The sequence below is a fragment of the Vipera ursinii genome, assembly GCF_947247035.1.
Source record: "Vipera ursinii genome assembly, chromosome: 9".
Lineage (NCBI taxonomy): Eukaryota > Metazoa > Chordata > Lepidosauria > Squamata > Viperidae > Vipera > Vipera ursinii.
The window spans coordinates 24,146,548-24,423,835 of NC_139523.1; the positions used below are offsets into that span (position 1 = coordinate 24,146,548).

Below are 277,288 nucleotides of genomic sequence, written 5' to 3' on the forward strand. Positions count from 1 at the left end.
AAAGAAGGATAGAAGGTGGAAGAGAGAGGAACAGGAAGGAAAGAAAAAAGAAAAAGAAATAGAAAGAAGAAAGAAAGAAGGAAAGAAAGAAAAAGAAAGCAGAGAGAGAAAGGAGAGAAGGAAAGGAAAGGAAGAAAAGAAAGGAAGGAAGAAGGGAAAGAAGGAAAAGGAAGGAAGGAAAAGGATGCCATTATAAATACCTCTCCGTTTAGGATGGACGGAGTTAGCGAGACGGGGAGCCAGGGAGCCACAGACTCAGCAGTTTCCAGGGAAGAGAAAAGGTCCCGAATCTCCCTTCCATCCAAGGCCGCCTCACTTTTCCCCCCACTGTTTTTCTTTCCAACCCAGACTTGAAGCTGAGGCAGCGCCTGGACTGGCACCTCGCTGGCTGCTGAAAGGGAAGATGAGACACATTCAAGGGGAACTTTCTGCCCCCCCACAAAAGTCGGGGGAACCAGCAGGACGTTGCGGGAACCGATGGTGCTCCCTTACACCGTCGTCATGACTTTGAGCGAGCCGGATCGGAAGCGCATAATTTTCTTCTTGAGTGCGTGAGAGGCCTTGATCTTGACGAACACTTTGGGCTGCCCGCTGGTAGCCCTTCCTGGGCCGGACGCCGACACCAGCTGCGGAGAGAGCTGCTGCGGCCACACGAGACCCCCACTCTCGTCTGTATCGCTGGATGCGCCGCTGCTGTACGGCGGGTGGCGAGTCCCCGTCGCTCAGGCTGGAGTCGCTGTCTCCGCCGACAAGGCCCTCCTCCAGGCGGCACACGGGGGCCCTCCTGGCTGGCTCGCCCGAACACTCAGAGTCACTGCCTGGGTAGGTGTACCCTGCAGGGCCTGGGCCCTGTTGGCCCCGTGGCGGCTCCACGGTGCTCCCGGGAGACAGCTCCTCTTGAGAGAGCTCGGCTGTTGAACTCCATTTGCGGTAGCCACTGCCCGTGTTCCTGTGCAACCGACGCTGCCGGGAGGGTTTCTGTGTGGATTCCTCCCGGTCCACAGTCCCGTTTTTCAGCCGGGACCTGTTCAGAAGGCTGTTCTCCGATTGAGACCTAGCTGCCTTCTTGGATTTGGGGGAACTTTTCCTCCCGCCCCCCTTTCTCACAGCCCCGTCGCTCACCTCTTCTGTAAAGCGGCACTTCTTGGCAGGGGCCACAACCCGCGGCCGTTCCCTCACCAGCAGAGGGACCCGCTCAGGCGACAGTTCCACTGAGCGGCCTTTGGTCAGAGGTGGGGGCTTCTTCCTGCCCGCCCGGTGAGCCTGCTGGGCCCAGGGGGGCTGCTGGGCAGGGATGTACTGGGCTTTGACCATCAGGCAGCCTCCTTCCTCCGATTCGTAGGAGACTGGCTCCTGGACGCTTCCCCGCGAGGAACCTTCCTCCCTGTCCAACAGCGGGGATGAGGGATAGAGGGTGTCGTAGTGGTCTACGGAGGGAGACCTCCCCTGGGCCAATGCCTGCAGCTTGGGGGGTTTCCGGAGACTGGACGGAGGTGGATGAAAGTCCTCCGCCACTGTCTTGGTGGCCAAAGTCCTCTCGGCTGCGGCGTCCCACGAAGACCAGACACGGGTGGTGGTGACAGCAGCGCCGCGCTCGTGGCCGCAGGGCGATGGGGTGCTGCTGCCCCTCTCCACGGACGGAGGGTGCCTGCGCTCGGCCTGCAGGGACAGCAGCTCGGTGGGCCGCTTGCAGAGGCTGCTCTGCCGGACCACGCCACCTTTGGCCGACGGCTCCGAGCTGAGGCTCGTCCGGGGCTTGCTGCCTCTGACCAGCTGGCTGCGGCGGCGGAGGAGACGGGAGATGTAGCTCTCCAGCCGCTGGCCCTGCGAGGCAGCCTCCGTGTAGAGCTGGAAGTCGTTCCCGTAGGCCTCAATGTTGCCATCGGGATCCTCCGGGTAGGACAAGGCCCGGGAAGCGGCCGAGGAGAAGGCAGGGTCCTCGTACAGGGGGCTCTGGAAGAAGGGACTCTGCAGGGCCACTGCATGCAGGGGGCTGGGGTACAAGAAAGGGTCTGGGGTGAAGCAGGTGGGCAGCGGCTCGGCAGACGGATCTTGGGACGAGGTGTAGGGGGCTGAGAAGGAGCGCGGCATGGTGCTCCGTTGGGCTCTCTCCTTGCTGTTGTTGGCTACGTCCCCTGTGGAAGGCAAGAGAGAGAGAGAGAGCTGGGCAGGTGGGGGGGGCTGAACCCCCCTAAAACTCCGAATGCTGAAGCTGTTTCAGGGAATCGTCCACACTGGATCCAAGTCGACCTTTCACGAGTCCTTAGTTCTGTCTGGGCTTGGTGGTTTTCTCGAAGACATTTCATTACTCGGACTAGGTGACACTATCGGCACTGATGATGTTACCTTTTTGGGTCATGAAACGTCTGCAAGAAAACCACCAAGCTCAGAGAACACCAAGGATCCCTCAGTTCAACCCTGAGCTACAAATATTTTCCTTTATTAGGTTGACCTCTCTCCACCCAGGAGTAGCCAGGTGCCAATCAAGCCACCTTCTTACCCACCTACAGATTTGGGGCGCTCGTTGGAATAACCGAGGCGGGATTCTGGATGGCTGATTTGAGAATAGGACCCCGATGCTGATGGCATGCTGGAGGAAGAATCTTCAAATCCAGAAGCTGGTGAATCGGTGGCCACTGCCGACTGTTGACCCTCGTAGAAACCTGGTGAAGAAGTGGCATCGATATTACTAGCCTCCTGTGACCCCCAGATTTCCAGCCGAGCAAGGAAGGCCAGATTGCCCGTGATCCCACTTCTGACACCAGCCATAGAAGGAGGGAAAATGCAAGAGGAGACAAGATTAAAACAAATGCCATGTTTTCTTCTCCCCATACCTGAACTAGGCCAGCTGTCTGTCTCAACTGCCTCCCCGCACGTCTTCTCGTTGCCGTATAGTCGTAATAAGCCCAGCTGCTGTTCCATTTCCCACATCAGCTCAGGAAGGGCATCCTGAAAAACCCCAGAAAATCATCAGTTGGTCTCATAAGAGGAACGGATATTGCTGCCTCTTTGTTATCTATAGTGGTAGGAGTAGTAGTGTCTATATAGTAGTATCCATAGTAGTATAGCAGGTAATAGTAGATATTTATTGAGTAGGCATCATATATTAAGTATATACTCAATGGTATTATTAGTAGGTATATACTCAATGATTCACCAAAGCACCAGAGGGAAGGATGAGAAACAATGGTTGGAAACTGATCAAAGAGAGAAGCAACCCAGGATTAAGGAGAAACTTCCTGACAGTGAGGACAATTAACCAGTGGAACAGCTTGCCTCCAGACGTTGTGGGCGCTCCATCACTGGAGGTTTTTAAGAAGAGGCTAGACAGTCACTTGTCTGAGATGGTATAGGTCAGGGGTAGGCAACCGTGGCTCTTTTATGACTCGTAGACTTCAACTCCCAGAATTCATGAGCCAGCACGGCTGGCTCAAGAATTCTGGAAGTTGAAGTCCATGAGTCACAAAAGAGCCACGGTTGCCTACCCCTGGTATAGGTTCTCCTGCTTGAGCAGGGGGCTGGACTAGAAGACCTCAAAGGTCCCTTCCAGCTATATTCTGTTCTATTCTACTCAATATATGATAATGAAGTAATACCTACTCAATGCATGATTAGCACATTGAGTAGGTGTCACCTTGCTGTGATACCTATTCAGTGTTCTAACCATTGCTGCGCTCCCCCCAAAAACAGGGAAATCGACACAATTTCCCAGCCCAGAAATCTGGAAGAGAGGTGGACACACAATCACTTCCTTTTCCGTCACTCTCTACTCAGACACACAACTCTCTCAGTAGACTCAACAAAGAGCAGTGTAGCTTCTCCTTGATGTGACCCCCTTTCCTTACAAGCCATGGTAGTTTCCATATGTAGGACAACCCCCCCCCCCAGACGTAGATGAGATCAGAGGTCCCCACAGGTTTTATCTTGGTAGCCAGATGGAACAGGGAGCTCCAGAAGAGTGTGTATTTGTGTTTGTGTGTCTGTCTAGGGTGGATGTGTGGATGTGAAAGAGAGAAAGAGACTGGGGAAAGAAGGAACTGGGGGAGGGGGGAGAGCTATGGGGCAGCTTTTGACCTTCAGACAGATGGTGGCCCCAGGGACAAAAACGACTCGTTTGGACGCATCAGTCAACCTCCGGACAGGAAAACAATGGGCCGAAATTTTCACCCGACCCAAATAAAATGTGAGTGGGCCTGTAATCACAAAGTAGCGTCTGTTGGCGACCGCAAAGCTCTCCAGACATTCCCATCCGGACAATCTGACCAGAGATTGGAAAGATTGGAAGGTAACAACACAAAATCTTGGAGAATGGTTGATGGACAGCAAAGCAAAATAAAGCAAAAAGCAAAAAAGCAAAATGCAAACAGCAAAGGCACTCCGACACACAACACGTCTCCACGATATTACTCCAGCTGAATATTTCGGCTGGCTCCTGTTGTAAGCATTCCACGTGTTTTTGGCCCGTATCCCTGGTGCTCTTTGGGAGAGGGAGAGAAAGGCATGGGCTGGGATTGGAAAGGAACGCACCTGTAGGCAAGCCGGCCACAAGTCCACCCAGGTTGCCACCAGCGAAGGAAGCTAAAGCAAGAGAAGATCTCGGGGCAGGGGGAGAAGGCAACCTGTGTGACTTTTTCTCACATTGACAGCTGCGTTGGAACATACAGGCTAGCTCAGGTTTCGGAGCTGAGAAAACATGGTCAGATCGTGGTGGGAGGTTGATGTCAGGCAGTGTTTTTCAACCCTGGCCCCTTTAAGATGTGTGGACTTCAACTCCCAGAATCCCCCAGCCAGCTTTGCTGGGAATTGAAGTCCACACAACGTAAAGCAGCAAAGCTGGCTGGGGGATTCTGGGAGTTGAAGTCCTCCCATTCTTTCAAGCACCCAAGGTTGAGACACACTATGTCAGGTCATTAAGGAAGGAAGCAGACCGGAGAAGAATTTGGAGCATCCTTAAGCCAGTCTGTGGTGACGGGTTCAGCAAATTCCTTCAAGTGAATTCCGGTCTGTTCCTCCCTATCAGCTGTTAGACCCAGCAGGGTTTTTGCTTCCAAATTGTCTGGATGAGGTCATGGAAGAAAACTTTTATCCCGTAGCTGCTTGTTTTGTCTCTGCCTAACCAATGGATTTCTACTGACGGAAAATACATTTTTTTTCCTCCTGATTGTTTCTTGCACAACCCTCAGCCTTGCACACAGAATTCTCCGACATGCCACAAAAGCTTTAGCAAAGATATGCCAGTACAGGTAGCCCTCAATTTATGACCATAATTGAGCCCAACATTTTTGGTTGCTGAGTGAGACATGGGTTAATTTTGCCCCGTTTGATCCCCTTTTCTCTTTGGCAGCCCCATAAATATTAGAAGGCTGCGATCATGTCACCCCTGGCCCTTCTCTTCATTAAACTAGACATACCCAATGCCTGCAACCGTTCTTCTTCCTGTATTTTAGCCTCCAGGCCCCTAATCATCTTGGTTGCTCGGCTAAGGCTATGAAACATCCCAGATTTTGCATTTCCACCTTGCAAAACTGACTGCCTTTGTCTAAGAAGGAAGGGCTCCTCAAATCCTTTCCCTCACCTGTCAAAATTTGCATCTAACCTACTTTTTACCTGGTGCAGTTGAATCGATTCCAGTTACAGGATCTAGGAAGAAATCCCTTAAGGGAAGAGGACCACAATCTTCAAAGCTTTTAAGAAAATAATCTACACCGGGGTGATTTTATTCCGTCTGCAAGACAGACTCCGAAGAGGAGATATACTCTTTATCTCCTACCTTCCTGGAATCTTTTTTCTCCCTCTGGGGCTCATGTGGGTGTCCAAGAAATCAAAAAAGCGACTCTGGGATGGATAGATTATATTCAGTTGACTCATGACGGTCTCCGGGTCTCCTTTCTGCATTTCTCCGCATTTCCTGCGAGCCACCCAGGGTTCAGATTTAGCTGCGGTTTTAAACCGGCCCTAAGGATCCCCTGTTGCTCACTACTTTAGGAGCTGGATCTACCTTGAAACCACTCCAAAGAGAGGATCAAAAGCCCCAAAGGAAAGACCCAAAAAGGCCTCCTCAGCTGCAATCAACACCCCAGATGAGCAGAGATTAACACCAGGATTAACACCAAGACCAACAATCAAGAAGTACACAATGCCCCAATCAAGGAACTACCAACCCAGAGGAACAAGCTAATAGTAAACAACAGCATAATCAAGGAAGAATGATAGGGCAGGCCACTAGTATATAGAAATAAGGACAAACCCTACTTCTAACACGGATGTTCCCTAGTTTGGTAATGAAATGTCTAAAAGAAAACCGTTGAGCTAAGAGAGTACCAAGGACCCCACAATTGTTGTCATTGTTATTGTCCTCCTCCTCCTCCTCCTTTCCACAACCCCCCTCCTTCTAGCACTGATGATGTAACCTAGTTGGGTAATGAAACATCTGCAAGGAAACCACCACACTCAGAGAGTGTTTCGTATATACAGTACTGTGGAGGCAGGAATATCTCAGACACAAGTGTGGTTCCATTAGCACACTATATTATCCCCCATGCTTACTGTGCAAGCACAAAAACACACACTTTGAAACGGCCAGAGAAATACAGCGGTGAAGGAGATCACCTGTTTGTTCATAACCCAGTTACAGCACAAACAGGTTTATAGTCCTTCATTTGTGCTAATTTGCTCTAGGTATTTTATTTTCAAGCGCCACCCTTGGTGCTTCAACCACGTGCTAGTCAATTTCGCAACCCCAGCTTGTCAATTTCACCATTCTGGACAGCTTTTCCTAAGAGCTCCACTTGCCTTTATTGTAATTCCCATCTTTCCTTGGGCATTTCCCACAAGAAAACTCTGATGAAACCAGAATAACCAGATTGTTTCTTTTAAGTGGGGGGGGGGGGCGGAGAAGGAATAATATCAGGATGCTATTAGGAGAGAAACTTTCAAGAAGGATTGCAAGAATGTGATGTGGTTTCCTTGCAAGAGAAAAGTCAAGGTGGAAATAGAAACGGAATGGTACGGTGTGTGCAACGTACGTTTATTTTTGCTGCATTTGTGGATGCTGCATTTGGAGTGATTTTTAAAGAGGGAGGAATTGAAAATTCCAAGGAAAAAAGCCGCCTATTTATTTTCCGGATATGCTGAGCGGTTTCAGGCAAAATATCACAAACTGTGTATCACGAATCCCGGGAGAAATTTGGAAAAGCAGACATCATTGAGGGGGCTTGCACAAACCAACCAGGATTGCAACCAGCACTTGCCTGGACAACCTCATGGGAAAGCCACAATTATCACTACAAAGAGGAAATACAGGCAGTCCTCGACTTACAACAGTTCATTTAGTGACCATTCAAAATTACAACGGCACTGAAAAAAGTGACTTATGATTGGTTTTCACACTTACGACAATCGCAGGATCCCCGTGGTCACGTGACCAAAATTCAGATGCTTAGCAACTGACATATTTATGACAGTCCTGGGGTCACATGATCCTCCTTCGCGACCTTCTGAGAAGCAAAGTCAGTGGGGAGGCCGGATTCACTTAACAACTGTGTTACTAACTTAACAACTGCAGTCATTGACTTAAGAACTGTGGCAAGAAAAGTTGTAAAATGGGGCCAAACTCACTTAACAAATGTCTCAGTTAGCAACATAAAATGTTGAACTCAATTGTGGTCGGAAGTTGAGGACTGCCTGTATTTATCCTATCTTCGTCCAGAAGGCTAAGGACGTTTTACTCCACAACGATCCTGACAGGTAGGTTAGGCTGAGAGAGAGGATTACTCTAAAATTATGTAATCAACATACATCTTTCAGTGTAAAGAATAGAATAGAATAGAATAGAATAGAATAGAATAGAATAGAATAGAATAGAATAGAATAGAATAGAATAGAATAGAACAGAACAGAACAGAACAGAACAGAACAGAATAGAATAGAATAGAATAGAATAGAAATAGCAGAGTTGGAAGGGACCTTGGAGGTCTTCTAGTCCAGCCCCCTCCTCAGACAGGAAACCCATTTCAGATTGTACCCAGAATCTCTCAACTGCTATCTCAAGACCCTAACCTAGTGTTTCTCAACCTTGGCGACTTTAAGACATGTGAACCTCAACTCCCAGAATTCCCCACCAAAGCCATTACTACTACTACTACTACTACTACTACTACTACTTATTTAAATTTCATGCTACCCATCTCACTGACATATCAACTCTGGGTGATATATAAATTTAATAAACAAATATCTAAAATTGGAATATTTTATCTGGGGACAGACTGGTACATTGCCACTTATTATTATTATTATTATTATTATTATTATTATTATTATTATTATTATTAAATTTTCATACCTCCCTTCTCCCGAAGGACTCAGGGCGGTGTACAGGGCAATAAATATCAAAATATAAATACAAAAGTTAAAAAAGAAGTTAAAAAGGATTAAATAATTATGCCCAATATAATACAATAATAAAACTGTGTTAAAACTAAATCCAACCCCAAACCCATCAGACTTATGACCTTGGGAAGCCTTTGCTGTCTCGATTAGGGTGTGCAATGCAATAAAATAACCCACCCCAGCCATTACATGTATAATACGGATGGTAGCATGTAAACTTTATGCATGCATAATGTTACGTGCACAAAAAGGCTTTGAATCCACCATCACCGTGGCCATCTTGACGTTTTTTGACCCCTTCCCAAATCTCTCAGTTATGAAAATGAACGAAACCAGCCGTGAAGGCGTTGAACACCTTATCTCCCTGCTTGCAACTGGCTAATATATTTAATTAGCATTCATTAAACCTACTTTGTGGTAAAAACTGAACCACAGATACACCTTGGCTTTGAGGTCTGAGCAGCACTTGCCAAACCAAAGCCTCCTTCCTCACCTGAGGTCCTGCAGGTGTGCTGGGTTCCGACCCCAATGGGGCGGCGCTGGCTGATAACCATGGACTTTGTAGTGAAGCGCAGCTGAGAGGCACCAGCAGAGTTTAGCAAGCCTTGCCTGCTTGCTTCATCGGGGCTTACTTTGATATTTCTTAGTGCAATATTTCCAGTTGTGTATTTCCAGGCTCTGCTTTTGCAATCGACGGACTAGGAGAGGAATGTGCTTTGATGAAAGAAAAAATTGCAAAAGCTCAAAGCTTTTGCTCATAAAAACCCCAATAACGTGGCCAACTTTCAGCTTAGGCAGCCGGAACTATTCCAGCTTCACTTTTTTTTCTCTGGAAAACAGCTTGAGAAGACTTTGTGGGCTCCCCACAGCCCACAAATCCTTGCAAAGGGAGGAGAGGAGGGGGTCTTCCGAGTAGCCAAGATGTGCCAATTACCTCTTTGGTTAATTAGAAAGCTGCTTCAACGGGAAGGCGGTGCAGAGAACGGTGAGGATGGCAGAAAAGGTCATTGGCAGTTCTCTCCTTCCCATCCAGGACGTGCCACAGAAGCGTTGCTTGAGCAGGATTGTCCACAAGATTGTCTGGGACGCTACACGTCCTCTTCACAACCTGTTCTCCTTGTTACCTCCTGGGGAGGAGGGGGCTCTGTGGTATCCGAAGCAGAACATCCGGATTCAGCCCCAGTTTTGTTCCCTACAGTATCAACCTTGTGAACTCTCAACGCTTCCTCCTTCCGTTATGTGTTCAAGACGGGCAGTGATTAATATTTATATCTTACTTATGTGTAAGGGTGTAGTAGGTCTATATATGTGTTGTACATAGCATGTTTAAATGGGTGCTATGTACGTGTACACTTTGAAAGCCAGCAACTAAATTTCATTTTTAATGTGTGCCATTGTGCTCACAGTAAAAATGACAATAAAGGTTATCTATCTATCTATCTTCTATCGATTATCTATCTATATCTATCTCATCTATCATCATAGTTATCTATCATCTGTTTATCATCATTATCTATCTATCTATCATCTATCTATCTATCTATCTATCTATCTATCTATCTATCTATCTATCTATCTATCTATCTATCTTCTGAACTACACCTGTTCCTAATGGGCTAGACTCCGAGTCCCATCATCCTTTGAGTAGGCTCCTAGTGTGTTATGGGAATTGAAGCCCAGCCCATCTGCAAGGGCCTCAGGTGGGGGAAGGCAAGCTTCGTCCATTCTCATTTTACCAAGTGGTAAATTCCCTTGAAAGACCCAGCAAAGCCTCTCCATTGTTACCGGATCTTCCCTGCCAGCCTTATCTTATCTCTGCTGCCCTGAGTATATTTAGAAAACCTTCCCCACCCCTTTGCTGAAAGCAGCTTCTGCAAAGCTTCCCACCCCCTGCTCTTTTGCCTTTTACACTTAATTAAGGAGGAAATTTGCATTTTCCCCTTTTGTTCCTCCTCTCCTGTTTTCCTGCTGGAAGCAGTCACGGATTAGATTTAGGAGGATGGGTTAATATCCTGGAAATCAACTGGGCAATAAGGTGGTTTCTTTTTGCCAAGAGTTATTGCCCAAGAACACACTTGTCTGATGAAGGAGGTGAGCGCAGACACATCCCTTAGATAGAACAGAGAAGAATAAGAGTGGAAGGGACTCTGGAGGCCTTCTAGTCCAACCCCCTGCTCATGGAGGAGACTCCATACCTTGGAGTGTCCAACCTTGGCAACTTTTCAGAATTGTGGACTTCAACTCCCAGAATTTGCCAGCCATACGAATGGGGAATTCTGGGAACTGAAGTCCAATAGGTCTTCAAGGTGCCAAGGTTGCACACCCCTGCTTTATCATATTTGTTGCTCTTCTGTGTACATATTCTAAGGTCTGCAGGCACACAACACCATGTTCACTGGTTGTGTGCCCTCCTATGGGACTACAACTCCAATGGACCAGACTAGCAATAGGCTGAGGATTATGAAAGGTATCAGGACTTTCAGAAAGACCTCTGAGGAGAAGCCTTTGATCCTAGTCCCATCATCCTGATCAGCAAGAAGCTTCTATTAATATTGGCAAAATTCTCTCCCAGCTACAGAGATTTTCCATCATCCCGCTGACAAATCCAAGAGACTCCTTACCCTTCCTTCCTTCCTTCCTTCCTTCCTTCCTTCCTTCCTTCCTTCCTTCCTTTCTTTCTTTCTTTCTTTCTTTCTTTCTTTCTTTCTTTCTTTCTTTCTTTCTTTCTTTCTTCTTTCTTTCTTCTTTCCTTCCTTCCTCTCTTTTTCTTCTTCTTTCTTTCTTTCTTTCTTTCTTTCTTTCTTTCTTTCTTTCTTTCTTTTTCTTCCTTTTTCTTTCTTTCTTCTCTTTTTCTTTCTTCTTTCTTTTTCTTTCTTTCTTTCTTTCTTTCTTTCTTTCTTTCTTTCTTTCTTTCTTTCTTCTCTCTCCCTCTCTTTTATTGACTTATTTTTAAGGTTTATTAGCTGCCCAACCTTCAGCCAATTCTCAGGACAACATGCGATAGGTGCCAACAAAAATCCTTGCCAAGTGTAGGAAAGTCACACAACAAGAAGCAGAGACTTGAAAACTTACTTTAAAAAAAATCTCAAGATACCGTGGAGACAGATATACACAGGAATAAAAACATAGCAAAATGCGAAGTCAGCGGGAAATCAAATTCACTTAACAACCATGTTACTAACTTAAGCAACTCACTTACTCGTTGTGGCAAGAAAGGTCGTAAAAAGGGGGCCAAACTCACTTAGCCACAACAATTTGGAGCTCAGTTGTGATTGTAAGTCAAAGACCATTCGTACAGCTAAAAACTTCCAATTTTTGTCTTTAGGGGGGAAAAAAACACTATATCCTTTGAAATTTCCTAACTAAAAATGGCTTTTAGGGCAAGGCAGGGAAAACATGAAGCCTCAAGCGAAGTCAAGTGTGTCTTCCTTCTGCTCTGGGTCTCTAGGAGTGAGATGAGGAATTAATGCATTGACAGTTGGGGGCTACATAATTACTGCCAACAGTGCAATTACACACAGAGGAGGTTTGCAAAGCTCGAGGCAGTGTCGCCAATTATCCTGTGTTCGGTTATCTCACTGGTGCATCCAATTCATAGGAACTTGTTTCTGAGCAAAAATATGTTACATTTGAGTGGCGGTTCTTGCAAAACTTCCTGGTGCTCTCTGAGCTGGGTTGTTTCCTTGCAGACGTTTCATGACCCAACTAGGTAACATCATCAGTGTTGAAAGGGAGTGGGGTTTGGGAGGAGGAGGAGGAAGGGGGGAAGACCATGGGGTCCTTGATGCTCTCTGCTTGGTGCTCTCTTCTCGCCCTTCCTTGCAGACGTTTCATGACCCAACCGGGGAACATCATCAGTGCAAACCCAATTTTTTTCTAGCCGTGATGATATTACCTAGCTGGGTCATGAAACGTCTGCAAGGAAGGGTAAGAAGACAGTGCCAAGCGCAGAGAGCCCAGAAGACCCCACATTCTCCCCCTCCCTCCTCCTCCCCCACTTCTCTGCAAATCTCTCTTCGACCTAGTTTGGGTCATGAAACATCTGCAAGGAAAGAGAACCACCCAGCCCAGAGAGCACCAAGAAACCCTCATTTCAACCCTGAGCTGCAAATATTCCCTTGTAACGATACTTTCAAGTTTCAGTCAAGAGGCTGGTCTTTGAAGCTGTAATGTAGGAAACTAAAATAAGCTTTTTCCCCTTCCCATCCATTTCCACCCCCCTCTCTCTCCCTCCCTCCCTCCCTCCCTCCCTCCCTCCCTCCCTCTCTCTCTCTCTCTCTTTTCTTGCTAATTTCCTGGAAATGATAAGCCATCCACAAAGAACTTTTAAGAACAGACGTTGGGATTGCGAATATTTTCTGGCTGGATTTCACGTCTGCAAGGTCCAAATTCAAACAATTTATAAACACACGTTCAAAGCTGAACTTCAAAACATTTCAGCCCACCTAAGTTTATGCTTAGGGAGAGAAAGAGACAGGAGGGGGGGGGTCTGGACTTTTATTGTTCCTTCTTGAAAGATCTGAATCACTGCACCATCTGTAAGTCCTGACTCAAAGGAGACGAGGAGGCAGACCCCCAAGCAGAGCAGCCCTAGAGGGGGGGGGAAAGCAGGAAAGAGCTTCTTGCCAAAAGCTCCTTCAACCTCTCCAGAACAGCCGCCAATCCCTGGCATGGCAGAACCAACCGGAGCCTTTTGCATTTTAGATAACCTTAGGGAAGGCTTCACTACGTTAGGAAAACCAAAACAAGCACAAACGTAAATGTCTGCAAGGAGGAAAAGGAGAACCTAGAATGATGGATGGATGGATGGATGATAGATAGATGAGATAGATAGAAGACAGAGATACCAATAGATGAGAGAGAATAGAGAAAGAGATAAATGATTGACAGACAGACATATAGAGAGACGATAGATAACAGAGAAAAATGATTGACAGAGATAATAAAGAGATAAATGAGAGAGAGTGGGGGGGGTCTATACCTGCTAGTTCAGATGGGGTTGTTGAGATAATCAACAATTTCTCCATGAGGAAGGCATTTGGGAGTCCTGGCCCAACCCTCTTCCTCCCCAACCATCATAAATTCCAAGATAAGACTTCAGACAGGAGGGGGACTAGGGGGGGAGAGGGAAGCGGGTGGGGGGGGGAGGCCAACTCTGCCTCTGCAGATTATCCAGGCTGAGCAAACACAGCCCACGGGATGATTTGGAAAAGAGACTCAGGTCAGGAGGAGTGGATTCCCTCCCACCTCCTTTACCTTCCCCCTCTTCTCCAATACGCTCCTCCACAATAGTCCTCGGCTTACCACCACAAGGGGGTTCCAGAATGATGTGACTCACTTAACATCCACCCTGCTCAGCAGGGGAAATCCTGATCCCGCTTGTGGTCCTAACCCAGTCACCACCTTGGAAGTTTCACACACACACACACACACACACACACACACACACACACACACCAACCTCCTCCAGGCCAAAGTCCAGGTGTCCTTCCAGCTGCAGTTTTTCGGGGGTCCTTAAAGTGAGCACAGCTAATCCAGTACTTTGACTAGTAGTACGTTGACCTTCGCTCTCATTACCTGCCCTGCCCTAAACTGTCCCATGGTCTTTCTCCCCCTGTCCCTTCATACCTGTTTGTCTCTCTTGGGTCCTCCTCCCCACCCAGGCCCCTTCCCCCCCCCATGCCACTTTCCTGCCCTGCTTTCCAGGCTGACCTTACCCCAACCTTCTGCAGATCCTCCACCTCGTCCCATTTCTCCCTCCATCCTAGCAAAGTGCTGCTTGCTTTATGGTGTTGACATGGCTTTCCTGGTGCCTGGTTGACCTGACAGATATATACACACACACACAAACACACACACACACACACACACACACACACACACACACACACACACACAGAAAGTGGGGGCATTTTCACAGACCCCCTAAATCCAGCCTGTTGGAAGAAATGAACAATAAGCCTGCTTGAGTTTACTCCATAAGCTTCAGCTCGTGGTCTAGGACTCTTCCCTTGGATATGACAGACTTTAAAAGGTGGGCCTTTAAGAACCATCACTGGGGCTGGGGAAGATAGGAGTTGTAGTCCAATGGCTCAGAGGTTGGCTGCTGCAGAGGACTCTCTGAAGCAACTGTGCAAAATGAGGACAGCATGGTGAATGAAGATCAGTTTTGCTTTAGAAAAACCTGACAACAGTCACTGAGTCATGGGGGGGGCTGAGGGGGGGTTCAGATTCAGGAAGGTAAACACAGCTCTCTTACCTCCTCCAGGGAAGGGGGTAGGTAGGTAGGTAGGAGATTAAGGAAGGGAGGGAGGGAGGGAGGGAAGGAGGGAGGGGGGAGGACATGGGGAAGGAAGAAAGAAGAAAAGTCAATGCAAAGGTGGTTATTTTCTTCTAAAGGTGTAGAAAGGGAAGAATACATGGTATTGGGGGAGGGGTGTGTACCACTATCAACTTCCCCAATTCTCATCTCAGCCCAATACATCTGGAGCTGGCAAAGGGGTGGTTCAAGGCAGTGTTCATCAACCTTGGGCACTTAAAGATGAGTGGACTTCAATTCCCAGAATTCCTCAGCCAGCTTTGCCTCAGAAAACTAGACCAGCCCAAGAGGCAGGAGACCACCCCTCCCCCCCCCAAACCCACGAGTTCATGGGTTGGCCAAAGAGGTCTAGGCAACTGCATGCAACCAACCACCTCAGAGCTCCGTCTATATGACTCCAGTTAAACTTTTCATTGTAAGGAACTCAAAGTGAAGTCCTTAGCCTACTGATTCCCAGGAGGAGGCCCTGTTGGACTGCAATTCCCATCACCTTCAGCTGTGGGGTAACAAAGATGGTAACACAACACATTTCAAAGCATCTTATGCAGAAAACCAGCCCTGGGAATTTTGCTAGAAAATCCAGAGATCTTTCAATTCTTGCCTGATCCTGCTTTGTGCTAGAATTAGGTGGTTCCAGATATCTCCAGCATGGCTCTTAAGTCCCCAACAAGGGACTTGTCTGTCTCCATCATCTCCAACCACCACAGGAAAGAGCCAGTTCAACCCAGGAGACCATAAATTCAAAGTTGCACGAGTTTGGGGCTCTCTCAAAGGAGGAATTATCTGTTGGAGCAGTCAGTCCTGGTGCTTAACACTATTCAGCAGGCTGAGAATACAAGCTTTCATTGTGCCCGACATAGAATTGCTAGCTAAATACTGCAATATCTGTTCACAAGCCACCATCTGGGCGTTATAGGCTGGGTCACCTGTTAACCCAGCAGTAGCCAAGTTTCCATCTGGCCGCGATGGCCACTGCGTGCCAACCTCACAAAGTGTGCCTGGCTGGTCCCACAATGTTGACCAGCAGCTCAGAGAAGGGCAGAGTTGGAAGGGAACTAAGAGGTCATCAAGTCCAACCCGCTGCACACTGCAGGATTCATGAAATCATCCCCTTTGATAACTACCCAGCCTCTGTTTGAAAATCTCCAGGAAAGAGGCCAAAAAATCTGGATGTGATAACCTATTCCACTGATTGGCAGCTCCGAAAGTTAATGTAATTCTTCCCAATATTTAATTGGCACCTTAAGTTTCATCCCATGAGTTCTAGTCTTGCCTTCTGGAGCACCTGAGAAGAAATTCGACCTCTCTACAATGCAACAGCCCTTCAAAGATTTGAAGGCAGCTGTCCTGTCCTCTTTGCCAGCTAAATGTCTCTGGGACAGGGGTAGGCAACCTAGCATGGCTGGCTCAGGAATTCTGGGAGTTGAAGTCCATGAGTCATAAAAGATCCGAGGTTGCCTACCCCTGCTCCAGGACAGTGTTTCTCAATCTTAGCCAATGTAAGAGATGTAGACTTCAACTCCCAGAATTCCCTGGCCAGCATGCTAGTGAACTTTAAGACTGAGGACTTCAGCTCCCAGAATTCCCTGGCCAGCCATGTCTTGAGAAACCCTCTCCCCGATAAAAGGGCAAGCCCATCCAGTTCCAACCGGTAGGAACTCAGGAACCAGAACTGAAAAAGGGAGGAACCTACTCCGGGATGGTTCAGAGGAAAAAGGATCTACTGGCTCATTCTTTAAACCTCCAGGGATCATGTCGCCCCGCATTTCAGCAAACACATCTGCTGGGGACACTTTCCCTTTCTGAGGAGCCACCCCCAGATGCCAACTGCCCCCGCTCCGAATGCCACAATCGAGCCTCGCTTTAATCCGGAGTCGTCTCGGTTCCCCTTCGGCTCGTCTTTGCCAGGGAATCGTTTCGCTCTTCAGCAACCGGTATTCCCCAGGCAGGAAAAAGGGAGCTGGCGGACCGTTTTTCCATCCAGCCAAGGGCGGATTCCGCTTTCCCAGTCCCGCTCGACCCCTTCGCCCCAGCTAAGCTCGCTTGGGAAGCATGGGAGGTGTAGTCCTGGAGATGAGGGAGGAACCTGCCTAGGGAGAGGAGGGGGCTTGGGGTCCACAGACGCTCCAGCGGCGGCCCGCCTGCCCAGAAAAGACTCCTCCGAGCAAAGCGGCGTTGCGCTCCCGGAGTTGGCCGCAGCGGCGGATGGATCAGCGAAGCCGGCTGCCGCGGTCCTGGCGCAAGCCGGAGACCCAGCCTGGCGGCGGGCGAGCAAAGGAGGGGAGGGGGCTCTGCTGATTTCTTCCAACGGAGCCCAACCAAGCGCAGAAGGGAGGCGACGGGGCGCAGCTGCCCGCTTCCACCAAGCCTCCCCAGGGCCGGAGGACGCGGGGTGGGAGGGGAGGAAAGGGGGCGGAAAGGGGGAGAGCGCCTCTCTTCCATCCCCATCCCGCGAGCGCGCGCATGCTCCTGCTCCATCCTTGCCGCCCCCAGACCCATTAATCCGACTGCAGAGAAAGGAGCCCGCGCAGGGGACCCGGGATCGTCCGCCTCCACCGTCTAGGCCGCGGACGTCGGGCAAGGAGCAGCCCACCCACTCACCCAACCGGAGCCCGGGCTCTTCCGACGCCCCTTCCCCGCGGGACAGCCCGACGACCCCCCTCCCCCACCCGGAGCACGTCAAATACCCTTCCCCCAGGCAGAAAAGGAGGAGGGCGGGCTGCGGCGACCCCTCCCCTCGCCTCTCCTGCCGCCCCACCTCCCTCGCCCTCCGGTGGTCCCAATCCGGCGCGCCCCCTCCCCGCCTGGGTGTCCTGCCTCCTGCCCCCCCCCGCTCCTCTCCGGCTCACCAGCTGCTCCTCCGGCGAAGGCTCCCCGCCTCCCCCGGGCTCGCTGCTCCCGGGCTTGGGGGCCGAGGGCTCGGAGGCGATGCGCAGCGCCTGCCGGACGCGCCGCTCCTGTCGCTCCCGCAGCAAGTGCAGCTCGCACAAGCCGGCCAGGGTGCCTTCCAGCCAGGCGCGCAGCCGGCCCCGTTCCGGGCTGGCCGGGAAGGAGAAGGCGCGGATCATGGTGCCGCCAGCCGGCCAGGCAGCTGCAGCCCTCGCCAGGCGGGCGGGCGGGCGGGCGAGCGGCGGCTCCTGCAGCGGCTCCGGCGCCGGGAAAGCGCAGCGGCGGCGCAAGTGCTGCGCTTCGGCGGCGGCGGCGGCTGCAGCTCCGCCGCTGTCACCGCCTCATTTGCATGTCGGCGCCGATTGGCTCGTCCGCCCGACACAGATTGGGAGACTCGGCCTCTGATTAGTCCGCCCGGCCCAGCGCCACGCCTCCCATTCAAACAATTGGGCCCCGGCCGCGCGTCGCTTTGGCCCAATCGAGCCACGCCATTGGCTCCCTCGGCTCCGATTTATTTACAAAGCCCCTTTCGCGGTGGAGATCCGGCATTGGCTCAACTGGGAGGCTCAATTTGCATGGCGTCGCCCTCAAGTCCAGCCATTGGCTCTTCCGCGGGAACTTCACCCGTTGGGACCCGCCCTCGCAGAGAGCTATTGGGCGGTGGCCGAATATATCTGCATACTCCCGCCGCCGAGCCGAGCTGCTGACACGCCTGCCTCATCTGCATAAAACTCCCCTCTCCGAAAGAGCGCCCTTGATTTGCATAATCGAGCCGTTGATTCAAGCCATTGGTTCTTTCCCCTCCCTGCCTCCCAGCCACGCCCTGCGATTCGTCTATTGGTCCGCTCAGCTCAATTTACCTGGCTGGCCACGCCCTGCAATGGGAGCCACCGACGCCCTGGACATTAAATCATTTTAAACCACTAATCAAATTATTAAATCATAACAAATAGTCATAAATTCCCCGCTCCTTGATCTCCCCGACACGCCTAGACGCCAGGAGCATCATTTACCAGTTCATTTGCATGTCCCCGCCTTCTGCTGGCCCAACCCCTCCATCGTCTCATTCATAAAAAATATCTGGCCCCGCCCACCGAAGTGAAACAGTTTCTGGCCGCCCATCTGGATGTCTTGTTTTCTGAATGAATGAAGCTTCGGGGATCCCTCGTCCGCCCCTTCAGGGCCCTCGCCTTCCCTCCCAGCATGTCCCCCTAGTTTATGTTGCCCCAAAGTGTGCCGAGGGTGACTTGTTTCAAGCGGACGTCCGGCCAAAGGCAGCTTCGGGGGATCCTCTCGACTTTCCCCTGAATGCCGGGGGCTGGGCGGTTTGGGGCCTGGGGTCCCCGAAAGGTTTGGGGGAAGGCACCCGCCGACCGTGCCCCCGCTCCTGGTTACCAGGACCAACTCGGCTGCCGCCTTGCTGGAAAGGCGGACTTGATCTCCAGGCGAGGCCGAAGAGGGGCTTCTGTTAGGCGGTCAGCAAGCCTGGAAAATGTCCCTCTGCAGTTCAGACAACCGTCGTTCGTGGAGTTATGAATGGGGAGACGACCGGAGAGCCCCAGGTTGGGGAAGGTAGGTTGGCTGACCTGGGGATTCAGACGCGGCTTCGGACAGGGAGCTCACCCCCCCCCCCCCGCGCTAAACAGGCCTCAGCGAGGGAGAGGTGAATAAGTCACCCTGGCTGAAGACCAAAACCTGGGTGCTTTCTGGAACATGTGGGGAAAGATATTTGCCAGGAGCCTTTTGAAGAGTTCTGCAGATCCTTTTTTGTGATGGGGAGAGAAGGCCTCAAACTGACTAGATTCCTCCTTTCCCAATCCCCAGAAGGGCTTTGGGACTCCAACTCCCATCACCCTCGACTGTGGGTATTGGGTGGGGAGGTCTGCCACACCTTGGGAACCTCAGTTGGTGGTGAAGGGGCTTTTTTTTAAGAGTTCCACTACACAGGAACCCACGAGAGGAGACAGCAGCATCCCCCAACTCAAAAGGGGAAACTGGCCCAGGGATGGGTGTAAACACCGGAGGAGGAGGAGGAGGAGGAGGAGGAGGAGGAGGAGGAGGAGGAGGAGGAGGAGGAGGAGAGGCTGGCTCAGCTTCCAGGGAACAGCCATGCGCGATGCTTCAGCCGCCAGGAGGGCTGGCAGCAATGACAGTGACTAGGATGGGTAGCAACAGTGGTTTATAAATGGTGGTGATAATAATAGTGTGAGCAGGTAGCCATGGTGATGGAGAAGTGGGTAGCCATAGCAATGGCAGTGCGGGGTGGGGGGGGGAGGATGCTGGCAGCCTTTGCCAAGGACAGGGAGAAATAGCAATATTGGCGCAGGGGGGGGCGGGTAAGGAAGGAAATGAGAAGATCGAGTCTCTTTGAGGCTGCTGGCAAGTTGTGGTGAGAAGCATCTGTGCTCCCTTCTCACCGTCACGCGGGGTTGCTCACGTGCCAAGGAGCCTCGCACGGTGGGTTGATGCATGGGGGGGTGCAATCTGAGCCCCAAAGACTTGGGGACCCAAGACAGGGGACCAGACTTCCGCAGCTGGAAACTCAACATAAAACCTCACAATACCTTTCTCGGAGACCAAAAAGGGGCACCAGCAGAGCAGAACTAACGGCCACTTTTAACCTCTCTAGCTCTCAGGAGTGCCTCTGAGCCAGTGCAAAGAGCATTACTTCCTCTCCATTGGGAATCCATGTCAATTCCACACCTGGAATGAACGTCAATTCCCCATTTGGAATCCATGTCAACTCCTCACCTGGCATGCGTGCCAATTCCACACTTCCAGGCCTGTCAATGCCACGCCTGGAATACATGTCCATTCCCCATCTAGAGCCTTTGTCAATTCCCCACCTGGAAAACACATCAATTCCCCACCGGAGAGTGTGGCCCCGCTCTGAGAAGGAGCGCGCTCCGCCTTGCTAAAGCCGGCCACCACCGAATCTGCTGCAGGCGTTCCATATTTCCTAAGCATATGCAGAGCGAGGGGGGCCGCGTGCCAAGGCATGTGCGGCAGAGTCGTGTTCTGGAAAAAGTGATGGAAGGAGGAAAAAACTTATTGTCTGTATTCCATTGTTGCTATAGCCACAGCCCGCAATGGAAAGTCCTTCGGCCTCCCTCTACTTCAAAGTAACCTCATCGCCAGGCATGGACGGATTCCAGACTGCAGGAAATCTCTCCAGGGCTCACATTCTTCAAGGCACCGATTCTCAATGGGTCAATTTTAAGACCTGTGGACTTCAACTCCCAGAATTCCCCAGCCAGCTGTGTCTTAAGACTGCCAAGGTTGAGAAACGTTGCTTTAAAGTCCAGTTAAGTTAAACATTTTGCTCCCCCCCACCCATTTCCTTTGGCCCATGGCATCCGTCAGCCTCTCTCACCGTCCCTCCATCACTTCCTTCTGGTCTCTGCGAACCCACCTCAGAGCTGAGCTTCCCTTTCAAAGTTTACCACCCTCAACTCATCCCCAAACCTTCAGCTTATTATTATTATTTTTGTTTGCGTGGTCTTCCCCCACGCGGCACGGTTTCCAAATGCCCACCTTGCATGAAGGACACACAAACCAGCTTGCCAAGCGGGGGCAAATGACCAGGCCAGGCCTGGGGCAAGGCAGCTGAGCATCCCTGGAAAAACGATTGGGGAGGGTCTGCCCAGCAAGTGCCCCCAACAGCAACACCATGCAAGGTGCAAACTTTAAGAGAAGAATCTTTCCAGAGACTGGAAAGTAGAATGAGAACAAGCAAGAAGCCCAGAGTCGTTCGACAGGAGATGGGTGGCATATAAATTTGATAAACAGATCAATAAATAGAAGGATAAATAAGAAAGAAAGAAAGAGAGAGAGAGAGAGAGAGAGAGAGAGAAAGAAAGAAAGAAAGAAAGAAAGAAAGAAAGAAAGAAAGAAAGAAAGAAAGAAAGAAAGAAAGAAAGAAAGAGCCGGGTGGGCATTCTCCCCAGAGACCTGCTCAGTAGAAAAAGGAACGGAGCTTTTCCTGACTTCTTCAGACAAATCTACATGCAACTCAAAGACGCCCTTTTAAATCTAGGATTTAAATGTATTTTTATATACAGCACAACGTTCAGGTTATTTAAAAAAAAAATAGACATTTCAAGGTATAAACAACTGTCCAGGGGAAGCTGCCTCTTCAATGCAAGCCCAGTTGCTACGAAGTGGTCACATCAGAGACTGCCCCATACCAAAACTGACTCTTTTCGATTGACCAATGAATAGTGGTTTATTCCACAAACTCTAATGAGCAAACCAGAAATTTGGGGGTGGTTGTGAATCCAATTAAGTGCCAGGGGGTGGGAATCCGTAAGATTCAGCAGAAGGACGTTGGCTAAATTTAATAGCAGAGAGGAGAGAGGGACCATTAATCTAATAAATGCCAATATGGAGGGGCTGAAATCTTGCTGGGAAGGGGGGAAAATCCCATCTTGGTTTGCATTATGCAAACAACCTCAAACCCACATCTTTCTCCTTCCCAGATCCAGAGCCCTGCAAACTGCTAGCAAGGTGAGACGACCATTCCCATCAGCCTCAATGGGGACAGAAATATTTCTAGCTGACCATCACAGAAAGCATTAGATGGAGAATTCCTGTCCCGTCAAAAAAAATTGTGGGGTTAATCCTTCACCGGATGTGCAGAATGGGATGTGAATCTTTCAAAGAGAAATACTTTAAAAAAAAGAGGGGGGGGAGAACCACACAGCATCTCTCCTCCCCCCCCTCCCCGGGGGTTTCCTCCTCTCCCTTCCGGCGCATGGATTTCGGCCAGCCCACGTGGTTTGGAGGCAAAGACGTTGGCCCACTCCACGCTGGAAGAGAAGGTGGCTTTGTTTGGCGCACAAGGAGCCAGTCTTTGGTGGCGCTGGCCTGTTTCAAACGGTCCACTTTGGAACGCCGACAGGCCCTTGGGAGGCATAGAGGAAGGAGCAGAGATTTGGGGGGGCATACGAGGGGGGTCGATTCTGTTTCTGCCTCCCCCAAAGCTGAGTCCTACTTTGAAGGCTGCCTGAGTGAGTTTTTGCCTGCTTGACAATTCCCTCTCTGCCAATCCATTAAAAGCAAGGTTTCTAAAGCTTGGCCGCTTTCAGAGGGGTGGACTTCAACTCCCAGAATTCAGCTGGCTGCGGAATTCTGGGAATTGACGTCCATGGCGCTTAAAGCAGCCAAGCTTGAGGAAACACCGATCAAAGAGACCAATTCCCACTCAGATTGATTATATCAGGGGTCTCCAAACGTGGCCACTTGGTAAGACTCGTGGACTTCAACTCCCAGCATTCCTCAGCCAGCATGTTTCCGCCTGCTGCATGTTTCTGGCTGAGGAATGCTGGGAGTTGAAGTCCATGAGTCTTAAAGTGTGCATGTTTGGAGAACCCCTGGATTAGGCCCCCTCTCCCCCAAAGAAACCTTCATTCAACCAAGAACCTTCGTCAAAGAGAGCACCACCATTGGTTTTGAGCCTCAGTTTCCACTGTGAAACAGCCCTGATTCCTCTTCCTCAACCCCCACACCTCCCCAAAGCTTCCTCTGCATCCCTGGGTGGGGAGGGGGGGCACAATCTGTAGCCCCCATCGGTCCTAGCTGCAGAAAACTGGCTATTTTTGCATTAACCTTTCTAGCCAATCACTCAAAATGGGCTAATGCAACGTGCAAAGGAAGTCCCCAGCCCACCCCTGAAAACGGGGAGGAGACAACGGCAGTGGGGCTCTGTCCGAGGGCCAGGTGACTCTACCCATTCTGCATGATTGCCTTGCCCCTCGTGGGTCTTCTTAACGGTGGGTCTTAGTAATTCCGACCTCCGAGCAGCCAAAAGTCTCCTTGCAAAGATCTGACAGGTTCCGTTTCTTGTTTTTCCAACCTCCGGAAAAGAAATTATTGGGGAGACGGCGAGTGCGAATTCAGTGAGAGGCCAGGGTTGCTCCAGTCAAGGTCCTCTTCCAGTTTCGTTGCCCTTCGTCCTGCCTTCAGAGGACGCTGACCCGCTCGGCTAAACCCTGCACCTCCATCTCCTCTTCTTGCTCTCCGGCCCCCTCTTCCTCTCCCTCCTCCTCCTCCTGCAGCCGGCGAACGCGCAGATGCTCCGGGTACTGCAGGCTGTGCTGAGCGGCAAACTGCTCCCAACGGGCGTCGTCGCTCTCGTGGGTTATGTAGCGCTCGCCCATCCGACTCTCCAGCTCCCGGAGGTCCAGCCAGCTCTGGTAATCCTACGGGGGGAGGGGCAGATGGAAAGCAGAGGCGGTGGTCTCAGGGAGCAGCTGGTGTCAGGCCCAGAGGACCAAGAACAACACCTGGGTGGCCACACTGAGAGGGCAAGCCCCACTCATTTCTAGCACTGATGATGCTGCCCACTTGGGCCATGAAATGTCTGCAAGAAAACCGCCCAGCTCAGAGAGCACCCAGGACCCCACAGTTCTCTTCCTCCTCCTCCTCCTCCTCCTCCTCCTCCTCCTCCTCCTCCTCCTCCTCCTCCTCCTCCTCCTCCTCCTCTTCCTCCTCCTCCTCCTCCTCTCCTTTCTAGCACTGATAGCTTGGTAATGAAACATCTGCAAGAAAATCTCCAAGCTCAGAGAGCACCCAGGACCCCATAGTCCTCCTGCCCTCTATTTTGAAAACCTTCCTCCCTTCTAGCACTGATGATGTTAGTTGGGTGATGAAACATCTGCAAGAAGGCAACCCAGCTCAGAGAGCACCCAGGACCCCACAGTTCTCTTCCTCCTCCTCCTCCTCCTCCTCTAGCACTGATGATATTACCTACTCTGGTAATGAAACGTCTGCAAGAAGCCCACCAAGCTCAGAGAGCACCGGGGAGCCCTCGATTCAACCTACCTGCAGCCAACTGTGGCTGAGAGATTTATCCACACTGTAACGTTTCCTCATCTTCACCTGGAGCAGGTTGTTGATCAGATCGATGGCTGAGAGGGGGCAAAATGAGAACCAAGCTTTAAAACCAGGACTGTTTGTTAATGTACTCATCTATTAAATTTCTGGTGCTGCCCAACTCAACCCAAGTGAGGCTAGCTAGGGATGGGATGGATGGATGGATGGATGGACAGAAGGAAGGAAGGGAGGAAGGAAGGAAGGAAAAGGAAGGAAGGAAGGAATAGCGAGGAGAGAGAAGAGGAGGGAACAGAGAAGGAACAGTGAGTAAAGGAATAGAGAGGAAGGAAGGAAGAGAAAAGGAAGGAATAGAGAAAGTAGGAAGGAATGGAGGGAAGGAAGGAAGATAGAAAAGGGAGAAATAGGGAGAGAGGGAAGGAAGGAAGGATCCCCAATTGGTTTTCAACCAATCCATCCTCCAATAATCCAAAAACCAGGATGAAGAAAGACATCAGACATAAGTAAGACACAGCCACACAGGGCTCCATTCACACGAGTCGTTCTATTTGTGAGTCAGAATCTACCCCCCACCCCCACCCCAAAGTAGAAACCCAAACGTTGTGGGAGTGGGTGTAGTTCTGCTCTGAGCCAATATTTTTCAACCTCGCCCTTTTTAAGACGGGTGGACTTCAACGCCCAGAATTCCCCAGCCGTCTTAAAGCAGCCGAGGTTGAAAATCAGCCTGCCGCTCCTTCCACCTGCCGCCTCTTTCCACGGAGAGTCACCTCCGACTGAAATCTGCCGCCAGGGATTGTGCGGGTACATGAAGTCGGCGTTCTGGATCTGGTCATTGATATCCTCGTCCTCGTTGAAAGGGAAGGTGCCGCTCAAGCTGACGTACATGATGACGCCCACCGACCACATGTCCAGAGAGCGGTTGTAGCCCTGGTTGAGCAGCACCTCGGGGGCCAGGTAGGCTGGGGTGCCCACCACCGAGCGGCGGAAGGATTTCTCCCCAATGATGCGGGCGAAGCCAAAGTCGCACAGCTTCACCTGCGGAGCAGAGAGCGGAGGGAGGTTTAGCGGATGGGCGGACTTGTACAGGTGGTCCTCGACTTACGACAGCCCAGTTAGTGACTGTTCCGAGTTACAAAGGCAGTGGAAAAAAAGAGACATGGGACCGGTTCTCACAGTTACGACCGTTGCAGCATCCCCGTGGTCATGTGATCCAAATCCAGATGGCTTGGCAACTGGTTCACACGACGGTCGCAGCGTCCCGGGGTCACGTGATTCCCTTTTTGCAACCTTCTGACAAGCTAAGTCAATGGGGGAAGCCGGATGACCAGCACTTATCAACTGCAGTGATTCACTTAACAACGGTGGTCAGAAAGGTTGTAAAATAGGGCCAAACTTACTTCAATGTCTCACTTGACCCCGTACGTTTTGGGCTCCCCATTGTTGTCGTTAAGTTGGGCATGTCAAATTCGCAACATCATGTGACATTGCAACACGTATCGTGACTTTGCCAGCAATGGGGGTGGGCGCAGTTTCGGTGTGACACATCCGGCCCGTGGGCCAGCAGTTTGACATGCCTATCGTAAGTCAAGGACTGCCTGTAAATCAATCAAGTTGAATTTTCACACATAAAGCTCATTTTTCACGCCTGACACTGAAAGGCAAGGTGTGACCCTGAGATTTTGGTATACAAAGATAATAATAATAACAACAACAAACAACAAAACAACAATAATATAGTAATATTAATAATAAATAAATTGAATTCCAAAGAGCTTCTCCCAAGTAATGCGTACTGCCTTAAGATTTTGCTGGAAGCTGCAATTTACAATGACCCCTCCCTAGACAGTTTCCCCCTCCTCCAGCTAAAGTTAATCAATCAATTAGAACAGAGCTGAAAGGGACCTTGGAGGTCTTCTAGTCCGACCCCCTGCTCAGGTGGGAAACCCTATCCCATTTTAGACAGGTGATTCTCCAGTCTTTTCTTAAAAACTTCCAGTGTTGGAGAATCCTCAACTTCTGGAGTCAAGTTGTCCACTCCATTGCAACCACATTCCCCACACCTTCCTTTCTCTCCTCAAGATAAACCCACCTCCTTCTCCTCAGCCAAAGGCAAGCACAAGGACAGGTGTGAAAGAAAAACAGGTGTAAAAAAAAATCAAGAGCCACACATTCTTTGTCCATGTAATTCTGCCTTTCAACAACGTTGCCTCTTCTGACGGTTGGGGTGACCTTTCTCATTCCTGCACTACCTGGTCCAATTGCATAAGTTCCCAGAGGGAAGGCGTTGTGGTTAACGTTTCTTGCCCCACAAACACACTTCCCACGTTGGGGTGAAAGTGAATCAGGGAAGCGCCAAGCTTTGTCCAAGACGGTGTGAGGAGTCGTCCACTTCGGACAAAGAGCAGCTTACCTGTGGAAAAGGCTCGGCTGAGGCCAGGAGGACGTTTTCAGGCTTCAGGTCACAGTGAACAATATTCTTGAAATGCAGATGTCGGAGGGCAACCAGGACCTGAAGGGAGAGGGAACGTCCAGAAGAAAAAAACTTAACTAGTAGAAGAGAATATTTTGTAGCTCAGGGTTGAACTGCGGGCTTCTTGGTGCTTGGGGGTTTCCTTGCAGACGTTTCATGACCCAGCTAGGTAACATCGTCAGTGCTAGAAGAGAGGAGGAGGAGTGTGGGGTCCCTGGTGCTCTCTGAGCTTGGTGGGTTTCTTGCAGACGTTTCGTGACCCAGCTAGATTGCATTTTCAGTGTTGGGTAATGAATGTTGAATTACCTAGTTCCCAGGACCCCATAGTCCTCCTCCTCCTCCTCCACTCTGCAAATTCTGCAAATTCCACTCCCTTCCAGCATTGATGATGTTACTTACGGAATGGGATAAAATGATCAGAAGCAAAGTACAGAAATTACATTTGATATGCCGATAACTTAGAAAAGGGACCGGAGAAAGTGCTGTCTTTCTTTTGAGATTGCTGGAGTCGTTCTGACTCTAGAACAGACTTGACAGGTTCCAGGTTGATCCCATTTTCCTTCCAGAGAGCCCCAAAGGGGATTTTTGCTCTTTGTTTTAAGGAACCTATAAGATTCCCCAGGGAACAATCTGTAATCTTTTGAGATCAAGGTAGAAGCAATATTTTTAGTTAGGACTCTGGAGCCCCCTAGTGACAGATCCCTGCATTACATCCAACAAGATTTGGGTGGCAGGAAGAGAAAGGAAGGAAGGAAGGAAGGAAGGAAGGAAGGAAGGAAGGAAGGAAGGAAGGAAGGAAGGAAAGAAGGAAGGAAGGAAGGAAGGAAGGAAGGAAGGAAGGAAGGAAGGAAGGAAGGAAGGAAGGAAGGAAGGAAGATTTGGAGAAGCATTTCTACCTGGGTGATCAGGAACTTGGTCAGCCTCTCTGGAAGCCGGCCCTTCTCCGAAGACAGGATCATCTCCAGCATATCCCCATGGAGCTTCTCCATCACCACAAAGACTTTCTCCGGGGTCTCAAACATGCATTCCAGGTTTACAATCCCAGGGTGCCTCAAGCTCTAGGACGGGGTCAAAATGAAAAACAGGAGGCTAAACCTTAAGGGAAAGCCCCCCCCCCCAGCCCAGCCTGCAGAGAGAACATGGGCACACTGGGTGCCACAAGGGAATCAGTCGGTCATTTTATTTTGGCCTTGACCAGCAGAACAAATATCTGTGCAGCCTGTATCAGGACAGAACGTGAATAGAAGAAAAACCAGCTAAAACCTCCTATATACTATAGCAATATGCCTGAAATTGTAAGTTTAAGTTCTTATATAGTTGAGAAACATTAATATAGTTAAGGCATTAAAGGCAATCTGAATAAGACCATCACATCATTTAGAAGGACAGTAAAATTACCAGCCTGAAGTATAGTACTATTATAATACTAAAATCCATGGGGGGAAAAAGGTGTAATTAATAAAAATATTACATCTAGAGAAAATGCCATGCTTTGGTGCAGTGCTTCTCAATCTTGGTCACGTTAAGATCTGTGGACTTCAACTCCCAGAATTCCTTCCTGGCTGAGGCATTCTGGGAGTTGAAGTCCACCCGTCATAAAAAGAGGTCAGGTTTGGAGACCCCTGGTTTAAAACCGAAAGGTGAGAGTTCAATCACAGTGTATTCATCTATCTTGCCCACTTACTCTGGCCGCTTAATTATTAAAAACGCAATGAAATAGAAACGAAAAGCGAGAATCCCCTGATAGCGGGGCCGCCAGACTGGATGGGACCGCTCACCTGCAGGATGGCGACCTCGTTGCGCAATTGGCTCTCCTGCTTTGTGGGGAAACGAAGCTTGTCGATGACTTTCACTGCCACATCCCGACCGGTCTTGCGGTGCTTCCCTGGCAGGACGAGAGAGACGTTACGGAGGCAGCTGGTTCCAACCCACCTCCAGACCAGCCCCGAGTCTCCCAAGGGGTGACGCTTCCTCTTCCAGGGTGTGAATCCTTGGGGGAAAGGGTTGGGAGATGCCTTCAAGCCTTCATCTTCCCTACGGTTGCCCTGATTGGGCTCAACCCTTGTTTCGAAGAATTGCCAAGTTTTTGATTGGGATTAAGGGTTAGTTGTCTGGAAATGGAGAGGGAGAGAGGGAAGGAAGGAAGGAAGGAAGGAAGGAAGGAAGGAAGGAAGGAAGGAAGGAAGGAAGGAAGGAAGGAAGGAAGGAAGGAAGGAAGGAGAAGCTACTGTCAAGGGCAACAGTAGATAAGAGAGGGTTGAACCCTGGCCAAGAAAGTACAGGCAGTCCTCAACTTACAACCATTCATTTAGTGACAATTCAAAGTTACAGGGGCACTAAAAAAAGTGACTTCTGGCCATGTTTCACACTTAGGACCATCGCAGCATCCTCGGGGGTCACATGATGCTTGGCAACTGGCATGTATTGGTGACGGTTGCAGTGTCTCAAAGTCCCGCGATCCCCTTTTGTGACCTCCCGATCAGCCCGGTCCGTGGGGAAGCCCGATTCACCTAACAACCGTGTAACTAACTTAACAGTTGCAGGGATTCACTTAACAGCCCTCACGAGAAAGGTCGTAAAATGGGGCAAAACTCACTTAATGACTGTCTGGCTCAGCAATGGAGATTTCGAGGCCTACTTGCCCAGTGAAAGGGGGAACTGCTTGTGGCCCCCCTTCAGTTGCTGAACTTAAGTTCTCAGCACAGCAACGACAGAGACAGCGAAACGTGGAACGTTGCAAGATTTGAGGACCACAATTGGTCCTTTCGGAGATCCGGAGGCCGCTTCCAGGGACATTCCCACAAGCTTCGGGGTGTGATTCACAACATTTCAAGAGTGGCACGGTGCAGGCTTGTGAAATGGAAACAAATCCACCCCCCATCCTCTTTTTGACCTCTGTGGCAGCTGCCATCTCGACCTTTTGACCCCCCACTGTTCTATGAGAAGATCTGGGAAAAGGAATAAGGGCCACCGGCTGGGTTACCTCCATAGACCACACCAAACTGCCCGGAGCCCAGGACCTCGTCGGGGAATATCTGGTAGACGGTGGCGATATCCTGCAGTTGGGCAAAGAAGTCACCTGTTGAGGTCACCTTCGGCGGTGATGAGATCGAAGAACGAGAGTCGGAGGAAGAAGAATGGGGGGCTGGTAGGACACTCACCACGTTCTCCTGGATTTGGCTGTTGGACACAGAGATCCGCAAAGAGGCTTGTCCTAGGAAAGACAAGAGGAAAAGATTTAACCTCCTCCCTGCCTTGACTCTCTTCTCTCTGCTTCACCAGGAAGCATCTTTGTCCACTTACGGTGGGGGGGCTGTCCCTGGGCAGCTGGCGCCCCCTGCAGGACGACCGGCATGAGGGCTTGGCGGAGGGCCGTCTCCCAGGCCTTGGCGTGTTCCAGGCTGTCTCCGCCATGCTGTGGGTTGCCGGGGGTGCCGTTCTCGCCCACGTAGTAGGTGGCGTTGGCGGTGATGATTTCAAAGCAGTGAGGATTGGCGCCGGACGGCATGAGGGAAAAGTCCTGAGCCGGCTCCACGGCCAAAATCTCCGACAACGGGATCTCCTGGCGGGGGTGGAAAGGCCGAAAGAAAGGAAAAAGGGAAATAAATCGGCTCTTCTCCAGATAGAGGTAGTCCTCGGTTTACGACAGCTGGCTTAGCAACCGTTCAAAGTTACGACAGAGGGCCCCCCCACAAAGGTGCTTCTGGCCTGGTTCTGAAGTTCTGGCGTCTGTCCAACCCTCCCTGTGGTCAGGTGACCATATTTGGGGGCACTCAGCAACCGGCCCTCATTTATGGCTGTTTGGTGTCTCCAGTGAGATTTACAACATTTTTTTTTCCAAAAACTGCTGTTTCTTTCCAAATTCGGGGCAAAAACACCCATAGCGAACCGTGGGCAGGGGTTCGAGTGGAGGCTGTGGGAGATACTTCAGTCTGGCTCTGAGCCGGGGATGGAGTAGATGACCTCAAGCCTGCCCCTCCCCACTCTGGAATCCTCTGCTGGTTTGCTTCCTGGGCTGTGAAAGACCGGCCCCTTCCCCTGGTCTTCTGCTCCCTTTTTCTACCAAGAGGTTTCACCCCCACCCGCCCCCAGCGACGGGCAGAGGCTTGCTAGGCCAAGGGGGTCCGGCTCCCCACTTTTCTCCCTGTCCCGGAGACCCCGAGGAGACAAGACTCACCTTGTAGTAGCGGTTGCTACTGTTGTTCTGGAAGAGGGTGAGGCACTTGCTGTCCAGCCGCCAGTAGTGACGTTTCCGCTGCAGGAAAAAGCAAAAAGGGTTGGGGGATCGGGGGGGAAAGGGGCTTCTCTGGCGATGAAAGGCCCCTCTTTGCACAGCCTGCTACTGAAATTGAAGGGGGGTGGACTTTGACTCCCAGAATTCCCCAGCCAGCACATGCAACAGAGTTGCCGATCACATGAGCTGGCTGGGGAATTCTGGGAGCTGAAGTCCACAAGTCTTAAAGTGGCCAAGCCTGGAGGCCTCCACTCTGAGTGGGGAATTCTGGGAGCTGAAGTCCACAACTCTTAAAGACCCCTGCTCCAGGCATCAGGCCATTCAGTCCCGCAAAGAGACCAACCCAGGTGAAGCCCGTGTGGGACTCTCTCTTCCAAGGAATCCTGAATGCAGCGCCAGGGAGTCTCCGCTGACCCCCCTGCAGCCGCGCAGCCCCTTCCCCTCGCTCACCAGGGTGTCCTTGCTGCTGAAATGCACCATCCAGCCTTCCTTCAGGGCCTTGCTGGACTTGCGGGTGGTCTGGCGGACGGACTGCACGACTCGCATCAGGGGGATGTACCCCACGGAGCTGGGGAGGCAGAGGGGGAGGGGCACAGGTCAGAGGGGTTGGGGGGGCTGCAGACCGACGGAAAAGCCCCCCTGTGGGAAAAGGAGACCCCAAAGATGGGGAGGGGTTCACCCGAAGCGCTGAAAAATCAAAATGATCAATGGCTACGAGTCTGGAGCAAGAGGAGGAGGAGGAGTCCTAGTACGGGCCCAGCCCTGACGCAACACCTATGCGGCTAAGGGAGGCAGTCGTTAAGTGAGTCTCACCATACTTTATGACCTTTCTCGCCACACTTGTTCAGGGAAGCACTGCAGTGGTGAAGTTTTTTTTTAAAATTCCATTTATATCCCGCTCTTCTCCGAAGACTCAGGGTGGCTTACAAGCTTAGCAGTAGCCTTCATTCTATGTATATGCCTGCTTATTAGGGCTTTCACACACACACCCCAAGCGGCATTATCACAAAGTCAGCTTAATTGCCCCCAACAATCTGGGTCCTCATTTTACCTACCTGGGAAGGATGGAAGGCTGAGTCAACCTTGAGCCTGGTGGGACTCGAACCTGCACTCATTGCAGGCAGCTGGTGTTACTTAAGGAGGCATCAGCCCAAGGCTCCACCAAGTTAGTTACAGGCAACCCTCAGTTTACAACCGTTCGTTCAGTGACCGTTCAAAGTTACAATGGCACTGGGAAAAAATGACTTAGGACCGTTTTTCAGGCTTAGGATGGTTCCAGCCCCCGCCCCACTGCGCTCACGTGATCAAAATTCAGACGCCTGGCAAGTGACTCGTATTTACGATGGGTCGCGTGGTCCCCTTTTGCGACCTCCCGACAAGCCAAGTCTGCGGGGAAGCCAGACCCACTTAGCCGCCGTGGGACTCACTGTGCCAAGCAAGGTTGTAAAATGGGGCAAATCTCACTTGGCCCACGTCTCGCTCAGCCGCAGAAAATTTGGGCTCAATTGCGGTCGTAAGTCAGGATGACCTGTAACACGGTCATTAAGTGAACCTGGCTTCCCCATTGACTTGGCTTGTCGGGAGGTGGCCAAAGGGGATCATGTGACCCCCCCGGGGACACTGCAGCCGTGGTAAATGTGAGTTGCTTGCTAAGGGTCTGAATTCCGATCACGTGACCACGGGGGATGCTGCAACGTTCCTAAGTGTGAAAAAACGGTCCTCAGTCACTTTTTTCAGTGCGGTCGTAACTTCAAATGGTCACTAAACGAAGACTAGCTGTACTGCAAAGCCGGACCTGTCCCCTGGCCCCTGGAGCCGAGAGGAAGGAGGAGCACCTGGGTTCCCCCCTCACCTTTGGGACTTCTGGAGGCTGTCCACGTCCTCGTCCATGCGCAGCTCGCTCTCCGAGTGGGATCCCGGGATGATCCCCGAATCGTCAGACTCATCCATGAGCGAGTTTTTATCCGCCTCGCTGAGATCACTCGATTCTTCCACGGAAACATCTGGTGGAGGAAGAGGAGAAGAATCACAGGGATCTGGTCATCCTGATTCCAACCGTGGGTATCTCCCCGGTGGGTGGGATCGACATGGTTAAACGAGGGGCCACACGGGTAGTCCTCACCTTACGACCACAAGGGGGCCGTAATTTCCTGGGCTAAGCAAGGCACTTAAATACTTTACTCTCAACTTTATGACCTCTCCGCCACGGTTGTTAAGCGGACCGTTGCCGTTGTTAAGCAAATCACGCGGTCCGAAGCTGCTGGAAGGTCAGCTCTGCATTCTTTCACGCCAGTCCAGCACCTGGTGTCCCTCCTGCCCCAGCCAGCATAAAATCCCCTCCACACCCCCTGGCCAGAGTCTCTTCCATCTTGCCCCACCTGCAACGTGAGACTTCTTTGGAACTCACCGCCACCATTAAAGGACGCCTCTCCCAGACAGTCGTTGGGCACTCGGGTCGCGCAACGCTTGTGGCAGTTGAATTTGCAATCTGGGGGGAGTTGGGGGAGGGGGAGGAGAGAAAGAAAGAAAGGGAGGAAGCCGTCCAGGAAAGGTAATGCCATCAGCCGCCAGCAGGGGGAGACCAGAAACAAACCGGGTTCTAGCAGGGCAAGGCCAGCGTTGCACCTGCAGCTGTCAGGCTGCAAATACCTGGTAGCAGGGAGTTCCCCCTCCCCCCTCCCATACGTGTCCCGGAAAGAGCCCACTCACCTTTGCACTGAAGGCCCTGGCGGAAGAGGCCCTTGAGGAGTTTCTTGCAGTACTGGCAGACGGTGGGGCGGGTGTAGGAGTGGATGAGGAAGGTGTGGGGCACCTTCACCTTGGAGAGGAACAGCTTGTCCAGCTCAATGGGGCGGCCGATGTAGGTGGAGGAGGTCAGGCGGCGGGGAAAGAGCTCCGTGGAAGACCGACTCTGGGCGAGGAACGGGGCGGAGAAGAGGACCGGATCAGGGCAAGGACACGGAGAATGACCAGGGAGGGAGGGAGGGAGGGAGGGAATGAAGGAAGGAAAGAAGGAAAGAAGGAAAGAAAGAAAGAAAGAAAGAAAGAAAGAAAGAAAGAAAGAAAGAAAGAAAGAAAGAAAGAAAGAAAGAAAGAAAGAAAAAGGAAGGAAGGAAGGAAGGAAGGAAGGAAGGAGAAAGAAAGAAAGAAAGAAAGAAAGAAAGAAAGAAAGAAAGAAAGAAAGAAAGAAAGAAAAAGAAAGAAAGAAAGAAAAAGAAAGAAGGAAATAAAAGTGGGGACTGAGTCCTGGCCAAGAAAGTACATGTAGTCCTCAACTTATAGCAGTTCGCTTAGTGGCCATTCGAAGTTACAACCGCACTGAAAAAAAGTGACTTACAACTATTTTTCACAGTTACGAAGGTTGCAGCATCCCCCAGGCTCACATGATCAAAATTCAGAGGCTTGGCACCTGGTTCATGCTTATGACGGTTGCAGCGTCCCGGGATCATGTGATCCCCTTTTGCAACCTTCTGACAAGCAAATCAATGGGGAAGCCGGGTTGACTGAACAGCTGCCGTGATTCAGTTAACAAAATGTGGCAAGAAAGGTCGTTAAATGGGGCAAAACTCATTTAACAACTGTCTCGCTGAGCAACATAAATTTTGAGCTCAATCGTGGTCAGAGGTTGAAGGACTACCTGCAACATGACACTGTTTAGCCAAGACATTGTTTAGCATCACTTTCTTAGTCTGATCTGCCACGCTGGCCTGTCCCCATCACAAGATACGCGAAGAGCAACCTCGACCAAGCAAAATACACTTTTTAGTCTTGCGAATGGGTCCGGAGTCTGACTTTAATAAAAAAACAACAATAGCGACTTAAATCTGATCCGCGGCTCCGAGTGCCACCGAAACTGTTAGAAATTACTGAATCATAAGAGCGACATGCTGATGGAGAAGAATTCATGCTCCGCCCCAGGTGCATCAGGTTTCTAGTCCTCAAGGCTCAGAAGAAACCAAGCAGAGGCCAAGCAGAGCTGCCTCTGGCCCAGTGGGGGGAGGAAGGGCTGACTCACCAGTTCGTCCGGGGCGCAGGGCAAGGATTCGGTGATTGACAGACGCAACGATTGTGAGTTGGCCAGCGAGGTAGACGAAAGACGGCGTTTCCTAGCGCTGCTGCAATTGTTGGGGATGCTGAAGGCACAGCGTTTGTGGTAGTTCAGGCCGCAACCTGTGGGGCAGAAGAGGCCACGGGGCCGGGAGGTTAGAAGGTAATTAAAGGGTAATTAAAGTATTTCTTTAATAATCATTTTAAATCCTTTGCCAGTGAAATTATATTGACTATACTGTTCACTTTGCAGGCTGAGAAGGAATTTACAACAGCTCTGCAGGGTAGGTCAATGGTCCGTTTTACTGTTTCTTGACCTTGGCAACTTTAAGTTGTGTGGACTTCAACTCCCAGAATTCCCCAGCCAGCAAAGAATTCCGGGAGTTGAAGTCCACACTTCTTAAAGTTCATTAGCATGCCAGCTGGGGAATTCTGGGAGTTGAAGTCCACACAACTTTAAATTGCTAAGGTTGACAAACATTACTCCATTTCATGCATATCTCTCAGGCCTCCCTTTCTGATATGCAGACTCTGGACATGTCCAGATGTTTCAAATCATGAAAAGATTTTATTTTTCCCCACAAGGAAAATAAAAATCAAGATTTCTACGAGGAAAGGATTGTTTGTTCTTACTGCTATGGTTTCTTTCCGCCAAGGAAAATAGGAGATATCAGCTGCTATCTGATGGCCATCACGAAAAGGGGGGGAAAATCCATCTTTTAACAACCCCGATTCTCTACTGTGGCTTTCCCTTCACCCCTTCCCCGAATAAACCCCGTTCTTCAAGCCGGTCCTGAGTGCAAATCTAGAATTCTTAGAAGTAGAAAGCTGCCTTTGGTCTTCTGCAGGGGTTTTTTTTTCTTACCGTCACATTTGAGGCCTTGGCGGACCAAACCGAAAAGCATCTCTCCACAGTGGTCGCAGAACGCAGGGGCCCTGTACGAGTGGACATTGAGGGCGTGCGGACGGATCTGGAAGTCCTCAAAAGTAGCCGAGGCTGCAGAAAGAGAGAGAGAGAGTGAGTGAGAAGCTGGGGAGGAAAATCCACATAATGATTGCTCTTTTCTGCAGTTCACGTCAAGCACTTTGATTCCGGTTTTCATGCAAGGCGCAAAAACTTTGGGTGACCCTCTTAATTTGCTGATCTCCAAACCTCAAAGTCTTTTAAGCTAGCAGGAGATGAGATAAGTAGCTGCCTTGATTTATCTTTTAATGTATCATTGTTTTCCCAACAATGGTTGGAAACTGAACAAAGAGAGAAGCAACCTGGAATTAAGGAGAAACTTCCAGACCAGTGGAACAACCTGCCTCCAGAAATCGTGGGCGCTCCATCACTGGAGGTTTTTAAGAATAGGCTGGACAGTCACTTTCTGAAATGGGTGTAGGGTCTCCTGCTTAAGCGGGGGGCTGGACTAGAAAACCTCCAAGGTCCCTCCCCGCTCTATTCTATTATTATATCTAGCTATCTACTTGTATATATACTGCTCAAAAAAATAAAGGGAACACTTAAACAATGTACTGTATTTAATAGTAGGATGTCTTATCTTGCGTTCCCTTTATTTTTCTGAGCAGTATATATTTAACCCATTGCTTAAATTTAGCTACTCTGGTGCAAATGATCTGATCTAAAACTAAAGGAAGGGGCTGGATGCACACAGCCAGCTAAGACATTTTTTTAAAAAAACAAACCCTGTCCCTAATTAAAACTAACCAAGTTTAGCTGCTGCCATCTTTACCCGATTGCCAACCTTTGTTTTCATTTAGGGATATTATATATATATATATATTTAATTAGGGTGAATTCAACCCTTGGGAGTCTGTTGGGTTTTTGCTTTCTTGCAGACGTTTCACTATCTGACTAGTGCTAGAAGTGGGGAGGAGGAGGAGACTTGTGGAGTCCTCTCTGAGCTTGGTGATTTCCTTGCAGACCTTTCATGACCCAACTAGGTAACATCATCAGGAGTTTGCCGTCCCTAACCGAGGCCCCTTTACCTGAGAGAACCACCTCCACCAGGTCCCCCTCCTGAATGTCAGAGGCGGCTCGGACCAGTTGCAGGATATTGGCTGTTGAGGAGTCATGTTTGAACAGCAGGATCTTATCGTAGAGGCCGTAGAATCCGCACTCAGGAAACTGCAAAAGAGAAAGACCAGCATGGATCAGATAAGCAATGGGGGGAAAAGCCTTATAAAAACCAGGATTTTGGTACCAGGGAAAGGCAAGCCCAGGGCTTGAATGCTTCAACGTTTGAGGCGACCCAGCCTTGCACCCTCTGACTGTACAGGTGGTCCTCATTTAACGATCACAATTGGCTACTCAGCCGTTAAGTGAAGCGGTCACCAAGGCAAACGGCGACTGGGCTTACAAACCAACTTCAGATTTCCTTCGCTTTACGGACCTGTGGAGGTGTGTAAATGAGGCTGGGTAGGGAACTTTCGGCTAGGAGCCTCGTTTTGGGGACCTCCGTGAAAATCCCGGATCGTATTGGTTCGGGGGGGCCCTCCCCAAAGTATTAACAAATAATCAATCCTTATCAGTAAAGGCCAGTGGTCTGCCTAGATCAGGATCGGATCAGGAATTCTGGGAATTGAAGTCCCCAGGGTTGTGAAGTTGCCATACAGAGAGTCCTCTGCTTACAACTTAGTGTGACCAAAGTTTATAACTACACTGAAGAAAGTGACTTATGACCAATTTTCACACTTAACGACCATTGCAGCATCCCCACGGTCACGTGATTCACTTAACAATGTAACAACAGTGACAAGGGTGGTGGTAAAACGGAGCAAAAATCACTTAACAACTCTCTCGCTTAGCAATGGAAATTCTGGGCCCAGTTGCGGTCGTAAGCCGAGGACGAGCAGTCGTTGCCCACCCCGGCTCTATAAGGCATCCTGGGAGCTCCTGAGCTGGAAGAGCGCGCTTTATTTTATTTGAAGAACAGGTTTGTTTTTGGGAAAACGCAAGCGGAATTTTTTTTTAAAAAAAACCTGTCGTCTATGTAGGTGGGGTGGTGGGTTTCGGGGTTGTTTTTTTTTTTGAACCTCTCTTTTCCCAGTCATCTGGGGCCCACCCTTGGAGACTGTGCCAGGAAGGGCGCCCGGTCAGGCTCCGAACTGCACTGCAGGGGAAGGAAAGAGCTTCTGGCTGGCTCTCGGGCATCCCAAAGGCAGGGGGGCCTTCCCGGGGGGGGGGGTGTCGGCTGCCAAGAAGCAGGTATTTCGCAGGAGGCTGTTCAAAAATGCAGACAGGCAACCTTGGGGCTGGGGGGGGAGGGAGGGGAGGCAGCAGGCAGGCGGAGGCCCAGGGCGGCACAGGAAGCAGGCGGGTGCCAGGCAGGTAGGCGAGGCAGCCACGCAAGGGACGGTTATGCAAATCTCGGCTCTGATTTTGGTCCAGCTGATTGGCGACATTCCTTTGCAGGACAGATTGGCCCCCAAGTCTTCCTGTTTTTCTTTTTCTTCCTACTTCCTTCCTTCCTTCCTTCCTTCCTGCCAGCCATCTTTTCTTTTCTTTCTTCTTTTCTTTTCCTCCCTCCCTCCCTCCCTCCTTCCTGCCAGCCATCTTGTTTTCTCTTCTTTTTTCTTTTTTCTTTTCTTTCTTTTCCTCCTTCCTTCCTGCCAGCCATCTTTTCTTTTCTTCTTTTCTCTTTTCTTCTTCTCTTCTCTTTTATTTTCTTTCTTTTCCTCCTTCCTTCCTTCCTGCCTGCTTTCTTTTCCTTCTCTCCTCCCTCCCTCCCTCCCTCTCACACACAGAGTGTAACTTCCACTGCAGCCTTGCCCTCAGAAAGGCCAACTGAAGGCCCTGGGGGGGATGGAATGTCCCCCCCCCAAGCTAGGACAGACGGAGGGAGGGGGAGGGAGGGGGGAAGCCTTTAAGGGAGGGGTGGGTTTCCTTTAAGCAAGGAAACCCACCCCTGCAAAGGCCTGGCTTGGATCTCAGCTGAGCCCTCTCTGGAGGGGCAGGCCGGCCAAAAAGGCCGTTGTCCTGCATGAGCTTACAGGAGAGTAAGTCTTACGGCACTGAATTGCTGTGAGCCACCAAGAATCACTAGATACGAGGTGGGCGACAAATAGCTTTTATAAATAAATTTAAATAAATCAGTTGAATTCCGAAGAGCTTCTCCCGAGTAGTGCCCGAGGATTTTGCTGGAAACTGCAATTTACAAGGAAGTTTCCCCCTCCTCCAGCTGAAGTTCATCAATCAGAATAGAGCCGGAAGGGACCTTGGAGGTCATCTAGTCCAACCCCCTGCTCAGGCAGGAGAATCTATACCATTTCAGACAAGGGGCTGTCCAGTCTCTTCTTCTTCTTCAGTGATGGAGCACCCACAACTTCTGGAGGCAAAGCTGTTCCACTGGTTAATTGTCCTCAGGAAGATTCTCCTTAGTTCCAGGCTGCTTCTGTCCTTGATTAGTTTCCACCCGTTGCTTCTCGTCCTGCCTTCTGGGGCTTTGGAGAATAGGTGGACCCCCTCTTCTTTGGGGGAGCCTCTCAAATATCGGAATACTGTTATCATGTCCCCCCCACTCCTTTTTTCTAGACTAGCCAAACCCAGTTCCTGCAACTGTCCTTCATATGTTTTAGTCTCCAGGCCTTTAACCATCTTAGTCGTTCTTTTTTGCGCTTTTTCCAAAGTCTCAACATCTTTTTTGTAATGTGGTGGTGAGCAAAACTGGATGCCGTATTCCAAGTGTGGCCTTTCTAAGGCTTTATGAAGAGGAAGAAAACTTTGTTTTCACCCGGAGATCAAATTTCTTCTTTCTTCTCACTGCACACCCAGGACCCTGCAGTGGAAGGGACATTTTCTGCCAGGGCTGGGAGAGTCACCAGCAAGGCACCCTGGGAGTTGAAGTCCCACACATCTGGGCAAGACACCCCATTTGGAGATGGGCCAGCCTCGCCTCTGTCTCCAAGTGCTCCGAAATCCACCCCTCCCCTCCTTGAAAATGCCACAACATCCCAGCTCGGGTGGGCAGGGGGAGGGACGGCTTCAGAGTCTCCTATCCTACTGCACCAGCCCACCTCCCTCCGCCACTGTCCAGCTGCTCAGCATTCAAACCTGGGTCACAAAAAACAACAACAACCTATAAAAAATGAGAATAAATTTAAGGGCAGCCAAAACCAGGCTGAGTTAAGGAAGAGGGGGGGGATAAAATGCCAGTGACTCACCCAGCTGGCACCAGTTCGGCTGGACTGCAAGGAGGCGGCGGACTGGAAAAACATCAAGAGGTTGCACAAATGCACAAACCTTGGGGTGGGGGCTGCTCCCTCTGAGCGTGGGATTGCATCAGGCCTGGGGGGGGAGCCAGACCCCTTGCCTGCTCTTGTCCCCTTCCTACAGGACTATTACGGGCTTCAGAATGGGTATTGAACAAGGGACACACACACACCCCAGTTTGTAGTTGGAAGACACCCCATTGGAAAAACAACAACAATGGTGTTTCCTCTCAGGTCCAGCATTTCCAAAGGCAACAGCTGGCAGGCAGATGTGCAGGCAAGAAAACCACCAATAACACAGGCGTTGGTTGGTCCTCTGCCTTTAGAATGGGGTATTTCCAAGGTAGACTGCCTCTGGACGTGGAGGATCAACAGCGTTAAACAATGGCTTCACCCCAAGCAAACTTGACAGCTTGACGTTTGCAGGCAGCTGGCAGAGTTTGAATTTTTAGGGATGCGTTTTTCAAATTTGGCCACTTTAAGAGAGGTGGACTTCAACTCTCAGAATTCTGGGAGTAGAAGTGCTCGTCTCTTAACGTGCTTTGGGACTTTCAGATTACTTGGGCATCCTCAAGCCTAAGAAGGGCCTTGATCAAACTAATCCATTCGCCCCACACACACTTAAGCCTAAAATGAAAAACAGGGGCACAAGCAGAGAGAAATAAAGTGAATTTGCCCGCTTCACCGACGATCACGAAAACAGAAGCGGGGCTAGCCTTGCGAAGAAGCAAATCCCCAAAGATAAGACGCAGGGGGGGGAGAGAGGAGGGGGGGCTAGGTTGTTTTCAACCCTAGATTAGATTCCACGCCTTCCCTTCGTGAAGGCACCACCTTCAAAGGAATTTGCTCAATCGCTTAAGTCTGGAAAAAAAAACCCGTCTCCTGCTCAGCCACAATAAGGACTCGGGGTCCTGTTGAAAATGGAGGCTCGGATGGCCTTTTCTCAGGAGGTCCTCAGCTTATGACCCCAATTGGGACAGCATTTCCATCACTAACTAAGATGGTCACTTAGTGAGGCGCACCCGATTTTAGGACTTTTGCTGCAGTCATTAAGCAAATTGCTGCCGTCGTTAAGTAAGTTGCCAAGCTTCCGAATTTTGATCACATGACCACAGGGATCATGTGCTGTGACAGTCATAAGTGTGAAAAATGGTCATAAGTCATTTTTTTCAGGTGGCGTTGTAACTTCAGTCACTAAACGGATGGGTTGTAAGCCGAGGACCACCTGCAAATAACAATATTTATTGTACATCACCCAGATTCCCACTGCGAGGGAATAATGGAGCAACAGAATTGGAAGGGACCTTGGAGGTCTTCTAGTCCAGCCTTCTGCTCAAGCAGGAGACCCTTACAAAATCATAGAATAATCGAGTTGGAGGGGACCTTGAAGGTCATCTAGTCCAACCCCATGCTCAAGCAGGAGAGCCTATCCCATTTCAGACAAATGGCTGTCTAGTAGTCTCTTCTTAAAAGCCTCCAGTGTTGGAGCAGTCACAGCTTCTGGAGGCAGGTTGTTCCACTGGTTAATTGTTTTCACTGTCAGGAAGTTTCCCCTTAGTTCCATTGCTGGGCGCTCTTTAAATACGACCAACGAATAAAGCAAACTTTGGGCTGCCCGGAAGCCGGGCGGGGGAGACCAAGGACAGACGTGTTGCTCTGAAGAGCCGGGCAGGCCCCACCAGGCCCTGAAGGCCGCTCTCTCCTTGAGCCCGGAGGCGTCCAGGTTTCCTCCTGACCGTTGCAGCAGCCACATCAACGGATGCAAGGAGGGCGGCTTCCATCCGGGAGAAGCCCCAAAGATGATCACCCTCCAAAACGGGGGGGGGGGGGGGGAACGTTTCCCTTTCCTGCCCAGCAAGCAGCCAGGCTGGCAGGTCCCGGCTGCCGTTTCCGCTGCTTTGCCGTCACATAAAAAGCTCGCTCAGCAGCACCAGCCAGGCCCCACATCACTTGTGCAGGGGAGAGGAGACGAGGGGTTGCCGCCAACGAATCCAGCCACGTCTCTCTCTCCCTCCCTCCCTCCCTCCCTCTCTCTCTCTTGGTTCCGAGTTCAGGTTCAGCATCCATCCGGGTGGTTTCTGCTCTGGCTTCTACCTGCCCCCACCCACCCCCCCAGAGGACCCTGGACCGGATCGAAAGCACCACCTGCAACATGCAAACTTCAGAGCGCACGTCGAACTCTGCAAGCAGCCTCTCCAACCCAACGTGGCGGCCCTGAACGTTTTTTCTTTTTCTAAGTCAGCGTCACCCTGTTTCCATTCCGGGGGTTTCCCCAGCCCCCGATTTTATTTTCCCTTGTGGTTTCCTGAAGTCTAGGCTGTCTCCTCATTGCCATTCAGGAGGTGGCCTTCGTATAGGCCCTGCCACCCTATAAACTAACATTTTTCAAACTTGGCGACTTGAAGTCCACCCAAGTTTGAAAAACAGCAGCATGAAGAGCTGAATTGGGGATTCACACATTCCTTCGTGCATCTCTGCTTAAAAACTGAAGATTTGTAAGAGGAGACTGGACAGTCATTTGTCTGCAATGGCATGGGGTCTCCTGATTGAGCAGGGGGCTGGACTAGAAGACCTCCAAGGTCCCTTCCAACTCTGTTATTCTGTGTGTGAAATGTAAACCACGGTACACCCAGCAGGAGGACCCTTTGTCCAGCATGACAAACCTTAAGCCCCCTCCTCTTTCTTTTGGCAAGCAGACAGACCTTAAGAAGCGTCTGGAGGATTACAGGTGCTGAAGTTCCATATTTTTTTGAGGATATTTGATACCGAGAGCCAGTTTGGTCCTGTGGTTAAGGCGCCAGGCTAGAAAGTGGGAGGCCTTGAGTTCTAGTCCTGCCTTAGCCATGAGAAACAACGGAGTGACTTTGGACCAATCACCAGGAGACGGGGAGTTCTAGTTCTGCCTTAGCCGTGAAAGCTATCTGGGTGACTTTGGGCCAGTCCCTCTCTCTCTTAGCCCAACCTACCCCGCAGGGTTGTTGCTGTGGGGAAAACAGGAAGAGGAAGGTGTGTTGGATAAGTTCACCACCTTCCGTTATTTGTAAAAACAATACACTTGGGATACAGATAGATAGAGGTTTGCAGAAGGGGCGCTATGGAGGAGCCGGGAAGCAGGAACAGGTGCACCTGGTCACTCACTCCACTCTGCTGCTCTCTCTCCCAATTTCTGCTTTCTTTTGCTTTTCCCTCCCCCCCCCAGCCGAATCACTGACCCGGAGACCGACGACCTCCGCTGCATTCCTGCCCCTTTGATCTGCTCGCACCTGCTCAGTGGGCTGAGCCGGGCTTGCGAGGACCCAGAACCGGTTCTCCTGCTCAGGGCTGCGCTGCTCTTCTCCATTCTGACCTGTGCAGCCGAGCCAGGGCCGGTTGTGCGTGAGGCTGCTGCAACAGCCACAAAGGTGCTCCTTTATTCATTTTCATTTTTTTTAAAAAGGCAACTCGGACTTTCTTGGGGTTTTTTTTTCCTTTGAAAAGAAAAAAGAGTGAGAAGTGAAACCTTTTCAAAGGAAAAAAAAACAGCAAGAAAGTGCATTGGCCTTTTGGAGAAACAGAGAGAGGCACCTTTGCCACAACCATCACCTGGAAACGCTCCGTAGACTCACCTGCACACCGGCCCCAAACACACCCAGGCCGGGCAAAGGGCAGCGGCTCAGGCCGAGGCTCCCCGGACGGCTCTCCAGCCTCCACCGCCCGGCCCGTCTTAGGCGAAGCGCTCCGGAGCCCGGGCGTCCCGGCCCGGAGGTCGCCGCCTGGAAAAACCTGCCCGCCTGCCGGGCTTCTCCGGGCAGGAGCGAGGCGGTCGCGCGTTCCCGCCGCCCGTTGCCCCGCGCGGAGAGACCCGGCCGCGCCCGCGGAGCCAGGGATGCCGCGGGCTCCTGCCGCGCTCCTCTCCTGGTGGTCCCCTTTCCCCTCGGGCTGCGGGCGCTCCCGGCGGGCGCCCCTCCCTCCCCCGCGCTCCCCGCGCGGCGCCCACCTTCTGATCCACGATGGAGCAGGCCAGCTGCTTGACGTGGGCGAGGTCGCAGGCGGAGGGCAGCAGGACGTACTCGCGGGTCAGCCCGATCTGCAGCTGGAAGGAGACCCCGGCGGGGGGGGCGGCCGGCGGGACGGGCTCGGGGGCGCCCGCGGGGGCGGCGGGCAGGGAGGCCATCCAGGCGCCCGCGGGCACAGCTGCCCTCCCCGCCCTCTCTCTCCCCTCCTCTCCTCTTTCTCTCTCTCTCTCCCTCTCCCTCCGTCCCCCCCCCCTCTCTCTCTCTCTCTCCCTCTCCTCTTTCTCTCTCTCTCTCTCCTCTTTCTCTCTCTCTCTCTCTCTCCCTCTCCTCTTTCTCTCTCTCTCTCCCTCTCCTCTCCTCTTTCTCTCTCTCTCTCCCTCTCCCTCCGTCCCTCTCTCTCTCTCTCTCTCCCGCTCTCTCTCTCCCCCCCCGGGGAGGGTCTGGCCGGGGCCCTCCGGCGCCTCCCCAGCGCCCGGGACGCGTCTCCGAGGCGGCGGCAGCAGCGCCCGGCCCGCCGCACAAACTTTTCTCGCTCCTCCGCCGCTGCCCCCCCCCCGCGCCTTCTTTCCCCCGAGGAGGAAGTGCGCGGAGTGACGGGCGGCGCGGCCAATGGCGAGCCGCGGGGATGAAGTCACGGAGCCCGCCCCGTCTCTCCGGAGGGGGGCCCGGAACGCGCCGCGCGTGCCCGCGGGGAGGAAGCGCCGCCCGGGGTCGCCGTTGCACCGGCCGGGGGGGGGGCGGGGGGCGAGGAGAGGCTGACCCCAGCCCCACCCGCTCACCGGGCTCCGGGTCCTGGGGCCGGCGGGGCCTGCGAGCGTGTGCAGAGTGCGATTTCTCGCGGCCGAGCCCGTCCCGGCCCCGCGGCTGATGAACGGATGGGCTGCGCCGTCGAGGAATTTCAATCTCCTGCTTTCTTTAGCGCAGCGTTTCCCAACCTTAGGAACTTGAAGATGCGTGGACTTCAACTCCCAGAATTCCCCAGCCAGCAGAGCTGGCTGGGGAATTCTGGGAGTTGAAGTCCACGCATCTTCAAGTTCCTAAGGTTGGGAAACGCTGCTTTAGCGGGACGGGGCTCCTTTTGGAAACGCACAAGGCAACACAGCACGACTCACCCGATCGTTTTCTTGCAATTGCTCAAGTCTAACTTGCCCGCGTTGTGCACAGATCGGGTTGCCGGGTTGCGAACTCTCGGCAACGGATTCACGCGTTCCTGATTGTTTTCGTTCCCTCCCGCCGTGGCGAGAAATTCCGGTTTTTTTTTTTAAACTCTTGACATCTGGAGCCAAAATAACCCTGGGGGTACTCCCCCTTGACTTCGGCGACCCCTCCCCAATTCTTGGCTTCTGAGTCTCCCCTCTGTTTAAAGGGAGGGGGACATTTGGTCCAGGCCAGACCCGGGAAGGGATCCGGTCCAGAATAGCCCTTGTCCACCTCATGCATGGGGGATGGGGGGGGGGGAAAGAGTCCCCTCCCCCACCTCATCTGGATGCACTGGACCCATCAGCCATAGCCCTGTTGGCAAAGGACTATAGGATTTGTAGTAATACGTGAAGGAAAATCGTACGACAGTGAGACAGGGTGTGTGTGTATAAATTTAATGAATTGGTTAATTGATCGATCAATTCCTGGCTCTTGTTTAGACACCGAGTGTTGAGACGCAAAAGGGAGGGGTGATAGGAAGTTGCTCTTCTTCCCGGAATGGAAGACTTGAGTCATTGGGACGGGAACAGGTGTGGGAATTCAGGTGTGGCCCTTTAGTAGCGAGGAGAGCCAGCTCCCCCTTTTCAAAAAAAACCCTTGGGAGACTTGGGAGACCACCCTACTTCAGAGGGTGGAACACAAAACATAGGATCCTCGGGCTGGAAGGCACCTCAGAGATCTTCCAGTCCAGCCCCTGCTCAAGATAAGGGATCTTATATCTTCCCTGTCAAATGGTTGTCTGGTCTATTGTTAAATTCTATGTTCTACATCAGTTCTGTATAAATGTCTTTCAAGTAGAAGTTTACTACATTTACAGAACCCAGAAAAAAAGGGTTCGAAGGGACCTTGGAGGTCTTCTAGTCCAACCCCCCTGCTCATGGCAGGAAATCCTTGTGCTTGCTCGTTGGGGAAAACAGGGTGGGAGGTGGGGGTGGGGGGGTTAGAGAATGAACAAAAGGTGGGATGAAAATGCAACCCAAGGATCAATGAAATTAATGTCATGTTTCGAACTCGTGACTTCAGAGCGATGGAGAGAGGCTTCTGAAAAACCGTTGCTATGTTCTCAGGCCTCCTCTGTCCTCGCAGCCTGGCAGATCTTCTAACCACGCAGAAGACTGCTTGCTTTTCACAAGCTGAGATCTAGTTCCTTCTAGCTTGCTTTACTGTAGTCCAGGAGTGTAGTGGGTCAAGCTCAGCGCCTTTAAGATGGCTGGACTGCCGGGAGAGTCCATGCATCTTAACCTTTCATTTGAATTGGTCGCATCGTCTGTTAAAAAAAAAGTTTGGTCCAAAAATCAAGTCAGTTTGGTCTAGTCCTTAGGGCACCAGGCAAGAAACCAGGAGACAGTGAGTTGTAGTTCCGTATTAGGCGTGAAAGCTGGCTGCTGGTTTACTTCAGGCCAATCACCAGGAGGCTGGGAGTTCTAGTCCGACCTTAGTAATGAAAACACGCTGGGTGCCAATTACCAGGAGGCTGGGAGTTCTAGTCCCGCCTTAGGCATGAAAGCTGGCTAAGTGACTTTGGGCCAATCACCAGGAGATGGTGAGTTCTAGTCCTGCCTTAGGCACAAAAGCCAGCTGAGTGAGTGACTTTGGGCCAGGCCCTCTCTCTCAACCCAACCTACCTCACAGGGTTGTTGTTGTGGGGAAAAGAGGAGGAGGAAGATATGTCAGATATGTTCGCTGCCTTATTTGTCAAAACAGTAAAAGCGAGATACGACCCAATCGGTTTGGACTGCCTTTCTCAGCAATGGCCCCTCTGTGTGTTTCTTAGCCGCAGACCTTGGCTCTGGGCCTCTTCCGATGCAGCCAGTCCTCTTGAAGGAGCCCGGAGGGCTGCAGCTGCCAGATATCCGAGAGCTGTTCCTGGAAGTTAAGGAGGGGCGGTTTGGCTCCGTCTTCCTGTCTGCCTTGGAAGAAACATCCTGCTGGAGAGGCTGCCCGGATTACGCCCCTCGGCAGGCAGCGCGGTTCCCACAGCCTGGAACGGGGCTTTCCCTGCATGCCAGCCCTGGCTGTAAAGCCTCTTGGCCTCTCCTCTTTTGTGAAACAAAGACCAAAAGCGATCGATAAATAAAAACTGCCTTGACTGCACGCGGCCCCCGACTTACCAAAAATTTCTGTTGCTGAGCAAGACACTCGTTAAGTGAGTCTTGCCCCGTTTTACGACACTCCTAGCCGCAGTTGCTAAGTGAATCACTGCGGTTGTTCAATTAGTCATCCGGTGGTTGAACGAACCCGGCTTCCCTCGTTGACTTTGCTCGTCAGAAAGTCGCAGATGGGGATCGCGTGTTCCCCGGGACCCTGCAGCATCCCCGTGGTCACATGATCAGACTTCACAGGCTTGGCAGCTGACTCGTATTTATGACGGTTGCAGCGTCCCGGAGGGATGCCCTCTTCCCACCCCGATGGTGTTACCCACTCGTGTCATGAGACGTCTGCAAAAAAAACACCCACCCACCTACCAAGCTCAGAGAGCACCAAGGACCCCACAGTCTGGCACGGAGGGGGCTCCTTAATTGGGTAAAACAACCCCCAGCTCAGAGCCCACGGAAGACCCCCCCCTGCTTCAGCCCTGGGCCACGGCGACTCCCCTCTTCTCCTGCTGCTGCTAAAACACAAGGCAGGCAGCCAAGGGAGGATTAAGCAGCCGAAGCAGCAGCTCCGCCTGCCCAAAGACACCCAGAGGCTCGGCCCTGGCAGCCGGAGCAGGTCCGACAGGGTTTCACCTTGAGCCGCCCTCCAGGTGCCACCCTGCGGGCACCGCTCGCTGGTTGGATGCCCCAGCCCGGGAAGCCTTCCTGAGCCAGGTGCAGCGCCTGGCAGGCCGTGCCACGCTTCATTTCCTAAAGCCAAAGCTGACCAGCGCTCCGGAGAGCCGGGTCCAGGGCGGGGGGGGGGGGAACAGGGGGGGCGGTTGCGCACCAAGCTGGCTTGGGGGATGCCCTCTCCTGCTTCTCAGGGCCTGAATTCCAGCAAAACTGGAGAACGGAATGGGAAATCCTTTCCCCGAGCATGGCAGGGCGTTTTCTTTCTTTTTTAAAAAAATAGGGTTGCTATTTCAACCACAAGAGGAAACAGGTCGCAGGGTGATAACAAACCATGGGCAATTCAGAGTTTGGTCCCTTTTTATCTAAGGCAGGGGGTCTGCAAACTTGGCCTCTTTTCAGACTGGGGAACTTCCACTCCCAAATTCCTCAGCCAGCCAAGCCAGAAGATAGAAAATTAGGATGGTGAATTCTAGTCCTGCCTCTAGGTGACTTTGGGCCAATCACCAGGAGACGGTGAGTTCTAGTCCTACCTTAGGCACGAAAGCCGGCTGGATGACTTTGGGCCAGTCTGTCACTCAGCCCCACCCACCTCACAGGGTTGTTGTTGGGAAAACAGGAGGAACGTGTGTTGGAATGCTGCCCCCTCCCCAAAATTGCCCCCTCCTTTTTAAAGGAAGAGAAGTGGATGGAAAAGCACCACCGGGGTTGTGGGGGAGGGGTGCCTGCCCCTCCCCCAGGAGGAAAAAGCAGCCTGGCTCCCACACATCTCCATAGCACCACCCGTTGTGGTCAGAGGCGGCCTCATTTCAGGAGCCTTTGTAAAACTACAGGTAGTCCTCAACTTAAGACCGTAATTGAGCCCAAAATCTGTTGTTAAATGAGACATTTGTCAAGTGAGTTTTCCCAACTTACAACCTTTCCTGTCACAGTTCTTAAGTGAATCACTGCAACTGTTTAGTTAAGTGAAACTGGTTTCCCCACTGCCTTTGCTTGTCAGGTCGCAAACGGGGATCACATGACACCCCCCCATGCAACCGTCGTAAGTACGAGTCAGTTGCCAAGTGTCTGAATTTTGATCACGTGACCATGGGGATGCTGCAAGGGTTGTTAAGTGTGAAAAACGGTCGTAAATCACTTTTTTCAGTGACCCGTTCAGTTGTAACTTTGAATGGCCACCGAGTTGTAATTCAAAGGACTCCCTGTATGGAAAAATCCAACCCTTAAAACAGCACTTGTGAACGGGTGCGCAACGGGCCCTGGACATTGCAGAAGACCAGAAAAAAACGACTTGCAAATTCCGGCTATTATTGCAAATCAATTACATGTTTTTTTTAATTACTTTTATTATTAATATTATTATTACCAAGGCAGTTTTTCCTTTTTTCTGTGCCATACAGTTCAGTTTTCGGATTAAAACAAGGCCCCAAATTATAAAGACAAGAAAGTTCAAATAAATATAGGAGAAAGCTAAATTGGCGTTTTTGTTTTTGTTTTAAAAAAAAGCAGGCGTGCTCGGTTCGTATCGACGAGCCCCACGAAGGAAGAAGGGTGAATGGGAGAAAAGGGGTGCGTGGGGAGGGAGTGGCCGGTAGGGAGTCTCAGGGGAGGGGGGTAGATTGGGGGCGTGTGTGACACGGCTGCTTCTTGCCTTTGAAATCAGCCTTCCCCTCCCTCTCGCACCCCGGGGCCTAGTTCAAATCGGACATTTTTCCTTTTTTAAAAAAAACCCGGTTGGTGCGTAGAAACTATCACACAGTGATAACGAGGTTGTGGTTATTTCAGGATCAGCCCTTCGGAGTGCTGGGGGTGGGGGGGGCATTTTTTCTTTTCAAACCTTATTTTTCTCAACAGTACAGAATATACAAAAACCAACCAGGAAGACCCAAATACCCAACCCGATAAAACGTCTAAAAAGTGAAACCCAAACTGGTGGTTCCCCCCCCTTTCTAAAACTTACTTCCAACTGCAAGGAGGGGGTGCTTGCAAACAGCTTGGGTGATATTTGTAGGGAGGGAAGGGGGGGGCTTATAAGGTCAAGATGGAGGTCAGAGTTGGGAAATCAAAGCCCATTGATGTGCATAGAAAAGGGACAGGGTTTTGATCTCCTGGTGGTGCTCGCTCCCTTGACTTTGGGGACCCCTCGCTGCAGATATGACCAAAACAGCTGTGCGTCTGCCCGCGCCTTGCGTAGACGTTTGCCAGCGCTTTGAAGAACCGTCTGGGTCTCTTTTCATAGGTTTCCCAGGCCAGGAAAAAGGGCAGAGGCTGCTAGCTGCCCACCCCAGCTTAGTGTGTTTGATTTGGGGCGATGGCGCAGCTCAGATGTGCTGCAGGAGATGGGGGGGCGCCCCTTCCCCGTTCTTGAATCTAGAAGCTGCCTTCGTTTCGTTTCAAATCTTGGATTAAACCTGGTTGCCAAACTGACGTATTTGGCGATTGGGTGACAAAATAAACCCATCTCCAACCTGGGGTCTTTCCCGACAGCCCCAGGTTAAGGAAAGTCATCTTAGGGTGCATGTATCAGCCCCCCAAATAATGCCCCCTCTCTAATAAAGTCTCCCATGGGGGAGGGGGGGGAAATACGTGCATCTTGCTTTAAACGGTCACCAGGCCTGCCAGTTTCCTTGCTTGGAGCAAAAAAACTCCCCCCCCCCGAGTTTGGTTCTGGACAGAGGACAGCAGAAGCAAGAATCTGAGAGGGAGGGGGGGCTTTATTGCTAGAAAGGACCCCTCCCAGGCAGGCTGAGCAACTGAAGGGGGCCCCTGGAAGTCAGTGGCTCTGAAAAAAGAGGTAATGGGAAAATTATTAGTGTTTCTCAAGCTTAGCAACTTTTAACACACGTGAACTTGGACTCCCAGAATTCCCGTCAGCGATGCTGGATGGGGAATGCTGGGAGTTGAAGTCCACGTGTGTTGAAGTGGCCCAAACTGAGAAGCGCCGTGGATCGCTTGCTTCCAGACGTCAAATCTGGTGGCTCCCCTACCTTCTGCAGGCACGCAAGCCCACCCACCCGCTTAGAAGCAGGAGCCCCTTCCTCTTCGCCCAGGACGAGGCCATCCGGCCACTTTTACTCCCCTCCCTCCCAATGTTCCTCCCCCAAACTTTTCACCCTCCTCGTCACCCCCTATTCATCACATGTGCGGACCCCCTTTCTCCTTCCCCCAAAGCCCCCCGCCAGCAAGGAGGGGAAGAAGCCGGAATGTTTCCACACTAGCAGGGGAGACCAGCATGGGCTGGTTGACTGGTCAGCCCTGCTCCCCTCCTCCTTCTGGCCACCTTTGCCCTCCCTGCCCCCTTCAGAACAGGGGTCTCCAAACGTGGCCCCTTTTTAAGACTTGTTGACTTCAACTCCCAGAATTCTTTGGTGGCTGGAGAATTCTGGGAGTTGAAGTCCACCAGTCTGAAAAGGGCCACGTTTGCAGACCTCTCCTTTAGAATAACAGCCAAAGCAGAGGAGACCCCCGCCCAGATCTTCTGCCTCTTTTGCAGGATACCTGCCTGAGAAATGGGGGTGCAGGGGGCTGGAAGAGGATGACACCCGTCTCCTCTTGTCAAGATGGCTGCTGCTAAGCGAGGCGTGCCCCAGGTGTGCCAATCAGAAGGGGCTGAAGAGGTGGAGGAGAGGCAGAACAAGGGCAACCCCCTGGCTCAGAAGGGGAAAACGTTGGCACCTGATTTCCTTCCGGCTCTTGAGCCCCGAAGCTCCCACCGTGGGGCCGGAGGACGAGTCAACGGCCTGACCTTGGAGATGTCGCATTTTGTCCACCTTCGGGGAAAGTCTGTGTGGCGTCAAAGCAGCCCAAAACCTTTGAAAAAAATGTCCTTGGCCAACTGAGCCGAGAAGGGGAGATTTCAATGCCCCTCCCTTTTCCAAGGAGGCAGAGGTTTTTTTGGGGGGGGGTGTGTCTCCAGGTGCCCGTCCTCAAGCTCCTGTGGCGGCTCAGTCAAGGATCCCTTGCCCCTCCGAGGGCCATGAGGGGGGGAGGGAGGAAATGTTTTTTTTCCACTCCCTGAGCTGGGAAATGAAAACCAGAGGGGGACTTGAAATGAGTGGAAAAAAAGAGGTTGCAGTGCTGGTGAAGGTGAGCTCTGAGTTCGAGGAAGGAGCCGTGGCTGGCCCCTCGTGCTGTCCAGCAGGCATTGGTCCCGAGCTCAGGGGAGGCGGGGAAGGGTCCCGGCAGGTGAGGGACGCGCCGTCGTAGCACCACTGCCGGGCCGGAGAAAGAAGGCAGCGGAAGAGCCAGGGATCCTGGGAAGAGGAGAAAGAGGCCTGTGAAGAAGCCCGCGGGGGTGTGTGGTGTGTGTCCCAACAGCATGAGGGAATACAGGTAGACCTTGACTTACAACAGTTCATTTAGTGACCATTCAAAATTATTACGGCACAAAAAAACGGGACTTATGACTGCTTTTCACACTTACAACCGGTGCAGCATCACGATGGTTATGGGATCAAAATTTGGGCGCTTGGCAACTGACTCGGATTTATGATGGTCGCAGCAAAGTCATAAGACAGGGCAACATTCACTTAATAACTGGCCCGCTTAGCAACAGAAATTTTGGGCTGGGTTGTGGTCGTTGAGGACTACCTGTAACTGAGTTGGAAGGGACCTTGGAGGTCCTCTAGTCTGATCCCCCCCACCCCATCCCCCGAGCAGGGCCTACCTGCAGGCCCGCCTCCCCTTCAGATGAAGACCTTGGCCAGGGCATCGGCGCCCGCACTGGCAATCAGGGCCTTGCTGGGGTGGAAGGCCACGTCGTGAATGGCTTCCTCGTGCTTCTTGCGGTGAGCCGTGATCTCCTGCGTGCAGGTCTTGTTATCCAGGTTCCACAGCCGCAGCGAACAGTCGTGGCCTGCGGGAGGAGAGTAGCTGGAAGCACCCACAACCACACCCAGAGATGTGCACCCACGCAACGCAAGACCCTCCTGGGCTGCCACGGTCTTCCTCCTCCTGTCCTGGCACAGCCCTTCAGGCAAAAGCCAAGAGCAGGGCTGGCCCTTTGAAGGCCAAACGGCTTCTTCTCAAGGGAGAACGTGCCCAGGGGTTGTCAGCACTTGAATCCAAGACTCGGGACTCGTTCAGCACGGGGGCGGGCAATTAATTTATCCAAGAGGCTATATGAGAAACTGGGATTGTTTCAGAGGACGGAACCAACAGGGATGTGAAGGTGCGTAGGCACACACACACACACACACATACGGGTATCCTTGACTTAGAGCTGTTTATGTAGTGACCGTTCCAAGTTACAACAGCGCTGAAAAAAGGGACTGAAGAAGCATTTTTCACGCTTACAACCGTTGCAGCGTCCCTCTGATCACTGGATCAAAATTTCACACGCTTGGCAACTGACTCCTATTTATGACAGTCATGGGATCCCCTTTTGCGACCTTCCGACAAGCTGAGTCAATGAGGGAAGCCAGATTCACTTAACAACCGCGTGACTGACTTAAAAACTGCACCGATTCACTTAACCGCTGTGGCAAGACAGGTCGAAAACAGGGACAAAACCCACTTAATGACTGTCTCGCCTAGCGACAGAAACTCTGGACTCCATTGTGGTTGTAAGTCTAGGACTGCCTGGATATCAGTGGGAAAAAGGAAGGAGCAGAATAAAACCGCCTGCGCCGAGTGCCCTTGTTGACCCCTGGTTTCCAACAACTTATGCCAGCTGGACAGCCCTCAAAAGCCCCAGTCGGCTCCGACAGAAGCCGAGGATCCTCAGAGCTTACACCTCCACCTCACCCCCCCCAGTTTGCTGTGCTGAACAGCGCTTGCGAGGTTGGCCGCAAGGCTCATTTCTCTGCCCGGGAGACCAAGGAAGAGAGCGGGTACCTACTTCCTGACATGAGGAAGACTCCGTTGGGATCCACGGCTAGGCAGGTGACCGCATCCAGGTGGGCCACCATAGAGTGCACGGCTTTTCCTGGGCAGAGAGGGAGGGGAATCGTGATCAGGGCTGGACCGGACCCCGCCGGCTTTCTTTTCCAGCCCTGAATGGGGGTCACTGCCCGTTCTTGTGAAGGAGCCGGATAAAGGAGAATATCTGTAGCTCAGGCTTGAAATTCAGCCCATTCCTTACTAGCACTGATGATGTGGCCCAGTTGGGTCATGAAACGTCTGCAAGGAAACCGCCCAGCTCAGAGAGAACCAAAGAGAGCCTGCAGTTGTGGCTGTTTTTTCTTCTCCTCCCCCTCCTCCCCCCCACTGACGATGTTACCTAGTTGAAGTTACCAAGTAGGCTTATGAAACATCTGCAAGCAAACAACCCAGCTCACGGAGCACCAGGGTCCCCACAGTCTTCCTCCCCTACTCCACAATCCCTGCCCCTCCTAGCCCTGATGATGTCTCCTAGTTGGATCATGAAACGTCTGCAAGGAAGCCGCCCAGCTCAGAGAGCCCCAAGCAGCTCTTGAAGGAATCGGAGGCCCTAAGTCCCCCCTTACCTGTCCGATTGTCTAGGAAACGGATCCCTCGGTCGTCGTGCGCTGTGATGGTGATGGACTGGGTGGGGTGGCTCACCACCTGGTTGATCTGACTGGCTCCTGGCCAAGGGCAAGAGAAGGGCGTCAGCTCTGCTTCCAGAGGGCTTTCAGAACTAGAGGACACTTCCTTCATTTGAAGACGCAACCCGCCTACCTGAAATTCACACACCACCGAAGGCCCTTCCCCCCTCTTCACCCACCTGCCCCAACTCACCAGTGGCAGGCCTGCTCTCGAACGCCAGGACGGGGCAGGCAGCCTCCACGTCGTAGAGCAGCGCCCGGCCCGTCTGGAAGGCCACCACCACCCGCGTGGCATCGGTGCTGGAGAAGGCGACGGAGGTGGGGCTCCCGTTTTCTGCAGAAGAGGACCAACAGGACCGGGGGGGGGGAGGTCAGCCCTTGAACGTAGTAATAAAAAAAAACCCTCCACTCTGTAGTATTCTGATTTTTAACCTATTGGTAGTCCTTGACTTACAACCATTTGTTTACTGACCATCTGACATTACAACAGATTTGTAACTTATATTCCAGGATGTAAACTCTCAAGACTCTTTTTTCTGCAATGTATTCTAAACGGTCTATGATTATTATCTCTCTCTCTCTCTGTGCGTGTGTGTGTGTGTGTGTGTGTGTTTCACACTTACGTCCGTTGCAGCCTCCCCATGGTCACATGATCAAAATTCAGAGGCTTGGCAACTGACTCATATTTATGACGGGTTGCAGCGTCCCAGGGTCGCGTGATCCCCTTTGGCAACCTTCAGGCAGGCAAAGTCAATGGGGAAGCCAGACTCACTTAACAACCTGTCACTAACTTAACAACTACAGCGATTCATTTAACAACTGTGGCAAGAAAGAACATAAACTGGGGCAAAAATTACTTAACAAATGTCTTGTTTAGCGACAGAAAATTTTGGGTTCAATTGTGATCGTTGAGGACCACTTCTATAGCATATGTATATGGATGCGCATGGATGTGTGTGTGCAGGCATCAGAATTTCATTTTTTAATGTGTCCCAGTGTGTCTTGTCTTGCCCTGTCTTATCTCATCTTACGGAACAGAAAAATAAACTTTACTGTCACTTTAAATGTACACTAATCAGCATACATTAAAATGAAGTTTCGTTGCATTCAGCTCTCAAAAAAATCCCACTGTGCACATACCCACCTACACACACATATACGACACAGAGAAACATCCCAGTCTGGCTCGAATGTATACTTGTGCATGGTGAAATATACACATCTCATCTTGAAGGATGGAGTTTGCGTCACCCCCTCGTAGTGCCTGCAGAACCCGCGCCCAGCCCAGCTCACCGCTCTCCGTGCTGTAGGTGCTAAGACAGGAGCCGCTGCACGGGTCCCATATCCTCACGGTGCCGTCCGCCGAGCAGGAGGCCAAGCGGTTCCTCGAGAGACTGAAGGCCAGACTCCAGACGGCATCCGTGTGGCCGCCCAGGACAGCGTGGAGCACACTCGGATCTAGGCCACAAAGAGAGAGACGGAGTCTGCCACTCTTCGCTGGTGCCGAAGCTTCACCGCAAGCGAGGGGGACCAAGGAGAGCGCCGGGCCCGTTGGTTGGGAACACGAATTCAGGAGGAGGGAAAGACGGTTCTACCTGCCAGCTGCTCAGATTTGTTCAGACCGAACTACCAGAACGGCCTGTCTGGTCTAGTGGTGAAGGTACCAGGCTAGAAACCAGGAAGCGGCGAGTTCTAGTACTGCCTGAGATCTGAAAGCCGGCTGGATGACTTTGGGCCAATGGCCAGAAGACAACACATTCACTCTTTCTCAGCCCAACCCAGCTCACAGGGTGGTTGTTGTTGTTGCTGTTGTTGTTGCGCGGTAAATAGGAGGAGGAAGGAATATTAGTTCGCTGCCTTATTTATAAAAATAACGACGGGATAAAAATAAAGTAAATAAATCTTAGTAATAAACAAACGGCATTGACAGGTTCTCACAGGTTAGACTAAGACAGCTGACCGGCCACTCAAGGACACGTAAAAAGGAACAACCAGCTTTGGAAAACGAGAAGCAGGAGGAGGGCGAGGGTGCGAGCACACAGCCGGGGCCCCAGCAGGCCTTTTAAACAAGGGCAAGGCTTGGGCAGGGAACGAAGAAGCCAAACGGTTCTCCGTCTCCGAACAATAAACCTGACTCTCCATCCGACGCTGCCTTTCGGGATTCAGCTTTGCAAGCCAGAAGGCGGGAGCTTCCTACCGTAACCGTCGTAAGGATCCATGCCCAAATCAGGGATCTTCCAACAGCGGATTCTCGCATCCGATCCACCGCTGTAGCAGGACTCGCTGTTGCAACCCATGGCCACAGAGAGCACCGGGCCCCTGGAAGGGCACCAAGGAGAGGCGTCAGGGAAGGAAGACTCGGAAGAGGCGAGAAGGAAGCGCATCTCCAAACGGCCTTTCGAAGCCCGATTCTGAGGAATCTCCAGGTTTCTTGGGAAGGTGGCTTTGTTGCCTTCTGAGGTTCTGTCACCCTTCCCCCCCCCCCCCGGTTAGTCAGGGCAAATCGGCAGAGTAGGGCGGCTGCCGGGGGTCAGAAATAGGCCGCAGATGGCCACATAGCCTTTTATCACTGCACAGGTAATCCTCGATGTACGGCCACAGTTGAGCCCAAAATTTCTGATGCTAAGCAAGGCAGCTGTTAAGTAAATTCTGCCCCATTTTACGACCTTTCTTGCCCCAGTTCTTAAGTCACTAACACAGTTATTCGGCGTATCTGGCTTCCCCATGGGCTTTGCTCGCCAGAAGGTCGCCAAAGGGGATCACGTGACCCCGGGACGCTGCGACCGTCATAAATACGAGTCAGCTGCCAAACGTCCAAACTTGGATCATGTGATGCCGCAAAGGTCGTAAGTGTGAAAAACAGCCCTAGGTCCCTTTTTCCAGTGCCACTGTAACTCTGAACGGTCACTAAATGAATTGTTGTAAGTCGGGGATACCTGTACTTCCCTGCATCCTAAAAAAGCCCCCCTTCCCCCCCCCACCCTGCAGCAAGCAAATCTGCGCACCTGTGTCCTCTGAAGGCGTAGACCGGCTCCACATCCAAAGCGGCGTTCCTGTCACCGGAAGAGAGGAGAGAGGACCAAACAATATCAGAGGAGTCATCTCGATTTGGTCTCTTTTCCCCTGGTCGTTCTGTCGGTTTCCAGGGGCTCCCAACCTGGCCTGCAGCAGCCGAACGTCAGCAGAGTGGCATCCAATGGGGCCAATGGGTGGAGGGCTCAGCTAGCCCGTCCTTCCCCAACTCGGTGCCCTCCAGACCTCCTGTGGCTCCTGTCCGGTCCAAAAGCCTCACGGGGCTAACCGGCCGGCACTCGGCCTATAACACCTCTGGACAGTAGAAATCCTTCAGCAGAAGTCACGGCACCCGCACAGAGGGCTCCGGGCCCCTGCTCCAGATGAAAAGGCAGGGGGAGACACACACCCCTCTGCCTCCACCCTATGGAACACCTTGACCCCACAGGTGATGCAGGCCCCCACCCGCCTGTCTTCGGAAGGGCACTAGAACCTGGCTCTGCCAACCGGCCTGGGGTGCAAAGAAGGCCCTGCGGCCCCTGGGGGCGCTTCCTCTGCCTTTGAACTCTGCCGTTTTTTAAACTCTGTTTTAATCTGGGTTCTAACTGTGATTTTACACAATTTTACTGATGTAAAACTGCCCAGAGACACAGAAGCGTGGTGGGTGGTACAGAAGTTAGATGAGAGAGAGAGAGAGAGAGAGAGAGAGAGAGAGAGAGAGAGAGAGAGAGAGAGAGAGAGAGAGAGAGAGAGAGAGAGAGAGCGCTACGGATGGATGTAGATAGATAAATATGGATGGAAGGATGGAGAGAGAGAGTGAGTGAAAGAGAGGGGATAGATAGTATTTTTATTTTTTTATTTTATTCATTAAATTTTTATGCTGCCCATCTTCCCAATAAGGGGACTCAGACAAGAGAGACTCAGAGACAGAAAGACAGGCAGGATAGATAACAGAGAGAGAGATCTACAGACAGAACAGAAGGACGGAGGGAAGGAAAGGGGAAAGGCTCACTTTTTGGCAGCCACAGTCTTCTGAAGGTTCCAGAGCTTCAGGGTGCCGTCCTCCGAGGCCGTGACCAAAGCTGACTCCCGGTGGTGGAAGACTAGGGCTCGAATGCCATCATAGTGACTCCTCAGGGTGAATTTGGGGTTCCACGTCTTCTTAAAAGCGTCTTTGCTGTCCGAGAGCTGGGAAAGGAGGAGAGAAAAGACTCAACACCCGGGGCTTCCCACGCGCAACCTCCCCCCCCCAGCCCTGCAGACCCCTCTCTTCTGGCACACCCGACCGACCGCGCAGAGTGGCCGAAGTGCAAGAGGACAAGGCAGGCGAAGGGACGACGGAGCAGCGAGAGCAACGGTTGCCCCTCCAAGGCTACTCACATCACAGCTCAGCTCGTTGTCGTTGGTGACGGTCAGGTCGGCGAGGTCGCCCAAGCTGACCTCCCCGCCTCCGATGGTGTCCATGATAAAGACGTCTGACGAGAAGCCCAGCGACCCTGATTCGGGGGAGAGGGAAGGAAAGCGTTCGGATGGGGCAGGGTGGAGGAAGAGATGCCTTGGGCAGAACGACGGAAAAGGGTGCCAAGTGTGGGGTCTTCCAGCTTGGCCACTTCAAGACTTGCGGACTTCCAGAATTCCTCAGCCAGCCCTGGCTGAGGAATTCTGGGAGTTGAAGTCCACAAGTCTTAAAGTGGCCATGTTGGAAGACCCCTGCCGTAAAGCGTGGGGGTCTAGCCAAGCCGTCACCTTCGTGGGATCTGGGCTGGGAAGTCATGGCTGACGGGATGGAAGGCTTCGGAGAGAGTCCATCGACGTCCCGGAGATCAGCCAGCATCCCTTGCAGCTTCACCCGGCGGGGGCCTGGAAGGCAGACAGGGAAGGGAAACTGAGTCAGCCTCCACGGCTGCCAGTCAGGCCCTCTTTCGAAATGCAGGGAGCACGAAGGCGTCCCCAGAGACAAGGCAGGGCAGGCCTCGCCTCGTGACAGTTCTGTTGCTAAGCCAAACAAACGATGGCTGAGCTTTGCTTCCTTTCTTTCCTGTTAAGTCAGTAACAGGGCCGTTAAGGGAATCTGCCTTCCCCGTTGACTCTGCTTGTCGGGCAATTGCAAAAGGGGATCAGGTGATCCCAGGACCTTCTGACCGTCATAAATATGAGTCTATTGCCAAGCATCCGGATTTTGATCACGTGGCTGGATGCTGCAACGGTTCTAAGTGTGAAAAACGGTCATAGCTCACTTTTTCCAGGGCTTTTGTAACTTCAATAACAAGAAAGTTGGAAGGGACCTTGGAGGTCATCTAGTCCAACCCCCGGCTCAGGCAGGAAACCCTACACCATTTCAGACAAATGGCTGTCCAGTCTTTTCTTAAAAACCTCCAGTGATGGAGCATTCACAGCTTCTGGAGGCAGGTTGTTCCACTGGCTAATTTTCCTAACTGTCAGAAAATTTCTCCTTAGTTCTAGGTTGCTTCTCTCCTTGGTTAGTGTCCATCCGTTGTTTCTTGTCCTGCCTTTGAATGACTCTGACTTTGAACGCTCATTACATGAGCTTTTGCAAGTCAAGGACTGCCTGCAGTCTGAATTGATATAGGGTCTCCTGCTTGAGCAGGGGGTTGGACTAGAAGACCTCCAAGGTCCCTTCCGACTCTGTTATGCTGTTAATTTGGGCCTGGTGTCTCAGGCAGCCTCTCCTGTTCCCGAGCAAGGAGCCATCTTCTGGCTCCCAGCAGCTTCAGTGACGACGCAAAACCCCCCCAGCCCCCCATTTAACTGCCTTCCCACCTTTCTACTTCCCGACGCCCTCCCTTCGCGGAAAAAGAAGCGAGGAGTCCATTTGCCGGCTCCCCAGAGAACTCACCCAGTTCGTTGCCATCTCCAGCACACCGGCTGTCACCAGACCCTTCCCCGTTTTCCCCGGAGCCCAAGAAGTGAAACTCGCTCAGGGCGTCCTCCGAGTCTTCGTCGTCATCTTCGTCCTCCACTTCGGGCATCAGGGGCTTGCTGGCGAGCTGCGAAGAAAAGCACGGCCAGCAGATCTGGGTTAGAGCTGCTTTCCTAATCCACATCGAAGGGATTCCACCACAGAACGGAATCACAGAGAAGCAGTTTTGGGTCTGGCGCATAGTGAAAAGGCTGTAAAATAGACCTCGTGCCCCAAATAAAACGGAAGAGGGAAATATCCCCAATAAGGCCTCCTAATTCTCAGGATCGCCCTGTTGTGAAGCTGCAGTGCTTCTTCAGTGAACGAGGGCTACCTCAATGGCAAGAGGCTGACATTTTGCTTTTTCAGCTTGAAAAATAAAATAAATTAAAACATCACACAAACAGAAAAAGACGTGACTAATTGTGCCCACGCTGTGATTGATATCCCATGTTTTAAAGCAGGAGGGCCCAATCTTGGCAATTTTAAGACTGGTGGACTTCCACTGCCAGTGGGGAATTCTGGGAGTTGAAGTGCACAAGTCATAAAGTTGCCCAGGTTGGACACCCCTGTTTTAAAGGAAAAACTCCAATTAATAAACCGAAGTAGGAAGGGCAAAATTTTCACGCCCTTGAAATGCTACCAAAACGGCTGCTGTGGGTCGCACATTTCACACTCCAGGGGAAGTTTTGCTTTAGAAATTTGATTGCAAGAAGAGCCAAAATCCAGTTTCCATCCTTAAAATGACACGGTTCTAGTCCTCACCGAAGACTGCGCACCACTCAGCAGCCTAGCCTCCTGGTGCCTGTTTAACCCCAGCAACCTGACAAGGAGCGAAGGGGATACCTTTACGCGCTGCTTCTTGTGCTGGCGCTGCGTTTCCAGGGACAGGCCTTCCAAATCCTCCTCTTCGTCGCTGTCATCGTCCTCGCAACCCCTCAAAAAGGGGATCTTCTCCATGACGGTGTTACTGATCCGGTCCGTCGCCTCCTTCCCAGCGTTTCTGTCAGAAGGAAGGGAATATCTGTAGCTTGGTTTGAATGTGGGGTCCTCAGTGCTCTCTGAGACTGGGGGCTTTCTAGCAGACATTTCAGGACCCAACTAGGTGACCTCATCAGTGCTAGAAGGGTGTGTGTGTGTGTGTGGTGGTGGTGGAGGAGGAAGACTGTGGGATCATTGGTGCTCTGCGCTTGTTGGTTTTCTTGCAGACATTTCCTGACACAACTAGGTCACATCATCAGTACTAGAAGAAAGTGGGTTGTGTGGGAAGGAGGAGGAGAACTATGGCGTCCCGGTGCTCTCTGAGCTTGGTGGCTTTCTTGCAGATGTTTCATGACCCTACTAGGTAACATCATCAGTTCCAAAGGGAGAGTTGTGGAGGAGGAGGAGGAGGACTGTGGGGTCCTTAGAGCTTTCTGAGCTTGGTGGTTTTCTTGCAGATGCTTCATTACCAAGCTAGGTAAAACCATCAGTGCTAGAAAGGAATAGTGTGGAGGAGGAGGAGGAGGAAGAGGACTGTGGGATTGTTAGTGCTTGCTCAGCTTGGTGGTTTTCCAGCAAACATTTCATTACCAAACTAGGTACAATCGTCACGGCTACCGCGAGCTCCTTATTGTCAACATCAAACAGGATTTCTTGTTCCAGGAAATCTAACAGAAGCAGCAGTGATGGGCAGCCACAAAGCAAGGGTCCCAGGGAGGTCATTCTAACCCAGACAGATGCCCCAAGCCGCTCACCTTTTGATCTGCTCCTCGATCTGCTTGACCAGGAGCGATTCGCCTCCGTTCAGGCCGGTGGCCCCCATGGCTGGTCCGGTTCCGGGGCTGCTGGCTTCGGCGGCCCCGTTCAGCTCCATGGAGCAGCGACCCAGTAAGGAGCGAACCCGCTTGGAGCGCATGTCCAGGATGGTGTCCGTGTAGCCCACTTCTTCCAAATACCTGGAGAGACCCCCGGGGTCCAAGGGAAAGGCGGCCCTTAGTCAAACGGGCAGGTTGGCAACCGGTGGCCTCCAGGTCACCGAGGCAGTCCTCATTTTGCAGCCATTCAAAGTTATGACGGGCCTCTCTGGAGGCACTTACGACCTGGTTTCGAACTTCCGACGGCTGCATGCCCCCCAATCAAGCCACCGCACCCTGGGTGCTCAGCAACCGGCCTGCACTTACGTCCATTTGCAGCATCTCAGGGTTACCTGACTGTGTTTGGCCAAAGTTTTGCTGAAAACCTGCATTTACTTCCTCTTTTGGGTGAAGTGACCTGTAGCAAACCACTGGTTCGCTTAATGACTGCCATGAAAAAGAGGCCATAAAAATCAGATTGGACACGTGGCCGGCCCGTTTTACGACCATCCCGACTTTTATTTATTTAGAAAGTTTATATTTAGTTATTTACATGACTTACGACCATGACAGGGCAGGCTCCATTCCAGTCGTGAGTGGAGGATTACCTGCACTGGGCAAAACCTTGGAAAGAGCCCTGTTTTGGCTCAGAGGGGCGTCGCTCAAGCTCAGAAGACACCCAGAAAAGGACTGGGGTCCTTCCAGAAAGGGTGGAACCCGTATCAAATGCACACTTCATCAGGATGAAAAAGAATCTGGCACGCTCCTTGTTGACGCTGACCAAAAAACAGCTGCCAAAGAGGCTGGCAGCCCCAAAAACCCCCAGTGGGGACCCCCCCGCCCCTTGAAGCCCCCTGTACTCACTGGCGGAGGAGCTGGCGTCCTTCTTTCCAGATGAACGGGCTGTTTTCCAGGGAAAGGAGCTCGGCCGGCCCGTTGGACACTAAACGTGGAAGAGAGCCCCATCAGCGAGTCCCTTGGCTCCGGGGCCCGCCCACCCAACAGCGGCCCTGGGACCGGAACACCCCCCGGCCCCATTACCTGGTTCAGAGGTGGGCTCCGATTTCTTTTCTCCCTGGTTCAGCTCAGTGCCAAATTTCAACTTGTGGTATTTTGACCTGGGAGTTAAGGAGGAAGACGTAGGCAAGGATGTGGGATGTCAGCCGTAATTTCTTGCTGTGGCCCTCAAAGGAGGGAAGGCCTTTGAACTGAAGGGCAGACGTCACAGCGAGGCAGTTTGACAAGGAAGGCGCTGGGCTAGAAACCAGGCGACTGGGAGTTCTAGTCCTGCCTTGGGCACGAAACCCAGTGGGTGATTCTGGGCCAATCACCAGGAGACGGTGAGTTCTAATCCCGACTTAGGCTTGAAAACTGAATAGGTGACCTTGAGCCAGTCCCCCTCTCTCAGTCCAACCCACCTCACAGGGCTGTTGTCGTGGGGGAAAATAGGTGGAGGAAGTTGCGCTGGATATGTTCACTGCCTTGAGTTACTTACAAAATAATAAAAGCAGGGTTTTAATAAGTACATCCGTATACAAGTACATACAGACTGTGAGGACACTCAGAAAAAGAGAGAACCCCGCAGAGTATCTTTCCCCTTCCAAAATTCGGCCGTTGACTTCCAGCTTAATAAATTAAGGCAGGGGTCCCTTGTGGACTGCAACTTACAGAATTCCCCTGGACTAAGGGGTATCTCCCATCCCGCTTCCGAGTCTCCACTTGGGACACACTGGAGAGGACGCGACGCCTGCAAGGCGGCTCACCTTTCTTGCTTCAGCGCATACTCCAGCATCTTGATTCTCCGCACGAGGTCGGCCTTCACGTTCTCCTGACCCTTCCTTTCCCCCTGCAGGAAAGCCACTTGGGCCTAAGAGAGGCAGGAAACCCCAAGTTAAGGGCAGGCTATTCTGACCAGCTGCGCAAACATCCCACCCCACGCAAAAAGAAGGCGTTAAGGAGCATAAACCCTGTCTCGGTACGTCCAGTTCTGATCACAGAAAGACAAAAAAATATGCCGAGACCCTAGAAATTGTGCAGAGATGATCAATAAAGAGGACAAAGGGTCCGGAGGCTAAAGCGTACGCTGAATGGTTGAGGGAGCGAGGTATGTCTAGCGCAGGGGTGGGCAACCTCGGCTCTTTTATGACTCGTGGACTTCAACTCCCAGAATTCCTGAGCCACTTCTGGGAGTTGAAGTCGACGAGTCGTAAAAGAGCCAAGGTTGCCTGCCCCTGCGCTAGCTGCGTTGAAGAGAAAGAATCAGGGGACACGATAACTGTCTCCAGTACGTGAGGGGCTGTCACAGAGAAAGCGCGATGGTCTTATTCTCCAAAGGAGGAGAGGACAAGACGTAATGGGTGAAAGCTGGTTAGAGAGAGATGTCCACCTATGGAGAAATTTTCAGACACTGAGTATACGTAATTAATGGAGCAGCTTGCCTCCAGGAGTGGTGGGTGCTCCAGTGCTGGAAGTTTTCAAAAAAAGACTGGAGAACCATTTGACTGAGGTGGAATAAGGTTTCCCGCCTTGACCAGGAGGTTGGACTAGATGACCTCTGAGGTTCTTTCCAGCCCTAGCATTCTATGTTCAGTGCAGTGCGAGAGAAACACTTCTGATCTTGGCATCAGCCTGCTTTTCCTGCTTAGGCCTTCCTTCTTACTAACTTAACCGTCCAGCCGTTACACGACTCGGATCATTCATACGGCTTGAAACCAAAAGGGACCCGTCACCTGAACAGGGAGGGAAATCTACGCACTGGGTCTTGAGGGTTTGGGGGATGCTGGGAAATAAGACCAATAGGCCAAGAACAACCTCAGTGGCATTTAGTTAGAAAAGCTTAAATTGCAGTTGGTAAGTGGCAGTAAAAAGGCAAACCTTCCTCTCTTGAGTAATCATGAAGAACGCTTCCACTGTTGCTTTGCATACTTTGAATTTTTATAATTTTTTTTTTCATTTTTTTTACTGTGACATTTTATCTCTTTAAAATGAAGGCTGAGTGCAAAATTTACATTGCTAAGTGACACATTTGTTAAGTGAATTTTGCCCCATTTTATGACCTTCCTTGCCAGTTAAGTGAATCACTGCAGTTGTTAAGCTAGTAACACAGTTAAGTGAATGTTTTCCCCCATCGACCACAAGAGGATCACATCTCTCTCTCTCTTTTTCACACACACACACACACACACACACACACACACACACACACACACACACACACACCCCAGGGCACTGCAACTGTCATTAATATGAATCAGTTGCCAAGTGTCTGAATTTTGATCACCTGGCCTTGGGGTTGCTGCAATGGTCATTGTGCAAAAGTCACTTTTTTCAGTGCCGTTGTAACTTCGGTCAGTAAGTGAACTGTTGTAAGTCGAGGACAACCTGTACTGTTGCTCTACTGATTGTTGTACATCAGCCAGAGTTGCTTCTTGGGGGGCCGGCAGTCGTATAAATGGGATTAATGAGTAATGGGTGTCCTTGAGCCTGTTTCCCTTCTAAAGTCTGAGAGGGAATTCCGGGCTTGGCGCTGGCTGCCTCCAGCCTTTCCTTTTTGGGGAAGGTTGTTCAGAGGCCGTGGAAGAAGCCGACCGTTTGGATACCTCCTGCTGGGTTTCAGGCTGAGGAACCGCACCGATCCCATTTGGGGAGGATTTGTGGCAGGACCAGGACTCGGGTCACACGGTCCACCCGTGTCTTCCCTGAACCTCCGTTTTCTACTCCCCATCATGGTCAAGCTGTGGGGGTTGGAAGGCCAGCACTGGGGAGGGTCTCCTTGTTGGAGGGAAGAGGTCCTTCACGGAAAAACCAAGGAAGTCCGGTTGCCTCTTGGAAAAAAAAGCCCCTTTGGGACAACCACCAGCCGGGTGGCTGAGACTCTCCAGAGATTTCAGTGTACTAAGGACACCCAAGTAGAGCTTTCTACTCTGGGCTGACCGAGGGAGGTCAGAAAGTTTTGTGCCTGGAGCCTGGGGTGGACTGGATGGGGAGGAGCAGGTTTTGGCTGGACCCTAACAAGACCAAGACCGCCCAAATCTGGGGGTCTCTCATCATCGTTTCTGGATGGGGTGGCCCTTCTTCAGACGCAAAGGGACACACAACCTGAGGGGTCCTTTGCGAGCTGTAGATTTACAATTAAGAAACAAAATCATTGCACAAAGGGAAGGGAACTTGCATTCCCGCCCCCCACAACCAGGCATCTCAGGGCCAACCCACACTGAACACAACCAGCGCTAACTCATCGAGGCAAACAGGCTCAGTGAGTTAATGATTACAGGCCGCACTAAGGAGGCAGTTAAAAGTTTCACCAGGCTTCCCAAAACAAACTCTGGGACGGGACCCAGAGCATCAGAAAGGAAGACAGGCAGCGTTATTTTCTAGAATTAGGGTGGCTTAAAGAGATGGTTTTGGCTTCGTTTCACTGGGGCTTTAATCGTGGTCAACCACGCGTGGACGCACCCCTCCCTCCAGGTCTGACAGAGAGAGGGTGTGCAAGGCTTTCTTTAATCGTTTCAAAAGGACTTGTAAAACTTGCTGGACGAGGAATGGCGCCAGGAAAAGCACGCCGGGAGATCCCAGCTTCATAAACCCCGACGGTTGAGTTCACGCCACCAAGACATACAGGTAGTCCTCGACTTACGGCCGCAACTGAGCCCAGGATTTCTGTTCCTAAGCAAGATGGTTGTTAAGTGAGTTCTGCTCCATTTTATATCCTTTCTTGCCACAGTTGCTGAGTGCATCACTGCAGTTGTTTAAGTTAGTCCCACGACTGTTAAGCAAATCCGGCTTCCCCCATTGACTTTCCTGGTCAGAAAGACACAAAAGGGGATCGTGTGACCCCAGGACACTGCGACCGTCATAAATACACATAAGTTGCCAAGTGTCTGAATTTTAATCACGTGACCACAGGGATATTGCGACGGTTGTAAATGTGAAAAACGGTCCCAAGTCACTTTTTCCAGTGCCATTGTTAACTTCAAACGGTCACTAAACGAATGGTTGTAAGTCAAGGACTACCTGTAGTCAAAACCCTTTGAAAGGACCTCAAATGATGGCCAGCAACTTGCACTTCCAACAGAACAGAGTTGGATGGGACCTTGGAGGTCTTCTAGTCTAACCCTCTGCTCAAGCGGGAGACCCTGGATAAATGGCTGTCCAAGCTTTTCTTGAAAACCTCCAGTAATGGAGTACCGACAACTTCTGGTGGCAAGCTGTTCCACCGTTTGTTCTGTTAGGAAGTTTCTCCTTAGTTCCAGGTTGCTTCTCTCCTTGATGAGTTTCCATCCGTGGCTTCTCGTCTGAGGACCCCCGAGGCCAATTGTGCAGAACCCTTTCTCCAGACAGATCCTTCCTTGCTGAAAAGTGCGCCTGTGCCAAAGTTGTCTCCAGTCTTCAGTCAATCACACCCACTCCCATATCTGTACACGCTCCGAGATACAGAAGCACCGCACACGCTTTCTATATTCTCCACCGTCACTATGGCAGCCGGGGGAGGGTTGCTTCCCAACCGGTTTGGGGTGACAAGGATGAGCTTTTCTCCCCAACTCTTGCAGACGCTCCTTTCTTTTAATACTTCCCTGATCTGCCACTGAGTAGGTGGCTGCAACATTTCCCTACTTACCCCACTCCATCACCAGCTTTTGGGGGGGAGGGGGGGCGCTAAAGATGGGGCATTTCATTGTCATTCCAATACCAGATTCCAAGACACAAACGATAATTTCTTTTTTACAGACCCGATACACCAAATAATCTGAGACTGTGTGAAAGCAAGACTTGCCACCCCGCGCATGGTCTACATGCAGCTTCAAATAAAGTTATCCTTCACAGATGTTAGCAAGCTTTCCTCCTTCCTCTATTTATGGCCTAAATATCAGACAACCAGGGATTGATTTGTGACCAAGTTCTGGAGACTACGCCAGCATGTCTTGATGTGTGTCTTTAGCCACAGCACGGAAGCTGTTTGCAAACCACCTTCTTGTGGGATGCTGTTCTGACTCCCTAATCCGTTCTCGCCTTTCCTGTATGCCAACATTCATAGGATCCCAGGGCTGAAGGGACCTCGGAGGTCTTCTAGTCCAACCCCGTGACCCAAGACAGGAGTCCTTCCTGGACAAATGGTGGTCCATTTTTTGTGGCAACAGCAACAGCACTTAGGCTTAAGCAACAGCGCTTTAGACAGAGCACTCTCTGGGCAATTTACAATGTCAGGATTATTTGCCTATTGCCCCCAACAATCTGGGCCCTCATTTTACTACCTTGGAAGGATGGAAGAAAACCATTCCCCCTCCCCCATCTTGCCTAGATCTTTTGAGATCAAGGAAGCTGAACAAGATAATAGACCTGGATGGCATCTATTGGTTTGAGATAGATGATTACTCCAGTCCTAAGAAACTTTATTTCAATCGAACCCTTAATTCTAAATTAAGGGGTGGCTTAAGTGCCTCCCTTCTGCCCACCTCCTCCCACTGCACCCCAAATTCACAGACACCCGCCAGTCAAGGAGGGTAAGGGTCCATGCCCCCCAAATTTCCACCCCAGCTTTCTACAGGGCAGGAGCGACCAGAAAGGAAGGGGGGAGGGGGAATTCAGAAATGGCCACCCCGGCACAGCTGCAAAGCCAAATTGGGGGGGGGGGTTCAGACGTGCTGGGCTCGAGGGTCCCTGAAACGCCTGGAGGGTTGCAGACCCCCCCTTTGAAACGGGGGGGCGCTCCACGGAGGTCTACAACTAAAACTCCCAGCAGCCCCCCCGAGGCGACCCATCCAGAGGGGCGCCCGTGGGAGCCCCCCGCCCAGGCTAAGGATGCAGGGGGGGTGCTTGGCGGGCCGGCAAGCCTCATCCTGGAACGGGGCGCCCCCCGCCCCTCCCCCGCCGGCCCCCAGCAAGGAAGATGGCGGCGGGGAGGGTCGCCCTCGCCCCCCCTCGCCCCCCCCACCTGCAGCTCGGCCCGCTCGGCCTCCCAGCGGCTCTTCTCGGCCTCGAAGCGCGCCCACTCGTGCTGGATGAAGTGCAGGATGCCGGGCAGGCTCAGCTCGGCCCCGCCGGGCGGCGGCTGGTCTCCCCCCGCGGCCAGGGCCTGAGGCGGCGGCGGGGCCCGGGCCGGCGGGGCCCGCTCGGCCTCCATGGGCGACGACAGCAGCGGCGGGGGCGGCGGCGGCGGGGGCGGCTGCTGCCACATGGCGGGCCCGGCCGGCCGGCGCGGGAGGAGGGCGAGGAGCGGGCGGAGGAGCGCGGGCGCGCGGCCGAGGGCTGGCAGGAGGGCCGGGCGCGCGCCGGCGGGGCGCACTTCCGGCCCGAACCGAGCCGCGCCGGAAGTCGGCCTGAGGCGCGCGGCGGGCAGGGGGCGGCGGAGGGGGCGGGACCAGCGGCTGCTATGGCGACCGGGGCATCCAGGCCGGCCTGCCGCGGTCAGCCGGCTAGGGGGCGCTGCCGCGAGAGAAGCCCGCGCAAAGGATCACGGGGAGCGGCCCGTGCTGACGGTTGGTGCGCCGGGGGGGGCGGGAAAGACCCCCGTCCTGACGTTACGCGGACCCGCGTGTCCCAGAGGCGGGTTTTCTCCCCCGCGAGGAGGCGTTATGGTCCTGGGCGACGCGTGAGTGCCGCCGAACCGGGAGGCCGCCTGGCCTGCGGGGAAGGGGCGGGGCGTGGGGGGGGCGGGGCGGGTGTTGCCCCGGCAACGGAGGGCCCCGCGGCGAGCCGCCGCCTCGGCCTGCGAAGGGCGGAGCGAGGGTGCCTCTGAGCATAGGCAGAGGGCGGTCCCGCCCTTCTAGCGCTTTCTCTGCCTTTATTTGGCCCCGGGGGATTTTCGGAGGGACCTTCGGCCAGGAGGGGGTCCAAAAAAGGGGCCTAAGACAGTTTATACGTATAAATTATAAACACGTGTAATAGTATAATAATATTAGAGTTTTATCTTCACACGGAGAGATGGATGGAGGGGGGGCAAATCCATCTGACACAGGAGGTCCTCGACTTACAGCCGTTCGTTTAGTGACGGTTCCAAGGTGCCACGACCCTGGCAAAAGTGACTTTCGGACTACTCTCGCCCAAGGCTGGCAGGTTTCCCTTCACGGCCGCAGTGCTTCGCTTCTCACAGCTGGGGCCCCAGAAGGTGGTGAAAAGCCCTTCCTTTAACAGCTGCCTCGCTTAGCAACAGGAATTCTGCTCTCCCTTGTGGTCGTAATTCGAGGGCTGTCTGTACAGCTTCCTCCACCTGTTTTCCCCACCACCACCACAACAACAACAACCCTGTGAGGTGGGCTGGGCTGATAGAGAGGGATGGGCCCAAAGCCATCTGGCCAGCTTTCGTGGCTAAGGCAGAACTAGAAGTCCCAGCTGCCTGGCGATTGGCCCAGAGTCATCCGGCCTAAGGCGGCACTAGAACTTGCTGCCCCCTGGTTTCTCAGCCGGCACCTCCACCGCAACGCCAGGCTGGTTCTCGTGAAAAGAGTTGTGTCATTTGGGGCAACACTTTAACGCAGGGGTCTTCATACTTGGCCCTTTTATGACTTGTGGACTTCAACTCCCAGAATTCCTCAGCCAGGCACTCTTTAATGTGTCCCGGCCGGCTGCAGTCCGAATCCCTTGATCTTTTCTAACATTTGTCTTTCTTTTTCTTCTCTCTGCCTGCCAGAGGAACCAGCCTTGGATGGACAAGTCTGGAGCTGCAGGACCCTCGGTGGGCCAGAGGCCGGGACCCCTCGGCAGCCACCCACACCTTGCAAGATGCGTGTCACCTTCTGCCAGGGCGTCTTGGCCGCCGCCATCGCCATTAACCTGCTGATCCTCTACTACATCTCCAGGCTGCAGCAGCACGTCCTTCAGCGGCACAGGGGCCACGCCCAGCCCAGCTCCCCGCAGCACCTCGGCCCCCTCCGCCCCGGCGTGACCATCCTCATCCGAGACTTCGAAGACTTTGAGAACTACGTCCCCAGCGTGGTGCGGTCTTTCCTGAAGCAGCACCCGGAGCTGCCCGTCCTGGTGGTGGCCAACAGCTGGCCCTACCCTCCCTTGCTTCTCCCCAAGGTGCCCAACGTCCAGCTGGTCATCCTCAAGCCTTCCCCGGCTCAGCCGGCCTACGTGTCCCGGCCGGAGACCTACGTGAGGACCGAGTACGTGGCCTTGGTCCCTGACGGGGTGAGAGTGGATTCCGCCTCGCAACTGGAGGAGCTGCTGGAGGAACTCAAGGGCAGCCGAGGGAAAGCGGAGATGGTGGCAGCTCCGGTCCAGTCCCTGCTGCCCTTCCGGTGCCTCGACCTCAAGGTCAGCCTGAGGGAATGGACGGCGGAGTACAGTGAGACGCCCTCGGCCTCTAAGCTCTGCACCGCCTTGAAGGGGACGGCCGTGGTCCTCCTCCGCACCAAGAGCCTCTTCAACCTTTCCATGCCTTTGGCCAAGCCCTTGCTGACCTCCCTTTTCATCCAGAGCTCCTTGCGCGGGTGGGCCGTCCGGGTGCTGGACCGCCCCTTCTCTCTGCTCCACCAGCCCTTGCTCACCTCCTCCCACAACCAGTGGAAGGCCGACAACCTGGCCAAGGCCCACCGGCTGCAGCTCTTCCGGGATTTTGGCATCAAGCAGGTGATTCTGGAGGACGGCAAACAGCAGTGGTTTGGCTGCAGCAAGGAGACGCCACGGTGCTTCGGCACCATTCAGGACGACACGCCGGAATACCTCTACCAGAACCGCTGGACACCGCCCTGCTGCCTCAAAGCCCTGAGGGAAACCGCCAAATACGTGGTTAACGTCTTGGAAGTCTCGGGGGTGCGGTACTGGCTGGAGGGGGGCTCGCTGCTGGGGGCAGCCCGCCACCAGGACATCATCCCTTGGGATTACGACGTGGACCTGGGTATCTACCTGGAGGACATTCCCAACTGCGAATTGCTCCGGAGCGCCGAGTCGGGCTCCATCGTGGACGAGAAGGGCTTTGTTTGGGAAAAGGCCATCGAGGGCGACTTCTACCGGGTGCAGTACAGCGAGCGCAACCATTTGCACGTGGACCTGTGGCCCTTCTACCCCAAGGACGGCCTGATGACCAAGGACGCCTGGATGGACCATCGGCAAGACGTGGAGTTCCCCGAGCACTTTTTAAAGCCCTTGGTGCCCATCGAGTTTGCCGGCTTCGTTGCTTTGGCGCCCAACAATTACCGCAGCTTCCTGGAGCTCAAGTTTGGGGAAGGGGTGATTGAAAACCCAGAATACCCAAACCCAGCCCTGAAGAGCATGAATGTGGGGAGGTAAGGGGGGGGAAACACCCACCCCGGGCCCAGCTGCAAAGGGAGAGATCCTGAAGTCTCCAGAAGAAGCTAAAATCTTCCCTTTGATGTGAATCGGGAGCTGAACCATGGCTGCACGTGGGGAGGGGAGGGAATGGCCCCGCATCTCTTCTGAACTCAGGGAGACGCTTGCAACACTGAAAGGAGTCAGAGCAGGGCCCAAAGGGCCGTTTGTCCTGCATTTTCTTCCCAGAAACCATCGTCGGATGCTTGCACGGATGTGCATTCCTAGGCCGTGATAACCCTAACCTGGCATTCTTCATCTTCAGCAGCTGCCTCTGCACTCAGCTGCAGTTGTTGCATTTGGGAAAAAACGAACACCAGGGAGTGGGCTGGGTCACCAGCCGAGGAAAGAAGGGGGGGGGACGTTGGCTGTTCATTTGGGCAAGGGGCGTCCGACGGAACAGACACGGCCTGGCTTTCACAAGATGGCCTGAAAGATCAAAGGGGATCCTTGTCCGAGGACTGAAAAAAATACGATACACAGATAGACGAGCACGCACATACACACCCCGATTCCGGAACAACTTGCCCACAGCCAACTTGCCTGTGGCCAACTCATCACGGCCAGCTCACCGCGGGGCAGTTTAACAATTCAGTTTAATTATTTAAAATAATTTTTAAAAAATATTTTAATTTTTGCCCTTCACGCTTCCTTTTTCTCTCTCCTTTCGCATCCTTTCTTTAATGATTGCATTCCACCACGTCTTTGATATTAGCGTAACTCTTGCCCCGCAGTGAGTTGCCCCGCGGCACGTTGGCTGTGGCCAATTGTCATAGACACCCCCTCCCCCCCTCAGTTCCCTGGTGGTCCTGGGGAGGTCAAAGAAGGGACCTGCACCCTCTTTTCCCCGCTTGGTGGCCCCGAGGGCAGGCAGCAGCGTTGCCCCACGGCTCGGAAAACAAGCGGCCGGCTTCGCCGGGAGACTCGGCACCGTTTGCCTGAGCTTTGCAAAGTCCTTTGAAGTTAGGTTCCCGATGAACTAGGCAGAAAGTTTGGCTCTGTCCCCTGGCAGGTCCTTTCAGACAGGCCGACCGAGGAACGCAGCCTCCAGTGGATGGAGGTCCCCCAGACCGTTTGAGGAAGGGCGCCTATGGGTCAAAGGTGCAAGGACGTCTTGAATGAATAGGGACAGAGGTGTGCCTCTGGGGCGAACGAGCATTGTTTTCAAGGGTAAAAGAACAGAGCTTCCTGTTCTGCTCTCCTTCCAAAGAGCCTCCCCCAAATTGGTTGTTACCGTATTTGGGCTTATTCCACGGCCCAAAAGTTCCCCCCCACTTATCTCGCTAACAGACAGTAATTGAGAAGCATTAGGAGTCAGGCTTGGCATGGCGGTTGAGTTGGATGGTTCGTATCCTGGTTTTAAAACAGTAAAAAATAAAATTAACGTGCCCCCCTCTTGCATTGTGTCCAAATTCTTCTTTAATGGTATGAGGTGGTGTTTTTTAATTCCTTTTTCTTTGGAAAAGGGCCAGTGAGCAGCTTGTTTAAACCAAGGTCAAAAATGAGCAGGAGAGGCTGGATTAGCTGCTCGCCAAAGGAAAGATTGCAAATGCCAACCGGCTTTTTTAAAAAAAGGAAAATAACTGAAACAAGTGCTAAGATGCCATTTGACTTCAGTCCAAATTCCTGTGGGGAAGTGTTAAAATGTCGGATGCGTTTGGGGGCTCGAAGGGGGTCAGGTGATTTCAATCCATTCGAGTCTCATCAGCGCATTTCTGAGTTCAAATCCTGGTGGAGGCGTTTGGTAGCTCTCGCATCCCCCTTCCTTGGCCAATCTGCAAAAAGCGTTGCGTGTCCCCACTTCCACGCAGGATCTTTTCGTTCTCAAAGCTTCTGCCACTATATAAGTAGCGCTTGACCGATGACCATTCGCTTAAGTGACCGTTCAAAGTTACAACGGCACTGGGGGAAAAAACCCGACCAGTTTTTCACATGACTGTTCCAGTGTCCCCACAATCACGTGATCAGAATTCAGAGGCTTGGCAATTGGTTCATACTTACGACCGTTGCCGTGTCCCAAGGTCACGTGATCGCCTTTTGCCACCTTCTGACAGGCAAAGTCAACAGGAGAAGCCAGATTCACTTAACTCATCAACTGCAGTGATTCACTTAACAACAAGGTCGTAAAATGGGGCAACACTCACTTAACAAATGTCTTCATTCGCAACATAAATTCTGGGCCCAACTGCTGGCCAGTCCCTGTACTCTTGAGATCTCCAGCTCCTTATCCTTGCCGCCATGGTGGGACCCCCAGAAATTTTGCAACCTGGGTCGGGGGTCTTCATGGAGCGGCTGAAAAATGAGCCGAGGGAATCCGAACTGGGAGAAAAATGCCATTTACTTCTCGACTCCCAGCTTTCTCCCAGCACCGCAGGCAGAGCAAGGATTGTGCAGCAGTCAGAGCTGCTGTCCACACAGCATCTTTGCAATGCCTCGTTCCTGCCAGCAGAGGGCAGCAGCTGCCGAAGAGTGAACCCAGAGGCCCGAAGCTGCTGACCCTGCAGCGCTTCTCCAGATTTAATTCCAATTTCAAGGCCGGAAGGATCGTTTTTCAATTCTTGCCCGGAAAAATCCACAGGAAATCCTGCCCTGGAACGAGTCACGCCAGGCCAGGAATGCCGAGAATCCTCTTGATGCTTCCCAGTTAAGTCGCTGGCAGGAAAAGCCCCATTTTTGCTTAGTTCCTAGATGCGATTTGGAGACGGGGACAAGCCAGGAGATGAATTTAGCTCACGTGGGCTTCCATGGGTGGCCCCGTGAGAGATGCCAGGCCAGGCTGGAACGACCGAGGGTTTTGCAGTGGGGCATATCCCGAGAAATGCAGTTGCTCCCTTGGCCGGCTGAATGAAGCCAGCCATCCAGTTAAAATGCCCCGTGCCTTGAGGTTCAGGGTATCAAGTGAGCACATCCTGGAGAATTTGCTTCTGGACAAATTTTATTTATTTATATGATTGCATTCCTTAGATTTCTTTGCTGTCCATCTCACCGAGAAACAACTCTGGGCAGCTTATACAGGTAGTCCTCAACTTACGACAATTTTGAGCCCACAATGTATGTTGCTAAAAGACTATCAAGAGAATTTTGCCTCATTTTACAACTTTCCTTGCGGCAGTTGTTAAGTGAAGCACTGCAACTGTTAAGTTTAGCAAACATGGTTGGTAAGCAAGCCCATTTTCCTCAGTGGGCATATTTTGCCAGAAAGTGGAAATTAATGCTGGAAACTAGCCAAAAAAACAAACCATCAAGTGTGGTCACATGACCACGGAATTCTGTAAATGACCATCAATGCAAGTTTGTTGCCAGGTACCCCAAAGGTCATCAGTGTGTGGGCAGCCATTGGAACCTCAAAAATCAGGTCATGAATAACTCTGAGACGGTCCATCGTAACTTTGGACAGTTGCTAGGTGACTGGTCGTTAAGCAAGGACTACCCATATTTAGTCTCCCTCGGAGCAAAGTTCCTGTTCTTTGTTCCTCTGGGCTGCTCTTTGTCTGAACCTTAAGAAACGTAGCATCTCAAACCGGCCACAGGACTTGAGATGCGACTCGGATAGCCATAGGATCCGATTTCAAGGATTAGTTGTAAAGGAATCGAGAATGGATCTTGGGGAAGGCAGGAAACAGCCGTAGAGAGACTTGGAGATTGTACCGTTCAGGAATTGCATGAAACATGAGACTCAAATCAACCCTGTCTTGAATTTGTTTCATGTTAGCAGGAAAAAACTTGCATAGAGTTTCAAGATTCTGTAATTTCCACCCTGCAACGATCAAGCAGCATTCCTCAAATCCCTGTGGGGGCGTCCTTGCCTTGAGCTGGCCTGCCTTGCGAGGGTCCTCGCGATAAATAGACCCAGATTGCTTGGAAACACGAAAATGGTGCCTTACGGGCCTTTGCCAAATCAAGAGACTCCTCCTTGGGAAAAACAAACACTGCTGTTCCCACACAGGGCAAGGTGCCAGGGGCTGTGCCCACATCCCCTACCTGCTGTCAGGACTCCAGGTTCCCTTCCTTGCCACCTAGGCATGCCTCCCCTGCAAGTGTCAGGAGGGGCAAACTAGGACAAGGATGGTTTTCCCTGCACCTCCAAGCTTTGCATTTTGTTGTCAAGAATCTGTCAGCTTCTTATTCTTCCTGCCCTTCAGGTGAAACCTCAGCTGCTTGGGAAGGTGGGCAGGTGAAGAGCATTGGTTTTAGATCAGAAAGATCCCTTCAGAATTGCATTCCTGGAAGCCCAAACACCATGTGGAAAACTCGGAGCTGAGCAGATGTTTGGGGAAGAAATGGTGAACTGAAAGCAGAGCCAACAAATCATGATGAAATGAAGCAACTGTGAAGACTGGCTCTTTGGGATTCCTCTCTGGACAAGGGAGAGGGTTCAAGATCACCCACGTGTGTTCCAGACAGTTGCTCCTCCCAAGGAGACCACAAGAAAGTCTGTGATGGGTTTAGTGCTCTGGGAGACGAGGGAATAAGCTATCTTACTTAAACCAGGTTTGGTACCTTTGCATGCTTCCTTTTCTTATCATTTTTGGGAAATTGCTTAACTGCTTTTCAGATGTTCGGAACCTTCCAAAGGCAAGTTTAATTGCACTGGGTGAGTTTCCTTCAATCCTTAGCAAAAGGGACTTTAAGGACTGAACAAACATAAAGCTGGTTTTTTTGAGCAAAGTTTAAAATAGACATGGTATCTCTGGCAACCTTTCATGGACTTTTGCTGGCATCAGGATCGGTTTTTAAGGGTTTGTTTATAGATAAAAGATGAGATTTGGGAAGAAAAGATTTAAGAGGCGATATTAAGTTCCTAAAAGTGTTTATATACTCACGACGAAGGGGGAAGTCCACCCTTTATATATTTTTCTCTTTTAAGTATCTTGTTAATTTTTCTTTTCTGCCGTTTACCCTTTTTCTTTTTTTCAACTGGCACACGTTCTTATCTTTTCAACTGAACCCATTCAATATTACTTTTTCAAAAAAAAGAGGGAAACTCAGCAACGTCCAGTATTTGGGAATGAAAACCAAGGATCGCCAGAAACCTCGGACACCCAAGCTTGAAAAGAATGGGATTCTACAAAAATCTCTGTCTCCAAAAAACACAAGTGTGATCCAACAGGAAATACACAAATTGCGGCTGCCTTGTGTTAAATGACCAGTCCTGTGATGAGGGACCCATGTGCTCACGGCCTCAGCCTGGCCGCAGAGAAGCCCTTTTTTTTTTTTTTTGCAAGAAGAGATAAACACTTGGTAAAATCCAAAAACAGATTTTATTCTGTGCAATGGGGCAGCTGACATCCCTCTGCACAGCAACCGTGCCGGTGCAAAGGCATTATTAGTAGTTGACCAGAAAAAACAAACAAACCCGTTTAACCAGTCCCTGTTCTTCAGTTGCACCCGAAGCGTCCACCCATCCTGGGGGAAAAAAACATTGCCCAGGGTTGTCCAGGTACAAAACAAGGACGCAGACATGCACACAAACATCAGAGTAAGTCACAGATCCTTGGTTAACAAAACTAGACCTGTGTTTCAGTTTTTCTCCAAAATTCTCGCCAAGCGGGGTACACATCGAGGGTCTGACATAGCAGCCCCTCTGTTTTTGGCTGGTCTTCTTGCAGCACAGTCTAAACCAGACCGAGCACCCCAAAAATTTCAGAGAACGTGTCCTGCAAAACAACCCCTTGCCAAGGCCTGGCAGAGCAGCCATTTGCCCTTGGAGTGCCCTTCCAAGGCTCAGATCACGTCACCCAGAGGCTGCTGTTATGCACACGCAAGAGATTTTCTCCAATTATTTATTTACATGGCTTTTTACATTGCCTAGCTCCGAGATTCTAGAGCAGGGAGGAACCTTGGTTCTTTTATGACTCACGGACTTCAACTCCCAGAATTCCTGAGCATGGAAACCTCTCCCTTTCCCCTCAGTATACCTGGCTCAGGAATTCTGGGAGTTGAAGTCCACGAGTCATAAAAGGGCCAAGTTTGAAGACCCCTGATTTATACCCTGTACGCTCCAAGGATCCCATTTTCCCCTGCAAATACAGTGCAGTCCTCGACTTAAAACAACCGTTCATTTAGCGACCATTCAAAGTTAGAATGGCATCGAAAAAAGTGATTTATGACCTTTTTTCACTTTACGACCATTGCAGCATCCCCACGGTCATATGCTCAAACTTCAGACGCTGGGCAACTGACTCTTACTTACGACAGTCGCAGTGTTCCGGCGGGAGTCAGTGATTCCTCCTCTTGCAACCTTCTGATGAGCAAAGTCAATGGGGGAGCTAGATTCACCTAACAAACCCGCGTTCCTAATTGAAGAACAGCAGTGATTCGCTTAACAGATCTGGCGGGCAAAGTCCTAAAAATGGGGCAAAACTCACTTGGCAACTGTCACGCTTGGCGACGGCAACGGTGGGCTCATTTGTCATAAGTCGAGGACTACCTGTATAGGGGATACACTGCCCCCCCCCAAGCACAACTACTGGAGGAATAGCAATCTCTCTCCCTCCTATTAAATTTGAAAATTTTGTATTTCCTCCCCTTCCTATCTTGCCCCACCTGCATGTATAAAAGCTGGCCACAAAGTCTGGGCACACTGGAGTGTGAGGCTGCCAGCTGCCAACCCCTTACAGCAAAGTTTAAAGTCTTTCAACCTGTTTGGCACAAAAAAACCACCCCCACCCTGGAATATAGATTTCCGAGGAAGCACAAGAGGAGAGAACCTCAGAGTGTTCCGTTAAAATTTCGGAACTTATTCTTTTCCCATATTCCTGCTGTGGAACCAAAGGCAAACAGCCCCCCTTTCAGAAATAAATTACACCGCAAATCAGCCATTCCAATTCTAAAACAAAAGGACAATCATTAACGGAAGTAAAAAACGTGGGCTAAGGGGAAGACAGTTAAACCAAGCTGGCCACGTGAAAAGGTCGTGGAAATTTCATCCGTTAGGTCCCAGGGTCTGCACGTGGAGTGTGAGAGATGGAAATAAAAAAATCGCAATCAAAGTCTGGAAGAAAAATCTCTTCCCCTCCAGTTTCTGCGTTGACAAGGGCTGTCAGTCGCCTTGCAAATAAGTTTCAAGTTTTTGGATTTGGGAAAAAAATAACCCCCACGCAGTTAAGATTTAACTCGGTGCGTTTCTTGTCCTCCTGGCTTAACAGGCCAGAGAACGTCAAGTAACAAATGGAAGGAAAACGAAAAAGGAAAAAAAAAAGATAAGACTAAAGACTCTTTCTGCTGGCTTGGTCCAAAATATAAAAAAAAATGCAGAAAAAAATGCACAGAAGAGAGAAGGAAAAACAAAAGGACGATTGGGTGATCTCGATACGTCGATTCATATGATGATTTTGTTTCCCCTTTTGAACTGGATGTCGCCGAAGAGAACTTCGCGCCTTGCACCATGGACGTTCTCTTGCTGCCGAACTTCTAGAAGCGTCACCAGAACTACGGGAAAAATTTGGGATAAATGGAGTGATGATCCTACAGCGTTCGTTGGCATTGAAATTTCCAAACGTACGAAATGCGTGAAGTTCAAAGAAGGAACAAAGGTGGGGAGAAAAAAAAGGCTGTATTTAAACAGATTCTTGGTAGGGAAAAAAACTCCCGGTCACTAAATCTCCCTCTGGGTGGGAAATTCTGATCTTGAAAGACGGAGAAAAATTATGTGTTTCAAAGTTCTTTTTTTTGGAGAAAAGTTCTAAAGTTCGGCTTTGGAGTAGTTCAGTCACATCACGGACTCTTTTTCGCAAGGTTTGCTACCCTCCAAATGGACGGGGCCGTTCCGCTTAATCAGCGGGGACCCCTCCTCTACCCCCTCGGGCTTGCTGGCCTCCACGGCCACCGTCTTAACCTCCACCAGGTCGTCGTCCTCCGTCTTGCCCAAATTCTTCTCCGAGTACACCTGTAGGAGCCCCGCGCCAAAGGCATCGCCCTCCACGTTCAGGACAGTACACGTCCGGTCTCTGCAGGGGAGGAGGAGGAGGAGGAACCGGGCGTGAGGATGCGTGCAAAATAATCCCATGGAGAGAAGCAGGGTGAAAAAAGGGGAGCCCCCCTGCACCCCCCCCATTCAGAGCATCTTCACCTGCAAAACCAGGGTCAAAAGACCCCCCCTGCCCTGGTTAGGAGAGGACAGGAAGATCTGTCATGTGGGGTCCTTGCTGCTCTCCGAGCTGGGTGGTTTTCTTGCAGACGTTTCATGGCCCAACTAGGTAACGTCATCAGTGCGGGAAGGGAGGGAGGTTTGCACTGATGACGTTACCTAGTTGGGCCATGAAACGTCTAGAAGACGGCACGGAGAGCACCAAAGACCGCACAGAACTTCCCTTCCTCCTCCGGCTTTCCATCCCTCCCTTCCAGCACTGATGATGTTATCTAGTTTGGGTCACGAAACGTCTGCAAGAAAACCCCCAAGCTCAGAGAGCACCAAGGATCCCCTCAGTTCAAATATTCTCTTTTATCAGATCTGTCAGGATTGCTGCAACAGACCTTTGTTCTAATCCAGCCCAGCGCGGGTTTTGTCCTCGGCTGTCTGCAGGCAGCCCTCCCTAACGAAGCCTGTCTGTCATAAAACTCATCCCCCATGCAACTAACCCGATTTTTCAACCGTTTCTGTGGTGGTCATTAAATGATCCCACTGTTTACTTTGGAACAGTTTTATTAAAAACCAGAAGTAAACCAGACATTTTGCCCAAAATGCCGGTTGGGGGCAAAAACGTAAAATGCACTCAGCATCGCAAACGGCCGTCCTTGCGGGCTGGTTGCTGGGCACCCAAAATGTGGCAGAACGTCAGGACCAGGTTCGGGTCCTAATGGGGAGTGCTGTCATAACTTCCAACAGCTACTGTGTGAACCGTCGTAAGTCGAGGACTTACTTGTACAGGTTCCGTGTCCCATGGGAAAAAAAGAACCTCGTGCTGACAGCAGATTCTCAAGGCTGCCTTAACCTTCGCTTCAACCTCCCAAGGACGGCCACCCTCCACTCCACCACCTGCTTCCTCCAGCTACACCAGACAAGCCTGTCGGAGACCCCCTCCCCTTCGTTACACAAGCTGCACACAAACACAAGAAGATTCCGGAGGGCAGCTGGAGAAGGAAGAGTCTCAAGTCCTCCTCCCAGATTGCATCCAAAGGTCAGCTATGGCCCCTTTCCAACCTGTGGACTTCAACTCCCAGAATTCCTGAGCCAGCCATACATGGCTGGCTCAGGAATTCTGGGAGTTGAAGTCCACAAGGCTGGAAAGGGGCCACAGCTGCCCAGCCCCTCAGGCAGAGGTGCAGAGCAATGGCTTTGCAGCGGGGAAGTCCCAAATCTCACATTACGTCTCACAAAGGATTGCAGAGAACGAGGATCTCCGGAGAGCCCTCAGACCCAAAGTCCAGGTCTTCTCAGGATCTGCCATCCAGAATCTACTCAAAAAGACCCTCCTACAGGGCACTTCCCTTGTAGAAGTCAAGAAGGAGGCTCGGGTAGTCCTCAGACTTACAAACTATTCATTGAGTGATCATTCAAAGTTACGATGACACTGAAAAGTGGGACTTAGGACCGTGTCTCATACTTATGACTGTTACCGCATCCCCGTGGTCACTTGATCAAAATTAAAAGGCTTGGCATTTATGATGGTTGCACAAATGACGGGGGGGAAGGGATCACGTGACCCCCTTTTGCGAGCTTCTGACAACGGGTAAGCCAACAGCCCTGTTGCTAACTTAACTATAGTGATTCCCTTAACAACTGTGGTAAGGTCAAAAAATGGGGCAAAACTGTCCTGCTTAGCAACAGAAATTTGGGGGGACTCAATTGCGGTCGTACATCAAGTCCTTCAACCAGCTGGCCCACCTGTTTTATGGCTGCCCCAACAAGCTGGTCCACCTACTACTCTATGGTTCCAGCAATATGATTAGGCAATCCTGGTCAGTTCCTGATCATGGGTGGTTTCCCATCTTGCCGGGCCGTACTTACACCAGCCAATCCACCGCCAGGATGAGCGAGATGTCATGGGTGGGCAAGCCGATGGCCTCCAGGATGATGGCCAGGGTGAGGACCCCTCCTGCAGGAATCCCAGCTGCTCCAACGCTGGACGCTGTGGCTGTGATGCTGCGGTTGGAACAGAGAAAAGGATAGGATAGAACAGAATAGAATTACAAATAATAGGATGGGATGGGATGGGATATAGAATAGAATAGAATAGAATAGAATAGAATATAGAGCAGAACAGAGAAGAGAATATAATAGGATAGAATAGAATAGAATAGAATAGAATATAGAAAAGAACAGAACAGAGAATAGGATAAGATAGAATAGAATATAGAACAGAATACCTCTTCATCCCCCCAGACACTTCTCAAAATTGACCCCCCCCCCCCCAAAGTAGAGCCTCTGGACCAAAATCTGCTCTTTTTATTTTGTCGCAGGGGCTTTGCTGCTCGTTCCACGACCAAGAAACTTTTTAGCTAGGCTGGGGCTGGGGGGGTTAGGACTGCTGAGGCACCAAGCTAGAATTGCACTTTGTATAATCTCGGTTTAGCAAATGGCGGGAATCCAGCCAAGTGTGCCTGGAGGACTATTTGTGATTGCAGCCAACTGTGTGTCTTCAGCAAGTCCCGGTTAAGCGAACCCGGCTTAGCACAAGGCACGAAAGAGGCTGGAGGCAGCCATTCTGCTCTAGCAGAAAAAGAACCGAGATTTAATTTTGGCTAGGTGCCATTTTTAGTCTAGCTGGGAGACTTTTTTCCACCAAATTTTAGCCTTTGAGGTCCCACCAGGGATCCATCCTGAATTTCTCCAGATCTTGTGATTTCAGTCTCTCTCCTCCTTAAAGGCTGCTATTCTAAAAACTAGTTTATTTTGGGGGGGGGATGTTTCTTTCCATCGCCGTGTGTCCCGAAGCAACCTCTAGCTATGAATTTCTCCTTTGTTTCTGGGTGATTCTCATGACTCTGTTTCCACTGACAAAATTACAGCCCATTGAAGCTTTAATGAGACCGGATTCGTCTCGCGGAGAGAAATGAGCAATTGGGGTTTCCGTAAAAGGACAGCTCCAACCTCCTCAAATCATTTAAAGGGGTTTTAGTATAATGTACAGGTTGCCCATTTCATCATCTGGAGTTTTAGTCTCCTCTTGGTAAACTTTCCAAAATATTACAAAGTTGGGAGAGGTCAAAAGATATTTAATCTATTTATTTATTTAGAAGATAAGATATTGCCGCCTATTTGCACAGGGTGACTCAAGGCCGTTTACACAAGATACAATTTTAAACGAGAGCAGGGAAACATCAGGGCTTGTAATGTAATCATGGTTTGTTCCTAACCGTGGTTCACTGAATATAATCCCCACTGATTGGGTTGTAGTTAAGGCATAAGATTCTTGTGATGACTTAAAGCAATGAATCTCAAGCTAGGCAGCTTTAACATATGTGGCCTTCAACTCCCAGAATTCTGGGAGTTAAAGTCCACATATCTTAAAGCTGCCCAGATCAAGACACACAGTTCTAGACTAAAGGTGACGTCTGATCTTGGACAAACATGGCCCAGAAAGCAATAATGTCACGCAAAAAACCCCAAACTCTATCTTTAATTAAAGCTAGCGGATGCATTTCTACTTCTGCTGTGTCTTTAACACTTTGATTGTGGGAAGGGGAAAGCATTCTGGGGGTCCCTTCCAAGCTTCACAGAAGGCCAAAATGTGGGGTGGACATTTACAGGATCGTGATGACTTGGATGAAGTTGAGTGAGACGTTGTTCAGCTGGGCGATGAAGACGGCTGCCACGCACTGGAAGAGGGCCGCCCCGTCCATGTTGACCGTGGCTCCGATGGGGAGGATGAAGCGGCTGATGTGTTTGGAGACTCCGTTGTTCTCCTCCACGCACTTCATCATCAGGGGCAACGTGGCGGAGCTGTGGGGAGGAAGCCCCAGAGATAGGATCAGCCATCAAGTCCTCCAGAGATGTTCCTTGCGTCCTCGAAGACCTGCCACCTCGCCCCGCCTTCAAAGCATCCCTCCACGTGGTCCGCTCAGGTCTTGACCACCCAACCAACACCTAGGTCCCCCCCACATTCTTCCAGGATATTGAATTCTGTGACCTGCCTTGAGAGAACAGGACATGGGGTGGGGTGTCCGTGGGGTGGTCAAAGAAGGCAAGATGGTGGCCACAATAATGAAACCACCCACTTTTTTGAGCATCCACGTGGACACATCCGCCGAAGTGAGCTAAATCTGGGGGTACTCTTAACATGAACTGTGGAGTCCTTGGTGTTTTCTGAGCCTGGTGGTTTCCTTGCAGATGTTTCGTGACTCAACTAGGTAATATCGGGGCTAGAAAGGAGAAACGTTTCCTCTCTATTTACAAGTGGCTTGGCCTAGAGCAGGGGTAGGCAACCTTGGCTCTTTTATGACTCATGGACTTCAACTCCCAGAATTCCTGAGTCAGCATGGGAGTTGAAATCCATGAGTCATAAAAGAGCCAAGGTTGCCTACCCCTGGCCTAGAGAGCAACCCCCAGTCCCTTCTAGCCCTGATGATGCTGCCTAGATGGGTGGTGAAGTGCCCGCAGGAAACCAAGCTCAGACAGCACCAAGGACCACACAGTCCTCCTCCTCCTCCACCAAACCCCCCTCCCTTCTAGCACTGACACTATCTAGTTGGGTAACGAACGGCTGCAAGAATACCAAGCTCAGGAAGGAAACCACGGCCTCCTCCTCTCCACCACAACCCCCCTTCCCTTCTAGTACCGATGGTGTTACACCTAACTGGGTCATGAAACATCTGCAAGAAAACAAGCAAGCTCAGAGAGCAGCCAGCACCCCACAGTTCAACCCCGAGCTACAAATATTCTCATCTGTGTGTCTTTAACACGAAGCCTGCATCCCAATTATCCATCTTCCGGTACGGCTCTCCATCAGATAGATCCATCCATCCATCCCATCCCATCCCATCCACTCCTGCCCCAGCTGCAAATGCTCTCTGAATACCTGGAGGAGGTCCCAAAAGCGGTGGCCAAGGGGGTGAAGATCCCCCACAGGAAGCGGTAGGGGTTCCGGCGAGTGAAGACGAAGTAGATCCCCGGGAGAACCAGCAGCCCGTGGATGGCGTGGCCCACCAGGCAGCAGCAGATGTATTTGCCCAGGCTGGTGAAGAGAAGAACCACGTCTTCCATCTCCACAATCTTGCCAGCCACCAGAAACATGATGCCCAAGGGGGCGTACCTGGGGAGAGGAAGAGGCCGTCAGCCCAGCTAGAGACCCAGAGCCAAGGTCCGAGAGCTGGGCTGGAGGAAAGCCGGGGGCCCTCAGCGGAACCGTGGAGCCCACCTTGCAATTCTGCTGAGAGGCGGGAAAGCCATTTTGCTTATTTTTTAATTAACAAATCGCCTCTTTTTTTTTTCATTTGGAATGTTTTGTTTTTGCACTTTTGCTTTTAGGATGTTGGAAGATGCCCGGAATCAATTCACCATGAGATGGGGCGGCAGCATGGACAGGGAATAATTGATTTTTAACCCTAATTAAATTTTTAAGGGTAATGGTAATTTTTATATGTTGTTTTATTTACTGGTTGTATTGTATCAAATAATTACTATTAAATAAAACCGCCTGGAACCCTTTTTCGAGAGAGAGGGGCAGTATGGAATAACGAATTAAAAATAAAATAAAAATAAAATAATAGTAAAGTAAAACAAAATAAAAAATAAAATAATAAAATAAAATGTATAGCAAGAAGCGGAGAAATACAGGCAGTTCTCAACTTACGACCACAATTGAGCCCAAAATTTCTGTTGTTAAGTGAGACATTTGTTAAGCAAATTTTGCCCCATCTTACGACCTTTCCTGCCACAGTTGATAAGTGACTCACAGCGGTTCTTAAGTTAGCAATATGGTTAAATGAATCTGGCTTCCCGCAATGACTTGGTCACAAAAGGGGATCACATGACCCCAGGACACTGCAACCGTCATAAATATGTGCCAGTTGCCTTGTGCCTGAATTTTGATCACATGCCCAGGGGAGTGCAGCAACAGTTGTGTGGAAAACAGTCCCGAGGCCCTTTTTTCAATGCCGTTGTAACTTTGAACAGTCACTAAATCAACTGTTGTAAGTTGAGGACTGCCTGTACCATGCCAGGAGACAGATTCCTGCCGGCTGCAGCGTTTCCTGGCCTGGCTCTCCCAAAATGCTGAGCCGTGAAGCGGCTTGTTTGGGCTTAGTGTATCATGGGAACACAGACCCAGGGGTAGGCGACCTTGGCTCTTTTATGACTTGCGGACTTCAACTCCCAGAATTCCTGAGCCAGCCATGCTGAGGGGAAAGGGAGAGGTTTCCAAGCTGAGCCAAGCTGGCTCAGGAATTCTGGGAGTTGAAGTCCACCAGTCATAAAAGAGCCAAGGTGGCCTACCTCAGCTCCAGACCGTGGTTATATAGCTTTCAGCATGATTTCCCTACCTGGCTAGAGATTCCTGTCCCTCCGCAGGGGACCAGGTTGGGAAAGGCTGGACTAGGGGGGCTGAGTCAGCCCACTTAATTGCAGGCTAGCTAATTAATTAGCAAACAATGGTGAAACAGGCCAATCCAGCCTCTGGATAAACTTGGATTAGGCCCTAATTCTTAGTCGAGCCAGCTTTGCAAGGTTATAGAAAATCAATAAAACAACCCCCCCCCCCCCAAGTTTCTAGTCCTTCTGGCTGCAGGCAAAAAGACCAGCTCCATTTCAGAACTCAAAGGGACGAGAGGGATCAGGGACCCCTTTTCTCCTGCTTCAAAGAATACAGAACCATCATCCACAGGAAGAAGACGTACAGTGAATTTCTGTCTGGAACAAACGCTTCCAGCCTCAAAAGTCAACTTTGGCTAAAGAAAAAGTCAACCGGCCCTGGGATTACCCGGATTTGAGCAGAAAAGGGTCCCAAATGCCAAATTCAGGACCTCAAAAAGGGCTTTTGGCATCAATTTTGTGACCCGGAAGAGGGTCTATGTGAGCAACATCCTTACCACATAATCCAAGAAACCAGGATCATGGTGGCATCGTTGAAGGAGTTGAAGAACTTGATCAGGATCTCCCCTTCGGGCCCCAGTTTCCGCAGGGCGATTCCGAAGACGATGGCGAAGACCACCAGGCCAAGGATGTTCATGCCCTCCACCTCTTCGCCCTTGGGCACCTGGTTGGGGAAGAGAGAAGACCGTCAGCCCACCCACCAGACCAATTAAATTTAACGGATTTTTAACCTTAATTTTTTTTAAGGGTACTGGTAATTTTTATCCGTTGCTTTATTGGTTATATTATATTGAATAATTATTTAATAATAATAAATAGAACTGCCAAGTACCCTTTGAGAGAGAGAGGGGCAGTATGGAATAACAACAATGTACAGCAAGAAGTGGAGAAATACAGGTAGTCCTGGACGTATAACCGTAACTGAGCCCCAAATTGAGATATTTGTTGAGTTCTGCCCCATTTAGTGACCTTCCTTGCCACCGTTGTTCAGTGAATCACTGAAGTCGTTAAGTGAATCTGGTTATTAAGTGAATCCGGCTTTTCCATTGACTTTGCTTGACAGAAGGTCGCAAAAACTGATCACATGACCCTGGGACATTGTGACCATCATGAGTCAGTTGCCAAAGTCTAAATTTTGATCATGTGACTATCAGGATGTGGCAATGGTTGCAAGTGTGAAAAACGGTCCCTTTTTTCAATGCTGCTGCAACTTCAGTCACTAAACAAAGTCAAGGACTATCGGTATTTGGAAAAACCACTTATAAAGTCCTTTGGGGCAGACAAGCAGGTAGGAGAGGTAAAGCCTTCATTGCCCAGAGCCCCCCCCCACCCTGAGTGGGACGGATCAATCAAGCAGAAGCTTTCCTGCAGTTGCAGACCTTTATCTCCTCCACCAGGACTAGTAACCTGAAAAATAATGCTTTATTGTACACAACTTTTTTTTTTTTTTTTACCAATATTGTCTCATTCATGGATTTGGTTTCATTCAGAAATGCTGTCCCATTGACGAGATCCATGCGGTTCTTCTTTTCATAGATGGTTGCGTACTAGGAAAGAAAACACAACAGATATTTTTTTTTGCTGTGCATTCTCTGGGAAATAGGATTTGGGGATGGGAGAGACGCACCCCGCCACATATATAATGAATGGGCGGATCTTTCCTGGTGACTTTTGCTGTGCCAACCACGTGCCCTCACAAGACCCAAAATGCCCCGGGCAGGAGGCCCACACCACATAATATCTGGATAAAAAGAAGCCACTCCTTTGAGCCAAAGTTGCCTTTGTTGATTCAGGCTTGGAATTTAAACAAATGGGCAGACAAAAGCCTTGCCCGTTTGCCTTAATCCGTGCCAAGAAAAAAACCAATCTCCTCTGCCACTTTGCGTTGGCTTCCGGGATGGAAGGAAGAGAGAGAGATAAAATTATTTCTCATTTCTGCCTTTAAAAAGAAGCAAAATCAACTGGCAGATTTACCTCTCAAAAAGCCGGACGATTGCACCACTAAGAAAGTGGGGGGCTTGGAAAATGAGGAGTTAATTTCAGGACAACACTATTAAAGCTCAGCAAAAATAGTCCATCCAGGGTCCAGAAATTGGCCTTTTAATTTAGCGCAGCTATTAAAAATTAAGCTAAACTGTGTGACCTGTGTGCCAAAAAGGATGCCAGACTTTTAACTGGTTAGGCAAGAGGAGGGTCCTGAACAAGGGGGTTTGAGGGGGGGAGGTACATCATCTCAGCCACCCACCCATAAATACACAAGTTGTCTGTCAAAGCAGAAACTGCGCTTTTTCCTGTCTTGAATTCTAGCCTTTTCTCATCCTCCCACTCTTTCTTAAGAACTGGCTTTGGGAAAAGTCACAGAGATAACTCTTTTCTTCAGAAAAGGCCACGTTAGTCAGCCGCCCTGGGTCAGAGAGGCAGTGTGTGCAGTCACAAGACGGTGACGGCCCCCAATTTAGTTCCTTTCCCTCTGGACTTTCCATCCCGGGCTCAAATAGCAGAAGCTTTTTTTCTCCATCACAGCCCCAGAACATGGAAGCAGCTGCCGCTCCAGCCCACACTCGCCCCCCCCCAGTCCTTTTCCCTCTTTCAGGCAGCCCTTTGCAGCCAGGTTCCTTTATTATTTTTATTTTATTCATTTACTGATGGTCTCCACTGCCCATCTCACCTAGGCAACTCTGGGCAGTTTACAACTTCATCATATAAAATCATAGTAATAAAACCCTAGATTAAAATAGGTGAAAACTCACAAGTGGGAAATAAGAATTCAGATCCTGCAGTCTGCAGGGACAGGAAGGAAGGAAGGAAGGAAGGAAGGAAGGAAGGAAGGAAGGAAGGAAGGAAGGAAGGAAGGAGAAGGGAAGAAGGAAGGGAGGGAGGGAAGGAGGGAGAAGGTAAAAGAAAGAAAGAAAGAAAAGAAAGAAAGAAAAAGAAAGAAAGAAAGAAAGAAAGAAAGAAAGAAAGAAAGAAAGAAAGAAAGAAAAACTCACCGATCGGAATGCAGCGGACACCAAGTTGGAAGGGAAAATGTTCCTGGATAAGAGAAGAAAAGATAAGTGGGCACTGGTATTCTTAACTATCTGTTTAAATTTACATGCTACTCAAGTTTGTGATATGGATAATATATACATTGACATTGACACACACACACACACACTCAGTACAAGCAGCCCTGGCCTTATGACGGGGGAATTCTGGGAGCTGAAGTCCATACAGCTTAACGGTGCCACGGTTGAGGAACACCCTTGTGTAGACATTTGGGTGAGAGCCACAAAGAACTCAAATCCAGCCCAAGAAATTCAGAAGGTGACTGCAAACCAGCACTGATCACGTAACCTAGTTTAACTAATGAAACCTCTGCAAGCTTTCAAAGATCACCAAGGACCCCACGATTCAACCCCGAGTTGCAGTTTCTCTCCTATTGGAGGTACAGAAAGTGGGGCGTCCATGCCACCAACTTCTGCTCGAGGCTGAGTCAACTCTCTCTCTCTCTCTCTCTTTTAGCCGTCATAGCTAACAGCTGAGGCTCCTCCACTGTTGGGGTTGTGCAATCTCAGACTGTACTTTTCCTACCTCCACACCTGTTGTCCCGTCTACGTCAACCCGGGAGCCAACATACATGCTGGCCTATCAGTAACGGGAGCCTATCTTCCCCAAGAATAAATTGCTGGGCTGCCTTAATCCTGCAGAGATCAAATATCATGGAGTTAACTTTTGCCGGCCAAGCTCTAGGCTTGGATTGCTGCCAGTCTTATCACACACCCCACACACCCCTACTGCGTCCTCTGCTTTCTCCAGTTCTGGATAGGACACCACCAGAAGAGAACCTAAGATCAAACCCTAATGCCCCAAAAGCTGAAAATAAGCAGCTGGCTGCTCCCTTTCCGAAAGCAACCCGCTGTGCCCTTGGCACCAGAAGCCACCAAAGGAAGTCCTGGAGAACGTCTCCTAGACCAGGGGTCTCCAAACCTGGCAACTTTTAAGACTTGTGGACTGCAAAGCTTACGGATTTCAGCTCTCGGAATTCCATGGCTGGCGGAGGCATTCTGGGAATTGAAGTCCACAAGTCTTAAAATGGCCAAGTTCGCAGAGCCCTGCTCTAGGAGATGTTCTCCAGAACTTCCTTTGGTGGCTTCTGAGTTGCTGATCCAAACTTCTCAGCCACACAATGCCTGGCAACCTACAAGCCGGCTTCCACACGTGGAGTGCAAAGCCAGCTAGTTCCTCTTGGATCTGGAGGGTATGTTGACCTCCAGCCACATTTCTCTCTCTCCTCCCCCCAAACTTGTAAAATTCCCAAACAACCTGGTAGTAAAACCATCACAAGGGCTGCTCCTCCGCCTGAATTGCTGGCCATTTGTTTTGATATTCAGTTCTTCCGGATGTGCTTCGGGTAAATAACAGCTTGGCTTATCCTTGTCTGCAAGGATTTAAAGCTTGTTTATCATTAAATCTGTTTGGGTGGCTAAGTCGGATGCTGGTAACTTGCAGATCAAGACCAAGAGTCGTTTCAGGGCTGAAAAACTGACTTATGACCCTTTTTCACCTGGCTGTTGCAGGATCCCCTCAGTCACGCCGTCAAACGCTTGGGGCTGTCTCATATTTATGATGGTTTAAAGGGGCCCGGAGTCGGGTGATCTCTCTTTTGTGACCTTCTGACAAGCAAAGCCAGTGGGAAACTAGACTAGCAACTGAATGACTGTGGCAAGAACGGTGATAAAATGGGGCTCAGTGGCGGTCATAAGTCAAGGACCACCGGTGGAGCTGGCTTCTTTTATGCCCCCCACCCCGGCAAACTAGAAAAACAGTGCAAGTGCTTTGAAGAGAGACAATCCCATGGGGGGGGGAAGGGTCTTTGCAAACCCTCCAATTAAATCCAGCGGGGGGGGAAAAGCTGCTTTTGGGGTGTACCCCAATCAAAAAGGTAGCAAAAATCTAAAGCTCTTCTCTCAAAAAGTGCAAAAAAATCATATTTTTACAAGCAATTCAGGCCTGCCTACTTTTCTTCTCTCCCTGAGGTTTTGTCCCCCGCTCCAATAAATGCTATCTGCATTTCCCCCAAAGCCCCCCAGCTTACTCGTGCACTGAACGCAACTCAATGCTCAAAGGCCTTTCTGTTTGCTGAAAAATGTCTGCAAGTCTGAAACGATTTGCTTTTCGGTCTTGAAATAACCCTGCCATAAATGAGACCTTTTTTTAATGCAGGTTTCGGGAAGAAGGTCTTGAAGAAGAAAAAAAATACCCAGCTGACTTCCCCACTGGCAAAGAAACTCAACAACAGGGAATGTTGCATCAGACTCAGAAACGCAACGCCCCTTTTGCGCACACACGAAAGTCAGAAATGAGAAAAAAAAATCTGTTGCAGGTGGACTCACTTCAGGGCATTGATAACTAAATCTTCCCTGCTTCTGATTTTTTTTAAAAAGCCTCTTCTCTTCCTGCAGAAGACGTCAACCTGATTTATAAATCACATTTTCCATCACGGGAAATTTGGAAATTCTGAGTCTTGTGGTGTCAGTGTGGAATCCCACGGCAGTGAGCTGTTTAAAGGGAAGGAAGCTGCCTGAGTAGGTGTAAGTCTGCATAATCAACCCTCCTGGATTCTTTTTTTTTTAGAAAAAGAAAATATTTGCAACGACCAGATTTGACAGTAAAAAAAAATGGAGAGAAAATTCGGAGTGACGAGAAGCTGTTTAGATCAAGCCATGTATATCATTGCCCATGTGCCACAGTAAAAAAATAAATTGCAAAAGGCACATGTGCCCAAATACTTTTTGCTTTGAACTTCGCAGGTTATCCAGCAAACAGCGAAAACTGAGCACTCTAAATGATGCTCTAAAAAGGAAGCCTTTTTCGCCAAGGTTTAGCCTCACTGGCATTTTGCAAACAGATGTGTGGACTTAACCATCTGTCTCACTTCCATTCCTCAGAAGCTCTGGAGAAAATTGCAAAGGGTGTAAGTCCCAGAATTCTCAGCCTGCTAGGGAATTCTGGGAGTTCGTATCTGCCTATCCTGAGGTCAGAATTGCTCCACACAGAGCAACTGTAGGATGATTCAAATGAAAGGAGACTTGCAAACTGTGGTTTGGGGGAAACCACATAACATCGTTGGTTGCTAAATGGGATTTAGAGCAATTTTCCGAGACGCCTAAAGGGAAAACTTGAGCCCGGGACATGCAAATGCCAAGCTGCAAGTCCTGGCATCTCTCAAAATTTAATATTTGCTGGAAGATGTCTAAGTCATCACCCACACTGGGGTTTTTTTGTGCCTCAAGGGATTGCCAAGCATCTGTGTTGGCACTGTCTGCTTGACTACCTCTATTCACAACACGAGATGAAATCCAGAAAGATACACAGAGCTCAGAACAGTTTTTCTCAAAATTGGTCACTTGAAGATGGGTGGACTTCAAGTCCCAGAATTCTCCACACAGTTTTGCTGGCTGGGGAATTCTGGGACTTGAAGTCCACCCATCTTCAAGTGGCCAACTTTGAGAAACACTGGCTTAAAAATCTCAATTGTACAAAACTGGATTCCGGTAACTGAATCTGCCAATTACACATAAAATGGTCCTGGAAAAAATAATATTATATCATCTGCCTATTTTTATTTTATATTCTGTATTTCTTAACTGCCCATCGCCATCAGAGATTGACAATATAATCAATAAAAACCAACCTTAAAGTCAGCATCATGCAAGCTTAAGACGCATACAATTATAAAAATAACCAAATTTCAAAAGGTGAAAAATTCTTCCTTTATCAAAACAGGTCACCCCTATTCCTAGGACACCCATTCCCCTGAGGCAGGGGAATACAGAACCCATGTGCTGCTAAGGAACTTTGAAATAAACCAGGACAATTGTCAGCCAAGGGGCTGTTTTGCAACCAAAATTCTCTCTTGGCGAACACACCCCGGCGGGATCTGCAAGCAGCTGTTACAACAGGGCTTCCTAAACTGGGAGTGAATTTCTGCGAATTGGGTAAAAAGTGGGGGTTTTTTTGTCTTTAGGGAAGCAGCAAAGTTCATTGCGACAGGGATGTTCGAAATTGACTTAAAAGGGTTTTTTACCATCCTTGGCACCCAAGCTGGAGGAGGAGGAGGAAACGAATACAAGTTGATTTATAGCCATAATTGGTTGGAATAGACCCCGCCAGTGCCTGCCCACCCCCACCCCAAAAAAGATCTTTCAAATCAACAGAGGGCTCTTAGAGGGGGCCAGGCCTGACTTGAGGTTACAAGCCAAGATCATGAAGCGATCTGTTCCGGATTTCCCTCTTACATCTGTTGGCTCTGCCTCCCGCCCCAGATATTCGTCAGCTTAAGAAAAAGCATGTGGGGGTGGGCTGACTGCCCTTCAGAGAACATTGTGTACCATGACGGGGTGTGTGTGTGGGGGGGCGCAACAGGCTACGATCCATGACCTTTTAAGGAGAGCCCTGGATACCCCATGAAACAAACTTCTCCAGGAGAACCAGGAAAGCCGGTCTCTTAATTTTGCATCCTGGAAAACAACAGCATTTTTTTTAACCCCAACAGCATGCAGGGCTGAAGCTGGTGGGGGGGGGGGAGAAAATGTTAGAAAAGAGGGAGGAGCAGCAGCCCTCCGGGGACCCCGGCTAGCCAACTGGAGTTCAGTGGGCAGAGCTGAATGGCTCACTCCTCTGCCCTTTGTGGTTAGTTGAACCCAGCTCCATGCCTGCCTAAGAGAATCTAATTTGATGATGCAATGCCCAAGGTTGTGTGCATTTCTTGGTAAAAGGGACGGATAACTAACCACCCAGCCCGGATCCGGATATGACAGGGGAAGTCCCGCAGTTCTGAAACGCTCATTGTGTGGCTCAGAGCGATTTCCAACGTGGCTTCTCAGTTCCGCCTTTGCCATACGTTGCAGGGCTCGCTGGCTGAGCTCAGCCCTGAATGCAAAGGGGGACAGAGCTGCATGCCGGATCTACGTTTTATTTTTACTGGCCAAGACACAAAGGGGCATTCACACATGCAGAAACGTCCTCAATACACACACATCCACTTTGAGTGTTAGATCTCAAAAGGGAGATCCACAGGAGAACTTGTCCACAATCAAACATACAGGATGCGAGGATGCTCCGTGTCAGGGAGCAGCCACCCCACGCCACGCACACGTTTCCAAACGTGCAGGAACCAACTCCAGCTGGGAATCCTTGAAAATGTCATCTATGGAGACTGTCAAGCGGCCAGGTCACGGTCATCCCCAGGTGCTTTTCTAAAAGGGAACTGGACTTTCTCGGGTTCTTATTTTTGCTCCTTTCGAACATTTCACTCCTCAACCAATTCGCAGAAGTGAAGAAGCTTCTTAGATGAGAAGAGAAAAAGAGAAGCCAAGAAAGTCCAGTTGTCTTTGGGAAAAGTACCCCGAAGATGAGGATGCCCAGCTGATCTAAAACCCTTTGGGTTGCACGGGTGAAGAAGCCCCTTCCGTTTCCCCGCGCGGGAAGAAGCCTTTTACGCCGAGGCTTAGCCTCGCCGGCATTTCGCTCCGAGGCTGCCCCGGGCGCCGCGCTCTCACCTGACCAGGTCGAGGAAGGAGTCGACCACATCCTTGGCCGGGGGCACGTCGGCCGGGTCGCCGTACTTGGCGAGGCCGGGGTCGGCGGCGCCGGCGCCGGGCCGGATGGCGAAGGCCAGGGCCACGCCGATGGAGGAGGAGAGCAGCGTGGTCAGCAGGAAGAAGAGCAGCGCCCAGCCGCCCAGCCGGCCCAGGGCGGCGGGGTCCAGGCTGGCCGCGCCGGCCACCAGGCTGCAGACCACCAGCGGCAGGATGATCATCTTCAGCAGGCGCAGCAGCAGCTCCCCCGGGAAGGCCAAGAGCTGCACCTCCGCCGCGCCCAGCCCGCCCGCCCGCCGCACCGCCAGCCCCAGCGCCACCCCGGCCAGCACGCCGCCCACCGTCAGCACCACCAGCAGGTTGGCCCGCAGGCAGCCCCGCACGCGGCAGCAGCGCCCGCCCCGCCCGGCGGGCATCATCGCCGCCGCCGCCCCGATGTCCCCGTTGCACGCGCCCTTGGAGGCCGTCATCGCCGCTCCCGAGGCTGCCGAGGCTCCGGCCGGGCGAACGTGGCTCCTCCGACCACGCGGCGCGGCGCTCGCCTTTGTAGCCTGGGGGGCGGGCCCGTCTCGTGGCGGGGGCGGGGCCGGAGGCAGCGGGGGGCTCGGATTCGCTGCCGCGCGCGTCCACTTGAAAGAAGCGGGGCGGGGCGGGGGGCGGTTGCGTCAGCCTTCGGGCTGGCGAGGGGGAGGGGAGGGGGGGGAGGGAGGGGCGCGCGCGTGGGGAGCAGCAGCTGGGCCCGCCAGGTGTGCTCAGGAACAGGTCCCCTCGGCCCCAGAACACCTGGAGGGCACCAACCTCTGGTCTCCCGGAAGGCGTGGACTACAAGGTCCCTCATCCCCTGCCAGGGCATCAGCCTTTGGAGGGCACCAACTGGGGACTCCGGCCCTTCAGAAGGTGTGGACTGCAACATCCCTCATCCCCTGCCAGGGCACTGATATCTGGAGGGCGCCAACCTCTAGTTCTCGCTGAAGGTGTGGACTGCAACATCCCTCATCCCCTGCCAGGGCATCAGCCTTTGGAAGGCACCAATCTCCGGGCTTCCAGAGGTGTGAACTACAACAACCCTCATCCCCCTCCCTCCCAGACTTCCCCATTCCCTCCTTTCTTCCTGCCTCCACTGGAATCAGCCAGCTCAGTGAAGGGCCAGAAGTTATGTTTCAGGCACACCCCAGCTGTCTTCTGCAGAAGTCCAACAGGTAGAGTCCCTTCTTACTGGTGGACTCCTGCCTTATTTTCCCCAATGCTTGTAGAGATGGGATTACAGGTCTCCTTTAGCCTGGCACCGTCTGCCCATCTTAGAGGTTGAGAAACTGGCTTAGATTTTAGGGGTTGTCAGGTTCCGCAGCGATATGTCCCAAAGCATCTAAAATCTCATAAATTTGGGAGATCTGTTGCAATAAAGGGCTATTAAACTGTTAGAATACCGAGGGAATTGGAGATTTAAAGCCCAAAATTATTGGATTACTATTATCCAGCTGTCCTTAACCAGGCATTAACTGTAGACCGTATTCTAATAGCAAATTAGCATATTAGAAAAAAACCCACTTTTACACACCGCAGGTGATAAAGATTGCGTAGTGTGAACAGAAAAATCAAAAGATCTACATTTATAGTCGGTTACCACTGATTGTTTACAGAGTCAGAAAGGCAGGTCAGCCACAGACTGTCTGCAACCTACATATAGTACAATAAAAAAAAAATACAATAAAATTTAGACCAATCGTGACCCAACTCGTAGATTGCTATTAAACCGTGTAACCATTTAACACAAATCCGCCCTTAAAAATTCTCTGCATCGTCTGTCTATAACTCAGACGTTACAATAACTCCCTTTGTCCTGGGGGGAAAAAAATAAACCCAGTAAGGAAATATTTAAATACAAACAAATACAACTTACGATCACAATTGAGCCCAAAATTTCCGTTGCTAAGCAAGACAGCTGTTAAGCGAATTGTGCCCCATTTTACCACCTTCTTGTTGTTAAGTGAATCACTGGAGTTGTTAAGTGAATAACAGGGTTGTTAAGTGAATCTGGCTTCCCCATGGACTTTGCTTGTCGGACGGTCACAAAAGGGGAACACATGACCCCGGGATGCTGCAACCGTCATAAATATGAGGTTGTTGCCGAGTGTCGGAATTTGGATCATGTGACCCTGGGGATGCTGCAACGGCCGTAAGTCTGAAAAACGGCCATGTCACTTTTTTCAGTGCCGTTGTACCTTGGGTCACTAAATGAAGTGGTGTATGTTGAGGACTAGCTGTACTCCGCAAAGTCTGCTAGATTTTCTAGCCATTTTTCTTTCCTCTTTGTTCTCATGACACCAAACAAAATAAGGGAGCCACAATGAGTCGTTTTCTCGTCTCTTTACAAGTATTTTGCCTATATTAAAACCATCTGCTGGCTTACATAAGGGACTCATTTACGTAATCGGTAATTTTAGACCCCCGGATTCTTGGGTGTCCCCATGAGGTTTGCATAAGTGGACGGAAAAATGTTGCCTGACTGCTACGGCCTCTTTTTCCATTGCTGTCCCAAGCCTCTGGCTTTCTGTCTGCGTTCTTCCCGTTAATTTCCTCCTAGTTCAGAAGAACCGTTGATGCCCTCAAAAAATACCCCATCTGTCTTTGCTGGAAACAAAGGGAGAGGTTAAGCTTTAATTCGGATCCTGAAGGACCATGATTGAAACAGCAATTGCCTGCAAGGATGGGTGTTGTCATCCATCACAACATCCCCAGGGCCACTTAGTCAGAATTCAGCGGCTTGGAACCAGCATGTATTTACAACGGTTGCAATATCCCGGGGTCACATGATCGCCATTTGCTGACCTCCGACAGCCAAGGGGGGAAGTTGGATTCGCTTAACGACTGTGTGATTCACTTAAAGACTGCTGCAGTGATTTGCTTAGTGAAAAAAGGTGGTAAAATCAGGCTGTGACTCATTTAGCGACTGCCTTGCTTAGCGATTGAAATTCTGGTTCCCCCCTTGCGGCCATTAAGTCGAGGGTTGATTTAAAAGATGTTCCTGGGATCCTGCCAAGCTGGCAGACTCCAGACTCAGCCCTTCGCCAGGCTGACCTCTGTCTTCCTCTGGGGGGTGGGAGGGGCGGTCACGGAGGCTCTGAACTTTGTGACTCGTCCTGGGAAAGATGAGTCGGCAACTGTGTGCCTCACAAAATCAGCGATGCACAAATAAAACTGTCGGGGAGAATTCTTCACTTCCTGATTGGATCCCAAGGCTGATTTTTGCTTAAAGGTTTAAGGGTTGCTCTCCAACTGGATCACTTCCACCATAGTCCATCCAGAGAAGTTCATCAAGGCCGGCGGTCGGGCAAGTATTCGGAGGCCATCTGAGCAAACTTTGGAATTTACTACCCCAGATTTGATGCTGGCTAGCCTGGCTTCAAACCTGGGTTGGACCAATTGAGAATAACAGTGTCGGAAGGGACCTCGGAGGTCATCTAGTCCAATCCCCTGCTCAAGCAGGAGACCCCATGGCAGGGATGTCCAACTTTGGCAGCTTTTAAGACCTCTGGACTTCAACGTGGCTGGCTGCGGAATTCTGGGAGTTGAAGTCTACAAGGTTGGATATCCCTGCCCTATGCCATTCCGGATAAATGGCTGTCCAGTCTCTTCTTGAAAGCCTCCAGTGATGGATCAGCCTTCTGTCTGTTACTTCTTGTCCAGAATAGAATGCAGAATAACAGAGCTGGAAGGGACCTTGGAGGTCTTCTAGTCCAGCCCCCTGCTCAGGCAGGAGACCCTATACCATTCCAGACAAGTGGCTATCCAGTCTCTTCTTGAAAGCCTCCAGTGATGGAGCACCCACAAGGTCTGGAGGCAGGTCGTTCCACTGGTTAACTGTTCTCACCGTTAGGAAATTTCTTTTTGATTCCGGATTGCTTCTCTCCTTGATTAATTTTCATCTGTTGCTTCTTGTCCTGCCCTCAGGTCCTTTGGAGAACAGCTTGGCCTCTTCCTCTTCTTTGTGGCAGCCCTTCAAATATTGGAAGACTGGTATCATGTCCCCCATAGACCTTCTTTTCGTTAAACCAGACATACCCAATTCCTGCAACTGTTCTTTGTATAATAAGTTTATTTCTGCTCTCAGCTGCAGTCGTTAAGTTGAGGATTACCTGTAGGAGCCGTTTCCCAGGTTGGTGGGAGAACTGTTAAGGCCAAAGGAGAGGAGAGGAGAGGAAATGGGGTAATCTTTCTGGGAGATCTTTTCTGCAGTAGATCTTCTCCAGGTGGGAAAATGCCCAGAACTCCCCCGAGGGCCCTGTGTGTCTCCCCGCCTGCATTCTGACAACAGTTACGCAAACCCTTGTAATTGCTGGCTTTGCCTTCCCTTCCGGGACAATCTTCTCTCCCTCGGCAGGCAAGCCATGGCAAGGATCCTTTGTGTGTTTTTCATCACAGGCCCCATCACTGCAGGAATGTGGCTGGCCTGCCAAGCCCCCCCCCCCTCCGGCTTCTCTTGAGCGCCTTTGCCTTCTAGGGGGGGCAAAGGGGAGGCGGAAATTCACATTTCAAGCAGGACTTTTGATCCCAGGCGAATCGGGACCCGTTCGCTCCATCGCTGCCTGTCCGTGCGAGCGAAAGAGAGAGATGCTTGTGGACAAGGGGTGCTGTTTGCAAGGGCGGGGAAGGCATGCCCACCCCGGGGGGGATTAGGCCAGGGAGGGGCTCGGGCTTGCCTGGATGTGGGCGTTCAAAGGATGCAGACCGCCAGCTGCCAGCCTCAAACGGCCAGGCTCTGGGCTGCTCACAGCAAGAAGCAAACCTAAAAGAAAAAATAGCAACCAATGGTAATAATAATGCAGGTGATCATAGGATAAAATGTAGGAAGCCTTCTCGACAACTCTCCCTGTGGAAGGGAGGGGGAGTTTTGCAGCATGTGGAAGTGTAACCTCGGAGCGTGTGCAAAGTGGCCCCGTTCTTTTTTTTTGTCTTCTCCCCTCCTCCCCCTCTGCCTCCTTCCCTTCTACTCCTCCTCCTCCCTTCGCTTCCCTTCCCCTTCTCTTCCCCTCCCCTCCTCCCCTTCCCCTCCCCTCCTCCCCTTCTCTCCTCCTCCTCCTCCTCCTCTGACCAGAGATGCCCTTTTGACTTTTCACAACCATCAGCTGCCAAGCGTCTGAATGTCAATCACAGGGCAGTGCAGATGCCTCACTGGTCGTAATCCTGAAAAACCGTCAAAGGTTCCTTTTTTTTTTGGTGCTGTTGCAACTTTGAACCGTTACTAAACCAACTGTTGTAAGCCAAGGACTCCCTGTATACAATATCTATATAAAAAGAACAGCCCTAAAGGTCTCCATGCGGGCAGAAGGATACTGGCCGGTCTCTCTTGGGGGCCGGCATCTGGCAGTCTCCCCTGGGGGGGCCTTTGCAGTCCCAGAAGGGACCCCCGCAGCTGGCTGGGCCACCAGAACCGGCGTCAGTAGATGCTGCCTCTGCTCTTCTCTCCCCAAACCAACCGAGAGGACAGAGAAGCAGCTTTGGCTTCCTTCTTAGGTCGAAACACACCCGGGCACCTTTCTCACCTGAGGGCCTCGCTAAAGGTCAGCTCCTGGCAGAGAAGGAGCCTTGCCACGTCAGCCTTTCGTCACCCCCACCGGCTCCTTTGCCTGCACAAAAGGTATTTGCTACCTGTGCTTGGCCTGCACCTGACCTCCCTCTCCGCTGGGAACAGGTTGGTCGTTCCAGCCAGTGCCTGGCTCCGGGTAAGGGTTGCCGACCAGCCTCTGAGTGCTCCGGACACGCTGTTATCGCTTTGCGCCAGCATTAAATGTTCAGGGTTACCACTGTGTCAACTCACAACTCACGCGGTGACTTATTGTCGTTCTTGCTGGGTGTTGGTGGCTTAGGTGGAAAGTTTTGGGGGATGCTGGGTTTGCCATCTTGTTCTTCCCTCTTTCCATTCCCCAAGTTGATTGGGTTTTTTAAAAAAAAATATTAACAAAAAGCAAAGAAAAAATTCTAAAGGAAGGAGAGGAAAATGGAAAAAAGAGAGGAAGGAACAGAACTATTCCAAAGGAATACTTACGGAGCAATAGAAGAGAACCTTTGTAGCTCCGGGTTGAACTGAGGGGTCCTTGGTGCTCTCTGAGCTTGGTTGTTTCCTTGCAGACGTTTCATGACCCAACTAGGGAACATCATCAGTGCTAGAAGGCAAGGGGGGGTGTGGAGAGGAGGAGGATTGTGCGGTCCCTGGTGCTCTCTGAGCTTGATTGTTTTCTTGCAGACGTTTCATGACCCAACTAGGTAATATCATCAATGCTATTAAGGAGGACTGTGGGGTCCTGGGCGCTCTCTGAGCTGGGTGGTTTTCTTGCAGACGTTTCATGACCCAGCTAGGTAATATCATCAGGGCTAAAAGTGGATGGGGATTGTTGCTCTTTAGGACAAGCCACTTGCATAGAAATGGGCAGCAAATCTTTCTCAGGTCTCCGGGCATCTCTTGTAAAGCCCAGCCCTGAGGCTGTGCAGGCGGTGCTGTTTAACCAGCGCTACCCCTGCAAAGCTCAGTCTTTACTCTAGTTTGCAATACTTTATGATGACAAAGATCCCAATAAAAGTTTATTACACGTTTCATGCTTGTTTTCCTAAACGCTGTAGAGCAAGGGTGTTCAGCCTCGGCAACTTTAGGGCTTGTGGACTTCAACTCCCAGAATTCTGGGACCAGGAAGTCCCCAGGTCTTGAGATGGGCAAGATTGGACCATTGCTATACAATTTCACCGCATAACACAGTCAAAAGGGGGGAAAAGAGGCAATTTGCCCAACAGGAGCTGTTCTCCCCTCCCCCCCCCACCAACTAAAGGGTCTCCCCAGCCAACATTTTCTCTTTGGGGTGCTCCTAGGAGGGGCACACTTTAGTTTCCATATGCAGAGCGGCTGCCGATTCTCCCTGGCAGGGAATGAAAGCTTAATCAATTCCCCCCAGGGAGGCTGGTTCTGATGGTTAGGGGAGTCCAACAAATGCCTCTTTCCTTTTTGTTTTTTTTCAAGGTTTCCCAGATGCAAATTCGGGCTTCCTCTTCTGCTGCTGCAACCGTCTGGGGCTGCTGTTATTTTTTTCCTCGTTGCATCAGCCGCTTGAGGAAGTGGCAGAGCTCAGGGCCACGACAGAGTCCTCTCCCCTTGCATCAGAAGCTGCAGCCCCGGAGCAAATCTTAGAAGGTAGAATCCTAAGGCTGTAAGGGACCTCAGAGGTCTTCTAGTCCAGCCCCCTCCTGCTCAAGGCAGCAGACCCTTATACATTCCGAACAAATGGCTGTCTTTTCTTGAACACTTCCAGCGATGGAGCACCCACAGGTTCCGGAGGCAAGGCATTCCCCTGGGGAATTGCTCTGTCAGGTAATTTCTCCTTAATTCTAGGTTGACAGAATAACAAGAGTTGGAAGGGAACTTGGAGGTCTTCTAGTCCAACCCCCCTGCCCATAGCAGGATTCTCTATACCGTTTCAGAAAAGTGACGGTCCAGTTTCTTATTGAAAACCTCCCGTGACGGAGCACCCACAACTTCTGGAGGCAAGCGGTTCCACTGGTTAATTGTTCTCCATTGTCAGGAAATTCCTCCTTAGTTCCAGGTTGCTTCTCTCCTTCAGGGGCTTTGGGGAATAGCTTGAGCCCCCTCTTCTTTGGGGCAGCCCCTGAAATAGACACACTGCTATCATGTCAACCCTGGTCCTTCTCTTCACTAGACCTACCCAATTCCTGCGTTCTTGGTATGTTTTAGCCCATTACAATCCTTTAGGTTGGCAATCCCTTTCTTCTAAGGAAACCCCCGATTTAAGGTCTGGGCATCTTCCTGGGATGGTTTCTGAAACACCAGATGGCCTGTCTTAACTTAGCCTAACCTAGCCTAGGGTGTTGTGTGAATGTGGAATTTGTCTTCACCCCAATGCAGGGCCATCTCTTCCTCTGGGCTGCTTTATAGGTGTTTCCCTTCGGGACGGAAGACTTCGGATACAATCACAGGGCCTGCAAAGTCTGGGCAACCACACCTGCAACGCTGCAGGTGTATACAAATCAAAGCTTTGATCGCAGCATCCAGATCACGAGCCCAGCACAGCCGGCGGTTTGGGTCCTGCTTAGCAAGTTGTGTAAACAGGTGCAGGGGGGGCCAAGCCAACATGCAACTCCAGGCAGTTGTGGGTTGACAAGCCACGGTTTTGCAGGCTGGACAGCGCCTGCACAATTTCAAAGAGTGGCTACATTTCCACCATCGGGGAGTTAGGAAAGGGTGTCCCGTTTCTTGGCTGCTGCACCTGAGATCTTGGCCTCTTGTCCCACGTCATCACTGAGTTGCTTTGCCAATAAGGCCGTGTCTGTTTTCAGGCAGAACCGGCCCATCAACAAGCATTGCTGCCTGGCGTTGGACCTTGCCAGGAAACCGGGATCAAGGGGGCCCCCAGTGCAGTCTATCTCCCCTTGTCAGAGGGCACCCCTGGGGGACCTTCCCTAAACATGCAGCTTTAAAAAAAATGCTTGAAAAAACACCCAGATCACAGAAAGGCTCCATCTACCCATGTCATGTGTGTGTGTGTGTGTGTGAGATCTATTCATATTTTAAAACTGCCCATCTCCCTCACAGAGGAGCCCTGTGCAGTGAGCACAAAAAAACCCCACATTATTTATAAAGATATGCACGACTGCAGGACTGGAATTTTAAATTGCGCATTTCCACACCTGCTGATGGGTGGAGCACAAGCCTGTCTTGACTTCCTAGGAAGGGCCTTTACCAGGGGCATCCCCTTCGCCCACAATCACTTCCCCAATCCGTTGCCCTGCAGAGTGTTTGGCCCGTTGCCTCTAGAGCTCAATCTCAAGGATGTGTGGACTTCAGCTCCCAGAATTCCCCAGGCAGCAAGAGGCTGGGAGTTCTAGTCCTGCCTTAGGCATGAAAGCCAGCTGCGTGGCTTTGGCCAATTCCTCTCTCTCTCTCTCTCTGAGTAACCCAGTTTGCTGAGTTGTTGCTGTTGAGGAGGAGGAGGAAAGAACGTTATGCAAGGCTGCTGCCTTGTGTTACTCATAAAATTATTGCTCATAAAGTAATAACGGCAGGATAAAAAATCAAATCAATAAAATAGAACAATGCACTAAATCAAGAGCAAATGCAGCTCTGCTTGGCCCCGAACTTAAACCCAGACAATCTTGGCTTGTTCAAATCGTGGCGATTGGGTGGGATGCGTGAACCAGGCTGCAGGAAATCCCAGTGATGGGCAAAGGACTAAAAAAGCGCCCCCTGGTGGCCACTGATCCTCAACCTGGGCAAACTTGGTGCAAGGAGAGAGCTGGCCAATTGCAAGAGAACGCTTTAGCTTTGGCCACCCTCCTCACTACTGCCAGAGGTTAAGGCGGAAGGCAAATGGAGGCAATTTGCCCTCCCGGAGCCATTTTACAGCCAAATGTTCCTGCTGATCCAAAATATCTTTGATAGATGCACAGCAGGGTCATTCTGACCTCAAAGAGTCTTAACAATTGCTGGGTGTGCATGCGAAGACGTGACACGCCTGTCTGGAGTAAGGCTCACAATAGCAGGTTCCTTCTCACGTGGCCCACCAGGCATCTGTTATCGAGAGAGGGGTGAATTTTGCTTGAGAATTTCAAATAAAATTTTATTTACTGACTGTGGGAAAAAGACCACTGTCTTGCCAGGAGAAAGTCAGAGTTTGAACCGTGTCTCCATGATCCACGTAACCACTGATCAGGGTTTGGCCCATCTATTTTTCTTTTGTTTTCTTTAAATATATTATTTTCATCTTTTATAATATTGTTTTGTAAGGTTGTAAAGCTGCCCAGGTCGCATGAGAATGAGATGGGCGGTGAATAAATTGCATATTTTTACTGAAGCCTAAGCAAGGAAACCAGCGGGACCTCTGGGATCTTACAGCAGCGCTGCCCAGCCGTGCCAACTTATAAGATTTGTGTCCCGAAAGTGTTTTTTCAAAAGGCAACTGGACTTTTGTTTTTCCTTAAGATGTTTCGCTTCTCATCCAAAAAGCATATTCAGTCCTTCAACTCCCAGAATTCCTCACTCAGCCTGTTTCATGCTGGCTGGGGAATTCTGGAAGTTGAAGTCCACCCATCCTAAAGCATGCCGTGGGGAGAATTCTGGGAGCTGAACCAGCTTAAACGTTCCTGACATTTTGTTCGTTTATTTCATTATTAAATTTAATTTAGGTTGAGCCACTCTGCGTTGGACTATTTAACATGGAGAGCACAAGGAAACCTGGTTTACGGGGTTCAGTAAGGGGAGAGAGGCCTGCACGGAGTGACAGACTATCAAACTACGGAATGGGCTCATAAATTTTGCTAATGGGCAACTCAAGTACTCCCTTTTGCTTAGCAGTTCTTGCTCTGGCACATACAAAACACGAAACAAAACACAATAAATTGAATTTGTTAGATTAATCAAGGTGAACACGGGCTGGGGAAGCAGCGCCGCATTGTTCCTCCAGAAACAGGCCCGGATTTAAATGAGCAACTTTCTCTCTTTTTGGTGTTAGATGGATGGTTTATTTCAAGACATCACTTTACTGGCAGTTGAATTGCTCAAATCCACTTATTACAGGTGCCTGTACTCACACACACGTACTCAAACACACACACACAAGAGACGTGGTCCCTCTTCTGCAGATGCAGCAGCACAAGACGTTGACATGGATGGCCAGATGGGGAGGGGGCAGCAGACCAACAATAGGGTGGAGAGCAGGGGGGTATCAAATGACAAGGGGTGGGAGAAGGAGCTCTCTCCCCTTCAACCCCCCCCTTTTTGAGCAAAGAGGCGAGCCTAACCACCCAGCTCTCCCTCCTCCACATGGACCCCACTTTCCAGGCAGGGGGGAGCAACAGAGGAGATACCCCAATGGAGACCCCTTCCCCCAAAACCGCTTGCTCCCTGCCAGCCTTCAGCTCTGGGTGATGGGGTGAGCAAGTCTCTGATTCGGGGCGCTGGAGAGGAAGAGGGGTGGGGCTGGCAGGAAGCGGCAGGGACTGAAGAGGAGAAGGAGCCCCAAGGAGGCCATGGAAAAGCCCCCCCCTTGCAGATCATTCCAACGACTGCAGCATCAGGAGCTGCTTCAGCACCTTCGTCTGGCTGGTTTCCCGGATTTCTCCAGCGAGAAACATCTCGTCCACCACCGTGTAGACCTGCAAAGGAGCAGAGGGGGCTGATAAAGTGGGGGGAGGGGGGGCAAAGAGAGACCACCCAGGATGGCTGCCGGCCGCGGAACAGCCTAGCACAAGTCTGTCCCACTCGCTCCAGTGAGGCGGCCCTGAAGATGAGCAGCAAAGAAATATATTGGATAAATCACAGGTCTATTTCGGCTCCTGTCGGCTGAAGAATTTCAGCTGAGGAGTCCCAGAACAGCTTTTTCTGCCATGGCCCCCACCCTCTGGAATACAGGCAGTCCTCCACCTACAACAATTGAGCCCAACATTTCTGTTGCTAAGCGAGACAGCGGTGGAGTGAGTTTCCCATTTTTGTGACTGTGCTTGCCACAGTTGTTAAATGAATCACTGCAGAGGTTGAGTTAGGATCACGGTCGTTAAGTGAATCTTGGCTTCCCCATTGACTCTGCTGGTCAAAAGGTCGCAAAAGGGGATCACGTGACACCCCCCCCCCCCGGCTACTGCAACCATCATAAATACGAGTCAGTTGCTGAGTGACTGAATTTTGATCACGTGACCCCAGGAGATGCCAAAAGAGCTGTGTGAAAAATGATCGTAAGGCACTTTTTCCAGTGCTAGTCTAACTTTGAACAGTCACTGCATGAAGTTGAGGACTCCGTGTATTCCCCCTCGGGCGGTGAGGCCGGCCCCCACCCTCTTGGCCTTCCGAGAGAGCCTTAAAATCTGGCTCTGCTCTAGGCTGGGGATGGCCGACGGGGTAGGCAGAACAGCAGAATTAAGAGAATAGCAGAATCGGAAGGGACCTTGGAGGTGTTCCAGTCCGATCCCCGCTTGAGCAGGAGATCCTATGCCATTTCAGATAAACGGTTGTCCAACAACCTCTTCGTAAAATAAGTAACGAACTCCCACCTTGTAGAAGTTGAAGACCAGGTCGAGCTCGCAGACGTTGTGAAAATACTCGTTCAAAACCTGAGGGGAGAGGGAGGAAAAGGCCGACTGAACGTGGGACTCCAGCCTTGCGCACGAGGCGGGCAGGAAGTGGGACGCAACCCCAGCAGCCATGAAAGGCAATCATGTGACACACACACACACACACACACACACCGGGACGCTGCAGCCGTCGTAAATGTGAGTCAATTGCCAAGCATCCAAATATAAATCACGTGACCACAGGGATGCTGCAGTGGTAGGAAAGACAGTCATCAGTCACCTTTCTCAGTGTCACTGTAACTTGGAAAGGTCACTAAACACTCGCAAGTCGAGGACTAACTGTATTACTCTTGCATCCACTTATCTGGAACGGTAGAACTTCCAGAACCGCTGCACAAAGACAGATGTTCACTGGCCTGTGAGGGAGACAGGCCCGCTTTGCAACTGGAGAGGCCCACACTCACCTCCACAAAGTTGTGAATGGCCTCGAGGTAAGCTAAGTTGTTGTCGTTGACGTCCACACAAATGCAGAAATAGAGCCCAGCATAACGCCGGTAGATGATCTTGAAGTTGCGGAACTGGGAGAAAAGACGACAAACCGCCATCAGGGCAGAGGAAACAAACACAGGTCTGTCAGAAGCAGGACGATGCCGGTCGAGGGGGAGGGGGAAGGCTGGGCTTATCTGGTGATTCTACCCCCAGACCACGTTCCTCTTCTCAACACGAACAAACCTGCTTTATGCAAATCAGCCGTTTGGTCAAATGGCTGACATGTAAAGATGGGTTTCACCAGCCTTAAAAATGCTTATCCTTCTGTCTGCCGGCTTCTATTTATCATACGGCCCATTCCCATCATATTTCAGTACAAAAAGGAACACGGGGACAAAATGCAACACATAGAATTACTGAAATCTTAAGAGGAAGATGACAGACACGTATATCTAAGTTGTAAATACAATTTTGTTTACTTGACTTGTCACAGCCGAGAAATCAGTCAAAAAAATCTCCATTATCTGTTTTGACACTGTCGCCATGTCGGAGAGTTTGATTTTGGGCACCACAGTCACAATTTGCCGATGGCATTTTGTCATAATGGACGGCCTGGTAGATGCGCAGATACCACCTACAAATGTCTGCTGGCTTGAGAAGGGTTGATCAGGTCTTCTAAAGCTCTGTGTGTGTATGTGTGCGTCTCCAACCTCGGCAACTTTACGACTTATGGACTTTAACTCCCAGAATTCTGGGAGTTGAAATCTGTAAGTCTTAAAGTGGTCAAGGTTGGAGACTAATGTTCTAAAGAACTGGCTTCTCAAGAATTTGGAGCGTATGTTTTAGCAAGAAACCCGAGGCTGAAAGGAGGAAGTGAAATCCTGAGAAGCAAAAGGGGGTCAGGAATTCTCACAGAGGATTCTAGTCGGTAACTGGAACTCCTAAGAGTAGATGCGTTCACTTTCACACAAGACAGAAACCCTAAATTCAATTCTACCTCCAGCTTCAATTGCCTCAGTCGAGTGAGCGCTGAAGCTAAGCCATCTCGGGAGGGCTCTCCCCTTCCCCAAATTTAAATTTGATTTTAGTTTTTGCCTGCAGACAGCACATAAGATCCTGTCACCCTATAGAGTGGGAGTAAAGGGCATTTCATCTATCTGTGTTGGTCTTTCAACACTTCCCTTGTAGGTCACACTTATCACAGAGAGTAGAACTGCCCTGGTTTGAGAGGGAGATGCCTTGAGGCCATCAGTTTGGTCTAAAGGTTAAGGCGCTGGCCTAGAATCCAGGAGGCTGTGAGTTATAGTCCTGCCAGCTGGGTGACTTTGGGTCAATCACCAGGAGATGGTGAGTTCTAGTTCCATCTTAAGCATGAAAGGCAGCTGGGGGGCTTTGGGCCAATCAGAAGGAGATGGTGAATAGCAAATAAAATAGAGCTAGAAGGGACCTTGGAGGTCTTCTAGTCCAGCCCCCCTGCTTAAGCAGGAGAACCTATACCATTTCAGAAAAGTGACTGTTTTCTTAAGTGAGTTCTAGTCCCGCCTTAGGCATGAAAGCCAGCTGGGTGACTTTGGGCCAGTCACTCTCTCACAGCCCAGCCCACCTCCCAGGGTTGTTGTTATGGGGAAAACAGGAGGAGGAAGGATTATTATGTATATTCGCTGTCTTGAGTTATTTGTAAAAATAATAAAGGCAGGATAAAAATCTAATAAATAAATAAGGCCACAAAAGCACTACCTCCACAAAATTAGTGTGCTTCGCATCTCGGACGGTGACCACTGCATGCACCTCCTCGATCAGCTTCTGCTTCTCGTCATCATCAAACTGCATGTACCACTTGGCTAGGCGGGTTTTGCCAGCCCGGTTCTGAATCAGGATAAAGCGAATCTGTAAAAGAGGATCCACAAACAGGCTGCCTGTAATCCAGAATCCAAACAGCATTCAGCTACAAGCAGCGAGAATCTCCCACTTGCAGTGCAGAACTCCTGTGGGTGCTGGGATCCTCCAGCTAACATCAGGAGTTGTTACAAAACAGTTCTCTTTGGTCTCCATTTAGCAGATCTAATTACTGCCTGCTTCCTCTTGGCATCTTTGGCTGCACGAATTGCACACTGGAGAATGGGGCATTTTTCCAAAGGACTGCAAAAACCTTGCTAGCCTGACCCCATTTTTGCTTAGCTCCACTTTCCAGCTGTGGAGCTAAGATAGAGAAGTGACCCAGCCTAATCAAGAAAGCCAGCCCAGCACAAACAGCAAAGGCTTGTGATCTCTTCCAGCACCGAACAAGACATGTTTTCTTCTGATTCCAGGAATAATACAAGCAGTTTTATGTCCTGGTTAATCAGGCAATCTCCGCATCACAAGAGTGTAGAACAGCAATGGTCTGTTTGCCAAATTAAAAAAAAAAGTCAGACGTCAAGGAAATTTTCACAAGATAGATAATCCTCCACTTACCATCCATTTAGTGACCATTCAAAGTTACAGCGGCCCTGAAAAAGTGACTTATGAACAATTTTCACCCTTATGACCGCTGCAACATCACATGATCAAAATTCAGACACTTGGCAACTGACTCTTAATTATGGTGGTTGCAGTGTCCCCTTCTGCGACCTTCTGACCAGCAAAAACAATGGGGAAGCTAGATTCATTTAACAACCGTGTTACTAATTTAACAACTGCAGAGATTCACTTAAGAGCCGTGGCAAGCAAAACCACTGAACCACTGTCTTGCTTAACAACAGAAATTTGAGCTGAATTGTCGTACGTCGAGGACTCCCTGTAGGTTGGATTTTAGTGCCTCTCCTCCTTTTCATCACGCTAGGAGCTGGGCGGGTTAGGGTTAGGGCGCGCAATATCCCTAGCAAAATACGGTTAGCCTACCTTCCAGGGCTGTTGTACAGACCCAGAACTGGATTTTTTTTGCCCCTGGCCCCCTTCTGAACCTCATTTACCGCGGGGATCCCCCTCAGAGTCTCTGCCGTTTGACAGATTTTGTTATAAACGGGAACGATGTTTAATATTTTGGCTGCTGGGAAGGGGGGGGGATTGGGGCAGCCAGGGTTGGTGGCCCCTAGGAATATGGCCTCGTCTGGGAGGGGACTTAGGACCACGCGAAGACCCCCTACTCGCCCGCCCCCGACCAAAATAATGGCATGATTAGGGCTTATCACGACAAGACACTCACGCACCCCGTTCTCCCCCCGCCTGGCAGCCCCGCTGCTTCAGTGACTCCCCCGCCTCCTTTTAAAGAGACCCCCGCCCCTCCTTACCATGATGGCTCCCGAGCCCCCCTCCTCCTCCTCCTCCTCCTGCTGCCCGCAAAGCCCCCGGGAAACGGCTTCAGCCCCCCGACTCTATTCTGCCTTCCTAGCGGATATTCGATAGGGCGGCTGCCAAGCGCTCAGCCCGTCGGGAGTTGTAGTCTAAATGCAAGAAGGAACCGGAAGAACGCCCAGGAATGAAACACTCCCGTCAGGCCTCGCGCCAGCAAGGAGCCTATAGGATTGTTTTCCAAGCCGGGCGGGCCACGCGACGGCTGCGCTGCATGCCGGGAGCTGTAATTTCTCTGGGTTGGGGGGGAAAAAAGTGTGCCGGTTGCTTCCAGTAGGGGGAGTCCGTGCTCCGTGATGCTCGCACGAAGCCGGGGACTCGTGTGGCAGAAGAAAGCTGAGCGAGTGATGCCTCAGGCGCTGCCTGGGCTGGACTTTAACCCCAGGCTCAGCCGGGCCTTGTAGGCCCAAGGTTTCTGCGCCCTAACGCAAGAGGGTGCTGTGGTCTAGAGGGAATAGGAGACATGCTTGGAAATACCGCAGTCACCCTGATGGACCTCTAGCTTGAGAACTTTCATAGGACAAAATAATAATAATCTCAAATAATGGAGGCAGATGGTTGTAGAGCATCTCCTGCCCCAAAGAATTTTTGTCAACCTAAAGGAGGAAAATTTGGTTCACCAAGGATTCAAGCTGCAAAAGTAGGCCAGTTTTGCATCCTAAGCAAGCTGAGGACTACCTGAATTAATCATTCTGAGAAACATGCAGTGCAGCTTCCTGGAACTTTGTGGTACAGGCTACAGCCCTAAGTAGCAAGCTAGATGGATGAGAGCGGGCATCATAATTTCAAAAGCCACTTTGCCAAGATTGTCATTCTTGGCGTTGCCTGGGGAATTCTGGGAGATTGCCTGGCCTCTTTATGAAATGGATTTGGAAGAGACCACATGGTAGAACACAAAGTCCACATAATCTGCCCTTAAAAAGATCAAGAAGCAGAGGATGGAAAAGACTGCTGTGAACAGTTGTGCCGTTCTTCATGGAATCTACAATGTTTTTCTCCAACTTGCTGCTGCCCAGCTGTGTTAAAAATCCCATTTTAGAACCGAAGTCCATCTCTTTCAGAGGGTGGCAGGAAGAGGGGAAAAGAGAGCCCTGGGTGCCAGCCACTTCATCGTGCCATCTGGAATGTCACTTGCCCTCCCTAGGATGCCCACAGGAAGAACCATATTTGTGTTATTTTAAAGATTCCTGGGCAAAGCTCAGGTCTGTGACAAGGCAGGTTTCCAATCTTGCAGTCTGCGAGTCAAAATAAGAAATCTGATTTAAATCCCGAGAGATCACCCCCAAAACCATGGACTTTGGCTGAAAAGTAATTGATCTCAGCAAGATCTTCACTTTGGGGTTGCTTTTCTCCTGTTGTGGAAAACATGTCCGTGGGTCTTCCCTTCGCTCCCCCACCCATTTTCCCCCCAAGTACTGGTAGTCATCAATTCCACAATTGTGCCCAAACTTCAAGATCCAATCTGGGTTAGTCACCAGGACCAGAGGTTTACTTTTCCAAGCTTTCGGACCCGTGCTGGAGTCCATCTTCAGGGAACTTCTCTCTACTGAAATATGGGTTAATTATGGGTTTATTAACATATTATAGTAGAGAGGTTCCTTGAAGATGGGCTCCAACACAAATCCCAAAGCTCGGAAAAGTAAACCTCTGGTCCAAGTGACCAATTCGGATTGGATCGTGCAACATTATCCTGGGACACGTATCTTTGCCTTCATTTGTGACCCCAAATTTCCTATTGCTAAGCAAGACAATTGCTAAGTGAGTTTTGCCCCATTTTATGGCCTTTCTTGCCACACTTGTTAACTAACACAATTGTTAAGTGAATCTCACTTAACCACTATCTTGCTTAGCAACAAAAAAATTGGGCTCAATTGTGGTTGTGAGTCAACATCTGCACCAAGAATTATCCTCATAACTGCTCTTTCAGCTTAATTCCCTGTTGAACCCCAAACAGGACCACCCCAGGTTATCTTCATACCTGGGTTGAGTGGTCCTTAATTAGCTCCTAAGCGATTAGTATTTGAAATCCACAAGTCTTAAAAGAGGAGGAGGACTGTGGGGACCTTGGTGCTCTTTGAGCTAAGTGGTTTTCTTGCAGAGGTTTCATGACCCAACTAGGTAACATCATCAGTGCTAGAAGGGAGGGGGGTTTGTGGAGAGGAGGAGGAGGATTGTGGGGTCCTTGGCGCTGTCTGAACTTAGCGGTTTTCTTGCAGATGTGGGGGGTTGCTGTTTAAGTACCAATAAAAAAGTAACACCCCACTCACATTTATAAGACAAGCTGCTAGTATATAGAGAGGAGCCCCCCCTCCTCCCTTACAGCCCTGACGACGTTCCCTAGTTGGGTCATGAAACGTCTGCAAGGAAGCCATCCAGTTCCGAGTCCCCCAGGGACCCCGCAGTCCTTGCCCTTCCCCAGCATCGGAGCCCCCCGCAGAGCCGGGGCTTCGCTCAGGGGTCCCAAGGCAGAGCCGGGGCTTCGCTCAGGGGTCCCAAGGCAGAGCCGGGGCTTCGCTCAGGGGTCCCAAGGCAGGGCCGGGGCTTCGCTCAGGGGTCCCAAGGCAGAGCCGGGGCTTCGCTCAGGGGTCCCAAGGCAGAGCCGGGGCTTCGCTCAGGGGTCCCAAGGCAGAGCCGGGGCTTCGCTCAGGGGTCCCAAGGCAGAGCCGGGGCTTCGCTCAGGGGTCCCAAGGCAGGGCCGGGGCTTCGCTCAGGGGTCCCAAGGCAGAGCCGGGGCTTCGCTCAGGAGTCCCAAGGCAGAGCCGGGGCTTCGCTCAGGGGTCCCAAGGCAGAGCCGGGGCTTCGCTCAGGGGTCCCAAGGCAGAGCCGGGGCTTCGCTCAGGGGTCCCAAGGCAGGGCCGGGGCTTCGCTCAGGGGTCCCAAGGCAGAGCCGGGGCTTCGCTCAGGGGTCCCAAGGCAGAGCCGGGGCTTCGCTCAGGGGTCCCAAGGCAGAGCCGGGGCTTCGCTCAGGGGTCCCAAGGCAGAGCCGGGGCTTCGCTCAGGGGTCCCAAGGCAGGGCCGGGGCTTCGCTCAGGGGTCCCAAGGCAGAGCCGGGGCTTCGCTCAGGGGTCCCAAGGCAGAGCCGGGGCTTCGCTCAGGGGTCCCAAGGCAGGGCCGGGGCTTCGCTCAGGGGTCCCAAGGCAGGGCCGGGGCTTCGCTCAGGGGTCCCAAGGCAGAGCCGGGGCTTCGCTCAGGGGTCCCAAGGCAGAGCCGGGGCTTCGCTCAGGGGTCCCAAGGCAGGGCCGGGGCTTCGCTCAGGGGTCCCAAGGCAGAGCCGGGGCTTCGCTCAGGGGTCCCAAGGCAGAGCCGGGGCTTCGCTCAGGGGTCCCAAGGCAGAGCCGGGGCTTCGCTCAGGGGTCCCAAGGCAGAGCCGGGGCTTCGCTCAGGGGTCCCAAGGCAGGGCCGGGGCTTCGCTCAGGGGTCCCAAGGCAGGGCCGGGGCTTCGCTCAGGGGTCCCAAGGCAGGGCCGGGGCTTCGCTCAGGGGTCCCAAGGCAGAGCCGGGGCTTCGCTCAGGGGTCCCAAGGCAGAGCCGGGGCTTCGCTCAGGGGTCCCAAGGCAGAGCCGGGGCTTCGCTCAGGGGTCCCAAGGCAGAGCCGGGGCTTCGCTCAGGGGTCCCAAGGCAGGGCCGGGGCTTCGCTCAGGGGTCCCAAGGCAGGGCCGGGGCTTCGCTCAGGGGTCCCAAGGCAGGGCCGGGGCTTCGCTCAGGGGTCCCAAGGCAGAGCCGGGGCTTCGCTCAGGGGTCCCAAGGCAGAGCCGGGGCTTCGCTCAGGGGTCCCAAGGCAGAGCCGGGGCTTCGCTCAGGGGTCCCAAGGCAGAGCCGGGGCTTCGCTCAGGGGTCCCAAGGCAGGGCCGGGGCTTCGCTCAGGGGTCCCAAGGCAGGGCCGGGGCTTCGCTCAGGGGTCCCAAGGCAGGGCCGGGGCTTCGCTCAGGGGTCCCAAGGCAGAGCCGGGGCTTCGCTCAGGGGTCCCAAGGCAGGGCCGGGGCTTCGCTCAGGGGTCCCAAGGCAGGGCCGGGGCTTCGCTCAGGGGTCCCAAGGCAGAGCCGGGGCTTCGCTCAGGGGTCCCAAGGCAGAGCCGGGGCTTCGCTCAGGGGTCCCAAGGCAGAGCCGGGGCTTCGCTCAGGGGTCCCAAGGCAGGGCCGGGGCTGCCCGCCAAAGGCCCCAACCGGGAGGAAAGCAGCCCCGAACGGCCGGGCGCTCGCGGAACAAAACCCAGCGGCGGGGAGAAGAGTCAGACCCCTTTTCTTCCCCTACCTCCCGGGAGGGGCCCGGAAGAACCCACCAGGCCCTCCCCGGGGGCTTGGCGGTGGGCTCGGCCGGGGAGGTCCCACCCCCCGCGGAACACCCCTTCCCAGCAGAGAACGAGCGTGCGCGTGCGCGCCGCTGCGCTCCAGACTCCGACTGCGCCCCTCCGCCCCGCGCGCGCGCTTCTTTCCCTCCCGCGCGTGCGTGCGTGCGCGCCCCCCCGCCCGGCATAGCCGACCCGCCCCCGCCCGGCGCGGGCTGAGAAAGGCGGGGCTACCCCGGCGCAGGCGCGTTTTCTCCCTCGGCGCTCCGTTCCGGGGGCGCGCCCGCATCCTCTCCTCCTCAGGCCGTAGCGTCAGCCCCGCCCCCCGCTCGGCCCCGCCCCCCTGCTGGCTCTCCCTCTCAGGCTCTGCCGGCGGCGCGAGCCGCGGCTCCTGCGCCAAGGATCGGCTCGCTGGGGTGCGCGTGCGCGCTAGTGTCGGCGCGCGCGGCCCCTCTGAGACGCACGCGGCCCCGCGCCCCGTCGCTTCTCCCTCAGTCGATGGTGCCGCCGCCGCCGCCGCCCCTCAGCCTGAGGCGAAGGCGCCTCCTCGGCCTCTCCCGCCGCCGCCAGCCCCCGCCGGCCGCCCGGCCTCCCCCTTCGCCCCTCGCGGCGGCCGGGTGAAGGAAGGCAGGCAGGAAGGGCGGGCGGGCGAGCGAGCGAGCGAGGAGGAGGGAGGGAGGAACATGGCGCCGCCTCCTGCGCCCTCGCCGCCGCCGCCGCCGCTTCGGGTCCTCGTCCGCCCCGCCCCGAGAGCCCGGCCTGGCCCGGCCCCGCCGCCCCCGACCCGGTGAGTCGCCTCGCCTGCCGCCGCCTCGGCCCGGCCCGGCGGAGGAACAATGAGGGGGAGGAGGAGGAGGCGGGGGTCCCGGGGGAGACCCTTCCCCACGGCGCCCTCCTCCCCCGGAGAGCTGCCGGCGAGCGGGGAGCCGTGGCGGGGAAAGGGAGGCGCCCCTCGGAGGGAGGAAGAGCCTTCCCTGCCTCGGGGAGGGCCAGGTGCGTCCTCCCCCCCCGTCGGGGATGCAGCGGGGGGGGAGCGGGAGGAAATGGGTCGCCCCTCCCGGCCGCCCCCGGGCTCGGAAGAGGGCATCCCTGGCGGGGAGGGCTGCCTGTCTAGCTGCCCCCTCCGGGGGAGAGAAACCCCCCCCGCCCCTGCCAGACTTCCCACCCTCCCTGCAAGCCCGGCGCCTCCGTTCGGGGCTGGGCTGGGATGTGCTGGGCGGACCCAGACAATGCGGGGCCTGGAGTTCCCCGGGTGCTGCGGGATCGGAGGGGGGGGCGTGGGGGGGGGCTGGAATTGAGGGAAAGGGGAGAAGAGGAGCCAGAGAAAGTGTGAGGGACAAAAGGCCGCTGCTGTTGCTTTGGGTGCGCATGGGGGGGGGCGGCTGGGAAGAAGGAGGGACCATTTGCTGGGGGGTGTGAGAGAAAAGGCTCAACTAACCTCTCTCAACCATCAGAAAGCAGCCAGAGATCCGTTTGGAGCAGCAGGGAGAGGATGTGAAGGCTTCTGCTTGGGATCCTCTTGCTCTGGGAATGTTGGACAGGAACTGGGAACCATCTTTCCACAATTGGGGGGGGATCTTGGGTCCTCCCAATGAACAGCCGGAATTCAAAATGGTCCTACTTTGCCACTGGGAAGGGGGGCTTCCTCCAGCCCTGCTTTCTTAAGGAAATGGGAATTCCTGTCTCCTAAAGTTGAAGTTGGAATACAGGTAATTAGTCCTCGGTTTACAACCATTGGTTTCGTGACAGTTCAAAGTTACAATGGCGCTGAAAAAAGTGACTTATGACCGTTTTTCACACTTAACAACCGTTCCAGGATCCCCGTGGTCAAAATTCAGACACTTGGCAATTGGCATGTATTTACAACAGTTGCACTGTCCTGGGGTCACGTGATCAGCATTCGCAACCTTCCCAGCTGGCTTTCCATGAGCAAAATCAATGGGGGAGGCCAGATTTCGCTTAACGACCCAGACGATTCACTTAACAAGTGTAGTGAGTCACTTAACGACCATGGTAAAAAGGTCGCAAAATGGGGCGGGACTTGCTTAACTAATTCCTTGCTTAGCGGTGGAAAGGTTGGGCTCGACTGAGGTCACAAGTCTGTATGTTGAGATCATGTGTTTGCTGCAGAACTGAAATGAATGTTGGGATTCCAGGGTAATCCATGGGAATTGTATCTATTGCCCCAGTTTTAGAACTGAGGGCGCATTTGGGGGGACAGGGTCCATACCGTTTCATTGTGAGCGTGTTGTCTCCCCCTGCTTCATTTCCTGTTTCCTAAAATGGTCAGACTAAAGTTGGTTTCACACTTCTCTGTACAGATTTAGCATAATGTTCAAAATGAGGCTCAATTAGGGCCTACCTGCGTGAGAGAAGTAAAATGAGGTGCTGTTTTCTGCGTCTCCGTTTTTGCTTACATCTGGCTCTCCTGGGAACTCATGTCCAAACTCTCTGCAGAATAGCATCCTTTGGCTATTTGTAGTCATCCTTTCCGCAAGTCAGTAATGCTTAGGAAGCGAAAAGAGGCTTTCCTTAACTTGTGGCTGCAGATTAAAATAGAATATTTTGTTTGATGCGGTAGAATTTATCAGGATGGTGTTACTTTAACAAAGCCTTTGGGGAAATGTCATAATACCAGTCAAGCTCAACTTCTGGTGACTTTGTGGATGTATCCCTCTAATTCTCTTGGCCACACTACAGAAGCAGTTAGGGATTATGTTCTTCCAAGATGTTTTTTTTTCAATTTCCTAATCCTGGAAAATCTGTGATTCTGTTCTCTACCATCCAAGCCAAACTGGACCAGACTCTGCCTACCTTCCAAGCCTAGACAAAATTGCCTACTGTAAAAGCCATCCAAAGCACGGGGGGGGGGGGGGGTGGAGAAGAAAGCAGTCTAGCATTAAGGAACATGCCCTCTACATTTTCCTTCTAAATTCTCTTCTTCTCTCTATAGCAGGGGTAGGCAACCTTGGCTCTTTTATGACTGGTGGACTTCAACTCCCAGAATTCCTGAGCTAGCATGGCTGGCTCTGGAATTCTGAGAGTTGAAGTCCACGAGTCATATAAGAGCCAAGGTTACCTACCCCTGCTCTATAGTATATGGTTGAGATACATCAAGGCTATGCTTGCCTTCTTAGGCTTATTCTTCCAGGTCACATGTGCTCTTGCCATTACGTTTTCCCCAAGGTTGGATTGACAGCAATAGCCTTTTTCTTTAGAATCTCTTGATTGTTCTGTTTGAATAATTTAATTGGAGGAATGTAGTCTTTGTGGTGGACATGACATGAATATCCAGGTTCCTTCTTTTGGAAAATTAGAATTGCTTTTATTTTAGGAAGCTTTGAACTTAACTAATTATCCTAAAAGACGAACAGAATTTTCCAAGGGTGAATATCTGAGAATATAACACCATTCCAGCAATTTTCCTTTTTTTTCTTCTTGTCATTGTCAAGGAATCATCAAAACATCATCCTTACATACTCTTATATAGCAAATAAATTAGAACATGCAAATGACAAATAACGAGCATTCTGTTTACTCTGCAAGTGCAAAGACTCCATCACTCATTTAAAAATGAGTCCACATTTTCATTTATATAGATGTATTTTTGAGATGTTAGTAATCATCAGCTGCCTTATAGAATGGGAAATATGCGTTTATTAAAGTTGGTTCAAATGCTCATTAATATTTATCAGCTTCTCGTCTACTTTGAGGTTTTTGTTTTACCATGTTTTGATATCAATTATTACTGATATGGACACCAAAACCATTTTTTGTTTGCTAATCTTTTATACAAAATAATATATTTTATCATTATGTGCAATCACGAAACAGTGACTCTTTTGCAGAACTAATTCTGCCAATGATCATAATTTCTGTCACTAAGGTAGTCATGAATTTTTAAGTCTTAATGGTGGTGGAGAATCTTAGCAAGGATGTTAGCAAATACGTTTATTATTTGCTGATTAAATAAATAATTTCGATCCTGAAAGGCCATTTTAGTTTTATTTGCATCTGAGTATTTAGTTGCGAAGTAAAATTCAATCAAGTTTGTTCTCGTTCTCTTTTTGGAAGTTCTGAAAATACTGTCAACAGCAGATTTTCAGGATGTGGCAGTAAATAGTTTTGTTTTTTTCCATTCCTTCACACAGGATGGACTGAAGCCTTAGACCCTGCTTTTAACCACCATTCTCATCCTTGCAGGGAAATGTTGGTGTGTTCTTTTGTAAGAACGTTTTATATACATTAAGTAGGCAGCTTTACCCATGGCTTGTTTTCCTTCTGGTTTCCACTTGGTTGTAGGAATTCCTTCTCCATGCTGAAAGTTGAGAGAGGGAGAAAATGCAAAACAAATGTTTTTATCTGTTTTCAGGTTTTGATGGCTGTAAGGCTCCTTAGTGGCAAGATTTTCAAAGGTTGTTACATATTCTTGTTTCTAAGGTTCTTTGTGTATTCTGCAGAGGAACAGATTTTGTTCTTTTTGTGGGGGTTCTGGAGGAAAAAATTGGGGTGCTGAAGAGAGAAGGATCTAAGGGAAAGACATATATCCCACTATTTTTCAGTTAAAAGTAGCTTAGGGTTTGAACTGAAACCTGAGCAGATTTGATCAGTTCCATGTTTGTCTTGTAAAATGAACTCTGGTATTCTGATGAAATTTTGTTGCATTTTGTTCAATCAAGTTTGGTTAGTGTGAATGATTTTATATTTTTCTATTTATATATAGCTCAGTCAATCTGTGCCTAACTGCATTTTTGTAATTGATGCCTTATTTTTTAATAATATATTTACTTGGAAGTTAAGTGCATTCGTAAAAATATTATCAATATTTTAGGATGCAGCTTAAAACAGGTCTAAAAAGGCGTACAGTACTCCATTTCTTATGGAGTCATTTTGACCTTGTCCTCAAATAGCAATTGAATGAATAGTTTGAATTGTGTTTCAGGAACAAACTAACACTTTGCTGTAAGTGTTTCTAACCCTGTTCATTTACTATTTTTAACTATAGAACTGGCTACTTGCATATTCATCATAGCAGATAAGTTTTCACATGCAGCCTAATCCCAATATTAATTTCCTACTTTTGATGGAGATGGAATGGACTCCTGAGCCATTTTAATGTGGTCGAAAAATCTACTGGGATAAGCAGTGAATTTCAGACCAAAAAAGAAAAGTCCAGTTGCGATGACTCAAGTTCCCGTTATCCTAGGCAATCTTCCTACCTTTCCTTTTGGTCAAATTGAATTCCTTCCTTATAAGCTTATCAAGAAACCACTTGTCTTTTAGCTGCCCTCCTTTTTTCTGAAATAACACAGTCATTGTGTGCTGACAGATAACTTTAACAAAGTTTTTGTTTGGTCTTAAGCACTTCATAGGAAACTGGCTGTCTTTGTTACTGCTTCAAGTTGGTACAATTTGCTGCTAAATATAAACATGAAGTTTAAATTGTATAATTTATATGTTCTGCAAAGTGCTATAATTACTAAAACCTACCTCGTCCTTGAAGAACACACACATTTAGTGTAAGAAAATGGAATGATGCTAGGAAATTACATATCAAGTTGCATAACATAGATGGAACAAATAGGGGTGTTGCTATAATGGATAAGTATTTTGTAGCATATTGCTTCATCAGTGAAACCAAAAACATTGGCACTGTGATTTCCATCCATATGGTTTGCAGTGTAATCCACCAAATTCAGCGCATCCCGATAAAGTGTTAGGTTGCTGACTAAACATTTCAAAAAATAAGTTAGCTTTATGTGAGGCCACTTGGGTATGATGTGAACAAGCACTTTGACAGTGTACAGTGTGGGTTCATGCTATTCATTATTAAATTTATTTGCCACCCATCTTGTAGTTCAAGGCGACTCTGTGTGACTTTGCACCTACCCAAAATGTGATTTGTAGGGATATACCCCAGCATTTTAACCAACCATTCAATAAACCATCAATAAATCTAGCTACTTTGTTGAAGAAACAGGTATTTGTAAATTGTATTTTTTTAAATCTCATTTCTGATTTAGTGAGAAACCTAATGTGCCTTGCCTTTCAAAGAAGTATACTGTACCTTGCTGTAAAATTTACAGCAAATTTATATGGTAGTTCTCTGGAATTTCTGGCAAGTTGGTAGACTTAAAATGCAATAAAATTCCTTGAAGGTCCAATAATAGCCATACTGTGTTGATTTTTTTTATTCTGGACAAGAATAGAAATTTATAAGACATATGCTCAAGAAAATTGCATACTTCTAAGAATCTAATTTTTCTATTTTCAAAATATGCTTCTACCATGCTGAGATTTTTTTTCAGGATGAAGTGATTTAAATCAAGCTTTCACTTTCCAAGTCAATTATTTCCTGAACAATTAGTTGCTATATTAGTTAAAACATTTCTATTGCTGATAATTGTAACCTTTACATTTCCCAGGCATAATGTGGGAGTTCTTCTCATCTATCCCACATGCGTTTAATTTATATAAAAAACCAAGAAGTTGGTTTCCAGAAGCAAGAAGCAGTTATTTCTTAATATAGCTATTTTTCTTGTTCAGCCTACTTTCTACCACTAATCATAATTTGAAGAATCTATTTTTTCTACAGACAAAATCTTTTGAAGGAAACAGCAATTTCATGGCAACTTTTTTTGATTAATTTACATCTGAGAGAAAAATTCACATTTTTGTCTCAGTTCATTCTCTCTACAACTAACAGCGAGTAAGTTAGTGGATTTGCCTGAGATTTAGTTGAATGCGAGCATTTTGGCTTCAGTGAGACATACATTGATTGACTGATTGTGTGCCATCACTCTCAATGACCACTTAAATATTTTTCCATAGGGATCTATCTCTAACCTAATCCTTTTGGTCAGTATTTCTCAACCCTGGCAACCTGAAGAGATGTGGACTTCAACTCTCAGAATTCCCATGGTTGGCTGGAGAATTCTGGGAGTTGAAGTCCATACCTCTTCAAGTCGCCACAGTTGAGAAACACTGCTTTAGTTCTTCCATCAGTGTATCCATCATCACTGTAATTGAGTCCATCCATCCCGTTGCGTCATAATCATTTTTATCTTTTTCCCCCATCTTTGCCAGCATTATAAACTTTCAAGGGAACTAGATCTTTGGTGTTAGATGTCTAAAATATAATTTGAACCTGGTCATTTGTGCCTCAAGTGAGAAGTCTGGATTGATTCATCCATTTGTTTTCTTGGCTGTTCTTGGTATTCTCTGGAGACTTCAGTACCAAAGTTCAAAAGCATCAGTACTCTTTCAATCCTGCTTCTTCAGAATTGAACTTTAATTTCCATCGCATGTCACAGGGGAAAACATTGTCAATTCTCAATATTTTTTCCAAGGCTTTCAGTGGTTTTCTACCAAATGCTGTGGCATATTTCTCTACTGCTGGTTCCTTAATTGTTGACAGTTGATTTCCACTCTGCATAGAATACAGAATATAATGTTAGAATTCAGTTCAAAAGCTTCTTTCTGTAGCTGCTTTGTGACCCAGGGAAAAGATGCAGCTGCTTTAAAGCATTGCCAAAAAGTATTACATTTGGGCCACCATATATTCCAATCCGCAGATGATACCACTCTAATGGCAGAAAGTGAAGAGGAACTGAAGAGTCTCTTGTTGCGAGTGAAGGAGAGTGCAAAAGTTGGGTTGAAACTAAATATTAAGAAAACCAAGATCATGGCATCTGGCCCTCTCAATTCCTGGCAAATAGATGGGGAAGAAATGGAGGTAGTGACAGATTTTATTTTCCTGGGCTCCAAGGTCACTGCAGATGGGGACTGTAGTCAAGAAATTAAAAGACGCTTCCTCCTCGGGAGGAAAGCCATGGCAAATCTAGACAGCACACTAAAAAGCAGAGACATCACCATGTCAACAAAAGTGCGTATAGTCAAGGCTATGGTCTTCCCAGTTGCAATGTATGGCAGTGAAAGTTGGACCATAAGAAAGGCTGAGCGCAAAAGAATTGAGGCCTTTGAACTATGGTGTTGGAGAAGACTCCTGCGAGTCCCTTGGACTGCAAGGCGATCAAACTGGTCAGTCCTAGAGGAGATCAACCCTGACTGCTCTTTAGAAGGCCAGATCCTGAAGCTAAAACTCAAATACTTTGGCCACCTAATGAGGAGGAAGGACTCACTGGAGAAGAGCCTAATGCTGGGAAAGATTGAGGGCAATAGAAGAAGGGGACGACAGAGAATGATGTGGCTGGATGGAGTCACTGAAGCAGTAGGCGTGAGCTTAAATGGACTCCAGAAGATGGTAGAGGACAGGAAAGCCTGGAGGAACATTGTCCATAGGGTCGCGATGGGTCGGACACGACTTCGCAACTAACAACAACAACAACAATATTCCAATCCACCTTTTTACAATTAAATTTGAACTGCTGCATAATACTTCAGGGCTGTAGCTTTAAATTTTAATATGTTTCTGTTGCATCCCTACAAACATGGCTGGCTGGGGAATTCTGGGAGTTGAAGTCCACAGGTCTTAAAGTTGCCAAGGTTGGACACCCCTTGCTAAAACAATTGGGTTGTAGCTGCTGAATAGGCTGTTCAGATGCTGATGCTTTTATTCCTTAGCAATGACTTTTTTACAGTAGCTCAGAGCATGGTGTTAATTGTCTTTCTAAACTGATGAGATAAGACTGATGCAAGCAGAGGCTTCTCATCAAAGATTACTACTGGGCGTCATTATTTCAGTTACTTACTGGCCTAAAATGTATTGATTATCTTTTAAAATGGAATTGAAGATGCCTATGGATTGATAAAAGCTGTGTTAGCAAAAGAATATACACCAAGTTGGTCATATTTAATAAACGACAGGCACATCACCAGGCAAGCACATTAGAAGAACAGGAACCATTGTTCACCTGACATGTATGTTTCAGAGTGTAGCGGTTTAGCAATAGGTCTGCTCGTCTGCATATTCGGTATATTCTTTTTTCAGGAATGAACAGCTGGTTGCCTGTGAATAGCTCTCAAGTAGGGTGTGAAGGTATGTTATGGCAGGACTCAGCCTTTGCAATTCAGTGCGTTCTTTGTGCATTAAGATTTCTTTTAAGTATCCTTGTTACTAGATGTAGATTCATATCTCTTTTGTGGACTGTCTTTCTTCTGTTAAAATTGTAAGAGCTGGTAATTTGGGGTGTTCCCCTCCTGGAAAAAGAACCATCGTAGTTGGATTAAAAGATTGTTTGGTTATTAAATGCATTGTTCATCTTACACCCAGGGAAACTGACAGTCTGATCTTAACTGAGTTTTGCAGGCTAAAGGTGCTTAGAGTAATATGCAGTAATGGACCAAGTGCTTACCAATAGACCTTGTAAGTCATTATGGTCATAAGTTGAGGCACCCATGTGACCAGAAGTAATTGTCTGGCCCTTTTCTGTGGTGGTCACTAGCAAAACTATTCATTTGAAGAGGTGCTTTTTGCTGAAAACCAGTGATAAGCACTGCAAATCACAGTCACGTGATTGTGGAATGGTACAGCAGGTGTGCAGCTGACTACCCATGTGTGGGGGAGCTGGTGTGACCATTTATGATGGCCTGGGATATTTCATGTGCTATAAGGTGCCCATTTCATAGCCATCATAATTTTAAGCAATGATAAAACTACTGGCCATTAAGTAAATACATTATACTAACATGATAGGCCGCCAAAATACTGTTTTGTGAAATCGCCCACACTGTTTTAATGGAGGCCACTGCTTTAACATATTTTTTCTCTTCCATTCTGCTATATTTGGAGCTAGAATAGTTAGTTCCCACAAGAAGCTAATCTCAGGCTAAAAATCATAATTTCTGTGTTCACATAAGTGTATGATAGTTTAATGTGATGGCCTGGTATTCATAACAGGCCGCTAAGATAATGACTGGGTTTCCACAGCACTCTGAACCACCAAGGATCAAACCCCATTTTACCATAGTGTCCTGCAAATCCAGCCATTTGATTAATCAGTTTCTGTGAGTTCAGAGCAGTTTAAAATTAAGGTAAGTTGTACAGTATTTTAATCTGAAGTGGTATTTTATCAATCAACAAAAGAAATAGATAGTCCAAGACTTAGGACTACAATTGAACCCCGAACTTCTGTTCCTCGGCAAGCCAGTTAAGTGAGTCTTGCCCCATTATATGACTTTTCTTGCCACAGTTGTTAAATGAATCACTACAGTTAAGTTAGTGACACGGTTGTTAAGTAAACCTTAACTTGTTAAGAGCCGTAGTGGCGCAGTGGTTAGAATGCAATATTGCAGGCTAATTTCCTGCTGATTGCCAGCAGTTTGATTCTCACCAACTCAGGGTTGACTCAGCCTTCCAGGGTCAGTAAAATAAAGACCCAGATTGTTGGGGGCAAGAGGCTGGATGGCGTCACTGAAGCGGTAGGCGTGAGGTTAAATGGACTCCAGAAGATGGTAGAGGACAGGAAGGCCTGGAGGAACGTTGTCCGTGGGGTCGGACACGACTTTGCAATTTAACAACAACAACATATAAGGCTAAGTGCTAATCTGGCTTCCCCATTGACTTGTCAGAAGGTCGCAAAGGGGGATCACATGACCCTGGGACACTGCAGCCGTCATAAATATGAGGCAGTTGCCAAGCGGCTGAATTTTGATCACATGACCATGGGGATCCTGCAATGGTCATAAGTGTGAAAAAATGGTCATAAATCACTTTTTTTTCAGTGCCGTTCTAACTTTGAATGGTCACTAAACAAATGGTTATAAGTCAAAGACTACCTGTAGTATCTTGAAGAGTGTGGAAGTAGAAATAATGCCAGTGTATCAAATAAATTGTGGGTGCTATCTTCAGAGGATCCTTTCCAAATAGTTTTATTTTGGTGGATTCCTTTGTCCTAAACTCTGAAATGCTTCTGCTGAGAGAAGGATTACAGAAGAACTTCTGTCTGCAAGAAAGCCTGTTAGCAGCCCTGGTTCTGCTTCTCCTGGGAATGTCTTGGTTGCAAGTTCCTCTGAAATGGGAGGAAAGCAAGAACAATGTCCTTAGTCAGCATTTATTAATTTCAGTGGGATTTGTGCAGGTAATATTCCCCAGTGGATCTACCCCTCTCTTCCCAGCTGTCATTTGGGAAGTTAAGCCCTGCTTGTTACTTCTTGGTTATAATTACAGATGTCTTAAATAATATTTTCAACAGTATCAGTCCCTTTTGAAAACATCTTTCTCCACTACAAATGCTCCTAGAAGTGCAGAAGACTAGTTAGTCTTCAAAACCTTCTAGTTAGTCTGTCAAAACCTTAAATCAGTTTTGAATGGTTTATAATCCTCCTATAGATAAACTGGGTAAAACAGGAAAAGAACCCAGTAATAAAATTATGAAATTGTATACAAAGTCAAGGAACCATACAACAGTGATCAGTACACTTGTACAGGTAATCCTCGACTTATAACCGTAATCAGAACCAGGAAATTTGTCATTGTGTGGTGCGGACATTAAGAGAGGCGTCGTGTGACTGCACCTGATTTTACTACCCTTTTTGCTGCGCTCATTAAGCGAGATATCACAGGATTGTGATTTGCAACCTTCCCTGCTGAAGAGGTTCCTAATTGCAATCAAGTCACCCTGGAACGTTGCAATCATGGCAAATGCCAGCCACTTGCCCAGGGCTCAGATTACGACCATGCCACTGTGAGGATCCTGCAACAATTGTAAGTATGAGGACTGGTTGCAAGGCACTTTTTTCAGCACTGTCATAAGTTTGAGTGGTCACTAAAGAATAGTCGCAAGTCGAAGATTACCTGTATCAAAGGAAGGATGCAAATATATTTGTTTCTATCTCAAAGATCTGTTGAAATAACCAGCACAGGTAGTCCTGGACATAACAGCAGTTCATTTAGTGACCATTCAAAGTTACAACGACACCAAAAAAAGAGACTTGTGTCTGTTTTCCACACTTACGACAATTGCAGCCTCCCTTGTGATCACGTGATCAAAATTCAGATGCTTGGCAACTGGTTCAGTCTTATGACCTTTGCTGTTTCCAAAGGTCACGCAATCCCCTTTTGCAACCTTCTGACAAGCAAAGTCAATGGGGGAAGCCAGATTCATTTAACAACCAGGTTACTAACTTATCAGCTGCGGTGATTCGCTTAACAACTGTGGCAAGAAAGGTCGTAAAATGGGGCAAAGCTCACTTAACAAATGTCTTGCTTAGCAACAGAAATGTTGGGCTCAAGTGGGTCGTCGATCAAGGGCTACCTGTATATGGGAAGAGGGCCATGAGTTGAGAACGCCCACCTCCGAGGATGGTGTCATTCTTCCGAAGACGAAGCACAGAAGGAGCCCCACTCTTCCTGGTATCCTTGGCTGTCCAATATGCCCAGGTTCACAGCCTTGGAGGCTTCCTTTATCTCAACAGCTTCAATTCCTCCTCAACTCCCATCTCCACTTAGTTAGCTTTAATGACCCAGCTGGGAAGGCGTCCAGGCTGCTTGGCGAGTCTCCAATTCCTCCACCCTCCGATCCGATCAGCGGCTTGATGCTTCAAAGTGTTCTGATACCACAGGAACAGGAGGGCTTAACTACCTACCGTAAGCTAATAGCTCCCATCCTTTGCAGGGATTCTCGGGCGTTTTTCCTTCTCTGAGAATGCTCAGAATTATGAGGCAGGTGAAAAAGGATGCCAGCACGGTGCCTTTGCAAGTTCTCTTTCTCTTTGGTTATTGAGGGCTATTAGCTTTCCTTCTTAGGGCTAAGTTTGATTCATAGCCTGCTCTTTCTTAATTTGTCCATTAACAGAAAATGGGTGGTGGTGTGTTGTTTTTTTTAGCTCATTGGACAGTCACACCAAAAGAGAAGGAGATGACAAAAATTACTCATTCTCTGACCGGCAGGTAGAAAATAAACTTCGCTGAAAGGCAGCAGTGCCCAGCCTTGGAAACTTTTAAGGCTTGTGGATTTCAACTCCCAGACTTCATTGCAGAAATGTCATGTGCTTTACTCGGGGCTGCTTTGGAGGAGATCTTGCAAGCTGCAGTTGGGGCAGAACACTGGTGCCCACCTGCTTGGCAGGTGAGAGTCCGTTCAGCCTTGTAACGGCAACCCCACGGCCACAGGACTACATGGGCTTTTAATAGACTGGGTACGGTTGAGATGGTTGGCTTTAGACACTGAAAGCGTTCCTGGACGGGTTCCCAGGAATCTGCAGGGCTGCCTAGGTACAATTGAGCTTGATGCTCCCGGTATAAATAAATAAATAAATAAATAAATAAGGTAGAAGCATAGGTGCCCCAGATGATACTTTTATGTAATGATCCCCATTTTCTGAAATAAACTCCCTCTGGTATCTGACTTTGACATCCTTCTGCAAGGGTTTTGAATTGTCGTGCTGCCTTAATAGAATTCACTTGTTTGGTGTGTAGATTGTAGCTGATAGGCTATTTCTGTGTTGTTTTATGCTGTTCTTTGCTGGACAGTTTAAATTGTGCAGCAGTTTGTGCATGTTCCTTCAGATGAGGTGCTACAGAAGATTAATACGTATAAATGTTACATTTATTCAATGTATAAATGGCCATGTTACATTTCCGAACAATTCTGGACTGCTCAGAGTAGTTTTGGAATACAGATAGTCCTTGTTTTACGACCACAATTAAGCCCAAAATTTTCATTGCTCAATGAGATAGTTGTTAAGTGAATTTTGCCCCATTTCACAACCTTTCTTGCCACAGTTTTCAAGTGAATCACTGCAGTTGTTAAAATAGCAATACGGTTGTTAAGTGAATTCAGCTTCCGTGTTGATTTTGCTTGTCAAAGGGTCACCAAAGGGGATCACATGACCCCGGGACTGTCATAAATACAGGCCAGTTGCCAAGTGTCTGAATTTTGATCACGTGACCAGGGGGGTGCTGCAATGGTTGTAAGTGTGGGAAAACGGTCATAAGTCGCTTTTTACAATGCTGTTGTAACTTCAGACGGCCGCTAAATGAGTGGCTGTAAGTCCAGAACTACCTGTAGTTAGTTATATGTCCAATAAGAACCCCTGTTTGGAACTCAAAATACTTCAGACCTGAAATGGTCTGCCTACTCGGTGTACTTTCCCTAATTCACAATTGAAGGTCCGGTCCAGTAGTAGGGAAGCCAGTGAGCCCGGCTCCTAGACTTGATGGTTCCTGCCTGCTCTTCTGTTAGTGACTTTTCAGAGGGAGGCTTGGTCTGAGACCTCCTATATGTCCTGCCTCTAAGAATAGCCCATCTGTTGCCTGAGATTAAACATTTCAGATCCAGATGGTTAAAAGCTTCAATCAGCCTTTCCAAAGATACAAATGACCCATTTCAGAGATTTTCTACACTTCAGCCGCCATAGGGCAGTGAGACAATTTATGGCTCTGCGAGGAACTCCTTTTCCCATTGTCAGATATACAGTATATTCAGCCGACTGAAGCGTCTCCTCTGGCGCTGTTTGTGCTTTCAGGCTCATTGGCCATTTGCTTTATTAAAAGTGATTTTTAACAGCATGTAATTTTAAACACTCGAACCACACCAGGCTGAAAGCAAGCCTAAGTACAAATATCACAGATATTGTTTGCCGAACAAGCACCCTTAAATTAAGTTAATTTGTGGTGAGTTTCAAAACGGTTGCAATTGAGGCATGTTTCCTTTTGGTTAAAAAGAGCATCCAGCAGACAAGAAAGCTGATTTAGTTGTGAGCTGCTTGTGGTATGGAAGCGTTACTTGTTCCTTGATGATAAAACATGAAAAAAATAATAGAGTCCTACTTCTCTGAATCAGTGTAGGATTAATTAAGGTTGGCTGCAGTTCTGTGGTACTTCTCTAGCTAGTTAACTACTGTAACCTTCTGGGCTGAGGAATTTTCTCTTGTTTCCTTGCAAATGAGTAACTGTTTCACAGATATATGATAAAATATATGCATTTGTGACTGGCTAGACACTTTACATTACACTAAGACTATGATCTGCTTTGGATTTAGCGTAAGGGTAGGCTGTCAGTAGCCCTGGGAGTCCTCCCACCATCACGATGTCTGAAAAACTAATGGCGCCTATCCCTACTTTGTTGAGGTAGAAAGCATATGAAACTGTTATGTAAGCCAAGGGTTCTCCAAACTTGGCAACTTTAATACTTGTGGACTTCAACTCCCAGAATTCCTCAGCCAGTATGCCTGAGTCTACAAGTCTTAAAGTTGCCAAGTTTGGAAACCTCTAATCTAAACCCTAAATTAGGCATAGCACAATGAATAAAATAACCCAGCACAGTGGATAAAACAAAGTCCCATAAACTTCCCAGAGGAAGTACCCTGGCCTGCTGACGTACATGATACAGAGTCACCTGTTGGGCCCTCAACTTGTCCATCACAGCTGATGATGCGTGCATCCCTGGCTTAGCCTGATCCATTTTGATTTGTAAAGGATATATTCTGGCAGTTGAGGTCCAGACATCTTCAAATGGCAAGACTGGCTGGGGAATCCTGGGAGTTGAAGTCCACACATCTTAAAGTTGCCAAGTTTGAAAACAGTTGCTCTTAAGTATATATATGTAGATGTATTTTACTCATAAGATTCTCCAGAGTTGCTTAGTTGCTATATTGAGAACTTAAAGTACTGGTTATAGGGATGAAGCTCTTGATCCTGGTGAGGGCCAATCCATACTTTGGAGGCTGGGGGGAGGAGGAAGAGAGGGATAAGATTCCAGTGGAGATAGACAAAAATCCTCCATGTACTATCATCCCCATGAATGGCTTAAGATATTACCTATTTAATGTATTTTTTACACCTGAATCCTGCTTTTCATGCATGGATCCACAAAAATCAATTTGTATGTAAAACAACATGTTTTACAGAGAGGCCCTCTGTATTTGCTGAATAGTAATAGAAACTTGAATTCTTTAATCTGGCATTATGTAAAACCCCTGCTAGATTGAGGAGAGCAGCAAGGATGGCAAAACATATAAGGTCAGGAAAATTCTCTGTAGAGTCAAAGGAATGAGGATGGGATAAAGCAGATTTTATCTGGTTTCATGGGTATTAGATGTTGGAACACTTGGATTGCAATTCCCCCCCCCACCAAAAAATTTTTTTAACAGTTTTCTTGGTAGGAAACTTGCTGACACAGTATAATCATGCTACTTTCTTGCTTAGAAAATACATCTGCTAAGTTTGAGCCCAAAAATGCCACAAAATTTCATTAAGCTCCTGTAAATGTTTTAACAGAGAATTGCTCACTGGCAGTTTTCCAAATTGGAGAACTTATTTGCCCCGTTATTTGTATTATTTCATTTAATAGAATGTCTCCCACATCTTTTCTAACCCAATTCTACCTTTTTTGTTAAGGAGAGGGGTGGTATCATTTGTAATGTGGAAACTTCTAGCACGTTCACAGCAGCTTTATAGCTTTTTAAAATTCTTTAAATGGGAAGCTGGTTGTACAGAGATAGTAAAATCATAACATGATACTCTTTTAGTACTGAAACCTCTCTCTCTCTCTCTCTCTCTCTCTCTCTCTCTCTCTCTCTCTCTCTCTCTTTCTCTCTCTCTCCATCCATCCTATCTTTTGGATATGTGAAAAACCCAGCCTTCTAAATTCCTCAGTGGGGACTGGAACCAGTTAAAACAACAGCTACCTTTGAGGTGTAATTGTACTTGGGATAAACTCTTGGTCAGATTCAGAGCAGGGTTGAATTTCTACTCTGTGCCAGCTTCCTCCTTCCAATTTTTTTAAAGAATTCGGAATGTTTTATCTGGTGACTCAGCTGATTTTTAAACTACTGCTTAGAAAAATTGAATGTACTTGGGATCAAATGTTCCAGGCTTCTTTTTCTAACTCAGACATACAATAGCATTAAAAACTTACAGCACCCTTTTGTCTTTTGTAATCCATTCTGAATGAAGAACTAGTTAAGCAGCATTATTTAATGATCAGAGCAAAAGGTATTATATACTGACTGCTGATTCAAAATCTACCATTGGTCATAAATCTAGAGGCCACCCTTGTTATCCTGCTGCCAATCCCCCCTTTTCAAGCATAAGAAACAGATTAAATCTATTTTAGAGTACACCCCCAGATTAACATGCCTAATATGTTTCAGAATGGTTAGAGCTGAAACAAATTGCTTACTGCTTTTTAATTAACCTCTGTATTACTACCTAGCACAATAGAATAATCCACTTTGTTCTCTATACACAAGGAGGACAACGTGCCATACCTGAACCTTAAAAACAAAACCACGAACCATTCAGTAATTAGGGAGGAAGAAACATGATATCCGTGTTCCCCAACTTGGTGCCCTCCAGATGTGTTAAGCTCGCTCAGAAGAGAAGGACATTTGTAAGCCAGTCCTTCTGGAAGGGGCTGAGTTGGGAAACTTTAAATTCTACAGGTACATGTCGACTTACAGTCATTCATTTAGTGACCTTTGAGAGATAAAATGGCACTGAAAAAAGGGGTTTATGACCAGTCCTCACACTTACGTCCGTTGCAGCATCCCCATGGTGAGTGTGATCAAAATTCAGGGGCTTGGTAAATAGCACCCATTAACAACAGTTGCAGCATCTTGGGGTCATGATCGCCGTTTTCAATCTTCCCAGCTGGCTCCTGACAGGCCAAATTGATAGGAGAAGGCGGATTCACTTAACATCTGTGTGATTCGCTTAACAACTTCAGTGCTTCATTTAACAACCATGGCAAAAGGCATAAAATTGGGCACAACTGTAAGCTTTTTTTACAACCTAGCTTGCCCATAAAAAGCAGATATGTGGCTAATTCTAAGGATGTGATATTGTTTGGTTTATTTATTTGATTTATATTCATCTTTTCTTTCAAGAGCTTGCGAGAATCTTCCTTTAATTTATGGTTTCCAAAGTTGCCAACTTTAAGACTTGTGGAAGTTCAGGCCCACAAAAGCAACTTTTTGAGTAGGTTGGATGGAGAGAGCAAGACTGCCCTAGAATCACCTCGGGAGCTTTTGTGGTGGAGAACCTGGGTCTCTTCATTTCTAGTCCACATTTCACCACTGCATTCTCATCCATTGAAATTAATATTTAACTGCAGGGTAAGCTCATCTATGAAGCTGACCTAACATTTCATTAGTGGATCAGTCAGCTCAGTGAGTGAGAATGGTGATTCTTTTGTAAAGTAGACTATTTAGACAGTTTCTTTTATGAATATCTTATTTTGGGAAAATGTGGAAGTGGTGTTGCCCTCTGTTTGTTTGTGTGTGTGTGTAATTGTTCTCCTTTAAGGAAGTGTTTCTAGTGCTTTGGAAATACAGTATGTTGAATCTGCCAGCAAAAAAAAAGACTGCTAACCCCCAAATTTTCAGTGGAAAAGTATTAAACTGCAAAATTCATATTTTGGCAAAGCTTTTAAAGGAAGGAAACCCACACTTGAAACAGGTTCGTATTTTTGACCATTGCTGTGTCCAAAGGTCATGTGATCCCTATTTTGTGACCTTCTGACAAAGTCAATGGGGAAGCCAGATTCACTTAACAACCGAGTTAGCAACTTAACAACTGCAGTGATTCACTTATCAACTGAGGCAAGAAAAGTTGTAAAATGGGGCAAAACTCACCTCACAAATGTCTCACTTAGCGAAATAAATTTTGGGCTCAATTGTGGTTGCAAGTTGAGGACTACCTGTATGCCTGGCAGAGGTGACTCCCTAGTTTCTCCTTAAAAGTACCATTCTCATTGGTGTCGTCTTCCTCTTCCTCCCATTCCATGCTCTGCCGGCTTCCCTTTCTCTACCTCCAGAAGAGGGGGAGAAACTACGAGGGACCCACATTAAGGCGCATTTGCATCAGTCCATCCTAACAGAAGCCTTTTTTAAGTTTCAGCTGCTGCCTCCATAACTTTGTCCCTGGGCTGAAACAGGACTTACTTGTGGCATTGTGGGCAGGACTTTTTCCTTTGGCTTCCCAGAGAGAGAGAAAAAAGAATCGATAAACAGAAGGCCAGCTCAAAACAACTTCCTTAGTCGATGTGCTGGGCTTTTCCTTTGGCAGGCTCTCTAGAAAAGAATGTGTGTGCACACACAAGCCGTTTCTGGAATGTCGCACTGTTGGGTCTTCTACAGAAAGCACTTCCTTTTTTTTTCCTGGTGCAAAATGTGGGGTGGGCCGAACTCTGACACCTGGGACGGCTTGGAAATAGCTTACAAGATAAAGAACTGCCTTATTGTTGTTGTTAGCTGCGAAGTCATGTCCGACCCATCACGACCCCACGGACAGCGTTCCTCCAGGCCTTCCTGTCCTCTACCATCTTCTGGAGTCCATTTAAGCTCACGCCTCCTGCTTCAGTGACTCCATCCAGCCACCTCATTCTCTGTCGTCCCCTTCTTCTCTTGCCCTCAACCTTTCCCAGCATGAGGCTCTTCTCCAGTGAGTCCTTCCTTCTCATTAGGTGGCCAAAGTATTTGAGTTTTAGCTTCAGGATCTGGCCTTCTAAAGAGCAGTCAGGGTTGATCTCCTCTAGGACTGACCGGTTTGATCGCCTTGCAGTCCAAGGGACTCGCAGGATTCTTCTCCAGCACCACAGTTCAAAGGCCTCAATTCTTTGGCGCTCAGCCTTTCTTATGGTCCAACTTTCACTGCCATACATTGCAACTGGGAAGACCATAGCCTTATTAGCCAAACACTATTAAAATGCAGGCTCTCCTGTGTGCTATCTATAACAGCAAGCTGTTTCTTTTCTGGAAGGAAGGGGTGGAGAAACTGCCTTTGCAAGGGACCGTCTCCCCTCCTGCTGTTGCTTGGGCCCCCATCCATGACTTCTTTTCTGTAAAGAGGAGATCTGGGACACCCTGCGTTGGTTTTTGGCAAATGCCTGAGAGAGATGATTCCACACATACCTTTTAAGGCAGGGGTCCCCAACCTGTGGGCCATGGCCCACTATCGGCCCGTGGCCTATTTGCAGCCAGGCCATGTGAGTGGTGTGCCCGTGCCCGCCACTCACACAAATGAAGCTGTGCTCCTCACACAAAACCATCCCCTCCCCCCACACACACACATACCAGGCCACCAACCTGGAGAGGTTGGGGAACTCTGTTTTAAGGCACAGCTTGCAAGTTGGCTTGAAGGAACTGTTTTTTTTTCCTACACTTTTAAAACCTGTGCCTTTTAATGATTTACTTTTTGATTTGTGTGAAGGTGTGGTCTAGTGGTTAAGGCACCAGGCTAGGAAGTTGGGAGATGGTGAGTTCTACTCCCACCTTAGGTACAAAACCCAGCTGGGTGACCTTGGGCCAATCACCAGGAGACTGAGTTCTAGTCCTGCCTTAGGCACAAAAGCCAACTGGATGACTTTGGGCCAGTCCCTCCCTCTCAGCCCAGGGTTGTTGTTGTGGGGAAAATAGGAGGAGGAAGGTGTGTTGGATGTGTTTGCTGCCTTGAGCTACTTGTAAAAATAATAAATGTGGGATACTGATAAATAATAAAATAAAAAAATAAATTTCGACCATCCTGATCCATTTCTTGTTTTTCTTTCTTTTTCCAGGGAAAAATGCTGAGCATCCAGTTGTGAGGATCAGTGACAACTGAGCTGCTGGTGGCCACCAAGAGTGAGAACAGTTGTCTTTGCTGTGCTAATCATCCTTAATCTGAACTGCCAGTAGCGCCCCTCAACATTTTGAGGTTGCCCAGGAGAACCCTGATAGCCTAAAAAGCAGCCCCGCGCAGAACAGGATGTTTGGACGATGATGATGGCAAGGAAGCAAGATGTCCGCATTCCCACCTACAACATCAGTGTGGTGGGTTTGTCCGGGACCGAGAAGGAGAAAGGCCAGTGCGGCATCGGGAAGTCCTGCCTCTGCAATCGGTTTGTGCGGCCGAGAGCAGACGACTTCCACTTGGACCATACCTCCGTTCTCAGCACCAGTGACTTTGGAGGACGGGTGGTTAACAATGACCACTTCCTGTACTGGGGAGAAGTGGTGCGCTCTCTGGAGGACTGTGTGGAATGTAAAATGCACGTTGTGGAACAAACAGAATTTATTGACGACCAGACTTTCCAGCCGCACCGCAGCACCGCCCTGCAGCCCTACATCAAGAGGGCCGCGGCGACCAAATTGGCCTCCGCTGAAAAGCTCATGTACTTTTGCACCGATCAGCTCGGCCTGGAGCAGGACTTTGAGCAGAAGCAGATGCCCGACGGGAAGCTGCTGGTAGACGGCTTTCTCCTCTGCATCGACGTCAGCAGAGGCATGAACAGGAACTTTGACGAGCAGCTCAAGTTTGTCACCAACCTCTACAATCAACTCGCCAAGACGAAAAAGCCCACGGTGGTGGTCCTGACGAAGTGCGATGAAGGGGTGGAGCGGTACATTCGAGATGCGCACACTTTTGTCTTCAGCAAAAAGAACCTTCAGGTGGTGGAGACCTCGGCTAGATCCAACGTGAATGTTGACTTGGCTTTCAGCACGTTAGTGCAGCTGATTGACAAAAGCAGGGGAAAGACTAAAATTATCCCGTATTTCGAGGCTTTGAAACAACAGAGCCAACAGATTGCTGCAGCAAAGGATAAGTATGAGTGGCTGGTCAGCCGTATTGTTAAAAACCACAACGAAACCTGGTCTAACGTCTCACGAAAGATGCAATCCTCTCCGGAATATCAGGATTATGTCTACTTGGAAGGGACCCAGAAAGCAAAGAAACTTTTCTTACAGCACATCTTTCGCCTCAAGCAAGAGCATATCGAGCGGAGGAAAAAGATGTACCTGGCTATGTTGCCTCTTGCCTTTGATGCTCTGATCCCAAACCTGGATGAAATCAACCACTTGAGTTGCATTAAAGTGGAGAAGCTGCTGGAGACCAAGCCAGACTTCTTGAAGTGGTTTGTAGTGCTTGAGGAGACGCCCTGGGATGCCACCAGCCACATCGACAACATGGAGAATGACCGTATTCCCTTTGACGTGATGGACACCTTGCCTGCTCAGCAGCTCTACGAGACCCACCTGGAAAAGCTGAGGAATGAGAGGAAGAGGGCAGAAATGAGAAGGGCTTTCAAAGAGAATTTAGAGACGTCCCCTTTCATAACCCCAGGAAAACCTTGGGAAGAAGCTCGCAGTTTCATCATGAGTGAGGATTTTTACATGTGGCTAGAAGAATCTGTGTACATGGATATTTACAGTCGGCACCAGAAACAAATTATCGAGAAGGCCAAGGAGGACTTCCAGGAACTGCTTCTCGAGTATTCAGAACTCTTTTATGAGTTGGAGCTCGATGCCAAACCTAGCAAAGAAAAAATGGGGGTCATCCAGGACGTCTTGGGGGAAGAGCAGAGATTTAAAGCATTGCAAAAACTGCAGGCCGAACGAGACGCCCTGATCTTGAAACATATTCACTTTGTCTACCATCCCACCAAGGACACTTGTCCCAGCTGCCCGGCTTGCGTAGATGCTAAAATAGAGCACTTAATAAGTTCCAGATTTATCAGGCCCTTGGATCGCAATCAGAAAAACTCGCTTTCCGATTCCAACATCGACCGCATCAACTTAGTCATTCTTGGGAAAGATGGACTTGCCCGTGAGCTGGCGAATGAGATCCGAGCTCTTTGTACGAACGATGACAAGTACGTGATAGATGGGAAAATGTATGAGCTCTCCTTGAGACCCATCGAGGGTAATGTCCGGCTCCCGGTTAATTCTTTCCAGACGCCAACCTTCCAGCCCCACGGCTGCCTCTGCCTTTATAACTCTAAGGAATCTTTATCTTATGTTGTGGAGAGCATCGAGAAGAGTAGAGAGTCCACCCTCAGCCGAAGGGACAATCACCTAGCTCACCTTCCCCTCACCCTGATTCTGGTAAACAAGAGAGGGGACACCAGTGGAGAAACACTACACAGTTTAATACAACAAGGCCAACAGATTGCGAGTAAATTGCAGTGCGTGTTCCTTGACCCGGCTTCCACCGGCATAGGATATGGGCGCAACATTAACGAAAAGCAGATCAGCCAAGTCCTGAAAGGCTTGCTGGATTCAAAGCGCAACTTAAACCTGATGAGCTCAACTGCAAGCCTTAAAGATCTGGCTGACATTGACCTTCGGATCGTCATGTGCTTGTTGTGCGGAGATCCTTTTAATGCTGACGATATCCTTCTCCCCGTTCTTCAGTCCCAATCCTGCCGGCCCTCCCCGTCTGGAAGCAGCAATTCCGTGTTACTTGAATACCCCATTGGACCCCACAAGAGGCGCATAGAACTCTCCTTGCTGTCTTTCCACTCCGCCTTTAGCATTCGCAAAAGCTGGCTGGTCCACGGTTACATTTTGTTTTACTCCGCCAAGCGCAAGGCATCTCTGGCTATGTTGCGTGCCTTTCTTTGCGAAGTGCAGGACATTATCCCGGTTCAGATTGTGGCGCTCACGGAGGGCTCCATCGACGTTCTAGACAATGATCTGAGTCGAGAACAGCTCACGGAGGGGGAGGAAATTGCTCAGGACATCGAAGGGAAATTCACAAGCATGCCCTGCAGCCAGCCTCAACACAAGCTGGAGATTTTCCACTTGTTCTTCAAAGATGTGGTGGAGAGGAAAAACATCATCGAGGCGACCCACATGTACGACAACGTGGCGGAAGCCTGCAGCACCACGGAAGAAGTGTTCAACTCTCCCCGAGCCGGCTCCCCTCTTTGTAATTCCAACCTGCAGGATTCTGAAGAAGACATTGAGCCTCCCAGCTACAGCCCTTTCAGAGACGACAGCTCCATGGCCACCTTCTCCAAAGACCTTTCCAAGCTCTCCATGGAACTGGAGGGCAACGATGGGCTTTCGGTCTTCTCTGTGATGAGCACTTTCGAAAGCAAACTGAACAACAAAGTACCTCCGCCCGTGAAACCAAAGCCCGCTGTCCATTTTGATATCACCAAGGGAGATCTCGCTTACTTGGAGCAAGGACACCGAGAGGGACAACGGAAACCGGTCTCCTCCAGTAGCTGGCCACCTACCGATGGCTTTGACCCTTCAGATTATGCCGAACCCATGGACGCCGTGGTCAAACCCCGGAACGAGGAGGAGAACATCTACTCTGTGCCTCACGACAGCACCCAAGGCAAAATCATCACCATTCGGAACATCAACAAAACCCAGTCCAACGGTAGTGGCAACGGGTCAGACAGCGAAATGGACACCAGCTCCTTAGAGCGGGGGCGCAAGGTGTCGCTAACTAGCAAACCGGTGTTGTATCGAACCCGATGCACGAGACTTGGGCGATTTGCCAGTTTCAGGACCAGTTTCAGTATAGGGAGCGATGATGAGTTGGGGCCCATTAGGAAGAAAGAAGAAGACCAGACGTCCCAAGGCTATAAAGGAGATAACGCTGTAATTCCCTACGAGACGGCTGATGAAGACCCCAGGAAAAGAAATATCTTGCGCAGCTTGAGGAGGACCACCAAGGTAATGTGTGTGTATATGTCAGCGAGTGTCTTTAACTTCAAGTTGCGTGGTTTGACAGCCATTAGAGCAGAGGTGGGGAACAATGGCCTTTTTATGGCTTGTGGGCTTCAACTCCCAGAATTCCTGAACCAGCCATGTTCCCCACTCCTGCGTCAGAGGGTCATAATTGTTTGGTAATCCAGTTGTTTGTCCGTTCATGAAAAATAATTAGGAGCGGTTTGTGATGTTTGAAAGAGGGGTATCTGTATTTTAGGAGTCATGGAGAATAGAGGGCTGTATTTCTATGTAAGACTTGGACAATTTATTTACTATTCAGAAGCATCTGTATTGGAGAAACATTAGGAACAAATGTAAAGGATGCAACAAATACTTCCAGGGTTTGATTTAAAGACAGCATTTTGATACAGAAATTAAGGTGCTGGATCTCAGGAGACATTGGGTGACTCAGGAGACATTGGGTGACCTTGGATCATTCACTCTTTCTCTCAGCCCAGCTCACCTCTCTGGGTTGTTGTGGGGGTACCCGTCAGGAAGGAGTATTATTTACACTGCCTTGAGTTACACGGAAAGATGGGACACAAATCTAATACACAAATTCTCATAAGACTCTGTCCCTTTGCATTCTGAAAAGGTAGCCAGCAGTGATGCTCCAGTAATCTCTGATCAGAGGTACAGTTTATGTGTCTGTTCAGTAATTAAAAGAAAAACATTCTAATCAGATACTAGTACATTATTTTTTTCCATCTCTTCTCTTTTTTAAGTCCAGCTTCAGAAAGCAATTTTCAAATAAGCAGCTGGCCCTTTTGAAAATAATGGATTTTGAACAGCTAGTTGTCAAGTATACAATGTGGACTTTTTGTCTCAACTTATTTTCTGGGAAATTCATTACTGTTCTAGTTTGTGATATGACATCAAAAATACGCCCCAAAGGACAGATTGTAACATTGATATATTATATATATGTATGTTTTCATTTCTCATGTGATTTCCCCCCCCCTCTTAATCTGTGCTTTTGTAGACGAGTTTTAAATGACATCAGAAAGGATTTCTTTCTTTCACAGAAGGACCGGGGTCTCTTTAAACAATGCTGTGGCTGCTTTACAAAACGGTGGTGATTTCATTCTTGCAGCAGTTGTCCTGCTGCCAGCAGGGTGGACTTCTCCGCATTGGCAGGAGAGCTGCGTTACTGGAAGAGGGGGGTGGGGGGGAGATACAAAGGCAAGCCAGATTTTTTTTTTTAAAAATCCCTCTATTTCAAAAAGCTTAAATAATGACTCAGAGCTTGCTACTTAAAACAACAACTATATTTTACTTTAAAATTACATGATGGCTCTGTGCATTGCAAGCTGAAAGCAGAAACAAAAATCTAATTCTAACACACACACACACACACACACACACACACACACAGAGTCTACAGTGGCATCTTACAGCTTCTAATTGGAAAACAAGGCTTGATGAGAAAGGGTATGAATATTATTAACTCTTCCATTCCTTTATGGGACAGGAAAAAAACCCTCCAGGCTCCTTTTTGCACCAGGCCATCTGTTTGAACTGTGAGTAAAAAGAAGAGAGAAGAGTCAGGCATCAAGAGAGAGGAAATAGCCAAGAGATCTCTTTCAGTAGTTTGCAGAAATTCTAACTTGCCGTCAAGAAATAAAATGAAATAAAAACTGCTCACTGGAATATATTCAGGGCGGGAGATAAAATAGTTGCTGACCTGCCTCTTAATCAGCAGACGGAGCCCAGATAGACGACTAAGCTCAGTCGGTGGGTTTTCAACGCTGGGGCAAGGGAAAGTTTAAACAATCTGAAAGATTTTTCTACGGATTGCTCTGCCGGAAATATAGATACAGGCAGTCCTCGACTTACGACCACAATTGAGCCCTAAATATTTTTTTGCTAAGCAAGGCAGTTGTTAAATGAGTTTTGCCTTACTTTACGACCTTTTTTTGCCACAGTGGTTCAGTGAACTACTGCAGTTAAGTGAATAAGGAGGTTGTTAAGCGAATCTGGCCTCCCCCGTTGACTTTGCTTGTCAGAAGCCATCTGGGAAGGTCACAAACGGTGATCAGTTGAACCCCGGATAGTTCAACTGTCCTAATTACGTGCCGGTTGTCAGGCGCCCAAATTTTGATCATGGTACCCTGGGGATGCTGCAGGGCTCGTGAGTGTGAAAACTAGTCATAAGTCACTTTTACAGTGCCGTTGTTGTACGTCAAGGACTACCTAATGAACGTGGTGGTTGTTAAACGGCTGCCACAGTTGTAAAGCAGCCACTGTGGTTGTAAAGCAAAGCTGTGGTTCGCTACGGGTGTGCTTTTGCCAAAGTCTGGGAGAAGTCACTGGTTTTCGGCAAGACCCTTGTAAAATGTGATTGTGTGACTGTGGGATGCTGCAGATGAGCCTAATTGCAGTCATTTTGCCAAGGGCCCGAAGTTCAGTCATGTGATCGCAGGAGGGTCATGATCACCAGAACTTTAAACCTGGTTCTGTAAGTAGTGCCAAGTTAGGTCCATCGGAAATTCGGACACTCGCTAAGCAACCGGTCTACCTGTATGCAAGTGGGTTTCAGAGGGTGGGGTATTCACTGCCATGCTGTGCCTCATAACACAACCACCTCTAAAATGCAAGGTTAGCCTTCATTTATTCTTTAGCCGTTGTACACCTTTGAGGGGTGTGAGACACTCTTTGTGGGGCCCAATCATGCTTTGAGATTATTTCCCTGATCGATAGAAATGCATTATAAAAGTGGGGGTGTAGTTTGTTCATAGTTAAAAGGCCTTTTTGCCCATCTTTTTTCTTCTATGTGCATGCGGGCAGCTTGCCAAATTAATGGCTATCAGCCATGTTGCAAAATTAATACAGTTTAGGTATTTAAATCTGGACTGCCTTGCTGCTTCATTAGGCCTGTTCTCAACTGACTGTGTCATGGATTTCTAGTTGCCTCTGTCACATTGATTTTTTCCATGATAAATCAACTTGCTTTTTAATCTGCATTCCTGCACTGTAAGTTCAAGAGCTGATTCAGCATATGGGGGAAGTCACTTCTGTACGAAAACAATGACCAAATCCACTATACTTTGCCCATTTAAATATAATAGGAGAACGCTAATGGAGTTGGACTCAAAAACTGAAGATTGCGTCGATTCCATCTATATAAAAGAATTAAGAAAGTTTACAAATTTCATTATCCCCAAGTATTAATTAGTCTGGATCATTGCTGAGGCAAGTCAGTTGAACATGCCCAGTCTGTTATATTGCCAGCCGTGTTAAAAACCACACTGCAGTGCTTAGACAAGACCAATCTAGCAAAAATCGAAGTGTGTTGCTGGATAACAAGCTGTATCTAGCTAAGGATGGCTAACAAGATATCTGTGGGAACCCCACATGCAAAATAAAACATCTACTTAAGGGAATTAACTGAAAATCCCAAATATTTTACTATTCAGATTGGTTCGCATCTGAAAGAAAATAGATTTTAAAAAACCTGCATAATAGAACTCTTTCATTTTTAGCCATAACTTACCGTTGTTTTTCTAATCGGAATATGCAGAATTAAGAACCTTTTCCAGCTGTGTCTCCTTTTTTCATTGGAACAACGCCGTTGGTCAGCCTTTGGCCACGGACGGGATAAGGGAGATCTGGTCTCGATGGAGGAGCAGGTTTGTCTCCTGTTTTCCATCTCATTTCACTGATTGAGACCTAATAATACTTTGCTCTTTTAGTTTGTATAGCTGAACTGCTGATTGTAAATCACCAGGGCTTTTTAACAGCTGGCTCCCTTTTATTGTTGCTTTACAGTCATGATGCAATATATATGGCTGCTTGGATTTATTCCTCATTAAATCTCTGTAGTGCAAGCAGTGTAGGACAGCACAAGTACAAGCATCTTTCTAAGAGTTGAATCGGTGCACCTTGTTTAATCTTGACATATAACCTGCCAGGTTGAGCAGACAAGGCAAAAAGTCACACAGACTTAATACACATTTATCACAAGGACTTCGGCGTATGATTTTGTTCTGTGAAGCCAGCCACAATTGTAAATATCCCTGGGTCTCTGCCTGAATGTAAGTTTCTAACCACTTTTAAGTCTGATTGAGCCAACACATTTCATTGAATTATAATTTGGCTGATGAATGGTTTGCAAGTAGCCCTCAGCTTATGACCACAGTTGAGTCCAAAATCTTGGTTGCTAAGCAAGACAGTTGCTAAGTGAGTTTTGCCCCATTTTATGACCTTGCTACAGTTGTTAAGTGAATCACTGCTGTTGATAAGTTAGTAACACAGCTGTTAACGGAATCTGGCTTCCCCACTGACTTCTTGTCAGAAGGTTGCAAAAGGGGATCACAGGACTAAAGACACTGCAGCTGTCATAATTCTGAGCCAATTGCCAAACATCCACATTTTCATCACGTGACCCTGGGAATGCTCTAACGGTCATAAGTCTGAAATAAGTTTAGAAGTCACTTTTCCCAGTGCTCTTGTAACTTTGAACGGTCACTAAATGAATGGTTGTATGTTGAGAACCACCTGATTTATCCATGGATCGAATTTAAGCTGTGGTTACCTGGTTTAATTGCTTGTTAAAATATCTTTGTACAGAGACGTTCTTTTTCCTCTGTGGACTGAAATTTTTTTTTTCACACACACATACACACACACCTTGTTGTTACAAGCTAGTATTGTTCAAAATATCCTTCTGTCACCAGAACTCTAGAAGAGGAAGTTGTATGGAAATAGACTAAACAGGAAATAGACAATGGAGAGGGTGAGAAGTTTCCTGGGGCCACAAGGTTCAGGAGATGTCCTCAAGGACTGGGATTTCATCTAGGGCCTCTAGGCCACTGATCTTTCTTTCTTTCTTTCTTTCTTTCTTTCTTTCTTTCTTTCTTTCTTTCTTTCTTTCTTTCTTTCTTTCTTTCTTTCTTCCTTCCTTCCTTCCTTCCTTCCTTCCTTCCTTCCTTCCTTCCTTCCTTCCTTATTTGAAAGAGAGGTTTAGATCAGGATTCTGGTTTGGGGGACTTAATCCTCCTCTTATGCAGTCCCTGATCTGTGGTTGTTTCCATTTGCTTTCCTCTCTGTACAGGTAGTCCTCAAGTTACGATCGCAATTGAGCCCAAAATTTCCATTGCTAAGTGAAACGTTTAAGTGAATTTTGTCCGTTTCATGATCTTTCCTGCCACAATTGTTACGGGAATCCCTGCAGTTGTTCAGTTAGCGACATGGTTGTTAAGCGAATCTGGCTTCCCTCATTGACTTTGCTGGTCAGAAGGTCACAAAAGGGGAATCGCGTGACCCCGGGACGTTGCGACTGTCATTAATACATGTCAGTTGCCAATCGACCGAATTTTGATCACATGGCCATGGGGATGCTGCAATGTGTGAACATCGGTCACAAGTCACTTTTTCCAGTGCTGTTGTAACTTCGCATGGTCATTAAATGGACTATTGTAAGTCGAGGACTAGCTGTACTTCATAGTTCAGTGGTCCTCTGCTGCTCATTTCCATCCTGTGTGAATCTTCTTCATGGTTGTTCTAAGCTTGTCTTGGCGTGTTGTTTCAGCCTCAGCCAACCTTATTTAAGCTACAAAATACCTTCCCCAGCATTGTTTCGAAACAAATCGTGTGTGATCTGCATCGTATTACCTTAATCTGGAGGAAGCAGAACAGAACCTTCCTCGTTCACTTTTGCTGTCTTTGACGCTTGCCACTGTTTTGAATTCTCTGTCGCTCAGTGTATAAATATGTTCATAATTATTTTGGTTGTGCTGAGCCTATTTTTCTTGTGGCTTGTGTTGTGACATATCCCTTGAATGGTTTTCCGCTTTTTATATAACATTTTCCAACTGGTATTATTTATTGGTTTAATTCCTGCCTTCAAGAGCTCATGGTGGCATAGTGACAGCTCCTTTCCCCCTCCCCATTCCCCCCCACACACACACTCACAGCAGGGGCAGGATAGAGAGAGTGGCTGACCCAAAGATACCAGAGAGATTCCTTGGCTGAGGATGGTTTGGAATCTGGGTGGCCCTGCACCTAGTCTGTACAGTGACTCTCATAACATGTTTATGGACTCTTTACTTATTAGATTTTTATGCCACTTTTATTGCTTTATATTAACTCAAAGGGACGTGGTGGCTCAGTGGGTTAGGACGCTGAGCTTGTCGATCAGAAGATTGGCAGTTTGGTGATCCCGGGTGCCACGTAACAGAGTGAGCGCCTGTTACTCATCCCAGCTTCTGCCAACCTAGTAGTTCGAAAGCACGTAAAAATGCAAGTAGAAAAATAGGGACTGCTACGGTGGGAAGGTAACAGCGTTCCGTGTGCCTTTGGCGTCTAGTCATGCCGGCCACATGACCATGGAGACGTCCTCGGACAAGCGTTGACTCTTTGGCTTTGAAATGGAGATGAGCACCGGCCCCTAGAGTCGGAAACGACTAGCACGCATGTGCGGGGGAACCTTTTCCTTTACCTTATTAACTCAAGGTGACGAATATACATAATACTCCTTTCTCTTCCAATTTTCCCCATAACAACAACCCTGTAAGGTAGGTTGGGCTGAGAAAGAGTAACTGGCCCAAAGTTACCTAGTTGCTCTCGTGCCTAAGGTGGGACTAGAACACAGTGTGTCTTGGTGATTGGCACAAAGTCACCCAGTTGGCTTTAATGGCTAAGGTGGGACCAGAACTCATTGTCTCCTGGTGATTGGCCCAAAGTCTACCAGCCAGTTTTTAAGCCTAAAATGGGACTAGAACTCACCTCCTGGTGATTGACCCAAAGTCACACAACTGACAGCCATGCCTAAGGCGGAAGTAGAACTCATTGCCTCCTGATGATTGACCTAAAGACATCCAGCCAAATTCATGGCTAAGGTGGGACTAGAACTCCCCATCTCCTGATTTCTAGATCAGCACCTTAACCACTGCACTGAACTGGATTTCCATATTGGAAGCATAACTTACACCAAATATGATTTAACAGCAACTTCTGCTTTCAGATATATAGATTCCATTTGTCTAATCAGATGTAAGGTTTTTAAGGTAAATCTGGGGCTGGCATTTTTAGGTAATAAAAATTACCTAATTTGTGACTATACATTCCTGGCCATACTAACTCAGATTAATTGTTTTCTACAGAAACCAAAGCCTAAGCCTCGACCATCTATCACAAAGACTACATGGGAGAGCAACTATTTTGGGGTGCCTTTGACCACTGTAGTGACCCCAGAGAAACCCATTCCCATTTTTATTGAGAGATGCATTGAATACATTGAAGCAACAGGTAAGCAGGAAGGGAATGTTTTAAGGGTTAAAGTTGGTGCTTAAGGGGAGTGGCAGCCACAGAGTGGCGGAGCCGCATTGCTTAAGTGCGCACAGCTGGGTCTGGCATAATTTGGGGTTTTCCCCCTTTTAAAAAAAATGTGATATATCTATTTTAATGACAGGCCCTTGATGCTCTCTGAGCTTGGTTGTTTTCTTGCAGATGTTTCATTACCCAAACTAGGTAACGCCATCAGTGCTAGGTTAACACTCCCCTTCTAGTATTGATAATGTTATTAGTTTGTATAATGAACCATTTGCAAGAAAACAGCCAAGTTCAGAGAGTATCAAAGACTCTGCATTTTACCCTGAGCTACAAATATTCTCCTCTGTCGGTATCTATTGTAAGACATGCATTTCAGCTTTCATCTATTTTGTTCATTATAATGAAGGGAAACCGTTGTTGGCTTTTGTAACCTAGAGACAGGTGCTCTGAGGGGTACAAAGAGGGGAATCGGGGGCCACAGGTTCTCCACTCCTGGTTAGAGATACCTGACCCTGCTAGCGAGTGTTATGTGGGCGCTAGCACCGCCCTGTTTGCATCACGTGTGCTCGCGGCCCTGTTTCCGTGCAGGCGCATGTGCACAAAATGCTTCTCCTCTCCCTTTCTGTCCGGTCCGCCAACCGAGGAAGGCTGGAGACCTTTGCTCTGACAGACTCAAGTGATGGAGCAAAACAAAGGGTTTCTTTTATCATGCTTTGTCTTGGAACCTGTGAGTAAATGACACATTGTTAAACAGAAACCACTGGGCCATCCACTGTCTGCCTCAGCAGAAGAAATAAAAAATGAATTCGGGACAGGAATAAATCCGAAAGTCTCAGCACGCTGGTTAGGAAACCAAAGTGATTTCTCCACCTAACTATTGAATTCAGTTTAAGCTAAAACCGCTTGGAAGGCATTATGTATTCTGGCAGAATTTGAACTTGGACTTCAAAGCGTTCTGTAGGTATTGGTGCCATCTGTCTTTCCCTTGGTTAATTATGTAGAGATAACCTTTGAACCGACCGAAGAATTTTAGGTGGCTGTGTCTTACATCACAACTATGCCTGAGAGGGTCATCCATCTGTATTTGTTACATTAAATAAATATACTTATAATCAATAAACATATGCAATTCAAATATTTATTATAGTTAAATCTTTTGCACTTGGCTCTCAGAACCCATGAATCAACATGGACTTGCTACTTTTTTGCGAAGGCTTAAGCAAATTTTTAAGGCCTCCCATCTAAGTGATAGTCTTCCAAACTTCATTCCTTATCAGCTCTCCCCTTTGCTGCATCAATAATTGACAGCAGTGCCTAACTGGGGAGGTTCAAACAGAATATGAATCTTTTTATCCCTTGCAGCTACAGTGGTTGAAATTGGATAACATCTGCCAGCTGCTTAATTATTTAACTATTAGCCAGGTTGATCTGGAAGCCTTAAAAGAGATCCTTGCATACGCGTATCCCCTCAGGATAAATGCTCGGCAAACCTTGGGGTAAAACCGCAATGCTGACTTTTGGCTGCGGAATTTGCTCTTATTTCTAGTGGAGATAAGAATGTCAGGTTAGTTATTTGGACTGAGACGTTTGTTTTGCCTTTTAGCCCGGTCCTCCCTGGCTTCTTACGAGGACCCATCTTGGCTGCCTTCATTTTGGGGCATGAGTAACATTTGCTGGTGGATCTGAGGACCCATTTGTTGAAATCGCTCATTCGATGCTGGATGAAGTTCTGGTTTGCTCATCTGCCAGCTTGAAAGCAAGGCTGCAGATCCTTTTGGTGGCTGCTAAGAACTCCGATGTTCTTGGGGGAAACCAGATAACGGCAGGCATTCTGATTATGCGCGCTGTTGAGGGTGTAGACATATTGAACACTCGTTTTTTTAGTCTTCTGTTCCCACCAGCAGGAAATAAAGACTAACTGAGAGTGAGGAGAGGTAGTCCTCAACTTACAACAGTTCATGTAGTGACTGTTCGAAGTTATAACAGAACTGGGAAAAAAAAGACTTATGATCCATTGCACATCCCCACGGTCACGTGATTTACGTTCGAATGCTTGACAACTGACTCACATTTATGACGGTTGCAGTGTCCCAGAGTCATGTGATCATCTTTTGAAAACTTCCAACAAGCAAAGTCAACGGGGAAACCAGATTCACTTAACAACCATGCTACTGATTTAATAACTGCAGTGATTCACTTAACAAATGTGGCAAAAAAGGTCATTAAATGGGGGGAAATGTCTCAGCAACATAAATTTTGGGCTCAATTGTGGTCCTAAGTCAAGGACTACCTACATTTCACAAGCAGGATTAAAACCTAAATAGTAGATCACTTCGCCCAACTGATTATGGTAGGACAGGGTTTCTCAATCTTGGCAATTTTAAGACTTGTGGACTTCAACTCCCAGAATTTCCCAGCCAGCAAAGTTGTTAAGTGTTTTTTGCCCCATTTTACGACTATTCTTGCCGCAGCTATTAAATGAATCCTGTCAGTAACATGGTTGTTAAGTGAATCCGGCTTCCACATTGACTTTGCTTCTCAGAAAATGACCCCGGGACACGGCAACCGTCATAAAAACATGCTAGTTGCCAAGAACCCAAATTTTTGATCACGTGACCGTGGGGATGCCGTAGCTGTCATAAGTGTGCAACACAGTCATACGTGCCTTTTTTCAGTGCTGCTGTAACTTTGAACGGTCACTAAACAAATGGTTGTAACTTGAGGACGAGCTGCAGCGTGCCCACCTCTCCATGCCTGGTGGAATTTTGTTTTTCGATAACAGTCTTTTGTGCCACTTCACAAAAATATTCAAAAACCACTCGACAGGGCCCTGGGGTGGGTGGGGAGGAGGTGGTCTGCTTTTCAAGGAGAAATAATCACCTTATCAGCACTCTCACTCTGTTCTGGGCCAGGCTCCAGCATCTCCTTGGCTTGCATCAGGTGAATTTTATAGCAAATAGGAAATTGGCCTCGGTCTCATCAGCTGTTAAAAGCGCTTGAAGAGGGCCACTTTCATACAAGCTCCTCCCTCGTACGAAGGTAATACTACGCGATTTAAATTAAATTCACACAGAACGGATTATAAACCAATAAAATAGTCATCCATGATGTTATTTCCTTAATGCTAATAAACCCTGAGATTACAGTACATGTATAATTTAACACAGAATATTTTTGGAAAGAGCGAAAGAGATTCAGATATGTATTTTACAAGCCAAAGATTATGTGATTGCATAGCTAACATGTTTCATTTTACCGACTGAAAATAAGCAAGAGTGTCAAAATATTTATTTTCCACTTTAAAAAAACAAACCATGTCTCTAACTGTATTAGAGGAGATGTAATGAAAATATATCAGTTGGACTGTGTCTGGATTATGAGAGATTGAAAAATTGTCTTTAAAGTTAGACAGAATAGGAAGTAGGAAATGAAAAAGTAAAAATGTAGCGTCCGTGGAATTAGTCTAGTGGGGTCCTTTCCCCCCCCCCCCCGAGATAAAAGAGGAATTTTACCAGAGTGGTTGGCTCCATCAAGCATTACTTAGTATGATGACCATGACTCAACATGGTGAGTTTGGGCTTAGTTAAACAAAGGAAACATTGAAGTATTTTTCAAAGCAATCTTCTAGAGTTCACATGGTTACCATCTGCAAATGTCTTGGAGAACTTGGCAACGCAACTGGAATTCAGTCTTCTGTAGTGCCGTAGAAAGCTTGGGCTGTGGCATGGAGAAAATTGAATGGGCGACTTTCAAACCCCATAGCTGGCTGGGTAATGCTGGAAGTTGAAGTCCACATGTCTTCAAGTTGCCCCGGCTGAGAAACCCTAGTCTAGAAATTGCTGTGACATTCATTTGGCCAGTCACGCACAGACCTAGGCCTCTGTTGTTCACTGGGATGCCAGAATAATGAAACCCACAACTGAAGCTCCACCCTTTCATCCTTGCCTTGCAACTTGGCATGCACACCTGTAAAGGGCCTTTAGGGGTTACAGTTTGGGAGCTGGTTTCAGCTAAGAGACGGTGCAGATTTAAAAGTATAATCTCTTGGAGTTGATCCGATTTTTAGCTCATCGATTGTATTTGACAACTGCTCTGCCCCTGTGATGCTACCGACACATTGCAAAAGAGATGCGTGTGCAGCTCTCTGAATGTAAACTTGAACCTCGAGGAATTTTTGATACTTGATAGAAGGACACAGAGGATAATAATCAGACTGATGGGCCCAGGGCGATATTGAGAAGTTTGTTTTTTCTAGACCTCGACAATCTTCACTTTTTATGTGGCTTCCTTGATCGGTTAGGATGAAAATAACAAGAACAGTAGCTCTCAAGGGTAGGCCAATAGCACCACGTCGGCCCAAGAATCGGCAGGAGCTGTTGACATCAGAAAAGAAGCTGGCACTTCTGTGAGCGCCCCATCAGAATTTCAGCCGGCTGATGTAATTGACTCGGAATGTGGGAATGCAAGAATAGATACCACAGCACAGATTTTAAAAAGAAAGAAAGAAAATCAGGAGATTTGCAGTTTTAAGAATTGCTTCAATATGGTTGTTTTCGATTAAGGAATTGCACACTGGAAGGAAAACAAAATACAGGTGGTTCTGTGGAAGGATTGTTTCAGAATTTAACAATTTTTCTTTGAGAGTGACAACGATCGATTGGATGGTGCACTTGTATTGTAGAGGTTATGTAAAATCTCTAATACCCATACAGATTTTGCCTTCTAGGACAGTGTTTCTCAAAGTTGACAGCTTTAAGACCTGTGGATGCCAACTCCCAGAATTCCCCAGCCAGCATGGCTGGCTGGGGAATTCTGAGAGTTAAAGTCCACAGGTCTTAAAGTGGTCAGAGTTGAGAAACACTGTTCTAGGTGACGATGCAGGCCAAGCGTTTTAACCAGAGTCAGATTTCAGGGAGTCTATGAACTTCAGTGGGAAAGGAAAATAACTGCCTTTTCACTGATCACTAACTGAAAATTAGCTTGTCTTGTTATTGGTTTAATAGATTGGGGGGAAAGCCATATATATTGTCATATTGCATATTTTAAAATATTTTGATCATTGTACTTGAGCATAATTTGTTTCCTTTATAATACAATCTATGAAATATTTAATGCATTTAAATCATTCCCCCCTCGAGCTCACTATAAGTTTACCAGACTTCCAAAGGTGCCCAAAATATCGCCTTGTGATGTAAGCTAAATGCATTTCTGCTATTCTCCACTTTCATACTAATCACATTTTTCACACATATTTGAGCAAAAGCAAATTTTGTTTGTGCTGACATCATTGATAGCAAATGGCACCTTAACGTGTTTCTAATTTAGTTATAAGCTTGGATCAATTAGACATTTTGATTTTTTTGCAGGAATATTTTTAATATTTTCTAACACTGCAAGAAGAGTGCTAAATATAGGATGGACATCAAATAGCGTGTTGAAAGGGTGATATCTACTTTCAAAAATGAAATGTTTACAGAAAAACAGATTTTTGGTGCAGTTTATTGCCATATTTAGGCTAAAGTTCCTTGAAAGACATGATGTGGAAAAGAGCAGGTTATAAATATATACTTTGAGAATAAGCTAGCTTGCATCCTTGAGTTTTTGCTACCTGAGAATTTTGTTTGTTGAGATCGAGTATATCTGATTGGGATAAGGTGTTTTACAGCCATACTTTAGCCGGTACCATTCCGATTTTATGGAATGGTAAGTGAAGAGCTGAGCAGCAACTGAAATAAGATTTGAACAGAAGCGTGCAGATTTGTTAGATTTTTTAAAAATAGATGATTACTATGTGTTCGCTTTTGAATGTTTTCTGCTGTTCACATTATAATGGAATAACAGAGGTAGAAGGGGCCTCAGAGGTCTTCTAGTCCAACCCCCTGCTCATGCAGAAGACCCTGTAGTGTTGCAGACAGATGGATGTCCAATCTCTTTTTAAAAACCTCCAGTGACTGAGTACCCACAAATTCTGGAGGCGTTCCACTGATTATTGTTCTCACAAATTCCTCCTTAGTTGTAGGTTGGTTGTGTCTTTGATAAGCTTCCATCCGTTACTTCTTGCTCTGCCCCTCGGGTGTTTTAACATGCATTGAAAACTTCCTCTTCCTACCTCTTTCCCCTAATTTAAGCTTCTTTCCCTCTGTCGATCATTAACCATGTCAAATAACCCTGGCTGTTAATTTGCATATACAGCAAAACAATTGTCCTTCCATCACAGCTATATTTAGAGACTGTTTGCTGCCTTCAGGAAGGATGAGGAGGCATTGCTGCATAATTTCCAACTTCTCACAATTGTCCCATTCTGGAAACGACCGTGTTCGGCGGAGTAACTCGATTGGACACTGTGGGCTTCTCTGTTGCATCAAAGGGCAATGGGAAAAAAGGAAGGCCTTAGTTCCAAGAGGCATTATTATATTTGTGTCTTCCACTAGACTAGCGGAAGCCCATTAGCTGCTCTGCTACAGCTTTGCTCTGGGCATGACTGATGAATGGAGCGTGTGGGCTGGTTATAGGAAGCCACTGGGGATCGGCCCACGTCGGTCCTCTTGGGTCACAGAATCCCATTCGCTTTGCCTTACTGAAAACAGCGTCCACAAACAGGACCCAAGCAAGGCCTTAGCTTCAAAGGAGGCCGCCTTAAAAATGATCCGTGACGCTGTTGAGACTCTCAAGTGGATGTGGACATGTTAGGGAAGGAAAGGGATTAGTTTCCCTCCCCGCTTGCTCCAGTGCTGCTTTGTTCCCGTACAGGTAGTCCTCGACTTACAACCATTCGTTTAGTGACCGTTCAAAGTTACAACAGCACTGAAAGAAAAGTGGCTTATGACCACTTTTCACCCTGATGACCGTTGCAGCATCTCCACGGTCACGTGATCAAAATTCAAACACTTGGCAGCTGACTCACATTTATGACGGTCGCAGTGTCTGGGGGGGGTCACATGATCCCCTTTTGTGACCTTCTGACAAGCAGAGTCAATGGGGAAGCCAGGTTCACTGAACAACCAGGTTCCTCACTTGAAAACTGCAGTGTTTCACTTACCAACTGAGGCAAGAAAAGTTGTAAAATGGGGCAAAACTCACTTCACAAATGTCTTGCTTAGCCACAGAAATGTTGGGCTCAGTCGTTGTAAGTCAAGGATGACCTGTAGTGTAAAGGGAAATTTTACAATGTGTAATTTTAAGCCCAAATTAAACCATGGGAAGTTACATTCCAGGTTTCTTGTATAATAAGTGTTTTGGATCGCCACTGAACAGGTCGTGAGCTTTAGTTGCCTATATTTTGCCTGCCTGTGAATTAGATATGTATCTGTCAACAAAGTGGCTTGGTTTTGGCACAAAAATGGGTCTATTGTAATAGCTCACCTACTGTTCTGAGTACACAACGCCTGCCTAGTTTTGTGTGTGACAAGGATTGGGTGTAAAACAGGATTTTATAACATAAACATGGAAGTGGATTGCAGGAAATATTACTAAACATTGCTTTTTCACTGCAGCGAAGCTGAGTGGCTTTTGCAATCGATGGTGTGATTGGGAAGCTGTTGCTGGCTCAGACCTTGGTGACCATTTTTTGTTCCTCCTGGCTGTCCAAAAGACCTGTGGGCTCCAAGAATTTTTTGCTGGCTGCGGTGAAGCCGCTGACGGGTAGAACTGTTCCAAATTGTGCTTGATTTGCTGCGTATAGCTGTGCATAATCCGGTCTTTCACAAAACTCCTGTCTCACTTTGATTCCTTACCCAGGTGGGCATCTTGCCTGTCAACCGCAGATCAGTTGCAAAACGCCAGGACCCCTGCAGCCCTGGCAGAGAAATGAAGGCTCCTCGAGGAGCTCTTGCGAACTAAAACCCAGAGCCTCATTTTAAAAAAATAACCATTAAACTTTCTTGAACTTAAAATAACCAGGCGCACTGAGATTTATGTGCCATACTTTTTCATAGGCGCTTGCAATCCTTGTTTCAGCCCAGTTAGGTGAACCAAAACAGAAAAAGGAGATGGTAATTGCAAAACGCCAGATGAGATTCTGGCCACAGGCGAGATCTAAACCAGAGCCAGGTTGTTTGGTTTCTTTCTTTGGGAGGAAAAGGCTCTCTTATTGAAGTATATATCGGTAGTCCTCAACTTACAGCCACAATTAACCCCAAAGTTTCTGTTGCTAAGCAAGGCCATTGTTAAGTGAGTTTTGCCCGTTTCATGATTTTTTTTGCCGCAGTTGTTAAGCAGATTATGCGGTTATTAGAGAATCATGTCGGAAGCCAGCTGGGAAGGTCACATGACCCCTGGGACTCTGCAAACCGTCAAAAGTACATGCCAGTTGCCAAGTGTCTGAATTTTCATTGAGTGACCACGGGGACGCTGCAATGGTTGTAAATGTGAAAACCGGTCATAAGTCACTTTTTTCAGTGCCGTTGTATCTTTGAACGGTCACCAAACCAATGGTCGTAAGTTGGGGGCTTTCTGTAATCACAGTCACTATAAAAGGAATTGGCAGCATTTTTTAACATTTGTGCAGTGGATGATCCCAGTTTTTGATATATGCAGTGATCAGGTGGTTCGTTTATACCACCCTCTCCCCCTCCATTGCAAAAAATGCCTTAGCCATTCATTGCAGGTCATTTGTAGCTCTTTGTAATTAGGAAATATAATTTCAACACATTTCTGCAGGGGCGTGAGGTTAATGCAGGGTTCCAGTAATTATACTTTTAGCTATCATTATCTCCCCACAGCATCTCGGAGCAATTAAAATCCACCACAAAGGTGTAATATGAGCGGTTACAGCCACACAAATATATGTGATACAGAAAGCAGAAAGGCAGAAGGTTATTCATCACCCGTTTCTACTGCAGTTTGTTTTTCTAGTTATCGCCTCCGCTGCTGGTTTATTTGCTCCGGAGCTCTTTCTGCTTTTTTACCAACTTAAGAGAGCTTTAGTAGTTGGAAGGGAGGAAGGGACACTAATGGCCACTCATTTCTCTCGATACTTTGAAGGTGGAACGGAGTGCAAATTTAATACAAAATCACATTTTCCTCAGTACTGTGACTTGGGGGTCCGCTCTGAGCTATATTGTTTTCTTGCAGACGTTTCATTACCCAACTAGGTAACCTTATCAGTGCTAAAAGGGAAAAAGAGGAGGAGGAGGAGGAGGAGGAGGAGGACTGTGGGGTCCTTGGTGCTGTCTGAGCTTGGTTATATTCTTTGAAATGTTTCATGACCCAAGTATGTCCTAGAAGAGAGGAAGTATGTAGAGGGGGGAGGAGGAGGAGGAGGAGGGGAAAGCCTGTGGGGTCTTTGGTGCTCTTTGATCTTGATTGCTTTCTTGAGAACCTTTCATTACCAACCTAGGTAAACTGATTGGTGCTAGAAGGAACGAAATGCGTCTCTGCGCCCCCATTTTCTGGGCAGAAGGCTTCCCTGCTCAGTCTTCCATAAAATATTTCTTTCCTGGTAAGGTTATCTTCAGGTTTGCACTTTTGCTCTGCTCTAATCTTCTTCTCTCCTTCCCCACCAGGGTTGAGTACGGAAGGGATCTACCGGGTGAGTGGAAACAAATCTGAAATGGAAAGTTTACAGCGGCAATTTGACCAAGGTACGACCGGGCCTCTGGGAAAGCGTCTAGGGACGCAGTCATGGTTTGCGTGTGGGGTGACGGCTTATGGGATCAGGTGGGGACTCTTGTTTTTGACTCTTTCTGGAAGCCCTTCCGAGACGGAGGCCCAATGCCGCCTCCACTGGAGGTCATTCCAGAGGGGAAAAGACTGCTCCTGGGTGGGGGACAACCAGTTGCTTCTCCCAGCAGGATCATAATGCAGCTAGTCCTCAACAAACTCACAATTGAGCCCGAAATTTCTGTTGCTAAGCAAGAAAGTTGTTAAGTGAATTTTGCCTCATTTTACAACCTTTCTTTCCGCAGTTGTTAAGTGAATCGCTGCAGTTAAGTTAGTAACCCGGTTGTGAAGTGAATCTGGCTTCCCTGTTGAGTTTGCTTATCAGAAGGTTGCATGACGTGACCGTGGAGGCTGCTGCAATGGGCGTAAATGTGAAAAATAGTCATCAGTCATTTTTTCCAGTGATGTAACCTTGAACGATCACTAAATGAATGGTTGGAAGTCGAGGACTACCTGTACTTGGGGAGATTCTGGTGTGGAGATACCTTCCTGCAGATAAATGTTGGTCTAGTTTCCATCCACGACCATCGGATTGATATTTCAGGAACAGCTGGACTTTTAGCTGGGACTTTTTTTTTTTTTTGCTTCTTTGCAGTTCTTTGAGCAGGCAGGATAGAGAAGCCTAACCCCTGAATCCTCTCCTCACAGATCATAGCCTGGACTTTGCTGAGAAGGATTTCACTGTGAATGCTGTAGCTGGAGCCATGAAGAGCTTCTTCTCAGAGCTGCCGGAGCCCCTGGTACCCTACAACATGCAGATCGAGCTGGTGGAAGCCCACAGTGAGTATGCGCCTGCCGGCGATCGAGGCCAGCCTTTCTCAGAACACCAAAGGGAGAGTCCTTCGTGTCTCTGGAGCGCTTGGCTAGATTCCTTTTTGAAAGTGAACCCACAAAGAGCAGTCTTCTACCAGCACTCACTTGTGAGCTGGTGAACATCCAAATTGCGCGTCCAGCAGTGCCGTTGCCATGATAGAATGATGGGACTCAGTGGCTCCACCTAGAGTTAGAAACGAAAGCGGAATAGGAAAGAGTCTCCTTGCATTTTCTGAAGCAGCGTCTTCTAATCTAGGCTTTCCTTGTTTTATTTATTATCTCCGTTAATCCGCTCAAACGACTTCAGCACAAGCTTCGGTAGAGAAGGTTTGCGGGTAGGGAATGAAGAAGGCCCGTCTAATGGAGAAAGAAGGCAGAGTTTTAGGCTGTAGAGTTGGAGAGCCATGAAATCTAAGGCAGAGAAATTCCCTAGACTACTTCTTGGAAATGAAGAAGAGGCTAATCGAACCCCTCAAGTGAAAAGAGGAACTAGGGCTGGCACGACAGCATCTTCCAGTATTTGAGGGGCTGCCGCAGAGAAGAGGGGGTCGACTTGTTTCCCAAAGCGCCAGAGGGCAGGACAAGAAACTGGATAGAAATTAATCAACTTGGAACTAAGAAGAAATTTCCCGGCAGTGAGAACAATCAGGGGAAGGGCTTGCCACCAGAAGTTGTGGGTGCTCCGTCACTGGAGGTTTTCAAGAAGAGACTGGACAGCCAGCACGGTTGGTTGGGCAACTCTGGGAGTCGAAGCCCACGAGTCTTAAAGCTCCAAGATGGGACATCCTTGGCGTAGGGCTTCCTGCTCAAGCAAGGGGTTGGACTAGAAGACCTCCAAGCTCCCTTTCAGTTCTGTTATTCTACATTCTGTGTTCTAAATCGACTTGGGCCATTCATCCATTTCTACCGAATTGAAACAGGGCCAAAGTTCTTTTCTACTCAAAACATGACCTCCCTAAGACGACTTCTTCAGAAGTCCTGCCAGGTTATTTTGGCACATCTGGAAGCCTGTCCTGTAAGGCCCCCTTCGGCCGTGGCAGTAAAGAAATAGGGCAGGAATGGTGCCTCGTGGCTGCTGCCTCGTGAAGTGGCAGTGCCAGGCCAGTTGCTGTATTTTAAATGTAGCAAGATAAAATCGGTTGTCTCTGAACTATATCTCAAAGAGCCGAAGACCAAGGACAGAATCTTTTAACAGGCATATTTGTCTGCAACCTGGCTCAGTCCGCAGCAGTTCTTTCATTGAGTTGTTCCCAGCTTCCCTCACGGTGAAACTGGAGGGGAAGACCGAAGCCGTTACCTTCTCTCGTTTTTTATTTTTAAAATAATTGATTTGGATTTCAGTTCGTTTCCGTAGCTTGGCTTTCTACGTTTACCCACTGTTGGTTATTAGTTTGTTCTGTGGTTACTGATCTCTTCGTTTTTAACCGTGGTTTATTTTAATCGTGTATGGTGGTTTAAAGTAAGATTAGAGAAAGATAGAATATTTATTTATTTATTATTTATTTATTATTTGGATTTATATACCGCCCCTCTCCCGAAGGACTCGGGGCGGTGTGCAGGGCAATTAAAACACTATATACAACACATAATATACAAAAATTAAAATAAATATAATATAGTTATGCAGAAAAGCAATTCATCCTTGTACGATTCAGGAATTAATAGAAGTTTAGTAACAAAGGACCATATTTGTGAGGAGGACCAAAGAATGCAAAGTTGGTATAGCTGCGTCACACAGAATGAACATTGACACGTAATAGTGATTAAAAAAGAAATATGAAATATAAATAAATAAACAAACAAATCCAAAGTCAGCCTAAAGTTAATCTATTGGATATACAGAATATGCTAGTCACTTTCCTGATTTTTGTACATAGCCAGCTTTGAGACAGGAAAAATACCCATTGGGATCTTGCCGCCCTGGGATATTTCCTTCAATCAAACCCCCATACCTCTGTTTACTTTGGTTTTCTTTAAGCGGTTGGGGGTGGGGGTAAATGATGCCGGTTCCATTGATCACAGAATTGCACAAAATAAAATTTGTATCACAACAGCGCCCCTGGATTGTTTTAAACGGGCTACTTAATAGCCAGTGAATACCAGTTTCTAAAATATATGGGAAAGCTTCCAACACTGTTTCGCTAGGTTTGAGGCAGTAAAAAGGGCTTTTTTGGGGGGGGCTTTCTTTCACATCACAGCCCTTTTTCGAAAGAGATGAAGAGATTCAGTGTCCAAATTTAGCTGAGCTTTGTCTACTGCAGTGATTCTCAATCTGGGCCTCTTTAAGGTGGCTGGGGAATTCTGGGAGTTGACGTCCACCCATCTTAAAGAGGCCCAGATTGAGAATCACTGGGAAGCCTCTTTTCTGTTTTCAAGCTGACCTGACTGTGCCGAAGTCCAAACAGATCTTTTTTTTTTTTTTTTGAGCCAGCAATGCTGCTGTTGACAATCCTGAATTTCACTGCAGAGGCACTTAAAATTGTCGGAGCTCAGAGCGGCGCGGAGAGCTCTTTAAATATTTAACTCTGTGGTCTGTCCAAATGGAGTTTGGCGTCTCTACTTTAGAAGCTGTCTCTGAGGTACCTCTGACAAGTGCTGCTTTCCTTTAGTTGCTCTAAAAGATACTTTTTGAAATAAAAAATAAAGTCAGAACGCTGTCCTCTCCGGCGGCGGATTCACCCCGGTGACGTTGGTGCATTTTTTAAAAGCTGCAGAACAGGCAAAGGCTGCCGTTGATTGCGGAGCTGGCTTCCTCTGCAGACAGCCTCCGGTAATGTTAACGGTGGCTGCCACAGACGTCTTTAATGTAACCCTTTCAAGCAAAAATCGGAGAAGTCTGGCTTCGCTTTATTACCACCGGCATCTTGGGCTATTATTCTAAGGTGTTGGCGAGTACAAATTAAAAAGTGCAGATGTGATAAGTGAAAGAATTCGCCCTCGTGCTATCAGTGCAGATAAGAAAACTGCTAAGGAACCTAACTATTAAAACTAATTAACAGGGTGAAAAAGACTTGGTAAATAAAAAGGTAAATGCTTATGTGCTAACGCTTGGCTGCTAAGCAAGGCTCTGTGTGTGTGTGTGTGTGTGTGTGTGTGTGTGTGTGTCTGTCTGTCTTTCTTCCATTCAGTCGTGTCTGATTCTGGTGACTGCCTTGACCAGGCCCTGCAATTTTCTTGGCAAGGTTTTTCAGAAGTGGGTTTCCATCGCCTCCTTCTTAGGGCTGAGAGAGAATGACCGGCCCAGGATCACCCAGCTGGCTTTGTGCCTAAGGCCGGAGGATGCCTGACTCCCAAAGCATCCTAGCTGGGTCTCTCTGTGAGCACTTGGGAAGAGCTGATTATTCCAAGCACTGCTGAAAAGCTATTTGCTTCTCCCTGATTTAAAGAGAGCTGGTTTCATAAAATGTGAGGCTTTTAACTAGGAGCACCCAGCTTCTTCCTAGTTCAGTTCTGCCAGCAGCTTGAGGTTCTGTGATTCTTGCAATTTGGGGAAGAAAAACGCAAAGAGCATTGCCCAATGTGTAGGCTGGTTTATCCCTTAAACAGGACCTGCAGATGGCTGCCGTTTCTCAGGTGGCAAACCTCCACTGCTTCTCGAACAGAATCCCAAATCTTTTTCCATTTCTCCGCTTCCACAGAGATTAACGACCGGGAGCAGAAGCTTCAGGCACTTAAAGAGGTGCTGAAGAAATTCCCCAGGGAGAACTACGAGGTCTTCAAGTATGTGATCTCTCATTTGAACAAGTAAGTGCAACCCTCTGAGATGAGCTGGAGCCGTTGGCCACTCCATGACCCTCCCCTGGATATTATGCCTAAAAACTAAACGGGGGTCACGTCCTCTGCTGGGAGAGCCAGGGCCTGCCCAGGGTGAATCCCTTCCCCGACGTTTCTCCCAATTAAGCGAGGTGGCATTCTCAAATTTATCCCCTTTGATAGATTGTGCTCTTCCAGTTATCAGAAGATTATCACCATCAGATTAATAATTATTGTGAGATTATCAGCAGCCCCTGGGGGCATTTTTTTGGGTGAGGCCTAGAACCTCCCTGGTTTCCTCCGGCATGGAGCTTGGGCATTGGGACCCAGTCTGTGCTCTTCTTTCTCCAGTTCACAATCCCCAAAAACCCCGCCAGGCCTTCACGCCCGGCTTCCCTGACCCCGGTGGAGGCGGTGACATCCCCACAGCCCCTCCCTGCCCTTGAGAGAGGATTGCCCTAACATTCCCTTCCTCCCCATCCTGGGGGTTCAGGTAGATGGAGCTGGGAAAAGGCGGTCCTTCAGATAACCCGGCCCCAGGTAGGGCTTTACAGCCGCCTTGAGTTGCGCCAGTGCAGCTTCTGCAGAGGAGGAGGACTCCTGGAGCTGCACAAAGGCAGTTTGAAGCATTTGAAGCTTCTGGACGCTTTTCAAGGGTAGCCCCCTACAGATAGTCCTCAACGTACGGCCACAATTGAGCCCAACATTTCTGTTGCTAAGCGAGACAATTGCCAAGTGAGTTTTGCCCCATTTTACGACCCTTCTTGCCACGGTTATTAAGGGAATCACCGCAGTTGTTAAGTGAGTGACACGGTTGTTAAGCGAATCCGGCTTCCCCCTTGGCTTTGCTTGTCAGAAGGTCGCAAAAGGGGATCACGTGACAACCCCCCCTCCCCCCGGGACACTGAGACCATCATAAACACGAGTCTGTTGCCAAGGGTCTCAATTTTGTTCACGTGACCACAGGGACGCTGCAACGGTTGTGCGAGAAATGCCATTGTAACTCTGGTCACTGAATGGCTGTAGGACGAGGACCACCTGTGTTTTGTATTCCTCATTCCCAGCTCCTCATCTCCACAGACTGGGGAGCTCTGGGAAAGCCGCAGGTGCCTCTGGGAGGGGTGGGGGACGGCTCTTGCCTCCCGTGCCTGACACCCCCCCCTTGTCTTTGCAGAGTGAGCCACAACAGCCGCACCAACCTGATGACCAGCGAGAATCTCTCCATCTGCTTCTGGCCCACCCTGATGCGGCCCGACTTCAGCACCATGGATGCCCTGACCGCCACCCGCATCTACCAGACAATCATCGAACTCTTCATCCAGCAGTGCGCTTTCTTCTTCTTCAGCCGGCCCATCGCCGAGCTCCCCGGCGCCACCCCCAACTCCCCCTCGGCCCTCCCCGTCTGCGCCCCTTTCCTCTCCTCCACGCCTGTGATGGTCCAGCCCTCCCCGCCCCAGACGCCGCCCCCCTCGCCCCAGTCGCCCCTCCAGGCCCTGCTCCCGCCTCAGCTCCAAGCCGAGCAGCACACACTGTGAACAGCGGGCCGGGTCAGGAAGAAAGGCCTCCGTTCCGACGACGCAGAGGACGAGACCAGGAAGCGGATCCTCCCTGGCGTCTGTTGGCCTGCCCTCGCCTCCGCCGTCGGGCTCCAGACTTGCGTTGGGACGAGCAACGGCGGGCTGGCGCCTTGGACCCCCCTCTGCAGCCTTGCTCGGCCTCGGGGCTGGCCCGGGAGGGCACCCCAGGGCTACAAGCAGGAGGACGCGGTTGGAGAATCTGGACCCCCTTCCCAGGCAGCGTCCATTCCATCCGGATTGACTCGGACCCAAGCAAGCGAGGCAGGTTTAAGCCCGGTCGGGGTGTCGGGCCCGCCCATCCTCGGCCTCAATCCGTGCGTGGACAGAGAGGACTGTGAAGCAAGAGGGGGCCTCCTTCCCTCCCCCCCAAGCACATTCCAGGAACAATGGAGGCCTATCCTGCAGTGCTGGACATCTCACCTCGGTCGGGGGACCGTCCCTTTCCTTCAGACCAATTTAGTCCATCCCCACTAGGAGCCCAGGCAAGCTGGGTCCACTCAACTCGAGCAAAGGCTGGAAAGTCACGTCCTCTTGACCCAAAAGTCTCGGAAACGGGAGGAAGAGTCCGGCGCATTTGTGGCTGGCAGAGCTTCCCGGGCAGTGACGCCGCAGGGCCGCCTTGCTGGCTGTGCTGTCCCCCTACGACAAATCACAGCATCCCTCTCAACACCCTCCCCCCCCCGCCTCCCTCCCTTCCCTGCCCTGGAAGGATATTGGTGTTAGCACTTAGCAGAGGAGAGAAAGAGAGGAGAGGAGAAAGGGCTCACGTCTGCTTGCAAAGAAGATTGCGGTTTTACTGTCGGGCCTGGGGTTGGACTCCTTTGGAACACTACGTTGACAGAAACACTGTTGTTCATTGTGTGCGAGCGTGCGTGTGCCTGGTTGGAAGCAAGTGGGGAGAAGGGGCGGTGGGGGGGGGAGCATTGCTAGCGAAGAGAGAGCAGAGCAAACCTGCAAACCTGCCTTTCACCCCCTAGAAATGGGGAGAAGGCAAGAGTGTGGCCTATTGGGAAGGCTGCTTCGCTTGAGTCTCAGAGGAGACGGGCAAAAAGAGGGTTGAAGCGGGGGAGGCTTGTTTCTGGCTGCTTCGGTGCAAATGCTGCCCAGGCCACTGGGCTGCAGGGGAGCTCTGAGCCAGCTCCTTGGGGCAGCCCAGGGCTCGCTGCCCCGCCAGGAAGATGGCAGCCCTGCAGGGGGAGAGCGAGGCCGACGGGAAAGGCTTCAAACCTCTGAGCAGAGCGCCCACGCTGAGCCCCTGCCCCCCTTCAGGGCCATCCCTTCCTGGGCGCCTTCCCAAACGGCAGCCCCTTGGATGGGCCAAGGGGCATCTTCTCCCTTGCCCTGGAAGCCTTCCTTCCCCCTGGGGCCTCCCCCTCTTCCTAGCCAAAGGGGTTTCAGGCAGAGCCGGCTGTGGGGAGGAGGCGCTGCAGATGGGGAGAACCGGTCAGGGTTTCTGCACCGGGTATGTGAAGGGGATTGTGTATCAGCAATGCCTGGTAAACTGCCCTGTTTGTGTCTCTGTCTGGGGTCTGTGTGTGTGTGCGCGCGAGCGAGAGGGAGCGTGGGCTATATTTGTTCTCATCAACAGGGCAGTTTGAACTGGACTTTCCACGGTACCACTGGGAGGACGGGAGAGATCCCTATGCCATCCTCACCATCTTTTCGCACTTTAAAATGAAACCTGTGGTTTATTGCTGTTTTTCAGCCTTTCAAGGATATTTGTGTTACATTCATTGGGTGGGAGTGAAATTCCGGTCCTTCTCCCACCCCCCCCCTCCACCGCCACCCCCCCAAACCTCCGCTTCCATTCTGCTTCCTGGTATCCAGAGCCCCCCTCCTCTCAATCTCTCTCTCTCTCTCTCTCTCTCTCTCTCTCTCTCTCTCTCTCTCTCTCTCTCTCTCTCTCTCTCTCTCTTATAAATAAGCTGAATTATGTACTCCTTATTTTAGAACCACATTTAAAAGTTGTATCTGTGTCAGAATCGTGTGCTTTGAAAGCCCCTCTTTGCAAGCATTCCTCCCTCGTTTTTATAACTCTCACTGCCTTTTGTGTAAATAATGGAAACGGTTTGTTTTCCACTCCGACAAGGAACATGGCATCAGCCCCCCTCCCCTCCATTATGCATGCACCATGTGAAAGTAACACACAAAGGGGGGGGGAACCGAAAGCTTGTAGGAAGGAGGCCGAGAAGGCTGGAAAAATTCCCTTCTGACCTTTTTTTCCTGGGTGGGAAAAAAACCCTGAAATCCCACCTAAGCTGCAGTCTTTGGGCTGTTGACCCAAACGGGAGGGGGGGCTGGCGGGGGTGCCGTTCCCCACCTGGGAGGGGGCTTCTATTCAGCACACGCTGAGTGCCGCTGTGCCTTCTTTGTAAGTGTGCTAAAAATCTCCTTTAACTACTGCTAGCAACTCCTGGAATTGGGGAAGGCAGCCTCCCTTAACCTCGCGTTCAGCCGTTGGGACCAGGCTTGCCCCGAGGCCCCTGGCTTCGGCTCCCAGCCTGGGAGACCAGAGCTGGAGCTTGGCAGGAGGGAGAAAGGTCCAGAGAGCGCCCTGCACGGGTCAGATTGTGGCCTCTGTCGCTGGCCTTAAGATCACAAGGGGGAGGGGTCAGTTTTCCAGGCCTCTCAACCAAGATTGGAGCATCCCTGCAGAGTTGAAGTGGCTTCTTTCACCCGTCGCCATTCCCTCTTCTGGGACCAGTTGGCATTGGGTGGCCCTTAAATTGGGCCAGGTGCCTCCAAACAACCTACCTACCTTTTGGATTTCTTGGGGGTTTTTTTCTTTGCACATGCCGGAGGTGATGCCCGTTCATCATCCAGCAAATTTTCCCCAGTCCAGACGACGGGTCGCCAGCAAACGGGGCCCGTGGCTGCCACCTCTTCTGCTGGAGGCTGCCAAGGGGCGGCATTTCCATCTCCCGTCTTCAAGACAGTGGCAGCAGTGTTTGTGCATCCCGTCGTGCGCACTGGACAATTCCCCGTGGGCTTTTATGGACACGCCTCGCCCCGCCACTGCGGCCTTGCTCCCTTCCAGCAGCAAGAGGCCCAGCAGGTTGGTGGCTCTCCTTTTCTTATTAAGACCCCCCCCCCCCGTTTCCCCCTTCCCAGTGAAAAACCAGAAGCATTTTGAGGCGCTCCAGCTCTGGTTCCTGGGAGCCTCTTGTTCGGTCACCCCCATGCAGAGTCTGGGGCTGGCGTACATTTTTAAAACCTCGTCTCAAAGTTCTGAATTGCTCATCTGGACCCTTTGTCCTTCGGTGACTTAGCAGTGGCGTTCAAAGTCTGGCTTAGCTTTTCATTTTCCTAGAAGGGGATTCACTTCTGGTTTTGGTTTCGCCCTTCGTTTGCTCTCTAACCAGCCGGTGGCTTCCCCTAACGTGAAAGGTCAGTTTGTCTTCAGCTCATCCGGTCAGTATTCTTTAGCGGTCCCGTTGTGGGGTACATTGCCCCTCGCTGGCCCCTCTCAATAGGTCCTAGTCTAATGATTAGGTTAAATCCCCTCCCTCCCCTTTCAGTAAAATGGAAATACAATAGAAATATTGTATTCTAAATGTAGTTTAAAGCAGGGCATAAGTTATTGTTTAATCTTAATTTTTTCCTGTGTATATTAAACAAGCCACATCCATTTCTCAAATTGTATGGAAATAGAACTTTGGAAAAGTTGGGTTTAGTTCTGCCCTCAGCTTTTTGTTTCGCTTGGTTTTGTTTTTTTCCTGGTACTTGTATTTCCACATTGTAAAATTATCTCTGTCTATGTTGGATTAACATTTTAATTGAAGAAGACAATGATGAATGGTGATAAAACGTGGTAGTAGTTCCAGCTAAACCTGTGCCCAAAACACTCTTCAGAAAAAGCAAGCAAAAATTACCGAAAAGACCTGTATGTAAAAAGAAAAAGGAAAAAAAAGTATAATGGTTATTTCTCTGTATTTTTAGGAGCCTAACGACATCCTTTAGTTATTGGTGATAGACTATATTTCCTTTTTACGCTTCTATTAAGGACGTTTTTAACTCTTTGTGGTTCTTTCTCTTCCCCCACTCCTCCTCAGCCCATCCAATTAGTGCATGAAATTGTTGAAATCTCTGGGCAAACAAAGAAAAGCCCCCTTTTTTGCTGAATTTAAACAGGAAAAAAATCATGTTATTTGCTACAGAGTATTGTATGTGTCTCAATGGGAATGGTGTAAAGACTTAAAGGCCTTATGTGATATGTATCATAGTTAATAAATCAATCTTGTAAAAAAAATGTGTATTTTTTCTACTTGTCCTGCATGCTTTTGTGGGCTACTTGAAGAGGGATGGACTTCACCTCCCAGACTTCCCCAGCCAGTATGCTTATGAACTTAAAAGTGGACTTCAACTCCCAGAATCCCAAAGAAAAAGAAATGCAAGAAAGCAAAATGGCTGTCTGAGGAAGCTTTGCAAATAGCTGAGGAAAGGAGGGAAGCGAAAGGCAAGGGAGAAAAAGAAAGATATGCCCAATTGAATGCAGAATTCCAGAGACTAGCTAGAAGAGATAAGAATGCCTTCTTAAATGAACAGTGCAAAGAAATAGAACAAAACAATAGAATAGGGAGGACCAGAGATCTTTTCAAGAAAGGAGAGATGAAGGGAATGTTTAATGCAAAAATGGGCATGATAAAGGACCAAAACGGCAGGGACCTAACAGAGGCAGAAGAGATTAAGAAGAGGTGGCAAAATTACACAGAAGAACTATACAAGAATGAGCTTAATGTCCCTGATAATCACAATGAGGTGGTCACTGACCTCGAGCCAGACATCCTAGAATGTGAAGTGAAGTGGGCCTTAGAAAAGCTGAGCAACAAGAAAGCTAGTGGAGGTGACAGTATTCCAGCTGAGCTATTCAAAATCTTAAAAGACGATGCAGTAAAAGTGCTACACTCAATTTGCCAGCAAATTTGGAAAATCAACAGTGGCCACAGGATTGGAAAAGATCAGTTTACATTCCAATTCCAAAGAAAGGCAGTGCCAAACAATGTTCAAACTACAGCACCATTGCACTCATTTCTCATGCTAGTAAAGTTATGCTTAAAATCCTACAAGCTAGACTCCAGCAGTATGTGGACCGAGAACTACCAGAAGTACAGGCAGGATTTTGAAGAGGCAGAGGAACTAGAGATAAAATTGCCAACATATGCTGGATCATGGAGAAAGTTAGGGAGTTCCAGAAAAACATCTACTTCTGCTTCATTGACTATGCTAAAGCCTTTGATTGTGTGGATCATAACAAATTGTTGCAAGTTCTTAAAGAGATGGGCGTACCAGACCATCTTATTTGTCTCTTGAGAAACCTATATGTGGGCCAAGAAGCAACAGTGAGAACTGGACACGGAACCACTGATTGATTCAAAATTGGGAAAGGAGTCCGGCAAGGCTGTATACTGTCAGCCTGCCTGTTTAACTTATATGCAGAGCACATCATGAGAAAGGCAGGGTTAGAGGAATCAAAAGTTGGAATTAAGATTGCCGGAAGAAATATCAACAACCTAAGATATGCAGATGATACCACTCTAATGGCAGAAAGTGAAGAAGAACTAAAGAGCCTCTTGTTGCGGGTGAAGAAGGAGAGTGCAAAACTTGGGTTGAAACTTAACATTAAGAAAACCAAGATCATGGCATCCGGCCCTCTCAATTCCTGGCAAATAGATGGGGAAGAAATGGAGGTAGTGACAGATTTTATTTTCCTGGGCTCCAAGATCACTGCAGATGGGGACTGTAGCCAAGAAATTAAAAGACGCTTGCTCTTGGGGAGGAAAGCCATGGCAAATCTAGACAGCACACTAAAAAGCAGAGACGTCACCCCGTCAACAAAAGTGCGTATAGACAAGGCTATGGTCTTCCCAGTTGCAATGTATGGCAGTGAAAGCTGGACCATAAGAAAGGCTGAGCGCCAAAGAATTGAGGCCTTTGAACTACGGTGCTGGAGAAGACTCCTGCGAGTCCCTCGGACTGCAAGGCAATCAAACCGGTCAGTCCTAGAGGAGATCAACCCTGACTGCTCTTTAGAAGGTCAGATCCTGAAGCTAAAACTCAAATACTTTGGCCACCTAATGAGAAGGAAGGACTCACTGGAGAAGAGCCTAATGCTGGGAAAGGTTGAGGGCAAGAGAAGAATGGGACGACAGAGAATGAGGTGGCTGGATGGAGTCACTGAAGCAGTAGGCGTGAGCTTAAATGGACTCCAGAAGATGGTAGAGGACAGGAAGGCCTGGAGGAACGTTGTCCATGGGGTTGCGATGGGTCGGACAGGACTTCGCAGCTAAGAACAACAAAGCATTTGATAAAGTAGATCACAACCTACTACTTGATAAGATAGAAAAATGTGGGTTAGACAGCATCACCACCAGATGGATTCGTAGCTGCCTGACCGGATGTACTCAGCGTGTGGTCCTCAATGGAACTGTATCTACATGGAGGGAAGTGTGTAGTGGGGTGCCCCAGGGCTCTGTTCTGGGTCCAGTGCTCTTCAACATCTTCATCAATGATTTGGATGAGGGGATAGATGGGGAACTCATCAAATTTACCGATGTCACCAAGCTGGCAGGAATAGCCAACACTCCAGAAGATAGACTTAAGATACAGAAAGATCGGGATAGACTTGAACACTTGGCGCTATCTAACAAAATGAAATTCAATGGTGAAAAAAGTAAGGTTCTACATTCTCCAAATCTGATCAAACTACAAATTTGGTGAAATGCCTTAAAATTAACTGTTGACTTTCTGATGCTGTTAAAAAAAATGATCCAGTTTCACTGCTGTTACTGACTGCCCTAAGCCTGGTTGACCATATGCCAAACCTGCTCCTTTGCTGGCTGCCCCTCCCCTCCCCTCCCCTCCCCTTACTCTCTTACGATCCCCTTCCCTGTTTATTAATCTCAGCCAGTCCGAGTGATTTGAGTGACAAGCTTTTTACTTAATTAAATATTTTGCTTTGTAGAATTGCACCCAGCAATTAGAAAGCTTATATCCTTCTCTCTCTTCACACACACACACACACCTCCCACCCCACCCCCACCCCCAACCAGTCATGATCCTTTTGCTTCAGTGCACCAGAAAAGGATGTGGTCACACATTAAGCAGCTGCAGCCCTAATATTAATACACTGCTCTGCCCGCAAAATCATTGTGAACTAATTGGTTTTTTGAAGGGCAGGTAGCTAATTGCTTAATTGATTACACATCTGGCCCATTTATCTAACTCAAAGTCCGTCTCTCAGAAGTGAGTTAAGTCACTCATACCCTGGTCATCTCCTGTATGGACTACTGCCATGCGCTCTACGGAGTAATTGAAGAGTACAGATATTCCTCAACTCTACAGCAGTTTGTTTAGTGACCATTCAAAGTCAAAATGGCACTGATTGTTTTTCACACTTACGACCGTTGCAGCATCCCAGTGGTCACAAATTCAGTCACTTGGCAACTGGTCCATATTTATGATGGTTGTAGTGTTCCAGGGTCACGTGATCACCTTCTGTGACCTTCTGACAAACAAAGTCAATGGGGAAGCCAGATTCACATAACAAGGTTGTAACTTAACTGCAGTGACTCACTTAACAACAGTGGCAAGAAAGGTTATAAAATGAGTCAAAGCTCACTTAACAAATGTCTCACTTAGCAACAGAAATTTTGGACTGTTATGATCATAAGATGAGGACTACCTATATTCACACCTCCTTCTTCTGCCAGGAAGGTGGAGAATGCCCTTGAGGGTGCAAGCCATACATCAGGAGTGCAAGCAGGCTGGGTTGCTATTATCTGGTCAAATGAAGAGCCAACTCCACTGCAAAGGTTGGATAATTTTAGCACCGGTGGACTTAACTTTCTCCCTTCTTAGCAGGATTCTCACATCTGTTAGTGAGAATCAAATGCAAAATAATTGCTCTGGAAGGTAATGTGACGTCTTGGGACAAGCTCTTTTTAAGCCGCTGCTTAATGCAAGATTTTGTTCTTTTCAACATTAAGCAAGCCCAGTTTTCCAACTTTCTTAATTTTTGTAATTTCAGGGTGTAACTCTAGAAGAGGAAAAAGGGCATTGCTTGTGAATTGCCTACATGCAAAAGGTGAGTATCCAAATCGGTGTTTATGTGCTGCCATTAACTCAGTGAAATGAGATAACAATAGCCTTAATTCCCTTGAGTTAATTTGCTTTTAAATTACTTGGACCAGAAGCGTGCTGTGTAGTTGCCTCCATGGCCAGCAGATGGCGCTATTGCTCAATTTTGCTACCTGTCGTGTACAGGTATTTCCCCGCCACCCCCCTCCATCTCTTTACTCCCAAGAGAATGCAGTTAGTCCTTGACTTATGGCCACAGTTGAGCCCAAAATTTATGTTGCTAAGTGAAACATTTGTTAAGTGAGTTTAACCCCATTTTACTACCTTTTACAACCTTTCTTCCTTTCACATTATTCACCAAAGCACCAGAGGGAAGGATGAGAAACAATAGTTGGAAACTGACCAAAGAGAGAAGCAACCTGGAATTAAGGAGAAACTTCCTAACAATAAGGTCAATCAACCAGGGGAACAGCTTTGCCTCCAGAAATCGTGGGCGCTCCATCACTGGGGTTTTTTAAGAAGAGGCTGGACAGTCACTTGTCCGAGTTGGTAGGTTCTCCTGCTTCAGCAAGGGGCTGGACTGGAAGACCTCCAAGGTCCCTTCCAGCTCTATTCCATTCCATTCTATTCCATTCCATTCCATTCCATTCCATTCCATTCCATTCCATTCCATTCCATTCCATTCCATTCCATTCTATTCTATTCTATTCTATTCTATTCTATTCTATTCTATTCTATTCTATTCCCACAGTTGTTAAGCAAAACATTGCAGGTGATAAGTTAGTAACACAGTTGTTAAGTGAACGTACCTCCCCCCCCATTGACTTTGCTTGTCAGAAGGTCGCAAAAGGGGATCACGTGGCTCCGGGACACAGTGACCGCCATAAGTAAGAGTCATTTGCCAAGCGTCTGAATTTTCATCACATGAGCCTGGGAAAGCTGCAACGGTCCTAAGTGTGAGAAATGGTCCTGACTCACTTTCTTCAGTGCCGATTTAACTTTGAATGGTCACTAAGTGAAGTGTTGTAAGCCAAGGACTCCAAATAATAGAATAAAATAATAAAATGGAATGGAATGGAATAATAAAATAATAATGAAATAAAATGAAATATGAAGTGAAACGAAATGGAAGCTTGAACACCTTTTCCAACTACGGCTAACGATTCCTTGTTAAGAGGCAGCAGCTCTGGCGAGCCGCAGCTCATGAAAGCAGATGCCTTTAACAAAAATGGCTGGTTGGAAAAGGCGCTACTAGCCTCCCTCTAACTTTTTGGCTACCACAGACCAACCTGGCTTCTCTTCCTCCACTATCCTGGGCTGCAGAAACCCAGCTGAGGGCGGAGGATGCAGCCAGCATCCTGGCTGCAACCGGCCCCAGCCCCCCCCTTCCTTCTCCCCCCCCCCCGCCTGCTTGCCAGCCAGCCAGCGGCACAAGAGTTAACCAGGGTCAAGCGCATGTCAGCAGCTGGCAGCGTCTGGAAACCAGCGCATCAGTGAGGAGGCAGCGACGAGCCCCCCCCCCGAGACCCCCTGGCATGGAAGGGGAGCTGCTGACTGACAGCTCTGGCTCAGCCGGTGTCAAAGGCCTCCCCAGCTGGGCCACGGGTCAGGCTTGGGCCGGGTCCCTTCAGGCGGGAGGGGGAGGGGGCCTCCCGACACCCAGCCTGCCCCCCCTCCCGGGGGCCTTACCGACGCTCCCCTCTCTGGTTGGGCATGCATGCCACCGCTCGCGTGCCAAGGGGGGGCAGGGGAAGGCTGCTCCACACAAAGCCGCTCCGTTCTGCTCTGGAATTCAGGTCCTGCTAGGAGCCACACGGGGGGGGGGGGGGAGGAAGGAAGAGGAGCCCCCCCTCTGATCTCCACAGCAGCCAAAAGGTAGATGCAAAACGTGGGGGTGGGTACCAGTGGTCTGTGACTGTCCTGCTGGGGGCTCAATGGGACCGGGGCACATCCAGCTCCCCAAATGGAAGCAACATGGGGCGGGGGGGTAGTGGGGTGGGCTTTTTCTCCCCCCCCCCCAGGGTCTCTGAGAGGAGCTTGGAAGAAGGCACTTTATCTCTTTTTTCCCAAACTAGACATAGTCCTCGACTTACGACCACGGCTGGGACAGGAACTTCCATTGCTAAGCGAGAGGGCAGCCAAGTCAGTCGCGTCCAATTTTCCTACCTCTTTGGCCACGGTTGTCCAGTGGATCACCGGAAGCCGGCCGGGGATCACGTGCCCCCCCAACCGTGACCGTTGTAAAGATATGCCGGTTGCCAAGAGCCCAAATTGGGATCGTGACCATGGAGATGCTGCGACGGTTGTGAGAAGCTGCCGTAAGTCACTTTTTCCACTACTCTAGTGACTTTGAATGATCACTAAATGAATGGCCGTAACTCGAGGACCATCTGTAGTACTGTTAGGTGGAAGGGGAGCTTTATAGCAAGTTTGGTCCTTTGATGGGACAAACACCCTCCCCACCCCCCCACCCCCCACCCCCAGACTCCCTTTGGCTTCTCTTTAGGGCCGGGGGCAATATTAGCCGTTCATTATGCCCTGGGTTTTTTTGATGTCCTCAGCCCAGGGTGCAAGCGAGGGAGGGAGGAGATGAGGGAGGGAGAAAGAGTGAAAAAGAAAGAAGAGGAAGGAAGGAAGGAAAAGAGAAAGAAAGGAAATGAGAGAGAAAGTGAGAAAAAAGAGGAAGGAAGGAAAAAAGGAAAGAAAGAAAGGAAATGAGGGGGAAAGTAAGAAAGAGAAAAAGGAAGGAAGGAAGAAAAAGAAAAGGAAGGAAGGAAGGAAGGAAGAAAGAAAGAAAGAAAGAAAGAAAGAAGAAAGAAAGAAAGAAAGAAAGAAAGAAAGAAAGAAAGAAAGAAAGAAAGAAAGAAAGAAAGAGAAAGAAAGAAAGAAAGACAGCTTTGCCAGCTCAGTTCTCTTTTCCGGTGGGGCTTGGAAGCAAGCAGAGAATCCTCTCCGTTTTGTGCCAGCCATCAAGACAAGATTGATTCTTTAAAGAAAAAAAAACCACCTCGAAAATGACAAGCTGCCACCCCAAAGACGAGTTGATTTGTCGAGTTGATTTGTCGAAGAAGGGGAGGAGGGGGATGGAGGAAAGCCAGGAATCGCCCGGCATCAAAGGAGCGGGGTATCCCGCCCCCCCCCCCCGCTCTGCACACCTCCATCTGCCGGGAAACGTGGCCTGCCCAGCACCATGGGGTTGCTGGTGATCTCTGCCCTGCAGGAACCTTGACCCGTCAATCAAGTGCAGGGTGACATGGCAGGCCGTCCTCGGCTATTATGGCTGACAGATGTCCATTATCTGCTCCTCTCCCAGCATTCCTACGACGTGGGCTGCCAATCACCCCCTCCTGGAGAAAAGATGTATTGATTTGCATGCATCAGGCCCAATTGGGGGGGGGATAAACCCAAGACACCCCCTCCCCCTTTCTCCCCGTTCTTCATGTCTCTGGTGGAGCCTGAATCCAACCACGTCCAGCTGGCTCCAGCTGCCTCCATCTGACCGGCCTCTTTGCAGGCTGTCCTCAAGGTTGGGGTCAAAGGTTGGGGTCAAAAAAGGCACGATGGTGGGCGCAACCCCCCCCAGCCCAGGTTCCTTCCCTCCAGGAAAGGCAAAATCAGCTCCAGTGCAAGGGGATCGTTGGTTGGATAGTCCTACGAGACCCTGATTGTAAACTCAGTTTGTTAGGAAGCTGTTCTTTGGGGGCGGTGACCCTTTTGGGGTGCCCCAAAGTTGGCCACTGGGCAGGGCCACAGCTGCCCCTTTCCTCAGAGGGCTCCCAGCAGTTGCTCTGCCTTCTCTTTCAGCCAAGGAGGACGGGAGGGTGGCAGGCCAGCAATCTGAGTGGTTGAACAGAAGCACAGAGACGGAAGGGACCCTGGAGGTCTTCTAGTCCAACCCCATTTGAGCAGAAGACCCTATACCATTCTAGAGAAATGGCTGTCCTTGAAAACCACCCACAACTTCTGGTGGCCAGCTGTTCCACTGGTTAATTGGCTTCCCTGTCAGGAAGTTTCTCCTTAATTCCAGGTTGCTTCTCTCCTTGATGAGTTTCCATCCGTTGCTTCTTCTCCTGCCTTCAGGGGCTTTGGAGAACAGGTGGACCCCCTCCTCTTCTTTGTGGCAGCCCCCCAAATATTGGAAGACTGCTATCATGTCACCCTCATCCTTCTCTTCATTAGAGTAGACATACCCAATTCCTGCAAATGTTCTTCATATGCTTTGTTATCTCGCCTTTACTATTTTAACAAATAACTCAAGGTGGTGAACACGTCCAACCCATGTTCGTCCTCCTATTTTCCCCAAACAACCACCCTGTAAGGTGGACTGGATTGAGAGAGAGAGACTGGCCCAAAGACATCCATCTAGCTTTCATGGCTAAGGCAGGACTAGAACTCACCATCTCCTGTTGACTGGCCCAAAGTCGCCCAGCCGACTTTCATGGCTAAGGCGGGACTTAAGCACTAGAGTTCTTGTAAGTTTTAGCTTTTTTTTTTTTAACTTTGATTCTCACCTATATTTTGATTCCTGAATCCTGGGAACGGGGTGGGCTAGATGACCTCTAAGATCTCTTCCAAAGCAAGGCTTCTATGTTGCTTCTGATCTATTTGTTTGTGCAGATTTGGATGGAGGCTGATCTTCTCCAGCATGCCATCTATTATAATGAAGCTAGCTCCCAATGGTTTACTTGACCCTGCTGTTTAACCACGCTGGCATCCTCTTGGTTGTCTCATTTTTCCAGCCATTCTAGCCCAGTTTCCAGTTTTTTATAAAAGTCACCCCTCCCAGGAAGAGGCAATCAGACTTTTTTTTTTTTTTAGACTCTCCAACTTGGACCGATGGGGCTTCATCCCTGAACTTCCAGGCTGAAAGATCAATTCCACTTACGATAAATGTAAGCAGGATATATATATTTCCTCTCGTGCGCTGTGAGCCTCCGCAGACCTACCTCTTAGCCTAGCTCAGAAAAGAAGTTTGGGCTGGAGGGAATTAAACAGAGGACATTGCAAGAAGAGGAGGGAGAAGAAAACCATTAATGTTTTATCTTTAGTTTGAATGATGGCCAACACGTGTGAATTTGCGCATAAAACCGAAAATGAAATTCTACTGACCAGAGGAAGAATCCATCCATGCAAAAGAAATCATCGGTGACTTTGTGCCTCAAAGCGGAAGGTTGGACCTGGGTTCAAGAGACGCCTTGCTGCCATCCCTTTGCAACAGGTAAGTCCTGCCTCGCTCACTCCTGCAAAGTATTGCACGAGTGTCACACATATTGTGGGTCTGACTCTGGGGGATTCAGAGGCAGGTGGACTGGATTTTTGAGGGTGGGGGGAGACTTAGCAGGCATTTAAGGGGGAAGAAGGGGGGCTAGCTAGGTGAAGGCAGAAGCTCTCCCCGCTGCCCCCACTTCCAAGACTCGGGTCGGCTTTGAAGCCATCGCAGTTTCCTGCCGTCCGGCCAACTCGGGTGGGCTTCCTATGCCCCGTTCACACGTGCATCGCTCTCTGCGTGCAGGATGCCGGTGAGTTTCTCTGCCCTGCTCGGCTTTCTCCAGCTCCGCTGCCTTGTCGGCCGGCCGGCCCCTCCCGCCCGCTGCCCACCGGCGGCTGAAGTGGCGCCCGCGGCTCCTCGCCCCCGGAAAGCGCCAGCCCGGCGGGGGGCGGGCGGGGGGGCTGCTGCCGAGCCCGACCGGCCGATGACGGAGGAGCCCCGGAGGCGGCGGCGAGGGTGGCGGCGGCTGGCGGTGAGTCTCGCCCGGAGGCGCCCCCGAGCACGTGGCTGCCAGCCGGGCAGGAGGGCAGAGTTGGGGGAGGCGGCGGAGGGGGTCGCCGGGGGGGCGTCCGGGGGGAGGAGGAGGAGCCGGGGGGGGCAGAGTTGGCCCACCGAGGGAGGGGGAGCGCCCCGCCGGCCCCTCCTCCGGCAGCCTTTGTGGGGAGGGGGCTGGCGCCGGGGAGGGGGGCTGAGGGGGGCGCCCCGGGGGGGGGGAGCGCCCGGACTGGCGGGGGAAGTTTGCCGGGGCGGGGGCGGGGGTGGCGGCGGCTCGGGGACCCCCGATGAGGCTCCCGCTCCGGCGGGGGCGGGGGACGAGCCGGGCGCCGATCGGGGTCGGGGGGCTTCGGGTGGGGCGCTCTGCCCCCCGTCCGCGGGGTCGGTCCGAGTGAGGAAGGAAGCGGGTGGAAAAAGCGGCCGAGGGGCCTCCGCCGTGCCCGGGGATCCAGCGGAGGATCCGAGAAGTCTGGCACAGCTGGCGGGCGCCCGGTTGGGGAAACTTGCGCGACTCTCTTAGGAGGAAGGTGAGCGGAATCGGGGCTCGGCGGAGCTTCGGGGTGTCCGTGTGTCCCTGCGCGTGTTTGTGTGCGTGAGCAGGTTAGTAAACTTGCAGGGCTCTTTGCTGCGATCCCCCCCCACCTGCATTGTCTGCCTGACACTCATGCTGATTATACCTGGAAAGGGGAGGGGGTGTCTCGTCTCCTAACCTTCCCCTCCTCCTCCCCCCCCCCCGGCAATTGGTTCATGGATGCTTTTGGAGCACAGGGTGTGTTGGCATCCAACACAGCCTGGCCATACTATAAATCTTCACTTAGCTGGGTGAGGAACGCTACAACTCTCTCTCCCTCCCTCTCTGCTGGAGCCAGGCGCCCTGGATTGCACCGAGGGGTCAATTGCAAGCAGTTGCTGAACTCTGTGGCCAAATTGGGGAGCTGCCAGCCCTGACTGGGTGATTTTGGAAGGGGGGCTTAGGTTAGACTGGTGGAGTGGTCAGGCAAAGGCGCTCTGCGTGCCCTCAGGGGCACCCTTTACCTTGCTGGAGATTTGCCTGTCCAAGCCTGGGCCAGAGGCAACAGGTGTCAGCTTGCTTTCGGCCACCGTCTTTGGCCACCCACTGTCTTTCGCCCAGCCGCTGAATGCCGAGGGGGAGGAAACTGAGGCAGCAGCGGTTGCTACAGCCACTGCACTGGATGACAAGCAGCTTTTCCACCATCCCAGCCGGAGTTGTCAAGGCATGAATCCAGAGGCCCCCCGGAACCTCCTCGACCTGAGGAACCTCCTCGACCTGAGAACGTTCCTTCCGGCAAAGACCCCGGGGGACCTGGGGACAGGATGGGGCCTTGGCACCTGAAGCCGAAGCAGGTCAGACAAAGGTGAATCAGCTCTGCCGTCCGAGGGGCCGCATTCTGGAGGGTCCAAGGGGTGAATTGGGGTGGGGTGGGGTGGGGGGCTGCGTGGGCTGCTGGTCTGGAGGAGGCTTGGTCGAAGAAATGGGCCCCGTTTGAAACTGCCTTCCCTGCCTCTCCAGGAAATGTTTTTTGAGGTTAAAAAAAGTCAATTTGCAGACTCGGTTTCAAGTTTTTGAGCTGGTCCCTGATGGACCGAAATGGGTCCGTGCTGGTCGTGGTGGGGACGAGAAATAGGAAAAAAAATCAGATCACCAAATCAGTGGGCGCTTTTATTGAGCCCCCCACCCACCCGCCCAGCAATTGGTGGAAATTGTCGAGGTTGGGTGTTCAACGCAAGTCGGAAACACTTTTGCTCTCCTACCTTTAATGGGTCTCCTCGGGATGTGCTGTTTACCTCAGCGCTGCTTCTGGGAAATACCCTTGTTTCTTTTCAGGGAGACAATCCCCAATTGTTCACTGCCCCCCCTCCTCCCAAAGACCCTCAGCCTGAAACTGGATTGCACACATTCAATTCCCTTTTTTTTTTTTTTTGGCAAAACCTGGTATGCCATCTCAGCCTCTCTTACCCACCTAGGCAGCCAGTGACGTTATCCTGAAATAACTTGTGTTTGGCTGTAGAATTTGGGCAGAAGGTTGGATTTGCAGGCGGTTGAATTGAGAAAGGGTCTGTTTTGGAAAAAAAAACCAGGAGGATTGTCAAATGGGTGTTTTAGAGGCTTTACCCCACAAGGCTGAAACAGGACCTTGGGAGGGCTGAGTATGACTTCTGTCTGCTGTTTCTTTCCGCGTCACCCAAAGGTTTAAGTGAAGCGGGGTTGGCTGGCTTTTGAAACTACGCAAGAGGAATATCCCAGCCCCCCAATCCCACGAAGGGGTCCAATCCTGAATGCTTTCCACACAGTGAGCGAGGTTTGATTTGGTTCTGCTTTGCATCTGATTTTGAGAGGGGTGTGTGTGTGTGTGTGTGTGTGTGTCCATCCGGGCACTGCTGAGTGCAATTGAAAATGGGTCTGGGGCTTTGCTTGGAGTGCCTCCTGCCTCAGGATGGTTTCAGAGGTTGAAAACGAGAAAGCAAATCTGTCTGCAGCGAAAACATTTTCCTTCTGTTCTCCAGTGCTGCCCCCCCAGCTTCATTCCCAAGGAGGGAAGGGCTCCCCCCCTCAATCCCTGTGGGGTCAGGTGGCTTGGCCTGCAGCCCTAGAAGGGACCCCACGTTCTGCTGCAGCATCTGGGCCCCAATATTCATGCGCTGGTGCCGATGAGTTAGGAATTCGGTGCAGGCGTGAGATGGGCAGAGATTTGGAGCTGAGAAGGCCTGCAAGGTCGGACCCCAGCCAGGCTGCCCAGCTCGATTGCCACCACCAGCGAGCAGACATTCTGCAGAGGGGAATCAGCGTGTTGTGTCCCTCTTCTGTTCTTCCAATCTGCTGGAGGATGGATAGGGGGAAGGAGAGAGCACGGAAGGAGGTATCCTTCCAAAGAGCCGGCTGGCTGGAGGTAGCAGCAGGAATACTTCAGAGGTTCCCCCCCCAACTCACTTGGCTGCTTTCACCTTGTGTAAGTTTGACTTGCTACTTTGGTCTTTTGCACAGCCTTTGGATTTAGATGATGTGGGTTCGAGTCCCTCCTTGTTAGGCGTGGCACGATCTCAGCTGGAAGCAGGAGTGCTTCTGTGAACGCAGGGCTGTGGGGCCTTGACCCATTTGGGGGGGAGTGGGGCGGTCTCGGCAGCGTGGCCGTGAGCCACTCGGCTTCAGAGAGTTGCAGACATCCGGGTGGGCTCTGCCTGCCATTGCCAGGTGCCTGTTTGCTTTCTCCCGCCCTCCCCCCCCCCATTGAAAATCTGGAGACCACAAGATGATCCAGGAGATCAGTTTTCTGGGAGAAAGTTCTGACCCGTGGAAACGTGGATCTGTGCTGTTTGGAAGGTAATCTGGCTGCTTCAAAAGAAGATCAAGTACTTTGCTCAGCCCTGTCTTTTTGCTCCTTCAGCCGAGGGTCAGGAAAAATTGGGCTGCGTCTTTCCAGGCTAACACATTTTATTAAAAGACTGAAGCTTTGGGGTGAAAGCATCTGTCTTTGAATAGACTTTGGAAACGTGCAACCAGATTCTTTCAGATTTAGGGGTACCCTGGACGGAGACGGCTCTCCTACAACTGCGGTTAAGTTTAAAGCCCTTCCTTGCTATTGCAAGTCTGCATGGACCACCCTCACTTCTTCTCCCCCCCCAACCTAACTCTGGGCTGAGATTCTGTTTATAATTCCTAATTTTGCCTCTGCACTCCTGCTGGTCTCCTAGCCCTGCCTCTCTCCCTCCCCCCCCCCAATTGTGCAAAAGTGTGTGCATTTGCAAAGTTTCAGGACTGTGCAAAGCCCGGGAGGGCCGTCACCCCTTGCCCCCTTTCGCCCTGCCCGAGCTTGCAAAGGTGGCTAGCTGAGCTCTGGAGGTTGCCCATTGGTATGCACCAGGCGGTGTGTCTATTGATGATCTCCATTTTATATGCGCAAGAGGCGTGGGTTTTGTATTGGTATGGGAGACGGGGTGCGAGTGCAGTTGTGCGTGCCTCCGGATCGGTATGCGTGGGCGCTCGTGCGTTTGATGTGGGGAGCTGGGAAGGGGGGGACGGAGGGAGAACGGGTGGCCCGCGGCGGGTTCGTCGGCTGGCAAAGGGTCTGCTTCCCGGCTTGTACACGCACCGGGCTGAGACAGGTGCGTGTTTGAAGAGTGTAGCCATCCGTGGCAAACAGGCTTTCCATCTTCCTGGCTTCGTGTCAGGATGTTGAACAGTTTTCGTACGGCCTCGCTCCGTTAGGTAACGTTCGTCCTGGGAATGTCATTCTCCCTCGGAGTTCAGAAGTAAGTGACAGGTGCTTCCTGTCTTGATTTATTTGCGATGGAAGTGATGGAGCAGGAAGGGCTGACGATGCTGGCACCATCTAAAGTCTGGGCGACCCACCCTGCTGGTGCTAACAGGGGCAAAGACTGCCCTACCCAGGAAGCCCACCCACCCCCTTGCCACTCGCTGGGGAAGGGGGTAAGCATCTGATGGCCCATCCCTCACCGTAAATAGGCAAAGGGACCCTGGTTCTGTGCCGTCCTTCTTTTTCGGAAAGCAACCAGCTACCCAGATGGAAGCTGCAAATTCAGGGTTTGGCCGTCTCAAAACACGTTGATCCTGGATCTGTTGATCTCACATTTGGGGCAAGTTAGGAACTTCCAAAGAGCAACTTGGTTGGTCAGACCCAGGCTAGTTCCTTCCGTTGGGATCCCTGCTTTTCACAGGGAGAAGAACTTGCCTCCGGGTTTTTAAGAAGGGATTGGGCAACCATTTGTCTGAAATGGCTATAGGCTTCCTGCCTGAGCAGGGGGTTGGACTAGAAGACCTCTAAGGCCCCTTCCAACTCTGTTATTCTAGGAATTACTAGGAAGAGGGAGAGAAGTGGGCCTTCCTAGCTCACTTTAGTGCATTTAACCGTTGACGGACGCAAACGTGTCCCTTTGGGGAAATTGGCTTCCTTGCCACCCTCACAGCTCGGCAGGCTACAAGCTCTGTTTGTGAATTTCACGGCAACGATTGCAGTTTGCTAGTTGAAGGGAAGGTTTCTGGATTACTCACCTGATTTGTCCTGCAAAGCCTGTCATGAGCAGTGAATTGGTATTCCAGACTTCGGGAGCTTTTGTGTTTCCAGATTCAGGATTACAGCTAGTCCTTGATTTTATGACGTCTCCATCACTTAGCGAAAGGCTTGTTAAATGAGTCACAGCTGATCTTACAACTTTTTTTTTTTGGGCCACAATTTTTAAGCAGATCCCTGCAGTTGTTAAATGGACCGTGCGGTCATTAAGCGAATCTGACTTCCCGCGTTGAGTTTGCTTGTCGGAAGCCCACTGTGAAAGTCGCAAAATGGCGATCGCTTGGCCCCTGGGACCCCCCTAAGCATCAGAAATGCAAGCCAGGGTGCCTGCCTGCCTGCCACGCGCATGAAGTTTGATTCATTTAAGGGAGGGGATGCTGCGACGGTCGTAATTGTGAGGACGGTCACTTGTAAGTCACTTTTTATCAACTTCAAACAGCCACTAAATGAATGATTTGTAGGTCAAGGACTACAGTGGTCTTGCTCGAAGCTATGTTTTATAGTATGAGGTCTTTGAAAGCTAGGAAGCCGAGTTAAGACTGGTCAAGATCTGTTTGTCCTTATTGATTTTCTAGAAGGGAACTTGGGCTGACACCATCAAGAGCCCTAGAAGACCCCTAGACTTCGACTCCCAGAATTCCCCAGCCAGCTCCATTAAATCGTGGAAAAGAGAGAGAAAAAGCTGGAGAAATTTAATCATCTGTCTTTCTTGCTAGCAGCTGGTGATTTTGAGGGACATGCAGAATAACAGAGTCGGAAGGGGCCTTAGAGGTCTTCTAGTCCAACCCCCTGCTCAAGCAGGAGACCCTATGCCATTTCAGACAAACGGCAAAAGGGCCAGGGTTGGTCTTGAGTGCAAAACACTTGAAAAGCAAGATGCTGATTCCTCCGTGCCGTTTTCCCGAAAGACGGCAGGTGCAACAGGAACCGATTCCTCGGTTTGCGGCTGGTGAGAGGCAAAAGGGACTGTTGCTCTCCAGCTCTCTGATGGGGGGAAATTCAGGGGGTGTATTGTTATTATTTTTAAAGGAAGGCTGATTAGCCATCATCGTCCTTTTAATGGATTGCTGATTTGTTTCCACCTGTTCCTAGTTCTAAAATCTTTACTCCAGGGTCTTTTTGAGATAATTGGGAGAAGCAAGGCAAGGAAACGGGTAATTAAGCAATTTAAGAATGCCCCCGACTGTTATCAGAAAATATTTTCTTTTGTGCCCCCCCAAAGGGTAATAATCAATGCAGCAAGACAAAAACATCTTCTAAACGCCTGACTCCCCCCCCTTCTCCATTCTCGGCTTGGAGCAAATGGTTTGTTTCATAGAATGATTCAGCCTTGGAAACGCAATTGGAGGCTACAAGCATAAGGACTAGAAACTTGAGGGCTTCCTTTGATCAGGAGCTCAAAACCCCTGCATGCTGGCTGGGGAATTCTGGGAGTTGAAGTCCAGACCTCTTAAAATTTCCTGCCTGAGCAGGGGGTTGGACTAGAAGACCTCCAAGGTCCCCTCCAACTCTATATGATGATGATGATGATGATGATGACTAAGAAATGCTGGATTAATATAATTAACTTGCTGTGTTGATGTAGCTACTGTTCTCTCATTCTGTAAACCGGAGTAAGCTGGATTACAATACAGGTAGTCCTCGATTTACGACTTTTCATTAGCAACTGTTCAAAGTTACGACGACACCGGAAGAAGTGACTTACGACTGGTCCTCGTATTTGCAACTGTCAGAGCATCCCCACAGTCACGTGTTCAAAAGTTGGGCATATATTTACGACGGTCGCAGCAGAGTCACACGATCCCCATTTGCGATCTTCCAGCTGCCTTCTCAGAAGCAAAGTCGTTGGGGAAAGCCAGATTCACTTAGTGACCACCTGATTCACTTAACAACTGGCACAGTTCACTTCACAACCATGGCAAAAAAAAAGTCACGTAATCAAGCATGGCTCACTTAATGACTGCCCGATCGTGGTCATACGTTGAGGACTGCCACAAATGCTAACCTCCATTAAAGGGGTTCGTGGAAACGATGAATGAGAATCTGGAGGGAGAGGAAAAATACAGGGAGTCCTCAGTTTACGACCATAATTGAGCCCAAAATTTCTGCTGTTAAGTAAGGCATTGGTTAAGTGAGTTTCTACCCATTTTACAAACTTCCTTGCCACACTTGTTAAGTGAATCCCTGCAGTTGATAAGTTACTAATCCGATCGTTAAGTGAATCTGGCTTCCCCGATTGACTCTGCTTAGTCAGAAGGTCGCAAAAGGGGGACCATGTGTCCTTGGGACACAGCAGCGGTCATAAATAACAAGTCAGCATCTGGATTTTGATCACGTGTCCATGGGATGCTGTAAAGATTGTAACTCTGGAAACCAGTCCTAAGTCCCGTCTTTCAGTGCCGTCGTAACTTTGAACAAACTGTTGTAAGTCGAGGACTGCCTATGTTACGAAGAGAAAGAGACCTGACAGGGATTTCCCCCCACCCCTTTGTCTTTCAGAAGGCCGTGTCCGTAAGGGGCATTGGGGGATTCGGGTGTCCGGTGCCAGGCGGAGGGTCCCCCCCGGGCGCGATGGCCTCCCTCTACGGCAGCGAGGGGGTCAAGTGCTTCAGCGTGGAGTGGGACTTCCTCCAGGGCCTGCTGGTCAAGAACCAGTCGGTGCCCTGGTAAGTTGGCATCTGGTGGGCGCCGGGCTGGGAGGCAGGGCCTGCTCCGATGAGTGGCAGCTTCCCTTTTGTCGAGGGTCCCCTCTCTGAGCCTACCTCGAAGGGCTCTTTGGAAGGTTGCAGGGAGGCCAGGACCCCCCTTGCGGGCACGGACCCCTCTGGGGAAGGACGGAGGTTGGGGAGGGGCTGTGATAGCTCAGAAAGGAAGGGGGAGATAAACGGGGGGAGGTTGGACCGGAACTGGAGCCCTCTCTGGGGTCTCTAGCTTGATGCAGGGGGGGGCACCGCCAAATCTGTATTGGGGGGTGCAGGTTAAGCCTGGGTAACACAGGCATAGATCACAAGCCGTGGCTCTCTCTAGGGACGAGGCCAGTTGGAGGCCCCCTGTTTGTGTACCCCAGATGGGCGTTAAAGGTGGCACGGGGGGGGTAGGAAAAAGAGCCCCCGACCCTCCAATCTTTCCAGTTGTTGAGGGAGCGGTTTTGGTCAGATGTTCAGTGAACAAGTGGACAGATTTATGATGCCCGTGTTTAAATTCCTGGGTCTGGACTCTAAGGCCTGGTACCTGCCTAGATAGTCTTGGACTACAGCTGCCATCATCCTGGAGAGTGCTGGCTGGGGTGCATGGGAATTGGAGGACTCCCATCCTCCCTCAGCTCAACCCATTTTCCTTGATGCCTGTCTCCCTCTTTTCCTTCTTTCCTTCCTTCCTTCCTTCCTTCCTTCCTTCCTTACTTCCTCCCTCCCTCCCTCCCTCCCTCCCTCCCTCCCTCCCTCCCTCCCTTCCTTCCTCCCAGCCTGCAGGCTCTACGGAAGGAAAAATCCCGCAACGCAGCTCGCTCCCGCCGAGGCAAGGAGAATTTTGAGTTCTACGAACTGGCCAAGCTGTTGCCCCTGCCCGGCGCCATCACCAGCCAGCTGGACAAGGCCTCCATCGTCCGGCTCACCATCACCTACCTGAAGATGCGCCACTTCGCCCTCCATGGCGACCCACCCTGGACCCTGCGGGCAGAGGGCCCGGCCCCGGCAGGCAACGGTGGGTGCCGGGCAGGATGGGAGAGGGGTGGGCACTGACCACGTGGGAGCTTGGATGGGACCCAGTGAAAGCCCAGCCTTTATTGGAAGCAAAATGAAAAAGAGAGCCAGCCATTCTCCCTGAGCCCTAGGAAGGAGGCAATGGCAAACTACTTCTAAACCAAACTTGTCAAGGAAACTTCAGGGGCTCATCCAAGCAGTCTCTGAGAACTGGACACAACTGAACAGAGGAAAGGGACACACACGGGGACACACACACACACACACACACACACACACACACACACACACACACACACACCAAGGGTCGTAGCCTCTTCTAAAAGACCCCCTGCCTTAACCATTCACCACTTCACTCCCCCAGTTTGGTCCATGTTCCTTCCAGGAACGGAGAGATTCATTACCCAACACAGGCAGTCCTTGACTTGCAACCATTTCTGTTGCACAGCGAGATGACCTTCCTTGCCACAGTTGTTAAGTGAATTGCTGCAGTTGTTCAGTTAGCAACACAGTTGTTAACTGAATCCAGCTTCCTCCCCCTTGACTTCGCTTGTCAGAAGGTTGCAAAAGGGGATTACGTGCCCCCCCCCGGACACGGCGACCGTCATAAATATGAGTCGGATGCCAAACATCTGAATTTTGATCACATGACCCTGGGGATGCTGCAACGGTCGTTAAGTGTGAAAAACAGACACAAGTCGCTTTTTTTTGGTACCGTTGTAACTTTGAACGGTCACTAAATGAATTGCCGTTGTCGAGGACCAGCTGTCCAATCTGTTTCTTCCCAATTTGGAAATTATCAGGGAGAGAAATCACAGAAAGGGGAAGACTTGTCGGGACCCTCAGAGACCATCTAGTCCAGCCCCTCTCAGCCCGGCCAGTTGAATGCTCCATTCCAGCACACAGGCAGGACAGCCCACCGCCCCAGACCTGCCTGCCCGCAGCCCCTTACCCAGGCAAAATAGCATTGATTAGCCAGGGAATAAATCGCCATTTAAATAATACCGCTTCAAAATGTGTAATTAAATAAATTAACTGCCGGGGAAGAATATGGCTTGCGGCATTTTCTGATTACTATCATTAGTTCTGGGGTAATTACCAGCCAAATAAAGAGGGTGCTGAGCAATAGGGATAACATCTGCCTATTGTTTTTGGGGGGATGGGCTGGGAGGGGGGAGCCTTCCCTTCATACCCCCCCCACTTTGCAACAGCAGATTCCAGCACTAACGAAGATGGGTCTGGGGGAGGCATTTTGTTCCTCATTTACTCTCTCTTTCCACCCCAGCTCAGGTGGGGGGGAGGCACCCCAAATCTGCAGGGAACTCATCTTCCTCATGGTTGCCTTTGCAAAATGGGGGCTGCAAACAACTTTTTAAAACTGGGGGCAGCTGTGGTCCCCTGCATCTGGGGGTCCAGTGTCCCAATTTAAAAAAGGTTGGGGTCCGAAATGGCTCCGGTATTTTGCCCCTCTCCCTTTGCCTCATAAAAGAGGGGCTTGATCGGGGGGGGGGGAAGATGCCTGCCGCTTCATGTGTTTGCGTTTTTACAATGAGGACTAGAAGCTTGTATGAAAGGGGTCCCGGAGAAAAAGGCTTGGCAGCTCTGACCAGTTAAAAGGAAATACGTCAGGCAGGATGACTTGTTATCATAAGATGTGGTGGGCAGAGGTTTTTCGAGAAGAATTTTGGGAGACGTCAGGTGCTGCTTATCCACCATTATGCCACTATTCCAAGAATGCTTTTCTATAATATTTCACAATAATGTCCTAGCTCAGTCAGCATATGCTGGTGGTCTTTCTTTCTTTCTTTCTTTCTTTCTTTCTTTCTTTCTTTCTTTCTTTCTTTCTTTCTTTCTTTCTTTCTTTCTTTCTTTCTTTCTTTCTTCTTTCTTTCCTGGAACCAAAGCATCATCATTTTATATCTTGCATGACTGCAGTCTTCAACTGCCACCTACACACAAACACACACAGACTGCAGAGAGTTATCGGCCAGTGCTCCCCCCCCCTTAATTACCCTCTCTGTCTGGGGAGGGGGGGCAAGGTCCTAATCAATTGCATTAGCAGGATTAGCAGCAGGTTTTTGTTTTGGAGGTTTTTCAATTGCCAACAGTGAGTCTCTTCCTGGGACTTTGTTAGGGGGGGGGAACCCGATTAAGGTCATGCTGATTAATCAGTCACTGCTTTATTAAACCTCTGGAGGGAGACCAATTGCTCAAATTGCCCCTAATTTGACAAGGAAAATGGAGCCTGATTTTTTTTTAATTTCGCTTTTCCCGGAGTCACTTCACGCATGTGGGGGACTCGGCAAGAGAGAAAAGCGAAACCATACGAAATATGGGATGCGTCTGGAGCTGAAATGGACAGTCCTTTTAGGGACCTGGTAAGGGGCCACATGGCAGATCCAGAGGCATTTGCAAGGGCAGTCAGAAAAGTCAAGATGGTGTCCACAGCCATACAATAAAGCCACATCCCTTTGACTTTTTTTAAAAAAAATTCCCCCACATACAAACTCCGAAGAGCTGCATAGTCCAAAATTTGACCAACGTGTCATAAATACATGTCAAAATAATAAAAGCAGGATATAAATAGGTAAATGCATGTACGTAAATAAACAAATGTAAATAAATGCATGGTTGCCAAATGGCCAAATCTTGATCACGTGACCCTGGGGTTGTCGCAACAGTCGTAAATGAAAGGACTAGTCATAAGTCATTTTTTTCAGTCCCGTTGTAACTTTGAATGGTCGCTAAATGAACGGTGGTAAGTTGAGGACCACTTGCATTTGTTAATTACCGAATATCTCACGAAGCAACTGATGGGAAGGGGCAGGGAAGCGAGCACATTTGTTGCACATGCATGTAGATCTGTTTGCGTGTCGAAGCATTTTGAGTCCAATGTGCTTCAGTCTATCCATCCCCACCTTGAAGAGGGTCTTTCAGAGTCATTTCAATCCTGCCTTCTTCCTTTTCAACTTGAAAAAGCCAGAGAAGATTTTGGAGCCCTCTTATAAAGTTGAAAAAGAGGTCCACGTGGGTGTTTTGATCTCCAAATGATTAGGAGCGCAATGGATGTGGCTGGCCCAGTTGAATTTTCAGCGCTGTGTCCTTCTTCTCCCTCTTCTTCATCACTGTGAGAAAAAAGAGGCCGGGACTTTGGGAAAATTGCAGAGAAGAGCAACAAAGATGATTGGGGGGACCGTAAGATAAAAGATGCAAAGAATATTTGCAGGAATTAGGAACGGCTAGTTTACTGAAAAGAAGGACTAGGGGAGACATGATAGCTCCAATATTTGAGGGGCTGCCATAAAGAAAAGGGGGTTCGCCTGTTCTCCAGAGCACCTGAAGTCAAGACAAGAAGCAACCGATGGAAACTTATCGAGGCGAGAAGCAACCTGGAACTAAGGAGGAATTTTCTCCATTTGTTCTCACTGTGAAATGTTCTCATAATGTAGATGTCTATGGAGATTCTCAGTCCTCCAGGTCATCGTTATCCCAAAGATGCTTTTTCAGGAGGCAGCTGGACTTTCTTCTTTTTCTCTGAAGAGCTTTCGCTTCTCCTCCAAGAAGCTTCTTCTGTTCTGACTGGATGGTGCGGATATAAATCCTTCCACTTCCCCGCCATCCAGTCAGAGCTTCTTGGAGGAGAAGCGAAAGATCTTCAAAGAGAAACAAGGAAGTCCAGCTGCCTCCCGAAAAAGCATCTTTGGGACTTCATAACGCAGCTTTCCTCACAAGGCTGGCCCTCCGCCGAGGCCGCCTGAACCTACGGACCCCCTGCAGAGTGGTGGGGTGCTGTTTTCCACCTTTTCTCACCTGGCAGTCCAGGCCACCCCAAGGAGTAAACCACTCTGGGATCTTTTCCTGCAACTCCGCTCACATACCCCCCCCCCCCCGCCCCGGATTTGGGCTGTCGGAAAGAAGGAGGAGAACGTGGGCGGAAAGGGTGACTCGTTCAACTTGGCTCCCATCCAGCCCAGCCACTTAGCCTGATTGATACAGCTTGCTTGGTATGGGCAGGGTGTACGATGTCTCTCGCACCCGGAGCCGGCAGCAGGACACGTCTGGGTGAAGGAAGGCAAGGTGGAACAAGCAGAGGAGGCTGAAGGACCGGCCGGCGGCGCAAAGCTTGGAACAAAACAAACAGCGGTGTAAGGACTGTGTGAAAAGCAGGCTGTTCGTCCATGCCCCGTGGCAGCGATGGCCTGACTGCCAAGCTGGGAGCCCAACATGCCTCGCTGTCCCACATTTCCCTCTTTCTCCTCTCGTTCTCTTCTTTTCCCACCTAGAACTGATGGTGTTACCTAGTTTGGTAATGAAACTCCTGCAAGGAAACCACCCAGCTCAAAGATCACCAAGGACCCCACAGTCAACCTCCTCCTCCTCTTCCTAGCAATGTTGATGTAACTTAGTTGGGTTATGAAATGTCTGCAAGAAAACCACCCAGCTCTAAAGAAACTATTTGCATAACTATAGATGTATCCTGGAAACTGCTAGGGAGGGACCGTTGGACCCTCTTCCCCCTTTCCAGTCATTCCGAGCTCTGCTGCCGCTTTTCCCTCCCGTAAGCAGCCCTTCCCTCCTGGGAATCCAGACCACCTTCCACTACAGTTCCCTGAAAGAGGGTTGCAAGATTTACGGTGAAAGTGACCTCGACTTCTGAGTAGCCAGCAGAGGCCCTATGACCGTGGTGGCGAACCTATGGCACACGTGACACAGGTGGCACGCAGAGCCCTCTCTGTGGGCACGTGCGCCGTTGCCCCAGTCCTAGGCCTTCAGCTGGGTTTTATCAAACCTTTTCGCTTTAGGCCTCCAACACCGTGCGCAAAAAAGCAGAAAGAGGTTCAATCAATCAATTTAAACTTCTCGCGGGGAAAAAAAAGATCTCGCAAAGTTGGAATTGATTGATTGAACTTTTTAGTCCCAGCCAGTCTGCCGTTACCACTGCAGCCACGCCCACCCAATGGGCCACGCCCACCCAATGGGCCACGCCCACCCGGCACCCAATGATACATAAGAGGGTTTTGGATTGCAGTTTGGGCACTTGGTCTCTAAACGGTTCGCCATCACTGCCCTGTGACATCCAAAACGTAGGATCTCTGGGAGGGATGACACGATCCCGCTCTCTACTCCCCATCTCCGTCCCTTTTCCCTTCTCCTGCTTGAGAAGGGGGTTGGACTAGAAGTCCTCCAAGGTCCCTTCCCACCCTGTGATTCCCATACACTCCGCCAACCTTGCTCTTTGGCCTCTCAGCTGCAGCTCATTCCGCTACTGCCTGGCTGGGAAGCGAGGGCTGCAGCTGTGGGCCCATCATCCACGCTGGTGCTGGCGGCTTTATTCTCCCATATAATTACGCGCTTGGGGAAAGAATTTGGTGATTACACCAAGCTAGCCAGATTTTGACGTTAACCCTCTGAATGCTCCTTCCCCTTGGGGTTTGGGGGTGAGGGGCCTGGACCCTCGGTTGGAGTAGGGAGCCCCAGGGTTCAAATGTATCTTTTGCGCAGGGTCCAGCATTTGGCACCTAGACCCTGTCATCTTTCCTGTTTATGTTACTATTTTCAAAATGCACGTTGCTTAATTTTTCTTGCTCTTTATTTATTTATTTTTTATTTTTTATTCCATTTATATCCCGCCCTTCTCCGAAGACTCAGGGCGGCTTACAAGCTTAGCAGTAGCCTTCATTCAATGTATATGCCTGCTTATTAGGGCTTTCACACACACACCCCCAAAAGGCATTATTACAAAGTCAGCTTAATTGCCCCCAACAATCTTGGCCCTTCCTTGACTCCTGGAAGGGAAATAGGTCAGTTTATAGCGGTTACCCCTTTCGTTCATTCGTGGGTTGTCACAGGCAGTCCTCACCACCTCAATCGGGATCAGGATTTCCCTCACTAAGCAAAGCGGTCGCTTGCTAAGTGAGTCACGCCCGAGTTCACAAAACCTTTTCGCCACGGTTGTTAAGTGAATTTGTGGCTGTTAAGTGAATCCAGCTTCCCCCGTTGACTTTGCTTGAGGGAACCTGGCTGGGAAGATTAGAAATGGTGATCAGCTGATCCCAAAGGCTGCAACCGTCATAAATGTGAACCAGCTGCCAAGAGTCCGAATTTTGATCACGTGACCACGGGGATGCTACAGTGGTCATAAGTGTGAAAAATGGTCGTAAGTCCCTTTTTTCAGCACTGTTGTAACTTCAAGCAGTCATTCAAGGAAGGTTTGTAAGTCAAGGACAACCTGAACATGCCCACTATATTCAAATATTTATTTCCAGGTGGGAAAAATACCTCTTAGGAGAACAAACATCCTTCTTCAGTGGAAGATGTTTCCTCATTCTTTGCTTATAATTATTTAAATTTATAGTTGCCAAACTTGTCCACTTTAAGATTTGTGGACTTCAACTCCCAGAATGTCCCAGCTAGCTCTGAATTCTGGGAGATGTAGTCCACACATCATGATTTTTTGCTAGCATACTGGCTGAAGAATTCTGGCAGTTGAAGTCCGCAACTCTTAAAGTGGACAAGTTTGGAGACCCTTGATTTAAAATAAAGCCCACCCACTCTCAGGAGAATCTCCTGTTGCGTTTTGTGTCTTGTTACAATAGGGATCAAAGTTGCATTTTATTGACGGACAAATTCACTTGCTCTGTGTGCCAATCATAAGGGCAGCTGTTGACACCCTCCCCCTCCCACCACCACCACCAGTCCCACATATCTCGATGACATCATGCAGATCTGCAACCTTTTCCAGGTGACGTCATCAGGCGGGGTTGACATTCCTTGGGATTCGTTTCCCCATTTTCCTGCCATTTTGCCTTTTCAGGAACGCCATGGGCTTCTTCAGTTTTGGGGGGGAAAACAGGAAGCGGAAAAAATCCTCTTTTTTTCCAATTTATTTTTCCCTGTCTCTCTTATTTCTCTTTTTTTTCTTTCTTTCTTTCTTTTTTGAAAAAACTGTTTAAAAAGCTGGCAAATTGCAAACTTGAAAAGAGGGTGTGGGGGGGATTAACAATATGCCCCCCCAGCTTCTGCCCCGTTCCCTTCCCCATAATGTGAGCAGCTTTCTAATTCTTGCATTAAATGCTTTTAATTATAGGAGCATTCTGTCTGACCTGTGGGGTTATTTCGAGAGAGGAAAAATGAAGGAATTAAAGAAAATGACAGAGGAAATTGCAGCAATTAGCGGGGCTGGTATTGTTCCCGATTGTCTGTCAAGTGGGTCTCTGTTTGTTAGTTACAAGTAAATTCGTACAGATAACTGTTCTGAAACGGCATCTCCGAAGCTGCCACAGTGATTTAAAAAGACAGAAAGAGAGAGAGAGAGAGAGAGAGAGAAAAGAAGGGAAAAAAGAGGCAAAAATATGATTCTTATTTTTTGTTGTTTTTTTCCCCTTGGAAAACCAGTTGCCCCCAAAACTGGGGCTGCTTCCACCCCATGTCTAAAGCTGCCTAAAGCGAACAAGCTGTCTTTGGGGTTAGCTTCTAGCTACAGGTTGTCCTCGACTTACGACCCCCGTTTCAGCCCAAAACTTCCATTGCTAGGCGAGATTGTTGGGAAGTGAGTTTTGGGAAACTTTTGGGAAGTGAGCCCGATTTTTACACCCTTTCTGGCCACCGTTGTTAAGAGAATCACTGCAATTGTTAAGAGGGAAGCCGTTCCACCGATTCATTGTTTGGACTGTCGGGAAATTCCTCCTTAGTTCTAGGCTGCTTCTCTCCTTGATGAGTTTCCATCCGTTGCTTCTTGTCCTGCTTTCAGGGGCTTTGGAGAATAGGTGAACCCCTTTTTTTCTGGGACAGCCCCTCAAAATATCGCAAGATGCTATCATGTCCCTCCTACTTCTTATCTTTATTAGACCAGACATTCCCAGTTCCCTCAATTATTCATTGTATGGTTTAGCTTCCAGCCCCTTTAATCACAGGAGTGTCCAAGCTTGGCCACTTTAAGACTTGTGGACTTCAACTCCCAGAATTCCCCAGCCAGGGGAATTCTGGGAGTTGAAGTCCACAAGTCTTAAAACAGCCAACTTTTGACACCCCTTCTTTATCATCTTGGCTGCTCTTCTCTGCACTTTTTCCAGAGTCTTAACTTCTTTTCTGTCGTGCGGCGACCAAAGCTAGACGCAGGATTCCAAGTGTGGGCTCAACCACCTAAAAACAAATTACTAATAAATGAATAAGAAACAAAACAGCCCGCAAACTCCTTGGAACTTCTGAACAGTTGTACCATAGAAAAATCGGAGATGCGATCAGGAAAGAGCTCCGGATTCCTCTGTGGATCAAAGAATGCGCCCTGTTTGGCATTCCGCACACGTGTGGGTCCCTTTGAGCCCACCTTCCTTCCCCTGCTTGGCCCCCAGCCAGTTGTGTGGGGGGGGGACGGTGAGGCTGCAGGAAAGGTTAACTCAGGGGCCATGGAGCTTTTCAGCTTGATTGGGGGTCTCGTGAATGCCGGGCTGATAAGTATTCGCCTCTCGTCTGGCAGGAATGCTCAGGACACAATGGCTCGTCCTGTCCTCCCCCCCTTCCTTCCCCCTCCTGCTCTATCCTTGGCTTCCCCCAAATTTAGCACCTTCCTTCGCCTCTGCCCCCCCCCCCCCCCCGTTCTAGGTAGGGGTCCTGGCCAGAGATCCTCCTCCACAGACACCAGCCAAAAGCACTTCTTATTCGTTCCTTGTCTAGATATTCCTGGATCAAATTAACCCACATCTATCTATCATCTCTCTCTCTCTTTCTCTCTCTCTCTCTCTAATCTCTATGTTATCTAATATATCACTATCTATCTTATATATAATCTTTCTTTATCTATCTTCTCTATCTATCTCTGTGTATCTCTATCAATTTATCTGTATATCATCTATATCAATCTTCTCTACCTTATCTGTCTGTCTATCTTATCTATCAATCTATCTATCCTCTCTATGTGTCTGTATATATGTATTGATATGTGTATATCTTTGTGTGTGTGTGTGTGTGTGTGTGTGTTTCTTTATTTCTGTAGCTTAACTGTCCATCTACCTCGGAGAGGAGCCCCAGGGGGTATATTTCAGTTGCAAAAGTTAGAATTTAAGTATGGATAGTCCTCCACCTAACGTTCGTTTAGCGAACGTTTGAAGTTACAATGGCACTGAGGAAAATGACTTAAAAAGTGAGCTTTGTTGACTGGAGAATTCTGGGAGTTGAAGTCTATCCCTCTTAAAGGGGCAGAGGTTGAGAAACCCTTGGTCTAGATCAGGGCTGTCAAACTGCCAGCCCACGGGCCGGACGCATCACATGGAAGCTGTGCCCACCCCATTGCTGGCAATGGCAAAACTCTTCTGATACATTGCGTGACATCATGTGACATGGCGAGTTTGACACGTCTGGTCTAGATCTAGTTCCAGAGCTCATCTGGGTGGGGAATCTAAGGGAATCTGTGATCTATTGTTTTAAGATCGCCCAACTCTGAGCTGAGGTTTGGAATCTGAGGGCTAACTTGAAGAAAAGCAGAGTAGGCATATAAATTGACTGAATGAATGAATGAGTGAGCGAGCAGATATCACAGGAGCATTGATTCCTCCTAGCCAGATCCTGCCCATAGCAAGGGATCTCTCAGGCTTCATGAGCTGACTGGGAGGGTTGCCACTTTGGATCCTCCTTGCTGACCCTGAGATCTTGGTTTCTCTCCAGCTTCTGGTCGGAGAAATATGAACGGGCTGCTGACGGAGCTCTTTGAAAAGCACTTAGGGGGCCACATCCTGCAGGTAAGTAATAATAATAATAAAGTTGGAAGGGACCTTGGAGGTCATCTAGTCCAACCCCCTGCTCAGGGAGGAAACCCTACACCATTTAAGGCAAATGGCTGTCCAGTCTCTTCTTAAAAACTTCCAGGGTTGGAGCATTCACCACTTCTGGAGGCAGGTTGTTCCACTGGTTAGTTGTTCTAACTGTCAGGAAGTTTCTCCTTAGTTCCAGGTTGCTTCTCTCTTTGACTAGTTTCCATCCGTTGCTTCTTGTCCTGCCTTCAGGGGCTTTGGAGAATAGTCCACCTTCTGTCCTCCAGGCTGGGTTCACCAAGGTGCCAGGACAGGTTCCTCTCTCCTTGTCTGAATCCATCCATCCTTCCTTCCTCCCTCCCTCCCTTCCTCTGTCGTAAGTTTGAACCATCTTTAAGCAACCAGTCATAACTTGAGGACTGTGCAAACCTAATAAATAAATAAATCTCCAGTTAACTCTAGTTAGGAATGTGAGTCTCCACACCTCTGCATCTGTGCGCATCAAGGGTACAAATTGTGAAGGCACCACTGGAACACAAAGGCCTTATTTCCTGGTTCCCGCTATTCTCCAACTGAGTTTCCCCCTCCGATGGGCAACTGAGGCTGGCCACTGATCCCTCCAGACCCCCAAGGCCCCCACCACCTCCTCCCTGCAGACCCAGAAATTCTGCCTTCGGGAAATGGCTCTGGGCTCGGCTAGTTCAGCCAGGCTGGGTTTGGGGGGGGAGACCCCTCCCTCCCTTGAAGGGAACTTAATTAGCCCACGGTCGATGAAGGAATGAGAGAGCCAGGAAGGGGTGGCAGGCGAGGGGACCAATTGAGTTAGGGGCTTTGCTCCAGCCTTGGCACAGAGGGAAACCGAGGCCTTAACCTGGTTTGGCAGCTCGGCCAGGTGGGGGGTCCCTTCTGAAATAGATTTCTTCCCTGGCTCCTGTGCTGCCGGCGGCCTCCGCCAGCCCCTTTTCGCAAGCTAATGCAGATTTATTGGGAAGCAATTCGATTTGGCCCTCGGTGTGTGGGAAGACTGGGGAACAGATGGCGGGCAGGAAACTTGTGCTTTCTCTTCCTGCCGAAGGCAGAAGACCCCTCCCCAATTATCACAGAGGTGCTGGAAGCTGCACCCCCGTTTTTCTGTTGGATCCTGGGCTGGGGGGGGAGTTTGCCAGCCCCCTCATTCCCACCCCAGGAAAGGAGAATATTTGTAGCTCAGGGTTGAAATGAGGACCTACAGGCCGTCCTCGACTGAGCTCTAAATTTCTGTTGATAAGTGAAACAATGAAGTGAATTTTGTCTCATTTTACGACCGTTCTTGCTGCAGTTGTTCTGTTAGCCACACGGTCGTTAAGCGAATCTAGCTAGCCCCCTCTTGACTTTGCTTTGCCAGAAGGTCGTAAAAGGGGATCACGTGATCCCGGGACACTGCGACCATCGTAAATACGAGTCAGTTGCCAAGCGGCTGAATTTGGAATCCCGTGACCGCGGGGATGCTGCGACGGTCGTGTGGAAAAACTTAAGTCCCTTTTTTCATTGCCGCTGTCATTTTGAACGGTCAGTAAGCGAACGGCTGCAAGTGGAGGTCTTGCCTATAGTCTAGGCCAGGGGTAGGCAACCTTGGCTCTTTTATGACTTGTGGACTTCAACTCCCAGAATTCCTGAGCCGGCATGGCTCAGCTTGGAAACTTCTCCCTTTCCCCTCAGCATGGCTGGCTCAGGAATTCTGGGAGTTGAAGTCCACAAGTCATCAAAGAGCCAGGGTTGCCTACAAGGGTTTGTTTTTGTGTGGTGAGACGTTGCTTTGGGCTCTCCTGAGTTTTGCTTCCCAGAACCTTCGCTTAAAAAAGGAACCAGGCGCTTCCTGCATAGGTGACGGAAAGAACGTTTACCTGCCAGACTTCAAAAGCCGGTTCAGGGGGACCCTGCCTATCCGGCAGGGCCACGAGGGGAGGTGGGGGGTCCTTCGCTTCGTCACCCGCCGCCCAGCCTCTGCGCAAGGGGAGGATCCCACGCAACAAGTGACGCTGAGGAAGCGCTTTGGCACTTTTGCAGTGGAGCCGTGGAAGAGGAACTGCGGCGAATTAAAGACACCCACAGCTGGGTTAATGTTCAGACGTGTTAATTACTGCTGACAGATAAAATTGCTTCTCTCCCCCCCCGCCCCCCCAGTCATCAAGTATGCTCAGAGGTCATTGCCACAGCAATTAAACGGTTGACACCAGAGGACAGGCATGCCTCCCTGGGCTGTTGGGGAGGGGAGGTGGGAGAAGTGGGTGGGTGGGATCCCCAGGCTTCCCCCCCCTTTTATGAGGAGGGGATTGGGGACGGCCCCTCCGAGATTGACTGGAGATGAGCAAGCAGAAGGAGGTTCGGTCTGGTTAAGGCACCAGGCTACAATGCGGGAGATGGCGAGTTCAAGTCCCACCACAGCCAGGAAAGGGGTGTGTGTGTGATCTTGCGTCAGTCCCTCTCTTACAGCCCAGCCCACCTCACAGGGTTGTTGTGGTGGGGAAAATAGGTGGAGGAAGGTGTGTTGGGTATGTTTGCTGCCCTGGGTTATCTGTAAAAAGAATAAAAGAAATGAGAGAGAGAGAGAGAGAGATGAAAGAGATGATAGAGACAGATAGTTGATAGAGATAAATAGATGATAGATATACAGATATAGATAGATGATAAAGATGATAAAGAGAGAGATAGATGATATAGATGATAGATAGATAGATAGATAGATAGATAGATAGATAGATAGATAGATAGATAGATAGATAGACAGACAGAGAGAGACAGACACAGACAGACAGACAGACAGACACAGACAGATGGACAGAGAAAAATTAATTTCATTGCATTAAAGGTCCCCTGCAAAATTATTTTCCCAACCAAGTGACTGGTAGGGGAAAAAAACCTCCTTCCATCTCTCTGAAGATTTGAACTCAGATCCCAGGGCCATTCATTAACAGCGCCTTCCAGCTCTGTGCACAGCCGTCCTGGTTTGCGGACTCCGCTTGTGCAAGGACGGAGGTGCCCTTATTGGTGACCCTTCAGAGCCAAGACTCTCTTTTGTGCCAGGAGGGGTTTGTCTCCAAAGTTGGAAAAACTTTGGGGTCTGAGTTCAGGATGTTCATCTTTCCTGCTTTGGGGCTGATTTTGTAACTTCCCCAAAGTACCTTGAAAAGAGGGATTGGGGGGGGGGCTTTGCCTTTGGAGGGCCATGGCTCTGCTTCAGAGGGTTGATTAAGAAGCCAAATTTCCTGGCGTGGGGGATGAGTTGCCATGGTTAAATTCAAAGGGCCGTTTCAGGCTTCCTCCTTGGGGCGCCCAAGAGAGCAATTTCCTGCTTTCCGGAACAATTTGGAAGGGGGGGGGTGTTTGATTATTCTACCCCCCCCACCTTCTCCCTTTGCAGCTTCTCTGGAGCTTTCCTCTGGAGGATCCCTGAGAAATCTCTATCTTTTTAAAAATATATCTTTATTGAATTTCTCAAACGGATCTAATAGAGTCTTGGGGGAAAAAGAAAAGCAACCAAAAAAAAGACTTAGAAGTGTAACAATGCTGTAACAGCCGTAAATACGTGTCCCAAGGTTAATGCCGCTTCCCTTGCAGACGTTTCGTAACCCAGCTAGGGGACATCAGTTTCCAGATGTTTGCAAGGGCCTTTCCTCTCAAAGAATCCAGATGGGGCTTGTCATCCACTGGGAATGACAAAGCAAAGGGACTTTCTGTTGCAAACTTACTCTGCTTTTCACAAACGAACAAAAGAGGTAGAGAAGCTGTGTTTCTTCCTGCTACTTGGGAGACAGGCAAAAAGCATTTCCAAAGCATTTCAATTTAGTCCCAATCTGGTTTCTTAACCCTTCTGGTCTCCAAGCAACTAGTGGTAAACTGAGGACTGCTTGCATGGCCTTTTCCGTATCATTGGAGACGGATTTCGGTGCATGGGTTTGGGAAGAGTTTCTGGTCCTTAGGGCGAAATCATCTGAACGTTTCTAAGTACGAATCCTGCAGATTTCCCCTTAAATTAGGTGAGTTTTCTCTCCGCTGGGGAAAAGGAGAGAGTTGCCTTGCTGGCAAGACCGTTTTTGTGCCTACACACAACCACAGTTGAATTGTGTTCCTTTGCTCCACAGTCTCTGGATGGCTTCGTCTTTGCACTGAATCAAGAGGGAAAATTCCTTTACATCTCCGAGACGGTGTCTATTTACCTGGGCCTGTCACAGGTAGGTTTTGCCTGCAACTACAGGTCCTAAATCAGAGGTCCCCTTTTGGGCACCAGGGACCACCGGTTCCGTGGAGAGAGGTTTTTCCGCAGACCGGAGGGTGCGTAGTTTTGTGTGCCTGCATCCCACAAATGGGGCTTTGCTTATTTGTGTGGACCGGTTGCTGGCATGCTGTGGCCCGGTACCTGTCCATGGCCCAGGGTTTGGGGACCCCTGTCCTAAATCATTTCTCCAAGGCCATCCTAACTTTGAACCATTGTCAAACAAACAATCGTAAGTCGAGGAATCCCCTCAGGAACGTTTGAGTTCTGCAGGATGCGGGTATTAACTTAGTAGTTTGGGAAGCTTTCCCGGCAAACGCTCCCGCGTGCCCAGCCACCCTTTTGACGCCCTCCGTGTCCTCTTTGGTCTCACCTGCTGAGCGCCCAGAACATCCGCCGTCTGGTTTTTCGGCGCACCAGCCACTCCGCCACATACATAATGAGCCACAGCAATTATCTCCCCTGGAAATGACGCCAGACAGGCGGCATCGTCTGATAATTGATGATCGATGATCAGCCGGTTCCTTCCGAGCAGGAATTGATTGATCGCCGTGGCATAGAGAGAGACATTTGCTAAGGTTTATCGCGCCCTCCCTTTCTTGTGGGAGAATTTGAAGAAGAAAGATGGGGGGGGGAATTGTAGAAGTGCTCAACACACAGGAGAAACACCCTCCCCCCCCCTGCAAAAAGAAAAAAATCTGCCTTGCAAATCAGTCCCGGTGCGCCAGCAGTTGAAAAAAGACGGCGTCTGTAACCGTTTGTGAGCCGGTGGGTCTTGCCCGTAAATAACCCTCCAGGGTGACTTTCAGATTTTAATTCCAGATTTGCTTTAGATCCAAATTCTGGGAAGGGAGCATTGTCCCCCTCCTCAATTTTCCCCACTCGTTTCTTTTTCACGCGTGTTTGAGTTGTAAGTCCTTTTTTTCAAGGCTCTTGTAACTTCAGACGGCTGTTGAATGGATGGTTGTAACTCAAGGACTATCTGTGGTGCCGTTCCTACTACGGGTAGTTCTCGACTTACGACCACAACTGAGCCCAAAATTTCTGTTGCTATGTGAGAGATTTTTTAGGTGAGTTTTGCCTCATGTTATGACCTTTCCCACCACGGTTGTTAAGTGAATCACTGCGGTTGTTAAGCTAGCAACACTGTGGTTAAGTGAATCTGGCTTCCCCCCCTTGACTTTGCTGGTCAGAAGGTCGCAAAAGGGGATCACGTGACCCCCCCCCCTCCCAAGACGCTGTGACTGTCGTAAGTACAAGTCAGTTGCCAAGCGTCTGAAGTTTGGTCACGTGACCAGGGGGACGCTGCAATGGCTGTCAAGTGTGAAAAAGGGTCATAAGTCACCTGTTTCAGCGCTGTTGTAACTTCAAGTGATCACTAAGTGAACTGTTGTAAGTAGAGGACTATCTGTACTGCTACTTGAATTTGATGCAGTCGGGGCCCCTCCCTACCGCGTAGGAAAGTCCCCCTTAAATCATGGAAAAGAGAGAGGAAAAGCTGGAGAAATCTGATCATCTGTCTTTCTTGCTGGCAGCTGGTGGCCAGAGTGATTTTGTGGGACATACTGCAGGGAATAACAGAGTCGGAAGGGGCCTTAGAGGTCTTCTAGTCCAACCCCCTGCTCGAGCAGGAGATGCTACGCCATTTTACACAAATGGTTGGCAAATCTCTTCTTAAAAACTACCAGGGAGGGAGGGAGGGAGGGAGGGAGGGAAGGAAGGAAGGAAAATAAATAAATAGCAGAATAACAGAGTCGGAAGGGACCTTAGAGGTCTTCTAGTCCAACCCCCTGCTCGAGCAGCAGATGCTACACTGTGCCATTTTGCTGAAGACGCTTTTTAGGAGGAAAAACTGTGTTAGTCTGCAGGAATCACAAATCTGGAATGTTGCAACTTCTTTTGCAGATGGCATTTTTTTACTCAAAGGCAAAAGGTTTTTGTGAGCTGTCGTTTCAGCCCTCGAATAACACGAATAACGGGTGTGGGTCCCAAAAGACCCTACCGGAAACCCCCTCCTCACTTTTTGGGGGGAACAAGACACCTAGCTGCACGTCCAATCTTTTCTTTCCCTTCGTTTTGTTGTTTTCTTTTCACCTTGAGAAGCAGGCAAGAACCGGGCCGGCCGATGGTGCTGGAATGTGAATATCGTCGGTGCCAGCCTCTCCGTCTGCGGGGAGACCCGGCGGGGGGGGAGGGGGGCTTTCATCTCGCCCACTTGCCTTAAGCAATTAGAGGGGGATGAAACGGAGGATGGGTTGGGGGGAAAGGACGTTTTCAGAAACTGAGCTGCCTGCTTGGGCTGCCCCACCCTCACCCCCGGCCCTGATAATGGCGCCTGACGTGTGAGTGACAGCTGTCTCCTTCCAGGGGGCACCTGGCAGAACAGGTGGGGCACCTGCTAAGGAGGTGGCCGGGACGGCGGGTGAGGCACGGGAAGGATGTCTGGAGGATAAGCCGTCTCTGGCCGAGGTCATCCGAATTTGTGCTGCCCTGCCAGGGCCGTTTCTGGACACGCAGGAAAAGCTGGCCAGAATTCGGAGCCCCGCTTTGCACCGGGCCCAGCGTGAAGGAGAGAAGACGTTTCCGATCTTTTAGCTGTACGCCGCTCAAAGTCATGCTGGGAACAAGATGGGGAGTCTCAAAATTGGACGTAGAAATATAAATATATGAAATATAAATTTTGACAGCGGTTAAGGCACCAGGCTGGAAAGCGGGAGGCCACCTTAGCCACGAAAGCCAGCTGGGTGACTGGGAGTTGTAGTCCTGCCTTAGCCATGAAAATTAGCTGGGTGACTTTGGCCGATCCCCAGGAGGTGGTAAGTTCTAATCTCACCCTAACTATTAAAGCCAGCTAGGTGACTTTGGGCTAGTCACCAGGTGACTGAGAGTTCTAGTCCTGCCTTAGCTATGTAAACCAGCTGACTATCGTTCATCCAGTCCCTCCCTCCCCTCAGCTCAACACACTTCGCAGGGTTGTTGTTGAGGAAAAACAGGAGGAGAAGGTGTGTTGGATACGTTTGCCATCTTACATTATTTGTAGAAACAGTAAAGTTGGGAAGCAAATAAATAAATACATACGTAAAATATGTTCACAGCTTTGAGTCAAAAATTATTTGTAAAATAATAAAGGAGACATACATACAAACAAACAGAAAAGGAGTTCCGGTCAGTTTCCCCAGCTGACCTGCAGAGAACATTCCGTCTGGATGCGATGCCCTCTACACTCTTTGGGTTGCGTTAAGGAGAGAGCCCTGTGAATTGAGGGTCTGCCCAGCCCTGGGTGGGTTTCACTGGGCACAACCGCTTCCATTTCCAACGCTCCTCATTAAAACGCCCAAGCAGACCTCGGCTGACGACCACAATCCAGTTTTTAAGTGAGTCATACGGTTGTTAAGTGAATCTCGCTTCCCCCTATTGACTTTGCTCGTCAGAAGGTCGCAAAAGGGGATCACGTGACCCCGGGACACTGCGACCGTCATAAGTACGAGTCACTTGCCAAGCGTCTGAATTTTGATCACGTCACCATGGAGATGCTGCAACAGTTGCAGGGGTGTGAAAAATTGTCATAAGCCACTTTTTCAGGTACTGTTATAACTTTGGTCGCTAAACAAACCGTTGTAAGTAAGAGGACTACCGATCTTTTCAACCCTAACCCTTCTCTTCGGTTCTGCTTTGTTTTATTGATTTATTTCTTAAATTTATCTGCCGCCCATCTCATCTCTTGGCGCCTGGCAATCGAGGGAGGGAAGGAGGGCACCCGTGCCCGGTCCGGCTCAGCCTGGTAGGCGCATCTCCATTCCCGGAGCCCCAGGGCCAGCGCCCACACCGGCCTTTCCAACTGCTCGCCCGCCGTGGCTTGCAGACCGGGAGGAAACCTCTGGCAAGGAGATGGCAGCCTTTGACGCTGTGCCTTGCCCCAGGAGGAAGACCAGAAGCGCCTGGTGTGTGTGTGTGTGTGTGTGTGTGTGTAGGGGCGCTTGGGAGGGTGCAGGAGAAGCAGGCACAGCTTAGTGTCGGGGAGAAAAGTGGCATTCTGCAATGAATGTCTTACTGGCTGCCGAGCAACCTGACAATGCCAGGCTGGAGCCCAGCCACCTGGCAGGCGGGCGCTTCCGCTCCTCCACGTCCACCTCGCCGGGCGCTCCGGAGATGTCCTTTGCGCCAGCTCCCCTTTCTTCGGGCTTCCTGGCCATTGGCATCTCCTCCCTCCCCATCCTTCCCCCAAAGGGCACTTCGAATTAGGCGTTTTAATGTTTTTTAACTGCTCTGATGCTTTTTTAAAATTTCAATTGTAATACAGGGGGTCCTCGACTTAGGACCGTTTTTCACACTTAACGACCATTGCAGCCTCCCCACGGTGACGTGAGCAAAATTCGGATGCTTGGCAAACCGACTCGTACTTATGACGGTCCCCTTGGGGGACCTTCTGGTGAACAAAGAGAGTGGGGAAGCCGGGTTCCCTTCACGAGCGTGTGACTGACTTAATATCTGCAGTGATTCATTTAACAACTATGGCTAGAAAGGTTGTAAAATGGGGCAACAGTCACTTAACAAGTCTCTCGTTTAGTGAGAAAATCTGGGGCTCTGTTGAGGTCATAAGTCAAGAGCTACCTTTATGTGTTTCGAATTGTGAGCTGCCCAGAGATTTCCTGAAACGGACAGCTACAGAAACCCAAGTAAATAAACATGTAAATATATATATTTACATTTATATCAATAAATATAAATAAATCGTCTTGCCCCACTGCTTCTTTCTCCAGAGGCCTCTTTTCGTGTGTTTTTTTGCTCACTCAAAGGGCTGCTCGTGGTTGCGCCCGTGGCTTTTTGCACTCGGATCTGTGCAAGCTGGAAGGCCGACGCAGTGCCGGGCGCTGTGCGAAGTGGCTTCCCTCCCCCAGATGTGTTTGTCCATCTCACAATGGAAGTTGGGCACGAAGACACGGCTGCCCTGCGTTGAAAACCCTGCCAGCCGTTAGAAGCAGCCATGTCAGCTCTCCTCCCCCTCGGCTGCTCCCCCTGTCGACTTACCCCTCCTCCCTTTCTCCGGCTTTCTCACTTCTCCTAGCCGAGGAGTAGCTGGTGCATGTTTAATGAGGACTAGCTCCTTTGAATGCACGCAACTCTCACCGGGGGAAGCCAGTAGCTCTGCATTATTATTTATCGATCTCTTTGCCCTGGCTGCATTACAGTGCAGGGAACGTTAACCTGAGGCGCTGACCCTGGGTCTTGGAAGCGGGCAAGGGGTCTGCATCAGGACTGGGCAGGGTCTCCAAGCGGGGTGGGTTGGGAGGTCACCCCCCCTCAGGACTAACTTTCAATGTGACTTCTTTGAGGAACTCTGGGGGTGTCGCCAAGGGAGTGAAGTAGCCTGGGAGCAAAAGACAGACAAATGGGGGGAGGGGGGCGTTCCTGAAGAGGCATCCATGCACCCCCAGGCAAAAGAGGAGCAAAATGGGACCCCCTGAGATCAGGGAGACGAGGGGGATTGTGGGATGCTGACTGCATCAATAAGCTGCTTTAAGCCAGGAGGGTAATGAGGTAGATCATGGGGTCCCCCTCCCAGGTAACTGATGGGCAGGGGAAAATCCTGAATCAGGGATCTGAATATAGAGAGAAGAATTTAAGATTTCATTTAATTAGTTTTCCCAAGACCTATACACTTCATTTCTTTCTTTCTTTCTTTCTTTCTTTCTTTCTTTCTTTCTTTCTTTCTTTCTTTCTTTCTTTCTTTCTTTCTTTCTTTCTTTCTTTCTTTCTTTCTTTTTCTTTCTTCCTTTCCTTTCCTTTCTCCCTTCCCATGCTCTGGATATGATGGGTTTACAGCCTGCTGACCATCCCCCCTTGACCTTTGAACCTGTCCTTGCTCTTCCAGGTGGAGCTGACCGGCAGCAGCATCTTCGACTACGTCCACCCAGGGGACCACCACGAAGTGGCTGAGCAGCTGGGGCTGAAGGCTCCCCTGGGCCCTCCTCACCCCCCCCACCCCAAGGCCTCCCTGCTGGGCTCCTCCACCTCCTCTGAGGGTCCTCAATCAGGTACGGTCTCTCTGTTACGCCCCCCCCCCCTGTTGCTCAAGCAGGCTTGGAGGTTGTCTGGCCATCTGTGGAGTCAGGAAGCACTTAGCACATGCTCAGAGATGCCCTGTTACCTCTGGTCTGGTCTGGATCTTGCTTTATAGAACTCCCACAAGCCATCGTATTCTAGGCCCCAGAACGTGGTTTCCTGGGTTTATCACCTGGACCACCACAATTGAGCCCCAAATCGATGTAGCTAAGTGAGTCATGTATTAAGTGAATGTAGCCCCATTTTACGACTTTTCTTGCCACCGTTGTTAAGTGAATCAGTGCAGTTAGTCACACAGTGGTTAAGTGAATCTGGCTTCCCCCATTGACTTTGCTTGTCAGGAGGTCGCAAAAGGAGATCACTTGACCCCAGGACACAGTGACCGTCATAAATACAAGTCAGTTGCCAAGTGTCCGTGATGCTGCGACGGTCATAAGTATGAAAACTGGTCCTAAGTCCCCTTTTTTCAGTGCCGTTGTAACTTTGAACGGACAGACTGTTGTAAGATGAGGACACCCCCCCCCCCGTATGCCTGAACCCAGCCAGCTGCAGCTTCATTAAAACTCAGCTTGAATCAGTCGTGGCTTTCTCAGCCGCGGCTGCCTTGCTCCGGTGGGCCCTGCGCCCCCTTCATCCAGAGCAGGCCTCTCTGCAGCGGTCTGATGAGGAGTTGGGGGGCTCCCTGGGCTGAGGCGCTGAGCCCCTTTAATTGTGCCTGGGCTTGGGGAGGGGGTATCGGCTTCACCTCCCCTTCTTCTGCCCCCCTTGCCCCCCTCCCCCTGACAGGCCGGGAGAAAGAGACGGTCCCTGGGGTCTCCAGCCCTGGATTGTTGCCGGCTTCGCTTTCATCGGGGAACTTGTTAAAGATTGATGCCAAGATGGCAACTGAAAGAGAATGCCAGATCAGCTGGCTGTCGAGAGCGAGTCCTCAGAAGAGGGAGACGTCCGGGGTTTGGCTGAGGGTCCCACGCCTTGCTGCCTTGGCCTGAATCGGGCAGACTCCCCACCCCCCCTCGGATGTCCTCTGTCCGTGGCAGATCCAGGGATAGGAATATTACGTCCATTCTGGGATCCTGCTGGGGCTTTGGGTGAACCAATCCGGTCCTTCTTTTCTCCCCGGGGACACCGTGACGCTCCCACACACCCGAACACACACCCCACCTGCGCTTTCCTTTTCTTTGTTACCTTCTGGGAGGAGGGGGCTTCGGGGTATCCGAAGCAGAACATCTGGATTCAGTCACAGTTTCGTCCCATGCAGTATTAACCATGTGAACTCTCAAGATTCCTCCTTCTCTTATGTACTCAAGACGGGCAGTGATTAATACTTATAAGGGTGTAGTAGGTCTATACACGTGTTGTACATAGCATGTTTAAATGGGTGCTATGTATGTGTACACTTTGAGAGCCAGCAACTAAATTTCATTTTAAATGTGTGCCTTTGTGCTCACAGTAAAAATGACAATAAAGGTTTCTCTCTCTCTCTCTCTCTCTCCATCCATCCATCCATCCATCCATCCTTCTCTATCTTTAGATCTTTCTAGTTCCCGCACAGCCCCAGGCGACGGAGCCCTGGACCGTTCCTTCTTCATCCGTCTGAAGTCCACTTTGACCAAGAGAGGACTCCACATCAAGACTTCGGGCTATAAGGTACAATGGGCGCCCCCACCCAGACTTGGGGGCTGGAGCGGGGGGAACGTGGGGACAGGACAAGGCAATGCCTCAAAAGGAGAAGCAGGTCATCAAAGTCAAGCAAGAAAGGCTTGATCTGACAATTAGAGGTGACATTTGAAAACAGAGCTTCTGTTCAAAAGGAGGCAAGCTTTGGGGGTCTGCATGGGTGCCCCCCTCCCAGCAGTAGATGCAGGGCACAATCCTGCAGGAGACGAATGCGAGATTGGCTCATCTTTGACCGGGTTCTCTAAACTTGGCGACTTTAGGACTTATGGACTTCAACTCCCAGAATTCTTCAATCAGCATGCTAAGCAAACATTTATGATGTGTGGACTACATCTCCCAGAATTCCTTGGCCAGCATGCTGTTGAACTGGAAAATGAGTGGACTCCATTTCCCAGAATTCCTCATCTTTTTAAATTGCCAACCTTGAGAAACTGCTCTGGGTGGGGAATTCTGGGAGTTGAAGTCCACAAGTCTTAAAGTGGCCACGGTTGGAGACCCCTTCTCTTGACCAGTCTCTCATTTGATGAAGGACTTGAGTAGCCTTTCTACCAGAATTTAGAGAATGAAGATGGGGCCATCTTGGCAGGAAGAGGATCTCAGGCCCTCTGTCCCGCTTCCGGCTGGGAGAAATGGGACCTCTTCTAAAAACTGTCATTGTTTCCGAGGGGCCCCCTCGGTCCCACTCAGGTAGTCCTTGACTTACAAACAGAAATTCAGTTGCTAAGCAATGCAGTCGCTAAATGAATCATCATGTAACCGAACCCAATTTTATGACCGTTTTTAACCTGGTCATTAAGTGAGTCACAGGGTCACCAAACGAATCCGGCTTCCCCAGCTCACTCTGTTTGCCAGAGGCTGGCTGGGAAAGTTGCAAATCAGGACCGTGTGACTGTAAAACATAAAAGCAAGTCAGTTGCCAAGTGCCCAAATTGCGATCATGTGACACCAGGGGTGGTGTGACGGTTGTAACTTTGAGGACAATTTAAAAGTTGCTTTTCCCAAGGCTGTCCTAACTTCAAACTGTCGTTAAATGACTGGTCGTAATTTGAAGACTGCTTAGAGTACCCTTTGGGATATGGCATCTCTCTGTGGCCCTCTTTTGCCCTCCAGGTGATCCATGTCACGGGCCGCCTCCGTCCCAGACGACCGTCTTATCCCCACGGCCACTCAGTGCTGGGCCGGGTGCTGGGACTTGTAGCGCTGGCCCACACCCTGCCACCCTCCACCCTCAGCGAGGTGCGCATTGAGTGTCACATGTTCGTTTTCCGGGTCAACATGGACCTACAGATTGTGTACTGTGAGAGCAGGTAGGTGAAGGGGACAGCTAGACTCTGGCCTGTCCTGGCAGTGGAGCGGGGGGGGGGGGTTGGACACTCACAGGGCGGCTTAAAAACCAGACGCCAAAGGGAAGCCCAGCAGGCGCATGGTGGGTGCAGAACCTGTCACATTTGGGGATGGACACTAGCTGTGATTTGCAACTTCTACAACAAGCTGACTCAGCCCAGACTGGAACTGGCCCACTGAGCCATGTTTTGTAATCCACAGTCCAGCTTTGGTGATGACCAGGTTGGGTGAGCCCTGATGACCACGTTTCCTGCTATTTTGCGGGAAGTGCTCACTAACTTTGAGAGGGAGGGGTAGAAATTCAGCTTCTCATTGACCATAGAAGCTAGGAAGCAGAAGAACCGTCTGTCTCCTGGAGTTGTGAGGGCTCCGTCACCAGAGGTTCTCAAACAAAGATTGGACTGGTGTGAAGATTCCTCATCCAATCCTATGATTCTAAGATCCCTCCCTGTCCACATACTCAAGATTGGACCTTGGAGAACCTCAACTGGCTTGAGGTGGACTCTCCTACCCTTGGTGGACCCAAGAATCTAAGAAGGTATCCTGCCTTTCCAAGAAGCCAGACACTCCTGTCCCTCCTTAGACACCCCATGGAGAAGAGTGTGCAGGCCAGCTCCCCTCCCGGACCATCTACAAGGCTTTGGCCAGGCTCTCTATCTCCTTTAAGCCCAAGCCCAAACCAAAGTCAAAGTTTCTGGTCCACAGCGGTCCCCTCCCTCTTCTCTCCTCCAGGATCACCGACTACATGGACTTGTGTCCCTCAGAACTCGTTGGGAAGAGCTGCTATCGCTTCATTCATGGAGAAGACGTGGAAGGGATCCAGCAGAGCCACCTGGACTGTACGTTGCCCCAAGAAGGGTGCAATTGCTGGCCAGGATTTATGGATCCTGGGCCCCTAGCTAGGTTGCCCCAGAGGCTTCTTTCTACATAGGAATGGTGCACAGGTAGTCCTCGAATTACGACCGCAATTGAGCCCAAGATTTCGATTGCTTAGCGAGACAGTTGTTACGTGAGCTTTGCTGCCATTTTACGACTTTTCTTGCCACACTTGTTAAGTGAATCACCGCAGTTTGAAGTTAGTAACACGGTTGTTAAGTGAATCTGGCTTCCCCATTGAATTTGCTGGTCAGAAGGTTGCAAAAGGGGATCCCGTGACCTTTCACACAGACATGGTCATAAATACGAGTCAGTTGCCCAGGCATCTGAAAAGTTGGAAGGGACATTGGAGGTCATCCAGTCCAACCCCCTGCTCAGGCAGGAAACCCTATACCATTTCAGACAAATGGCTGTCTAGTCTCTTCTTAAAAACTTCCAGTGTTGGAGCATTCACAGCTTCTGGAGGCAGGTGGTTCCGCTGATTAATTGTTCTGTCAGGAAATTTCTCCTTAGTTCTAGGTTGCTTCTCTCCTTGATGAGTTCCCATCCGTTGCTTCTTTCCTGCCTTCAGGGGCTTTGGAGAATAGCTTGACTCCCTCTTCTTTGGGGCAGCCCCTGAGAGATTGGAAGACTGCTATCATGTCGCCCCTAGTCTTTCTTGTCATTAGACTAGACTTCTGTTCAACTTTAAAAAAAACTGGGCAGCTCCTAACCATCAAAAGCAAAGAAATTCCAACAAAACAAAACCACAAAAAGATAAAAGACGTTAGGAACAACAAACCTCTATTTCCATGCAGTACTCTGAGCTGTTTATCAGGCGCACTTCTCCTGTCCTGGGAAGCTTTGCCGATCTCCCTGGGCATCACAATTGTTTTCGTGAAGCAGTCTGGAAAAATGATTTTTGAATGATTTATACACTGCCTCTCCTGTCAAGAAAGAATTCCCTTTTGGGAGAGGAAATGCAACTGTCTGCAAGTAATGTAATATTTATTGTATCAGATCAATATGGTAAAATACTGTAAATACATTTGTTTGTGGCGTTCTTGGTGCTGCCTTCAGCCTGCAGACATTTCATGACCCAACTAGGGAACATCATCAGCGCTAGAAGGGGGGATGGTTGTGGAGAGGAAGAGGAGGAGGAGGAGGAGAAGTCTGGGGTCCTTTGTGCTCTCTGAGCTTAGTTGTTTTCTTGCAGACATTTCATGACCCAACTAGGTAACGTCATCAGGGCTGATGTGGGTGGGAGAATACATCCTCTCCAGAAGCCAATACCTAGATAAGCAGTGATTAACACCAGACAATCGAGCAGAAAACAATATCCGAATTAAGGGATATTACCAAAGGGACGCGGTGGCTCAGTGGGTTAGGACGCTGAACTTGTTGATCGGAAGGTCGGCAGTTTGGTGGGTCGAATCCCGAGTGCCGCGTAGCAGAGTGAGCGCCTGTTACTCGTCCCAGCTTCTGCCCACCTAGCAGTTCGAAAGCACGTAAAAATGCAAGTAGAAAAATAGGGACCACTACGGTGGGAAGGTAACAGCGTTCCGTGCACCTTTGGCGTCTAGTCATGCCGGCCACATGACCACGGAGACGTCCTTGGACAAGCGCTGGCTCTTCGGCTATGAAACGGAGATGAGCACCGGCCCCTAGAGTCGGAAACGACTAGCACGCATGTGCGGGGGAACCTTTACCTTTACCTTTACCTTACCAAAGGGAAAAAAACCGCAATGACAATGACTGTCTATAAACAGGGCACAAATCCCACCCTCCCTCACGCTGGGGATGTTCCCTAGTTGGGTCATGAAACGTCTGCAAGGAAATCGCCTGGCGGTTACACAGTCTGGGTCGAGCGTGTAGCTATGTTGAGTCTTGGCCAAGATTGACCTTCTTCTTTCTCCACCCGCTTTAGTGTTAAACAAGGGGCAGGTGGTCACCCGCTACTACCGCTGGCTGCAGAAGAGTGGGGGGTTCGTCTGGGTCCAGTCCTGTGCCACCATCTCGGTCAACGTCAAGAATCCCTCCGAGAGGAACATGGTGTGGGTGAACTACATCCTCAGGTGAGTGTGAGAATTTGCATGGTCTTCTAATCCAACCTTGCCAATTTTAAGACTTGTGGACTTCAACTCCCAGAATTCCACAGCCAGACTGTTGCAGAATCCAAACAGTCACGTGATCAACATTCAACAATGTTGAATGAGCAACCAGCTCATTACGACAGTCGCAGCATCCTGGGATCATGGGATCCCCTTTGGCGACCTTCTGACAGGCAAATTTGATGGGGAAGCTGGGTTCACCCCACAACCGTGTTACTCGCTTAACAAGTGCAGTGACTCGCTTAACAGTTGTGGCTAGAAAGGTCGTAAAATGGGGCAAAACTCACTTAAAAAGTGTCTTGCTTAGCAACAGAAATTTGGGGCTCGATTGGCATTGTAAGGCGAGGACTGCCTGCATTCACTGAGGCGGATGGAACCGGTTCAGCCAAATTTGGCCCCAATCTTTTTCAAGTGAGCCTCTGTTCTTTTCCACCTGAAAAGGCCAATTCCCTTAAAGCAGAAAGCTAGCTCTGCAGGCATCCCCATCACCCAGCAGAGGAATTTCCTCCCTGCTGTGCTAGATTTCTTCATTTGGGTGGGGGAGGTTGTTAAAAAAGAAAAAAAGAAATGCAGACCACCGTAATTCTGGATTCCCTCTATCCGTGCACGTTGGGGCTTAGCTCTGAGTCCTGCTCTGCCCTCACCCCAGTTTTGCTGCCCCTTCGGACCCTCCCCACCCAGCTGGACCCTTTAAACCACAGAATCTCCTCTGCTGAGCCTTTTTTTGTGGGGATAAAAAGCGGGCTGTGTGAATGGCCGGCCCAGATGGTTATTAATGGCCCTGCTCTCCTTTTCCCTCTCCATAAAACCAAAGGAAGCATTCTTATGCTAATCCGGCAAGCAATTGCCGATACTAATGTATGATTTGTCAGAGTGATTAGTATTTTAGTTAATTAGAGCTGTAATTAGAACCTAATTAACTTTCTTGCAGCAGCCTCCCTGCCTGGAAGCCCGCTCTCCTCCCTCTCCCCACAGCTGCTGTAAAACTTTGCACGGGAGGGGCTGGGTGGGATTGTTGGGGGTCCCGTAGCTGGCAACGGGTGAAGTGAGGGGGGGGCTGTAAAACAGAGGGGGTTTCTTTGGGGGGATCCAAGATCTGGGGGTGAAGTAATAGCAAATGGAGCTCAGCGGCAGTCCACGCTGGTTGTCCCTCTGCCGGCTTCTTTGCCTTTTGCAAGAAGCAGCTTGGGGGGGGGGGAGACGGAGTGAATGGCCGCTGTGCAATCCTGCAGGCGCTGACCAACTTTTTTTTCTTTCTTTTTTTTTAACCAAAAAGGCATCAAAAGGGGGGGGTCCGCCTCCACCGAATTTCCGCAGCCTCCAATAGATTCGGAGACTGTAGCTGCAGCTAAGTGGTCATGGAGGTAGTGAGAAGGGAGGTGTATAAATCTGGTTAATAAACAGGTGAATAAGTCAGTTCCATGTGTGTGGCCGCTTTAAGACTGTGGACTTCAACTCCCAGAATTCCCCAGGCATCAGAATCAGTTCTGGATCATAATCATTGCCATTGGCATCCTTCAGTCTGGAGAGACGATGGTATCGTGCTCTGGGAAGAGGTCCTAAAGCAGCGTCTGGTGTGGCTAAAAAGGCCAATGCGAGAGTGGCGGTCCCTTCCACACGGCTGGCAGATACAATCTGTCCCCTGTCCAGCCCCAGGTTTCGCTGGTTCAGGGACTGCAGGTGTCTCTTCTTTGAGGCTCTTCGAGTTCTGGATCATGAAAGCAGAAAACCACCTTGTTGCCTCTTCTCTCCTACAATCCTTGTGGCATTTGTACAAAATCGTATTTGAAACCTTTCCACATCACTCACCCACTTCTTTCTTTCTTTCTTTCTTTCTTTCTTTCTTTCTTTCTTTCTTTCTTTCTTTCTTTCTTTCTCTCTCTCTCTCTCTCTCTCTCTCTCTCTCTCTCTCTCTCTCTTTCTTTCTTTCTTTCTTTCTTTCTTTCTTGAGTTTGCAATTTTAATCTGTCTCTGTTTGTTCTTGGACAATGGAGCAACTATGGCCCTTCGGCCGCTCCCAGCTGCAGGTGGCTGGCACTGTCAGTCCCATTCAAGTGGGCTTTCCACTGTCAGTCCCATTCAAGTGGGCTTTCGGCTGATCTTTTCTGATTCATCGGCCAGCAGGCAGAATGAGCGGCCTGGTGGTTATTTTAATCCTTTGCCTCTCTTGCAGTCTCTTACATTTGCAAATCAGGGGGAAATTTGCATTTCTTTAGCTTGAGGAGGGGGCAGCCTGAAGGGGCTTTGCTGCCCCCAAGTGGCGGATTGCCCTTTGCAAGCAGTCAGTCAAAATGTATTATGTCCATGACCAGCAAAATTTAAAAGAAGAAAAAGAGTGAGATGCAGTTTTAACCCCTGGCTGTTTATATTTTTTAATCTTTTCCAGCAAGCCGGAATGTAAGAACATTGCCCTGGATGTTTTCCAGGTTCCTGGCATCCCCGCCAGACAGACAGAAGCACCCAGCGCGGGAACGGATTACAAAGGTAAATGTCCTAGAACGACCTACGAGAGGCTGCCACCTTTTGACAGTGCCCTGCTGGTGGAAGAGACTTTGGGGAGGGGGAGAAAAGGTCATTATTCTAGGCATACCCAGTTCCTGCAACTGTTCATCATACGGTTTATCCTCCAGACCCTTTATCACAGAGGTGTCCAATCTTGGCGACTGTGGACTTCAACTCCCCAGAATGTTGTGCTGGCTGGGGAATTCTGGGAGTTGAAGTCCACAGGTCTTAAAGTTGCCAAGATTGGACACTCCTGCTTTATTGTCTTTGTTGCTCTTCTCTGCATTCTTTCTAGAGTCTCAACATCTTTTTTGTATCGTGGTCACCAAACCTGGACATAAACCTGGCTACCAAGCGGGGGTCTTGCCAAAGGCCATGCTTCTATTCCATCCAGTTAGCAAAGGGACCTGAATTTCCCTCCGGTGCCAGGCCGATCGATGGTCGGGGCATTCCCTGTTTGGTTGACTCCCCCTGTTTTCCCCCTTTCAGAGAGTGACCGGGGAAAGCCGTGCCCAGCCGACAAACCAGTGGGGACCCTGGCCCAGCCCTACCCCAGGAGCGTGACCGAAATGGGGCGGCACTGCCACCTGGTGGAGAGCAAGTCCAGGGGTCCTGAAACCAAATACCCAGAGGAGGAGGTGGAGGCATTGGAGGAGGAGGCTGGGAGCGACACAGAGCCCCCCCCAAGGAAGCGGATCAAACTGGAGTTCCCGCCGGAGAGCCCCCCGCCCAAGGGCAAGGGGGAGACCTTGCTGGCTAGCTCCGAGGACTCTGACAGCAGCAGCGATTCGGAGCCAGAGATGGTTCCCCAGCAGACGGGGCCCCTGGCCCGGAAGGTGAATGGCTGCAAGCCCAGCGGACGGAAAACCATGGTCCCCGGCCGTCCCTGCATGTCAGAGTTCACCTCTGTCATCCAGACCCAAAAGGGTGCCTCGCTCAGAGCCAGCCCGGCCCTTAGCATCAAATCGGAGCAGGGACCCCGGGCCAAAGGGGGCCTCTGGACCTGTCCTGGGGGGAAGGGCAGCCCTTTCCCCGCAAACAAAGCCCTTCGGCTGGAAAAGCCCCTAGTGAGACAGGCACCCTCACATCTGTACGTCTCCATCCCCGACTCCGTGCTCACCCCGCCCGAGATGGACAGCGGTCCGGCCAAGGGGCCCTTCAGCGCCTCTCCCCGGGCGGCTCCGTCCTCCTCAGGGGACACGCTCTCGCCTCCGCTCTCGGGCTCCCCCTGTGAGGACCGGGGGACCGCCACGCCCTTCACCCCACTGATCTACCCAACGGAGATGGAAGTTCTCCAGAGGTTCCACACGAGCAACGTGGTCGTCCCCTTGATGCATCAGCTTGGCAATCCACACGCCAGCTCCTCGGCGGGCTCCCCGGGACTCTACACCACGAGCACCATCCGCTACGCCCCTGCAGACATGACCCTGGCCATGCCGAGCAACATGCTGCCCCCTTCCCACCACCCCCTCAGCCTCATGGACATTGGCAGTGCCGAGGCCAAGAGCTCGCGGGAGATCATGTACCACCACCTGCAGCGACTGAACATGGTTCAGTCCTTTGGGAACTCAGCTAGTTTGGCCCAGATTTCGGGAGGGGCCTTTGCTGCTGCTGACTCTTTGTTTTCCACCCTGCCCTTCTCTGTGGCCAGTGGTGGGATCCACAGCGGGCCAGCTCTGGAACGCAAAGAGGATTAACGCCCATCGACGGTCCATGATCAAATTGGTGTCTTCTTTGCCCAGATAACCACAGTTGAGTCCTGCCTGGAAGAGAGCTATCAAATCTTGAGACAGCTCGGTTCCGTCCTGGGGTGCTCACCAGCCTTCATGAAACTGGGGGAAGAAATCTTTAGTCCCGGAAGAAGTTGCTAACCACCTGCCTGCTTATCGCATCCCTTTCCTAGTCCTCGGGGGGCAAAGGAGAGCCGATGGACCGACTTCTGAAGGTCGGTGGTTGGTTGAAATGGGGTGTTTGGTGGAGGGTTTTGCTTGGAGAAACGTGGTAAAGCTGTCCAAACTTCCAGGAAAAAAGACCCACAGACATATTAATGGGCATCTCCCACATACCTGCATTCCTGCTGCTACACCTTGACTGATTTTAAAGACTTAGGGGAAGGGGGGTTGTCAGTTGTCAAATATAACCTGCATTTGTGTGCCAATGAAAAGTAGGCAGTCTTTGCCCGCAATGCCTTTCCTAAACGTGTTTATTCCAAGCTGTCACACCAGCAGTTAACTTTTTTTGCTCACACTGAATTAATTCTTAAGATATGCAATATGATCGAATCCAGGAGGATAAATCAAAAGGATGTAATAAATAGGCGTGTGAACTTATCCTTCTGGGAACTTTGTCCTGTGGTCTTGCTGGGCAAATCGACAACTTTTTCCAACGTGGACTTTCCAGATATGCTGACCTTGACCTTGGAGGGGGAATAAGGGAATTAATTACCCCTTAAGGAAATTAGTTGGATACATTTGGAAGGCAGCCCGTGATGGGGGTTTACTCGACTCCTTGCGTTCAGTTTTGACAGAAAGAGGCTCCCTGGTTCTTCCCAGGGATTTGGAGTGAGTGGCGAAAACACTTGTGAATCCATCGTAAGGTGGAGTGAGTTTGGATCAAGGGTGGGTGGCTGAGTCAGACATGCAGCACACGCTGTGTTCTCTGTGATCAGGTGCAAAGAAGCAAGATTACAGGTCAAGTTCCAGTTAAGCAGATTTATTCCTCACGCCTCTATGGAAGAATCTAGAAGAATCTAGAATCAATTCACGGTCAGCAGTAAATTGGAGCTAGAAAAGAGTTAACGGAATTGAAAAAGGGTTGAACCTGGACCGTTTGTGAGAACGTATCAGTTTCAGGCTGATTCCTCTCTTGACTCCACCTCCAGCTTCTGCTTGTGCTTCTACATCAGTGAGGTCCAACCTGGGCAACTTTAAGAACCGTGGACTGCAACTCCCAGAATTCCCTAGCCAGCACAGCTGGCTGGGGAATTCTGGGAGTTGCAGTCCACAGTCTTAAAAGTTTTGGGAGTTGGGAGTCCACAGGTCTTAAGATGCCCAGGTTGGACACCCCTGTCATACACACATCACCCAATGTGTTACTTGGATGTAGACCTGGTTTTCCAGTGATATCAATTCAATCCTGAGCTATTAAATTGTTCTGTTTAATTGTTTAATAACAGTTTACTATTGAACTGAAGCTCTAGCTATCCAGCAATTGCATGGGAGCAAAATGCGGCACCCCTATGAAGGGATCGCTTGAGGTTCTTCATTGACACTTAATAATCTAGGTGGTCTTTTAGATCTGGCCCTCTGCAGAGCTACCCTTCTTCCTCTTTTTATGCAAATGCAGCTTTTCCTATCCTTTCCCCAATTCCTATATATTAAAGGCCCAGGAGGGAAGGGCTGGACCCGGGTGCAAAGCTGGCTTAGAAAAGGGGCGAGTCACGGCAACGCGGGTAAAGATGGCCTTGGAGCAGTAAGGAAGCAAATGCTGTAACTTTAAGCACTTATTCAAAATAAACTGTATGGAGAGTCCTTGACTTACAACGGCACTGAGAAATGTGACTTATGACTGTTTTTCACACATACAACCGTTGTGGCATCCTCATGGTCACGTGATCCAAATTAAGACGCTTGGCAACTGACTCGTATTTACGACGGTTGCAGTGTGCCGGGGTCAGGCGAACTTCTGACAAGCAAAGTCAACAGGGAAGCCGAGATTCACTTAACAACCAGGTTACTAACAACCACTGCAGTGATTCGTTTTACAACGGTGGCAAGAAGTCGTAAAATGAGGTGAAGCTCACTTAACGACTTTCGCTTAGCAACGGAAATTTCAGGCTCAATTTGGCTGTTAAGTCAAGGACTACTGTACAGGTCAGTGGGAAACGGATGGCGCCCACCGAAGATTGTAGCACTTGGATAATGTGAATTTTTCCCCCTCCCTCTATAACTCGTTGCTAAAGAACTGTACGTGTCTTGTGTTTTGTTTTTTCTTCCCTTTTATTAATCTGCTGTTCGCACCAGGTAGACGAAGGTAGCTATAATCTCTTGTTGACATTTTGTGGCTTCTTTTGGCAATCCGGGACTGGAGAGAACATTAAAAATAAACAGAATTCTTTCCTGCCTTCTCAAATGATTTCAGCAGATTGGAAAAGCTGTTTTGTCGTGTGTCTTGTCTGAATTTTGGCCTGACAGATTCCTATTTTGGGTTAATTAACCAAAGGGATCCCCCTGACCCTTATTGATCAACCAAACACCCCAGCTATTGGACGGTCCTTGAAAAGTCCATATTCTGATGATTTAACCCACAACTGATCTAGATCAAACGGTTCGCTGTGGGTGAAATTTAAAGGGTTCCCAGTAAATTGTGAGCACAGAACCAGCCAAACAAGCTCAGCTGCACTAAATCCTCCCCCTCCAGAGACAATGCCGGCAAGACTGTACTACAGGTAGTCCTCGGCTTATGACTGTGAACGAGCCCAACATTTCTGTTACTGACATTTGCTAGGAGAGTTTTGCTCCGTTTTACGACCTTTCTTAAGAGATGCCGCAACGGTTATGTGAAAAACGGCCCTAAGTCATTATTCCAGTTCCATTGTAACTTCAGTCACTAAATGAACTGTTGTAAGGCGAGGACCACCTGTATTTCACAGAGTCTCCCTCCTCCCCCCCTGAAGACCCTCCCTTGCTTTTGCACAGAAGAATAAGGGCAAACCTTATTTCACAAACAGACCCCACTCCCTTCTCCCAGAAAAAAACTAGAAAGTAGACAAAACTTTCTTTGGGTGTCTTTAATACAAATGTCCACTGGCCCAATGACAGAAGCGAGACACGGCCAGGAGCGTAAGCGAGAGCGGACAAGCCAAAGCAAGCTATGCAGCAGACATTCCGGGAATTGGCTTTTATTCACACGTGTTTGTAAATATATATATATATATATATATATCTGAAACCAGAAAATCGGTTTAAAGCAGAAAGGGGGGGGTTGCAAAGCAGGTCCACTCGTGAAAAGCATCCAAGATCCTTAAGTAGCAAGAATTCATGCTTCCAGAGCTCTCATTTGCCCAGAAGGTGGTTTAGAAGCCCTTCCTTCCTTGCCATCCCATCTGGAAAAATCTGAAATGAATTGAAAGCCCGCTCTTTCACTGGTCTCTCGCGTGCAGGAGAGCCACCTGGCTGCCTTCCTCCGTGGAGCATCCGGCCCAATCGCCGTGGAGCTGTCCCTTCCGAATCGTCTGCAGAGTCTCATGGAGTCCAGCCTTCATTTTTCGCCCTTGCCGTCCTCCTTCCTCTTGTCGCTGACGTCCTCCTGGATGATTTCCACCTCCAGCCGGCCGATGTAGAGGGAGATGGCGCACAGCCAGAAGAGGGCCACGCTCACCACGGCAGCTGAGTTCAGGAGAGCGGCAGAGTAGGAGAGCATCATGGTGCGACGGAGGAGGAGGAGGCTGACGAAGTAGGAGGCGCTGCCGTACGAGACGCAGATTCCCCCAAGGATGAAGAAACCTGAAGGGGAAACATGGGCAGAGAGGAAGACCCATCGTTAACTAGGCCAAGGCAAAAAGGTGGAGCTGGCTTTCCAGCCATCCCGTTCACGGGAGCCACAGCTGCCCGGATGCGGAAGGGGGACAGTTGTGGCCAAGCTACCTCTGGACACCCAGCCCGGCCGAAGGGCCTCCCGATCACTTACCGTAGGCCGCTTCCCGCCCCATGTCGCTCTGCATGTAGGAAATCACGCCGATGCCCGTGGCCAGCAACCCATTCCGAAACCAGGATAGGAAGGCTGACAGAAAAGGAGAAACGGGAGAGTTTCATAATTAGCTCTGCATATCCGTTCATCCACTATCTATCATCCATCTATCTGTCTGTCATTTACCTATCTTTCATTTATCATCTAGCCATCTATGCTTCTATCTTAAACTATCATCTATTATCTATCATCCGTCTATCATCTAGCCATCTATGCCTGTATCTATGTACCTAGCTATTAAACTATCTCTCTTTCATATATATAATATATAATCTAAAATCTCTCATATACAATATAAATATAATATAAAATCTGTCATCTAGCCATTTATGCCTGTATCTATGTATCTACCTATTTATCTACCTGTCATCTATCTACCTATCATCTACCTATTGATCATCTATCATCTAGCCATCTGTGTCTAGATATCTATGTATCTCTCTCTTAAAGTATATATCATCTATCTACCCATCCATCCATCCATCTAACATCTATAAAATTTAGGGTATTCCAGGGAGGGTCTTTGAGAGGCCACACAGACAATCACAGTCTTATTTTTCCCCTTTTCATTATTTACTTATTAAATTTTTGATGACCAACTCACCACGAGGTGACTCTTGAGTGGCTTACATTGGTCAAAAGAATAAAACAATACAATAGCACGTACACGATAAGTATAAAACACTATAAATATACAAGTTATCACCTACAATTAAAAGATGAAGAGGGAAGGACTGGGATAAGGGGGGGGAGGAAGGTGGAATCTGTATTTAATTATTATTTTAAATAAACGATGCCATGCATTGTCTCATGATGTTTATATGACATTTTTATATGACATTTATTTTCTACTATCTAACACAATACTGGAAATAGAGAAAAAAGTAAAAATCAACAGTATTCATTGCAATTTAGGAGGCCAATATTGAAGGCATTGAATTATTTGGCTAACTTGGCTAAATATAATAAGAAAAAGAGCTGCCGCAGTTGATATAAAAATATTGTTTATATACTAGCTTTGATCTTAAACTATTGACCTAGTATCAAATTATTTTTAATGTGTGTATATTTTTATATTCTGACAAAAGGAAAAAGCCCAACTTTGACGGACTACAATTCCCATCATGCCCCGCGGGGGCAGCAACTGTGGCAAGCCGCCCAGCAGCCAGGTAACCAACCAGCCCCGCCCCGTGACGTCACCCGCCAGCCCCGCCCTCCCCTCCTCACCGGTCTCGTGACTCTTGCGGAGCAGCCAGGCGTCCGCCTTGTCCAGCTCGGAAGCGGGCGGGAGTCCCGCGCCGCGGCCGGAGTTGGGCCTCGTCGGCCGCCGTAGCCACGGCCAGGCCTCTCCCCTCAGCAGCCCGCCGGCTCTCCTGGCCCGCGCCGCGGCTCGGCCCCACCAACCGCCGCCGAACGCCATGGCGAGGAGGAGGCCCGGGAGCCGCTCTGGGGATCGGACACCTCGGTCTCCAGTTACGCCAGGCGCGGTGGGTGGGGCTAGCCGTGATAGGCCGCGGGAGTTGTCACTCCGAGCCAGCGCCGCCTCTGCGGAGACGAGCGCGGGTTGCTCGAAAGGCCACTGGCTGAGGCTGCTGTTCGTTTGGAAGGGTTCAGCCCATCATTTCGTAGCCACCGCCTCCAGTCCCTGCAGTTTTCGGGTGGAAATGCATGCTGGTAGATTTAGTTCCCAATTGGAATAGGAAGCAAAAGGCGGAACCGCCCTCCCTCCGCTCCGACACGCGGGCTGCATTCACAAGTATCTCAAGCCAAGGTGTTGCTTAAGTGGGGTTCAAGCGAATATTCAGGACTTCCCGAGCTGAACTGCATGCAAAAAGTGCCACTAATCCAATGAAAAGTCTCTCATTTTTTAGGCCTTTGCATGACAAATGGGGTGCTTTTCATTAACGGGGGACCTCATTTCCCCTTTTTAAGACCCTGCCTGTATCCTCATTATCCGGATCTTGGATAAGCTATTGGCAGATTATGCAGGTTGATAACATGCCAGCAGTGAATCCAGGGACCAGGGATCAAAGTTTCAAGGCCAGCCTTTCTCGTCTTCTTCCTAATGTTTAACTATACACAGGGCGTCCTTGACTTAACAACCATTCATTTAGTCACCGTTCAGAGTTACAACTCCATTGAAAAAGTGACTTATATGACCATTTCCCACAGTTATGACCGCTGCAGCGTTTTCACGTGATCAAAATTCAGATGCTTGGCAACTGTCTCACATTCAGAATGGTCACAGCGTCCTGGGGTCACCTGACAAGCAAAGTCAATGAGGAAGCCTAATTCACTTAACAATCACTTAAAATGCAGTGATTCACTTAATCACTGGCAAGAAAGGCCATAAAATGAGGCAAAACTCACACCGGCCTGGAAGGGATTCCTGCAGGGGGGGAACCCTCTGTAACATCGGGACAAGAATGCCAATAGGAATGTTGGGCTCAAATTATAGCTCTAAATTGAGGATTACTTGTAAAACCTTGGTCATCCAACTGGCTTGCATGCCTAAGGTAGGACTAGAACTCACCTCCTTTGGTTTCTAAACCATACCCACAAAAAAAATCCACACCTGGGTGAGTGGTGCATTTTTAGCATGCGTTGACCTGTCTTGTATCGGTTTTGACTGGCAAAGAATGCAGCAGCCTGATACAATCTTGAGATTCGTAGTCACAGGACGCAGATATCTGCATTTCCGCCTTGCAAATTAGCCATTTTTGCAGTCAGATTAAAATGCTATGAAAGTAAAAACTGAATGTTGGGGGGGGGGGGGAAATAATCCCAGGAATTTCTTTCAATTCATTTTTTCTGATGCCCTGGAGGGACATGTTGACACCTTAATTATAAGATTCCTGAAGCCCTGGAGTGGAACTAGTTATTTATTATACAATAATGGTAACTTCCTTGTAAAAAATGCTGGAATCATCTACCATACTTTAGAATGTTCCTTTACAACAGACTGCAATCCAAAACAACTAGAATAAATACTGCACACAAATTAGCAATAACAGTTTTGATTTTTGTTCAAAAGCCTCAATTCCCTTCACAGATTGAAAACAAAACAAAACAATAGAATGCAATTGATAAATATAGAGACAGGTATTAAACCAAACAAAAATAACCAGGAAACAGCCATTTAGCCACTATTATCAAAAGATAACACTTGCTGGCCCCGGTTGCAAAGGTTTAACAGTATTTCTGCTGGAGTGTTTCTGTTGTCTGCAGTTCCAGGTGGAGAAAGCTTGACCCAAACCAACCAAGGTCTGTTTCTCCACGACCATTGTACACGCCCTTCCCCACCCCCACGTACCAGATTTACACCGGCCAGGAAGGGATTCCTGCACGGGGGGGGGGGGAGAACCCTCTGTAACATCGGGACAAGAATGGCAAGTGGAAGTTTGCTGTGCCTCCCGTGCAGACGTGACGGCTGTCCCCCTTCCACGAAAAGAGGGACGAGGCTGGATGGAGCACAACGGGGAGCTGCGGGATCTTCTGAGAAGTCTCAGCCGGGACTCAAGCTGCAAATTCCAATTTCAAATGCACACACGTACGCAATCCACACAACTCCGGAGAGACCAGCTGCTTCTCTACAGCATCCTTCACGGACGCTTCTGCAGAGCCGGGGGACCCATCCTGGGCCTCCGCAAGCCGCCGCCCCCCCGCGTCCGGCCCTCCGGGTTGTCTGCAGCGAGCGGGCATCGCTGCGAGCGATCCTCCGCTCAGGATTGCGCGTCCTCCTCCTGCTGCTGATGCTGCCGCTTCCCCGGGGCGAAGAAGCCCATCCTCGTGGCGTGCCCTTCCCGGAGCTGCTCCAGCTGCCTCTGCCCGCGGCGCAGCAGGTACTCGATGAGCAGCACGTCGGTGCGCGGGATGCGGGCAGCCCGGCGGAACTCGGCCTGCACTCGCGGCAGGAAGCCCGGCTTGCCTCGGCAGGCGCGCAGGAACTGCCGGTAGAGGCCGAGCACCTCGCGTTGCAGCCGGCTGTGCCTGGCCATGAGGCCGGAGCCGGGAGAGGCGGTCGGGGCAAGGGGCTCCACCGCCTCCGGGAGCCGAGCCGGGCCAGGCGTCCTTCCAGCGGCGAGGGGTCTTCGCTATCCAGACGGAGTTATCTCCTGCACGGTCGGGACCCCGGAGGCAGCGCCGCGCCCCGGAATGGCCACGCACCGCCCTCTTCCCACGTGCAAACCCACCCCGGAGTTTCACGTGTTTCGATGCACCTGAAAAGGGGTCACAACTTGCTTCCTCCCCACGCAAGGAATGTCTCGAGCATCGCTCCGAATTGCGGGTCGTGGGGACAGACCCAGCAGGACCCTCTACCCCGGCCGGGATCTAGGTCTGTCCGCCGGAGGGGGTGCGCAGGCCGCTGCAACGGAGCCCCCGCCGCCCCCCTTCCCCGCTTGAGCCCGGCGGCTCACCGACTGTCCCGGGCGCTGCCCCCCAAGAGGTCGCTTAGATCGTTGAAACTTCTCCGCGATCGGCTCGCTTCCTATTGGCCGCTGCCCTGGGGGCGTTCCCGGAAGCCTGGAGGAGGGGCCATGTTTTTCAGTTTGGCCATGAAGAGTAGTGGACTTCAATTCCCAGGATTCCCCAGCCAGGAAAACTGGTGAGAGAATTCCGGGAGTTGAAGTCCACCAGTTAGATTGCAAAATTCTAGTGTATGGCAGAGGTCTCCAACCTTTAGGACTTGTGGATTTCAACTCCCAGACTGGCTGAGGAATTCTGGGAGTTGAAGTCCATGTCCTAAAGTAGCCAAGGTTGGAGAGCCCTGGTCTAGGGAATATATTAGTTCCGCAGAGTCTCTGCCCCAAGAAAGCCCAGGGCAGTGATGGGCTGTCTCAGCCTAGCCAAGGGTCCCAAGTCACTACCCCACAGGGAAGTCAGGAGACCAGACTAGAATTATCCCTCCCCACTCAGGTATCTAACACTCTCTCTGACTGCTATCTGGGTTGCACATGAAGAGGTAAATAAATAAGTTGGAAATGGTGCCAGACCAATCAAAAGAATCTGTGTTGCTTTAGGGACCCCCTCCTCCCCCCCTTGCAAAGAAAAGTGAGACCCCGAGTTAGCCTGTTTTATTTTGGCAAGATTCTGCTTATGGGCAAGGAATAATAAAGAAATCTGGAAGAATCACAATTTGTCTATTTTGGGTTTTGGAGGAACGTGACAAGGTGCATTAAACCCATCTTGATAGAAGGGCTGCAGAACACAGGCCATAGAATCCCACTCCTCCAGCTAGATCGGGCATGTCAAGCTGCCAGATGCATCACGAAACCGCGCCCTCCCCATTGCCGGCAATGGGGGAAAAGTCACGAGACGTCGCAAGTTTGACATGGCTGAGATAGACCAAAAGCCAAGAGGAAGTGATGTCATATGCACAACCTCACATTTTCCCCTCCCTTATATTGTGACATCATATGATGTCCTTGTGGTTTGTACCACCAGCACCTTGGCTCGGCTTAAGGCCACACTTCTGAAAATTTCCTTGCCAGTTTTTGCTTGCCTGGAGAGAGAAAAGAAATTCACTCTGAAGCATGTTTGTCTGGAATGTATCTGACCGCCCCCTTCCAAAACTTTAATTTGTAATGATCACATAGCATCTTCCAGCAGCACAAAAACAAAACGGAACGACAAAAACCCACAATGGAAGGAAAAAAAGCACAGTCATCAAAATTATTCGGTTTAGATTTTGTTTTGTTTCGAAAGCAGAGTTGTATATACATCTGTTCAGAACCCTCAATCTCAGCTTCCACTCACTATCACGGGAAATTTGGGGAGACATCATCATTATCTCCCTCCCCCAAATGGTTACCACAATCAAAGACATTCTCTGTTACTGACCTAAAGGGAGTGCATGGAAAAATCAGGCAATGCGGCATCTTCGCTGAACAGAGACAACCAGGGGAAAGGGACAAACAACCAACACGTCGAAACACACAGGTCTTCTGCTTCACTCAAGCTACCCCCGACTTGGGATCAGAGCACGGTGGTGCTCTGCAGAAACCGCGGCAACCGGGAGGGCTCTGCCAGCAAGCAGGGGCCATGGAGATCCTCTCCGCTTCCCTCCACCTGTCTGCTTCTCTCACATTTCATCGTCCAGCCCATAGTCCTCTTCTGGGAAGTCCCCCACGGTGACATACTGAGGCTTCACAAAGCCTCCATACTTCGGCTGGCACTCAAAATATCGCTTGCCATTGATGCTGTCAGGAAAGGAAAGGAATAAACACCAAATGAGCACATGGATCAAATGCGTTTGAAGTTACGATGGCACTGAAAAAAGTGACTTAAGACCATTTTTCACACTTATGTCCACTGCAGCATCCCCATGGTCATATGATCAAAATGCAGACTCTTGGCAAATTAACTCATAATTATGACGGTTGCAATGGTCATGTGATCATCTTTTTCGACCTTTTGACAAGCAAAGTCAATGGAGTAGCCAGATTCACTTACCAACCATGTTACTGACTTAACATAAGTCTTAAAAGTTGCCAAGTTTGGAGATCCCTGCAATATACATTTCATTAATAAAATAAATAAAAATTCTCCACTGTGGACCATCTTTTTCCCAGCCAGAAACTCAGGACCCCTCCAAGAGGGGGCGTGTGGACAGCTACAAGGCCAAAAACAGAGCAAAGGGGGATTTACCTGCCATCATGTTTTCCCAAAGGCTCGTCATACTTGATCCCAACCCAGTAACCAGGTTTGAATTCTGTTAAGCCTATGGAAAACCAAAGAGAGTCATAAAGGTATTCAACCAACTCTTGTGTGTGCACTGTTTTAGACAGCCAGTTGAAGCAGGCTAACTAACAATTTATTGAAATTCAAAGTAGCAAAAAAGGGATCAGAGTTGTGTTCAAACTGTGTTTCAAGAGCAAGCCACACAGGCAAAGATCTAATTGGACTCAGAACCATTTTCTGAATTCCACTATCTTCTTTAGGTAGTCTGTAACAGCGTTTCTCAACCTTGCCAACTTCAAGACGTGTGGACTTCAGCTCCCAGAATTCCCTAGCTTTCTGGGAGGTGAAGTCCACACATACTCAAGTTGGCAAGGTTGAGAAACATGATTCTAGGAGCACAACATTATGGAACCACCCTCGCTGAGAGCTCACTCACCTCCTGAAGCAGAGGTGAGACATGGGGCCTTTTCTGCTGCAGCCCCCAGGACTTTGAACCCCCTTCCCCCACAGACTCTTGCAGCACCTTCCTCCTTGGCTCTTTACAAAGAGGCTGAGACCACTTCCCTCCACCCTGCTTCTCCCTCTATTTGATTATAGCGTTCATTTGGGGTTGATTTCATTTCTTTTCATGATTTTTTTTTTACATCCTTGTGGTACACTGCCTAGAGCCTTCGGATAGACACAGGTTAGAAACATTGGAAATAAAATTGTCCATGGTGCTTCTCAATCATCTAGGTCATGGTTGTCCTAAAGACGCTTCTCAAAAGACAACTGGACTTTCTTTTGTGGGTTTTTTTTAAAAAAGGTTTTGCCTCTCATCCGAGAAGCTTCTTCAATTCATCAGAACTGAAGAAGCTTCTTCAGAATGGAAGAAGCTTCTTGGATGAGAAGCGAAACCTTTTCAAAGGAAAAAAAATAAAACCAACAAAGTCCAGTTGCCTCTTGAAAAGCGATTTTGGGACCTTGGATGTAAAAGTCAAATACTCACCCACGTACATCACCATCCCCCGTTTGTTGGGCTGCCCGGATGCTCGCACTTCACACCTGGCCCCCACGGAAATGGCCTCCGCCAGGGCTTTCTCCTCCATCAACTTCTGCTCTAACTCGGCCTCCTTCCTCGACAGTTCCTCCTTATTGTACTGTCCCAGCTTGCTGCGCTTCATGAACGAGCGGGCCGTGTCTGCAGGGCAGAGCCAGTGGCTTAGCAGAGGCCCTTCGTAGGGACCCCCCAAAAAAGGCTAACCTCCCTCCATTGGTAAATTCGGTTTTCATAAAAGCATCCACTTTGTATCACTGGGAAAGGAAGACCTCAAAGGGACCGTCCTTTTCAATGCTTTCTGCTCAGAAGCTGAACCAAATATTTATATATTTAATATATATAATATAGATTAAATTACATTGCATACACACAGACACACATTTATATATGTAATATCAACATCTGTATTTTTTATGCATATATCGACTGGGGAATATACAGTATACAGACAACAGATGGAAATTTTAGACACACACACACACACACACACACACACCTACCTGCTCGTTTCTCGTATTCAGTATCCGAAATCTCAAACTTTTCCACCCTCGAGACATCTTCATATTCCCCGATCGTTGCACTGCTTCGGTCTATCACCTACGGGGCCAAAGAAGGCATCCACTTCAGGTCACTGGTAGGTTCCAGTCCAGAAGCAGAGGTGAATGTTGTTCAGCTAACTCAGGGGTCCCCAAACTTGGTGACTTTAAGACTTGTGGACTTCAACTCCCAGAATTCATAGCCGGCTAGGGAATTCTGGGAGTTGAAGTCTACAAGTCTTACAGGCACCACTTTTGGAGACCTCGATTCAAGAATAACCCTCAGATAATAAAGTTTTTTTTGCGATAGGGAAAGAAGCCTCACGAAAAGAGCCGGAATCCAGGCAGACTCACATGGATTCGGTATCCATCGTCAACCGGGTACGAGCCCAACAAGGCCTCATCGCGGTCCAGCTTCATCACAAACTTGTCATCCGGGGTGTAGAGTTCGAGTTCCATGCAGGAGGCTGGGCTTCCAACGACGAGTTCCAGCTTACACTAGCAAAGAGAAAGCCAGTCAGGATTCCTCGCAGGTACAACTAGTCCTCAACTTATGACCACAACTGAGCCCAAAATTTCCGTTGCTGAGTGAGACATTTGTTAAGGGGGTTTTGCCCCATTTTACCACCTTTCTTGCCACAGTGGCTAAGGGAATCCGTGCAGTTAAGTTAGTCACACGGTTGTTAAGCGAATCTGGCTTCCCCATGGACTTGGCTTCTTAAGTAAAAAAAAGGTGATCACATGACCCCGGGACACTGTGACTGTCATAAATATGAGTCAGTTGCCAAGCGCCTGAAATTTGCTCTCGTGACCTGGGGATGCCGCGACGAAGTATGAAAAACGGTCATAGGTCACTTTTTTCAGTTCCATTGTAACTTCGAGCGGTCATTAAACAAATGTTTGTAAGTCAAGGATTGCCTGTGACTGACAACACAGCCATTCCCCCTCTCTGCCCTTAATGGTAGCAGTGACTCAACCCTCTGGGCCCAACATCATCCGGAGGGGAGTTTCAGCCGGCCCCTCAAAACAGTTCCGTGTGGAAGCAGTGGAGCCAGAAGGAAAGAAACCGGAATCTCCCAGACATCCTTAACTATGACTGGAGATTCAGGAGGAACAGCCAAAGGTCCAGTTGGGATAACAGAACCAGCAAGTACGGCAATACTGATGGGGTAGAAAGTGGGGCTGCTGAACTTGCTCCATTAAAATTTCATTTATTTCTCAACTTTATCCGCCACCCATCTCATTATCTGACTCTGGGTGGCTCACCACAGTATAAAAAGTAGGCATAAAAAGATCAACAGCATGACAATTAAGGTGAACCACAAATAAATGAAGCGTTAAAACCAAGGGGCACGGACAGGAAGGGAGGGGGGACTTCTGTCTCTCACTCCATCAACCACCACCAGCTGGCCCCCTCCTTTCCAGTTCCCTGCAAATTTTCCAAAATTGAATTATTTCAGAGGGGAATTCAAGTCTGTAGCTCATGCGGCCTGGCCTTGCCTTGCCTTCCTTTCCCTTCCCCTATTGTGTGTGTCCATGCTTCTATATGGAGGCTGTTGCCATTACTGCTTTCCTGTTTACGTTATGATCCATTTCAAACACGGGTGGAAACTTTAAATTTTTGTTGACCTAGCCTGCAGACCACCAAGAGTCATCGCTTCAGCATGGCAGGGCAGAGGTGCTACAAATTAAACAGTTAAAATAAAGAAAGAAAGAAGGTCTCTCCCGAGCATCAAATCCCACTTTAATTCCCAATTCTCTGAATGGCAAACAAACTGCTCTTCTGATGAATTCTGGGCAACAATAATGCAGCCTGCCAAAGGGTGGTTCAGCGCTAACAAAGGCAGAACAGAGAGGGCAGGCTTGGCAAGTATTATTCTTAATATTCTCTGCAAATTTTTCATCACCAACATTATATATAATATACAGACAGACAGACAGACAGGGAAGAGGAAACAAAAGCCAGCCCTTGGCATAGGGCCATAAGCTGGAGCTGTGCAAAGCTGAGTGGCAGATTTACCCAGCCCGGCATGAAATGCCAGCTGCCAGGCTGCAGTTAATCCCTGCCAGGATGCACAATGCAGAGACGGCTATTCTGTTGATCAGTGGCCTGTCTGGAGGCTTGCAGCTCAAAAGAAGGGGGGGGGAGGAAGGCATCTACCAAGGTAGCCTGGAAAATCTGAGGCTGGTAACTGAAGGAGCCGAGTTTGGTGGGAAGTGCCTGGGTGGCTGAAAGCAGCCGCTATGCCCGCCAAAACCAGGCAGAGGATCAAAGAGTGCCATCTGTGGAGAACCTGCTCTGTGTGTGTGTGTGTGTGCATGCGTGCGCGCACAAGCGCCCTGCGTTTATAACAATCGGGGATGATCAGGAGCACACAATCTGCTGCGACGCACAAACTCCGGGGAATCTCTTCCCTCTCTGCAAGCGATTCTCCCTGGGCATAGGAATCTTTCCCTTCCTTGGGGGGGAAGACAAGCCCTCCAAAAAGAGCTGAAGAGGGGGGATTTTTGCCTTTTTAGAATGCTTTTAATCCTCGGATCAAAGCTGCACACCCACTGAAATTTGGCTGCCATGATGGACAGCAAACTGGCACAGGGATGTCTCTGCTGTCGCAGGTCCCCGAAATGCAGCAATGGGTCTGCAGCAGAAGGCAGATGCCGGCACCCAAGCAGCCCCTTCAAATTTGGGATGGGGGCTCAGCTCTATTTTAAAACCTTTGAGCTTAATGCTTTAATAAAAGTGTTTCATTATTTAGCTGTCATCACAGCCCAGTGTGGAAAGTCAGAACCGGGCAGCAGATGCACATATTTATTTATTTATTTGTATGTTTGTTTATTTAATTGAATTTCTATACTGCCCTTCTCCCGAAGGACTCAGGGCGGTGTACAGGGCAATAAAAGCATTACATACAAAAGTTAAAATTAGATTAAATTAATTAAGCCCTTATAATAAATAATTAAAAATACCCCAAACCCTTAAACCAGGCCGGCCTGTTCAAATAAATAGGTTTTCAGACGTTATATCCTAACGTCTCCGAATATAAGAGTGGGAAGTGATCTTAGAGGTCATCTAGTCATATCTCTTTTCAGGGTGAGGATACCCGAAACCATCAGAGGCAAGAGGGGGAAGCCATAAATCCGGATGGGGCCACCATTCCTTCAGCCCTGGTGGGTTCTTCCTCAGGGATGAGGTGGGGCGGGCTCCCCTAAGTGGGAGGGGTCCTTGTGAACAGTGCAGCAATCCAAACACTTAAGCCCATCCTGGATCTGGGAGGCCCATAGGTCCAATCATCCCCAGCTGGCAGTGGAGTTCTGGGCCAAGATGCCCAGAGGGTACCTGCAGTGCGCACACATGCCTCTCTCTCTTATTATTATCTATCATCTATCATCTATCAATCTAATCATAAATTATTATCTATCTCACACATGCCTGACTCTCCCTCTCTCATTATTATCTGTCTATCATCTATCACGTAACAATTTAATCATATATTATGATCTATCATGTTTTATGTAGGTATGTGTGTGCATTGTGTACACAAACACACAAATATACACATGTATTTGTATATACATGTGTGTGTGCCTACACACACACACACACATCTGTTTAATTTATATGTTAATTTACTAACTTACTGATAAATCTACTGGTGAGTTATCCTCGGCATGAATGCAGAGCAATGCCCGTCGGGACCGCCATCCTCTCCCATTTTGCCTTGCAGAATATTCACAATTACAATACAATTTTTGATGCTGATACACCAGCCTGACCCTCTCCCCCCCTTTTCCCAAGGCAGCTTTCTGTCATTCCCCCTAACAGCCCTGCAAGGTAGGCTGAGCAGGGAGGGGGCCCAGAACCCCCCCCAACCGCCACCACGGGGCTCTTGGGGCACGAGCCCTCCCACATGCCTAAGCCGCGCCGGTAGGGCCTCACGGGCTGGCAAGGGCCGGGCAGGGACCTGTGCCAGGAGCCGCTGAGGAGGATGGGGGCTGCGGTCCACCAGCATCACCACGGACTCCCTCTCGCGTCGGGCTGGGGATGATGGGCGCGGGTGGCCCGGAAGCGGGCCCGCCGCCCTACCTTGAACTCGGCGATGGTGAGGCCCCGGGCATATCTCTTCAGGGCCCGGAAGGAGTTGAGGCTGCTGCTGATGGAGACCGACACCACCGCGGGGGTCCCGACCACGCTCATCCCGGCCGCCGCCACCGTCGCTGGTCCCGCTGCCGCCGCCGCCGCCCCGCCTCAGGCCCCTTCCCGGGCCCCTCCCTCCGGCCAGCCAATCGGCGCCGCGCCGCTCTCCCCACTGGCCAATCACCTGCCCGGTCGCCGTGCCTGCCCCGCCCTCGCCCGAGTACTGCGCGGCCCGGCCTTTCTCCTGCGGAGTTTCTGTCCTCGGCCCCGCCCTCTCATCCGTCCTCGAAGCCCGGGCAGGGAGTCCCGCCAATGGAGAGTCGCCATGCATCTTGCGGGAGCTGAAGCGACCAATGAGGAGGCGCGATAGAGACGGGCGGGCAAGGCGGAAGCCGGGAGGCTGGTAGTGGAGAAAAGGGCAGGGTTTCGCTGGCGGCTGGGCGCGCAGGAGTGAACGCTGCAATTGCAACTGCGCGGTGCTTTTGTGGGGGCCTTGCGCGGGGCTCCCGCGGCATCCTTGCACCGGAGGAGTGCAAGAAGGGCTCAGGCTTCGTCTACAATTGGGTCCGGGGGAAGGAAAGCCCCTGCTTTGACGCTGGCGCGGATTGTCTTCTACGTGCATGGCTGGGGAGCATGGGACTTCCAGTGCCACGTGGGCCGAGGGTCCCAGCCGGGGAAAGGAAGCCAGGGAGCCTGATCCATTGCAGAGTTGACCCCGATTCTTTGCAAAAGCGCACTTTGGACCCATCACGGCATTCCTTCTCGTGTGAAAAGCAAGGTTATGCATGGGAATAAAAGGATTGCATAAATCAGTATTTCTCAACCTGAGCAACGTTAAGTCTTAAAAGTTGCTCAGGTTGAGAAACCCTGGCAGAAACGATGTTGCAGGGCAGGGATGACTAACCTCGGCGACTTTTAAGACTTTTGGACTTCAACTCCCAGAATTCCCCAGCCAGCAAAGCTCCAAAATCCCTTCCAGTCTTAAAGAGTACGAAACGTCCCTTTGATAAATACATACAGAGGTTCCATCACTGCACAAAAAGTGGGAGCTCAAACCACCACAGCCTCTCCTTCCCCAGCCTGACTTCAACTCCCATAATTCCCCACGAGCCACTTCTTGAATTGGATATTGTTCATTTGGCAGTTCTAAACTGAAAAAAAGCATTCCTTCAATGTGTGGGTTGAAAGAATTTGGCCATGGGAGACAGCAACTTCTGTTGATTCAGGCATGGGTGGCAAAGACATCTCCACATAGGGGAGAAACTGTGTTGCATTTAATTACAAGGGCTGGGCATGCTCACAATGGTGCTTCGATTATGAGCCCACAATCATTAATTTCAGACGGGGATGTTTCCTGAGCGCTTCATATGACTCCTGCTTCCCAAAGGTTTTTCTCCATTCCTTAAAAACCACTTAGTAGAAAGTAGTTTACTCAGTCTGGGTTTGTGGGTACGGGTGCTCCTCGCCTTACAACCACAACTGAGACCAAATTTTTGCTGCTAAGCAAGGAGGTTGTTCAGTGAGTTTTGCCTCATTCTATGACCTTTTTGCCACAATTCTTAAGCAAATCATTGCTGTTAAGTGAATCATGCAGTTGTTAAATGAATCCAATTTTCCCATTGACTTTGCTTGTCAGAAGCTGGCTGGGAAGGTCACAAATGGCATTCACATGATCTCAGTACATTGCAACTGTCATAATACATGCCAGGTGCCAAGCACACACATTTTGGTCACATAATTGTGCTGTAACAGTCGTAAGTGTGAACACCAGTCATAAGTTGCTTTTTTCAATGCCACTGTGACTCTGAATGGTTACTAAATAACAGTTATAAGTCGAGGACTATCTGTAAAAGCATTTAAGGCAATTTAAATGTCCTTCTTGCAATTGGATGATGGGTTTGTGTGTCATTACACAAAGAAAATCCACTGCTACACAATTTGGAGTCTTTGGGGAAGCCCCGGTTTAAGGTTTCAATGTGTTCGGCTCCTTCTGTTTTCACAGTCCGCAACCAAATTGCCGGTTTTGCTGGGCCACCTCCTTTATTAGAGAATCTATATGCATTTTTGGTTTGCCTAATCGCCTTCACCTGTGTGGCCCGGGCCCACCTGGCCTTGAGTCGTCTCGCGGCCGTCTCCATGGCAACCGCTCCCGCGAGCCAGGGAAACAGCCGAGCGCTCGCACCTGTGCTTGCGTGCGAACCAGCGCGCGCCTTTTCCACCCAGCGTCCTCGGACCGCCTCGCGGCCTCTTTTCTGCACGCCCATATCGCCCGTGATTGGCTGTTACGAAAACGTGTCCACTGGATTGGCTGAGCTGTCTGTCCCCCTCTCTCCGAGAGGCGGGGAAATTTAAAAAGTCGTCGGGCTCCTCAGGCTGAGTGCAAAAAAGCAAAGCGCAGGCAGCAAACGCCGCTACCGCGTCTCTCGTTCCCCGAAAGGGACGATGCTGCGGGGCGCCGGAGGGCAAAAAATTCTGTCTCCGGTGCACCCGCGGCCGAAGTCCTCGAGCTCGAGGCCGAGCAGGGCCTTTTGAGCTTTTGAGGTAATTCTAGGGCAGACTTTTCTACGCTGTGGGATGCGGAGGGAGGGGAGCGCGAGCTCTTTAGCTAATTAATAGCTTGTTCTCGGGGAGTCAGGATAGCACCTGTGGTAATGTTAAGCGCGGCGTGTATTCTTAGGAGTAAAACGCCAGTGGTGGCTGAGGTAATATCTCAAGGGTGCTTTATTCAAAGACGCCGATACCACAGGTTACTAAGGATACTTATCTCAGTCTTTCCCTCGGGGAATAACGCAAACCGCTGGGTCTTGAAGTAATTCTAGTCAAAGCGCAAGTTCTTGAAATTTTGGTGGAACCTGAGGTAATCTCAGCCATGTCCTTTTCAAAAAGACCAAACCACCACGGGTGAATAAGAATTAAAATTAGCTTTGGAGTAGTCTGAAGCAATCTTAGCCATGTCCTTGCAGTAAGCTAATTTTAGCCAGGTGTGGTTAAAAGGGCTAAACTACCACAGGTGAACAAGCATTAAAATTAGCTTAAAGGCATAATGGCTTCAGTCCCTGGAGTTGCCCTTTCTTGAATAAAGTCAGCTCTTGGGACCTGATGAAATTTTAGTCAAGGCTCAAATCCTTAAAAGAAGCAAAATATGTAGAGGACTAGTGGCTTCAAGTAACTAAAGGGAAAGGTTAACTAAAATTACTTCAGGTCCTGAAGTTAACCTTACTTTCTTGAAATAAAGTAAGCTCTTGAAAGTAATTTTAGCCATGGTGCACATTTTAAAATATTGGTGGAATCTGAGGTAATCTCAGCCATGTCATTTTAGAAGGACCAAGCCACTATAGGCAAGTCAGAATTAAAAATAATTTTAAAGGCAAAGATAAAATTACTCAGGAGCTGACCTTGCTCTCAGGAATAAAGTGATTTCTTGGGACCTGAGGTAATTTAGTGGGCTCAAGTCCTTAAAAGAAGCAAAATATGTAGAGGACTAGCTACTTCAAGTAACTAAACAAAAAGTTAACTAAAATTACTTCAGGTCAGGGAATTGGACTTATTTTCTTCAAATAAAGTCAGTTCTGGAGGCCTGAGGTACTTTTAGCCAAGGCTCAAGTTCTCAAGCCCTAATAAGCAGGTATATACATAGAATGAAGGCTATTGCTAAGCACACTGATTTGTGCTTTAAATTGTAAGCCGCCCTGAGTCTTCGGAGAAGGGCGGGATATAAATGGGATTAAAAAAAAAGTTCTTAGAGTAAAATATTGGTGAAACCTGAGATAATCTCAGTCTGGAGAGCCATTTGTCTAAAATGATATAGGGCAGTGATGGCAAACCTTTTAGAGACCGAGTGCCCAAACTGCAACCCAAAACCCACTTATTTATCGTAGGGTGCCAGGTGGGTGTGACCTATTGGTGGGTGTGGCCCATTGGGTGGGCATGGCTGCAGTGGTACCATCAGACTGGGTGGGACTAAAAAGTTCAATGGATCAGTTCCAACTATGCGAGATCTTTTTTTCCCACAAGAAGTTGAAATTGACTGATTATTTTTTTTGCACACGGTGGCAGAGGCTTAAAGCAAAAAGGTTTTATAAAACCCAGCTGAAGGCCTAGGACTGGGGCAACGGTGTGTGTGCCCATAGAGAGGGCTCTGTGTGCCACCTGTGGCACTCATGCCACAGGTTCACCACCATGGGTATAGGGTTTCCTGCCTGAGCAGGGGGTTGGACTAGATGAACCCCAAGATCCCTTCCAACTTGTTGTGGTTGTTATTATTATTATTTCCTTTTAAAAGGGACCAAACCACCACTGGGAATAAGAGTTAAAAGTCTGAGGTAATCTTAGCCATGTCCTTGCAGGCTAAAAAGTACTTCAAGTAAGGAGAGGTGAAAGTTAACTAAAATTACTTCAAGCCCAGGACCTGGCTTAACTCTCAGGAAATTGCTTCAGTACATGGAGTTGCCCTTACTTTCTCCCAAGTCAACTCATGGTACCCGAGGAAATTTTAGTCAAGGCTCAAGTTCTTAAAAGAAGCAAAACATACAGTATAAAAGACGACTAGTTGCATGGTCTCAGGAATTCTCAAGGGGACAATGTTTCAATTCATTGTATATTGTCTTCTTTCACTCCTAGGATAAAACACAAAAATCCCCTTTGATTGATTCCTTTTCTAGTCTCTGAACATAAGTTGGTCATTTGGTGATGTTGATTTCTTTTAATTTCAAAGGCATGAATCCATATAGACGAAGAAGAAGACATCAACAGTAAGAGAGATGGTTTAATTCACTCTCCAGTATATCATGAAAGTGTGGAAGCCTGGCAGTTACTGTTTGCAACATGTTTATTGCTGCAAAAATGTTCACAAAGCAGCAGTGGTACAAAGAGCAGTAGTAGAGCATTCCACATACCAACAAGCATGGCGATGCCCCTAATGGTGGAGGTCTTTCAGTCCCTGAGATTCCACTCTGTGACACTCACACTGAATGAGCCTGGGAGTCAGACTGCTACCTGTCTCATTGAATCCCTGAGCAAACAGTCTGGGGGACTCACACTGGAAGTCCTCCCTGGGGTCAGCCTGGGTGACCCTTTCAGTCCCTGAGCAAGCAGTGAGGGCGAATCACACTGGAAGAGTCAACAGCGCTCAGCTACAAGCCTCTTCCAGTGCCTGAGGACCCCCTCACTGAGACTCAAACTGGAAGGCAATCCTTTCGCATCACCTCCCTCCCACCTCAGAGTTGAAATGAGGCGTCCTTGGTGCTCTCTGAGCTTGGCGGTTTTCTTGTAGACGTTTCATTAGCAAACTAGGGAACATCGTCAGTGCTAGTAGAAGGGAGTCTGGTTTGCTGTCAGTTTATGTTTGGCTTCTTTCAGTGTTGTTGAAAATAGTCTTGGTGGTTCTTTGTTGCACTATATGTTGTTAGCTTCTTTGACCGTTCCTTGATTGCGGTATAGTTTTCTTGCCATGGCGATGGTTTTTAGAACCCGAAACAAAACCTCAACGGCCCTTTTTAATGTTAGCTGTGGCTGTTGATCTATAAGAGAGGTTAGGGTTTTCTAGCTTTGCAGACTGAGCGGAGGAAGAATTGCACACCTGCTGCCAAAGGTTCCTCGAAAGAGACAAGACTTGCTGGGCACGACTGAAGAAGAAATAAAAGCAAAAGAAGAAAGAAGAGAGCATGAAAATGTCTCCAGCTCAAGCCCTGTTAGCCTTTGGCTGTGATGTGGCCTCCTACGCTGTGAGGTAAGTTTAGCTGAGTCTCGTATTCTTCAAAGTTTTAGGATATGGAGGGAGGTGGATGGTCTTCCACTACTTGATGGCCCTTCCTAGGTAGGTGACACCTGCAAACTCAGCTAATAGTAATCACTGTGTACTGTGCATTCTTAGGAGTAAAACTCCAATGGCAACTGAACTAATGTTAAGTTTTTTTTTTATCTCAAAGACATGTACTCTATACCACCTTAGAAGACAGAAGACTGAGTCATCAGCCTGCATCGTCAATGGAAGGAGGAGGAATGGAACGCAAGAATGAATATGATCTCCATCAAGAATGCTCACAACTGACCTTTAGATGATATATTTTATACCATTCTTGCCTGCTGTAAATTTAGCCATGGCAATGGTTATTAGAACCAAAAAAACATCCTCAATGGCCCTTTTTAATCCTAGGCCTGGCTGTTGATGGATTATAGATTTTATAGTTTTCTGCCTGGCGTAAATTTAGCCATGGCAATGGTTCTTAGAACCAGGAAAAAAACCTCTTTGGCCCTTTTAAATGACCAGTGTGGCCAGTGCTTGGTAACAGATTTTATAGTTTTCTGCCTGACGTAAATTTAGCCATAGCGATGGTTCTTAGAACCAGGGAAAAAACCTCTTTGGCCCTTTTAAATGACCAGTGTGGCCAGTGCTCGGTAATAGATTTTATAGTTTTCTGCCTGGCGTAAATTTAGCCCTGGCAATGGTTCTTAGAACCAGAAAGCAAACCTTAATGGCCCTTTTAAATGACCAGTGTGGCCAGTGCTTGGTAATAGATTTTATAGTTTTCTGCCTGGCGTAAATTAAATCCTGGCAATGGTTCTTAGAACCAGAAAGCAAACCTCAATGGCCCTTTTTAATCCTAGGAGTGGCTGTTGATGGGTTATAGATTTTATAATTTTCTGCCTGGTGTAAGTTTAGCCATGGCGATGGTTCTTAGAACCAGGGGAAAAACTTCATTGGCCTTTTTAAATGAACAGTGTGGCCAGTGCTTGGTAATAGATTTTATAGTTTTTTGCCTGGCATAAATTTAGCCGTGGCAATGGTTCTTAGAACCAGAAAGCAAACCTCAACGGCCCTTTTTAAGGCAATCACAACTCACTGTTAGAAGAATCGCTGAAACTATAAGAGACTTTTGGTTCTAAGAAATCGGGCTGCTACTGACATTATATCTCAGGGTATGATGGTGGGAGGAAAGCGATCCAAAAGGATTCCCTTCCAGTTTGAGACTCAGCTGGGGATCCTCAGGGACTGGGAGAGGCTTCCAACCGGGGGCTGTTGACTCCTCCAGTGTGGTTCGCCCTGGCTGCTCACTCAGGGACCGAAAGGGTCTCCCGCCCAGTGTGAATCTCACAGAGTGTCTGCTCAGGGACTGAATGAGCCTGGGAGCTGACTGGCCGCCTTCTCATTCAGGGTGAGCATCCCAGAGTGCTACCTCAGGGACTAAAAGACCCCGCTCGGGAGCGGAATGGGATGCTTATCCACGGACCCGTGGCCATGCCTCCTTCGCCCCCTGCCACTCACCTCAGCCCATTTACAGGAAACTTTCCTCCACCGCTGCCCTCCCCCAGCCAGCCACCACCACCAATGGGCCCCTGGCCCTCTGCCCTTTGGCCCGCCAATTCACCCGACACTCTTTGTCCCGAGCCGTTGGCTGCAGGGATAAGTAGCCCCCAGCCAATCGGGCGGCAGGCCAAAGCCACGGTGCTGCGGGGGCAGCGTGCAATGGGGAATCGCAGGGCCTGTGGGCTGCGCCTGCTCCCCAGGTTTTGGGGCCCTGCAGCTCTCTCGCCAGGACCAGAGGCAGGGGGAGTGTTTCAAGGGGTCACAGCCGCTGGGGCCATTGGGGGGGACAGTCAGGCAAGTGGTGGGGGGACCAGGGAGGGAGGGGCGGGTGCCTCAAGAGGGTTTCATAAAGACACATTGGCTCGCAACTCAAACTGAAGTGGGGAGGAGGAACAAGGCGGGCTGGGGGCACACACAGGCGAACAGCAAGGCCAGCGTAGCTGCTGCAAGTTCAACCGTCTTGGGAGGGACGTGGGGCAATGTGCAAGGGCTGGGGGGCTACTGAAACTGCTACCATCTTGGGAGGGAAGCGCAGGCAATGTGCAAGGGCTGGGGGGCTGGAACTGCGACCGTCTTGAGAGGGAAGTGGGGCAATGTGCAAGGGCTGGGGGGCTGGAACTGCGACCGTCTTGGGAGGGAAGTGGGGCAATGTGCAAGGGCTGGGGGGCTGAAACTGTGACCGTCTTGGGCGGGAAGTGGGGCAATGTGCAAGGGCTGGGTGGCTGAAACTGTGACCGACTTGGGAGGGAAGTGGGGTAATGTGCAAGGGCTGGGTGGCTGGAAATGCGACCGTCTTGGGCGGGAAGTGGGGCAATGTGCAAGGGCTGGGGGGCTGGAACTGCTACCGTCTTGGGAGGGAAGTGGGGCAATGTGCAAGGGCTGGGGGGCTGGAACTGCGACCGTCTTGGGAGGGAAGTGGGGCAATGTGCAAGGGCTGGGGGGCTGGAACTGCGACCGTCTTGGGAGGGAAGTGGGGCAATGTGCAAGGGCTGGGAGGCTGAAACTGTGACCGTCTTGGGAGGGAAGTGGGGCAATGTGCAAGGGCTGGGGGGCTACTGGAACTGTGACCGTCTTGGGAGGGAAGTGGGACAATGTGCAAGGGCTGGGGGGCTACTGGAACGGCGACCGTCTTGGGAGGGAAGCACGGGCAAAAGCCACACTGGCCTTGCTGTTTGCCTGTGTGCGCCCCCAGCCCGCTGTCACCCCCGTCACCCTCTCCTCCCCTCTTTTGTTTGAGTTGCGAGCCAATGTGTCTTTATGAAACCCCCCTGAGGCGCCCGCCCCTCCCTCCCTGGTCCCCCCATCACTTGCCTGACTGTCCCCCCCAATGGCCTCAGCGGCTGTGACCCCTTGCAACACTCCTCCTGCCTCTGGTCCTGGCGAGAGAGCTGCAGGGCCCCAAAACCTGGGGGGATGCAGCCGCAGCCCACAGGGCCTGCGATTCCCCATTGCACGCTGCCCCCGCAGCACCGTGGCTTTGGCCTGCCACCCAATTGGCTGGGGGCTACTTATCCCTGCAGCCAACGGCTCGGGACAAAGAGTGTCGGTTGAATTGGTGGGCCAAAGGGCAGAGGGCCAGGGGTCCATTGGTGGTGGTGGCTGGCTGGGGGAGGGCAGCAGTGGAGGAAAGTTTCCTGTAAATGGGCTGAGGTGAGTGGCAGGGGGCAAAGGAGGCATGGCCATGGGTCCGTGGATAAGCATCCCATTCCGCTCCCGAGCGGGGTCTTTCAGTCCCTGAGGTAGCACTCTGGGACGCTCACCCTGAATGAGAAGGCGGCCAGTTGGCTCCCAGGCTCATTCGGTCCCTGAGCAGACACTCTGTGAGATTCACACTGGGCGGGAGACCCTTTCGTTCCCTGAGTGAGCAGCCAGGGTGAACCACACTGGAGGAGTCAACAGCCCCCGGTTGGAAGCCTCTCCCAGTCCCTGAGGATCCCCAGCTGAGTCTCAAACTGGAAGGGAATCCTTTTGGATCGCTTCCCTCCCACTATCATGCCCTCAGAAATAATGTCAGTAGCAGCCCAATCTCTTAGAACCAAAAGTAAATCTGGTGTCGAACCTTGTTATGAGGTATTGCCTTCTCAATAAATTAATAACTAGATTTTTTGTTATGGTGAGACATTAGATCCTCAAATGAGAAAATAAATCTGTGTGGCCCTTTTTAATTCTAGATGTGGCCATTGAAACCCTAAGTAGATTTCTTGCCTGGCTTAATTTAGGCATGATGTTGGTTCTTAGAACCAGAAAACATCTCACTGGCCCTTTTTAATGGTAGGTGTGCCGGTGATTTATAATAGATTTTATAGTTTTCTGCCTGGTGTAAATTTAGCCGTGGCAATGGTTCCTAGAACCAGGAAAAAAACCTCAACGGCCCTTTTTTAATGCTAGGTCTGTCCGTTGATCTATAGAAGATATTGTAGTTTTTGAGTCTCTGAGGTTCAGGGGAGGAAGAATGGCACACCTGCTGCGAAAGATTCCTCAAAACAGGGAAGGCTAGCTGGGCACAGCAGAGGAAGAAACAAAAGCAAAAGAAGAAAGAAGAGAGCATGAAAATGTCTCCAGCTCAAGCCCTGTTAGCCTCCGGCTGTGATGTGGCCTCCTACGCTGTGAGGTAAGTTTAGCCGAGTCTCGTATTCTTCAAAGTTTTGCGATATGGAGGGAGGTGGATGGTCTTCCACTACTTGATGGCCCTTCCTAGGTAAGTGACACCTGCAACTGAGGGAATAGTAATCACTGTGTACTGTGCATTCTTAGGAGTAAAACTCCAATGGCAACTGAAGTAATGTTAAGTTTTTTTATGTCAAAGACATGTACTCTACACCACCTTAGAAGACAGAAGACTGAGTCATCAGCCTGCATCGTCGATGGGAGGAGGAGGAATGAAACGCAAGAATGAATATGATCTCCATCAAGAATGCCCACAACTGACCTTTAGATGATAGGTTTTATACCATTCTTGCCTGCTGTAAATTTAGCCATGGCAATGGTTATTAGAACCAAAAAAACATCCTCAATGGCCCTTTTTAATCCTAGGCCCGGCTGTTGATGGATTATAGATTCTATAGTTTTCTGCCTGGCGTAAATTTAGCCATGGCGATGGTTCTTAGAACCAGGAAAAAAACCTCTTTGGCCCTTTTAAATGACCAGTGTGGCCAGTGCTTGGTAATAGATTTTATAGTTTTCTGCCTGGCGTAAATTTAGCCCTGGCAATGGTTCTTAGAATCAGAAAGTAAACCTTAATGGCCCTTTTAAATGACCAGTGTGGCCAGTGCTTGGTAATAGATTTTATAGTTTTCTGCCTGGCGTAAATTAAATCCTGGCAATGGTTCTTAGAACCAGAAAGCAAACCTCAATGGCCCTTTTTAATCCTAGGCGTGGCTGTTGATGGGTTATAGATTTTATAATTTTCTGCCTGGCGTAAGTTTAGCCATGGCGATGGTTCTTAGAACCAGGGAAAAAACCTCTTTGGCCCTTTTAAATGACCAGTGTGATCAGTGCTTGGTAATAGATTTTATAGTTTTGTGCCTGGCATAAATTTAGCCCTGGCAATGGTTCTTAGAACCAGAAAGCAAACCTGAATGGCTCTTTTTAATCCAAGTTGTGTCTGTTGATCTAAAGAAGATATTGTCATTTTTTGAGCCTTTGAGGTTGAGGGGAGGAACAATGGCACACCTGCTGCCAAAGATTCCTCAAAACAGGGAAGGCTAGCTGGACACAGCAGAGGAAGAAACAAAAGCAAAAGAAGAAAGAAGAGAGCATGAAAATGTCTCCAGCTCAAGCCCTGTTAGCCTCCGGCTGTGATGTGGCCTCCTACACTGTGAGGTAAGTTTAGCCGAGTCTCGTATTCTTCAAAGTTTTGCGATATGGAGGGAGGTGGATGGTCTTCCACTACTTGATGGTCCCTTTTGCCTAGATAAGTAAGTATAACACCTGTCTCTGAGGTTATAGTAAGCAGTGTTTACTGTGCATTCTTAGGAGTAAAACTCCAGTGGCAGCTGAAGTAACATTGATTTTTTATCTCAAAGGCATGAATCCAAGCTGACCTGTAGACGAAGAAGAAGACATCAACAGTAAGACAGATGGTTTAATTCTTAGAAACGAAAGTAAACGTGATGATGGTATTTATTGCAATGAAGAAAGGAGACTATGTAGTGCTCACAGTTCAAATGAGGTGTCCTTGGTGCTCTCTGAGCTTGGTGGTTTTCTTGTAGACGTTTCATTAGCAAACTAGGGAACATCGTCAGTGCTAGTAGAAGGGAGTCTGGTTTGCTGTCAGTTTATGTTTGGCTTCTTTCAGTGTTGTTGAAAATAGTCTTGGTGGTTCTTTGTTGCACTATACGTTGTTAGCTTCTTTGACCGTTCCTTGATTGCGGTATAGTTTTCTTGCCATGGCGATGGTTTTTAGAACCCGAAATAAAACCTCAACGGCCCTTTTTAATGTTAGCTGTGGCTGTTGATCTATAAGAGAGGTTAGGGTTTTCTAGCTTTGCAGACTGAGCGGAGGAAGAATTGCACACCTGCTGCCAAAGGTTCCTCGAAAGAGACAAGACTTGCTGGGCACGACTGAAGAAGAAATAAAAGCAAAAGAAGAAAGAAGAGAGCATGAAAATGTCTCCAGCTCAAGACCTGTTAGCCTTTGGCTGTGATGTGGCCTCCTACGCTGTGAGGTAAGTTTAGGCGAGTCTCGTATTCTTTAAACTTTTAGGATATGGAAGGAGGTGGATGGTCTTCCACTACTTGATGGTCCCTTATGCCTAGATAAGTAAGTATAGCACCTGTGTCTGAGGTAATAGTAAGCAGTGGGTACTGTGCATGCTTAGGAGTAAAACTCCAATGGCAACTGAAGTAATGTTAGGGGTTTTTTTATCTCAAAGACATGTACTCTGCACCACCTTAGAAGACAGAAGACTGAGTCATCAGCCTGCATCATCGATGGAAGAAGGAGGAATGGAATGCAAGAATGAGTATGATCTCCATCAAGAATGCTACTTCACCAGGTTAATCACAACTTTTTTTTTTTTTAATCCCATTTATATCCCGCCCTTCTCCGAAGACTCAGGGTGGCTTACAATCTAAGAAGCACAAATGAATGTGCTTAGCAATAGCCTTCATTCTATGTATATGCCTGCTTATTAGGGCTTTCGCCCCCCCCCCCCAAGCGGCATTATCACAAAGTCAGCTTATTGCCCCCAACAATCTGGGTCCTCATTTTACCTACCTCGGAAGGATGGAAGGCTGAGTCAACCTTGAGCCTGGTGGGACTCAAACCTGCACTAATTGCAGGCAGCTGGTGTTACTTAAGGAGGCATTAGCCCACTGCTCCACCAAGGCTCCTCCAACTGACCTTTAGATCATAGGTTTTATACTATTCTTGTCTGCTGTAAATTTAGCCATGGCATTGGTTATTAGAACCAAAAAACAACATCAATGGCCTTTTTTCATCCTAGGCGTGGCTGTTGATGGATTATAGATTTTATAGTTTTCTGCCTGGCGTAAATTTAGCCGTGGCAATGGTTCCTAGAACCAGGAAAAAAACCTCAATGGCCCTTTTTTAATGCTAGGTCTGTCCGTTGATCTATAGAAGATATTGTAGTTTTTGAGTCTTTGAGGTTCAGGGGAGGAACAATGGCACACCTGCTGCCAAAGATTCCTCTAAAGAGGGAAGGCTAGCTGGGCACAGCAGAGGAAAAAATTAAACCAAAGGAAGAAAGAAGAGAGCATGAAAGTGTCTCCAGCTCAAGCCCTGTTATCCTTCGGCTGTGAGGTAAGTTTAGGCGAGTCTCATATTCTTCAAAGTTTTGGGATATGGAAGGAGGTGGATGGTCTTCCACTACTTGATGTTCCCTCCTAGGTAAGTAACAGCTGAAATTGAGGTAGTAATAAGCAGTGTGTACTGTGCATTGTTAGGAGTAAATGTCCAATGGCAGCTGAAGTAATGTTACTTTTTTTTATCTCAAAGGCTTGTACTCTGTACACCTTAGAAGACAGAAGAGTGAGTCATCACCCTGCAGAGTCGATGGAAGAAGGAGGAATGGAACGCAAGAATGAATATGATATCCATCAAGAAAGCTCACAACTGACTTTTAGAAGAATCGCTGAAACTATAAGAGACTTTTGGTTCTAAGAGATCTGGTGGCTACTGACATTATTTCTGAGGGCATGATGGTGGGAGGGAAGCGATCCAAAAGGATTCCCTTCCAGTTTGAGACTCAGCTGGAGATCCTCAGGGACTGGGAGAGGCTTCCAACCGGGGGCTGTTGACTCCTCCAGTGTGGTTCGCCCTGGCTGCTCACTCAGGGACCAAAAGGGTCTCCCTCCCAGTGTGAGTCCCACAGAGTGTCTGCTCAGGGACCGAATGAGCCTGGGAGCCGACTGGCCGCCCTCTCATTCAGGGTGAGCATCCCAGAGTGCTAACTCAGGGACTGAAAGACCCCCCTCAGGAGTGGAATGGGATGCTTATCCACGGACCCATGGCCATGCCTCCTTCGCCCCCTGCCATTCACCTCAGCCCATTTACAGGAAACTTTCCTCCACTGCTGCCCTCCCCCAGGCAGCCACCACCACCAATGGGCCCCTGGCCCTCTGCCCTTTGGCCCACCAATTCAACTGACACTCTTTATCCCGAGCCGTTGGCTGCAGGGATAAATAGTCTCCAGCCAATCGGGCGGCAGGCTGAAGCTGTGGTGCTGCGGGGGCAGTGTGCAGTGGGGGATTGCGGGCACCTCAAGGGGGCTTCCCAAAGACACACTGGCTCGCAACTCAAACGAAAGTGGGGAGAAGGAACAAGGCTGGTCCCGGGGGGCGGCGGCAGGCTGGGGGTGCACACAGGTGAACAGCAAGGCCAGCATAGCTGCTGCAACTGCGACTGTCTTGGGAGGGAAGTGGGGCAATGTGCAAGGGCTGGGTGGCTGTAACTGCACCCGCTTGGGAGAGAAGCGCGGGCAATGTGCAAGGGCTGGATGGCTGGAACTGCGACTGTCTTGGGAGGGAAGCGCGGGCAATGTGCAAGGGCTGGGTGGCTGGAACTGTAACCATCTTGGGAGGGAAGTGGGGCAATGTGCAAGGGTTGGGAGGCTGGAACTTCGACCGTCTTGGGAGGGAAGTGGGGCAATGTGCAAGGGCTGGGAGGCTGGAACTGCGACCGTCTTGGGAGGGAAGTGGGGCAATGTGCAAGGGCTGGGAGGCTGGAACTGCGACCGTCTTTGGAGGGAAGTGGGGCAATGTGCAAGGACTGGGTGGCTGGAACTGCAACCGTTTTGGGAGGGAAGTGGTGCAATGTGCAAGGACTGGGAGGCTGGAACTGCGACCATCTTGGGAGGGAAGTGGGGCAATGTGCAAGGGCTGGGAGGCTGGAACTGCGACCGTCTTGGGAGGGAAGTGGGGCAATGTGCAAGGGCTGGGGGGCTGGAACTGCAACCGTCTTGGGAGGGAAGTGGGGCAATGTGCAAGGGCTGGGGTGCTACTAGAACTGCGACCGTCTTGGGAGGGAAGTGGGGCAATGTGCAAGGGCTGGGGGGCTACTGGAACTGCGACCGTCTTGGGAGGGAAGTGGGACAATGTGCAAGGGCTGGGGGGCTACTGGAACTGCGACCGTCTTGGGAGGGAAGCACGGGGAAAAGCCACACTGGCCTTGTTGTTTGCCTGTGTGCGCCCCCAGCCCGCTGTCACCCCCGTCACCCTCTCCTCCCCTCTTTTGTTTCAGTTGCGAGCCAATGTGTCTTTATGAAACCCCCTGAAGACGCCCGCCACTCTGTCCCTGGTCCCCCCAACACACTCTTGCCTGACTGTCCCCCCCAATGTCCCCAGCGGCTGTGACCCCTTCCAACACTCCCCCTGCCTCTGGTCCTGGCGAGTGAGCTGCATGGCCCCAAAACCTGGGGAGCAGCCTCAGCCCACAGGCCCTGCGATTCCCCATCGCACGCTGCCCCCGCAGCACCGTGGCTTTGGCCTGCTGCCCGATTGGCTAGGGGCTACTTATCCCTGCAGCCAACGGCTCGGGACAAAGAGTGTCGGTTGAATTGGCGGGCCAAAGGGCAGAGGGCCAGGGGCCCATTGGTGGTGGTGGCTGGCTGGGGGAGGGCAGCGGTGGAGGAAAGCTTCCTGTAAATGGGCTGAGGTGAGTGGCAGGGGGCGAAGAAGGCATGGCCACGGGTCCGTGGATAAGCATCCCATTCCGCTCCAGAGGGGCGTCTTTCAGTCCCTGAGTTAGCACTCTGGGACGCTCACCCTGAATGAGAAGGTGGCCAGTCGGCTCCCAGATTCGTTCGGTCCCTGAGCAGACACTCTGTGGGACTCACACTGGGCGGGAGACCATTTTGGTCCCTGAGTGAGCAGCCAGGGCAAACCACACTGGAGGAGTCAACAGCCCCCGGTTGGAAGCCTCTCCCAGTCCCTGAGGATCCCCAGCTGAGTCTCAAACTGGAAGGGAATCCTTTTGGATCGCTTCCCTCCCACTATCATGCCCTCAGAAATAATGTCAGTAGCAGCCCGATCTCTTAGAACCAAAAGTAAATCTGTTGTCGAACTTTGTTATGAGGTATTGCCTTCTCTATAAATTAATAACTAGATTTTTTCCTATGGTGTGACATTAGGTCCTCAAACTGGAAAATAAATCTGTGTGGCCCTTTTTAATTCTAGATGTGGCCATTGAAACCCTAAGTCGATTTCTTGCCTGGCTTAATTTAGGCATGATGTTGGTTCTTAGAACCAGAAAACATCTCACTGGCCTTTTTTAATGGTAGGTGTGCCGGTGATTTATAATAGATTTTATAGTTTTCTGTGGGGTGTAAATTTAGCCATGGCAATGGTTCTTAGAACCAGAAAGAAAACCTCAATGGCCCTTTTTAATCCTAGGTGTGGCTGTTGATCGATGATAGATTTTATAGTTTTCTGCCTGGCGTAAATTTAGCTGTGGCAATGGTTCTTAGAACCAGAAAGCACACCTCAATGGCCCTTTTAAATGACCAGTGTGTGGCCAGTGATTCATAAAAGATTTCTATTTTTCCGCCTGGAAATAATTTTATCCTTGGCTGTTGTTTAAAATGTGTAAGTAAAATATTGTGACACACAATATGTGGCTGTCACCTCAATAATTTTGATTTCTTCTGTCACACACATTTTTTGTTTCTGAAATATCTCTAAATGGGATTCAGACTTGGTAACATTCTGTTTGACATGTATTTTTGTAATAAAGCTGAGTTTTACTCCTGATTTACTGTTGTTAAGTAGTTGTAATGCTTATGGTACACAAGATATTTTATCTTTTGTCTGTTTTTATGTATCCTTTATGTATCTGTTCTTATCAGCATCTCTTCACCAAGAGATAACTGTTGTGATATTCATGTATTTCAACACTGAAGTTGCGTTTTCTTTCTTCTGAGAGAAATCTTTTGATGACAACTGTTGTTTCTTTTACAGCTCACCTTTTTATCAAAAATGTCATTTTAAATTAGTGAACTATTTAACCCATCATGGTATTGTATCATTGCTTTTGTAACTTTCATCATGGTATTGTATCATTACTTTTGTAACTTTTACAATGATTAAAATGTGACTTTTTAACCTTAAAATATTGGATATTTTTATGTACTTTATTTTTAGGACTGTTTTATGTTTTGAATTGTACAAACTGTTGCAGCTGGGTTATGCTTAGAAGATGTGATGCTTGTGTTAAACAATAAAGTGTTTGGAACTACTTTCAACTATATTTGTAATCCTGCAGTGAGGAGCTTGGACCTGTTGGGCACCTTGTGCTTCTGGTCTTCGCTAAAGTCACCGGGGATCATCTTTTGTAAGGATTTGGGGTTTTGGTGTATTCAGAAATTATTTTTTCACTTTTCATAAAATTATTTTTGATTTCTCTTTATATCTCTCTATCCAGTAACCTTTTCTGCTGTACCTTAGGAAAAAGATGCCATGGATTTATCTGGCCACAGGAGGTCAGCAGTCCCTGTTTCTATTCTATTCTATATTCTATTCTATTCTTATTTGTTATTCTATTGTATTCTTGTTTGTTATTCTATTCTATTCTATTCTATTCTATTCTATTCTATTCTATTCTATTATTCTATTCCATTCCATTCCATTCTTCCTGAAGGAACACCATGTCCCCCATCTTCTTCAGACAGTCTGCTCATCAGCAGATCTCCCAGACCAGCGTTTCTCAAACTTTGCCACTTGGAGAGGTGACGGATTTCAACTCCCAGAATTTCCCAGCCAACTCTGAGTCCTTCTTCCTCCTCTTCTCCTTCCACTTTGCCCAGCATTATAGGTCTCCAAGGGAGATATAATAATAATAATAATAATAATAATAATAATAATAATAATAATAATAATAATTATTATTATTATTATTATTATTATTATTATTATTATTATTATTATTATTATTATTATTATTATTATTTAATAAATAAATAATTTGGAAGGGACCTTGGAGGTCATCTAGTCTAACCCCCTGCTCAGGCAGGAAACCCTATACCATTTCAGGCAAATAGCTGTCCAGTCTCTTCTTAAAAACTTCCAGTGTTAGAGCATTCACAGCTTCTGGAGGCAGGTTGTTCCACTGGTTAATTTTTCTAACTGTCAGGAAGTTTCTCCTTAGTTCCAGGTTGCTTCTCTCCTTGACTAGTTTCCATCCGTTGCTTCTTGTCCTGCTCTTCAGCTCCTACAGCCGCCTCCTCTCCTCCCGCCTTGCCCAGCTTTATGGGTCTTTCAAGGGAGATAGGTTTTTCCATTGCCAATGACGACCTCCACCTTGGGCACTTCGTGAATGACGTCACGCGGACGGGACGTCCAGAGATGATGTCAACGAGCTGAGAACATAACTGTCCTGGTGACGTCATCCCTCCGGATCCCGCCTGTCTCGCCTCCTTCTGAGCCGTTCGTCTTCGGAGAATCACGACCCTCGAGGTCTCCCGTAGTCGAAGCGGTGCCGTACCTCGAGTCTAGACTGCGCAGGCGTGTTCGCCGTAGGCGCGTGCGCAGAGGTGCCGGAGACCGCTCGGCGCGGTTGCCATGGAGTCGGAAGGGGCCTACGAGCCGGGCTTCGTGGGAATCCGCTTCTGCCAGGAATGGTGAGCGGGCGGAGGGTGGGGAAGGGCCCGGACTCGTCAGCATGGGAGCGGTAGTCCGCCCCAGTTTCTCCGCGAGCCGTTGAACCGTATCTCCCATCCTCCCCTCCCCGTCGCGCTATCCGGGCCTGTTTTTAGAAAAGCCTCACTGTCTTTTGCTCCCTCTCGCCCAGCAACAACATGCTGTACCCGAAGGAGGACAAGGAGAACCGGATCCTGCTCTACGCGGTAAGTGGGAGGGGGCCTGCACGGGAGGATTTGATCTCCCAGTATGCTCCGCTCTGTGGGGGCACGTGCTGGCTCGCTGGGGGATTCTGGGAGCTCAGAATTTTCAGTGCCAAGGTTGAGAGGCCCTCAGAAACGGAAGGGGCTGGATGTGTTAGAAGCCATTGGAAGGGCAAGGCGAGATGGAAATCCAGTTTCCCTGAAAACCTGGGATGGGCCTGAAAATTGGGTGTCTCAGCCCCTCTAGCCCCAGTCTGAGACACTTTGCCTGGACCCCTTTCTCAAACCTGGCCACTTTTAGGTTCCCAGTATTCCCCAGCCAGAATTCCAATGAATCTGAAGATCGGTGAACTGTAACTCCCAGAATTCCCCAGGCTGGCTGGGGAATTCTGGGAGTCAATGTCCAGACATCTGAAAATGGCCCATATTGAGAAATGCTATTCTGGACCTTAAAGCAGGCTGGTGCGTGGGCTCCTGCCCTCCTGCTGCAGAGCGTGGGAGTCTGACTTACTCATTTCTCCATGGAAGTGTTTGGACCCAAGGCCTCCAAAGTGCCATCAACCCTGCCTGGCCCTCCGTCCCAGACACTTTGTGGGGAGGGGGACATCCAGGTCTTACCTTTTCCCCCTACTCTCTTCCTCCTCCTTTCTCTCTCCAGTGCCGGAACTGCGACTACCAGCAGGAAGCTGACAACAGCTGCATCTATGTCAACAAGATCACCCACGAAGTGGAGTAAGTCCCTGAGGACCACGAAAAAAGATGGCTCACTTGGGGGCAAGTTTGGGGAGGAGCCCCTCCCTGCCACCTCAAATTGAGGGGGACTGGTGGGCTACCCCCATAGGCTTTGGTCTAGTCTTGTAAGTGGTGAGACTGGGCCTTACCCAGCTTGCTGGGCGTTATCCTCAAAACCTTTTGCGGCTTAACACTGGGACTGTTTCTGCCCAGTTGTTGGTACTCCTGCTATATGATCGGGTACAGAGGGCATGTGGTGGGTACCCTCATCTAAGAAGTGTGGGTTGGCAAGGCCTGGAAGGAGACCCTTACCTATGGTGGCACCCGCCCTTTGGAGCATCTTCCTCTGAGATTGGCTTTGTGGTTGAGCCTGGGACCTTGCTGGTGGGCAAGAGCCCGTTTCTGATTGCATGGGCGATGGATTAAGTTGTGCCTGGCTGCTATGTGTTTTTATATTTATTTTATAGTACAGGTACTTTTAAACTTAGAACCATTCCTTTAGTGGTTCTAAAAGTACTGAAAAAAGTGACTGTTTTTCACATTTATGACCGTTGCAGCATCTGCACAGTCACATGATCAAAATTCAGATCCTTGGCAACTGGCTCCTATTTATGACAGTATGACAGTTGCAGTGTCCTGATGTCACGTGATCCCCTTTTGCGACCTTCTGACAAGCAAAGTCAATGGGGAAGCCAGATTCACTTAACAACCGTGTGACTCACTTAAAAACTGCGGAGATTCACTTAAGTACTATGGCAAGGGAAGTCGTAAAATGGGGCAAATTTCACTTAACAGCTGCCTTCTTAGCAGTAGAAATTTTGGGCTGAACTGTGGCTGTAAGTTGGGAACTGATTGTATTTGCTATTCTTGGATTGATTTTGTTGTGAACCAAACCACCCAGGTTAAATAAATAAATCTAACCTTTTGTTTTTAGCGAATTAACACAGATCATCGCTGATGTCTCTCAGGATCCCACTTTGCCCCGGACTGAGGATCACCCCTGTCAGAAGTGAGTACTTGTTGCTTTAGCTTAAATAACCAGGCTGGCTGGGGAATTCTGGGAAATGAAACCCACACTTCTTAAAGTTGCCAAGATCGAGAAACACTGTTCTAAAACTTGAAAGTGAGCAGAATTTGGACGCTTTCAAGGAGATTTTATCCTTATTTTGTATCCCAATCTTTTGGGCCCCAGGGACTGGTTACATGGAGAGACGTTTTTCTGTGGACTGGAGGGTGTGTGGTTTTGTGTGCTGCCTGCATCCTGTGGATGGGTCTTTCCTTGTTTGTGCAGACTGGTTGCTGGAATGTCGTGGACCGGTACTGGTCCACGGACCGGGAGTTGGGGATCCCTATTCTAAAGAGATGGTGGGAAGGAGCCAGGCTAAGGGGCCACGACCCTGTCTTGTCTCTCTGCCCGAGCCTCAAAAAAAAAAGAAAAGAAAAGAAAAAAAAGCTTTGCAACCAGCACAAAGGACCAAATTTGGAGTGTGGTTAAAAATCTCTGGCAGAAAAAAAATCAGATTTGGAAATAGGCTGGACTCTGGAGAAGAGAGGCCAGCAGAAATAGGTGGGGCTGGAGAGTAAGTTATAATGCAGTTCAGTCCCCAGCCCTCCTGGCCAGGAGACCCACTGCAGTGGGTTGTAGCCTGCCTGAGTTGTCTGTGCATGTGCACTTAGTAAAGTGGCTGGAAAGAATTCTGCCAGCCACATTGTGCACAATTTCTCTTACCATGTTTGATGCCTGGCTTTGCCTTCCAGGTGTGGCCACAAAGAAGCCGTCTTTTTCCAGTCTCACAGCGCGAGGGCTGAGGTGAGGAAATGGCTTTGGAACGTGGGGTAGGTGAGTGGTTAGGTAGATCACCTTAGGGTGACATCCCTCTGAAATGCCCTGAGGGATGATAGGCCTTTGCTGCCCAAAGGTGGCTTGTAGTCACAAGCCTGGATGTCTTTGGAGCCCAGCATGGCCTGCCCAGGAGTCTGACTGTGTTTCCAGTTGATATTATAGGAGTGAAAAGCGTTCAGCCTGGGCTCTGAACAGAGATGTTTATTTGTTTCCTTGCTTTTATCATCTTTACAAATAGCTCAAGCTGGCAAACATATCCCATACACCTTCCTCCTATTTCCCCCACAAGAAGAATCCCGTGAGGTGGGTTGCGCCCGAGAGAAAGAGGGACTGGCCCGATCACCCAGCCAGCTTTCATGGGGGACTAGAACTCCCAACTTCCTGATGATTGGCCCAGGGTCACCCAACTGGCTTTCATGCCTAAAGCAGGACTAGAGCTTACTGTCTTCTGGTGATTTGTCCAAAGTCAGCCAGCCAGCTTTCACACTAAGGTGAGACTAGAACTCACCTGGTGCCTTAACCTGTAGACCAAACTTTCCAGGTTTTGGGAATGCAGATTTTCAGGTTTTGCTAATGAGGCCCTTCCTGGGGGTTTCAGCTTCAACCTCCCCCTCTGGGACCCTTGTGGGTGAAAGGGCTGAACCCCAACTCGTCTAGAGAACACCAGGTCAGAAAGAGTTGATTTAGGAGCCCGCTGGAGATCTGGAGAGGCCCTTTGCTTCTCTGCTTTCCCAAGGGACCGTCTGCCAGAAGTGACGGCTGGAATCACAAAATCATGTCTGCCTTTCCCCCCCCCCCGTTTCTTTCCCAGGATGCCATGCGCCTCTACTATGTCTGCACAGCCCCCCACTGTGGTCACCGTTGGACAGAATGAAACCCTGCCAGGCCTCTTCCTGTCTCCCGGCCACAGATGACTTCCCCCCTGCGATTCTCCGCTATTTATCCGTTCAGCTTGTCTGAATTGTCCTTTGCTCTAATAAATGATTTATTTTTTACAGAAGACTCCAGCCTCGTGCGTGGGGGGCCTCAGCAGAGTGATATTGTTTCTGATTTAGGCTTCTGTCTCGGCAGAAGGTGCAACTGACCCCGAAAACCAGCTGCCCCCGGTTTGGGGAAGTTGTTGTCTCCCAGGGAGGCACGGGCGGAGGCCCCTGGCAGGTGTGCCTGTGGTATCCGTCGCTGGTGCTGCAGGTGAAGCCGCACCCCTCGCAGACAAAGAGTTTGGCCCGGCGCTCCCGGTAGCCGTAGGTCTGGGGGAGGCGGTGGATCTTCCTCAGGTGCGACTCCAGAGAGCAGCGCTGTGTGAAGCCCTTGTCGCCGCAGAGGCAGCAGCGGTATGGGCGGATGCCTGCAGGCAGCCAGACAGGGAGTTGGCAAAGGTCCTCGACTTGACCGTTCGTTTACTGACCGTTCAAAATTATAACGGCACTGAAGAAAGGGGCTTATGACTCGCTTTTACAACCGATAACAGCCTTCCCCAAAGTCGCATGGTCCAAATTTGGGCCTTTGGCAACCGGCGTGGATTTCTGACGGTTGAAGTGTCGTAAGGTCACATGATTGCCATTTACGACCTTCCCCACCAACTTCCGACAAGCAAAGTGAATGACCACTTAACTGCAGTGATTCGCTTAACAACGATAGTCAAAAAAAGTTGTGAAGTCAGGCACAGCTCACTTAACAACGGCCTTGCTTAGCAATGGAAATTGTGCTCCCGGTTGTGGATCGGCCACAATCCTAAGGGTGAGCCCCAGTTACGAACCACTTTTTCTAGTGCCCCTGTAACTTGGGACGATGGCTAAATGAACGGTTGTAAGTTGAGGACTTGCTGTAGCAGAGATGAATCCCTTTCCCTCCCTGCTTCCCCTTGCCTGCCGGCCCTCACCTGTGTGCGTCCTCAGGTGCCTCTTGAGGTCAAAGCTGTCGTTGAAGCCTTTGCTGCAGTAGCTGCACGGGTGCTTCTTGACAGGGCTGTGGCTCTTGCGGTGGCGGTTCAGCATGCGCTGCAGCGGGAAGCGTTTGCTGCAGACGGAGCACTGGAAGTCTGCCTGGGTGGGGAGACCCCTGCCCTGAGGGAGGAAGGGGGGAATGAATAGTGGAAGGAAGGAAGGAATAATGAAGGGAGGGAGGGAGGTAGTGTGGTAGATGGGGGGACAACCTCCCCCTCCCTCTCCAAATATCCCCCCATCTACCAAAAGAATTCTGGGCAACCAGGATAAAAAGATAATGTAATTACCAAAATCAATTTGGGAAAGGGGAAAAGAAGGCAAAATCAAACGCAGGCAGTCTCAAGACTCTCAGCCTTGGTTATGAAGATTAATAATAATAATAATAATTTTATTTATATACCGCCATTCTCTCGAAGGACTCAGGGCGGTGAACAGGGCAAATGTATAAAAATACAAAAATACAAAAGTTAAAAGGAATTAAACATAATGCCCAAGGTAAAAACAGTAAATACAAATATTAAGAACAATAAAAACCCAACCCATCCCCCCATCAGGCCAAGCCGGCTTGTTCAGAATGCTGAGGTCCCGAATCCAGTTTTCCTGGGGGAGTGTGTGTGGGGGGGTTATCCCAAACTGCCCCTTACCTGGTTGCACGGAGGCGGCTTCTCCGCGGCAGGGGGGTGCGAATAGAGCGGGCTTTGGGGAAGGCGGCGGGCATCTCCTCCGTCCCACTTGCTGCTGATGCTGAGCAGTGCGGGGTTGGCGAGGGCAACTCTGGTCTCTTCAGAGATCAAGACAAGCAACAAGGATACTATTTTTAGTGACTTTTGCAAGTACAGGAAGTGCTGAAATGACCACAGGTCGTTTAGTGACCGAAGTTACAATGGCGCCGAAAAAAGTGGCTTAGGACTGTTTATCGGTTACAATCTTTGCGGCATCCCCGTGATCATGTGATCAGAATTTGGATGCTTGACAACTGCTTCATATTTCTGACGGTTGCTGTGATCCCCTTCTGCAACCTTCTGACAAGCAAAATCAATGGGGGAAGCTAGCCAGGCTTAACAACCATGTCACTCACTTATCAACTGCAGTGATTCACTTAACAAATGCAGCAAGGAAGCTCGTAAAATGGGGCGCAACACACTGAAAAAATGTCTGACTTGGTGGAACCTTTGGGCTCCGTTGTGGTGGTAAGTCAAGGACTACCTGTGGGGGACTCGGCCATCTCCAGGAATATGCTAGGAAGAGAGAGATGGAAACCTGACAGCCAGAGAGTGGGATCACTTTGTCTCTTGTGCCTCTCCCTCTCTCCCGTGGCAGTTCTTTCCCATCTGGGCGCCCTCCAGATGTGGGAGTCCCTCATTCCCGTGATCCCCAGCCAACATGACCATAATAGTCACTGCCCGGAAAGATGCCATTCAAGAGCTTCACCTACCTGGGACGTATAAATCTCCCCTGAGCTGGTCAGAGAGTTCACCCCAGTTCCGTCTTCTTAGCTGTGCCGAGTTACGACGTTTTATCAGAAAGGACTTCGGCATGGCTGCTCAGATGCCAGGTTTGGGTTTCCCAGGATCAACGTTCAGAGGGACCAACACATTGAACACGGTGGTGATGACCAACAATGGAAGGTCCTCAAAGTAGACACTTCATGTCCAAGAAGAAAATATCTTTTATGGTGTTCACCCCCGTTCCTAGAGTTTCTTCCATATCAACTTATTCTTGTAAAAGAGTTGGAAGGGACCTTGGAGGTCTTCTAGTCCAACCCCCACACTTAGCAAGTCTACAATTTGAACTTGTTTCCCAATAAAAGTCTGACCTATAATTTCAAACAATTTGAAGAGCCAGGATTATCAATACACCCTAAAAAAATTAAAAATGCAAACCGTTGCTTCTTTCTTTCCAAACCATGGGCCCCAATTCCTGCCTCTAACCCCCACCCCAGCTCCCGGCAAGAATAGGAAGGTCACTTCCGAAGTGACCACATCGATTGTCTATCATCCAGCAAAGTGCAAAATCTCAACACCATTCCAATGAACTGGAATGATTCTGTGGGTGGGCTATTTAAAAGAGCAACTCTAGATATCCCGACAATTTGCATCTAAATTGGGGGTGGGGGATCATCCCATTGCCTCTCTTTTGCATATTGGCTGCTTCTAATTTACAGATCTACAACTGCTTGCATTCAATCTATGCAAATCTTGCAATTTAACTCTGGAGAGCAGAGTTAAGGTCAGTTATCCATCTCTGGTTACCACCAGGATGAGAAAAACATCTTCAAAAGCAGCAACAGAATCTGAACATGAGAAGACCAGCTAAGCCTTCCACCACCTGCAGCACAACAATCCGGTGAGGTAGGGTAGGCTGGACAAGGAAAAACCTCAAACAGAATATTTGATCATATTACAGAAAAAATGTGACTTAATTCGGTGTCCAATGGAGACCCAACCTTTGCATTAGCAGTGTTTGTCAATGGACTTCATCTCCCAGAATTCCCCAGCCAAGGATGCAAAAGGGATCTTTCCTTCAATGGTCATCTACCTGAGCCTAGCCATACGCACTCTCTTCTACTGGGCTGGGAGTAAAAGTCAGCTTAAACCCAGTGGATCTCTGGGTTGTTGAGTTGTTATTTGGGGAACCCGTGTCCCCGAGGTTTTTCTTCCTCCCACCCAGCCTTTGTGCTGCTTTGCACTTGAAAGCAAACATGTCTCTTTTCAAACAGCACCAGATTTCCATGTTTGTTGAAGGCTCTGATTTGAATAAACCTGTTTCCGTGGTCAGGTTTCCGAGCAGTGTGATTTTAATGCGCGCATCCTTTTTTTTTTTTTTTGATTAACAAACCACTCTGGAAAACGGCTCACCTGCAGCTCGTGCAACCGTTCCCTGGATGGAGATTTAGGCAAGCCCAATCGGAAGAAGGTTAAGTACTGTATTAAATCCAGCCTTCTGCTTCCCATGGAGCCCCCCCCCCTCGAACCAAGTGGATGAAGGAATACAATCCTGCCTCGTCCTTAGCTTTACTGCAGTGTTTCTCAAACCTTGCAAGTTGGAAATATGTGGACTTCAACTCCCAGAACTCCCTAGTCAGAAATCCAAAGAACTTCAGCAGGCATGGAGCTGAAATCTTTTGGCAGGCAGCTTTCAGTCGAATCCAAGCAGGGTTTTCAGCCTGGAGCAGAGATTCACTTAGGTGTGGCCTGTGTTGGGCTTCTCAGGGTCTCCTTACTCCCCCCTTACTTTATTATAGCTTCTTTGTTCAGGGACTGAAAATCTGACTTGGATCTTGGCTCCCCCTTGGCTCCTCTCTGAGGTTCACGCATGGCCAGTTCAGTCTGCCCCTCTTTCAAATCCAAAAATATTTTATTATATTTAAAACTTTAAAAAAAAGAGTAAACCGTTACAAAGCTGTGCTGCAACCCGAGTTTAAAACAGCACCATAGGAGACTTTCAGGACGCCCTTCTGAATTTTAACTCTCTTTCCTTAAGTCTTATAAAAACATTATTTTTTCCCATAAAAGGATGAGTTAAAATCTGACCGAACTGTCAGCCTATCTGGGCAAACCGTCAAACTTTTCCTATGGACAAAGAGCTAAAGGCAACACGTGAATTGGTCGGTGCTCTTGTCGAACGGCCAGCTCCTCAGGAGTCACACCGAAACGAACATCCGTGCGCAACAAACGTGTGGAAGGGCAGGAACGGGGCCCTTCAAGGCAGGCTGGTTTTCTGGGCCTCCTCCAGCTTCTTCTGAACCAGGTTCAGCAGCGAGTCAGAGTAATGCTTCAGGAGTGCGTGGGCCTCGCCCTCCTGGAGGCAGCTCGGCCAGAAAGACGAGGGGTCCGTGGCAGTGGCTACATCAGCGTGATGCCTGCTGTCTCTGTTCGCCAGTTCGCTCTTCATCCAGCAGAATGTGCTAGAAAGCCTCTGCTTGAGGTGGGTGAGCTCCTCCGGGGTCCCATCGGTGCAAGAAGACACCTGAAAGATTGGAACGCATTCTGGCACTGCCACCTGCCTGTCCCCGGCCAAAGCCTCTCTTCCGGGCGTCATTACAAAAATAAAACCACACAGTAACTGCAGTGGAAATAGGAGCAGGGTGTGGTCAAGATGGCTGTGAGATTAAAAGCTCTTTTTTTTCAACATATGCTGCCACCTTTAATTTTTTGATCACACCGGGATAGGAGAGAGGATAAGAGTAGTATGTTAGAATATAACAGAGAGGGGTCCAACCTTGGTCACTTTTAAGACTTATGGACTTCAACGCCCAGAATTCTGTGCTGGCTAGGGAATTCTGGGAGTTGAAGTCCATAAGTCTCTTAAAGAGGCCAAGGTTGGACATCCCTGATGTAGCACAAGGCACATTTTAGGAACCTGGCACACCCATCCAAGTAAAGCTGCATGTTTCATTTTTCATAAAATGCCGGAATCTCCCCCCTTACCTTATCGTACAGTTGCAAAGACTCTTGAAATGTGAGGCGTAGAGCCTGCAAGCTCAACTCAAAATTTTTGATGAGACCCTGGATTTCTGAGAAGGAGAACAGAGGGGAAAAATAATTATAACAACAATAACAAAAAAGAAATAAATCCCTCTTTGGAGATTCACCAAGGCTGGGAAAAAGACCAAAATCCCGCCGACTGCACTCTTTTCAAGGGACAGGTAAATTGTTCCAGCTGATCGTATCGGCTGCCAGTTCCTCTGCAGGGCCAGCATCAAACTCATTTTATCCCAAGGTGGCTCCAACTACTTACCTGAAACACAGGATGTTTTGGCCTCAGGGCTGCCTTTCAGCTCCAGCTGGATTTCTGCAGGAGGTTTCTAAAAGCCAGGTGTTTCACAGAGGTTAGAGAGCCACTGGGCAGGTTTAAGGCCAGCAGCTTCGTTTCTCTATCAAGTCAGGAGTGCTGGATGGGGGGCCTCATTCCACCACTGATGATGTTCCCACATTAGGAGACAAGCTCTCGTTCAGCTACGGTCAAGGATGCCTTTCCTATCCACCAGTTTTAATTTGGAATTTGAGAAATTAATCTGGGGGATGCCAGCACCGTCATGCTGCATGGTCCCAAGGGGCAATTGGACTTTCTTTGCTTTTCCTTCAGTTCTTGGATGAGAAGCGAAACGTCTTCAAGGAAAAACAAAGGAAGTCTGGTTGCCCCTTGAAAAAAGCCCCTTTGGGACAACCTGGGTGGCTGAGACTCTCCAGAGACGTCACGTCCCATTAATACAGGCCACCTGTCTAATACACTGCACAACAGTTTTGTAGGTGGCTAGCCACCAACTTGCCTTGAATTTCGTGAAATCGCTGAGTGGTAAGCTCTCCTCTGTGAGGTGTTCGGCGGAGGCTGCCTGCGCAAGCGGACGGACTCTTGGGAAAAATGCAGCCGCAAATCTGTGTCGGAGAGAACAATCTCAGGGCAGGATTCTAGACGAAGCTTCCCCACAAACAGAGAGGCAACGTGAAGGGAAGCAGCTGACCTGCAGTTCTTCTGAGCACGCGAGAGAAACCGGGCGGAGATGCTCAGGCGAGGATTCAGAAGCGGGCTCCCCCCGTCCTCCCGGTCTTCAAATGGCTGCAGATCTTGGAGACAACCATCAATTTTTTCTGTACACAAGAAAGAAAGGCAGGGAGTGCCAACCAAGAAGAGCCTTTGTAGCGCAGGGCTGAACTGAGGGCTCCTTGCTGCTCTCTGAGCTTAGTTGCTTTCTTGCAGACGTTTCATGGCTCAAGCGGGTGACATCATCCGTGCCAGAAAGGAGTGGGGTTTGCTGATGACGTTACCTAGTTGGGTCGTGAAATGTCTGCAAGAAAGCAACTAAGCTCTGAGAGCACCAAGGAGCCCATAGTCCTCCTCCTCCTCTTTTTCCTCCCCTCCTCCTCCTCCTCCTCCTCTCCCACTCCACAACCCCTCTCCCTTCTAGCACTGATAATGCTCCCTGGTTGGGTGATGAAACGTCTGCAAGAAAACCAGCTCAGAGAGCACCAAGCACCCCACAGTTTGTATGAGTCTCCTGCACTCCGGATATGGGCAGAAGCCAAGAGAAAGGACCAACTCTGGACTTGGGAGGCAGGGCCTGGAGCATCTTGTTACCTGGCTGCTTAGCATAGGCGAGCCGAAAAAACATGCCCCATCCTGGCATGAAGGTGAGGAGGAGGGCTGCCCCAGCTTGCTTCCCGAGGCTTGGGGTCGGCTCCCCTGACTCTGGAAGGGGCCAAGGGGGTGGCAACTCACAGGCCCAGTTCAAGTGGTGAGGGGGCGAGCTGCTTTCTGTGCCGGTTGGCCCTGGAATTGTAGGCCATTACGGGACTCTGACAGGGACGGCACCTGCAGCTGATCTACAGCCGAAATCCTGGCAAATGGTCTTGAAGTGGCCCCAGACTCCATTCTTCACCCCTCAGAAGCCCAACTCCATGCTTAAAACCCCTCTGTCTAAGGCCGCAAGAGATGGCCAAGCTCAGCCCAAGCAGGGGGACACACAGCGCCTAAGAGACCTCCGCCCACCCCCAAGAGTCTGTCGACTCCCCGCTGGTGCCAATTCGCCTCGACCTTTAGTAGATCAGATTCTTGTGCACAGGCACATTAAAAAGAAACCCAAAGGGCTTTGGGACCCTATCCTGGCTCCCGGTTTCTTGCGCCTGGCCGAGACCGGCCGGGCGTTACCTTCCAGGGGGTCCCCGGCCAGGGTTTCGAAGTGGTGCTTGAGGTATCGTTCCTGCTCCGGCGTCTGGGGCAGCGACCCATTCTGGGAGAAGTTCTCGTCCAGGTTGGCCGTCTCTGCTTCGGCCTCTGCAGAGCGGAAAGCAAAGGGGAGGCTCAGGTGCTGGGGGGGGGAGGGTTTCTAGCCTGCGTCTCAAGCACTCGTCCTTAATACAGGTGGTCCTCGACTTACAACCACAATTGAGCCCAAAATTTCTGTTCAGTGAAACATTTGTTAAGTGAGTTTTGCCCCATTTTACGACATTTTCTTGCCACCGTTGTTAAGTGAATCACTGCAGTTGTTAAGTTAGGAACACGGTGGTTAAGTGAATCTGGCTTGCCCACGGACTTTGCTTGGCAGGAGGTGGCGAAAGGGGGTCACCTGATCCTGCGACTGTCATAAATATGAGCCAGTTGCCAAGCATCCCAATTTTGATCACACGATCCTGGGGATGCTGCAACAGTTGTAAGCGGGAAACACAGTCAAAAAATTTTTCAGTGTCGTCATTTGGAATGGTCACTAAATGAAATGTTGTAAGCCGAGGACTACCTGTATCTCTCCTGCCAGCCGCCTTCTTCCTCCATCAAGGTGGACTGCGAAATGCCCCCCTTCTCCCTCACCCTTTTGGGATGGATGGCAGCTGAGCCCACAATCCCCCTCCTCCTTCTCCAGATTTCTCTGAGTGGGTGGACTAGACCGAGAGCGGCTTGGTGTTGATTCATCATTGGTGCAGAAAAAAACCCGATTCTTCTTCTCTGGCCGCTTCAGATCGCTTTCCTCAACTTGGCGTCCTCCAGAAAGAGTGGCCAGCTCCCAGAATTCCTAGCAATGGCTAAGGGAATTGTGGGAGTTGAACACGACAGGACTTCTAGGACCAGCGGTCGGCCGGCTCACGAAAAGGACCCGCTTGATCTGGTACAAGCTGGGGAGGGATCCATGAGGGCTGTGCAGGGATCTTACCTTCGTGCTGATGCCCGGAAAGAGGCAGGTCAGCATCCAAGGGCGTCACAGAGCAGATTTTCTCAGGCGCCTTGTCTTTGGGGCTGGAAGCTTCCTCCTCGAACACAGGCTGAGGGAGCGACCTTGAAGGAGAAAAGAAGGCGGCCGCTGGTGGATCCACCCTTCCCGGGCTCAGGTGAACTGAGCAGGCGAGGACAACGTAGGCTCTCTGCCCCAGAGCTCCTCCCAGGCTCCAGCATGCAGCAGGCCTCCTGACCAGCCTCCTGCTCGAGTCCAGGACGGCCGCACTGGGATTTCTTTCCGAGAACGTGTCCTCGGGGTCTGTGGAAAACAAACCTCTCCCTGAAGGAAGGACTGCTCTCCGCCTGGGAGGCGTAGAGGGTGCTCCCGCTGCCCTCCAGCCCCTGGACTGTGTCCTCGTCGGAAGACAGAATCGGTTGCTTGAAGCCTTCGGTTACGTTGCTGGGAGAATCCTCGGTCTGCGTGGCAAAGCGAAAGCGTTCCTTTCATTGACGCCTCCTCAGGACTAGCCCTTCGTTATGAGGGCTCGGGGATAAATGCGGGCACTCGTTTAGGGTCAGCCAAGCAGACCGACCCCTCCCCGCCCACCTCTAAAATCAGCCGGTCCAGGTCCGTCTCAGCCAGGCTGCGGCTCTGAATCGGGGTGAAGAAGCTTAAGTCGGCGTCCAGGATGGCTTTAAGGGGCTCTTTGTCGGCTCGCTCAGCCCAACGGCCCTGGGGCTGGTAGCTGACTCTGGCGTGAAAGGCGCTGCTGTCTGAGTGGTCTGCTTCTCCGAGCTGGGAAGGGAAGACAGAGGAGGAGAGCCTCGGAGAGGGGGACTCAGAAGACCTGGCTGGCCCTGCCCCACCCAGCTGGGGAAGCCAGGCAAAGGCCTGCACTGAATGAAGGGCAGAGCCCTCTAGATCAGAGGCCCCCGACCTTTGGGGCACCAGGGAGGGAGGTTTCTCCACAGACCAGAGGGGGCCTGGTTTTGTGTGCTGCCTGCACCCCACAGATGGGGCTTTGCTTGTTTGTGTGGACCGGTTGCTGGCATGCCGCGGCCCAGCACTGGTCCACGGATCGGGGGTTGGAGACCCCTGCTCTAGATGGGGGAGACCTCAATGGCTGCCACCCCCCAAGCCCTGAAGGGCCGGGTTAGGGAAGGCAGTGGAAGAATCCAAGCAGCACACCTCTCGTTGTTACAGGCAGTCCTCGGCTTACAGCTGTTTGTTTAGCGACCGTTCAGTTACAACAGCACTGACAAAAGTGACTGACCCACAAGCGTCCCCAACGGTCACCTGATCAGAACTGACGTGGATTTACGACGGTTGCAGCATCCCAGGGTCACCTGATCACCTTCCCAGCCAGCTTTGACAAAGCAAAGTCAATGGGGGAAGCCCGATTCACCGAACAACTGCGGGGATTGTGATGGCAAAAAGTTGTAAAACTGGGTGCCATTCATTTAGCAGCCGCTGGAAATTCTGGCCCCAACTGTGGTCCTAAGCCGAGGACTACCTGTACTACTAGCTGTGCTCTCTTTCATCTCCAGAAATTCCGGTCCCCTTGGGGCAGCTCGACCATCGGGTGCGACTTACCAGTCTCTTTGCCCACATGGGCAGTTTGCCATTAGAGAGGACACAGACAGGAGCTGGAAAGCAGCACGGGGAGGGGGGGGGAAGAGAAAACCCACATTAGGAGGGATGGGTGGAGAGTGAAGGTAGACAGTGTATGCAAGGAACCAGCTTGGGGCGTTTTAATAATCGAAACATAAGCGTGGAAGTTTGCGCAACCTGTCTAAGAAGCTGTGCTCCGTAGTAACAAAGAGAAGGGGGCTGGATGGTTTCCCCCAAAGAAGAGAAAGTTAGAAGAAATAGCAGAACTGCAGAGCCGGAGGTCTTCTAGCCCAACCCTCTGCTGAAGCAGGAAATCCTCGACCATTCCGGCTGTCCAAACTATACTAAAAACGATAGACTGCCAGCGTTCCTGACGTTACCAACCTTTCCTCCGTTTCATCAGGAAAGAGGAGGAGGAGGAGGGGGGGGGAAAAGCCACTTCTAAATTCTTCAGGGATTTAGCAGATGCTGCAGCGGTTCTGCCCAATTTATGAGTTCCAAAGCAATGGTGGTCACAGCTCCCCAAACTGCACTCCTGATAGACCTGGAGGGCTCCAGGCAAGGAAGGCCACGTCTTTTTAGTAGCCTGCAGGTCAGGATGCTCTCGGCCCAGCCCGTCTCCGCAGCCCTCCGTCATCATTATTTTTATGGGAGATTTAATCTCCAATTCAATTCACAGTCTGGGACTGGTTAAAAACTTAACAGTGCTGACCAAGGACTTTAGAGCTGCTAAGTATATAGGCACTTCCAAGTAAGGTTTATTATTATTATTATTATTATTATTATTATTATTATTATTATTATTATTAATAATAATAATAATAATAATAACAATAATAATAATATGATTGTTGTGGTTGCTATATTCATCACACAGATGTTCAGACTGGGTTTGGCATTTTTGTCTACCTATCGAGTCCTTTCCAAGGGCCTGGGAGAGGCAGGTCCGGATGTGGGATGGTGTTAGAGGTTATTATGATTATTATTATTAAATTTATTTGCTGCCCGTCTCACATCATACGACTCCGGACAGCTTACAGGATAAAACGTTAACCAAGCGTTAAAATCATCAGATATAAAATGACAAAGCAGATAAAATAAAATTATTGCTAACTCAGATAACTTGGCTTGCCCCAAGACATACCTGGATCAAGGTCATCTTTAACCGGGGTCTGCAGAGCTAATTCTTCCTCTTCTTCTTCCTCCTCCTCCTCCTCCTCCTCCTCCTCTTCCTCCTCCTCCAAATCAGAATCAACCACATCCTGGCAGGGGACTCTTTCAAACATTTCCACCCTGGAAAGGAAGGTTCAAAGCATCTGTTTCTTTGCACAGCTGGGCCAGAGTTTCTGGACTTGAGAGCTCAGGCTGGTCCGGTACCTGACCACGGGGGGCCACGCAGAGTCCCTGACCTCCTGCTGCACCTGGATCTGTTCCAGTTCCCTCAGGTGCTGCTTCATGCAAGCGGTAATTTCAGGGCTCAGGCGCCACACAAAGATGCAGCTGAAGAACAGAAGGATAAATGCTGTTAAAAAGTAGGGATCCCTGCAGGGGTGGGGCCCCCACCCTGCTTTTCCCAGCCTAGATCTGAATTGTGCCCCACGGCACAGACAGCCTCATCCCTCAAAACCGGCCACCACCCCAGTGTGCATTAAATTCTCCCACTGTCCTTCCTGGATCAGCCTGGAATCTCACAAGCCTTGAAAGTCGTACATGCAGCTTGGAGAGACCAGACCGCCCACCTGTCTCCCGAGACGGTGATCAGATGTTTGCAGTCGAAGGTAAATTTCATCCCTGTGATGACTTCTGCAATGTAGAAGGTGTGAATTAGTGCGTGGTTCCCCTTGATTTAGACCATGTCAAACTCGCAATGTCATATGACGTCGCGAGACATATCAGGACTGTTTTGCGATTGCTGGCAATAGGGTGGGCGTGGCTTCCGGATGACGCGTCCGGCCCACAGGCCGGCAGTTTGAGACCCCTGATTTAGACGAAGGTCTTCCAGGTATCACTTGGGTCACTCTTATTCACAGGATAGCCTCTGAGCATGTGCAAAGCATTGGATCAGCCAGCACATGTCTCTGTTGGCTTCATACCGGCGTACCAGAGAAAATCAGAGAAATTCAAAATAGCAAGACCAGGAAACAAACCTGAGTGCCCAAACATTTTGGCCACACATTCTCCAGAGCGGAAGTCGATAATGGAAATGCTTTTATCCGAGCAACTAGTGGCCAGGAATGTTCCAGAAGGATCAAACTGGACCTGCAGAGGGATCAGAAACCAGACTATATCAAATGGTGTCTTTTCTGCAAATTGCTATGTCTGTATCTATCTATCTATCTATCTATCTATCTATCTATCTATCTATCTATCTATCTATCTATCTATCTATATAATTAAGAAACCAACCATCCACCTCACAGGGGATTCTGGACAGTGAACAAATACAATTACTGGCCAAGAGACAGTTAGCCAAATTTTTGATCTTTCCAAGCCTCTTTGAGACATTAAATTCTAATCTGGAAAAAAAAGTCTCTCCTTGCAAGCAGCGGGCAATGCCCGATTCTGCCCTGGGGGAACACATTTTTCTACGCATCTCCTTTACCTTGAGCAGGGATCCATCGTCACTGTGGGCCCCTTTGTAGCAGCCCTTCTGCTTCCCGCTGAACGTGTTGTAAATCCTGGAAGGTGAGAATTAAGCTCGGCTCAGGCTGGGGCTGGCTCAAGGCAGAGGTCTTATGGGCGGGACAGGCCACTGGCGAGGCTCAGCCTCCGCTGCACCCCGAAGGCTGGGCTCCAGTCCCTGGCCGGGGGAAAGCCAAGGCCTCCCTTGTTTTCTCCACTCAGGCGTAGTTTCGGGAATTCACGAGGGCGAGGAGAGCGCTGGACAGCATCTCACCTGACGTTTCTGTCCTGGCAGGCCACAGCGACGTACTTCTGAGTTATATCCACGTCCATGTCATACAACGTGGTCTTCTCTGCAACGTGGTGAGACCGGATAAAATTAATTCCGCCTCCGACCTGGAGTGAGGAAGCAGGGTAGGGATTTTGATCCAGCCACCTTAAAACTAGGGGTAACAAGCTCCCCGCAACCGGACTCCCCAAATGAGTTGGGTTTCAACTGGAAAGCAACTGGCCTATAGAAGGATACAGGCAGAGTGAAATCTGTACACTGCGACTCCCGGAAAGGGAATTGTTATTTTAATATAAAAAGGGAGAAAATTAGCAACGTTCTGCTAATTATGATCAGAAATGCCAAACAAGGAGAAGCTGCAGGAACAACAAATGCAACCTAGACCGTTTCCGTAATGCCCATCCAGATTCCCTGGAGACGAGCACAGAGAACCCCCAGCAATCCGGGGTCATTGGAGACCCTAACCCTACTGGAAGTCCTGCCTGATCAGCAGCTGTTTCGATAAATTTGCGCAGGAAAAGTTTTGTTCAACTCCTTAAATCAGACTAAAGTGAACGGCCAACACAACGCCATGGGCCACCAAACTGTGAATCAACAGCTCGTGTTTAACTGAATATATTCAATATATTCAATTCAGACTCAGCCAACTCCAGTCGACTCTATTTTACTCTTTATATCTATTTACATCTATTTATATGCTGCTCAAACAGCTAAGAATTGTAATTGTTTTTATAATATAATGATAAATAATTCTAAGAACCTTTTGCACGCTGCGAAAATAAATGCTTTTGTCAGCTCCACAGCTAATCATCTGAATACGGTTATTTCCTATTGGGGGAAAAAAAGTTGATGAAGAAAAGGAGGTCAGACAGATTAGCCTTCTCGTGTTCAGGTAATTTATCTTTTATAATAAGCTTTTCAGATTTATGCTTCAGCCTCATCCCAGTTTATCCATCCTGGTGCCGTGCAGGACGGGCCTCCAGTTCCTGCTATCCCTGGCCAACATGGTTTGAGAAAGGCTGAAAGATGGTCAGAAGGACTTACAAACAGATTTGTCACAGGACTCCGTACCCGAGGGGTCTTAAGCAGCGCCTTCTGGCCAAGTTATTTCTGCCTGCTTACCAGCGAACCTGACTGCTGTTATAGCTGAGGAATGGTCATCCAAGGTCTGCTCCAATTTGTAACTGCTTCCCACATTCAGGACGTGAATCAGCCGATCTCGACTCGCTGAGGCCAAGAGCGCCAGGCCTGCAAGCAGAGGGGGGAAAACACTCCCGCTGCATTTCTTTCAAAGTGACGCAAAGCTGCTCCCGAAAATCCCAAGAATTGCAGTGACAGAATTGTTAGAAGATGCCTTAGGCAGCAAGGTATCTGTTTCTGTTTGTGAGTGTGGGGGTGCGGGTGTATGTGTGTCATGGGTGGGTCTGCACACACAACACAAAACACGGGGATCCAACCTTTTGGCCTGGTGGGGCCACACTGAGTGAGGAGGAATTGTCTTGGGCCACATACAAAATACAGGCAGTCCCCGACTTGCAGCCGTGCATTTATTGACCATTCAAAGTTACAACAGCACTGAAAAAAGAGACTTAGGATCTTTTTTCACCTTTACCACCGTTGCTCCCTCCCCCTGGTCATGTGATCAATAGTCGGATGATTGGCAACTGATTCATGTTTATGACCGTTGCCGTGTCCCAAGGTGTGACCTTCTGGCAAGCAAAGTCAACGGGGGAAGCCAGATTCACTTACCAACCGGGTTACTAACTTATGAACTGCAGGGATTCACTTAGCAACTGTGGCCAGGAAGGTCATAAAATGGAGCAAACCTCATTTAACAACTGTCCCACTTAACATAAACAGAAATGCTGGGCTCAGTTGTGGTCGTTAGGCCGAGGACTATCTGTACATAATCTAGTCAATGTATGTAAATCACATATCAAGGTTAAAAAGTTTACGATCTGGTGGGGCCGCCTTACTAGCCGTGCAGGCTCTCGGGTTGGACCCGCCTGGCTTAAAAAATATAAAAGTTCAGCCACACAAACTTCCAGATTTAAAAAGCAACCTGTTTCTGGTTTGGAATACTCCAAGCAGAGGACTTCCGAATCGTGGGCCTCAAATTTCATCACTTCCGCCATGAATTTTAGCTCATGTATCCTGCAAGACAAAAGTTCAAAAAAAAATAATTAACGGTCTGAAAGTTCACTGATTGGAATCCATGTCTGGCATTTCCCAGGGTGCAGAATCAGAACCTATCAGAAATTACAAAAAAATCGACCAGCTACATCCGATGGTCAAACTCTGGCAAGGGAGCAAAATCAGCTAAGTGTGCCGGTCAGACTTAATGGCCATCGATTCCCAGGTAATGATCTACAGGTAGTCCTCGACTTACAACAGTCGAGCCCAAAATTCCTGTTGCTAAGCAAGACAGTTGTTAACAGAGTTTTGCCCCATTTTATGACCTTTCTTGCTGCAATTGTTAAGCAAATCCCTGAATTTGTTAAGTGAGTCGCACGGCTGTTAAGTGAATCTGGCTTCCCCATTGACTTTGCTTGTCAGAAGGATGCAAAAGGGGATCACCTGACCCCAGGACACTGCAACCGTCGTAAATATGAGTCAGTTGCCAAGCATCTGAATTTTGATCACGTGACCCTGGGGATACTGAAGTGTGAAAACTGGTCACAAGTCCCTTTTTCAGCATCATTGTAACTTTGGTCACTACATGAACTGTTGTAAGTCGAGGACTGCCTGTACCTTTTGGATGGATTACTCAAGGCCTTGTGAGTGTCGGACTAAAGTTGTATCCCAGCATGGATAAAGGGACAGAGAAGGGTTAAGTGGGTATTGCAACAGACAAACATCCAGCATGGAAGGAAGGAAACCAATCCAAGACCCACCTCAGATTTCCGGCTCTGTCCCCAGAGGCCAAGTGCTGACCATCGGGGCTGATCTGCATCACTCGGACGCCGGATTTTACATCAATGTAGCCGACGTTGTCATTTCGTTCCGGCAAATTCGTTGAATCTTGCAAATACGGAGTGCTCTTTTCCACATACACCACCTTCAGCAAGTTCTTTAGGGAGGAGAGAAGTAGGACGGCACATCAAAAGGAAATTAACAGGGTAAGGTTTTAATTCTCTTCAGCCCTTGAAATACACTCTGCCTCACCAGTGGGGGGAAGCCAGCCTACAACCGCCCTGTAAGAAAGAGGAGGAACTTACGTCGCTGTAGACGTTCTTCTTGAAAGGTCCGTGCGTGTTGTTTTCCAAGTTCCAAAACCGTATAGTGCTGTCTGAGGAACACGTTAGAAAAGATCCTGGGGGCAAACAGCCTTGGCGGTTTTCGAACTCGGGATAAACCTAAGACGGAGCCCGCAGCATAAGAGAGAAATGAGAACGTCAACACGGGCGGTCTTTCCATTCCTGGTCACAGAACTAAGGGGGGAGGGCTGAGCTCTGCAGGCGAGGGGGACATGCTCAGGCAGCAGGGGACCCCCCCATCCAAGGCCACCCAGGATCCCAGCAAGTGACTTCCCCTCCCTTCCCAACAGAAGCAGCCACTTACCTCAACGTTCCAGACAAAGGAGCTGTGGAAAAGATCCGACCACACTTTCCCAACGTGGCCCTTGTCTTTCACATCCCAGATGTACACGCTGTGATCCTTGTACACACAGGAGAGCCAGTGACGGCGAGGGTCGAAGACAACGGCAATAGCATCTGGATAGGAGGCATCTGGCCTTCTGGAAAACACCAGGTGTTGCTAAGGGGAGGAGGGGGAGGGAGGTGCAAAAGAATCCAATGTGCTGGACTGTAACTTCCACAAAAACCTATTAGCTCCTCTGGGGGAAAAATGCCACTGCTTGCAGAAAAATGGGTCTTCCCAAAGTATCAATCACTCCGTATCTGAGGATTACTGAGAAGCAGGATTTGTAGCTAGAAAAAAGCAAGGTTTGGGGGAGCCAATATGCTCTAGTGATTAAGGCTCCAGGCTAGAAACAGGGAGATGGTGAGTTCTAATCCCGCCTTAGGCATGGAAGCCAGGTGGGTGACTTTGGGCCAATCGACAGGAGGCTGGGAGTTCTAGTCCTGCCATGAAAGCTGGCCAGGTGATTTTGGGCAGTGAAGAAAGCCCCAAGGGGGGGTGGGTGCGGGATCTATTGGGTGCCCCTGTATTTTCCAGCTCAGCCTGAGCAATGCCAACCTCAGGGTCGGGTCGGTAGCCACATCGATGCCCAGGTAGTGCGGCTTGGGCAAGTCGGAGAGGTAATGCAAGTTGTGTGCTTGGAAGAGGCGCACGGTTCCGTTAGCACAGCCACAGAAAATGAATTCTTCGCTGACACAAATGCAGTTGGCCAGCGTCACCTCGAGGGAAGGAGAAAAAGGTGCATTAGGGGTGATCCTAAAGGAGCAAGGGTGGCGTATCCCGCAGGAGCAAAAAATGGCCCGCTTACTTTCAAATCGATCCATTTTTCCAAGATGCGCTTCTCGTTAAACAGGCAAAGCAACCCGGAGTAGGAAATGCAGAAGGTGCTGCCGGCCATTTTGCCATGGCCACACGCCACATCGCAGAAGGTATTGTTGTGAAGCTCCCCAAGGAGACCAGAGCGACCCACCAGGGGAACCGTCTCCTTAATCTGCGAGAGGCAGTGATCGTCACAGGCTATACAGGCAAGCCTCGGCTTACAACCGTTCATTTACTGACCATTCAAGCTTACAACAGCACTGAAAAGAAGTTATGACCGTTTTTCGCACTTACGACCATTGCAACATTCCCAGACGCTTGGCAACTGGTTCATACTTATGACGGGTGCAGCATCCCAGAGTGTCCTGTGATCTCATTTTGCGACCTTCTGACAAGCAAAGTCAATGGGGAAGCCAGATTCACTTAACAACCTGTGTCACTCACTTAAGAACTGCAGGGATTCACTTAACGATTGTTTCAAGAAAGGTCATAAAATGGGATAAAACTCACTTAACAAATGTCTCGCTTAGCAACAGAAATGTTGGGCTCAGTTGTGGTCGTAAGGCAAAGACTACCAGTAGAGCAAGGCTGGGCCACTATGGGTCCTTTATGACCTGTGGACTTCAAGTCCAAAGAATTCCTGGGAGTTCGACTTCAATTCCCAGAATGCCATGATTGGCTGGCTCAGGAATTCTGGGAGGTGAAGTCTGCAGGTCGTAAAAGGGCCAGAGCTGCCCACCTTGACTCTTTAATGGCTTTTTAAGGCCACCTGTTCATGCAGGCCTCTGAGCAGCTTAGAGGAGATAAAAGTCATAATTTTTGAAAATGACTGAAATAAAACATGTTGGAAGGGAGATATCAGATTAGGACACCACAGCGGCTGCTTAGTGCGACCATAAATACATAAAAATATTTTAAGACAGGTTTTTAAGTTTCTTCCTGAAGGCCATCAAAGTCATCAAGGCGGCCGGGGAATTCTGGGAATTGAAGTCCACAGGTCTTAAAGTTGCCAAGGCTGGACACTATACCTGGTATAAGGTACAGGCTTACCTTAATTTCTCTGGAGCCATCCAGAAACCAGAACTTGACATGGCGGTGCCCGACTGTCACAAAATAGCTGTCCTCTGAGAAGGAGATGGCCATAACTTTGGAAGAGACTTTGTTGGAGGCGATGAGGGTATCGCTCTGTGGGGAATAAACACCACCCAGCAATTGCTGTAAGATCTGCTCAGGACAGAAGTACACCCTCGACTTACAGCAGTTCATTTAATGACCCTTCAAAGTTACAAGCACTGAAAAAATGACTTATGGCCGGTTTTCCCACTTAACGACCAATGCAGCATCCCCACGGTCTCGTGTTCAAAATTCAGATGCCTGGCAACTGGCTCAAATTTATCACAGTTGCTGTGTCCCGGGGTCACGTGATCCCCTTCTGCGATCATCTGACAAGCAAAGACTAGGGGGGAAGCCAGATTCACTTTACAATCATGTCACTAACTTAACAACTGCAGTGATTCGCCTAATAACTCTGGCAAGAAAGGTTGTAAAATGGGGCAAAACTCACTTAACTGTCTCGCTTAGCAACAGACACTTTGGGCTCAATTGTGGTCGTAGGTCAAGGAGTTGAAAACAGAGTTTGTCAATCTGGGTGGTGGCTACGTCATCTTCTTTTAACCATGATTGAGTGACCAAGCCATATCAGGGTTCTCTTAACATGCGAAAGCAAAACCCAACCTGTCATATTGGGACCTTCAGGATGTGAGAACCATATCCAAGTTCTCCTGTTCTACCCATTACATCCGGGTTCTCCTGCTGTAGAATCCGTACACTGTATCTCGGTGAAGATCCTGGTGTTCCAGACCTTGTGAACGGGGCCTCCCCATGGATCCCGCAAGAGGGTCTTACCTTCCAGTCCCACACATTCACTTTCATGTCATGAGGATACCCGACTGACACGAGGTATTTCATACTGGGAGAGAAGGCCACACAGGCCACGCCGTGCTTGTGGCCGTGAAGTTCGGACACCTGGGACTTCTCCTCTGCATCCCAGACTCGGACGGCCGGCTGGTGCCCGTTCTGTGGGCAGAAAACCCAGAAAAGAGCCAGTTTAGTCTAGTGGTTAAGGCACCAGGCTAGAAAGTGGGAGCCGGTGAGTTCTAGTCCTGCCTTGGGCACGAAAGCTAGCTGGGTGACTATAGGCCAGTCACCAGGGGGTGGTGAGTTCTAATCACGATGAAAGGCATGATGAAAGGTGGCTTTGGGCTAATTGCCAGGAGGTGAGTTCCCACTTTAGGCATGAAACCCAGCATGAAAGCTGGGTGACTTTGGGTCAATGACCAGGAGGTGGGAGTTCTAGTCCTGCCTTAGCCATGAAAGTCCCTCTCTCTCTCAGCCCTACTCACCTCACAGGATTGTTGTTTTGTGGGAAAATAGGAGGAGGAAGACATATTTGCTGCCTTTCATTATTTGTAAAAATAATAAAAGGATAGCAATAAATAAATAAGAGAATTAGGAGAGGCCTTCATCTGAGCATTGGTCAACTCAGCCAAGGAGCTGCCTTAAAGACTATGCAAAGCCCTCTTTGCTATGAGATGCACACACACACACACTCACACTGTTCAGAAAGGAAGCAATAAGCCAAAGAAATTAAACCTTGAGAAAAGAAAAGCAAAGGAAATGTAGTTAACTGCAGCTTACACCAGCTCTTTCGTTTTACCACTTCCATAAAATGCTTCTTGTGTAGCCTTTTGCTCGTTTCTCAGAGCGGCCCATTCCCTCTTTCCTCATGTAATTGTTTTTCATGAATTGATTCTCACTCATTCTCTTCACCGGCCTATCTCAATCAACTGGCCATTCATTTTTGTATTCAGGCCACATTCATCCTTAAGCAAGCTCTTCCTGTTTTATCGCAAAAGCTTCACAAATACACCACTCCCGCTGGGGATACTCCTGCATGATTTATAATAAGGGCCTTATGGTACAGGACCTGGGGGTGGGGGGGAAACAGCAAACCTATCTGACGAGCGCAACAGAATGAAGAGTTGATAAATAGACCGGTTCTTTGCAACAGCCTGTTTTTGGACTTTCTACTTTTCTATTTATCATTTTTACTTCATGTTGTTTTTTAGCTTTTTAATTGTACTATCTAAGAAAAGAGTTACTCACCTCTCCAGTGGCAATGTATTTCCCATCAGGAGAGAAAGACAAAGCGCTCACAGTTTTCCTTAAAAAGAGAGAAAACCTTCATTTCTTTCTTTCTTCAAAAAAAAATGAACACTAGTAGAATACATCCACTAAGGTAGTCCTCGACTTACAACCACAACTGAGCCCAAAATTTCCACTGCTAAGCAAGACGGCTTCGGGAAGGATGAAATAAAAATCGGAAGAGTGGCTTACCGGGCTGTATTAACGATGTGCCTTTGCTGGTTCTTCTGAGGACTGAAAACCACAACCACACATCTGAGGGAAAGAGGAAGATGTTGAGAAAGTTTTCCAGGATTCAGAAGGGGAGGGAAAATTTGAGGACCCCTCGCAGGTAAAAGCTGATCAGGGTTGCAGTTCTTTTGCTTTCAAAACACACTAAATCACAGTCTAAAAGAGTGATCCAGGATAAGCCTCTGGCCCTGAGCGAGAAGAACCTGGAACTCTTTTAAATAGTATACGATAACAGCTAAATTATGCTTTGTCTGAACAAATTGTCAGTAAAGGCAATAAAGTGTGGTTTGTGATGGGCCCCTTTAAATGAAAATGAACATTAAACACATGCATTTTATTGAAAATGGAAAGAACTGCTTCCAAACAGCTTTCAGAGCTGCAGGAGAAAATGACAGAAAACACATAAGCCACTGGTTTACTAGGTGTGTTCTCAGGATAAACTATGGAAAAATATTAAGGTTAACAGAAGGATAACTTCCTTCTTCTGGCCATGAAATAGGGACCAAACAGCACTAAAGATGCTATCTGGTTTAGGTGGTGAAAAGGATTTTGTAACCCTCCAGAATCTTCTGGAGCGGGCAGCTATAATCAAATCTAATAAATTGGGTTAAATGAAAAGACGCATCTCCCCCTTGCCATTCCAGCAATAGACCACCATGCCACCCCGACTCTCAGAAAAAATTCACTGTCACCACAGCATTTGGCATAAACTTTGGTTTAAGGGGCTATGATATAAAGGCATTTCCTACCCCTGAAGATTTGGAAACAGATTTGCCCTCCACCTCGTCTGCCTTTAAGCTTACTGGATTTGTGCAGGGATTTCTATGGTGCGCCCAAGAGTTTCAATCTATGGCAGCAAAGGACTCACCCTGTTGGATATGCGATGCGTCCCGAGTTTGGGTCACAACTTAAGCCATTGCTGGTCTGAGCAGTTATTCCCAACACTCGCTCAAGGGTCACCTGCCGGGAAGCAGACAAAACATTGGGGCACCTACCAATCCAGTTCACAATCCTTGTAAACGCATGGCCAGCGCTTCCATTTTGATAGGACCCTGGGGATGCTGCAATGGTCCTAAGGGGGAGTCATTTCTTTCAGTGCTAACTTTGAATGGTTGATAAACAAAGATGGGTAAGTTAGGCCAGGGGTCCCCAAGCTTGGCAACTTTTAAGACTTTTGGACTTCAACTCCCAGAATTCCCCAGCCAGAGCAAGGGATTGGGCTACAAGACCTCCAAGGTCC

The 277,288-nt window shown here is 49.4% G+C and overlaps 14 protein-coding genes and 1 long non-coding RNA gene across 24 annotated transcripts in view; 4 read left to right on the plus strand and 11 right to left on the minus strand.

Moving 5' to 3' along the window:
* Positions 1–6: 6 nt before the first annotated feature.
* Positions 7–17,778, minus strand: DACT3 (dishevelled binding antagonist of beta catenin 3; the record flags this gene model as incomplete). Its single annotated transcript, XM_083369899.1, is given in 5 exon segments — positions 7–698; positions 700–2,135; positions 2,505–2,663; positions 2,835–2,949; positions 17,560–17,778. Coding segments are annotated over 5 exon segments (2,139 nt in total). The 3' UTR covers positions 7–488.
* Positions 17,779–21,620: 3,842 nt separating this feature from the next.
* PRKD2 (protein kinase D2) lies at positions 21,621–45,151 on the minus strand. Of its 2 annotated transcripts, XM_083369897.1 has the most exons (19): positions 44,728–45,151; positions 44,372–44,582; positions 37,174–37,312; positions 36,047–36,178; positions 35,150–35,304; positions 33,844–34,045; positions 33,542–33,622; positions 32,987–33,137; positions 31,585–31,702; positions 31,078–31,155; positions 30,204–30,462; positions 30,062–30,114; positions 29,884–29,956; positions 28,679–28,785; positions 27,797–27,958; positions 26,841–26,939; positions 25,198–25,465; positions 24,422–24,507; positions 21,621–23,799 (listed from the first exon to the last, which is right to left on the minus strand). In XM_083369897.1, the coding sequence occupies exons 2-19, from the start codon at positions 44,546–44,548 to the stop codon at positions 23,560–23,562; spliced, it is 2,580 nt and encodes an 859-aa protein (XP_083226023.1). In that variant the 5' UTR covers positions 44,549–44,582; positions 44,728–45,151; the 3' UTR covers positions 21,621–23,559. The 2 variants fall into 2 exon arrangements, with proteins under 2 accessions (XP_083226023.1, XP_083226022.1); XM_083369896.1 differs by having other exon boundaries at positions 44,372–45,151.
* Positions 45,152–45,971: 820 nt separating this feature from the next.
* LOC310644278 lies at positions 45,972–47,997 on the minus strand. The gene is made up of 3 exons (XR_014493260.1): positions 47,702–47,997; positions 47,216–47,456; positions 45,972–46,857 (listed from the first exon to the last, which is right to left on the minus strand). It is a non-coding gene; the product is annotated as an uncharacterized lncRNA (long non-coding RNA).
* Positions 47,998–49,665: 1,668 nt separating this feature from the next.
* Positions 49,666–69,817, minus strand: STRN4 (striatin 4). 2 transcript variants are annotated; one of them, XR_014493234.1, is made up of 19 exons: positions 69,563–69,817; positions 64,395–64,498; positions 63,673–63,749; positions 63,496–63,574; positions 62,533–62,733; positions 61,643–61,799; positions 60,734–60,884; positions 59,623–59,736; positions 59,257–59,372; positions 58,889–59,064; positions 57,870–57,917; positions 57,062–57,183; positions 56,158–56,322; positions 55,058–55,198; positions 54,805–54,903; positions 54,198–54,284; positions 53,025–53,213; positions 52,034–52,611; positions 49,666–51,140 (listed from the first exon to the last, which is right to left on the minus strand). XR_014493234.1 is itself a non-coding variant. In XM_083368927.1 (18 exons), exons 1-17 carry the CDS (start codon positions 69,803–69,805, stop codon positions 53,044–53,046), a joined length of 2,250 nt encoding a protein of 749 aa, XP_083225053.1. In that variant the 5' UTR covers positions 69,806–69,817; the 3' UTR covers positions 49,666–52,611; positions 53,025–53,043. The 2 variants fall into 2 exon arrangements, 1 of the variants encoding a protein (XP_083225053.1); XM_083368927.1 differs by having other exon boundaries at positions 49,666–52,611.
* Positions 69,818–70,009: 192 nt separating this feature from the next.
* Positions 70,010–74,307, plus strand: FKRP (fukutin related protein). 2 transcript variants are annotated; one of them, XM_083369987.1, is made up of 2 exons: positions 70,010–70,219; positions 71,258–74,307. In XM_083369987.1, exon 2 carries the CDS (start codon positions 71,350–71,352, stop codon positions 72,859–72,861), a length of 1,512 nt encoding a protein of 503 aa, XP_083226113.1. In that variant the 5' UTR covers positions 70,010–70,219; positions 71,258–71,349; the 3' UTR covers positions 72,862–74,307. The 2 variants fall into 2 exon arrangements, with proteins under 2 accessions (XP_083226113.1, XP_083226114.1); XM_083369988.1 differs by lacking the exon at positions 70,010–70,219 and adding an exon at positions 70,567–70,821.
* A 3,835-nt stretch (positions 74,308–78,142) lies between these two features.
* On the minus strand, positions 78,143–96,427 carry SLC1A5 (solute carrier family 1 member 5). 2 transcript variants are annotated; one of them, XM_083369900.1, is made up of 8 exons: positions 95,914–96,427; positions 90,361–90,403; positions 88,825–88,917; positions 87,868–88,034; positions 85,860–86,093; positions 84,590–84,784; positions 82,850–82,984; positions 78,143–80,849 (listed from the first exon to the last, which is right to left on the minus strand). In XM_083369900.1, the coding sequence occupies exons 1-8, from the start codon at positions 96,420–96,422 to the stop codon at positions 80,612–80,614; spliced, it is 1,614 nt and encodes a 537-aa protein (XP_083226026.1). In that variant the 5' UTR covers positions 96,423–96,427; the 3' UTR covers positions 78,143–80,611. The 2 variants fall into 2 exon arrangements, with proteins under 2 accessions (XP_083226026.1, XP_083226027.1); XM_083369901.1 differs by lacking the exon at positions 95,914–96,427 and adding an exon at positions 92,448–92,657.
* Positions 96,428–106,445: 10,018 nt separating this feature from the next.
* AP2S1 (adaptor related protein complex 2 subunit sigma 1) lies at positions 106,446–111,906 on the minus strand. 2 transcript variants are annotated; one of them, XM_083370074.1, is made up of 5 exons: positions 111,777–111,906; positions 110,245–110,394; positions 108,483–108,596; positions 107,998–108,057; positions 106,446–107,106 (listed from the first exon to the last, which is right to left on the minus strand). In XM_083370074.1, the coding sequence occupies exons 1-5, from the start codon at positions 111,777–111,779 to the stop codon at positions 107,005–107,007; spliced, it is 429 nt and encodes a 142-aa protein (XP_083226200.1). In that variant the 5' UTR covers positions 111,780–111,906; the 3' UTR covers positions 106,446–107,004. The 2 variants fall into 2 exon arrangements, with proteins under 2 accessions (XP_083226200.1, XP_083226199.1); XM_083370073.1 differs by lacking the exon at positions 111,777–111,906 and having other exon boundaries at positions 110,245–111,576.
* A 4,630-nt stretch (positions 111,907–116,536) lies between these two features.
* Positions 116,537–167,832, plus strand: ARHGAP35 (Rho GTPase activating protein 35). Its single transcript, XM_083369646.1, has 7 exons — positions 116,537–116,908; positions 136,581–140,472; positions 147,612–147,756; positions 157,284–157,361; positions 158,089–158,220; positions 161,892–161,997; positions 163,181–167,832. Exons 2-7 carry the CDS (start codon positions 136,780–136,782, stop codon positions 163,539–163,541), a joined length of 4,515 nt encoding a protein of 1,504 aa, XP_083225772.1. The 5' UTR covers positions 116,537–116,908; positions 136,581–136,779; the 3' UTR covers positions 163,542–167,832.
* A 10,883-nt stretch (positions 167,833–178,715) lies between these two features.
* Positions 178,716–216,419, plus strand: NPAS1 (neuronal PAS domain protein 1; the record flags this gene model as incomplete). Its single annotated transcript, XM_083370153.1, has 12 exons — positions 178,716–178,799; positions 184,971–185,137; positions 185,935–186,173; positions 195,833–195,906; positions 200,040–200,129; positions 206,043–206,205; positions 207,765–207,880; positions 209,021–209,217; positions 209,987–210,093; positions 212,037–212,184; positions 214,607–214,704; positions 215,212–216,419. Exons 2-12 carry the CDS (start codon positions 185,043–185,045, stop codon positions 216,417–216,419), a joined length of 2,535 nt encoding a protein of 844 aa, XP_083226279.1. The 5' UTR covers positions 178,716–178,799; positions 184,971–185,042.
* Positions 216,420–219,502: 3,083 nt separating this feature from the next.
* On the minus strand, positions 219,503–221,963 carry TMEM160 (transmembrane protein 160). The gene is made up of 3 exons (XM_083369025.1): positions 221,698–221,963; positions 220,411–220,503; positions 219,503–220,226 (listed from the first exon to the last, which is right to left on the minus strand). Exons 1-3 carry the CDS (start codon positions 221,888–221,890, stop codon positions 219,982–219,984), a joined length of 531 nt encoding a protein of 176 aa, XP_083225151.1. The 5' UTR covers positions 221,891–221,963; the 3' UTR covers positions 219,503–219,981.
* Positions 221,964–223,277: 1,314 nt separating this feature from the next.
* On the minus strand, positions 223,278–224,918 carry SDHAF1 (succinate dehydrogenase complex assembly factor 1). The gene has a single exon (XM_083369103.1). The coding sequence runs from the start codon at positions 224,466–224,468 to the stop codon at positions 224,193–224,195; it is 276 nt and encodes a 91-aa protein (XP_083225229.1). The 5' UTR covers positions 224,469–224,918; the 3' UTR covers positions 223,278–224,192.
* Positions 224,919–226,007: 1,089 nt separating this feature from the next.
* TBCB (tubulin folding cofactor B) lies at positions 226,008–233,003 on the minus strand. 2 transcript variants are annotated; one of them, XM_083370059.1, is made up of 6 exons: positions 232,811–233,003; positions 229,081–229,224; positions 228,691–228,787; positions 228,140–228,331; positions 227,119–227,191; positions 226,008–226,670 (listed from the first exon to the last, which is right to left on the minus strand). In XM_083370059.1, the coding sequence occupies exons 1-6, from the start codon at positions 232,919–232,921 to the stop codon at positions 226,553–226,555; spliced, it is 735 nt and encodes a 244-aa protein (XP_083226185.1). In that variant the 5' UTR covers positions 232,922–233,003; the 3' UTR covers positions 226,008–226,552. The 2 variants fall into 2 exon arrangements, with proteins under 2 accessions (XP_083226185.1, XP_083226186.1); XM_083370060.1 differs by lacking the exon at positions 232,811–233,003 and adding an exon at positions 232,366–232,510.
* Positions 233,004–251,131: 18,128 nt separating this feature from the next.
* On the plus strand, positions 251,132–255,032 carry POLR2I (RNA polymerase II subunit I). 2 transcript variants are annotated; one of them, XM_083369991.1, is made up of 6 exons: positions 251,132–251,242; positions 251,413–251,467; positions 252,123–252,196; positions 253,131–253,205; positions 253,955–254,006; positions 254,851–255,032. In XM_083369991.1, exons 1-6 carry the CDS (start codon positions 251,184–251,186, stop codon positions 254,911–254,913), a joined length of 378 nt encoding a protein of 125 aa, XP_083226117.1. In that variant the 5' UTR covers positions 251,132–251,183; the 3' UTR covers positions 254,914–255,032. The 2 variants fall into 2 exon arrangements, with proteins under 2 accessions (XP_083226117.1, XP_083226118.1); XM_083369992.1 differs by having other exon boundaries at positions 253,955–254,036; positions 254,851–254,985.
* On the minus strand, positions 254,969–258,008 carry OVOL3 (ovo like zinc finger 3). 2 transcript variants are annotated; one of them, XM_083369990.1, is made up of 4 exons: positions 257,421–258,008; positions 256,630–256,766; positions 255,922–256,084; positions 254,969–255,387 (listed from the first exon to the last, which is right to left on the minus strand). In XM_083369990.1, exons 1-4 carry the CDS (start codon positions 257,521–257,523, stop codon positions 255,032–255,034), a joined length of 759 nt encoding a protein of 252 aa, XP_083226116.1. In that variant the 5' UTR covers positions 257,524–258,008; the 3' UTR covers positions 254,969–255,031. The 2 variants fall into 2 exon arrangements, with proteins under 2 accessions (XP_083226116.1, XP_083226115.1); XM_083369989.1 differs by having other exon boundaries at positions 255,922–256,105.
* Positions 258,009–258,968: 960 nt separating this feature from the next.
* The window catches only part of WDR62 (WD repeat domain 62), an 18,791-nt gene continuing 471 nt past the window's right edge, over positions 258,969–277,288 (minus strand). For both annotated transcript variants that reach the window (XM_083370007.1, XM_083370008.1), the window contains exons 2-30: positions 276,917–277,008; positions 276,010–276,072; positions 275,779–275,836; positions 274,519–274,689; positions 273,664–273,798; positions 272,603–272,785; positions 272,353–272,513; positions 271,717–271,891; positions 271,374–271,511; positions 271,050–271,225; positions 270,218–270,309; positions 269,278–269,403; positions 268,916–268,983; positions 268,141–268,262; positions 267,847–267,922; positions 267,392–267,503; positions 266,984–267,047; positions 266,622–266,744; positions 266,389–266,537; positions 265,227–265,279; positions 264,240–264,428; positions 263,967–264,109; positions 263,631–263,752; positions 262,634–262,759; positions 261,450–261,576; positions 261,258–261,363; positions 260,726–260,792; positions 260,416–260,501; positions 258,969–259,954 (exon numbers count right to left, since the gene is read on the minus strand). In XM_083370007.1, the coding sequence (XP_083226133.1) occupies positions 259,688–259,954; positions 260,416–260,501; positions 260,726–260,792; positions 261,258–261,363; positions 261,450–261,576; positions 262,634–262,759; positions 263,631–263,752; positions 263,967–264,109; positions 264,240–264,428; positions 265,227–265,279; positions 266,389–266,537; positions 266,622–266,744; positions 266,984–267,047; positions 267,392–267,503; positions 267,847–267,922; positions 268,141–268,262; positions 268,916–268,983; positions 269,278–269,403; positions 270,218–270,309; positions 271,050–271,225; positions 271,374–271,511; positions 271,717–271,891; positions 272,353–272,513; positions 272,603–272,785; positions 273,664–273,798; positions 274,519–274,581 (3,249 nt within the window). In that variant the 5' untranslated portion in view covers positions 274,582–274,689; positions 275,779–275,836; positions 276,010–276,072; positions 276,917–277,008 and the 3' untranslated portion in view covers positions 258,969–259,687. The remainder of the gene's footprint in view (positions 259,955–260,415; positions 260,502–260,725; positions 260,793–261,257; positions 261,364–261,449; positions 261,577–262,633; positions 262,760–263,630; positions 263,753–263,966; positions 264,110–264,239; positions 264,429–265,226; positions 265,280–266,388; positions 266,538–266,621; positions 266,745–266,983; positions 267,048–267,391; positions 267,504–267,846; positions 267,923–268,140; positions 268,263–268,915; positions 268,984–269,277; positions 269,404–270,217; positions 270,310–271,049; positions 271,226–271,373; positions 271,512–271,716; positions 271,892–272,352; positions 272,514–272,602; positions 272,786–273,663; positions 273,799–274,518; positions 274,690–275,778; positions 275,837–276,009; positions 276,073–276,916; positions 277,009–277,288) is intronic.

Coding starts and splice junctions, on each gene's coding strand:
- PRKD2 (XM_083369897.1), bottom strand. CDS start 44,548: ATGGCCTCCCTGCCCGCCGCCCCCGCGGGCGCCCCCGAGCCCGTCCCG. Junction 36,179..37,173: donor GGTGGAGGTGGTTCTCTCAG/GTAAAGGGGCCT, acceptor CTCTTTCTGCAG/CCTCGGCTACTTTTGAGGAC. Junction 35,305..36,046: donor CCAAGGCCTCAAATGTGACG/GTAAGAAAAAAA, acceptor TCTGCCCCACAG/GTTGCGGCCTGAACTACCAC.
- STRN4 (XM_083368927.1), bottom strand. CDS start 69,805: ATGTGGCAGCAGCCGCCCCCGCCGCCGCCGCCCCCGCCGCTGCTGTCG. Junction 63,750..64,394: donor TATGCGCTGAAGCAAGAAAG/GTGAGCCGCCTT, acceptor CTTAACTCCCAG/GTCAAAATACCACAAGTTGA. Junction 54,285..54,804: donor TTTCCTAGACAATCGGACAG/GTAAGGGGGGAC, acceptor CTCTCTGCCCAG/GAAAAGCCGTGCACTCTATG.
- FKRP (XM_083369987.1), top strand. CDS start 71,350: ATGCGTGTCACCTTCTGCCAGGGCGTCTTGGCCGCCGCCATCGCCATT.
- SLC1A5 (XM_083369900.1), bottom strand. CDS start 96,422: ATGACGGCCTCCAAGGGCGCGTGCAACGGGGACATCGGGGCGGCGGCG. Junction 88,035..88,824: donor CCATGAATGAGACAATATTG/GTAAAAAAAAAA, acceptor TTCCCCAACCAG/GTGCCCAAGGGCGAAGAGGT. Junction 84,785..85,859: donor GCTTTTGGGACCTCCTCCAG/GTATTCAGAGAG, acceptor TCCTCCCCACAG/CTCCGCCACGTTGCCCCTGA.
- AP2S1 (XM_083370073.1), bottom strand. CDS start 110,448: ATGCTGTTTGGATTCTGGATTACAGGCAGCCTGTTTGTGGATCCTCTT. Junction 108,058..108,482: donor CCATTCACAACTTTGTGGAG/GTGAGTGTGGGC, acceptor CTCTCCCCTCAG/GTTTTGAACGAGTATTTTCA. Junction 107,107..107,997: donor TGGTCTTCAACTTCTACAAG/GTGGGAGTTCGT, acceptor GCTCCTTTGCAG/GTCTACACGGTGGTGGACGA.
- ARHGAP35 (XM_083369646.1), top strand. CDS start 136,780: ATGATGATGGCAAGGAAGCAAGATGTCCGCATTCCCACCTACAACATC. Junction 140,473..147,611: donor GCTTGAGGAGGACCACCAAG/GTAATGTGTGTG, acceptor TGTTTTCTACAG/AAACCAAAGCCTAAGCCTCG. Junction 157,362..158,088: donor ACAGCGGCAATTTGACCAAG/GTACGACCGGGC, acceptor CTCTCCTCACAG/ATCATAGCCTGGACTTTGCT.
- TMEM160 (XM_083369025.1), bottom strand. CDS start 221,890: ATGGCGTTCGGCGGCGGTTGGTGGGGCCGAGCCGCGGCGCGGGCCAGG. Junction 220,504..221,697: donor CCGCAAGAGTCACGAGACCG/GTGAGGAGGGGA, acceptor CTTTTCTGTCAG/CCTTCCTATCCTGGTTTCGG. Junction 220,227..220,410: donor GGGGCGGGAAGCGGCCTACG/GTAAGTGATCGG, acceptor TTTCCCCTTCAG/GTTTCTTCATCCTTGGGGGA.
- SDHAF1 (XM_083369103.1), bottom strand. CDS start 224,468: ATGGCCAGGCACAGCCGGCTGCAACGCGAGGTGCTCGGCCTCTACCGG.
- TBCB (XM_083370059.1), bottom strand. CDS start 232,921: ATGAGCGTGGTCGGGACCCCCGCGGTGGTGTCGGTCTCCATCAGCAGC. Junction 229,225..232,810: donor TCACCATCGCCGAGTTCAAG/GTAGGGCGGCGG, acceptor TCTCTTTGCTAG/TGTAAGCTGGAACTCGTCGT. Junction 227,192..228,139: donor GGGGATGGTGATGTACGTGG/GTGAGTATTTGA, acceptor GGTTTTCCATAG/GCTTAACAGAATTCAAACCT.
- POLR2I (XM_083369991.1), top strand. CDS start 251,184: ATGGAGTCGGAAGGGGCCTACGAGCCGGGCTTCGTGGGAATCCGCTTC. Junction 251,243..251,412: donor ATCCGCTTCTGCCAGGAATG/GTGAGCGGGCGG, acceptor CCTCTCGCCCAG/CAACAACATGCTGTACCCGA. Junction 254,007..254,850: donor CTCACAGCGCGAGGGCTGAG/GTGAGGAAATGG, acceptor TTTCTTTCCCAG/GATGCCATGCGCCTCTACTA.
- OVOL3 (XM_083369989.1), bottom strand. CDS start 257,523: ATGCCGAAGTCCTTTCTGATAAAACGTCGTAACTCGGCACAGCTAAGA. Junction 256,767..257,420: donor GGGAGATTTATACGTCCCAG/GTAGGTGAAGCT, acceptor TGATCTCTGAAG/AGACCAGAGTTGCCCTCGCC. Junction 255,388..255,921: donor GCACCTGAGGACGCACACAG/GTGAGGGCCGGC, acceptor GGCTGCCTGCAG/GCATCCGCCCATACCGCTGC.